Source organism: Pelobates fuscus, chromosome 1 (genome assembly GCF_036172605.1).
Source record: "Pelobates fuscus isolate aPelFus1 chromosome 1, aPelFus1.pri, whole genome shotgun sequence".
Taxonomy (NCBI): domain Eukaryota; kingdom Metazoa; phylum Chordata; class Amphibia; order Anura; family Pelobatidae; genus Pelobates; species Pelobates fuscus.
This window is the reverse complement of record NC_086317.1, coordinates 445,123,407-445,411,764: the sequence shown is the minus strand read 5'-3', so window position 1 is coordinate 445,411,764 and position 288,358 is coordinate 445,123,407. Positions and strand designations below refer to the sequence as shown.

General features: G+C 41.4%; 1 protein-coding gene across 2 annotated transcripts; it reads left to right on the top strand.

The window, feature by feature from the left end:
• Positions 1–65,224: 65,224 nt before the first annotated feature.
• Positions 65,225–257,837, top strand: DDX10 (DEAD-box helicase 10). 2 transcript variants are annotated; one of them, XM_063430098.1, is made up of 18 exons: positions 65,225–65,580; positions 67,081–67,141; positions 67,667–67,797; positions 69,211–69,369; positions 70,325–70,445; positions 71,405–71,594; positions 74,537–74,663; positions 80,783–80,945; positions 83,712–83,796; positions 102,238–102,339; positions 104,069–104,156; positions 104,382–104,470; positions 107,791–108,157; positions 173,237–173,362; positions 179,624–179,791; positions 190,647–190,703; positions 225,209–225,336; positions 257,217–257,837. In XM_063430098.1, exons 1-18 carry the CDS (start codon positions 65,377–65,379, stop codon positions 257,410–257,412), a joined length of 2,562 nt encoding a protein of 853 aa, XP_063286168.1. In that variant the 5' UTR covers positions 65,225–65,376; the 3' UTR covers positions 257,413–257,837. The 2 variants fall into 2 exon arrangements, with proteins under 2 accessions (XP_063286168.1, XP_063286160.1); XM_063430090.1 differs by having other exon boundaries at positions 65,226–65,580; positions 225,206–225,336.
• The last annotated feature ends 30,521 nt before the right edge of the window (positions 257,838–288,358 follow it).

Here is a 288,358-nt window from a genome sequence, read left to right as displayed (position 1 = left end):
AGGAACGAAGGAAACAGCTCGCCTGGACGGGCAAACCACCAAATCTCTACCTCCCTTAGAGGTAGAGGCCTTAGGTACCCTGACAGACGTCACGCACGCTGCCCGACGTCATGACGTCAGTCCGGACCGATCTGTCACTCAAGTGACTGGAAGCCACTCAGGACTCGTCAGAGGCGGGTATACTCACTGTAACCAGGGTATTTAAACCTGTTTCTCCCATTCACTCATTGCCCTGTCGTGGTTCTAGCCTGTCTAGTCACACAGTGCTCTGGCGATTTCAGTTATTCCTTTGGTTCCGACCCGGCTAGTTTGACTTACTCTGTTTCCCTCTGGTATCCTTGACCCGGCTTGTTCCTCGTTCACCTGTCCTCTCGTTCCCTCGACCTCGGCTTGTTTCTGACCATTCTCTTTACTCTCCGTACGTTAGTCCGGCCATTCTAAGGTCCGGTATACGTACCCTGTCCTGTTTGTACTTTGCGTGTTGGATCCCTGTCCCGATCCTGACATTACGACAGGGCCAATGGATCCTGCAGGTACAAACAGTCAGGTTGGTCCCTCTGATTCCAGGTTTGACGCCATGGAACACAGAATGGACCAGATGGCACTAGCACTACAGGCGCTATTATCTCGTGCCAATAACCCACCTGAGGAGATCCGTACTACTTCCATCTCTCCTGTAAGTTCTGGTCTAGAGGTAGCCACTGTAGGTGCCTCTTCCAGTATTACCCCACCTGTACGTTATGGTGGTTCACCGGAGAAGTGTCGTGGTTTTTTGAACCAGATTAGTATCCACTTCGAAGTACAACCTCGCTCCTATCCCACAGATAGGGCGAAAGTTGGATTTTTTTTATCACCCTACTCATTGAGAAAGCTCTGAGATGGGCCAACCCCCTATGGGAGAATGATAACCCATTGGTATATAATTATAATGCCTTTGTAGCTGCATTTAGAAGAACTTTTGACCCTCCTGGTAGGAAGGTTAATGCAGCCAGATTACTGTTGCGCCTGAGACAGGAGAACCAAACACTTGTGGATTATGCACTAGAGTTCAGGTCTCTGGCGGCAGAAGTCAAGTGGAATGAGCAGGCTTATATAGATGTATTTTTGAACGGGCTATCAGATATTATCCTTGATGAGGTTGCTACTAGGGAGCTTCCTGAGAATTTAGAGGACTTAATTTCGTTCATTTCTCGTATTGATGAGCGTTTAAGAGAGAGACAGAATACTAGAGAGAGGAACTTCAGTCCTGCCTTTAAATTAGCTCCTACATTTCAAAGTCCTGATTCCAATACCTCACTGTATCCTGAACCTATGCAGATAGGCAATACTCGCCTCTCTGAAGAGGAGAGGCAGTACAGGAGAAGGGAGGGTTTATGTATGTATTGTGGAGCCAGAGGTCTTTGTTTGACTTACTCTGTTTCCCTCTGGTATCCTTGACCCGGCTTGTTCCTCGCTCACCTGTCCTCTCGTTCCCTCGACCTCGGCTTGTTTCTGACCATTCTCTTTACTCTCCGTACGTTAGTCCGGCCATTCTAAGGTCCGGTATACGTACCCTGTCCTGTTTGTACTTTGCGTGTTGGATCCCTGTCCCGATCCTGACAGGAACATACTGTAGTGACTAAGTCTTGGGCAATTTAATTCGCATAATTATTATGATGAAGCACACTCTTAAACAAGCATAATGGTATAATACAGCAGTAAAATAATATTGTCTGAGTCAGGAACTTGAAGGGATGTATATAAAAACAAATATTTATAAGGATCTCATTTTAAATAATATTATTCTATGATATGATAACATATATGTAATAAAATTTTGAATTTTACAGCCTAAAAAGGTATTTTATACAGCTTCTTGGTATCTTTTAAAAAAAAAATGGTATCTTGTAAAAAAAAAAAAAAAATGTTTGTTTAATATTTGTTTTGTATGTGTGATTCTTAAGTGTATGATTCACTTAGCATGTAAAGGAGCACACCCAACACCATAGAGTTCCCGGAAGTGGCTATTGTGCCAGGAGTGCCCTGGTGCCCTGTTATATGAAGCCCAACTGTTCTAGTAAAGGTTTTAATGTTTGTTGTATTCCTGATTTTATTTTAGACACGTCACAGTTTCCATGAGTTAGTCACATTTGGTTTGTCCCAGAGGAAGTCACATTTGGTTTGTCCCAGAGGAAGTCACATTTGGTTTGTCCCAGAGGAAGTCACATTTGGTTTGTCCAAGAGGAAGTCACATTTGGTTTATCCCAGAGGAAGTCACATTTGGTTTGTCTCACAGGAAGAGTCCCAGAAGAAGTCACATTTGGAAGTCACACAAGGCGTTGGGCGGATACTGACTCTATCTAAACCGGTAATGTTTTTCTACATGCTCATATTCTTTGTTTTAAGTTATGTTGAATAAAGATGTAATTGTTTTTGTTGGAGATGGTTCACAGACCATCACAAAAACAAGATGGTATATTCAATTAATCAGTGAAGAATCAACCTCCCAGGACATATTATTTATTACATTACGGTGGTGCCTCAAGGGTACTACACTATCACTTTCTTTCTTTGTCCCCCATATGTATCCTCATATTTCTTTCTATATATCCCGTATCATTGGACAAGTGGAAGATCCTTTGGTGAAGCCTTCTATTTTTGTAAAAAAAAAATCCGTGTATCACTGGATGTAGCATGTTACACTTTTGTGGTGCAGTCTTACTTCTTACCACCATCTTTACTACAGCTCAGTATAAGACGAGATCTCCTGCCTCCACTAACTCTTCTGAGCTAAGCATTGGTACATTAACTGAGAGCATCAGCTAATTGCTCTCAGCCAAGGTAGCAATATGATATAGAAGCTTTGCAACATATGTATGGTAGCCCCGATTTCAAGAAGTTGAATATCACTCACAAAATTTAGGATTTAGACTATTTTCAAAGGATTACATCCAAACGTACTCATAAAGTCCTCCTCAAAAATAAGGCTTGCCAAAAATACTCCAATATATGGAAGTTCTGATAAGCAAGTTTGAGGTGGGTAAAGAAACCACTCACAAGCACACAAACTGAAAGAATACAAAAACAAATATTCTATATAACTTATGTGATTTAAATACAAGGCAGCATTTAAATACCACAATGAAAAATACAAAGGAATTATACCATAATTGGAGCTGTTTCACTAAGCCAGTGCTTTGGATAAACAACACATATGCCCGAAGATTGGTCTCCACGTGTTAGTGTCAGGGTACCTGTCTACCCTGGCTGAGACACAGCCTGTGGATCTCCTCCCATAGGAGGTGGACCATCCTCTGCCACCTGCCCTTCATTCCAGCGGTTCCAAAGCCGGCTGCTGCAGCCCTGCCCCTTTTTATGATGCGAAATCACGGCCCGCCAAAACTTTCGAAATCGACATTTTGGTGGCATGGCTATTCCTTACAAAATCCACACTACAAAACGGGCTCATCACCTTTGAATCATTGCCCTGTTGTGGTTCAACGTTCTTTGTTCCCTAATAGTGCATTTTCTGGTTTTGATATATCTGGTATTTGACTTTGGCTCTGGTTTTGACTACTCTGTGTTCTCCTTCCCTTTGACTCGGCTTGTACTTTTCTGGCTTTCTGGCTTCCTTGAGCTCGGCTCATCCCTGACTTTTCTCTGTCCTCACTACATTAACCTGGCCATTCTAAGGTCTGGTATACGTTTCCTTATTTGCACTCTGCATATTAGATCCCTGTGCTGTTCCTGCCAGTTAGATGGTGACCATGTCATACCTCCTCTAAATAGGTAAACTTCTCCTGGCACATTCACTGGCTTCTTCTGGCTGAAGACATTTTTTAATGTTTGTTGAGCCAAAATATCTCTTCATTATTTTTAAAGTTGTTTAATCAGGAAGCATTATACAGGTTTATGGGAGCTGTGAATTTAATCTTCGGGTATACTGGATTGTTTGTTTTTGAATACTTTATTAAGGTATTAGCCATACAATGCATTAAAAGATGAGTCAATTACAGCCGGGAGCACCTCATATTAAATATTTAATATTTGAAGATTATGCTCTTTTATTTACATCTATACGTTGGTTCTCTGGTGGGTTGTACATTATATGTATTATGATGTACGTATCATTTTAAACATCAGCATTCCTGGCAGGGGGCACTTTGTGGGCTGACGCCCTGGATGTGGGGCTCTTTAATCCCGGATCTCCACAGTTGGTGGAGGAGGCATGTGGATCTTAGTGTTTTTTGGTGTTGTTTTTTTTAATTCTTAGATCTGGCAGCTTCTATTTAATTCCTATTATAAAAAGAAAAATTAGTATTATAGTGCTCTGCCGAGCCACTTAGAGGGAGCGGGTGATGTCCATTAGGTGACTGTCAGGAAGAGTATAGAACTTTATTGCACACCTCTCTATTAGTTAAGTAGTGTGGTGGGATTGCATCGAATACTTAACTGTGCAGTATGTGCTTGTATCTGGCTCTGCTTCTATTGAGTTCTTAGAAAGCACACGGTTCATGTGTTTAGAGGACAGGAGGACAGGGTATAAGTCCTGACATATCTCTACCTCTCTGTTAGTATAGGTTCATTGAGTTTTCCTTTGGGCTAAAGCCACAGGTGTTTCTGAAACCTAGCAACGCCCCTGAATTTAATGATACAACGGGAGTGATGTTAATGAATAATTACTGTGACTTGCGATTGGTATACAGAATGTACAATAATTGTTACATATCCTTTCACGCCTGTGCCAGATTTGTACGCAAGCACCATTTTCTTATATAATATAGTTGCTCTCTCCTATATACACTGGTGCATTTTCCCTTTTTTTTAAATGTACCAATATAGTCTGTCTTTCTATCACTTTTTAATCCTCTTTCAGATTATTGCTCCTTTTTTCCTGATTTTACCATTGCTAACATTTACAAAATAAGACAAGTTGTTAAAGGAACACTATAGTCACCTAAATGACTTTAGCTAGATAAAGCAGTTTTAGTGTATAGATCATTCCCCTGCAATTTCACTGCTCAAATCACTGCTATTTAGGAGTTAAATCACTTTGTTTCTGTTTATGCAGCCCTAGCCACACCTCCCCTGGCTATGATTGACAGAGCCTGCATGAAAAAAAAAACTGGTTTCACTTTCAAACAGATGTAATTTACCTTAAATAATTGTATCTCAATCTCTAAATTGAACTTTAATCTCATACAGGAGGCTCTTGCAGAGACTAGCAATCTATTAACATAGCAGGGGATAAGAAAATCTTAATTAAACAGAACTTGCAATAAAGAAAACCTAAATAGGGCTCTCTTTACAGGAAGTGTTTATGGAAGGCTGTGCTAGTCACATGTAGGGAGGTGTGACTAGGGTTCATAAACAAAGGGATTTAACTCCTAAATGGCAGAGGATTGAGCAGTGAGGCTGCAGGGGCATGCTCTATACACCAAAACTGCTTCATTAAGCTAAAGTTGTTCAGGTGACTATAGTGTGCCTTTAATATTACTGGGGAAAAAGTTGCATTTGTTTTGTTATTTCCTTAAAGGAACATTACAAGTACCATAACCACTACAGCTTTCTGTCATAGTGCCAGGAGTGCCCTTGCGCCGCACCAAGATAAGTAGTCAAGTCGTTTGGTGTGATGGTAGTATGCAAGGTGTGAAGGCAGTAAGCAGAGCATGAAGACAGTATGCGAGGCGTGAATGCCCTGTACAGGGTGTGATATTAGTATGCATGGCGTGAAAGCAGTATCCAGGGTGTGAATGCCATGCTTAGGGCGTGATGGTAGTATGCATAGCGTGACAGTAGTATCCTGGGTGTGAATGCCAAGTGCATGGTGTGAAGATAGTATATAAAATGATCACAATAAAAGCCTTTATAATTACGAGGGTTACATATCCCATCCAGGATTTTCGAGAGCTATATCTGGCAGTGAATCCTTTTTCAATGATCGCTCTATGTTACCGGCCAGTGTGCTGTTTGCTGTTGGATGTAGAGATTTACGAAGACGTAAAATGTTTCCATAATGTTTCATTATGTCAGCTCAAGGATCACATCTTGCTATGCATGACTAGTCAAAGGTTTTAGATAATTTATTTTTAAACTATAATGATATTTATCTTTCCAGGAAACCGTTCAGAACTATTGTTTGCTGTTTCACTTGGGTGCTACTTTGCCTACATTTTACATTTTCATAGCTGCCAATAGTCCTGTATTTTATTAGACTGTCACGATTTAGAACTACGTTCCCCAAACGCCAGAGACAAGTCCCCAATAGCAGCAGAACGGAACTCTCTTGCACTGTGCAAACTAAACTGAACTCACTCTGCATATAAGTTTAGTTTCCATGATGCCTATCCAGAATGCAAGACATGATAACATTTAGATGGGTTAGATAGGTATAGCCCAATCAGGGTTCTTCCACCATTTTGGGTTGTTTTTTGGTGTTCACCATTCTAGATTGTTCTTTGGTGTCCACCAGTCTGGGTTGTTCTTTGGTGTGCACCATTCAGGGATTTTATTTGGTGTCCACCATTCTGTGTATTTCTATGGTGTCCAGCAGTTGTGGTGTCTGTTTGGGGTCCACCATTCTGGGTTTTTCTTTGGTGTTCACCATTCTAGATTGTTCTTTGGAGTCCACTAGTCTGGGTTGTTCTTTGTTGTGCACAATTCTGGGTTTTTCTTTGGTGTCCAGCAGTCCTGGTTTCTGTTTGGTGTCCACCATTCTGGGTTTTTCTTTGGTGTCCAACAGTCTGTGTTTTTCTTTGGTGTCCACCCGTCTGTGTTTTTCTTTGGTGTCCAACAGTTTGGGTTTTTCTGTGGTGTCCACCATTCCAGGTTGTTCTTTGGTATCCCCCATCTTTTTTTTATTTTTTATAATTCTTTATTTTGTCAATGACAGGTAAAATTGAGCTATGCAGTCATATGGCTTGCGCAGAAGCCGCATTGTCAAATCGAAGCATATATGTTGCCATTAGGAGGTTTATGCGGTGTTCATGACATTCCACGTACATCATTTGTATTAAAGATTTGTCCATCATTGGTTTTAGCAGTACAGTAAGAACAACAATTCCTAGATTTTACTAGTAACATGACGTAAAGTCATGATTTTATTAAAGACACGGAGGCGAGTATTATGCATATCTCTTTCTTTATTTCCTCAGCAGCAAAGATAGAGGAATATAAATATTATCAAAATGAAAGAAAAAACTGTACAGGCATAACGAGTAGCCAATCACATAACAGAGGAAGTAGCTATATAAGTCCTGTGTCTCCCACAATCCCCCTCTTTCTTGCGCAACCGAAGACCAGGTAAGATAAACGATGTCCCACTTGATCCAAACAGGAAACGGGAAACAAAACGAGAACTTCAAGCTAAAAAAGATAGAAAAATATGGTAATTTCCAAACTCAAACTGTAGACTTACCAGACATAAACGTGAGGGATCTACATGAAACACGATTCTGAAATAGAATATATACATGATTAGAAATCAATACAAAACTGTCAAATCATCTAAGCATGATAAAAACTGCACAGTACAAAAAACATGAACTCAATACAGACCTAATTGCCCACGTACTTGTATTGCATCGAAGCATCTCCAATCCCAAATCCACACCGGGAGGGTGGGAGGGAATAATACTCGCCTCCGTGTCTTTAATAAAATCATGACTTTACGTCATGTTACTAGTAAAATCTAGGAATTTTATTAAAGACACGGAGGCTCCTATTATGCAAGTTTAAAGCTGTGCTATCACCTGAGATGCGACGTGTTCAATTGGTCTGAAATAGAAGTCTCTGAAGGTCGACTCTCGGGACCAGTCCGCTGCGCGCATGATGTCCTCTAGGCGGCAACCGACTGTGGATGCCTTCGAGGCCATAGCACCCCTTACAGAATGAGGCGTAAAGACAGATGTGTCTATACCCGCTAGGGATAAAAGCCAACGAATCCAACGCGCCAGCGTCGGAGTCGATACTGGGCGATGAGGAGCCTTAAACGAAATGAATAGGGGATGGCGTTCAGAGGAGCGCACCGCACGTGTAGCCTCTAGATAGGCCTTCAAACAATCCACCGGGCAGAGCGCCGGACACAACGGGAATCTAGGATATACGAAGGATTTGGACGCCGACTTAGTTCTCCTAGATATGGTGAAAGTAACGCCATCCGGCGTAAACACAAAGGCACCCCAGTCAAGAGCCCTAACATCGGAGACTCTCTTACAAGAGACCAGGCAAAACAGCATAACCATCTTGGAGGATAGTTGTTTAAGAGTCAAGTCCTGGTTAGGGTACCAATCCGACAGAAAACGCAACACAATGTTGACGTCCCAAAATGTCGAAAACCGCGACCTAGGCGGACGGACGAAGCGAATACCCTTGAGAAGACGGCATACAAAAGGATGTTTGCCGATGGGTACACCTTCCAAACCACCATGACCGGCCGATATGGCCGATCGAAAAACATTGATAGTCCTGTACGCCTTGCCTGAGTCGAACAGGGCTGTAAGAAACCCCAGTATCAAATGGAGAGGGGCAGATATGGGATCCACTGCCCGTTCCATGCACCAATCAGACCAAGACTTCCATGCAGCTCGGTAAGCTGATCGTGTGCCCGGGGCCCAGGCGTTATCGAGGAGCAAGAGAGTCGACTGTGGAACGTCAGGGACAAGCCAGCGTCCCCTGAAAGGAACCATGCTACCAGGGGCAACTGGTGCTGGAGCACCAATTCGTGCGAGTTCCCATCCGGATCCAGAAGGAGGTCCTGGAAGTTCGGCAACAGACGAGGGAAGTCTATGGACAACTCCATCAGACGAGGGAACCACGGCCGTGATCTCCACAGAGGGGTGATCAGGGTCAGACAACAGTCGTGACGAACCAGCTTCGAGATCGTACGAGCGATCATGTTGAATGGGGGAAAGGCATACAGGTGGCCTGGAGGCCATTCTTGAAGAAAGGCATCCGTCGCCACTGCCGCCGGGTCCGGTCTCCAACTGAAGAACCTCGGTAACTGAGTGTTCAGTCGAGATGCGAACAGGTCCATCTCGAACCGACCCCACAGCCTGTTTAAGCTTTGGAAGACCGAGGCGTGCAAATGCCAGTCTCCCGAGTCTCTCAAATGTCTGGAGTTCCAATCCGCACCTGAATTGTCCAGGCCCGGAATGTGTTCCGCCGTCACCGAGACGTTGTTTAGGAGGCAGAACTGCCAAAAGTCTTTCGCCAGCAGAGCCAACATTTTGGACTTGGTTCCGCCCAAGTGATTTATGTATCGGACTGCCGATACGTTGTCCAATTTGAGGAGAACACAACAGTTCGCCTTTCCAGGGGTAAGGCTGCGAATCGCAAAGGCCCCCGCCAGGAGTTCCAGGCAGTTGATGTGTAACGACTTCTCTGCGTCGGACCATCTGCCCCCCGTGGAGATGTCGCCACAACGAGCCCCCCAGCCGTGCAAGCTGGCATCTGATTCTATGACCACGTCCGGAACGGAACCGAAAATTGCTTTTCCGTTCCAGGCTTCCATGTGTGCCAACCACCATACCAGCTCGTCTCTGGACTCCTCGTCCAGACAAAGTCGGGATTCGTACGATCGACCCGAACGTAGGTGTGACCCCTTGAGCCGTTGGAGAGCCCGGTAATGTAAGGGGCCTGGGAATATCGCCTGAATGGAGGAGGCCAGTAGGCCGATGATCCTCGCCAACTGCCGGACTGACAAGTCCGAAGCGCGAAGAGCTCGACGGAGCTCCTTCTGGATGGCTTTTATCTTGGATTCTGGTAAGTACAGGAACTGCCGCACGGAATCCACCTGGAACCCCAGGAACTCCATAGACTGGGCGGGTGTCAGGACCGACTTGTCCCAGTTTACTAGAAAACCTAGGTTCTGTAAGAGGTTGATCGTCCAGTCTAAATGCAACTTTAGGCATTCCAACGACTGTGACATGATCAGGATGTCGTCCAGGTAAATAATTAGTCGAACCCCTCGGGTACGGAGGAACGACACCACCGGCTTCATAACCTTGGTGAAACACCAAGGAGCCGAGGAGAGGCCGAACGGAAGGCATGTAAAACGCCAACGCCGTCCGTGCCAGGTGAAGTGCAAGTAGTCCCTGGATTCTATCGCTATTGGAACCGTGAAGTATGCATCCTTCAGGTCCAATTTGGCCATCCAATCCGACTGTCTCAGAAGGTCTCTGAGACAATGGATGCCTTCCATCTGGAAATGTTGGTAACGTAGGAAGGCGTTGAGAGGGCGAAGGTTTATCACTGGGCGGACACCGCCCCCTTTCTTGGGTACAAGGAAGAGATTGCTCGTGAAGCCTGGAGTGGCGAACGGCAATTCTTCGATGGCGCCCTTTGAGAACATCTCCGCGACTTCCGCGGAGATCATCGCGTCCTGCTCCCGTGGGAGGGACAATTCCCTGGGGGTATACGTTTGGACCGGCAGGGAAACAAAATCTAGTTGGTAACCCTTTACGCATTGCAGAACCCAAGCATCTGAGGTAATAACTGCCCACCTTGGGTAAAATAATGCTAGCCTCCCCGCCACCCGAACCTGATCGAGAAGGGAAGAAGGGGTACTCACCATAAGGGCGTCTGCCCGACGACCCACCACGGGGGTATCTAGAGCCCCACGATCTCCCTCTAGCCGGGAAGAAAGGAGGCGTTTTCGGGTCCTGGAGCCCTCGAGAGGGGAAAAAGGAACCTCTGTTGGCCCTGAATGAGCCTCGGAAACCACGGCCGGGAGGACGGTTCCTGCTACGCCCGGCCCCACCGAAAACCTTGGGCGCGAAAACGCGCTTCATATTGGCCTGCGCCTTGTCAATAGCCGTAAAGGTTTTTACATAGGACCCCATGTCCTTCACAAAGGATGTGCCGAACAACATCCCCTCATCAGCTGAGTCAGGCTCAGCTACGGTCATAGCAGCCAGCTTAGGGTCTATTTTCAAGAGAATAGCCTTGCGTCTCTCGGAAGACATAGCCGTGTTGGCATTCCCCACAAGGCATATAGCTCGCTGGACCCACCCGATGGCCACATCCATATCTAGAACTGAGTCGCCATTACGGGCTGCCTCAAGGAGCTCGTACAGCTTAGACAGGGGGCCCAGCGTATCCAGAATTTTATCCTGGCACCCTTTTAGGGAGTGATCAAGACCCTTTTTAGGCTTCCACCCAGACTTATTAAGAAATTGGGCAATCTGAGGGTCCACTTCAGGGGTCTTACAGGCAGCGCCAGGGAGGGAAGGTCGTGGGCATTCGGCACGCAATTTATTGCGGCCTTCCTTTGACAGAGGTGTGCGAATCCTCTTAGCCACATACTGGGCGATATGGTCCGGAGGGACCCATTCGGCAGACCGCGGGTGACGCAGGTCGTCCGGGTCAAACAGGGGGTTCCCCTGTGGGTCTAAAAACCCTTTTCCATTATCCCCAGCGGGGTCTGGCACTTTTCTACGGGGGACGGCAGAGGACCCAGAAGGGGTTACACCCGCAAGGGGTCTATCCTCGTCAGACTCGTCCTCCCCATAGGAGTCATATTCCATAGCATCGGAATCATTGTCCACACTCCGGTCGGTATCCGACCCATCATCCAGGGCTCTAGCCCGTTTCCACAATCTAGCCTTTTTAGCCCGGCCAGGGGCTCTTGTGCGCGTGGGATGCGCGCTATCTGCGACCGCCAGAGGCGTGTCAATCATGACAGGCAAAGCCTGCATCGAGGAGTGGGACCCGATATGTCTAGCCTTTGCCTTTGCCTTACGGGCACCCGGCACAGTTAGGGCAGGGGAGGGGGACCCCACACTCAGAGGGTTAGGGGCAGCCATAGAAGGCAAGAGCACAGACTGAAGGGACTGGGCAAAAGAGGATGAGACAGTCCCCATAGCGGAGGCAATAGCCTTTTCAAGGGAGGAAGCCATAGTAGCTTCTAACAGGGCCTGAAGCTCCTGAGAGGCCATAGCGCCCTCAGGATTATCTACTGGAAAATCCCCAGAGGGGACGGTAGGCCCATCCTTGCTATCCTGCATAATGAGGTATGAGAGAAGCAAACTGAATACTAGAAATGGGTTGATTAACCCAGTAGAACAGAGAAAAGCTAAACCTGATCGTTGGTGTAGTAAGGGGGCCCGTAGTAGAGGGACCGACCGCACGGCACAGCAGGGTGAAACGAATGATCGCCCAAAATGGCCGCCGCACGTGTCAGGGTGTGCCCGTGGACCGGCTCCAGGCGGGGGAAGGGGCGCGTGCACCTACCCGCGTGGGCAGCCCGCGAGAGGGGAAAAACGAGCACACTCAGTCGCGTCCACAGAGAAAGGGGGCACGCGGCTGAGATAGCGCCGAGAAGCGGCAACAGGGGCGGTATGAGGGAAAACAGCCCGCAGCGGCGGGCAAAGCCCCTAGGGGAAACCCCCAAATACACCAACGATGTAGGTACTAGATATTAATCACAATAAATAAAAACGACAATAATGAAACAAGCATAAGCGAAACATGAATCACAAGTAAACAAAATGCAATGAGTAGGAGAGCTCAAGTAAAATACTTAGCTGTCTGAGGAAGCAGCAAAGAAAGAGGGGGATTGTGGGAGACACAGGACTTATATAGCTACTTCCTCTGTTATGTGATTGGCTACTCGTTATGCCTGTACAGTTTTTTCTTTCATTTTGATAATATTTATATTCCTCTATCTTTGCTGCTGAGGAAATAAAGAAAGAGATATGCATAATAGGAGCCTCCGTGTCTTTAATAAAATCAGTAACGTAAAACTTAAATAGTATATCATAACAGTATGTTTAAGTTGCCATTGTATTGCAGTGGCTTTGGTGTGTTGAACATATAGGCCGGGATACCGGTGAGCTCGGCCTAGTGATGGGGAGAAAAAAAAAGAAACAAAAAGGGGGGGGGGGACGAGGGGGTAGGGAGAGGTGGGGGAGGTATAGGAGGAAGGGGGGGGGGGTCTTGTGATTTACTAGTCGTCTATGTAGTTTTCCCATGGTTCCCACGTCTTAGTGAATGTCTTCATACAGCCTCTTATTTGGGCCGTCAATTTATCCATGAGGTGACACTCTTTAATCTTGTTGAGTACTGTAGTCAATGGGGGGGGGGGGGGAGGGAGTAGGTTGCAACCACGTTTGGTCTATGGCTTTTCTAGCTCTTGTGATTTACTAGTCGTCTATGTAGTTTTCCCATGGTTCCCACGTCTTAGTGAATGTCTTCATAGAGCCTCTTATTTGGGCCATCAATTTATCCATGAGGTGACACTCTTTAATCTTGTTGAGTACTGTAGTCATTAGGGGGGGGGGGGGGGTTAGATTGCAACCACGTTTGGGCAAGGGCTTTTCTAGCTGCTAATGCTATCTTGTTTAGCAATTGTTGTTCTAGTATAGGCCAATCGTCGAGGGGCCTGGCCAGCAGGAATGTCCATGGGTTTAGGTCTACCGGTCTATGTAGAATTTGTGATATTAGCTTTTGGATGTCTTTCCAGAAAAGTTTAATTGTGGGGCAGAACCACCACATGTGGATGTAAGTCCCTTTTTCTCCGCAGTTACGCCGACAGAGATCTGAAGGTGTTTTTTTCATTTGATACAATTGGACCTGGGCCTGGCCAGCAGGAATGTCCATCGGTTTAGGTCTACCGGTCTATGTAGAATTTGTGATATTAGCTTTTGGATGTCTTTCCAGAAAAGTTTAATTGTGGGGCAGAACCACCACATGTGGGTGTAAGTCCCTTTTTCTCCGCAGTTACGCCAACAGAGATCTGAAGGTGTTTTTTTCATGTGATACAATTGGACCGGGGTAATGTACCATCTGAGCATTGTTTTATATGCCTGTTCCTGCATCGTGACGCAGATGGAGGTTTTGGTATTGGCTTCCCATATATCCTGCCAGTCTATTCCCTCTAGGGATTCTCCCAAGTCTGTTTCCCATTTGTCAGTGTATTGCAGTTCTCCCCATTGGTATCCCCCATCTTTTGTACAAAAAAGTCTTCATATTTAATGCATTCCTTTTCGCATGATAATCACATAACAAACCTAGAAAATAATTAAAGAAACATAACACACAAACACACACAGTTGTTTCTAAAGTAAGAATTAAGGGGGGCAACGGGACACTATAGTGTTGGGAATAGAGCTTTGTATTCCCAATACTAAAATGTTCCTTTAAATCTATTTTATTTTAAATTTGGTTTTAATGTTTCTATAATTCACGGTTTCATTGGTAAATTGCTATGGGTGATTATTCATTAAATAGGGAATTAAAGTAAATTAACATTTTTCAAACTCACCAAGGTGCTGGTCACTGCCGCTATCATCTCTCGCCTTGACTACTGCAATCTACTTTTCAGTGGTCTTAAACATTCCCAGCTGGCCCCGTTACAGTCTACAGGTGCCTGCACCTTCCATGTTTCCCCCCTCTGTCAGTCTTTACACTGGCTTCCCGTAAGATACTGGTACTTCCTAACAAATCTTTAGATAACGCTACTCCTACCCACCTATCCTTACTGATACACAGGTATCTCCCGTCCAGTGCCCTACGCTCTGCGGAAGATTTGCATCTATTACATGTTTGTAATCGCACCTATGATGCCCAACTTCAAGACTTCTCTAGGGCTGTGCTGTTCCTATGGAACGCCCTTCCCTGTTAGACTCTCACCCAGTCTCAGTTCCTTCAAAAGATCATTAAAAAAAACTCACTTCTATAATAAAGCATATAAAGTAAAGTGTTAATAGCTTTCCCTCCCCGCACCTTGGTAACCCACCCTGCTTCCTCTCCAGCAACTATGTCATCCCAAAAAAAATTAACCCTTCAATGTTTAAGGAACCAACTTTTTCCGGTACATGAAAAACATTTTTCCCCTTACCTCTTGTGCCACTTTATCCCACTCCCTCTAGAATGTTAGCTCGTTTGAGCAGGGCCCTCAACACCATCTGTTCCTTTGCGCCCAGCTCATCTTGCTGTAAATACATGTCTGTTAGTCCACCTATTGTACAGCGCTATGGAATTTGTTGGCGCTTTATATATAATAATAATAATTAACCTGAAGTTTGCCATATAATGTTTACTTTTGGTTCACTTCACTTGCTGTTTAGTTTACTTTTAGTTTATTTTATTTTATTAGCTACTTCATTAAATGACTTAATATATTGATCTTAATGACTTAATAAATTACTGTGAAGCTTATTAGCTTTTCAAAGTGCAATGCGTTGGTGTTGCTTTCCTAGCCTGACACAACTGGAAATAACAGCATAACAAATGAGTAATTTATATCTAATTTATTAAAAGATTGGGAACTGCATGGATAACCTTTACCGCCACTAGAATAAAGTGACCTACTTAGTCTGTGACAGAAATTGATATGAGTGTAAGGATTTTCACTAAAGTGAAAAAGTCATTGCAAATTTTATACCAAAACTATTGAATTGTAAACATTGTTTACTGGCTAATTCTAAATACTTTTGCTGTGCATAATTTTAAAACCCTTAAGGGCTTATTCACTAAATCCCAAATATTAGCAAATGACAATAGCTGATATCAAACCTTCTATCATCAGACCTTGCCATTTTAGCCCGCATGGTGCCATTTGTATTTTAATTTGCTACCATACGGGGTTTAAACCCACAATGCCCCATAACTTCTGTTAAATGTCCTGAGCTAAGTCCTACAATGATTATCTCATTTCCTGAGAGCATTTCTACTTTCTGTCTCTCAGTTGATGGCAGAAGAGGGGGCAGTGGCACCTGGAAGACCCAGGTAAGAAGTCAAACTGTTCAGAAATGGTTTAAATCCTTACAGTAGTACTTGCAGTCTTCCTTTAACGAACAACCCTGTTACAGGGCTAGACTGGGGTAAACTACACTCCCTTAACAAAAAACAAACAAAAAAAAAAAGCGGAATGCATTGGAAAGCTAAAAATGTGTTGATGGCCCCTGTGTTTCTGGATCGAATCCATTAAGTTCTCAGATATATTGGTTATTGCAGTTCAGTAAGATCATAAGAATGTCTATTCATCTGAAATGTTGTAATGCTGAATCTGTACTTGGAAACCGGAGTACTCTTAATGTACTACTCCTTGTCAAATACTTTGTTATTATTGTGTTAGAAATATTGACACCATTGGTTTGCAGTTTGTATGCATTGATCCCATGTGCTGATGGAAAGCTCAGCATTACTTTGTATTAGATGAAGTAGTTCACCATGTTAAGCCTGTTCTCCTAGCCCACAACCCCTGGATGGTTATAAATGAAAGTTAGTTTTCTAAAAGCCCTATAAACCCCAGTGGCAAAGGCTAAATAGTGCTCAGATATCCTCGTGCATTGACTGAAGACCAGTTTATTCAATTATGCCAATGTATCTCAGGGCAAGTATTTGTGCGTTTACCCCAAACACACAATGTTTCAACCCAAAATCCCATTTCCCTCACTATATATTAACCTTTAACATACTTTACAGAGGATCTAGCACTTCGGAAATTTGCCACTCGCCATTCCGTAAATCGGCTAATAAATACGTAGATTTGCGAACACCGTAAAAATAAAATGCTTACTTCACATCCGATTCCAGTTCAAGTCCCTAAGAGGACGTCACATTAATTTCATGCATTACCTGCTTCCGTGGATAGTTTATATTCAATTCTTGCATATTTGAAATTTCAGCGCTTAATAGATAATCCCCCTATTTGTAAAGAGGGTCTTAAAATAAGAAACAGTGGAAAAAAATTATATAACACTGTAAACCATATATAACTAAAAAAAAATAAAAAAAAATAAATAAAAAAAAATAAATACAATTTAAAAATAAAAATAAAATAAAATTAAATTAAAAATCCAACAAATAATAGTCCAGAATCAAATGTGGAAAAATGCCACTATCAGAAATCCAAAGTACGATAAAAAGAGATGTAAATCCTGCACCAAAATCCTAATGTGTAGTGGAGAGTAGGGGTCCAGATATACGGAAATACCTTGGATAGAAGGGAAAACAGAAACGGTATATGGTGTAAAACCGTAACACAATTTATTTTGGTATAAAATCCCCCCCTACATAAATACTCTTACACGAAAAAAAGAGATACTCATCATATAGCAGACCGCTTCCATGCCCAGTCGTTTGTTCAGATGAAGCTGTGATTCCTCCAAGAAGACAGGAACTGCCCGGTGCACTCGGGAAAAAATGTCTTTGATGCTGGCAGGAAAACAGCGGACTTGCGGCAAATGCGGCTTGAGTTAGAAGCCGGTAAAGCAGGGAATGCTGCAGATGAAGTCTCGGTAGACACCTGATCAACGCGTTTCGCCCCTTCTACGGGGGCTTTTTCAAGAATCTTGAAACGCGTTTCGCCCCTTCTACGGGGGCTTTTTCAAGAATCTTGAAAAAGCCCCCGTAGAAGGGGCGAAACGCGTTGATCAGGTGTCTACCGAGACTTCATCTGCAGCATTCCCTGCTTTACCGGCTTCTAACTCAAGCCGCATTTGCCGCAAGTCCGCTGTTTTCCTGCCAGCATCAAAGACATTTTTTCCTGAGTGCACCGGGCAGTTCCTGTCTTCTTGGAGGAATCACAGCTTCATCTGAACAAACGACTGGGCATGGAAGCGGTCTGCTATATGATGAGTATCTCTTTTTTTCGTGTAAGAGTATTTATGTAGGGGGGGATTTTATACCAAAATAAATTGTGTTATGGTTTTACACCATATACCGTTTCTGTTTTCCCTTCTATCCAAGGTATTTCTGTATATCTGGACCCCTACTCTCCACTACACATTAGGATTTTGGTGCAGGATTTACATCTCTTTTTATCGTACTTTGGATTTCTGATAGTGGCATTTTTCCACATTTGATTCTGGACTATTATTTGTTGGATTTTTAATTTAATTTTATTTTATTTTTATTTTTAAATTTTATTTATTTTTTATTTTTATTTTTTTTATTTATTTTTAGTTATATATGGTTTACAGTGTTATATAATTTTTTCCACTGTTTCTTATTTTAAGACCCTCTTTACAAATAGGGGGATTATCTATTAAGCGCTGAAATTTCAAATATGCATTTTTATTAGAAATTGGGATTTTCTTTTGTTTTAGCAGCTTATCTACTTCTGGTATCGGTATCAATTTATATACTGTTTAGATATTTTTTGGTTATTACGCTAGCCAGTTAACCATTTAGTACTAGCGCTCTCTTTTTCTTGTATATTATATTCAATTCTTGATATTTTTTAGGGATTCAGATAAAATGATATACCTGTATCCCAGATCTTATAAGCATATTCAGACAGAATTCCGTCACGTTATGCTTAGTAGAGTCCCTTTAAATAAATGATGTTCTCTTGGGTTATGGACAGGTGTCTATTTTTAACTTTTCGAATGTTGTAGCATGTTTTTGCAGGTAGTAACAGCTACCGTGAACTGTTATATTTATGGTTCTTGGCCCTAGGAATTCCTTTAAATAATGTATAAATAATATGATCATGTGTAAATAAATTCAGATAACATGCAACATGGCAGAGTTCCAAGGATGCTACTGTTACAACTAGAGTCAAGACTTGCCTTAACAAGAAAACTGTGTAATGTGCTTAAAAAAATTACAGTATTGCAAAAAATATTTATTAATTATTTGAAAGACCATATAAAAATATCTCCAATTTATAAGTCTGACTTAGTTTACAATATTGACTTTCTGAGTCATAAAGTTCAATCTAGAGCAAGGATAACCTTCAGCACTCCAAATGTTGTGGACTACATCTCCCACAATGCTCTTACAAAGCATCAGGGCAGATGTAGTTCACATCTGGAGTGCTCAAGGTTCCCTACCCTGATAGATGTTTAATGGGAAATTAAACTAGGAAGTAAAATTGGCAGACAAATGATTCAGATTATAAGCAGATTTAATTTTTAAGAAAACGTGCTATATCATTTTATATTGTCATTGACAAGATTCTACATTGTTTACTGTGACAGAACACTGTCACAGAGTACCATGCCCACTTGCTTGCCAGTCCTCATGCTGGAAATTGCCCTAATGGAGATATAATCACTGTTTTTCCTGAGGAGATCCAGGAGCCTCATGCCTGCAGACAGCAAGTGTCATGGTTCTCACTGTGACAACCAGACGTGGTCACCCCAGAAGTGCCTAACAGGGAATTTGAACCTGGGTACTCTGGTGTCCTGGGCATGCTACCTGCCTTTCAGCCACAGCAGTTCCAAGTCCTTGGAATTGTTCTAGTCCAGTTATTCCTGGCTTGTCTGCAGCACTAGGGGCCGGACTTCGTCTATCAGTCATCAGCTGGGTATATAAGCACTGCCTCAACCTGGGAACGTTATCAAGTCTTTGATCCTGGTGTATGTGTTCAGTTCCTGTTTTCTAGTCTCTTGAGATTATACTCCATATTGACTCCCGCTTCTGACTTCGGCTACACTTCGTTTATCCTGACCTCTGGCATCCCTTGAGTTTGGCTACACTTTTGTCAGGATTACAGAATGATCCAGCACGTAGAATTGTATAACACAGAGGACTGATAGGTAACGTATACAGCGTCAAGGCGACCAAATGTCACCAAGCAGGAAGTGCCTCAAGTAGATGTCTGATAAATTATATTGCAGGACTAAGTGGGTAAGAGACACTGCACCCAGACTGCCACAGCTAAGGTGGTCTGGGTGCCTATAGTGTCCCTTTAAAGGTTTATTCACTGAAGTGAGACATAAACAATGTTTTTCTGTTTGGCAACTCTGCCTTAAATGTTAAATTCAGTTTGAATTCTCACATTGGTAAGTAACCCTGTTAGATTAAATTCATGGCATTTTAAGCCCATACATGAGTGGCATAGAGGCAACACTGATTGGCTACCCAGCGGGCCAACCTGTCACCTTGGCATTCATGCACGGCATTCAAGTTAAAGTGCCCCCTTTGTAGTTGGGTGTCTGGATACCTGAAGATTCTAAGCAAGATATAAGTCGGCAATCCTATCCAAAGGAACAGAATAAAATGATATAGAAAAGTACATAAAACAGAACAGGAATGTTTGTTTTCAGATATGTAGCCATGTCAGGAAACACTGGAATCAGGACTTATACAAAGCAAGTTACAAAGCAATAGTCGTATCAGTATCAGGGGTTATAGAAACAATGAGAGGTCACTGGACCATAGATTCCACAAGTATAAATAAGTTCAGGTGACTGCGTCAGTTTTCATCATTGACCCATGTGTACCCAAAGGTTACATCCCATCCAATATGGTAGGGGGCAATCGTTCCTCTTACTTTTAGTTCTTTACACCTTGACTTTTTTTTATAAACTGACTGTATTTTCCCTCTTCCCAGTCACTCCCCCAACTTGTTTTGTTTTATAAGTCAACTGCACACTATTGCAGCAGCTCACACTGCACTGATACTGTGAAACTCATGCAGCTTAGTAACAAGGAGGCAGGCACATGTTACTTGTTCTATACTTAACATTTCTGTCTACCTGTCAGGGTGGCGGTCCAGTGCCCGGAGCCAGACACTGTCCGGGCGGCGGTGCAGGACCGGGACCCAGTATGCCTGATGTTCAAAGTAGGAGTCACAGCGTGGAGGTGGATTAGCAGGGTCTGGTGCAGGGTAACCGCACGCCCCCTGGTGTTGAGCACCAGCGTTTGTGCAGCCACATACCAAGACCCTGAATCAGCTTCAGCGGATACCAGGAACTAGGAGCTTGGAAATTAAGCAGACCTCCCAGGAGCTGAATAGGGAGGCTCTGCAGCAAGATTGTATCCAGTACTAGGCTAGACTAGAGATAGGCACCAAACATGAAAACAAGACAGAACTAGTAGAACCCAGAACCAGAGAAGGATAGTAAGCTAAACCCAGAACATATACACAAGACAAGAGGAAAACATGAACATAACATGGACTGGGTATACAAACTAAAACAAGACAAGGAAACATAGGTAAAACAAGAGGAGCAATAACTAAGTACTACATATGAAAATCATGGGGATTTAGTCACACTATATGATCATACATTGCATAAGCCTGCCAACAACGCCAATGTACCCCATATCTGGCAGGTACTACACTGCCTAATGTATGCTAAAACAACCAAAAGACATATATAGCACTTACCTGCAAGAAAGGGCAGAAGCCTTGAGGAGCTGCCTGCAGGAACACTGAAACAGAGTGAATGAAGGAAAACAAACGGGTGTGGCAACATAAAACAAACATTTAAATGAAACCTGGAGACTGGGAATCCCAGGGATGGATTACAGGAATGAACCCAGAAATCCCAGCATAACGAAAACCGGACATAGAATGGAAAACCAAAAACCAAGAAAAACTAAACAAGAATTGTAACAAGAGTACTGGATACTAGAAGCCACGGCCAGACATCTCCACAGAACAGAGCAGGACGTGACACTACCATTTTTTCTATCTCATTATGACCAGACCAATATCTGCCGAGACCAGATTAACATTAGCAACCGTCATATGGATCCACCACCCCAAGAACGCAGGTAACAGAATCGAGGAAATTAACATTCTACGTAAAAAGAACTGTAAACACCATCACAACCTGAGCTCAGTCAATGCAAGGTCTACGAACCTGCTAACACTAGCTGCACAGACAAACTCTCAAACCAGTAGAAGGTCGATGCAAGATGGTCAAAGACCATTTTTTTTTACCGCAGTGGCAAATCCAGTTTAAACCACACTTAATTGCTAATAATATGTTTGCGAATGTAATTGTTTTCCTCTGTACACTGCATGTGATCTTCCTTTACTTGTCACAATTCCCCTCTGGTTGTGTCTGCTTTTGACAATGCATGTTTAGAATATTTCTGTTGCACACTTTTCAAATACGTTGATAATATTGCTGTCATGTGGAATGTGCGCTACCTGGTACAAGTGTGACTCATTGAGTAATCACAGGGTGATATATTTTTCTGCAAGACATAGCCTATCCCATAAGTTCTGACAGTTAGGACCCACAAAATGTTTTTTAGAATCTCAACTGGTTACACAGGTAATAGTCAGGTGACATGGCAATGACAGGTGACACTCCATTATTTAATCTCCTCTACATTGTCCTGTCCTTGTCATTTCATCTCACTCTCTGAAGCCCCTCGATATTCCTCACTTATTGGTGGGTTTGTAGTAATGGACAGGTATATAGTAGAGGCAACGTGCTAGGTAAACTCGAAAATGAAGCTAATCAGATGTGATGCCACATTCTTGCGCCATCCACAGATAACCTCACCTGACAATGAAGGTGCTATAAACCGATAAAAAATATCTCCAAAACAGCCAGTAAAAACTGTAAAAGATACATATATATAATAGCTGCTATAAAAAAAATTTAACTTTTTACAAAAATGGGTGACTAACAAAACTGTGTTCTAGATAAATTAAAGATATAATTCTCAGCAGACAATACAAACATGTATATTTTAATAGGTAAAAGGCATAATAGAAATCCCTGTACTAAACATATATCTAAGAGCATATTTAAGCTCTGATAATCAGCACAGGACACATTGAACAAAAACAGTTACAAATTGTTAAAAACAAGAAAAAAAATAAAGAATAGTGGTTTGGTGCTATATCACTCGTTTAACACACACACAAAAAAAACCCCCACAAACATATAAATGAATACAAATAATAAAAAAAAGTGAACGTGCACACACAAGAAAGTAAATAAAATATGAAACTAAAATGAAATATTACCCCATTTTGGTGTGGATACATCAAAGGGCAATTGTAGATCTATAACAAAGGAGAAAATTTCTCATTGTGTAATATGTTTTAAAAACTGGTTGTGTCCACATACACATACTTCTAATCTAAATCTTTAAGGAGCCAGTAATATCAGCTTTATTTGATAGTAGTCGATTGATTGTACCGGGTTAAACCATCAATATGCATGCACAATAGGTATCCACATCTCGGCTCTCCACAAGCCCATAAGTCAGAAGTGGCTTGTGAATATAAACTCTACAGATGTGTGCATAAATAGTTGTGCCTATAGTGTCCTTAAAGGGACACTATGCCAAAACAACTTTAGCTTAATGAAGAAGTTTTGGTGTATAGATCATGCCCCTGTCCTCTTACTGCTTAATGTTCTGCTATTTTGGAGTTGTCACTCTGTTTATGCAGCCCTAGGCACACCTCCCTGCATGTGACTTACACAGCCTTCCTAAACACATCCTGTAAAGAGTCAGCTGATGTTTATACTTCCTTTTTTCCAGATTATGTTTAATGTATATGTTATCTCCTGCGCTGTTAATAGCCTTCTAGACCCTGAAGGAGCCGCCTGTGTATGAGTAAAGTTCAATTTACAGAACAGGAGATAAAAACTTCTAAAGCAAGTTAACATTTGATTGAGAATGAAATAAATATTTCATGCAGGCAGTGTCAGTCACAGCCAGGGCAGGTTTGCCTAAGGGTCATGATCAATACACCACAACTGCTACATTAGTATCATCACTTTAACATCAATGCATTTCATCCAATAGGACTTTATCAAGATGGACTTGCAGTACTATGCAGTCATGGGAAATATATTGGGGCATACCCCAATTAAGTCATAATTAAACATGCTTGTCTTAGCAGTAATCATAAAAGGGATATACACATAAAGCATAAGCAATACTATCTGACTGTGTGTATAGGGGAGTACGATTCATTCGGAGCATGCGGCTGGTTGGGTGGCTGAATGGCAATGTGTATGTAGGAGCATATTTGTGTAGAATGTTAAAGAGTGCATATAAATGATGAGTGTATTTGTGCAGAGTGCTAGTGGTGTGGTTTTATAGAATACCAGCTGATGCATGCAGGAACATATTTATGTGACATTTTAGTGTGCATGTGTGGGTATTTAATGTGTATGTATAGGTGTGTCCATGCACTCTTTTTCCAATTCCCTCTTTATCTCTCTACATGTTCTTCTATTCATATATCTCCACTTTACATGTGTTCCTCTCCACCTATCCCCAATTATGCCCTTCTCCCCATTACCCTCCCTTTTTCTAAATGATCTCTCTTCTTGTTCCCCCTTCCATTACTTGTTCCCCATTTCTTTTCCCCATTCCTCATTTGTTCCCATTTCTTCTACCCCATTTCTTACCCGTTCCCTTCTTCTCCCATCCCTCCCTTGTACCCTTCCTCTTTCCCCATTTCTAACTTGTTCCCCTATTTCTTCCAACATTTCTCACTTGTTTCCTTCTTCTTTGTATTCATCCCTTACTTGAACCCCTCTTCTCTCCTCCTTCTCCTCCTTAAATCTAATGTTTCTTCCACCTTGCGTCACACAATTGCTCTCCTCCTTTTCTCCTCCATCCATCACCTGTTCCCTCTAACCTCCCATTTTTAATGGCTTGTTCTCCTTGTATGTCCTCTCTCCCCTTCAGTCACTTGTTCTCCTCTTCTCTCCCCCTGTACTCCCCAGTTGTTCACTTCTGCTCTTACCTCCTTCCCCTGTGTCTCGCCCTCTAAGTGCACATTACTTCTTGCCAACAGTGTGGGAACTACAGCAGGAACTGCGGGAAACCAGAGGTTGAGAAGGTTGCATTGGGTTATGACGCTGCCTACAAGGTAGAGAGGACCTGCCACTGCAGGTGCCGGGCAAGAAGGGGAAAGAGCTTTTCTCCTTCTCGTTCAAGCACTCCTGCTGTACCACCAATGATACAAGGTTCCAGCGGTGCTCTCATCTGTGCGCCCAGAGGTCTTGACCTTGGCAGTCTTATGGGAAATCTGGCCCTGTATGTCTTAGTCTTAGGAACTGCCCATAAGAATAAGGAACTGCCCATTGGGCATGGTGTTCACTATTAATGTTAATCATTAACATCCCTGGCTATTGATAGGTATGTGTTAGGTATTAGTTACCACCCTGCCACTCTCACCGACAAAAATAAAACCAAAAATTCAATACTGTTATTACAACCAACATTGTAAGTGAAAGACAAACTAAAGTGGTTAACATTCAGCCAGGAAGCAAACAAACCTACCCCCATCCCAAATAATTAAAATATCATTTATGAAGCAATGATCAAAAGCCAGTTTGCACCTCTATTGGTTGTTATTCCAAACATAGGACTCTTCAAAAAACCATACAGAAACCGGTATATAAAACTGGCCCCTATCGTTGCTCATTGTGTCTGCAAACAAAAATTACCATTGAATTAAAAATAATTGTGCTCCAACAAAATGTAAATTATATCCACCAATGTATTAGCCTGAGACCCTGGGAAGAAGGGATCATTAAAAAGATAACAACTGACTGATGCCAAACCAAAACCATGGCTACAATTTGTATATAAGGAACTGACGTCAATGGTTAACAATATACAGTTAGGTCCAGAAATATTTGTAATTTTACACGTTTTGTTATTTCGGCAAAAATAAATTCAAGTTACAGTTAAATAATGGATATGGGCTTAAAGTGCAGTATCTCAGCTTTGATTTGAGGGTATTCACATCCAAATTGTAGGAAGAGTTTTGGAATTACATCTCTTTAATATGTAGCCTCCTCTTTTTCAGGGGACCATAAGTAATTGGACAACTGACTCAAAAACTGTTTCATGGAGAGGTGTGGGCTATTCCTTTGTTATTTATACATCAATTATACAGGCAAAAGCTCTTGATTCCAGGAGTGGCATTTGAATTTGGAAGATGTTGTTGTGAAACCACAACATGCGGTTAAAGGAGCTCTATCAATGTATGTAAATCAGGCCACCTTAAGCTGTAAAAAAAAAATACAAATGGAAAAAAGGATTTGCACTAATGAGCTCTGCAACACAAAAAGTCCTGGATGTTCATGGAAGACAACAGAGGTGGATGATTGTAGGATCCTTTCCATGGAAAAAAAAACACTTCACAAGATTCACCCAAGTGAAGAACACTCGCCAGGAGGTAGGCATATCATTATCCAAGTCTACCATAAAGAGAAGACTTCACAAAAGCAAATACAGAGGATTCACCACAAGGTGCAAACCATTTATAAGCCTCAAGAATAGAAAGGCCAGATTAAACTTTGCCAAAAAACCATCTACAAAAGCCAGCCTGGTTCTGGAACAGCATTCTTTGGACAGGTAAAACGAAGATCAATCTGTAAAAGAATGATGGAAAGAAAAAAGCATCGAAAAGGCTTAGAATGGCTCATGATCCAAAGCATACCACATCCTCTGTAAAGCATGGAGAAGGCAGTGGCCTCCAATTGCGCTAATGTTTACTGATGATGTGACAGAAGACAGAAGCAGCCGGATGAATTCTTAAGTGTATAAGGATATATTGTCTGCCCAGATTCAGCCAAATTTAGAGATGCTAATTGGACGATGGACAATGACCCAAAACATACTATGAAATCAACCCAGAAGTTTTTTAAGTCAAAGAAGTTGAATATTCTGCAGTGGCCAAGTCAGTCACCTGATCTTAACCTGATCGAGCATGCATTTCACTTACTGAAGACAAAACTTAAGGCAGAAAGACCCATGAACTGTCAACAACTGAAGACAGCTGCAGTAAAGGCCTGGCAATCATCACAAAGGAGGAAACCCAGTGTTTGGTGATGTCCATGCGTTCCAGACTTCAAGCGGTCATTGCCTGCAAAGGATTCTTGACAAAGTATTACAAATTTACATTTTATTTGTGGTTGTGTTCATTTGTCCAATTACATTTGGGCCCTGGAAGTAAGGGGACTGTGTGTGAAAATGGTTGCAATTCCAAAATGTTTCATATGATATATTTATCCAACCCCTTGAATTAAACCTGAAAGCCTGCACTTCAATTGCATCTCGGTTGTTTCATTTCAAATCTATTGTGGTGGCGTATAGAGCCAAATTTTATGAAAATTGTGTCAGTGTCCAAATATTTCCAGATCTAACTGTAAGTATCTTTCCATCCTATATTTAATAAAAGTTGTAATAAATGACTTGAGTCCCTAATATATAAAGGTTCTTGCCTAACATAAATCTGCAAGTAAATATCTCTCTCTCTCTATATATATATATATATATATAGTATGTGGGGATGTAAGAGAATCAACAAATTAAGTAATAGGCCTTCCAGGAGGTTCCCTGAGATTTTATAGAAAATGTTATATGGGTACCATGTCAGGTGCTGTCAAAATACATTTATACTCATTACTCATTAACACTAATACTGCTCAAAGCTGCAGTAATCAAACTTAATAATTTATTCTGAAACTCCCTAGATCAAATATCAATAAAAGGTAGGGCGCTTACAGGGCCGGCCTTAGGCATTTAGACGCCCTGTGCGAAAAATCTTCACAGCGCCCCCCCCCCCGTCATCCATGTATGCTGTTATGTTTGTGTTGTCTGTGTATGTAATAGTACGTGTGATGACTGTGTGTGATATGTATGCTATGTGTGATATTTGTAATGGGTATATTAACAGTGTGTGATATGCGTGTATTGGTTGTATGTGACACACACACACACACAGAGTCAGACGGCCATACACACACAGGAAGACATCCACACACGCACAAGCAGTCATACACACACACACAGGCAGACAGTCATACACACACACACACACACACACACACGCAGACAGTCATACACACAGACACACACAGGCAGACAGTCATACACACAGAGGCAGACAGTCATACACACAGAGGCAGACAGTCATACACACAGAGGCAGTCATACACACAGAGGCAGTCATACACAGTCACACACACAGAGGCAGACAGTAATACACACAGAGGCATACAGTAATACACACAGACACACAGTGGCAGACAGTAATACACACAGACACACAGTGGCAGACAGTCATATACACACACACGCAGACAGTCATACACACACACACGCAGACAGTCATACACACACACACACACACACACACACACACAGACAAACACACAGGCAGATAGTCACACACACAGAGGCAGACAATAATACACACAGACAAACACACAGAGGCAGACAGTTATACACACACACACACGCAGACAGTCATACACACACACACAGACACACACAGGCAGATAGTCATACACACAGAGGCAGACAGTCATACACACAGACACACACACAGAGGCAGACAGTCATACACACAGACACACAGAGGCAGACAGTCATACACACAGACACACAGAGGCAGACAGTCATACACACACACACACAGACAGTAACACACACACACACACACACACACAGAGGCAGACAGTCATACACATAGGCAGAGAGTCACACTCACATGACAATCACACAGTTACCTGTGGAGTTAATTGTGGAGGCAGTGCAGCTCCTGGTGACTGGTGGGGAAGCAGGGACTCCTTCCTGCTTCCCCTGCAGCAGTTTTCCGGCGCTTTTAGCTCCGCCCCCGCCGCACGGTAAGCTCCGCCCCCGCTGCAAATTAAAAAAAAAAAAAAAAAAAAATATTTTTTTTTTTTTTTAAATCGGCTGTGCGGCCGCACGGCGCCCCCTGCTCCATGGCGCCCTGTGCGGCCGCACAGCTCGCACACCCCTAAGGCCGGCCCTGGGCGCTTATTCCCCCAAAATTTTAATCTATCCAGCAAATGTCAGAAAAACATACCAAAGTGCTGCTATAAAACACATGTTCACAGTAACAATATATTCCGGAACTCATCATATTGTCGATTTGCGCATGTTTCTTACTTCTCCAAATAGGCTACATTCCATTGGTTTATGTTTACTCTCAGTATATTTATTTAGTTTAAAAAAATAAAAAAAACATAGCAAATACACGTTTTGGCACTTAAAACAAAAAACAAACCTTAAATTGCCACATCAACTAAAAGCCAAATGCAGTCTTTATTTTATTTCAAATTTTGGATATTGCCAGAACAGCGCTCAACGGTTGTAGTTGCTAATGTGTATATATCAGGAGTGTTTTTATTGCTGTCTGTGAGGTTGTAGTTAAGCCGGCTTGCATGATAGCTGCGTTCCCCACCCAATGAATAAATAGCAGCTTTTGCAACACAAAGGGTAAACAGGGAAAGTAAATGTTGGTCAAAGTGTCACGCTGGCTGTGATCAGATACCAGTCACTGGCAATTGACATTACTTGCGATTACGTCTTATCTTACTGGATTCCTGGAAGTTATCACTATCTGTTAACTGAATCATTATTATTAGACAATTCATTACATTCCAGTCTGGAGTGCAAATTGTTAATATCTACCTGCTTGAATATCCATTAGACTGCACATAATTTGGCATTGCTGAGCTCTACACCACAAGGTGTTAATAGGAAACACTCAATCAGATAAGCTTGGACTCTGCATATACAGGCCAGGGGTGCACTGACAACTTATGGGGCCCCCAGACAATAGGAATGTGACAGTAGTGTGACACCAAGAGCATAAGACGGAAACTTTAAGTAGGTTTCCGGATAACTCTTATCTGTATTATTATGTGTATTATTGTTAATTGTTAAATATTTTGTGTGCTCTCCTGTCCTGCTGATACTTTCTACCAACTAGATGGATTTGGCTGTGGAGCCTGTAAAGCGCCATATTCAGGAAGATTTGCATAGTATGGTTTCTGCAGGCAGAGGATTTATTTCTTGTTTTTCATTGTCTTCCCAACCTTTTCATTGTCTTCCCAATAAATATGTTATTAATTAGGGAATGTACTTGGGTGGGAGAGATAGGGGCCATATTGGGGCCGTAGGGGTTGTTCGGGCTGTAATGGAGAAAAAGGGGCTGCATTGGCCAGTTAGGGGCTGTAGTGGGTGAACAGGGGCTGCAGTAGGGGGGACAGTGTTGTAATTGTGGGATAGAGAGTGTAGTGAGGGGATTGGGTGGTTAGGGGCTCTAATGGGGGATAGGAGCTGTAATGGGGGATATAAGCTGTAATGTGTTGGTATAGGAGCTGTAATTGGGGATAGGGGCTGCAGCGCTACGGAATTTGCTGGCGCTATATAATACAAAAATAATAATAAAATAATACTAATGTGAGGGCATAGGGGCTATAATGTAGTAATATAGGCTGTAATGGGGGAATATGGGCTATAGTGGGGACACATTAGCTGTAGTGGGGATATAAGGGCTGTGGGGGGGGGGGGGATTGAGAGCTGTAGTGCTGGAATACGGGCAGTAGTGATGGGGTAATAGGGGCTGTAGTTGGGAAATAGGCTGTAATATGGGTAGAAGGGCTGTAGTGGTGGGGTAAGGTCTGTAGTGGGGGAAGACAAGGGATCTAATGTGAAAAGGACCTTAATGGGGAGACATGGGGCATAATGTGGGATAGGAGCTGTAATGAGACGGGAACATGGTGTAGTGGAGGAATACTTTAATATGGTACAGGCGAGGGAGGGCCTACCTCTATTCGAGCCAGTGGCGGATCCAAGGGGGGGGCAACGGGGCAATTGCCCCCCCCCGAGATTCTCCCCTGCCGGCTAATGCAGGGCTGGCATTGCCCAAGTGCCAGCCCTGCAATGTGCCTGCGGACCGGGGAGGGAGATCTTTGATCTCCCTCCCCGGTCCGCAGGCACATTGCTGACAGCCGGCAGGGGAGGGAGTGAGAGAGGACCCAGGAGCTCTTACCTGCAGCTCCTCTGGGTCCTCCTCTGGCGAGATTTGGAGCGTTGCCGCGGTAACCACGGCAACGCTCCAAATCTCGCGAGAGTGAACTCTAGCCCTGTAGCTGGGCTAGAGTTCACCTCACCACCACCGGACCACCAGGGAATCCCACGGGACCACCAGGGAACGAAATATGTCCCCCCTCCTCATCAATAAAGGTAAGAAGGGAGGGGGGGACATAAATATATTAATTTTAATTAAATTTAAAAAAAAAAAAAGCCTCCCTACCCTACACACACTACCACAAACTGCCCCAGAAACACTGCCCCCATACACACACTACACACACTGCCCCACAAACACTGCCCCATACACTCACTACACACACTGCCCCACAAACACTGCCCCATACACACACACTGCCCCACAAACACTGCCCCATACACACACTACACACACTGCCCCACAAACACTGCCCCCATACACACACTACACACATTGCCCCACAAACACTGCCCCCATACACACACTACACACACTGCCCCACAAACACTGCCCCATATACACACTACACACACTGCCCCACAAACACTGCCCCACACACACTGCCCCCATACACACACTACACACACTGCCCCACAAACACTGCCCCCATGCACACACTACACACACTGCCCCCATACACACACTACACACACTGCCCCCATACACACACTACACACACTGCCCCACAAACACACACTACACACACTGCCCCCATACACACACTACACACACTGCCCCACAAACACACACTACACACACTGCCCCCATACACACACTACACACACTGCCCCACAAACACTGCCCCCATGCACACACTACACACACTGCCCCCATACACACACTACACACACTGCCCCACAAACACACACTACACACACTGCCCCACAAACACTGCCCTCATACACACACTACACACACTGCCCCACAAACACTGCCCCCATACACACACTACACACATTGACCCACAAACACTGCCCCCATACACACACTGCCCCACATACACTGCCCCCATACACACACTACACACACTGCCCCCATACACACACTACACACACAGCCCCACAAACACTGCCCCCATACACACACTGCACCACAAACACTGCCCCCATACACACACCACCCCACAAACACTGCCCCATGCACACACTACACACACTGCCCCATACACACACTGCACACACTGCCCCACAAACACTGCCCCCATACACACACTATACACACTGCCCCACAACACTGCCCCCCATACACACACTGCACACACTGCCCCACAAACACTGCCCCCATACACACACTACACACACTGCCCCCATACACACACCGCCCCAAACACACACACACTGCAACTCTCACACACACTGCCACCCTCACACACACACACACACACACACTCTGCAGCTCTCTCACACACACACTGCCCCACACATACACTGCCCCCTAACACACACACTGCAACCCTGACATACACTGCCGCCCTCACGCACTCGCAGTTCACCACTCACAGACACACTGCACCTTTCACACACACTTCACCCCTAACACATACCACTGCTCCTATGCCCAATATCCCAGCAGACCCCAGGTAAGTTGTCAAACTGTTCTTAAACGGTTTGACTACTTACTCTGGGATGGGATCCTGGCACTACTGGCGCCATAACTACTACACTGAGCTGTAGTGGTTATTGTGCCTGGATTATTTCTTTAAATAATCTGCAAGTGCCCCTCCCGAGATCAGGTTCTGGATCCGCCACTGATTCGAGCACTAGCCCTGCAGCCACACAACAGAAGAATGGACTTGCCAGTAAGAGAGATGCCACTCAGAGGCCTTATGTCAAATCCAGCACTAGTAACAACGCACAGATTTCTAGAAACATTGTAGAGCTCTGAGTGCAGCAGTGATGATGCTATATAATAGGACGTTATGCCAGTCATGTTATGGAAATTGGGATATGTGAAAAACATATGACAAATCTTAGATTGCATGACGTTGTGTTGCTTGTTGGGTCATAGCATACAAACGTTATGCCAAATAGCAAATCAGAGAATGACTCATGTCCTAAATTTGTTTTCTTTTTTACGTTTTATGAACACTGTCCTCAGTTTAATAATGTTGGGTAGCTTTTCAAATGATTTCATATATTTGGATGAACGTCTAAAATTCTTTTAAAATATCAAACATATATCATATATAAAGAAAAATATCAATATATAACAAATATCAAACATTACAAAATGTAAATATAGTTCATAATATTAAAATTAAAATATCTAAAATATTAAGTTATTTGAAAAGATACCGAAGAACATTAAATTGAGGCCTTGGCTGGAAGGTAATTCCATGTATCCAAATGTTAGAATAGTAAATATTAATAGTAAATCAACCCCCCCAAATCTTTCTATCAATCCCCTCTCTCTGTGAACGGTGTAAATATCTATCAATAAATATATATCAAAGCACACTTTACCAAACCACCATTATTTTTGCCTATGTGAGGTTGTTTTTGTAGTTTTTCACTAAAACTATTCAATTCTGTGAGCCTTGAGATTTCTGTTTAGTGAATGAGTGAGTGTGTTGGATCCTGCATGTTGTGTGTGTAGAAATGTATATATTTATATACGATCCACAGTCCTGCACTCAGTTTTTGGGTGTTCTTGCCAAGATGCACCTCTAGCCTCCAATGTATAACTTACCACGAAGGAGAGATTTCATGTAAACTTTATTTTATGTTCAGTTACATCACATCATCAACGTTTCAGTTCATTTGCGGACCTGTCCTGATAAAAGATTTGCTGTTAAAACTGAAACTTTGGGGGGGCGTGGCCTGGAGCTGGAGCAAGATGGACGTGTCCAAGTGAAGCTCCGCTAGGACCACGAGGCCAATTGCTAACTTAAGCCTAAGAAAAGCCTAAAAGACATACCTGTCAGAGATACTTTGTTGGGGTATCGTCATGGACAGACGAACCCTGAAAAAACTGCCCAGAAAGCAGGTAGAACAAGGAGCAACGGTGCCGGAATTATTCGCGGCCTCCCGCGCCATGAGATCGGACACCCAAGATGGCGGACGGGAGAGCCCGAGGGCGCCTCGCTCACCTCCCAGCCCAGGCGCGGCGGCGGCTTCGGATGTCTCTGAGGCCAACGCTGCTCAGATCCTGGCTAAGTTGGCGGAAGTCCAGGGTTATCTGGCAGCCGAGATAACCAGAACCACCCGTGAAGTCAAGGCCGAGATTCAGGCCCTGGGTGTGAGGACGGCAACGTTGGAGCAACGAGTGGAGACCACCACCGCGGCCCATAATGCTGCCTCAGCCCAGATTAACCGGCTTTCCGCTAGGGTGTCTACGGTAGAATCTGCCCTGGACGACCTGGGGAACAGGTCCCGGAGGAACAACATCAGGCTTCGGGGCCTTCCTGAACAGGAGGGAGAAGGCTCACTGATGGGGGTCGTGACTAAGATCCTGCGGCCTCTGCTGCCCGATGTGCCGGATCACCAGTGGCACATAGAGAGAGCGCACAGGGCGCTTAGGGCGAAGCGGATGAATGATGCCCGCCCAAGGGACGTGATTATAAAATTCCTATTTTACAAGACGAAAGAAGCCCTAATGCTACGTGGCAGGGAAGGCCCTATTCGTTACGGCGGGGCAGAACTTACCCTGTTCCACGATTTGACTCCAGCTACCCTTCAAAAGCGGAGGCAGTGGCGCCCGGTGACGGGGCTGCTGCAGAAGCATGGGGTGAAGTATGCCTGGGGTTTTCCGTTCAGGCTGCTCGCCTTTAAAGATGGGCGCACTAGCGTGTTGCAAGCGGATGGAGATCCGGTGGTGTTCCTGAAGAGCCTCGGAATCCAAGACCCTGTATCGCTGACGGAGCTCCCTCAGGCTGAGGAGGCCCTGCGCCCCCTCCCCAGAGAGTGGTACGAGGCGGACGACTGAGGTGCACGGATTCCAGATGGTCCGGATGCACGGGGAGTCGACGAGGAGGAGATCGCGCCGGGTGAGAGCCCAGGGGGGGTATGTAGGATGCGTATGGGATGGTGGGTCTTGGGGCCCAGCCCACTATGGGGCGATTTCTGGGGGGCTCAGCTTGGAAGCAGCGTTTGGGGCTGCAAGGGTGTTCCTCGGGGTTTGATGTGTTGCGGAGGTGTCCTCCCCTCGTTGGGTGGGTTAGGGTTGTATATTGCTAAATCGGGATAGAGTTTTGTTCTTTTTTGCTTTTCGCTCCTCGTTTATATTCAAAGTTTTTATGTCCCTCTCATATTTCTGTGGGCATTAGAGTGTGGAAGGGTCATTGTAACTTTTTGCGGGCGGCGGGGCTATTGGGGGATGGGGTGTCTGAGACTTTGTCCTCCGCTTTTTCTCCCCACTACTGCCTTGACGGGGGCCACTGATACTCCGCTAACTGCGGCATTGACTCCCTTTGGGGTATGGATTATGTACTCCACATGTATTTGCTCGGGGGGTGGGGGGGTGGGTGCTTGGCTACTCCTCCATGCCTCCTTATGTCCTCCAACTAAGACCTTGAGATCGCTTAGGCATGCCGGGACGTGCTTGGGCGCCTGTTGGGGGTGGTGGGGGTTATGTCTGGCGTCGGGAGGCTCGCGCGGCCTACTATGCTTGACCCGGCTGGGATCCTTCCCCCGGGCGGGGGTGGCGGGTCGCGGGACACCCTGACTGGGTGGCGATCGAAGTTACATAGTGTATCACGGGGGGGGGGGGGGGGGGGGATATCGGGGCGGAATGAGGGGGTTAACGTGTTTTAGGGAATCCCTTCCGGGATGGGGTCACGCACCCCTGCATATCCTCACCATTAGCATTCATGGGCTTGGCTTTCGGCTCGATAAATGGACCCTAGGGAGTTCCCTTGAACGCCAGGAGATGTCAGTTGTATAAGTACTTTGGGTTCTTTATGTGTTCAGGCAATTTATGTGTTTAGACAATTTATATGAGTGTATACACTGAACTAGGTCATGTCCCTGTGCTGTGCTTTTCTTGTGACTCTCATGATGCAGCATTGCTGAGCTGAGGCCCCTCCCCCCCCCTCCCCCTGCCCCCTCCCCCCCCCTCCCCCTGCCCCCTCCCGTCTCCCCCCTCCCCCGCCCACCCATCCGCTGGGAGCCCACTTAAGATTAACATTAGAATAAAAAAAAAAAAAAAAAAAATTAATTAAAAAAAATGTATTAAACAAAAAAATAAATAAAGTAAATGTGTATATATATATATATAAAAATAAAAATAAATCAATAATAATAAATATATGCATAAATATGATATGTTCGGTACAAGTTGTAGCATTGGGATGTATTGTATGTGATGTTTTTTGGCCTGGCCCTCCATTTTACACCCTATGGGGCGCCCCTACCGATAATAAGCCATACCCATTTTATATGTTCACACAGGTTATAATGTGTTATAGTTACATTGTGCAGAAGAAGACACGCTAGTAGTGTCTTTATTGGCTGGTCCGTGTCCCTACGGCCCCAGGGATCCATAGTCTTTCTGGAGTTGTTGGGACATTTACCCCACACACGCCTGGCAATAGGTGAGACCAGGCGATTAATGTACAAAGTTTTTGGTTTCTTTCTTCTTTTCCCCTTTCTATTTTCTCTGCTTTCATTCCCCATTACCCTCTTTCCTTTTGTTTCTCCTCTAGGGGGGGAGTCGACGGTAGCCCTGATGGGCTGGTTCAGGTGCAGACGGGCTGGAATGCTTAACTTTAGAGAGAGCTTACAGGATGACTCATGCCTGTGAAACTCATATCCCTTAATGTCAAAGGCCTGAACGCCCCGAATAAAAGGCGGCTAATGTTTAGAGAGCTAAAACGCATGAACCCCGATATTGCTTTCCTGCAGGAGACACACTTGCCAAAATCGGCGAGGTTTGCCCTAAAGGATCATTTATATCGGACCACGCATGAGGCCAGAGCCCTCAATAAGAGGAACGGCGTCGCCGTTCTCGTGCATCATAGGTGCCCATTTAGAGTTAGCAAGGTTAGTTCGGACCCGGGCGGGCGATACATCTTGGTGTCGGGGTCCTTGCATTCTCAGGTTATGCATTTAATTAATGTCTACGCCCCAAATGAGCCAGCCAGCGACTTCTGGGCGGAACTGACACGCATGATCCTCACACTGTCTCACGGTATTACTGTGGTGGGGGGCGACTTTAATGCGGCCCCAACCCCGGCGATCGATAGGGGGCCGTGTAGGGGAGTTCCACGATCTCACAGGAGGGGGGGGCAGGACAAGCTATTGCACACGTTCATGCAGCAAACAGGATTAGTGGATATTTGGAGGGCTCAACATACAGACGACATTGACTATACGTTCTACTCATCTCCCCACGATACGTATTCTAGGATTGACCTTTTTTTGGTAAACTCACTAGCTATCCCCAAGGTCGCGGACTCTGCGGTGGGCTCCATATCGTGGTCGGATCATGCGGATATCTCCCTTACCTTAGACAAACTGAGTGCGGCTTCCCCTTGGTCCTGGAAGTTGAACAGATCCTTACTTCAGGACCCCGGAATCGTCGACATCGTTCGAATAGAACTTAAGGAATACTTCATTAGAGAAGCGGAATCGGGGATATCAAAAGCCACAATGTGGGCTGCTCATAAGACTGTTATTAGGGGTATTCTGATCAGGGAAGCGACACTGAAGAAAAAACGGAAATCTCAACTGTTAACATCATTGCTGGCAACTTTGAGAACGGCAGAACAACGGCATAAGTCAGATCCCACGCCTGCTCACTTACTGTCGGTACAAGACGCACGGCACTCGATTAGGGAACTACTCCTAGACGACACCGCGAGAACTATCGTATGGTCCAAACGCAACTATTACGAAAAGGCGAACAAGATGGACACTTTGCTGGCGAGATCCCTTCGTCCGAGGCAACGGGGTACTCATATCACACGGATCAAAAATGCAGCGGGAGAGTACCAGACGAACCCCACAGAGATAGCCAAAGTGTTTGCGGATTTTTTTACGAAGCTCTATAACCATTCTGCAGACGACTCCGTGGACTCAGGCCGGGCTCTGGATAAGATACGGGCCTTCCTGTCTCGCTCGCATACTCCAAAGCTGGATATGGGCGCCTCGGCAGCCTTGGAAAACCCTATTACAGCTGATGAAATTAATGTGGCAATCTCCGCCTTGAAAAGCAATAAAGCGCCGGGACCGGACGGTTTTGATGGGAGCTACTATAAAACTTTCCGTGAGGAGCTCCTGCCTCACCTGGAACCCTGGCTTAACGAATTGATGGATGGGGGGACGCCGGATAGAGAGATGTCTTTGGCGAATATAGTTCTATTGCCTAAACCGGGAAAGGATGACTCGATCCCGGAGAGTTTTCGCCCGATATCTCTAATTAACCACGACTCTAAGATCTTGGCTAAAGTCTTGGCAGGCAGGTTAAACCCGCTCCTTACGGGGCTGATACATCCGGACCAGGTTGGCTTCATTCCAGGTCGGCAGCTTTTTGAAAACACGAGGCGTAATATTGACCTTATAGGGAGACAGGTTGCAAGGGGTACACCGACACTGATGTTGTCACTAGACGCTGAAAAGGCGTTCGATAGAGTCAAGTGGGATTACTTATTCGAAGTCTTACATCACTTCGGCTTGCCGGCCAGATTTGTAATGGCTGTTCGGGCTATGTATTCCAATGTTAAGGCGCAGATACAGATCTCGGGGGCGCGGATCGCCCCGTTCAGCTTGGGCAACGGCACGAGACAGGGGTGCCCACTTTCACCGCTGTTGTTTGTCCTATCGCTGGAACCCCTCCTGCACGCGATACGGGAAGCTCCGGGTATCAAGGGGGTTATGGTAAGGGGTACGAAATATGTGGTCTCGGGTTTCGCGGATGATGTACTGCTGACACTCACTGACCCGAAGGCTTCTATGGCGGCTCTTACAGAGATTCTCACGGCGTACGGCGAAGTTGCTGGCTATAAAGTCAATCTAGGGAAATCGAGTGCAATTCCTCTGGGCATGTCGGAAGCCGAGACTTCGTTTATAGCGGGGACCTACCATATTCGAATGGAGAGACATCAGATTAAATACTTAGGCGTGTGGTTGACGGCAGACCCCTCTCTCCTGTACCAGCAAAATTATATTCCGCTGATTAGGCGGCTGATTAGCGATATGGAAAGTTGGATTGATAAGCCGATCTCGTGGATCGGAAGAATACACTCAGTGAAAATGAATGTCCTACCTAGGATTCTTTTCTTGTTCCAGGCTCTTCCGGTCCACGTAACCAAATCTAACTTGGGGCCGCTTCAACAGGCCATAGGCAAGTTTGTTTGGCAAAACAGACGCCATAGAGTCTCTCGCAATGTCCTGTACAGAGCGAGGGACAGGGGAGGCCTTGGCCTCCCGAACCTTTACTATTATTATACAGCGGCCCAGTTGGCTCAAATAGCTCTGTGGCACTCGCCCCCAGGGGAAAGGAGGTGGGTGGACTTGGAATCCTCTCTGATGGGACAGGACATGCCTCGATTCCTTATGTGGACCCCTAAAGAACATAGACCGACCGATCATGTGGTGTGCCCGGCGATACACAGCTCACTTAAGATTTGGGACACTGCCGCCGTCAAATATGGCTTGTCCTCTACCCTATCGCCCATGACCCCCTTCCTGAGGAACAAGGCATTTCCGCCGGGATTGCAGCCCCGAGACTTCAAGGGTATAGAGAACGCAGGGATGCAAAGGTTATGTGAGTTATTCGAAAATGGCTCATTTATTACGTTCGATGTGCTGCGAAGCAGAGCTCCGATGCGCCCCTTTGACTATTTTCGGTATCTCCAGCTTCGGGATTTTGTCAGAGTTCCCCTGGTCAACACCGCGGCCCTGACCCCGTTGACTTTCTTTGAAAAGATGTGCAAAGGTGAACAGTTCCCGACCGGCATCATATCTCGTTTGTACTCTCATTTAAGCTTGCGTACTCTGGAATGGGGGGATCTTGGATATACGGACCAGTGGGAGGCAGACCTTAAGGAGACATTGGAGGGAGTGGAATGGCAGGATATTTGGGAAACGGCCGCAAAGTCCTCTGTATGTGTCTCTGTGCAGGAACAATCTTACAAGATAATGTTTCGGTGGTACACCACCCCAGTGAAACTGTGCCGTATGGGTGTAAACCCGACGGACCTATGCTGGAGAGGCTGCGGTATTAGAGGCTCATATATGCACATGTGGTGGGACTGCGCGGAGGCTCAAGCCTATTGGAAAAGGATTGCGGCTCTGCAGCGAGAAGTATGGGGTAGAGAGGTGAAGTTAGACCCATGGGTGTACCTGCTGTCAAGATCCATAGATGGCTGGACGAGAGCGGAACAAGCTCTTGTTCATAAAATAAACCTAGCTGCTAGGAGAACACTGGCGCAGGTGTGGCTGCAGAGGAGATCGCCTACTATTGCGATGGTCAAACAGAAACTCAGAGACACTTTTCTGATGGATAAGCTGACGGCTCAGGTCAGGGGGACTCAGAAGAAATTTGACAAAATATGGGACCCCTGGATCAATAGCACAGCAAACGCTTGAGTTAGGTCGGGTGACTTAAGGACCCCACTAGATCGCAGGAGGAAGTACAAGGAGGGCGGCAGGATGCTGCATTTTGATTTGGACACAGGGAACGCTCCTGTGGCCTCCAGCAAGAGATAGCGGGGACACGATAGGGATACATATTCAGACACCTGTCTCCTGGTCATTCTCCCTCGGCCTACCCCCCCTCCCCTCCACCCCCTAACTTCCTACCCTTATGTCCTCTTTTTCTAAGTCCTCGGATCTCCGAGGCGCCTCTTTACACTATCCCTTCCTTCTTTCCCTTTACTTTTATTTTTATTTTTACTTTATTTCTTAATTTTTTTTTGGGTCAAGATCGCATATGCGGCCTATACATAGGGAACACCGAACTGTAGCGGGGAAACGTTATTCCTGTCATACGGCAAAATGGTGTAATCTCCCTATTATTCTTTTGACCTTATGATCGCGATCTTTCCTTAATGTTTAATGTCAGTTTAATGTTTTATATATGAAAAAAAAAAAAAAACCCAGGCAGGATGTACAAGCTCCCTATAGACAGCTGTTTCCCCAGGAGGGTGGAAACTTGATGATATTTAGCGATCCCTGTTAACAGACATTATCTACTACTTTGTCTTGTAAATGTAAAGTGCTTTATGCTCAGTATGTATACTTGTTTACGCTGATCGCTCAGTTGATGTATGTAATCTGCTTGTGATGTCTTGCACTGGAATAAATAAAGAATTAAAAAAAAAAAAAAACTGAAACTTTGACTATTTTTTTTTAGCAAGATTTTATTTGACAGGCAGTCCCCCTGCTGGTGAAAAAAGTTTACAAATGTAAAAAACATTTTTAAAATAAAATTAATAAAAAAAAAAAATAAATAAAAAAAAAAAAAATATATATATATATATATATATATATATATAAATATAGACCTACCAGATATTATATCTATCTATCTATCTATATATATATATATATATCTTATATATAACGTCATACTAAGTGTATTTTTTTATTAATATATACAGAGTCAAATGACACATGTATATATAATATAATATATATATATATATATATACATAATAACTATAAATATTGTGTATATATATATATATATATATTATAAAAAATAAATAATTAATTAAAAATGTAAAAATAATAAAAAAATGAAAAAAAGGATATATATATATATATGTGTGTGTGTAATTTTATTCTAACTGTATTTTGATATTAAAGTGTATATATATATATATATATATATATAAATAAATCTAAATAATATATACATATATCCATATACATAATTACATAAATAATTTTATAAATATACACGTAGACTTCAAATATATACGTATGTGTATATATATTTAAATTCTATGTGCATATTTATGTAATATTTTTACATAATTAAGTAATTTTATTGATTGCAATTTGGGGACCTGCCTGACAACCCAGGCCGAAAGTCCAGAGAATTTAATTTGCTAGCACTATATTTAACCCTGTAACTTAACATTTTACTGTTTTGAAACTCTAATATTTGTGTTCAGTGACGTCTCCTAAGTAACCCCCATGTACAGGTTTTATAGTGTTCATTACACAACGTGGGAAAATTCCAAAGAACTTTCCCATGCTGTGTAAAATGACACAGAGCACTGTGATTGGATGGCTTGAAATCCATCCAATCACAGTGCTCTGTGTCATTTTACACAGCGTGGGAAAATTCCAAAGAACTTTCCCACGCTGTGTAAAATGACAAAGAGCACTCTGATTGGCTTAAACCCACCAATCTGAGTGTTCTTCTCCTAATTGCAGGGCGGGGCAAGGCTTTATGAACCTTCCCCCGCCCTGCGTAGCTCAGTCTGCGCGGAGCCCTCCATGGGTGAAGATGGATTATTTTTTTGCGCTCGGCTTTTTTCTTTTTCGTCAGGTTTAATTTTGCTTTACATGTTAGTTATTTTATTCCCCCCTCACTATTTTTAGGGTGAGTGGGGTAGGTAGGGGATAGTTTGATTTGGGTGGGCGGGTGACTAGGGGCTTGTGTCAGGGTACCTGAAGTCTCTACCTCTGAGAGAGGTAGAGACTTAGAAGTTTATCCGTCCGGACGGCATGTCTCCTCGGCCCCTCGCGGTTCACTCGGTCTTGCTAACGCCGGCCGCGAGGGAGTCACTTCCTTTTATAACAGGAGGACCGGAGGTAGACGTCATGACGCCAACCCGGAACGTCCTGTCACTCAAATCTCGGGAGACGAATCAGGACTCGCCGGAGGCGTGTCTTCTCTCCCTAGCCAGGATACTTAACAGTGGCTCTCTCATTCACTCATTGCCCTGTCGTGGTTCTAGTCCGCCTAGTCACACAGTGCTTTGTTATTCTCTTGTCTTTTGGTTCTGACCCGGCTTTGTTGTTTACTCTCCTGCCTTTCTGTTATCCTTGACCCGGCTTGTCTCTCGCTTACCTGTCCTCTCGTTCCCTCGACCTCGGCTTGTCTCTGACCATTCTATTGTAGTTATACGTTAAGTCCGGCCATTCTAAGGACCGGTATACGTATCTGCTACTCTTTGTACTCTGCGTGTTGGATCCCTGACCCGATCCTGACATTACGACAGGGCCATGGATCCTGCAGGTACAAATTGTCAGCTTGGTTCTCCTGATCCTAGGTTTGACGCCATGGATCATAGGATGGATCAGATGGCTCTAGCACTACAGGCGCTGCTGTCTCGCCCTATTAATCCACCTGAGGAGATGCATAATATGTCTGCTTCTTCTGTGGGTTCGGGGTTAGAGGTAGCTACTGTAGGTGCTTCTTCCCGAGTTACCCCACCTGTACGTTATGCTGGTTCTCCTGAGAGGTGTCGTGGCTTTTTGAACCAGATCAGTATTCATTTCGAGCTACAGCCCCGTTCATACCCTACTGATAGGGCAAAAGTGGGATTTATTATTACCTTACTCATTGAGAAAGCTCTGAGATGGGCTAATCCGTTGTGGGAGAATGATAATCCATTAGTCTATAACTATAATTCCTTTGTAGCTGCTTTTAAAAGAACTTTTGATCCTCCTGGCAGGAGGGTCAATGCAGCCAGATTACTGTTGCGCCTTAGACAAGACAACCAAACACTTGTGGATTATGCACTAGAGTTCAGGTCTTTGGCGGCAGAGGTAAAATGGAATGAACAGGCCTATATAGACGTATTCTTAAATGGATTATCTGATATAATACTTGATGAGGTAGCGACAAGAGAGCTTCCCGAGAACCTGGAGGACTTAATTTCCTTTATCTCTCGTATTGACGAACGTCTAAGGGAGAGACAGAATACTCGAGATAGAACCGCTAAATCTTCCTTTAGACTAGCACCATCATTTCAAATTGCTGAGACCAAAAATCCACAGGTTTCAGAACCTATGCAGTTAGGCCTTACTCGTCTCTCAGAGGAGGAGAAACAGTACAGGAGAAGAGAGGGACTGTGTATGTATTGTGGGGCCAGAGGTCATGTACGTTTGAGCTGTCCCAGCCGTCCGGGAAACGCTCGCACCTAAGTTTCTCTAGAGGACAGACCTTGGGTGTTTCGATTTTGTCCTCTACTCATAACTACAAAGAACATAGACTCCTATTACCGGTCTCTTTAACTTGGGAGAAGGGAACTTTAGAGACTATGGCCTTGATAGACTCCGGCGCTGCTGAGAGTTTTATCGACCAAAAGTTTCTCACCAAACACTCTATCCCATCCCAGTTAAGGAAGACACCCTTGGCTGTTGAAGCCATTGATGGTAGACCTTTAGTTGAGCCTGTGATTTTCCGGGAGACCACACCTCTTTACTTAACTACTGGTATTCTACACAAGGAGGAAATATCCCTACTACTCATTTCATCCCCTTCTGTTCCCATAGTCCTGGGATACTCCTGGCTTAAGAGACATAACCCCGTTATAGATTGGAGATCAGGGGAAATAGTTTCGTGGGGTCAGGATTGTCAAGAGAATTGTTTAAAGAAAGTATCACCTCTTTGTAGTGTCAACTCACTTAATAACGCTACCGACTCTACCAAAGTACAGATACCGTCCTTGTATCAAGATTTAAAGGCAGTATTTGACAAAGGAAAGGCTGATACCTTACCACCACATAGGCCTTTTGATTGCAAAATTAATTTACTTTCTGGTACCATGCCCCCCAGGGGTCATGTATACCCTTTGTCTACGAATGAAAACTTAGTTCTAGAGGAGTATATTCGTGAAAACTTAGACAAGGGGTTCATTAGAAGATCCTCCTCTCCTGCTGGGGCTGGATTTTTTTTTGTTAAAAAGAAGGATGGTTCTTTAAGACCTTGCATTGACTACCGAGGTCTTAACAAGATAACCATCAGAAATGTATATCCGATTCCCTTGATCACCGAGCTTTTTGATCGATTAAAAAGTTCTAAAATTTTCACTAAGTTAGACCTTAGAGGTGCTTATAATTTGGTGAGAATCCACGACGGTGACGAGTGTAAAACTGCATTCAATACTCGATATGGGCACTATGAGTATACTGTAATGCCTTTTGGTCTCTGCAATGCCCCGGCGGTATTTCAGGACCTTATTAATGAGGTTCTTAGGGAGTTTCAAGATGACTGTGTGATTGTATACCTTGATGATATACTTATACATTCCAGGGATATTGAGACTCACCACGGACAAGTCAGAAGGGTTTTACACAAACTCCTTCAGCATGGCTTATACTGCAAACTAGAGAAATGCAGCTTTGACCAATCCCAAACTACCTTTCTTGGTTATGTGATTTCTGGGGAAGGGTTTGAAATGGACCCGGAGAAGCTCCAATCCATATTAGAGTGGCCTTTACCTAAGGGTCTCAAGGCTATCCAGAGATTCATTGGTTTCTCTAATTACTACAGACGTTTCATTAAGGGATACTCCTCTATCATTGCTCCCATCACCAATATGACCAAACAAGGGGCTGAGACTAAGAATTGGTCTACTGAAGCACTTCTGGCTTTTAAGACACTCAAGGAGCTGTTTGCTTCCGCACCAATTTTAGTTCACCCTGATACTACTCTACCTTTCCTACTCGAAGTTGACGCTTCTGAGACAGGTATAGGTGCTGTTCTGTCCCAAAGGTTGGGTGTAGATAAACCATTACATCCTTGTGGATACTTTTCCAAGAAATTGTCAGGTACTGAAAGCAGATATGACATTGGTGACAGGGAACTACTAGCGGTTATAATGGCCTTGAAGGAGTGGAGACATTTATTGGAGGGTACTTTGCATCCTGTTACTATTTTGACAGATCATAAAAACTTATCCTATATTGGAGAGGCTAAACGACTATCATCTAGACAGGTTCGTTGGTCCATATTTCTCACTCACTTCAACTACGTACTCACATATAGGCCAGGCTCTAAGAATTCTAAAGCCGACGCCTTATCTCGCCAATATGAACCTGCTGCCGTATCTGAGCCGGTTTTGTCCTCTATAGTACCCAAGTGTAACATTATCGCTAACACTACTCTCAAAGTTCATTCTCCGCTACTTGATCAGATAAGGAGCTTGCAGCACCTGGCACCTAGACTGACTCCGGCTTCCAGACTTTTTGTCGCTCCTGAACTCCAATTGGAGCTCTTACAGTGTCTTCACGAGAGTAAGGTGGCTGGTCATCCGGGGGTTCGCAAGACGTATTCTCTGATCTCCAAGGATTTCTGGTGGCCGTCGTTACGGAAGGATATTAAGGATTTTATCGGGGTTTGTGTGGTCTGTACTAAAACTAAACTACCGCATTCGCTTCCTTGTGGCCTTCTACAACCTCTGGAAATTCCTGACAAACCTTGGTCCTGTGTGGCAATGGACTTTATTGTGGATCTGCCTGTTTCTAAAAAGCACACTGTTATCCTCACCGTAGTCGATAGGTTTACCAAGATGGCACATTTCGTACCTTTGCCTAAACTCCCGACTTCCCCTGAATTGGCGGAAGTCTTTGCTAAAGAGATTTTTCGCTTGCATGGGATTCCCTCGGAGATCACTTCTGACAGAGGCTCCCAATTTGTTTCACGTTTTTGGAGGTCGTTCTGTTCTCAATTAGGCATCAAACTGAATTTTTTGTCCGCCTATCATCCTCAGTCTAACGGAGCTGCTGAACGAACCAACCAGAAGATTGAGCAATACTTACGTTGTTTTGTTTCCGAACACCAGGACGATTGGGTCGGTTTGATTCCTTGGGCGGAGTTTGCGCACAACAATCTCGTTTGTGACTCTACGCATTCAAGCCCCTTCTTCATGAACTATGGCTTTCATCCATCTATTCTTCCCTCGGTTTCTCCTTCCCAAGGAGTGCCGTCGGTTGATGTCCATGTGGCCAATTTGAGGAAGTTGTGGGATCAGACTCGACAGATTCTTCTACACAATTCTGTACTGGTTAAGAAACATGCTGACAAACGTAGAAGGGCGGCTCCGAATTTTGTTCCAGGCGATAGAGTGTGGTTGAGTACTAGGAATATTCGTCTTAAAGTTCCTTCCATGAAATTCGCTCCTCGTTATATTGGTCCCTACAGGATCTTGACTCGAATTAACCCAGTGGCGTATCGTCTAGCTCTCCCAGCTACTTTACGCATCCCGAACTCCTTTCACGTGTCATTGCTGAAACCTCTAATCTGTAACAGATTCTCCTCCACAATCGCCCCTCCGCGCCCTGTTCAGGTGGAGGGTCAGGAGGAGTATGAGGTTAACTCCATTATTGATTCTCGTGTCTCCCGGGGGCGAGTACAATATTTAGTTGACTGGAAGGGATATGGTCCTGAGGAGAGGAGTTGGGTACCACAAGAGGATGTTCATGCTCCTCGTCTTCGCAGGGCATTTCACTCCCGCTTTCCATCTCGCCCCGGCTCCTTCCGCCCGGTGGGCGTATCTGAGAGGGGGGGTACTGTCAGGGTACCTGAAGTCTCTACCTCTGAGAGAGGTAGAGACTTAGAAGTTTATCCGTCCGGACGGCATGTCTCCTCGGCCCCTCGCGGTTCACTCGGTCTTGCTAACGCCGGCCGCGAGGGAGTCACTTCCTTTTATAACAGGAGGACCGGAGGTAGACGTCATGACGCCAACCCGGAACGTCCTGTCACTCAAATCTCGGGAGACGAATCAGGACTCGCCGGAGGCGTGTCTTCTCTCCCTAGCCAGGATACTTAACAGTGGCTCTCTCATTCACTCATTGCCCTGTCGTGGTTCTAGTCCGCCTAGTCACACAGTGCTTTGTTATTCTCTTGTCTTTTGGTTCTGACCCGGCTTTGTTGTTTACTCTCCTGCCTTTCTGTTATCCTTGACCCGGCTTGTCTCTCGCTTACCTGTCCTCTCGTTCCCTCGACCTCGGCTTGTCTCTGACCATTCTATTGTAGTTATACGTTAAGTCCGGCCATTCTAAGGACCGGTATACGTATCTGCTACTCTTTGTACTCTGCGTGTTGGATCCCTGACCCGATCCTGACAGCTTGGGACCCCTAGTCACCTTGATTGGGGGGGGGGTGATTTTCATTTAGGGCCCCAACCCGCCACTCAGGGGTGGGGGCCGGGGGAGGACAGTAGGTTCCCCCCCCCTTATTGTTTTTTTAGGGCCCCCACCCACCGCTCAGGGGTGGGGGCCGGGGGGAGGACAGTAGGCCCCCCCTCTCTTTATTTAGGGCCCCCACACACCGCTCAGGGGTAGGGGCCAGGGGGAGAGGACAGTAGGTCCCCCCTTATTGTTTTTTTAGGGCCCCCACCCATCGCTCAGGGGTGGGGGCTGGGGGGAGGACAGTAGGTCCCCCCCCCTTATTGTTTTTTTAGGGCCCCCACCCACCGCTCAGGGGTGGGGGCTGGGGGGAGGACAGTAGGTTCCCCCCCCCTTATTGTTTTTTTAGGGCCCCCACCCACCGCTCAGGGGTGGGGGCCGGGGGGAGGACAGTAGGCCCCCCCTCTCTTTATTTAGGGCCCCCACACACCGCTCAGGGGTAGGGGCCAGGGGGAGAGGACAGTAGGTCCCCCCTTATTGTTTATTTAGGGACCCCACCCACCGCTCAGGGGTGGGAGCCAGGGGGTAGGACAGTACGTCCCCCCCCCTTATTGTTATTTAGGGGGCCCTCACCAGCCGCGCAAAGGGGGGGAAGGTTATTAGGTTGTTTTTTTTTGGTTTGTTTTTTTTACAGTGAGCAGCAACAGGCTGCTCACTGCTTACTAGACATGCCCCTACTCACGGTATAGCGAGTAGGGGCATGTCTGCAAGATGCTGCAAGATGCAGCCGCGGCAATGAATAGGATTGGAGTTTCATTCATTCGAATGAAATTGCGATCCGAACAAAGTCCCGAATTGCATTCTAAAACAAACGAACATACTGTTCTCATTCAGTTAGAACGCAATTCGGCAGTTTCGTCTAAAATGACAGGAAGCATCGCGGGAACACAGAGGAAAGGTAAGAATTATGGGAAAATTGCTCTGACCAGCGGAAATGAAGCGCACTTTGCTCCTCCGCTGGTCAGAGCTGGTCAAGCGGAGGAATCCTCCATAAGGCAAAGAGTCCCTACTTTGTCTTATCATTTTAAAGAAAACTAAAGAAGACAGGAAGAAACGGAGAACAAATCCTGAGAGAGGGGGAGAAGAGGAAGAGATTGAGGAAAGGTAAGTTTGGCATGACAGTGCCGCTTTAAGGCTGCATAAACAGAAAAATAAAGTGATTTAACTCCTAAGTGGCAGAGAACTGAGCAGTAAGATTGCAGGGGCATGATCTATACATCAAAGGTACTTAATTAACGGAAGTTGTATTGATGCCTATAGTGTCCCTTTAAACTTAGTGGACCAGCTTACACTATAAAATGTTCTGTTTTAAGCCTGACTAAATAAACAATTGCATTACAATACACTGTGTTCTCATAGTATATGTTAAAGGTAACTTGAAACCAGCAGACATAACAAAAAGTGCTATAATGTGTCAATTACGGATTCCACCTATCTTTTCATTAAACGCCAGAAAACATTCCACCGGTCCAATATCAGGGTGTGACGAGTGACGACCATTGCTCAGATGTTTGCAATGTATATGCATGCAATACGGAGCTTAGAGAGCTTATGAAAAGAAAGGAGAAAAGAAAGAAAAGTAAAATTGTTACATTAAAAGTACATTTATTTAGGAAAAAAAAAAAAACCATAATAACAACTTATGTTCCTGGCATGGATTATGGTGCAAAGGGGTCTCCTGCACCCCTCTCCCTTCATTCCCTTCAGGTATGTAAATGGTAACTGATGCAGTTTTCATTACGGTTTACAGTAGTCCTAATGACCTGATTTAATGGAAATGTATTCCCTAGCTGTTCTTTAATAAGCCACACAATAATGAATGTGTCCCATAAATATTCTGATAAAGCCCTACAGATGGTTGTGTGCAGACAAGTAAGCCCTTTCAAGAATATTTAATAAAATGGTCTTACTTACAGACTGTCTACAGCATGAATCGTCAACCTGGACCCTACCGCCCACTAGTGGGCGTTTCGGGATTCCAGATGGGCGGTAGGGACTTAAAACCTCCTATTGAGCGGGTGCGGGCGCGAGCGAGCGCACACACCAATAAACCGTGCGCGAGAATGTGTGCGGAAGGGATTTCGGAGGATAAAACCTCCTTTTGTGCGAGTTGGTGGGCGGGCGCGAGCGCACACATCAATGAACTAACGCGCGCATGCATGCAAACACGTGGGAAGAGGAAGGGGAGGAGTGGAAACTGATAGCAGGGACAGGCAGAAGCAGGCAGAAACGGAGCAGAGCAGTTGCAAAACAGGAAAAAGAAAAGTTATAGGCAGGAGATAGAGAATTGTTGTTGGCTGATAATAATAAGTGAGCTAACTAGCTCAGCTTTACTTTTGTACCTAAGGAAGGTAAAAGAAAGGAGATAAAAAGGAAAAGATAAAAAAAATTTACAAAAAAAGGGAAGAAAAATAGAGAAAAGGGCATTAAAAAAAGGGGATAAAATAAAAAAGGAGAGTAAACAGTGTTTAGTCTGGCTCATAAATTAAGTTTTGTTATCGTATAAAATAAAAGATAAAAATAAGTTAAGGGAGGAGAAGGAGAAAATAAAAAAAGGGAAAAAGAGATCCTTGATATAGTGATAAACTATAAGGAAGGTAAAGAAAAAGAAGGCAAGAAAAGGAATTTCTTTTGATGGTGACACTTAATAAAAATTGGCACCTATTACAGCATTGTTTTTGGAGTTTGTAATAAAAGAGAAAAGAGGGGGGGGAGCACTGTGTGTAGTGCAGATCAAAACGTGGTAAGAGTAAAAGTAGTTGTTAAATTGTGAAATAAATTTAGAACCCATGTCTGAAAAAAAGAAATATGCTCGTGGCTATGTACCAGAGTATCTGAAGATGGGTTTCATTGAATCCGTTACAAATAAACAGCTTCCAATGTGTTTACTGTGCCACAAGGCATTATCTAATGAAGCAATGAAGCCAAGTCGATTGCGAGAACATCTCGCTACAAAGCATTCACAAGATAAAGATACACCCATTGAATATTTTCAAGAAATCTATAAAAGATTTCAAAATCGTTCAACAATAGCTGCATCATTTCAAAAACAACATGCAAAGAATGAGGATGGATTAACTGCAGCTTATCGTATATCACACTTAATTGCAAAAAGTGGTAAAAGCCATAATACTGGAGAAACTTTGATAATACCCTCTATCAAAGAATTTATCTCAACAGTAATTCATCAGGATATACCTGAAGTTTTAAAAACATTGCCCCTTAGCGATAACACAGTAAAGAGACGCATTGACGAAATGGCGGCTAATGTTGAAAATAAACTTATAGGTATTCTCCAAAATTCGTCATTTTCCATACAATTGGATGAGTCTGTCATTGCAGATAATAATGCTCTCCTGATGACATATGTACGGTACCTTGATGAAAACAATACATTGCAAGAAGAAATGCTATTCACTGTCAATCTGATTACAGATACAAAAGGATTATTAATATTTAATGCTGTGAAATCATACTTTGCAAAAAATAATATACACTTGAACAATATTGAACAATCTAGCCCCTGACGAAGGTGCATCTAAGTAAGCACCGAAACGCGCGTCGGGCTCTATGGGCTCTTTTTTTCACTTTATTTTCACTTAGGACTATCTATCACCATGTGTAGGCAACCAACATTCTAAGTATGGTTCTACACAGGGAGTCACTTTAATCTGTGTCTTTTCACCTCTCTCTCTGGTCACTACGTTAAAGTCTATTGAGATTTAATTCCCACAGACTGGACAGGGGTCTACATTGGATATACTGCAACCATTATTGATTGGAGTTACAGTTTACCTGGCATTAGACTTTGAGGGATATTCCTATTCCCTGCCAAATGCTAGATTTATCTAATTAATATACCCAGGACAATGGCTGCACACTGCCTGTATACACTGTAACCATTATTTGTTTGGTGTTACAGCTATCTAGTACCAAGGTTTTTTTTGGGGGGTATATCGTGTTCCCTCCTAATACTAGATTCATCTACCAATCTATACAGGATAATAGCTATACATTGCCCGTATGCCGTGTTGTTGGTTTTTGACTCCCTGATAATAACTGTCTATACACAGACCTTTTCAGGCAAAGAGTCCTAAACTATTCACGTGGCACATAGGAACAATTAAGGTTCTTTGTAGTGACCTATTCCCTAGATACTATGTCAGCTATCTGACATATACCTACTCTATACACTCTTAACTCTGGACTTGACCTTTTGTTGTAGCCTAATAAAGTCAGCAGTCAGTGGTTTTTCTCAGAGTTGTATAGGTAATAGGGATTATTAACCTTCATAGAGGTGAGCCATTAAGGCAAGTTTTCACGGATGTTTTCACTTTTTTACTTTTGTACATATTGATTATTTGATTATCTGTACATATCTAACTACTCATATCCAGTATATACTCAGCCAGTCTGGTTTATCCCAGCACTTTGAGTACTTTGTTTGCTACTGATGGAGCACCATCAATGGTAGGCCGCTATCGTGGGTTTATTGCTCACTTGAAGGAAGAAGTGCCAAACATTTTGTGTATTCATTGTGTTGTGCACAGACAACATATTGTAGGAAAACATTTAAGTACAAGTCTCCATTCATCATTAAGTATAATAATTAAAGCTGTAAATAAGATAAAATCTAAGAGAAATGTAATGAAGCAATTTGTAAGAATGCTGGACAGAAATGATAAGATAAAATCTAATGCCAAGTGTGATATAATGTTTCGACAGCTGGGCCAGGACAATAACGAGCAGTTTATTAGGTTACTTCTACATACAGACGTTCGATGGCTCTCAAAGGGTACATGCTTGTCTCATTTTGTTGCATTATTTGATAGTGTCGTACAGTTTTTTTTTTTTTTTTATATATTCTTTATTTTTGTTGTGCGGTTAATAACAAACGGGCCCTTGGTGCCACAATAGCAGTCCAGGGCAAAACAATCATATACAGTTTCAACGTGGCTAACAATAATTCTGCACACATTTTTAATTTTTTAGAGAGATAAGTCAAACGTCGTGTTGTCAAACAGGGCATACGTGACATAGCAATGGTCATATCGGGTAACTGATGGGTCAGGTATGCTGTTGGTGTTACATGACAGTTTTAGAGAATCCTGCCTTCCCTATGCTCTGTGGGTGGAGGTGATATCGGGACAGCTAATCTCATGCCACTTAGCCACATTCATAAGGTAAGGTACCTGCTAGGAGCTAGTCGTCTAGGTGATCACTGTCAGTGTATGTTAGTCTCGCTAGGACTATTGCTGGGGCCAGGAGTTTGATGCCCGGCTAAAGGGCTGCTTGTGTCGGTCGTTGATGTGCTTCTGTCGGGTATGGGGGGGTTAGTGCGCGGTCAGATAGTCGCATTACGGGGGTGTGCGTGCATACAAAAAGAAATAAGAATACAGATACACAACTTGTGGTAGTTTAGGGTAACTGAGAGTAACTATGGGTGTTGGGTACCCCGTATCATATGGAAGAGTTCAGGTGGTGACCGGTGCGGCACCAATCGGTGGAAACTTCCGCGGTACGAAGGTTGTCACCTTTGCCGGGTCCCAGCGTTGAGGTGCAGGAGTGGGCCTTTGGGATCCCTCAGGTGGCAGCGAGTCCAGTGTGAGTCCCATTGTGTGCAACAGAGCCTGAGCTTCCGTGAGGTCGCGGACTGTGTGCTGAGATTCTCCATGTAGAACTACGAGGGTTCGTGACAGCCGCCACTTGTACTGGATGCTCTTCTGCCTAAGGAGGGTGGTAACCGGGCGGAGAGATCTCCGCCATGCCAAGGTCCCTCCCGAGAGGTCTGGATAAAGGGTGAGTTGCGATCCTTCGAAATTGTAAGAGTCCCGGTCTTTGAGAGCCATGAGCATTGCCGCCTTGTCCCTGCCATTGCGGAAGCGAACTATTAGATCCCTCGGGGCTGCTGCTGGAGCTTTCGGTGCTTTCGGTATGCGGAAACAGTCCTCCATCGCCATGGATTTGGCCTGCCTTGGGGATAACAGTGCCACCATGAGGCGTCTCAACATATGTGGCAGCTCCTCTGTGGGTATAGCCTCTGGGATGCCCCTGATTTTTAGATTGTTTTTGCGCCGCATGTCTTCCAGTATCGCCAATCTAGTATCGAACGCTGCGTTCTGTTTCTGGAGCCCCTGTATTGTTTGCTGCATGGAGGCAATTTGTTGTGTATGCTCCTCCGTGGACGCTTCTACGGTACCGATCCGGCCTGTCAGGCCCTGGAGGTCTGTGCGTAGGTTCGCCACGTCAGCCAGGATATTGTACTGAAGCTCCACCAGTAGAGTTTTCAGCACCGCTGTTGTCACCGGCTCTTTGTCTGGGCTGATCGGTTTCATTGCTGGCGCCATTCTAGACGGCAGATCGTCTTCGTCGTCCTCCAGGGACAGTTCTTCAGACAGGTCTGAGTAGGCCTCAGGGTAGTCGGCCATTTTGGGCCGGCCGGCCTGTTGTGTCTGCCTCAGGAGCACGCCAATGTCTTGGCTTAATCGGGGTATATCGGGCTTTATCTTTTTGTTTTTTCGACCCATGTTGTATCGTGGGTCCACCGTCTGTCTATCCCGGTGTCCCGGTTCGGTAATACTACGGGTAAAGTTCGTAAGTAACGCGATGTGTCTCGGAGCTCTGAGACCGTGCGGCCATGCAGGTCAGTCGCTTAGCCACGCCCCTCGTGTCGTACAGTTTTTTGAAAGTGATAATGAGGCTGGTCTCTATGAACAGTTAAAAAACTTAAAGAATTATGCCTTTTATTTGGCAGACATTTTCAAGAGATTTAATGAAATTAATTTGCAGCTTCAAGGAGCCAATATAACTCTTATAAGTTGCAAAAATATTGTCATTATTTATCGAAAAGCTTGATCTTCTCCGTCATAATATTTTCAAGAGAGAATTTCATCAGTTTCCTGAATTGTCCTCTATAAACAATGATGTAACTCCGGGGGATATTTAAAGATTCAGTAGCCACCTCAAGGAACTCAAACTGGATATGGAAAAACAATTTCAAGATATTTTGAACTTAAAGGTGCATGACTGGATGATAAATCCTTTTACAGCAAATGTTGCTGAGGTTGATATAACTTGCCAAGAAGAACTATTAGAACTTAAATATGACGAAGAGAGTAAATGTAATTTTGGCAGTGGTGGATACCAAAAACTCTGGCAAAATAAAAAATGCCTGCGTTATATCCAAATATGTGGAAAATGATCTTCAATTTATTGATACTTTTCCCTACCACATATCTTGTAGAATCAGGCTTTGGTGCTGTTAATCATATTATGAGCAAACAGAGAAACCGTCTGACAATCACCGAAAAAGGAGACCTTCGTTTGTTCCTTACGAAAATCGAACCAGATATCAAACATTTAGTCTCGCAGCATTAGCCTCAAGGATCTCACTAGTAAAGCTAATTTCAATTTACTTTATTGTTTTCTAATTAAACTTTATAAAGTTAGAAACATTATAAACATGCATAAAGTAGAAATAAAAAGATAAATGTACGTACATTTCTTTCTTTTTTTTTTTTTTAAACACCCTCCTTTCTTAACCAATATTCCGCACTTGCGCAAAAACTGGTGGGCGGTAAGGACATTTTTCCATCAAGAAAGATGCATTAGTGGGCGGTAGGTAGAAAAAGGTTGACTACCACTGGTCTACAGGTATGTGTGATTCAGTAAGCATATTACCTTCTGTTTGCATTTATACTGACATCTAGTGGCAGACTTCTATTACAATCATTCTTCTCATATGTGAAAAGAAAATGCTTTGCCCAATCTTCCCAGTTTGATACTGATAATTGTTACCAGTCCATTTGAACGAGCACACTAGAATAACAATCAAATCATTTCCTGCATATGCTAAAATGTTTAATAAACACAGTACACACCTGCACTCTTTTTTAAAGTGGTATGTGTTTGATACTTCTGCAGACATCCTGCATCTTGCAAAACCTAATTTTAGGGAGGTGGCTGCCCCCTACCCCCATTCGCACCCTCCACCCCACAAGAGCCCACACACACAGTCACACACACACACACAACATGTTACAACTATTTACACACATATACATGCACACACCTTGACACACAGATACACACAATGACACACACACACACACTAGCATATACACAACTTGACACACAGATACATGTACTGTCACATACACACACAGATAGCCACACTAGCACATGGACACAAATACACACACACTGACACATACGTCCAAACACAGATGCCCATACTGGCACATACACATACATATGCACAATGGCACAGACACACAGATACACATACACACAAATATGCACAATGGCACAAACACACAGATGCTCACACTGGCACACACACACAAATACACAAACTGGCACATGCACACAAGTACACAAACTGGCAAATACACACAAATACACAAACTGGCACATACAGACAAATACACACTGGCACAAACACGCAGATACACACTGTTACGTATTCTTCGTCTGAATGTGACAAAACCTGAAATAATTACCTTCCGAAGATAGAGGGGAGTGCTGCTTGGCGGTCTTCTGCTATCATGTTTGGCTTTTGCAGCATGTCGGTCGACGCCGGCTGCTGCGGACCCACGCAATTATATAGCCCCACGTCCATCCTTAAAGACGATGTTGACAAGAGTGTGAAGTCATGCAAAAAAAACGAAGGTCAAGGGCTAGGTACAGCCAATCGAATATGCAAAAGGGTTAGTTAAACTCTCATATTCTCTTAGCTCATTGCCCTGTCGTGGCTTCCCCTAGATGGTTATCCGAGAGTATGTTCCTGATCGTGTTTTTCAGTATTTTTGACTTTGGCTTCGTTTTGACTTCCCTGATTTCTGGTACCCTTGACCCTTGACTTTTGGCTTTTTCTTATCGCTGTGTATCATTCTGTGCCCTGACCTAGTTTTCTGACTATTCTCGGGTACGTTAAGTCCGGCCATTCTAAGGCTGTTGCGGTTGCCGGCTCGCAAAGCTGTTCCCGACCGGCACAGTCTAGCCGACGGCACGAGCTTACCTGCTCACCGACGAGCCGACAGCCGCTTCTCCACATCCTCCGACCGTCGCACCCGGATCCAAAATGGCGCTGACTGCGTGGTCGCGCCTAAACTTAGCTCCGCCCCCCAAGTTTATACTGACGTGCGCGTGACGTCACAACGTCAACGCGCATGCACATTTTGGGGTCAAAGGTCGCCCTCTGACCAATCAGACCTTTGAGAGGGATATTTAAATCCCTAGCTCACTCCAATACCTTGCCCTGTCGTGGTTTACTGTTCCTGGTGCTTTATATTTGTGAATCTGATTTCCTGGTATCCTGATCTTGGCTTTTCCCTGGTTATTCTGAATTCTGGTTTCCCTGACTTGGCTTGTGTAAACGGTATTGTGTATTTTCTGGCTTCCTTGACCTCGGCTTTCCCTTTGACCATTCTCTGTCTCTCGCGTATTAGTCCGGCCATTCTAAGGTTCGGTTTACTCTCTGTCCTTTTATTTTCCTTTTCTTGTCTATGTATATGTTTACATAGTTTCTGCGTGCTGGACCACACTAGTAGTCGTGACATTACGACAGGGCCATGGATCCTGCAGAACTATGCGAACATATGATTGCTTGTGAGAATAGGGTGGAGGATATGGACCACAGGTTAGACCAATTTGCTTAGGCATTTCAGACCTTGCTCCAGAGGACTGCCTATTTAGAGGCACCTCCTGTACCACCTGTGATTCAGCCACCTGTAGTGGCTCCCGTGCCACATAAACCACCGTCCATAACCCTTTCACCTCCCCCTCGTTATGGAGGTGATTCCAAAGAATTTAGAGGTTTTTTAAACCAAATTGAGTACCACTTCGAAGCCTCCCCAGGTTCATTCCCTACAGATAGGAATAGGGAAAATTGGCTATCTGATGAACCAATTAACAGGAAAGGCCTTAACCTGGGATAACCCCTTATGGGAGAGTGGAAACGCAGTAGCCCGTGATTACAGTGTCTTCCTCACAGCATTTAAGGCCACTTTTGAACCTAAAGGCAGAGAAAAGAACGCTGCCAAAGCCCTTATGAGGATAAAACAAGGCAGTCACTCTGTAGCCGATTACGCCATAGAGTTCAGAACACTGGCGTCCGAGGTTGACGGGACGAATAGTGGTTTGGTGGCTGCCTTCTCTGAAGGTCTAGCTGAGAGTATACAGGACGAGACCGCAGCTAGAGACCTTCCGGTTAATCTCAATGAGTTTATTGCGACATGATAGATATTGATAACAGGCTCAGAGAAAGAGAGAAAAACAAACAACGTAATAGACGTCCTAACTTGTCCATAGCCCCTCGTTTCTCTAACCCAGTGGTGATTAGCCAAGCTCCACTTCCAGAACCTGAACCCATGCAATTGGGTATTGCTAAACTCACTGAGGCAGAGAGACAACACAGACGTAATGAAGGGTTATGTATGTATTGGGGCAAGAAGGGACATCAAAGATGTTCATGTCCGGTTCGGCCAGAAAACTTGCACACCTAAGGCACGTACGGGGACCGACCTTAGGTGTGATGTATATGTCCCCTAAATTGACTAAGAACCGTTTCCTTGTCAGAGTTACCTTGTCTTTTAAGAAAACCGCTGTACAGTGTGAGGCTATGATTGACTCTGGGGCAGCGGAGAATTTCCTATACAAAGAATTATCTGCAAAGTATCTCCTGCCCTTAAGACAGAAAGAGAGACCTATAGCAGTCGAGGCTATTGATGGAAGGCCTCTTACCCAGCCTTTCATCACACACGAAACTCTGCCAACCACTGTCTCAGTGAGTATTCTTCACTCTGAAGAGATGGTTTTTCAAATCATATCTTCACCTACATGTCCGATAATACTCGGTTTCCCTTGGCTCCTGAAACACAATCCACGTTTAGATTGGGTTGAAGGAGAGATTGTGAGTTGGGGTGAGAGATGCAGAGGTGTTTGCTTAAAGCAGATACCACAACTAATTGGTACCATCAATGTTCCCATTGCGCCTCCCCTGACCACACAGATACCGCCGCAGTATTTGGACTTAAAGGAGGTGTTCAACAAAGCCCAATCGGAGGGGTTACCACCACATAGACCCTATGACTGTGCCATAAATGTATTACCAGGTACTATGCCTCCAAAGGGAGGAGTATATGCTCTATCCCCCCAAGAAAATCTTTGTTTAGAGGAGTATATAAAGGATGCTCTCAGAAAGGGTCATATCCGTAGGTCCTCCTCACCCGCCGGGGCTGGGTTCTTCTTTGTCTCTAAAAAAGAAGGAGACCTACGCCCCTGTATAGACTATAGGGGTTTGAATAGGATTACGATAAAAAACGCCTGCCCTATTCCCCTTATATCAGAGTTATTCGACAGGTTGAAAGGAGCTTGAGTCTTCACTAAGCTTGATCTCAGAAGTGCGTACAACCTAGTCAGGATTAAGGACGGTCACGAGTGGATGACCGCATTTAATACTAGAATGGGACATTACGAATACCTGGTTATGCCGTTTGGATTATGCAATGCTCCAGCGGTATTCCAGGATTTTATTAACGATGTCCTAAGAGAGTACCTCCACATGTTTGTTCTAGTGTACCTAGACGACATTCTCATCTATTCCCCAGACCTAGAGACACATCACGCACATGTGAGAGTAGTACTCAAAACCCTGTTAAAGAACGGTCTCTACTGTAAGCTGGAGAAATGCCAGTTTGACCAAATGGAGATACAATTTCTTGGTTATGTTATATCTCCATCCGGTTTCCAGATAGATCCCCGCAAGCTGGAGGCAGTCTTACAGTGGCCGTTGCCCAAGGGCCTTAAAGCTAGACAACGCTTTATAGGTTTTGCGAATTACTACCGCAAATTTAGTAAAGGGTTTTCTTCTGTAATTTCTCCTATAACTAACCTAACCAAAAAAGGAGCAAATTGCAAATCTTGGCCCAAAGAAGCAAGAGAGGCATTTGAACAGTTAAAATCTTTATTTTCCTCAGCACCTGTCCTGACCCATCCTGATCCAACCAAGCCATTTATTCTAGAAGTGGATGCGTCAGAAACAGGAGTTGGAGCCATTCTGTCTCAGAGAGAAAGTCCTGATACGCCTTTACATCCCTGTGGATTTTTCTCTCGCAAACTCACACCTGCAGAGAAGAACTATGACATAGGGAATAGGGAACTTTTGGACATTGTACTTGCCCTTAAGGAATGGAGGCATCTCTTGGAAGGTTCCAAAGAGCCACTTTTGATCTTTACCGATCATAAGAATTTGGCTTATATTGGGGACGCTAAGAGATTGTCCTCTCGTCAGGCTAGATGGTCATTGTTCCTCTCCCGATCCAACTTCGTAATTACTTATAGGCCTGGGACTAAGAACACAAAGGCAGATGCACTTTCTAGACAGTTTGAGACAGATGAAGTTCCTGAACAGGAGGTATTTCCTATCATACCTCCAGAATGCCTCATTGCCACCATACTTTCCAAAGTGTCTTCTCCACTCTTCTGTGCCAAAATAGCAGATCAAACTCAGGCACCCAAGGGAAAACGTCCGGATAAACTGTATGTGTCACCTCCATTAAGAAAAAATGTACTTGATTTATTCCATGATAATCTCACAGCAGGTCATCCTGGAGTCCATAAAACCCTCTCTGCTATCTCCAGGAAGTTTTGGTGGTCTACTCTTAGGAACGATATCAAAGATTATGTGGGGGCATGTCAAATATGTGCCGTTTCTAAAGTTCCTCCTAGATCACCTCCTGGACTGTTACAACCACTGCCCATACTGAATGCTTCATGGACCCATTTAGCCATGGATTTCATTGTGGATCTACCCAGTTCAAACGAGTTTAATACAGTCCTTATGGTCATCGATAGATTCTCGAAGATGGCACATTTTATTCCGCTTAAAAAATTACCATATGCTCAAGATCTCGTTCAGATATTCTTGAGAGAGATCTTTCGGTTGCACGGTGTGCCCAAAAACATAGTGTCTGCCAGAGGTACCCAATTTATTTCTAGGTTTTGGCGTTCCTTTTGTAAACTCTCCTTTTCGTCAGCATATCATCCTCAAACAAATGGAGCAGCAGAGAGGGCCAATCAGTCTTTAGAATCCTATTTACGTTGTTTTATCAATGTCAATCAGTCTAACTGGTATGAGCTCTTACCCATGGCTGAGTTCGCCAGGAACAACGCGACTCATGAATCTTCTAATCATAGTCCATTTTTTGTGAATCAGGGTTATCACCCCACGGTTTTCCCTTTTGAATTGTGAGACACGGACATTCCTGCTTTAAACACCCGTTTAGAATCTATTCATTAAAACTTGGGATTCCGTTCATTCAGCTCTGCAAAAGGCTTCGATACTTGCGAAAGTCCAAGCTGACAAGAAACGGGGTGCCAATCCTGTCTATTATCCGGGTGACATGGTGTGGCTATCCACACGCCATATCAAACTTAAGGTTCCTTCCATGAAATTTGCCCCTCTGTACATGGGTCCTTTTCGAGTCATCCGACGTATCAATCCAGTGACCTATTCCTTGGCACTTCCTGCCCATATGAGGATTGCCAATTCATTTCATGTATCTTTACTCAAGCCCCTTACTTGCAATCGATACACTAGAATGTCCACACCTCCTCCGCCTTTGGTAGTGGGTGACCAGGAGGAGTACAAGGTTCGTTCTATAATGGATTCCAAAGTGTCCAGAGGTATCTTGTCCTATCTTGTTGACTGGAAGGGGTATGGTCCCGAGGAACGTTGTTGGGTTCCTGCTGACCGGGTTCATGCGCCCGTCTTGTCCGGTCATTTCACAACCGCTGTCCCCTCAAGCCGGGTCCTTCCCGCCCGGTGGGCGGTCTTCGAGTGGGGGGTACTGTTGCGGTTGTCGGCTCGCCGCGTGACAAAGCTGTTCCCAACCGGCACAGTCTAGCCGTCGGCACGAGCTTACCTGCTCACCGGCGAGCCGACAGCCGCTTCTCCACATCCTCCGACCGTCGCGCCCGGATCCAAAATGGCGCTGACCGCGTGGTCGCGCCTAAACTTAGCTCCGCCCCCGAAGTTTATACTGACGTGCGCGTGATGTCACGACGTCAACGCGCACGCACGTTTTAGGGTCAGAGGTCGCCCTCTGACCAATCAGACCTTTAAGAGGGATATTTAAATTCCTAGCTCACTCCAGTACCTTGCCCTGTCGTGGTTTCCTGTTCCTGGTTTCCTGTGAGTGCTTTATATTTGTGAATCTGATTTCTTGGTATCCTGATCTTGGCTTTTCCCTGGTTATTCTGAATTCTGGTTTCCCTGACTTGGCTTGAGTAAACGGTATTGTGTATTTTCTGGCTTCCTTGATCTCGGCTTTCCCTTTGACCATTCTCTGTCTCTCGTGTATTAGTCCGGCCATTCTAAGGTCCGGTTTACGCTCTGTCCTTTTATTTTCCTTTTCTTTTCTATGTATATGTTTACATAGTTTCTGCGTGCTGGACCACACTAGTAGTCATGACAAAGGCCTGGTAAGACGATACCCTTAGTTCTAGGGTGTGACACTATACTGCGTGCTGGATCAATATAATTCTGACACACACACAGATACCCACACTGGCACATGCACACAGATACACACTGACACACAAATACACAGACTGGCACATATACACACTGACACATACACACACAATCTGACATACATTGGAGCCACCTGTTAGCTTACCTTTTGGGATTCTGGCTGAGGCGAGTGAGAATGTAGCTGCTCACTCCAGCTGCTTGTGGTGCTGCTGCCTCCTCCTCCCTCTCCTGGCTGTCTCTTTAGCTGGGAGGAAGTAACAGGGTGTTTATGATTTCCTCCCAGCTGGCAGATACTGCAGGGGCCCGTCCGGCTCTTAAAGGGGCGGGCCCCACGGACCAGGCCCCTGCTATGAAATAACACCCACCTGGTGAGTAATCAATAGGGGGGTGGAGGGACAGTCATTAAAGACATTTATACGGTGTAATATCCTGGAAATTAAACACACACAATCTGACATACATTGTATGTTAAAGTGTGTGTGTGATTTCCGGGATATTACACATGGTGAGCGGGTGTCAGGGAGCCTAATTAAACCGGGAGACCTGGGATGTCTGCTTCTGCTGGCAATGCAGCACTGAGAGGAAGGAAGCCAGGAGGCAGAGGCGCTTGGAGCTCGAGCACAAATTTTGGGGTTAAACCATTACAAAGCGATTTAAGGCCGAAGGTAAGATGGCGCCTGGACACTCAGCCCCCAGAGCAACGTAAATTAACTTAAGTTATTATGAGGGTGGGAGTGTTTCTTTAACAGTGATTCATGCTGTTTCTCACTGTCAAACTGCAAATATACAATATATAATTACTCAATAAAAATATAATTAAAAAAATTGGAAGCAGATGGATAATGCTTAATGACACATTGGGACCTATTTAGAGTAAGGTTTTGATGTACAGAAGTGTGATGGGATCTGAACTAGACCCAAAATTTAGTAGGCCTAAAATCTCCACGTGGCATATACAAGTACAAGTATCTGTTAATTAGTTACACGTAGCTAGGAAACCGTCATCTGATGTACTGAGCATGTGCTAGATTTGAAAAACCACATCCCATTATCGCCTAGTAAGTCTGACAGGATTATTTTTTTACTAAAGAGATGTTTATCAGGAAGTTATGAATTTTGAATGTAGAGGGTTACTCTAACCACCATGACCACTTTAGTGTTTTGATATGCTTCACATCCAAAGAAATCTGCATGCTATGAGAAGCCTGTGATTGGACTGTGCCTTGGTAACATCAGGTTGAGATGCGGAAGGAAGCACCGGGAGGTTCGCCCGGAAGCGCCGGGAGGTTCGCCTGGTGCTAAATTCCAGGTGGGTAAAAACGCAACCAAAAGGGTTGGAGTAGCTGAAGTGGAAACATTTTCCAAGTCAGTTAAGCTTCCAGTGTGGCTTCAAATCTGAAATCTACTCTGCATTCCCAACAACTCTCAATTTAGTGAATAACACTAAAAAAATGTTTTAAAAATTGGAAATCCCCATTCTTCTCTCCTGGTTATGCAGAGAATGCAGTCTGAACTACACGATGGTTCTAGAAAAATGACACAACGTCCAGTGAAGGACCAAAAGAATCCTACAGTGGAGTTGGTGGGGTTGCAGGGTATAAGGGCATTACCCTAGAGGAAATGTAAATAAAGAGAGAAAGAGACTGAACCGGGATTATAACGAAATTCTCCCAATTATCAGTCCCTATACCCTGAATGCAAGTTGTTCATGATTTTATGGCAGCAAATTGCCAGTATAGAACTTGAATGAAATATATTGAAAAAAAATACATGTTTATTAAATCCCTCTTAGGGAACAAAGGATAAGAAATACAAGAACAGTGAAAATGTGTATATACAGTGAAAGAATAAAATATATATAGATATAGGAATCATCTGTTATTTGCTGAATGTTCAGTACATCTTTGTAGAGAAGTTACTAGGTTTATGTATGAGATAGATAATATCAAAATGTGATTATATAATTTGTAATTTGTAACAATATCTCAGTGAACCTAGGTAACTATTCAGTGTATTGGAGAGAGAAGGAAGCTGGGTCGCTTTGTCAAATAAATAAATGTCACCCTATGGAAAAATAAGGGGGTATACGCCAGCGCCGAAACGCGCGTTGAGCTCCTTTACCGCGACCACTTGGTCACTACTTGATTTAGGCATCTGTTAGTTGATACTGCTAGCTGTTAGTTGCGTTTATAAAAAAGCTGTTTACCGCGACCACTTGGTCACCACTTGATCTAGGCAGCTGCTAGCCGATACTGCTAGATGTTAGCTGCTAAAAAAGCTTTCTACCGCGACCACTTGGTCACTACTGGATTTAGGCAGCTGTTAGCCGATACTGCTAGCTGTTAGTTGTTATCATTCAGAGAGATTGTTTGCTATATTCTTAGGACTTAGGATCCTTATGTTGCTGACCTCACATCAGGATATATTAAGACCTAGTTATTGCAGACTGCTGCTTTTTAGGCTTGTACCTTTCGTCACCTATAGCCATCACAGCATCCTATGTTTATATTTAGTAATGGGATCCAACTTCTGGCAATAGGGGGTATATAGGTTTTATCCAATAGACCTCTCTATATTCTTACATTTAGGTCTGTGGCATTATAGCATTACGGGCTATTTATTCTGACGAAATCTATAGCAGATTAGTACCTACTATCAGCCTTATTTTTGACTATACCCCCTAATTTTTCCATAGGGTGACATTTATTTATTTGACAAAGCGACCCAGCTTCCTTCTCTCTCCAATACACTGAATAGTTACCTAGGTTCACTGAGATATTGTTACAAATTACAAATTATATAATCACATTTTGAGATCATCAATCTCATAAATAAACATAGTAACTTCTCTACAAAGATGTACTGAACATTCAGCAAATAACAGATGATTCCTATATCTATATATATTTTATTCTTTCACTGTATATACACATTTTCACTGTTCTTTTATTTCTTATCCTTTGTTCCCTAAGAGGGATTTAATAAAAATTTATTTTTTTCAATATATTTCATTCAAGTTCTATACTGGCAATTTGCTGCCATAAAATCATGAACAACTTGCATTCAGGGTATACTGATAATTGGGAGAATTTCGTTATAATCCCGGTTCAGTCTCTTTCTCTCTTTATTTACACTATGGTTCTAACCTATGCTGCATTGTCAGGATTTCAGGTGTCAATAAAGTTACGTGCAGTCTCCGTCAATACTACGCGACGCTCACACGCACACGTGAGTACAGGAAGGCAGCCACAGCCAGCTTACCGACGTCATCAGCGCGCGACTCACACATGTTTTAGTGCAGGCGAGCAGTGGCTGGGAGGATAAACATGGCAGAGCCGAGCACCAGCCAGGAGAAGCCGAAAAAGTCGCTAATCGATCCCAGGAACGACCCGGTAAGGAACTTCGAGAAATGGAAGAAGAAATACACGAAAAACAAAGAGAAATGCAAGGCTCGCAGGAAGCAGAACAAGAAACCCGAATGGCAGATAGAGAAGGAGTCCATCAACTACCTGGTACAGCGCTATTCAGAGGTAAGGAGGGGTCACACACCCCTGTAATTTCTCCTGTCACCTGTAATGTGTGTACTCTGGGGTGGTGATCACACAGCTTTGGATCTAGTGCTGTCATGGTTGCTCAGCTATCCATGGTTGCTATTATATTTATTGCCCTATGCTCAATGTCCTTTCCAGGAACAATAAATGTTTGTAGTGTGGATCACTCCAACAGGCAGCGCTTGCACTGTTTATGCACAATATTAAAACACGTTTGTGGGTAGCATGTTTTCCTTGTGTGCATTTTCTGACCACTAGTGCCCTGAGACCTGCAAAGCTTGGCAGATGTGATATGGAGAATTGTTAAGCACTTTCTCATCATGCTTAAAAAACATTGTTTTATATTTCCCTGTCTATTCAACTGTCTCGAAAGACAAAACCGTATTTTGCTGTGAAAAAAAGATTCCCTGCAGAAATATTTTGGACACTGGCACGTCTCAGTATGTACATATACCACCATGACTGCAGAAAAGGGATGCTCTGGGAACATAGTGTTGACAACACAAAGTCACTGTCAAATATATATCTAAGCAAGTGCTTTTACATTAGTAGTACCAACTCCAAATTATACATGGAACAAGAGCTTAACCCCTTAATGACATGTGTGACATGTCATGATTCCCTTTCATTCCAGAAGTTTGGTCCTTAAGGGGTTAAAAGAGTCTTAGACAGAGCTAGAAGTTACCCAACACTGCAAACTTTGGAGGGTCTACTCCCAGTGATGAATTTCTGCTCACTAGGTCTGGTTCTTTACTTGCCAGTGGCTAGTAGGCGAGTGTAACTTTTGAACTCTGCACTAAACAAAAAGCAAACATAGACATGACTTAGAAATTTGCATATAATGATTTAACTTTATATGAACCAATTATATGCACTACAATTTTTTTTCAGTTTGTTTTCGTTTATAAAAACCACAATGTTAGGACATATACAGGGTTATTTACTAAAGTAAGAATTTTCTGGAATTTAACGTGAAATTCAATTTAAGACCAAAATAACAACTGGAAAAATTCAAGTCAGCTATACTTAGAATTTGTTTGGTTCCTACTTTGACATTTGTTTTGAATTCCAGGCAGATACTAATTTTTAGTAAGTAACCCTGTTATAGTTATAGGTAAATGTGCTACATTTGTTCTGCTTGCACATAAGCACTTCACCGTACTGTCCTGTTGACGATGAGATGTTTCTCCTCTGTGAACACTTCATTGCTGTCTTGTATTGTCATTAAAAATGGAACAGTCCTAACTAAAATAACTTTTTCTGTAATTATTCGGAAAACATTTTAATGTTGAATATTTGACAGTTTGCTCATATTATATTATTGAGACACCTTTTACATTTGTTTAATGTACAGATTAAATTTAAATTGTTAAATAGATAATTTGTTAATGGCTAAATTTTAATGCATTTATGTTGAAAGGCAGCATTTTTTTTTTTTTTTAGTTTTTAATTTACACTTATTACTTTTTTATTTTACAGATAAATACCGGTGAAATTGTTAAATTCTCAGATTTCCCTTTGTCAAAAAAGACATTGAGAGGTGGGTACACAATATTTTATGCAGCTATTTTTGTAATGTGACTATAATGGGTTTAGTTTTTTGATTTTGCGATTTTATAAATATTTGATGTTTTTGTGTAAATAATACACTAATTATGCTACATGACAGTAGAAATGATGAACATTTGCTAGACAAATGATATATACATTATTACTTTAATTATGTGTTCTTTTTATAGACTTTCTCTTCATGTAGAGAAACTGTAATATGTTTATCACTTGTGTGTGTAGTTTTTTTATTTTCCCTCTTGTAAACTGCAAAGTCTCCCACTTTGCAATTAGATTTGGTCTTTTGCTGTAGTTTATTGCATTATTTTGGGGGGAGATCTTAGAAACTTTCCCTGTTTTCCTTCTTCTGCCTTGTCTGTGGCAAGCAAAGCGTTTATTGTGGTCTCTTGTGGAATGTGTTTTACTGACTGTTTGTACCTTTTTATCCTGTAGAAATTACTATTTTTTTTTTTTTTCAGTAACATTTTTATATATTTCATTTCTTCTTATCTCTCAGGTTTGGTGGAAAGCCAGTACCGACTACCTACCGAGATACAGAAGCAGACAATAGGCTTGGCCTTACAAGGAAAGGATGTTCTCGGAGCAGCTAAAACCGGGTCTGGCAAAACGCTGGCTTTTATTATTCCTGTAAGTAAATCAGTCCAGCGTATTGGGTTTGTTGGTTTTTAGTCAGATCCAGAATGACTGGGAGTGAATTGACACATTGTCTTGGGCATAATAGTGATTATTCTATAACATGTCATCAAGTGATATTTTTGTTTCTTTTTTATGATGGGGGGTGGTGGGGAGGAGACCATAGATTGCCACAAACATGCCCTCCAGTCCATAGCCTCTTCAGCGTACTGAATTGATTATGGTGCAAATACTTTGTTCTTGCACACTTTAAAAGTTTCTAGTTTTGGAAATTTTGTATTTGCTGGGAATGCACACATGCAAGTGAGTTTGTAACAATAATGAACAAATTGGGTCTAAAGGCAAATCAACAAGCTGGGGTTTTAGTATTTCTCAGTTCAATTTCTTTGGCATACTGACTAAACCTGGACCTTTAATGTCCATTCAGAACTGTGTTTGGGATCTTTCTTATAGGATATTCTCTGTATTATGGCATGCACATGCAATCACCCCTATTTATCTCCATGCTCAGCTCAGAGTGCAGATCACACATGCTCTCCAATAACCTTTGTTGCCATTCAGTTCTTCTCTGTAAAAAGCAATGGATTGGTCGTGTGTGTGTGTACGCGCAATTGTTCTTTGTGAGTAGCTTTTTTATTGGACTTATCACAGCAAAAAAGTACTGGGCAAAATGGGAAGGATCGTCATGGCAACAAGGCTTTTTGTAGAACAAGCATTACTGAGTCAAATAAGATCAGAATCATAAAACAGTGTACAGAATCGTACACGTGTAATAAAATAAAAGATTTGCAAGCAATTATAAAATCGTGGAGGATATTAACGGTTCAGATAGTGAATTAAAGGGTTAAAATAATTATTTTCAGAATCTTGCAGATGCATTCTATTGTAATTGTTTTTTTTTTTCTTTTCTGACAAATGCATAAAAATATATTGTACACCACTGAGTTTCAAAGCTGTCCCCCAAGCATACTTGGTGATATTTAGAATTGACAAAAGTTTTAATTCAACTAAATGGTTCAGTTGTTGGGCTTGCTTCATTTATAGTTTTGGTGCAAATGTTTATTTTTTTGCAGTCCCGGGGAGGTGAATTATCTTTCTGTTTCTTGCAGCAACCATATGGTCAGGAGTTAAGGAGTTTTCAGGGCTAAGAAATTTCTAAATTGTTATTGTTGCTGCCATCCAGTCGCTGCTTGGTTCCATTAAGTAGAGTTATTTCTGTTGATAGTATTGGAATAAGTAAAACAGGATAACCTGTTGCTGCTCATCTCCAGTTTGATGCATTTTTTCCCAGAATGTAGTTTCCTGCAGTTTTTATTTCTAAGCTGTGAAATATCTGTTCTAGGCATTTATTGGATGCTGCATTTAAGTTTCCCCCTCTACCTCCCATAACGCTGTTTTTTCCGGCAGGCTCTGGAGTGCCTTTATCGCCAGCAGTGGACATCAGACGATGGGTTGGGGGTGCTGATCATCTCTCCCACCAGAGAACTGGCTTATCAAACCTTCCAGGTTCTAAAGAAGATTGGACGAAGCCACGAGTTCTCTGCAGGACTGGTAATAGGTGGAAAGGTTGGTTCCTTTATTTCTAGTGTGTTAGATGGGAGGGAGAAAAACAGCTAATCTCTAGCTTCAAAACAAAAAAAACAGAAGGATAGTCTTTCTACATATCTGGAATTTGTTACAATTAAAATGTGACATCACTTTGCCGTCATGCTTTTATAATTCACATTTTATTTCCCAATCTACTGTATGTAAAAACATGAGTATTGCTGCTTCTTCACGAGTATATCCGAACCTCTTAGAAAATATGCAATATCAAGCTATATTTAATGAATTCTATCTCCATCAATATTTCTGTAAATGATGAATCCTGAAATGAATACAGTGTTAAAGAACACGATGTTTAGGTAACCCAAAACAGAATCCTGTTCAGGCAGTAGCTTTTTGTTTAAGTATATTCTAGCTAGTCAAAAGTTAAACTTATTTATTTTAAATTGAAAGTAACTTTGTTAATGAAAGTGACATAAAGATTTAATGTGCGCCTTATATAGAACATATGGTGGGGGGGAAAAGCCACTTTTTGCAGGTCGTCAACAAAGGATGAACAAGATGTCACAAAGAAAGCTAGCCACAGAACATGAAATGTGAAGGGCATTTAGAGTGATGGGATCTGTGCTTCTCTGCACTACTAGATCACAAATAACAAATTAACACAACTGCAGAGGTCAGTAAAACTGATCATAAACTTTCTGTAGATACATATTTCCTCTAGGCGTTAAATTCTTCTAGGAACTATGAGCCATTTTTCATTGGTCGATTAATCAAGACTCTTCCACTAAGCTGATATGAGAAATTTAGCAGAGCTATGTAACTTCAACCTCCAGAGACTATTGATATGATATTTGGGGGAGGGGGAGCTGCTTAAAATTTGTCGGGCATTGTGGATTTCTAGTAATGAAAATTATTTAAAAGACCAACAGCCGTGCTTTCTTTCTTTTTTATTTTTGCTGTTACATATTTTCAGGATTTGAAGCAGGAATCCGCTTGCATCCATCGAACCAACATACTTATTTGTACCCCCGGGCGCCTCCTGCAGCACATGGACGAGACCTCTTTTTTCCATGCGACCACTCTGCAGATGTTGAGTGAGTATGAGGGACTGTGGATGTAAATACAGGAACCGTTTTAACTGCTGTCTCTCAGCTGCCAGGGTAACCGAGAAACGTTAATAATGTCTGAGAGAGCGTTTAAAAATTTAAAAAGCATGCCTGGCGAGAGTGGAATTTATTATTAATCTAAACCGTCTCAAAATGTTTCCAATAAAATGTTGCTGGTTCAAGCAATTGTTTCTGGGGTTTTGTAGATTGAAAAATTAGTGAAGTTGAATATTTGGTGGACCCGTAAGGACACTGAAATCATTACAAAGCCAGCAGATATCTTTTTGAAATTATGGACCTTGTTAAATAGAAATTGTAACTCTCTTCTTTTTTGTGTGTTTGTATGGATTTTCTTTTTTTTTTTTTCTTTTTTTCTTCTTTGCTTTGTTAAATAAAATGTTGAGGAGAGATTTCTAGCAATGTGTGCATGTGTAGTAGTTACGGTGCCAGTCGTGTACTGGTGTCCTCCCCGTTGTAAGTATTCAAACATTTTAACTCTTGCTAGGAGCTTCCGTTAGCTCTCCTGAGCTAAACCCTACATTGAAGGGCCTGCCCATTGGCTGGCTGACAAACCATTAGAAGATGGTATTGTGCTTTGGGGGAACACGCCAACCACCATAACCCCTGCAGCGCATTGTAGTGATTATGGTGACAGGAGAACCCCCATTGTAAGAAGTCAAACCGTTGAATTTTTTTTTTTATTTGACTTCTTACCTGGGGTCTATCTGGCATCGCTTTGTGCCTCCACTACCGTGCAGGGCTTAGCTCATTGACTGACAGACATCAGCTGACTACTTACAATTTGAGGCACCATAACCACTACAGTGACCTTCTGTGGTACTTGGAGTGGTCTTTTACAATTCACCGCTGTAATGTGTTGTTTGTAGGTTTAGGTGTAATGTTGAATACATTGTTATGACTTCAATATATTTTCCTTTTTGTTCTAGTTCTTGATGAAGCAGATCGGATCCTTGATTTGGGGTTCTCTGAAACCATCAATGCAATTGTAGAAAACTTACCAAAGAAACGCCAGACCCTACTCTTCTCTGCAACCCAGACAAAATCTGTGAAAGATCTTGCTCGTTTAAGCTTAAAAGATCCAGAATACGTTTGGGTTCATGAAAAGGCAAAATTCAGGTACATTTCTTTGGCTTTTTTTTTTTTTTTTTTACTGTAAAATGTTTTCACTAATTTTTATGTATTTTCATGATGGGTGACAGACATATTATTAGTAAAATGTACCGTAATGACAAATGCTGTGTGTGATGCATCATACGTTTGTGTGATTTATCATATTGCTGCTATCAAACCTGAATGCCTTTTAAAGGGACACTGTAGGAAATCTAACCACTTCATTTTATTGAATTGGTTATAGTGCTTGGAGTCCCCAGGCATTGTCCCTACCTTCAGTGTTTAACCATTTTCGAGGAATTATAACACTGAATGAGGGTACCTGGATTCCCATTGCTCCGCCCCCACTGGAGGTTTGGCTAAGGCAGAGATTACATACTTCCTTCAAGCTGTACCAGCAATTAGCACGGTGATGGGCTAAAAGCAGTCAGGTGGTACTATTGGCCTATCGCCTATTACTTCTCAGGCTAATGCTTCCACCTTAGCCCAAGCAGAGGGAATGTGTTGCTGGGGAGGACAGTGCCAGGAGACTCAAGATGTTAACACTTCAATGAGATGAAGCCCTGTTGGGCATTTGTAGCTTGTCCAGCCCCCTCTTTTTCATTAAAGACTTGTAAAAGAAGATAAAACTTACCTGGAATCCATTGCTAGATTAAGTTCTTCCATGCCTCGTTCAACATCACGCTGCATCACTTTTACCTTCTTTGTGGTCCATTTAAATTGCCCTCATAGAAAAGCACTTGATTAGTCTGTTCTCACAGCTGTGAATCAGTGGGGGGGATGGACAAGGAAGGGTGAAAAATAAATAAATGCAGATTTCAGTGTAGGGAGGCATGGGAGAGTGCACTGATGAAGGGGCTTGAGATTTTGTCTCCCCCTTGCAGGTGTGTGTGTGTTCCCATTCCTGCCCTCAAGGGTAGAAGCTGTAAATTCCCTTCGCCATGGCAGTTTTCAAAATTAATGTGAAGTAGCGGTGGGCTTAACACAATGTGAACTGAATCCCTATGTTTGTTTGCTGAGAGGTGATTTTAAATAGCCTTAAAAAAATTAGAAATGCATTTTATGAGTGCGCTGTTCCTTAATCTGTATTACTAATTAAGACACAATTGATATCTATTGTTGAAAGGGAGGGTTGTGATTACATAAAGATTCTCCAGGGTGCAGGTAGCAAACTCCTGGCACCATAACCACTATGTAGTGCTTCATTTATTATCAGAAATCATACATTTTATATACTGTCCATTATCCATATGACATCCAATGATTTTTACAGTGTAGCTTTCAAATAACCACAATTCAATTTTGAGTGAATAAACCTTTTATTATTGGTTGTATTCACTGCCGTTTTTTTCTCATTATATAGGATCCACACTGCCACAAGTAGTTCATGAGTTGGGATCACAACAGGCAAATATGGCACACTTTAGTTAATGTTACGTATAGATTATACGCAGTCTCCACATTGTTACAGTAGAAAGGCCAAGTTTAGAGGTGCACTACACTGTTTAAACCTTAATGGCAATCATTATTGAGCTGCATATATATATATTTTTAATAGTACACTGTATGTTTTGCTGTATACACATCAGAGGTTTGCCATAACCTGTTTATTCTTTGTAACGGTTATTCACTTTCTGTCCCAGCCTCATAGTCATGTTTACCAGAAACCACCTCATGTCATTGATTCTATTTATGGGTGAAACTGGTTATGTTTGTAGGTGTCGTACATCTAACCCAGGTTTTAACTACAAAGCTGTTTATTATACAGTGAAATTGAGCTGCAGAAGGATCAGTGTATTATAGGTGAACAAGGTGATCCCTGCTTCCCCTCACCTCCGCTCTGGAACGGTCTGATATTCTTGGGTAAATTAAATTTAGAAGAACATGATCTGCAGCCAGCTTGATTTATGGGGTTTATATTATGTGGCAGCTTCGCTAATGAGGCAATATTTTAACTTTTTACTAAAAAGGAGTGCAGCTGTCAAAGTCTCCCCTCTCCTGGTATTATCTTGTCTTACACACCCTGCTCGGGAAGAAACGCTATGTGCGAGCAATTCCTTTGACAGGCTGATCTGAACGCCTCTAATAAATTTAAATACTGTAGTGATTAATTAAAATGAGCAATTATGCCCTCCGACTAGCAATTACCAAGCAGTGAGCTGAAACCAGTGGGTATGTTTATCTCACACCACTGATTGATTCCTGCTTGGAAATGGGATTCTAGTGAAGTCAGACTCCCCCTGTCATGCTGTGCTCAGCACAGAGGGAATAGCAGAAAGGCTTTGTAAGAAAGGCTTTGTGCAGCCAAGCAGAGCATGAGCCGATCCACAGTACAGATATGACTTTTACAAAAAAAGTTAAAATTTGTTCAAAAAGTCATTTTTTTTCATTTATTTATTTTCTTGTACAATAATCTTTAATTTATTTTTTGTATTTCTTTCACTTTTTTAATGTTCTGTTTAATTCAAAATTTGAGTGAATAGTTTATCAAACAAACAATTCTGATCTGTCCTGGCACAATCAAGGCACAGTTTGCATTTCTCTTCTGAAAAGTGGTTCAAACATGTAAAAAGGGGTGGGGACCCCAAATGCAATATACATACAGGTTCCACTGTTTCCATAGTGATTGTCCTAATTTTACAACTTTAGACTGCTTTTCAGAAAATAATTTTTCACATATAACCCTCAATGTTTCTCTTTCTCTGTTATCTCTAATAATAGTAGTCATAATAATAATAATAATCATCAGGCAGCCAAGATGGAGATTCCCAGTTCCAGTGTAGAGTTGAATTTAGATGGCAGTAGTAAAGAATGTTAGCAATCCTAAACGGCATTCTTGAGTGAGAACCTATGGAAGGAGAAATTAATAAGCAATTTCCCATGTACGAACTGAATTTTTTATTTTTAATGACATTTTAACTTTTTTTTTGTTTTGTTTTTGTTTTTAGCACCCCTGCAACATTGGAACAGAATTTTGTTGTTTGTGATCTGGAACAGAAGATAAACTTATTGTATTCATTTGTGAAGAACCACCTAAAGAAAAAGAGCATTGTGTTCTTTGCCAGCTGCAAAGAGGTATGGTATTCAAGCTGCTTACAAGAGAAGTGAAACCTGTATCATTTTAGTTACATCTGCTTCTTGTATACTGTCACACTCAACCTCAGTAACAAACACAGAGCAAAGATTGTAAAACCAGTTTTAAATTAATTTTTATTTTACCCGGTTTTAGTAATGCAGATTCCTTGACTAACAGTGGAATGTAAAATAAGGCACAAACCGTAAATACAGTTGCTTGGTAAAGGCTAAAGGCCATGCATCTGAATATCACTGGGCATGTAGTGATGTCTCTGTAGAACCCCTTTCTCTATGCTTCTCTTGTCTTTCTTTGAATGGTTGGCGTCGATGAGTTGTGACATATAAGATGAAATCTCTAATATCTGGAGAAGGCAGGAATGCCCATAATCCAATGCTTCAGGGAGCTCCTCCACCTCTAGCCCCCTTAGAATCCTCTGTTCTGTTTCTGCCTCCCAGGCTAAACTTCTAACTAAAGTAAGATTTTATTATCTGCAAACCTGAAGTTAAGGGGTTGGTCCTTATTTAGGGAGACCAGGTCCCCTGCCAAGTCATGTATGGATCAGTTTAACTGAGAAGTACATAAGGTTGACAATGTTATCATAGGGGGTTCGTCTGTACTCTGGCAGGACACGTGGAGTCTGCACTGTTCTTACATTGTCCATTGATGCCTCTTCTTTAAGGTTAGGTTGATGTCCATTGTGAACACATAGGCTTGAGCTCAGGAAAGGTGTTGAAAGTGCCTAGGGGCACTCTGTGAAGGAGTGACATCTAATCCTCCACTTAACCCAGTCTTATGTTCTATTGTCAGACAGCTGGGAAGAGGTTTCTCCTGATTTGCACATGCAGTACAACCTCTGTGCAGATGATTACTGACCACAGCTCTGACTGTTGAGGTTCAGTGTGAAATCATTGAATTGCATCGTGTGTGAGTGAAGGGGTTAATGTTGGTTTTAAAAGTGAGACACTCTCCTAAGCATGCCTACCTTGACTCGGTGCTGCTGAATTTCAAAAGGAGCAATTTAGTCAGATGACCACTGTTGGCTTTCATGTGTTGTAAGTTTAATTACTAAACAGTGAACTGTGATGTGCTAAATCAAATGGCAAATTCAAATGAGCTGAATTTAACATTCATGATTCAAACTCATTATACAGGTGATACTCGAAAAATTAGAATATCGTGCAAAAGTTCATTTATTTCAGTAATGGAACGTAAAAGGGGAAACTAATATATGAGATAGACGCATTACATGCAAAGCAAGATAGTTCAAGCTGTGATTTGTCATAAGTGCGATGATTATGGCTTGCAGCTCATGAAAACCCCAAATCCACAATCTCGGTAAATTAGAATATTTAATGCAATCAATAAAACAAGGAGTGTACATAGAACAATATCGGACCTCTGAAAATTATAAGCATGCATATGGACTCAGTACTTGGTTTGGGCCCCTTTTGCAGGAATTACTGTCTCAATGTGGCGTGGCATGGAAGCTATCAGCCTGTGGCACTGCTGAGGTGTTATGGAAGACCAGGATGGTTCAATAGCTGCCTTCAGCTCTTCTGCGTTGTTCGGTCTCATTTCTCTCATCTTTCTCTTGGCAATGCCCCATAGATTCTCTATGGGGTTCGGGTCAGGCGAGTTTGCTGGCCAATCAAGCACAGTAATCCCACGGTCATTGAACCAGACATTGGTGCTTTTGGCAGTGTGGGCAGGTGCCAAGTCCTGCTGGAAAATGAAGTCAGCATCCCCATAAAACTCTGCGGAAGGAAGCATGAAGTGCTCCAAAATCTCCTGGTAGACGGCTGCGTTGACCCTGGACTTAATGAAGCACAGTGGACCAACCCCAGCAGATGACATGGCTCCCCAAATCAACAGAGACTGTGGAAACTTCACACTGGACTTCAAGCATCTTGCAGTGTGTCCCTCTCCATTCTTCCTCCAGACTCTGGGTCCTTGGCTTCCAAATGAGATGCAAAAGTTGCTCTCATCAGAAAAGAGGATTTTGGACCACTGAGCAACAGACCAGGTCTGTTTTTCTTTAGCCCAGGTAAGATGCTTCTGACGTTGTTTGTTGTTCAGGAGCGGTTTGACAAGAGGAATACGACATCTGAAGCCCATGTCCAGGATCCGTCTGTGTGTGGTGGCTTTTGGTGCACTGACTCTAGCCTCAGTCCACTCCTTGTGAATGGCCTTTTCCTGACAATCCTCTCCAGGCTGCGGTCATCCCTGCTGCTTGTGCTTTTTCTTCCACACTTTCCCTTCCACATAACTTTTATATTAATGCGCTTTGATACAGCACTTTGGGAACATCCAACTTCCTTCGCAATTACCTTTTGAGGCTTTCCCTCCTTATGGAGGGTGTCAATGATGGTTTTCTGCACAATTGTCAGGTCAGCAGTCTTCCCCATGATTGTGATTCCTACTGAACCAGACTGAGATACCATTTTAAGGGCTCAGAAACCCATTGCAGGTGTTATGGCTTACTTAGCTAATTAGAGTGGGACACTGTGAGCCTAGAATATTGTACCTTTTCACAATATTCTAATCTACTGACGTATTTGGGGTTTTCATGAGCTGTAAGCCATAATCATTGCACTTATGACAAATCACGGATTGAACTATCTTGCTTTGCATGTAATGCGTCTATCTCATATATTTGTTTCCCCTTTTACTTTGCATTACTGAAATAAATGAACTTTTGCATGATATTCTAATTTTTCGAGTATCACCTGTATGCTATGTAGTTTTTACAAGTGACTTGCCTAGCGTAGATGTGGAAAATCATTCTGTTGCTTTGATCATTTATCAATTCATCCCCTTCTTATTTTTTGTTTTATTAAAAGTTATAATGCTATGTTTTAATATTTATTGTGTGGATGTGTGCTTAAAGGGACACTATAGTCACCAAAACAACTACAGCTTCATGTAGTTCTGGTGTATATAGTTTGTCTTTGCAAGCTTTTTAATGTAAACACTGCCTTTTTAGAGCAGAGGCAGTGCTTACATTACTTTTTTTTTTCTTTTTTTTTTTTTTTTAATTCTTTATTTTTGCGTGCATGAAAGATAACACAGCTTTCCTCGCCACAACAGCGTTTGAGAGCCAAAGCATAACACAGTTACTATACAGTCATGGCATTAAAACAGTGCACATTTTTTTTTTTTTTAGTGAAAACAAGCTTATACGTTGTGAGGCAATATATGAGCAGTTTGTTGGTAAAGACATGTAGATTGCCGCTTGTTTAAGCTAAAGGTATGCAAAAGTTAATAGATTAATAGGCATTAACTAAAATAACATACGCGTAGGCATAAAGGTTAAAGCATTAATTTCAGGCTTAGAGTGCTAACTGCTCAGGAGGGTAGTCACTATAGCATGGTATCTTATTACATAAGTATTCTAGAATGCAAAGCTGCATCGATATTACAGGCACCTTTCCCTGCTCTGTGAACAGGACAGGTGGGGTACACGGTTAAATAGAGCAATGTGTCACAAAACAACAGTTGGTTTGCGGTATTAGCCACGGTCATGGTGCGGTATCACGATTATAAGGAGGCTCACACATAGAATTGTTTGCTAAATAAACGAACAAACCGTATTGCGCAGCTCAGCGCGTATTACACCACATATTATTCAATAAGGTTAAGTAAGAAGCGTATAAAATTAAAGCAGGAAAACAGGGTTATAAAGCACGTAAAACTTTCTGCTTTATAACATTAGCATATTAGCTCAGGCAGGTTAAGCTAGGCAATCGATTGACTAGTTTGGTCTCGTCTAAGGTGAATAATCCGTTGAGCAATAACATAACATCAGGTCAGATACTCTCGCCCTGCACCCACTCAGCATATAAAAGCTAAACTCCAGGCTATACAAATATACCTATCGGCTATATCTACTAAGGATAGCTCTAATTGCAGGTTGGTTAGTCGAGTGAAGTAGGTATGGTAAACAAAAAGAAATTAAAACCCAGATTAAGACATGCTACACATATTCATGATCTATAAATCATTAATGCGCTCTAGGAAAGACAGGTAATATATGGGCTAGCAGAGTAATGATAAAAGAGGCAAAATCGCAAAGTCAAAAGAGACTGGTAACTGGATAGCGTCCAGGTGATTTCGGCAGGGGTTAGTCGGTGTCCTCCGGTGATAGAGGGCTGGCAGCGTGGAAATTAGCTTTGCTGCAGGGTGGTCAGCAGCCCATTCATCCAATGCCTGCAGTGGGAGAGACGCTGTCACTAGTCGAAAGGTTCAGGCCTTTCCCCCAGCCCCACGTCTCCTCATACTCAGGTGATATGGTCAGGCCGAGGAGACAAAGACGGGGTGTAAGCTGCAGTGCCTTATCCCCAGGCTGCAGTGCCTTATCTGTCCCTGTTGGGCCCGGGTAGGCGCCCGCATGTGTTGTAGCCTGCCTCTTCATTTGAGGTCGCGGTCTTCCTCCATGCTGCTCTGCCATGCGGTAGACAGGATTTCTCCCAGGGCATGGGTCGTACCGGCGGTGGGGGCTCACGGCCGGACCATGATGACAGCGTTTGACAACCCTCCTCCGCTTTTTAGCTTGTGTGGTAGGGTTCTGCTTAGCAGGCTGTGGCTTGGCTTTGCTCCGCTCAGCTTGTGCTTGGGTGCCAGGGCTCTGAGGTTTACGGGGAGCCTTCCGGCCTCTGGAGTGGCCTGGTGGACGTACCTCTGTGTGGGCCTCCTGCCCAGGATAGGATGGACGAGGAGCTGCTGCTGCTTTGTTTTCCTGCGCCGAAGGTAAGGCTTGAGAGGGGGGTCTGTGTTGTAAGCGCCTACAGAACGCTTGCCAGATTTGTTCAAACTGGATCTCGGAGTGCAGTCTCCATTGTTGGAGCTCTGGGCTCTCCTCATGTAGCTGGGGGTGCGGTTTGGTGGCCATCTTGGGTGCTTTGTGTGACCCGCCGCTCGGCGATATTTTCCCTTGTTGTAGGTGAGGATGACCTTCCAGCGGGGACCGGGATATCCCCCGCCGGTCCATAGGGGGGGGTTGCGGGAGAACGGGTGAGCCGCTGTGTCGGGGGATCGGCCGCCTCCCCCGGCCTCCAGGCCGCCATCCATGCTAGGCCTCAGGCGCATATCGCAGTAATAAGCAGGAACAGTCGCTTGTGTGGTACCAAAAGGTTCTGCAGCACTTCGCCCGGCTATTGGTAGCCCTTTTTGTAGCGTTCCTGGGCTGTGTTGTGGGATTTTTCCCACTATATTAGTCGAATAAAGCTGGAGCTGTGTCTACATGCGACTTCTCAGCTCAGCGTTCAAGCCCCGCCCCCCCCTTACATTACTTTTTAATAACACCTCTAGTGGCAGTCATTCTGATGACCAGTAGAGGTGCTTCCTGGCTCAGTGCTGCACAGTGTGCAGAACTGATCCAGGAAGCACCTCTATGAGACTGGTGCAGTGCTGCAACAAAGGTTAAATACCCTTTTAACTAGAGGCAAGGGTGGGCAGTCACCTAAACTGTGTTTTTAGAGCTTTAGTGTCTGGAATGCATGTTTGTATTCCTGACACTATAGCGCTCCTTTCACCCTGTGTGCATCACGTGCTTCAGACCCCGTGGCAGTCCCTCTGAGGATTAGTGGGTAGTGCTGAAGTCCTCAGCTGAAATCACAAATCTTTAAAATTCCAGTAGCTTTTTGTAATTCATGCAGTTTGTTCATTGTCAGATTTGATATTCCGGCAGTGTATTTTTTTTTGGGGGGGGGGGTTTCTTTTTACATTATCAACCATATATCATTGCAGTGTTTAGGTCATTGTAAATTTACATAAACCTCATTGAGCACTATATTGTGACTGCTATTAAGAGGCAACATGCACCATAGTCTGCCCCACTATTTACAATAAGAAGATTGGGGTTATTAAATGATTTAGTTGTGTTGAGATCTTTGGGGAATGCGAAGACTAGCTACAAGAGACCTGACGTTTCCTGTTTGGTTTAACCCCTTAAGGACCAAACTTCTGGAATAAAAGGGAATCATGACATGTCACACACGTCATGTGTCCTTAAGGGGTTAATATATATCTTTTGGATTATGTGATGAATACATTTTATGCATTATGTGTAATCTCCTATTATTGTCCATGTTGGAGTAATCACAATATTGTCCCGTACCAGGTGCAGTACTTTTTTCGGACGTTTTGCAGGCTACGGCCTGGTACTCCCATTCTGGCTCTCCATGGCAAACAGCAGCAGATGAAGAGGATGGAGGTGTACACAGACTTCGTGAGAAAAAAGGCAGCCGTGCTGTTTGCCACAGACATTGCAGCTAGAGGCCTGGGTACGTACATTCCTTCCCAGCAAGATTGACATGGTTTCTAATCTTGTTTTGCACACTTGCCTGTTCCACAGTGTGATGTCATGCAGGTGTGTACAATTTACATGGAATTGCACTGAGCCAGCAACCTAGATGCAAATTGGAGAATTAAAGTGAAACGAAAGTTTTTAACATGGCATTGTTACATTTGGGTGTCTTTGCATATAATGCACTGCCTGATTACTTGTATTGCAGTGGTTGGCTGGAGATAGGTGTCTAATAGGCATCTGGTAGTTCATCTGTCAGAAACCGTGTCATGTTGTACTATAATGCATGTTTCTTTTATACTTTCTATTGGACTTACAGACAAAGGAAACAAATGTGAAAACTTCTATTGGCTTTTACATATTTGCAGTTACAGAGAACCCCTTTCATTAAAAGTTTCTTTTGACTGATGATTCGCAAATTGAGCAGTTCCTTTGCAACGTGTGTTTTGTGTGTGTGTGTGTGTGTGTGTGTTTGTGGTCTCACCTTTTCACACACACACTTACTTGTTCCCTCCACTCACTGCTCCCGGTCTTGTAATCGCCTTGATGCCAAACTCCAGCTTTGTAAACAGAGGGCACTCACAGGACTTTTATATGTTTCCACTTTTGAATAATCTTTTTTTTCACTGTAGAATGATGACCTTTAAATTGTTCAGAAATGGTCTCATAACCCTTCCCAGTTTGATGCTTCTTTAAGATCATTGCTGATGTCTTTTCTCCTTGGCGTTGTGTTAACACATACCTGAGTGCTCCAGCCAAGCAAACTGCTAAAACTTTGGCTTTTATAGAGGTGGTTACATTTGCTGATAAATTAATCCAGGGCATTTGATTAGCGGCACTAGTCTGCTACTTGGCCTACTTAATTCCTTACTAAATTTATATTTCAAGTTCTAGGCTAAATAGTTTCTCACCAAAGGCTAATGGTGAGTTTGATAATTGAATATGTGTGCATGTATAGTGGGTATTCGGTTGTGATCATGTATACATAATTTAATATACCGTAGGTATTTTTGCACAAGCTAATACTTTAAATCTTTAACAGATTTGTCACTGTAATTATTTAAAGTGACAATCAAAACATTACAACCAGTATACCATTTCAAATAATAATTGAAAGTCTTAACAGTTGTCACTGCCAACGTTTTGAGTGTTACCCATAGAAATGTTATGGATTCCTCTGCATCCCTAGTGCAGACAGTGAGGTGCAGTGTTTGGCTCTCAATTGGCACTGATTAATGATATATCTTGCTGAAAGTGTTGCAGTACTAAAACCTCTCATGATTGCAGTATAGACAAGCAAACGGCATGGTTGATAGAGCCTATTAAATCCCTGTGCGTTATAGCAACTCACAGCGACACATTTCAGAGATTCATTTTGGTTCTACTCCAAGAAATACCCAGAATTCCAAAGTACGGTTCGTTGCCAAATACCATCAAATTCTTGTAGATGAACCTGGCTTTGAATTACCCTTGGCCCAGTCAGAGAGAGAGCCATGTATTGAGAGAAACCATTTTTTACTTCACTGTATTGATGACAGGAAATTAATTTGCAGGCCGGTTCCTTTTCTTTTTTTTTTCTTTTCTTTTAAAACATCTTGAATGCTTCAGGGGCTGAGACCTGTACAAAATATGGCAGGGATTTCTTACAAGTAATGAAGCCCATATTAAAGGAAGTATCCATGCACCATAATCACGACATCCTGCTTTAATGACTATGGTGCCATGAGTGCCCTCCAGAATTATTAGTCAAACCTTTTGAGAAGTGTTTGACAACTTACCTGTAGTCTTGCTAGGTGAGCAGATGCCAGAAGCTCCTATCCCTGAGCTAAGCTATGCAGTGCATGGAGACCACCATGGAGGTGGTGGTGACTGTTACTCCGCGGTACCCAGGTTAGTTGTCATTCACTTACTCTGGCAGGGTGCCAGGGTACTCCTGGTTCCGTAAGCGTACAGCAAGCTGTAGTGGCCACAGTGCTTGAAGTGTTCCATTAAAGGTAGCATTTTAAATGACCGGGCTAAAGAGACAATCAAACCATTCTTATGGTTTTCTTGGCCTGCTTATGTGTTTGACAGAGAGCCGTTTGTAGGTTTTATTTTATTTATTCAGTTAGCATATGTTTCTATAGATACATTCCTTATTATCAACATACTTTCAGGGTTATTCACAGACAATTGTCAGGAATTTACACTGAATTTAAAGTGAATTTCTAATTTAAGGCCACAAATAGCCAAATTAAAGATATCTAACTTGGAGAATTTTATCCGGTTCAGCTATATATATATATATATATATATATATATATATATATATATATATATATATGCCTTAATTCTCATTAATTCCTGATAAAGTCTCATTTTTGTGAAAAATTCATGAATTTATTTTAAAATCTATGGTGGGGTTCATGGCAAAGTTTTCATGAATTTGTGTGGTTTATACACTAAAGAGTAAATTTGTATTGAACTGAAAATCAGATTTCAAAATTTAAAGGCTATCTAGCTGAATTAAAAAGATTTTCCAAGCTACCTATATTTATTGATGTCCTGGATACTGTATATTTTATTTCCAAATCTATAGCATTATGCTCTTAGTGTGAAGCATGCTTGTGTATTATTTGTGAGTTTCCTTTTATTTGTGTATTCTGTTGGCTGTTAATGTGAGAAGCGGGTACTGGTTTCTTTGTGTTTGGATAATAAATAATGCACCGTTTATATAGAGGAGTCTCATTTCTTTTTGGCACAGATTTCCCTGCAGTGAATTGGGTCCTGCAGTTTGATTGCCCGGAAGATGCCAACACATATATCCACCGAGTCGGGAGAACAGCTAGGTACGTCTCATTTGTTTTAAAGCACCTTTATAATGCCAAGACTGACTGATTGTATTGTTGCTCAGTCTCCGTGTTCTTTAGTCTCTCACATGTTGTTTTTTTTTTTTTTTTTTTGTGCACCTGTTTGTGATCAGAATTTAGTGAACACCTTTGTATTGTGTGTTTCTGACAAATAGGCAATACATACATTACATAATATTAATACTGGCATGGAATGATATGGAGGAATGATATAAAAAAATCAACAAATTCTGTGTCTGCCATGGAATATACTGTACACAAACATTAATTTGTATTTTTATTACTTGTATAGTTTCTCCATGTTATTCCATAACCGTCTTTATATATTGCCCCCATGGCAGTATTTATATTATCTATATAGTTTCTCCATAGTGTTCCATGGCAGTATTTATATTATTCTTAGAGCCCCCCCATGGTATTCCATGGCAGTATTTATATTATGCTTAGAGCCCCCATGGTATTCCATGGCAGTATTTATATTATTCTTAGAGCCCCCCCATGGTATTCCATGGCAGTATTTATATTATTCTTATAGAGCCCCCATGGTATTCCATGACAGTATTTATATTATTCTTATAGAGCCCCCATGGTGTTCCATGGCAGTATTTATATTATTCTTATAGAGCCCCCCCATGGTATTTCATGGCAGTATTTATATTATTCTAATAGAGCCCCCATGGTATTCCATGGCAGTATTTATATTATTCTTAGAGCCCCCATGGTATTCCATGGCAGTATTTATATTATTCTTAGAGCCCCCATGGTATTCCATGGCAGTATTTATATTATTCTTATAGAGCCCCCATGGTATTCCATGGCAGTATTTATATTATTCTTATAGAGCCCCCATGGTATTCCATGGCAGTATTTATATTATTCTTATAGAGCCCCCCCCATGGTATTCCATGGCAGTATTTATAGTATTTATATAGTTTCTCCATGGTATTCCATGGCAGTATTTATATTATGCTTAGAGCCCCCATGGTGTTCCATGGCAGTATTTATATTATGCTTAGAGCCCCCCCATGGTATTCCATGGCAGTATTTATATTATTCTTAGAGCCCCCATGGTATTCCATGGCAGTATTTATAGTATTCTTATAGAGCCCCCCCATGGTATTCCATGGCAGTATTTATAGTATTCTTATAGAGCCCCCCCATGGTATTCCATGGCAGTATTTATATTATTCTTATAGAGCCCCCATGGTATTCCATGGCAGTATTTATATTATTCTTATAGAGCCCCCATGGTATTCCATGGCAGTATTTATATTATTCTTAGAGCCCCCATGGTATTCCATGGCAGTATTTATATTATTCTTATAGAGCCCCCATGGTATTCCATGGCAGTATTTATATTATTCTTAGAGCCCCCCCATGGTATTCCATGGCAGTATTTATATTATTCTTATAGAGCCCCCATGGTATTCCATGGCAGTATTTATATTATTCTTAGAGCCCCCCCATGGTATTCCATGGCAGTATTTATATTATTATAGAGCCCCCATGGTATTCCATGGCAGTATTTATATTATTCTTATAGAGCCCCCATGGTATTCCATGGCAGTATTTATATTATTCTTATAGAGCCCCCATGGTATTCCATGGCAGTATTTATATTATTCTTATAGAGCCCCCATGGTATTCCATGGCAGTATTTATATTATTCTTATAGAGCCCCCCCATGGTATTCCATGGCAGTATTTATATTATTCTTATAGAGCCCCCATGGTATTCCATGGCAGTATTTATATTATTCTTAGAGCCCCCATGGTATTCCATGGCAGTATTTATATTATTCTTATAGAGCCCCCATGGTATTCCATGGCAGTATTTATATTATTCTTAGAGCCCCCCCATGGTATTCCATGGCAGTATTTATATTATGCTTAGAGCCCCCATGGTATTCCATGGCAGTATTTATATTATTATTATAGAGCCCCCATGGTATTCCATGGCAGTATTTATATTATGCTTAGAGCCCCCATGGTATTCCATGGCAGTATTTATATTATTCTTATAGAGCCCCCATGGTATTCCATGGCAGTATTTATATTATTCTTATAGAGCCCCCATGGTATTCCATGGCAGTATTTATATTATTCTTAGAGCCCCCATGGTATTCCATGGCAGTATTTATATTATTCTTATAGAGCCCCCATGGTATTCCATGGCAGTATTTATATTATTCTTAGAGCCCCCCCATGGTATTCCATGGCAGTATTTATATTATGCTTAGAGCCCCCATGGTATTCCATGGCAGTATTTATATTATTCTTAGAGCCCCCCATGGTATTCCATGGCAGTATTTATATTATTCTTATAGAGCCCCCATGGTATTCCATGGCAGTATTTAAATTATTGTTATAGAGCCCTCATGGTATTCCATGGCAGTATTTATATTATTATAGAGCCCCCGTGGTATTCCATGGCAGTATTTATATTATTCTTAGAGCCCCCATGGTATTCCATGGCAGTATTTATATTATTCTTATAGAGCCCCCATGGTATTCCATGGCAGTATTTATATTATTCTTATAGAGCCCCCATGGTATTCCATGGCAGTATTTATATTATTCTTAGAGCCCCCCCATGGTATTCCATGGCAGTATTTATATTATTATAGAGCCCCCGTGGTATTCCATGGCAGTATTTATATTATGCTTAGAGCCCCCATGGTATTCCATGGCAGTATTTATATTATTCTTATAGAGCCCCCATGGTATTCCATGGCAGTATTTATATTATTCTTAGAGCCCCCATGGTATTCCATGGCAGTATTTATATTATTCTTAGAGCCCCCATGGTATTCCATGGCAGTATTTATATTATTATAGAGCCCCCATGGTATTCCATGGCAGTATTTATATTATTCTTATAGAGCCCCCATGGTATTCCATGGCAGTATTTATATTATGCTTAGAGCCCCCATGGTATTCCATGGCAGTATTTATATTATTCTTAGAGCCCCCCCATGGTATTCCATGGCAGTATTTATATTATTCTTATAGAGCCCCCATGGTATTCCATGGCAGTATTTATATTATTCTTATAGAGCCCCCATGGTATTCCATGGCAGTATTTATATTATTCTTAGAGCCCCCCCATGGTATTCCATGGCAGTATTTATATTATTCTTATAGAGCCCCCATGGTATTCCATGGCAGTATTTATATTATTCTTATAGAGCCCCCATGGTATTCCATGGCAGTATTTATATTATTCTTAGAGCCCCCCCATGGTATTCCATGGCAGTATTTATATTATTCTTAGAGCCCCCATGGTATTCCATGGCAGTATTTATATTATTATAGAGCCCCCATGGTATTCCATGGCAGTATTTATATTATTCTTATAGAGCCCCCATGGTATTCCATGGCAGTATTTATATTATTCTTATAGAGCCCCCATGGTATTCCATGGCAGTATTTATATTATTCTTAGAGCCCCCATGGTATTCCATGGCAGTATTTATATTATTCTTATAGAGCCCCCATGGTATTCCATGGCAGTATTTATATTATTATAGAGCCCCCATGGTATTCCATGGCAGTATTTATATTATTCTTATAGAGCCCCCATGGTATTCCATGGCAGTATTTATATTATTATAGAGCCCCCGTGGTATTCCATGGCAGTATTTATATTATGCTTAGAGCCCCCATGGTGTTCCATGGCAGTATTTATATTATGCTTAGAGCCCCCCCATGGTATTCCATGGCAGTATTTATATTATTCTTATAGAGCCCCCATGGTATTCCATGGCAGTATTTATATTATTCTTATAGAGCCCCCATGGTATTCCATGGCAGTATTTATATTATTCTTATAGAGCCCCCCCCATGGTATTCCATGGCAGTATTTATAGTATTTATATAGTTTCTCCATGGTATTCCATGGCAGTATTTATATTATGCTTAGAGCCCCCATGGTGTTCCATGGCAGTATTTATATTATGCTTAGAGCCCCCCCATGGTATTCCATGGCAGTATTTATATTATTCTTAGAGCCCCCCCATGGTATTCCATGGCAGTATTTATATTATTCTTAGAGCCCCCATGGTATTCCATGGCAGTATTTATATTATTCTTATAGAGCCCCCATGGTATTCCATGGCAGTATTTATATTATTCTTAGAGCCCCCCCATGGTATTCCATGGCAGTATTTATATTATTCTTAGAGCCCGCATGGTATTCCATGGCAGTATTTATAGTATTCTTATAGAGCCCCGTGGTATTCCATGGCAGTATTTATAGTATTCTTATAGAGCCCCCATGGTATTCCATGGCAGTATTTATATTATTCTTATAGAGCCCCCCCCCATGGTATTCCATGGCAGTATTTATAGTATTTATATAGTTTCTCCATGGTATTCCATGGCAGTATTTATATTATGCTTAGAGCCCCCATGGTGTTCCATGGCAGTATTTATATTATGCTTAGAGCCCCCCCATGGTATTCCATGGCAGTATTTATATTATGCTTAGAGCCCCCATGGTGTTCCATGGCAGTATTTATATTATTCTTAGAGCCCCCCCATGGTATTCCATGGCAGTATTTATATTATTCTTAGAGCCCCCATGGTATTCCATGGCAGTATTTATATTATTCTTATAGAGCCCCCGTGGTATTCCATGGCAGTATTTATATTATTCTTAGAGCCCCCGTGGTATTCCATGGCAGTATTTATATTATTCTTAGAGCCCCCATGGTATTCCATGGCAGTATTTATATTATTCTTATAGAGCCCCCATGGTATTCCATGGTAGTATTTATATTATTCTTATAGAGCCCCCGTGGTATTCCATGGCAGTATTTATATTATTCTTATAGAGCCCCCATGGTATTCCATGGCAGTATTTATATTATTTATTATTATGATATTTATAGAGCGCCGTTGAATTCCGCAGCTCTTTACAATGGGTGGACGAACAGACATGTAGTTGTAACCAGACAAGCTGGACACACAGGAACAGAGGGGTTGAGGGCCCTGCTCAATGAGCTTACATGCTAGAGGGAGTGGGGTAAAGTGACACAAAAAGGTAAGGATAGTATTAGACTAGTGACAGTTGCAGAAGAGGAATCAGTTAGGAGCTATTATCAGTTTAATTGATACGCTTTTAACGGGGGTTTTTAACGATTTTTTTCTGTCATATGGTGGCAGTAACCTCTGGGTTTTGCTCCTCCCTGTGGACAAGACCTTTAACAAGCTATTTTAAAAGGATCCTCCCCCTTTAGGTATAAATACTGAGCCCGCAAAACCTACCCCAGTCTTCTTTCTTGTCCCGATAGGGATGGACAGGACTTTCGTCGTCTGGTGAGGCACACGGGATGTTGTCTGGGGGATCCGGTCCGAGAGCTGCCCGGGTGGTAAGCTGAGTGGCCCATGCTCCGTTGTCACGCCGTTACGGAGTGTACAGAGGCTGTTGAATTTGTGCCGAGAAGGTTTCCGGCAAAACGCTTCCGGGAGGCGGAGCTCGCTCTGAGCAAGCGCACATCGGTGGAACGCACGCCCTGGTGGTGTTTGCGTTCCACCTAAGCTTCCGGGTGCGCAAAGACGCATGCGCAAACGGAAGCTTAAAGAAATACACACACAAAAAAAAAACCCGCGAAATTTAAATTTAAAAGCTGTGTTGGTACCCACTGACAGCATGGATGCAGGTCAGAAGTGGTACGCCGTGTCACCTGCCCCCCCACACGGCTCAGAGGTATTTTGAGGTAAGATTAATAAAGAAATCTTTACTTTGAAATACTTTCTGAAGAAGATCTATATTCTAAGAGCCTCCATTTATTTTTTACAGATATGTCTAGGGCTACGGTGAAGTCCAAACATTGTTTGCAGCGAATGTGCAACTCCTCTCCCAGACGGGTCTAAGAGAAAATATGCAGTCAGTGTACTGCAAACTCTTTGGAAAGAGATAAGCAAAAGGATATGCAATCTTTCCTATCCTGGTTCCAGGAGAATTTGTCCCAGACCTTGGACACGATTAAAGAATCTAAAAGGGTAGAAGCCCCCATTCAACAAAAGATTAATAAAAGAAAGAGAATTTCTTCATCTGAATCATCTTCGGGAGAATGTTCTTCTTCTTTCGAATCAGTGGATTCAGGTTCCTCGTCGAGTGAACCAGTGGGGTTTCCCTCTGAGGCAATCCGTAAATTTATTAAAGAAGTAAATCTGACAATCCTACCTCAGGGATCAGAAAATCCAAAGAAAGGCTTTTCTGTGCAACAGAGCCTAGTTGATTTTATGTTTAGGGAATGGAAAAACCCGGAAAAACGTGCCTTTATTTCCAGACACTTCAAGGATGTCTTCAGGCTGGCTAGCGACGTTATGTGGGAAGATCTCCCAAAAGTTGATGTTCAGGTGGCACAGATTGCCAAGAGAACCACTATCCCTATAGGAGAAACTGCAGCATTAAAGAATCCTATGGATAAAAGAGCCGAAACCTCGTGTAGGCGGGCTTATCAGACAGCCGGCTTCCAATGCAAAGCCTTACTAGCAGGAGCAGCAGTAGCCAGAGCAAATGAAGTGTGGCTAAATTTAGTACAAGAAAATGTATCGTCTGGTCATGTTGATGATCTGTATCACATGTTTCAGAACATGCATTTGGCGAATGAATTCCTTTTGGATATGTCGGTTGAGGTGCTGAAATTGGCCTCCAGGATCATGGGTTTGTCTTCTGTGGCAAGACGTGCCCTATGGTTGAGGTCTTGGTCGGCAGATACAGCGTCTAAGGCAGTCCTTTGTGAACTACCTCTGGAAAAATCTAAATTATTCGGCGCTCCCTTAGAGGAAATCATAAGACAGATGTCTGAAACCAAGAAGGCACTTCCGCAAGATAGAAAGTTCTCCTGGAGACCGGCGTACAGAAATTACCAATCTAAGGGTAGGAGATCCTTTCAAGAGAGACCACATTTTTTTTCAAAGAAAGGATAAAAGCCGGAAATTTGAAAGTAATGAGGTCAAAAGATCCTTCAGAGACAAGGGGAGGCGTTTTTGACGCCAGAGGTGTGGGAGGACGGCTCCAATATTTTTTTCCGGTGTGGGAACAGACCACAGAGGATCCCTGGGTTCTAAAGATTATCCGAAAGAGACACAAGATTATTTTTCTGGAAAAACCAAAATCAAGGTTTCTACTATCAACTTACCAGTCTGAAAAAAAATCTCGAGCTCTAGATTATCAGACCAGGCTGCTTCTACACAAAGGGGTTATAGAAAGAGTTCCAAGAAAACAGGAATTTCGGGGAGTCTATTCGAGACTATTTCTGGTTCCAAAACCGGACAACTCGTTTCGGCCCATTCTGGATTTGAAGAAGATAAATCCGTTTATCCCCTATCACAGATTCCGTATGGAATCAATCGCATCAATTGTTCCTCTATTACAAAGAGGCGACGTTATGGTAAAGATAGACTTAAAGGATGCGTATCTTCATGTTCCGATAGCCACCGCTTCAAGGAAATATTTAAGATTTGCAATAAGAAGTCACACCGTTCATTTCCAGTTCAGGGCCCTGCCATTCGGTCTGTCGTCCTCTCCAAGGTTCTTTACAAAGATCCTGTCTCCTCTAACTGCTCATTTGAGGGAAAGGGGTATTTCAATTATCCCATATTTAGACGACTGGCTTCTAGTGGCACATACCGAAGATCAACTACACGAGGATCTGCAGGTCACTATAAGGTTTCTTCAGGACCATGGCTGGATCTTGAATCTAAAGAAATCAGTTTGTGTTCCAACAAGAGTTTATAGAGTTTCTCGGCTTCGAGATCAATTCAGACTCCATGTCAATATTCCTTCCCAAACGAAAGAGGAAAAAGATCCGAAAAACGATTTCCAGCCTCCAAAGGATGAAAACTTGTTCCTTCAGAGAGGCCATGAGTGTGTTAGGTCTTCTTACGGCCACCTTTCCGGCGGTCAAATGGGCAAGATCAATGGTCAGACCCTTACAGTGGAACATCCTGACTTCCTGGTCAAAGAAGGAGGAAGATCTGGACGAAATATTCCTGCTGTCCCCTCAGGTGAAGACGCAACTAGATTGGTGGAAAACCTCAGAGTGCCTTTTAAAAGGTTTATCCTTTCTACCAAAGGTCTGGCTAATAGTCACCACGGACGCTTCAAACTCAGGTTGGGGAGCCCACTTAGGCTCCACCATGTTCCAAGGAAAATGGTCTTCCAGGGAAGCAGAGGAATCGACAAATTTCAAAGAATTATTGGCGGTTCTGTATGCTCTTCATCACCTCAGACCTTGGCTACTTCAAAGAGCGGTCAAGATACAGTCAGACAATCGCACGGTAGTCTCTTATATCAATCGACAGGGAGGAACCAGAGCAAGAAGGCTTTACAGTCTTTGTACAGAAGTTATGGAATGGGCGCAGAGAAATCTAGAAGACATCGCAGCGGTTTACATAAGAGGCAGCGACAATATAATAGCCGACGATTTAAACAGAGGGAAGTGGGACCAAAAGGAATGGTCTCTAAACCCAGACGTATTCAGAATCTTGACTGGGAAATTCGGAGTTCCAGAAGTAGATTTGATGGCAAGAGAATCAAACAAGAAGGTTTTCCACTTCGCCTCCCTATTCAGAACGGATCAACCCAATTGGATAGACGCTCTATCGATAAGGTGGGATTTTCAGCTGGCTTACATCTTCCCACCTCTGCCCCTGATCCCAAAGGTCCTCCTCAAGATACGAACAGACAAGGCGAGGATATTGGCGATAATCCCTTATTGGCCAAACAGAGTCTGGTTTGCGGCCCTAAAGAGGATGACTATCCACTATTGGGAGCTTCCCATTTCAGTTCATCTCATTGTGAACAGGAACCTACCCTTGAAAGTACTGGAAATCTTCAGGTTGATGGCTTGGCTACTGCAAGGCTGATCCTTCGAAACAAGGGCTTGCAAGATGAGAGAATAACAGTCTTACTCCACGCCACTAGAAGATCAACTTCTAGGATATACTTCAGAATTTGGTCCAAGTTTCTTCACTGGGGTAGGAATCACCGGGTCTCGATATTGCAACCGTCAATAGATAACATTCTTCAGTTTTTGCAAGACGGCTTTGACGCAGGCCTGGGAGTCTCAACTCTCAAGGTTCAAATCTCAGCTTTGAATTTTTTTCTTATTAAGGATTTGGCAGCCAATGTTTTCGTCAGAAGATTTTTTAGGTCCATCAGCCTCAAGAGACCTCCTAAACGATCGGTGTTTCCGACGTGGGACTTGTCCCTAGTCCTTCAGGCCCTTAGTACTAACCCGTTTGAACCTTTGGAGGAAGTTCCTTTAAAAATTTTATCTCTTAAGGTATTGGTTTTTGGTAGCCATCACGTCAGCCAAAAGAACTTCACGCCCTATCCTCCTCAGATGAATTCACCATTTTTCATGAGGACAAAGTGGTTCTTTACCCGAGACCATCTTTTCTTCCGAAAGTTTTATCTTCAAAAAATGTTAATCAACCTATTATTTTACCTTCCTTTTTTAGTGCGCCCTCATCCCTTCAAGAAGAAGAGCGCTATGTATATATTTAAACAGAACAAAGGAGTTTAGAGTTTCGGATCACCTGTTTGTTAATTTTCAGGGTCACCTAAAGGGCAAGGTAGCTTCCCGTGGGACCTTATCTCGTTGGCTTATTCAGGCTATCGATTTGGCATATTCTTCCTCAGGTCTTCAGTCTCCTGCTACAATCAAGGCCCATTCTACTCGAGCCATGGCTACCTCATGGGCAGAAAGAGCACTGGCATCTCCAGAAGTCATTTGCAAGGCGGCATGCTGGTCGTCCTTCAACACCTTTATCAAGCACTACCGGCTAGACATATTCTCTGCCTCTGAGGCTGCTTTTGGGCGTAAGGTGTTACAAGCCGTCGTGGCATAGGTCCCGCCCAGAGGAATTCTTGCTATATCCCAGAGGTTACTGCCACCATATGACAGAAAAAACAGAAATTTTTACTTACCGTAAATTCTTTTTTTCTTAATATGGTGGCAGTATTATTACCCTCCCTCTTTATTAAAGCATTTTTTGCATTTGATGTTTGATTGGTCTGGTTTCTTTACTTGTCACGTACTGGGGTAGGTTTTGCGGGCTCAGTATTTATACCTAAAGGGGGATGATCCTTTTAAAATAGCTTGTTAAAGGTCTTGTCCACAGGGAGGAGCAAAACCCAGAGGTTACTGCCACCATATTAAGAAAAAAAGAATTTACGGTAAGTAAAAATTTCTGTTTTTGAAGGAGTGGAGACTGGGTGAGCATCTAACGGAGGAGGGAAGCGAGTTCCAGTATTTATATAGTTTCTCCATGGTATTCCCTGGCAGTATTTATATTATTTATTTAGTTTCTCCATGGTATTCCATGGCAGTATTTATATTATTTATATAGTTTCTCCATGGTATTCCCTGGCAGTATTTATATTATTTATTTAGTTTCTCCATGGTATTCCATGGCAGTATTTATATTATTCTTATAGAGCCCCCATGGTATTCCATGGCAGTATTTATATTATTCTTATAGAGCCCCCATGGTATTCCATGGCAGTATTTATATTATTCTTATAGAGCCCCCATGGTATTCCATGGCAGTATTTATATTTTTAAAGTTTTTCCTTGGCAGTATTTATATTTTTATAGTTTTTCCTTGGCAGTATTTATATTATTTACATAGTTTCTTCATTCAATTCCATGGCCGTATTTATATTATTTACATCGTTTCTCCATGGCAGTATTTATATTATTTATAGAGTTTCTCCATGGCAGTATTTATATTATTGATAGAGTTTCTCCATGGTGTTTCATGGCAGTATTTATTTAGAGACTCGATGTCCATGTTATGACTGTATTTATATTATGCCTCCATGTCTATATATTGCCTCCTATCCCTCAACCGGAATACTGAATGTGAGTGTGTAACTGCTAAAGGTTGAGCAGCCAGTAACTTTACAGACGATCATCGTCACATTCCCCTAGTGGTAGGATGGAGGATTTACAGTTGTAATCAAAATTATTCAACCCCAATTAAAAATCAGTTTTATTGTCAAATTTACAGACTTTCAGCTGTTTGCATGAACAAATCAAAGAAAAGCAATTGAAATCGCTCAACACAATTAATACTTCAAGTGGCTTCCCCAAATTTAATTGAAAATGCAACTTATAATGGCTTCTGCAGTCTCAATTATTCAACCCTCTGAATAGAATCCCTCACAACAGCTCAAATATGCAAAACAGGCGTTGTCTCAAGCACACCTGATGCAATTAATCTAGGGCTTTATTAGTTGCACCAGGTGTGCTTAAGCTGGAACACTTGAAATATCTGAACTGGGTTTGTAGAGTGTCACGTTTGACTGCATGTTTGAAATATGGCCTAATTCTATTGCCAAGTCCAAAGAATTGTCCACAAAGTTAAGAGAAGAGATCATCGCCCTTCACAAACAAGGAACAGGATCCAAAAAGATTGTGAAGGCACTGAATGTTCCTAGAAATACCATTGGAAGTATAGTTAGGAAGTTCAAAGTTGAAGGAACCATGTTTACATTACCTGGATGGGGCAGAAAAAAGCAAACTATCAATGGCTGAAACCAGATTTCTGAGAAGGCAGGTTGAAAAAAAACCTTGAGTGACTGCAAAACCCCCTGTAGCAAGACTTGGTGGCAACAGACAGAGGTTTCAGTGAGCACAGTAAGCTGCATACTAAAAGCAGAAGGATTCCATGTCAGAACTCAGACACACCCCACTACTGACCCCAAAACACAAGAATAGTCCGTTCAAATATGCTCATATCAATAAGCCACATGAATTTTGGGATTCAGTTCTGTGCAGCGATGAAATAAAACTGGAACTTTTTCGGCCCAATGGATCAGCGGTATGACTGGAGGAAGAAGAAGGTAGCATATGCTGAAAAGTACATGTTGCCTACAGTTAAACCTGGTGGTGACTCGGGGATGCTCTGAGGCTGCTTTGCATCCTCTGACACTGGGAACCTACAGCGTGTGGAAGGCAAGATGGATTCATTGAAGTATCAGGAAATCGTAGGAGAAAATGTCATGCCGTCTTTGAGGAAGCTAAAACTTGGGCTTAATTAATCCAACAAAACAATGATCCCAAGCATACCTCAAATCCCACCAAGGTTTGGTTGCAGAAGAAATCCTGGAAAATACTACAGTGGCCATCACATTCCCCTGACTTGAACCCCAATGAAAATTCCTGGTGGTATTCAAAGAAAGCGTCTGCAACACTCAAACTCGAGCATATTACTAATCTGGAGTCCATTGTTCAAGAGCAATGGGCCAAGATTCCCCAGTAATGCTGGCAGGAGCTGATCTCTGGCTCTGCATCTCATTTGCAGCTGGTGATAACCGCAAAAGGGTGCTCTAAAAAATACTAAAATGCTTGCAATGAAGGGTTGAATAATTTTGAGACTGGAGAAGTCATAAGTTGCATTTTCAGTTGAATTTGGGGAAAACACTTGAAGCATTCGTTGTGTTGAGCTATTTTAATTGCTTTCGTTTGATTTTGTTTATTGCAAACTGCTGAAAATCTGTACGTTTTGTCAATATTCTTTCCTATATACCCCAAACCGATTGTCTTCAATTGGTTTGTTGCTTCCTGTGTCCTGTAAATTTTAAGTTTAAGCATGTGTGGGATAATGCTATGCTAGCTATAAGATAAGGCCAGGGACTAATGAAAGTATTTAGAAAATTGGGCAGACTAGATGGGCCGACTGGTTCTTATCTGCCATCACGTTCTATGTTTCTAATTTGGTGACAAGTCTGTGCTAGCTAATCCCAAGATTTTACATGTGAAGGACAGCTTCTTGGTTGTGAGCATATTGTGTAAGACCCGGATTACATTTTAATAGCTGGTGCTAACAAAGCTTGATAAGACTTCATTGATAATTTTATGGTCCACGAGAGTATTTAATTGTCCCACATAAAAGCCTTAATTAATGATCAGCACTAATTAGGATCCTGCATAATCTGGTATCATTAAAATAATTTCTCTGTTCTCTGCCATTCTTTATGGTAAATGTAGGAAGTCAGTGATGCGCACTCTCGTTCTTACACTAGCTGCTTAATAAACTTATTTGCTTTCCGAATTAACTGCTTAGTGTAACTTATGCTTACAGTCAGATTTCATTAAAACAGGATGCTTTTAAGTACGCGCATTTATTTAATGAATAATAGCTAGAGAAGCTGTTGAGCATACATTGCCTGCTTAAAGGGAAACTGATATTTTGGATCTTGTGAAACCTACTGGCCCGTATTGGCTAGCCCTTGTCGCTGCAATGGCTGTGGTTCGGTTTCTGTACGAGTGCAGGAGATTGATAATGGTCGGTGATAAGGCAGATTGATGCACAAAGCGAGACAACCAAAACTGTGAAATCGGTGGATAGGCTAATAGCTGTGCTTTCTGGTATCAACGTATTTTCCATAGGATAATACACAAGGAAGTGGGGCGTGCAGCCTTTCCATACAGATTGCAGGAACTGTGAAATAAATGAAAAGGCTCAAGGAAAATGTGTGAGAGCTTTTAAAAATATCCGATTGTTTGGTGGTGTTGCATTGGAATATTAAAAGGTACCTGAACCTGTCACTAGAGGGCAATAGTACATCAGGTTACATTTTTAATGGTATCGGCTTACCTTTCACCACATCCACAGTCCTCTATAAAATAACACAGTATTGCATATTCTGGGATAGCTCATCCTTATAAGAAATGATAATCTGGAACACTTCAAAGCGTCTCCGTGTGTTCAATAATACGAAATCTAACTCAAAAAAGTACATTTGGCAGTCACATGTAATTCAGCCAAGTCTTGAGGTCTAGATGTTCTTATTACCCAATAATTGTACTCCCTCTATGGACCTTGAAAGGCTGTCCTAACATTTCCTAGAATTGAGCTTCAGACTCTGAGATACCAGTGTGCTAACCTCCCGAGCTATCTAAAATAAAGCTCTCATTTACTTTGGTTTTATGTCATTGTTTTATGATGAAGCTTCATACGAGTTTGAGAACAGCTGTGTCGTTTCCCATCTCCTAGCTCCCTGCGTTTAAGAAAACACTGATTAACATGTAGTCCTCTGGTTTTTATGGATTACTTTTTTAGATTTTGGATTAAATATTATTTTTTCTGCTGTGCCAGTACTAACTGGGAAAAAAAAAAGTGACATGCGCAGTCTCTAACATTACGGCTTATTTAGCTAGCAGCTATAACCAGTTTGAAAATCTTCAGTATCTATTATTCATGGTTTGAATGGCTATATAGTAATATAGAACTAAATGTATCTTGGTGTTAATCTAAGAAATTACCTGATTTGAAAAAAATGTAAATTATTTACAATAGTTTAAAAAGACACTTCTACACACTCGTCTTTAAGGCCTTCTGATTTGAGAATAATCTTATTCTATATATATTCCTTAAACTTCTGATGAAGCTCTCCGATTGCCTTGGTACTCACAACTCATTAGTTCCATAGTCAAACACCCTGAGACATCATGGGACATGTAGTTCCAGTGAAGCTGGAAAGTTGTTTGCTTGAGTACCCCAGATCAAAGGCACATTAACGGTGTTATTTACTATAAAAAGTCTCACAGTGTAATATTTTTCTCAAGTCTTCATACATAGGATACATGGATCAGAAGATATGGATCAGAAGAGATTTATGCCACTGGCGTTTAAACATAAACAAAGCAGTTTAATACTATTCTGATGAATATTTATACAAGCCAGTGTATCAAATAAATAACACAATTTTTTTTTCTGTTGCAATCAATAATATGTGCTCTAACCCTGCGGTATATTTTTCTAGCAGAGTGAGCAATGTGAATGCTAGGATATGAATTGTAAAATTGAGACAAAAATAGCAGATTTCTGGAAATTCTCACGCTCCACGATCTTTACACCTTTTTAGTCTGAATTTTGCAGATTTTAATTCCCTACAGTTTTAGTGTACAAATCCCTAAATCATAGGCTTCACATCAGGTGTATGATTCAGCAAGAGGCTGGCTGAGAGTCGTGGCAGCAAACATCCTGCGGTTTAAGCCTTATTAACTGCTTTCAGTGTATTTAATCAACTGCAAATTTAAATGGCATTTTCTCTTAATCATAAATTGCTAAAGTAATTATTTGTTAATAGAATGCAGCTCCCACGCACATAGGCAGATATTAGGGGAGGTTAAAGGATTAATGGATGCTGTTTGGTTTTTGTTATCTTTAAAGGAAAAGTTCAGCGTCTCCATGCAGTGTGGGGACGCTGAACGTCAGTGTTGCACATTGTGCAGCACTGCCCCAAGAAGCTCCTTGAGTGGCCGTATGATTGACCGTCACTGGAGGTATCCCTAAGGAGCAATGTAAACACTGTTTTTTCTCTAAAAAAGCCAGTGTTTACATGAGAATGTGTGCATAGATGGGCTTTACTTACCAGCACAACTACATTAAGCTGTAGTTGTTCTGGTGACTATAGTGTCCCTTTAAGCTTTCAATGTTTTTGAATACCTTTTTTGGGGGTTTAGCAGACTCTGACACTTTAAAGCTCTAGCAACTTAAAGGGACACTAGTCACCAAAACAACTTTAGCTCAGAAATAAAAAAATTGTGTTTGCCTGTTACTGTATACTACCATCTTCAATAATTTGATTTTGTATCTTTGACACTACAATATGTCTGTGTACAATTTCTATAAACAAGCTCAATTAAAACGGTTTGAGAAAAAAACCAAAATTAAAAAAAAAAAAACACCATTTAGGAGGCTTGGACGGGACCAGCTTGTAGCTTCCTATTGACAAGTGTCAAATACACCACCTCAATGCTGGATTCTCAAATCTTTTAGGGCAAACTATGCAGACTACATGTAAACAAAGTTTTAGATTTGCTTACTGCCGCTGGTCGGTTTACTTGTTATATTTTACAAAACTTTCCTCAGAGTGGCCACAACTACAACCTGACGTGACATTATCAAAGTGTAATACCTGAGGGTTTCTCTATCAAGGAGAGAGTCGTGCCTGCATTTCAGTTTTAGTTGTTTGAGGGATCGGTAAAATAGGCAAACACTGTGAATTCCCTCTGTAATGGCACATCGGAGGTAAAACTTGTTTTAGACTTATTGAAGAGTTGAATATTCTGTTATGTCAGTTTTTTGTGTTCTCTTACTCCTGTTTTGGTGTAAGTGTGTATACAGGCATGTTGTCTAGATGAGTGGTCTACTTCAGCGGTGGAACCAACCGTTCACCCCCAGGTCTTGAAGAGAAAAAATGCTCTCTGCTTCAGATAGACTGCTAACTAGGGCATCAAATGAAACATTGAAAGTTTATATACCGTATATTTTTTTCATTATAATTAATGCATTATCAACATAATGCATTTAAAATAGGGGTTTATTTTTATGGTTTGCCATTTAGACTTATCATAAAGCACAATCTTCTTAAAGGAACACTATAGGGTCAGGAACACAAACATGTATTCCTGACCTTATAATAATAATAAAAAAACATTTAGCCCCCTTGCTTTCCCTAAATATAGTGTAATCTTACCTTTACTCTAGTCTCCTGCTGCTGACTCTGCCCCTGATCTGCCTGCTTGGCTAACATCATCTGAAGTGGTGATCTGAGCCAATCACAATGCTTTCTTATAGGAAAGCATTTGATTGGCTGAGCTTGTCATGGAAGCAGATCAGGGGCAGAGCCAGCACAAGCCAGACATAGCCCTGGACAATCAGCATCTCCTCATAGAGATGCATTGATTCAATGCATCTCTATGAGGAGAGTGCAGTGTATCTGTGCATAGGATGGAGACACTAAATGTCAGTGATGCACACTGTGCAGCACTGCCCCAGCAAGCACCTCTAGTAGCCATATGAGGAGTGGCCATTAGAGATATATATGTATGCTGTAATTAAACACTGCATTTTCTCTGAAAAGACATTGTTCATCAAAAACCCTAAAGAGAAGGATAATGTTCACTAGAACAAATGCAACAAGCTGTAGTTTCCCATTAATATTAAGGTTGTATAATTATTTCCATGTGTCTAAATTTTGATTGTCCGCTCCACACAGTTGACTGCTTAGCGAATAATTCTCTTGATATGCCAGGTTATTATTATTATTATTATTATTATTATTATTAATAGTGCAAACCTATTCCACAGCGCTTTACATTTTTTATTGAGTATTTAACAGCAAAGAAGACAAACCATTATGTTAACATGGACAAAATGTAAACATTGACACCGATCAAACAAGTTTACAGTCTTCTAGAGTTGGATGACCGGAGTTTAATTAAACACAATTAATTTGTGGGTTGGCAACAAGTGACCCCTTTTTTATTTTTTCCTCGCTGACTGGAATCATGGTGTTGTCTTTCGGGAATATTTTTAACAGTACCAGGTTGCTTTTCTTTTAAAAACTTTTAAGAAAATACCGAATTATGCTATAGTACAATTTTAAGGGCCAAAGCAGACCATTTGATTATGTTAAAGTTTTCATGAGAACCACAGTTTTATCAAAAAAGGGTTTGTTAAAAAAAAAAGAAGAAACAAACTGTAACATTGAGGACAAGCACCATAACCACTAAATGTACTTGTAGTGGTTATGGTTCTTGGTCTACACCTTTTGATATTGATAATCCGAGAATGAACAATTAAATACAGCCTTGGTACATGTGATACAAAAATAAAAACCAGTAATTGTTTGTGTTGACCGGCTCTTCTTGTACCTACATTGAAATTCTACTGCAAGGGAGATTGAAGTGTATTCTGCTTGAAAGAAATATTTATTTTATAGCAGCATAAATAAATGAACACAACTTTTACTGTGACTTTAGCTTCACCCTTCATGTTTTAACATTCGGCGTTTCTGTCTTTGGCTGTCTATTTTGTGGCTTGCAATGTATGACCTAATTAATTTTTAATGGTTTGCATAGTACTGTTCTAATACATTGATGCAAAGGCGTGCACACTTTTTTTTTAATGAAATGTGGGAATGTATCACGTTGTTTGGGGTTTTGTTAAATGTTGTTTTTGCTTTTTTAAATATGTAGTTGAATATATGCAAAGTGAGCATCCTTAGAAAATAATTTATACCTGTACCTTCACAATAGTACAGCAGGGTTTTCAAAATAACCCATCAAATCTGTAGGCGCTAGGACATTAAAAAATGTATAATTTCACTGAGAAATAAAGCTTTTATGTGTAGCTACCTTCACATTCCACAGGTTTCGCTAGATGTGGGAGACCTATAACTGATATTTCGTTTGTATGCAGCTTCTATTCTCAAATGTATCACTTTTATGCACAATTTGTTGTTTTAAGATGACCTGTATGCCCCAGTGTCACCACTGGTATATTTTGCCATTACTCCGTTCTGGAGAGCTGCAGTTCTTTGTAATGCTCTTTGTTATGAAGTGTCCTTGGTATGTACTTTTTTTTTTTTCCTTTTTCTAAACAGGTACAAGGAGGGGGGAGAAGCTTTACTGGTCCTGCTGCCATCTGAGCGTAATGGTATGGTTAAACAACTGGAGGAAAAAAAGGTCCCGATTAATGAAATCAAGTAAGTAAACAGGACTGTCTGGATAAATCTCTGTTGCCTTAACAGCCGCCCCCCACCCCCTTGCTATAATATAAAATTTTTATTTTTAATTTGGAATGCTTCAAATTCCAGATGTTTGACAATTCACACAACTGCTCCAAAACCAGTAAGTGTGTGTGTGTGTGTGTGTGTGTGTGTGTGTGTGTATATATATATATATATATATATATATATATATATATATATATATATATATATACATACATTGATACGTGCCGAATCCCTATAAAACCAGTGGTACCTGGAATACCTGATGTTCCTTTTCAAAGCTAATATTATGCTCTCTTCTATTAACGAAGGATAGGCAACCTCCGACTACATCTGGATGCTTTGCCAGCACAATGGGAGACGTAGTCTAGAACATCTGGAGTGCCGAAGGTTGCCTACTCCTGTAATATGGTTTCCACAGTCTTGTAGGTCAATTCTATTCGCACTCCTGAGATTTTTTTGTAAGGATTTTCATTTTCTGAAAGCAAAAACAACCCTATGTATAAACCGAGGAAGGATCAGTTGGAGTGATGCATAGGTTTGGAAAGAAATAGATTTAATGTACTTGAGAGCAGCCAACATATTACTAGGGTATTACCCTCATTAATGTAACTTCCTGTCACATGCAGCCTATCTGAAGGATATGTGTTTGCTTGTTATTGTGTGTGTGTGTGACAATAAATTACCCCAAGACAACCTAGGTGCTCGATCTATATTTAACCAACTGTGGTCCTTGCATAAAGTAAACGTATATTCACTTATGTAATCTGAATCTTCAAAACAAAGCTGTCTTTTAGGTATGCGCACACATTTCACTTGATTGGGCAGTGGAGATTTTTATTAATATTATTTATTTAAAGGAAGACTACAAATAAATTTAAAGTGTTGGTGTTTAGATTCCTTGTCTCATCATTTGAACCCACCCCCATCATCTTTGTCTCCTCTATCTTGGGGGGGGGAATAAAGTTAAATTTTTTTTTGTAAAACTCTATTTGCGCCAACACTGGAACAGACGCTGCAACTCTGAAGTTATCTGCAATGATGATTTTTGGCAAATCCCACGCGTTTCACAATTGCGTTACTCCACCAGTAAGATGTTTCTCCTAGAGAAACGCTGAGGTCAGTGTCATCATGCTGGAAGTGTTGACACTGAACGTGAAGACCTTTTCATTTTGAGTTCTGTTTTAAGGCCTTGACACACCTGATACATCCCTTGTTCATTGCCTTTAGGACATGATTGGCGATTACCGGATTAGAATATATTGCAGCTCTGAAATCAGATTGGTGTCGAAGTAAAAATGCTTTCAACTGCTGGTTTAAGGAATATTAATACATACATCACTTTTATACTCCATTGAGTAATGGAACATTCTCTTTAGATCGTTCCACTAATCCACTATAAACCAGCTTATCACTTGAGGCAATAAATAGTCCTTGGGTGATATTAATTTTACAGGAACAAATAATGTAACCCTGTGTTGGTGACTGGAAATAGCAGACGGTGTTAAATGTATTATTCATTATTAACATTGTTTTAATTATTAAAATTAAAAATGTGTGAAGTGCTAAAAGCGTATTATGCATTATACACTAATTAGAAATCAAATTAAAACTAAATTAGGTTGAACAGTTGTATTGCGGCATTATAGCTGTGTTTATTTCCTGTGTTCTTAATAATTTTCTAGTAATTCTTAATTTATAGGATTAACCCTGAAAAACTTATAGCAGTTCAAAACAGATTGGAAGCCTTTCTGGCTCAAGAGCAAGAAATGAAAGAACGAGCTCAAAGGGTAAGTCAATGTATGCACCCATGGGTGGTCTATGGGAATGTAGTTTAAAGATTAAAGTCTTTGAGGCATTATATGCATAAGATGGCAAGTCGCCTATTTGAACCCCTTTCTCATAACTTGAAGCCCATTTAGGTGTGTGTGGGATGTATGTGTATATAATATTAAAGATCTTTCACTTTTTTTGAGTGTTTGTTGTACTGTTTATAACATTTTATATTTTTGCAGTGCTTTGTATCGTATTTACGTTCTGTGTATCTAATGAAGAACAAAGAGGTGTTTGATGTCTTCAAATTACCACTCACCCAGTATGCCACGTAAGTACTTTGTTTTGTAAAAAAAGGGGACAAAATTTCATGTTAAAATGACATAAAACATCATTCCAAAAGAGGCTCAGAGGGAACAGAAGATGCTCTGAGGATTCTTTTTCTGTTGATGTGCAGATTTGCCATTAGTTTTATTATTATTATTATTTATTTATTATCCCACACCATGTTTCATCACAAAACCCTCATGCTCATGGAATGCTTTCAACACACTATCCTTACAGCACACTATCACTACTCCCACAGCCTGCTTTGCTGCACTCCATCGCCACTGTCAAAAGCATGCCTTGCCGCACACAATCCCCACCCCCACGGTCTGCCTTGCTGCATGCGGTTACCACCCCCCATGGCCTGCGTTGCTGCACGTGATCACCATCCCCATGGCCTTCGTTGCGACACGCCATCACCACCACCACCACGACCTGCCTTGCTGCACGCGGTCGCTACCATTGACCTAATAAGCCTTAAATAGTCAAGTTGGAAAATTATTTTGTCTTGCACATTTAACCCTGCAGTTTTTGTTGTAGTTTTTTTTGTTTTCTTTTTTCTTTTCATTTCACGTTGATGGTTGTTTAATTTTTAGATATTGCTTAATGAACAGCCCCCATAATTGCCTCTTGGTTGGTTGCAACGAGCTGCTGTTCGCATTACCGTGTTTAGATTACCTGTGCGCTGACTGATTTTTCCTACTTATTCCTATGCTGCTCATTATTAATGCATGTGTTGCACTAGTTGCCCACTGGCTTAGCCAGTGAAGAGTTAAAGAACATTTTCTAATCACAGCACGGGCCGAGATTAAATATTCTGACTGTGTGCAGACAGCATGACTCACAAGGACTGGTCTCCGGCCTAAATGTCACATACGAAGCGACTTGCACACATTGGCCATCTGGCTAGGGAAATAAAATGTAACTTTATGATTACAGCAATTTATTCTTTAATTATAAACTGTCACACGTTAACCTGTATACCAGTAGGGATGCTCTTTATCAAACAAGGGGCTAAAGTTAATGTTCTATCTGCCTGCTTCATGTTCTGCTTCATTTGCACATTGCCAGGGATGCTGCTAGGTCTCTGTAGGGTGTATTGAAGATTGTGACGTCTTAACCATTTGGGTGCTGAGGGGCAGGAAGAATTGTTAAATGGATGCAATGATATGTGAAACGAAGGCGTTGAGCATGCAGCACGTCTCAGTAGGATATCAACTTTTGTTTCCAATCTGTAGATCTTACTTTATTAATGACTACTTCAGCTTTTTTACCAGGCGTTGTGAAGTCACAATCTGTATTTTATTTTTATATACAGAGTTAAACAGAAACAATTGTTTATCTCTTTGGGGACGTGAAACCTGTAAATGTATTGTATATTTTGTAGCTGTATACCTGTGTATATTGCATTGCATAGCTGTGGAAGAGGACACAAGGGGTAAAGCTCCACTGACATCTCTCAACAACTGTCCTATATTTTTGTTGTGTGGGCAATAAATGCTCATGGCATCTCATTGTGTATACACAAGGTCGATGGAGGGCCCTGTGTTTTGTACTCATGTGAATGCAAAGATGGTAATTTTATGTGCCAGGAGCTAAAGGCTGGAAGATGACGGCTCAACAAAAGAGCGCTTTAAATAAGTGTATGTTTCTTCCAATTCTCCCTCCTAACCGCCAATATACAAGCGGAATTGCCAGCTCTGCTTTTAAGCACATTTTTGCTTGTATTTTGTATCGGTTATAACCATCCAGCAGTGAATGCACATTTTGTATTGAGGTGTGTTTCTTTGCACACAATCAGAATGGCAATTTAAATAGAGCTCACACAATATAGGTATTTTCAAGAATTGCTGTAAGCCCAAATGTTGCATTGGATGGATGAAAACCATGCAAGAGTCCCTTAATGATGTTCTTAATGTCTGTATAAATACAATATAACACACATGGAATTATAGAACCTTATGTTTGTCCTCCTTAATATGCAATTTAAAATGTGTAAGAAATTCCACACCATTTAAGCCCCCTAGAAATTTAGAATTGGTCTAGAGCTGTATTTCATTTTTTTTTTTTTTAATCCTGATTAGAGGCAGTGCACATAAAAGGGATATCCACCAATACTTGACAGGAAGACAGAAAACTGGATAGATTTAAAAGTTAAGCTCCTTCACATACTCCTCCCCACATAGATATGAAACTTTACTCAAACCACAAAGCCTCAGTTCTCTGCAGACAAGACTGATGGTTTTTAGTTGGGCAAGGTGAGGGGGGCTCCGCTCAGTACGGAGGAAGGCCAGTTCTGACTGGGGGTTCGGTACTTCCCTCTTCATACTGCATTGGAATGCAAGCCGGGCGTTTGCATTCAACGCTTTTCTTCCCACCTGGTGCCAAAATAGCGAACGTGTGTCAGAATGTATGTGCTGGGAGGTTCTGGCATGGAACACCACCAACAGTTGCAATGCGTATCACCTGGAGATTGTGGCGCACTGTGCATCTCCATAAAAGCTGTTATTTTAAAGTCCCAGACACGTGGAGGCCAATAAAGGTAAGACACCTTGCTTTTACCCTTTTGGCTTCTTACCTTTGTTTGACCTGACTTGGTTAATTATGAAGAATAATATTTTTCTTATGAGAGTCAACATAAACATATCAAACGTATTTTTGAAAAGAGATTCTGCTAATGATCAGGAAGCTGTTAAATACAAGAAGCTCAGATCCTATGAGGTCCATCCTAAACTGAAGGGATACTTAGTGAGTGGAAATATCCACCCAAAAAGCCATTCTAAGCAAGCATTTTAAAACTGTTTATGCTGTTAAAGAAGAGGACAACAAGAAACTGGAAGATATTCCTAAGGTGCATGTACCGATTGCATGCATGCCTTTCTGTCAAGCATTGGTGGATAACCTTCTTTTGGGCACTATCTATAATCTTAAGGAAAAAAGACCACCAGCAGATATTGTATTTGCTAAACGATTGGTGTTATTCACAAAATGAATTTGAAAATGTAAGCCGAAATAGGCAAACTAGAAATATTCTTAGTCAATTCTGTTTCTAGTTTGGCTGTTTTGACCTTGAACATTGAAGAAACTGTGAATATACTTAGAATTCCTGCTTATTCCGGCTGTAGTTAATAGCCCTGTATGTGTCCTCCACAGCTCACATATATTTGCATATTTTGAATTCTTGTATTCCATGGCACTTTCAAAGACAAATGCTGAAAGAATCAAAAATAAATGAATAAACAAATAATTTTGTTTATGTTGGAATTAATGTGTAGTTGCCTGATTTTAGAACTAAGTGAAAGTTTCTGCTTCATCATATCACAGGTCTTTGGGTCTTGCAGTCGCCCCCAGAGTCAGATTCCTAAATAAAGCTCAGAACGCACCAGCATCATTTACTAAGGAAGTAGATCAAAATGAAGAATCCGGTACTTTCAGTGATGAAGAAATTGAAGCCTTCAGATCTAAACTGGGTCTAAAACGATCAGACGGTGAAGGCAAGAAATGTCCACCAAAGTCAGAAGAACACAGTGATATGTCTGAGGATTCTGAAGAAGACCTCTCAAAGAGCACAAAAGAAACTTTGACATTTATGGATGATGATGACGATGACGACGATGACTGTCGAGATGTTGAAATCTTCACCGTAAAACGAAGAGATGTTTTTGGAGTAGAAGACGACGACTCTGCTTTGGTAAGTCAAGTTTATGTACCATTAATCTAACATTATATTGCACGATCGGTTATAGTTCAGTCCTGGAGGTGGAATTGATTATTTCTTCAGAAAATAATTCAATATAAGAATCAGCAATGTTTTGAAAGAAAAGATTGACCTTGGGAAATAATGGTTAAATCTACTAAAACAAAACAATCGATAAAAAAAACTAAACCAACATCAGAATAATCTGTAGGTCCAGTGTAGTAGAATCCAATATTTTTATTTATTATAAATGGAATGCAACACATAACGGTATTTACCATTTTTCATATAAAAAAAAAAACATACAGGAAATAAAATGAATAACAATAGGTTGTAGTTTCAGATCATGTTAAATTTGAGGTTTACTAGTTGGAGTCTATCTAGTAGGTTTGTGTGTTTATTTTTTTTTTTTCCTTTATCAATTTATGATACCATATATTAATGTCAAATTTAAAAACTGAAATAAAGCAAATTACTTCTCGGATACTCCATTAGCACATTACAAATACATTTTTCTTTTTTAAACGTTTTGTATTCGGCAGATAAACAGGAACTCGGGATGCGGTATAGTGTGATACATTACAATCATGCCAATGAGAACAAAAATTGAAGGGCATTATCTGTAATCGGGGTAAATCCTCGAGGAACAGATACCAAAAAGCAACTGGCATTATACTTCCACCTGCATTAAAATTCAGCAGTGGCAATTTCTTATACAAATCGTTACGAATGTGTCTCACAATAATGTAATCTTTTGAACCATGCCTGTTACTTTTAATGAGACCTTTGCTATTTTGGAATGGAGCCAGACCCACCAAGCCTCTTTGGGAGCAATTTATAAAGCTTTAGTCAAGTGTTCATTTCTCTGTCAAATAGAAGTAATTCTCTGTAAGTGGCCAGCTCTCTCTCTCTCTCCCCCCCTTCTCTTTCTGATTAAGCTTCAAATTTAGTGACATTTAATTTCAGAATCCAGCTTTTTAAAAGGGTCACATATTTTATTAAGGACTTTCTGACTAATTTGTAGCTTCCCATGCATGCTAAACAGTACTGGATTTTTATTTTTAGATGTCCCCCATCTGTCTTTTTCTTACACACTGGCAGGGATTCCTAGGTTGTGTTTTTTTTTTTCTCTACTCAAATAAAAATGGTTTATTGCCTTTTACTGACAGCACACAGATCTGCACATAGCATCGATAAAACCCGAGTTAAAGTGAAATTCATGCTCAACAAAAAAAATCTATTTCACCAGCCTTCCTTGTACTTGGTTAAAGGCTCATTCCGTGTGTTTTGAGACGGACACCACTAACTTGCTATCTAGTTTGATTAGATAAGATCTCTTTAGGTGTTTTTATTAGATGCTGTGAGATGTTGCTACAGCTACACTATTTTAAAGTTGTAGCTTCCAACACCGCCAAGGTCATTTAAGCCGCTTATCTTTCCGAGATCGGTAAAATATTGCTATTCACAACATTAGGACACCAGGATGTGTGGAAGCTAAAATGTAGCTAAAAAGGCAGTATAACCTTTTATACATTTGGATCGTTGAAATAAACAAAAACCAAAACAATTTGTGTTCACATTTTTTCTTCTTAAAATGTTCCATTCTGGTCAGTTTGTTTTTGTGAGAGCCATGTCAAAAGCAACTTGTCACAGAAGACCGTTAATTGTAATTTTATTAAATTGTATTAACGGTTCTCATGGTTGCCATTCAAGATACCCATTGTTGACATTGCAACCCTTTTTTTGGCACATAATCCATTTCATAAATAATGTGTTCCAGACAGAGAGCTCAGTTTCTTCATTGTTCTTGTTGTATAGAACCATTTCTGTAGATACTATTTCCATCCCACTGGTCTCTCTAACATAATGGGCCTGTATTGTTATATATGTGTATAATGTTATAATATTCTGTCTAATATTACATATAACATATGGTATGGTTTTCCTTTAATTGTACTTTAGAAATGGCTGATGAAACACTGCAATCCTTGTAATAAGACAGAATTGCTCGTATTCCGTTTAGAATGTTGCAAGCTTCCTTTAGTTTCAGTGGTACTGATACTGCCAACTGTGATGTGGCCTCTTTGAAAGAACTCCTCCACCAATGCTATACCACTGAAGCATCCTATACAGAATAGTTTGGGCCTATTGTGGGCTGTACTGAACTGCCGCTGAGAGAGAACATACCCTTAACAAAAGTTATGTCCACATAAAAAAGTCAGACATTTCTATTATCGGGATACATAATTGCCCACGCTATTTTTGTTTGATAACCTGTGCTTCTGACCAAAGAGGACTTAAAAATGTCTGCCCTTACAGAGCAGGAATACATTATTAGATGCCCTGAAAGGAGCTTATTTACTTAAATGTATGCATTATAAAATAATGCATGTAGAGGCTCTAAAACATATATAATCTTTTACTTAATAATAGATGACCATTTTGCTGGCGACGGGGCCAACTGCGGCAAGACCAGTACGGCGTGGGGAAATAAGGAAAATCCTTTCCCATGCAATTTGGAGGGGGGGCGGTCACCTAAACACACACACACACTCACTGACCGACACACTGAAACCAGGGCCGGACTGGGAAAAAAATTAGGCCCGGGCATTTTTCAATCAGAGCAGCCCCCTAAGAAGGGGGCGGGGCCAGAGAGGGTGTGTTTTGTCATCACTAATGACAAGCACGCCCCCTCTCAAAGTGAGCAAGTTGGTTCAATGCTCAGAGAGCCCCGCTGAAGAGCTCTGGCATTAGAAAAGGGCCCTGTATTTGTTCTGCGCAGCGCAAGCAAATTTAATAACATGCTTGCGCTGTGTTTGCTTTTAAATTGTCTCTGGTGTGTCCACAAGTGGGATACCAGAGGACAAAAGGGCCAGGAAAGTGTATGGTGCATGCGTTTGGAGCCTTCTTGTGGGATTGCGTGTGTGTAGAGCGTAGTGTGGTATTGTGTAAATAGGTCAATTTAATTTGTGTTTGTGGAGTAATATGTGTGGCTAGGGGCTGTAGAGAGTGTGTGTATAGGGGGCATAGTGTTATAGGGGATGTAGCGAGTGTGTGCATACGGGCTGTAGTGTGTGTGTATAGGTGACGTAGTGTGTGTAGGGGTTGTAGAGAGGGTGTGTTTAGAGAATGTTGTATGTGTTTGCTGACAATAAATGTAGTGTGTGTGTAGGTGGTGCAGTGTGTGTGTGTGTGTAGGAGATCTAGTGTGTAAAGGACCCAGAGTGTGTGTGTGTGTGTATAGAGGATTAAGAGTGCATATAGGGTAAGGGATCTAGCGTGTATCTGGAGCGTAATGTGTGTAGTGGTGCAGTGTGTGGGGTGCTGTAGTGTGTGTGTGTGTGTGTGTATGTATATGTATGTATATGTATATATATATATATTTATATATATATATATATATATATATATATATATATATATATATATATATATATATATATATATATATTTGGACGTATTGTATGTGTGAGGGGCGCAGTTTGTGTGTATGTAAGAGGGGTGCTGTGTGTGAGGGTGTTTTTATCTGCCGTCACATTCTAGGTTTCTAATTTTCTTTGTCTGTTAACTCACTGAGGGTTATTATATATATATATATATATATATATATATATATATATATATATATATATATATATATATATAAAATAACCCTCAGTGAGTTAACAGACAAAGAAAATATATGTGTGTGTGTGTGAGCGATGGTGCTGTCTGTCTGAGGGTGCTGTGTGTGTCTGGGGGTGCTGTGTGTGTGTCTGAGGGTGCTGTGTGTGTGTCTGAGGGTGCTGTGTGTGTGTCTGAGGGTGCTGTGTGTGTGTCTGAGGGTGCTGTGTGTGTGTCTGAGGGTGCTGTGTGTGTGTCTGAGGGTGCTGTGTGTGTGTCTGAGGGTGCTGTGTGTGTGTCTGAGGGTGCTGTGTGTGTCTGGGTGCTGTGTGTGTGTCTGGGTGCTGTATGGGTGCTGTGTGTGTCTGGGTGCTGTGTGTGTCTGGGTGCGATGTGTGTGTCTGGGGGTGATGTGTGTGTCTGGGGGTGCTGTGTGTGTCTGGGGGTGCTGTGTGTGTCTGGGGGTGCTGTGTGTGTCTGGGGGTGCTGTGTGTGTCTGGGGGTGCTGTGTGTGTCTGGGGGTGCTGTGTGTGTCTGGGGGTGCTGTGTGTGTCTGGGGGTGCTGTGTGTGTCTGGGGGTGCTGTGTGTGTCTGGGGGTGCTGTGTGTGTCTGGGGGTGCTGTGTGTGTCTGGGGGTGCTGTGTGTGTCTGGGGGTGCTGTGTGTGTCTGGGGGTGCTGTGTGTGTCTGGGGGTGCTGTGTGTGTCTGGGGGTGCTGTGTGTGTCTGGGTGCTGTGTGTGTCTGGGGGTGCTGTTTGTGTCTGGGGGTGCTGTTTGTGTCTGGGTGCTGTGTATCTGGGGGTGATGAGTGTTTCTGGGGGTGATGAGTGTTTCTGGGGGTGATGTGTGTGTGTGTATGAGGGGGCTGGTTTTTTTTTTACATTTAAATATGTTTTTTATTAATAAGTTAAAAAAAAAAAAAAAAAAAAGTTATATCCCCCTCCCTCCCACTTTACCTTTAGCCTGGGCCGGTCTGCCAGGGTGTGGGGAGCCCGTCTGCCTGGGAGGGGGACCATGCTGCCTTCCCTGGTGGTCCAGTGGTGAGAGTGAACTCTAGCCCCTGGCGGCTAGAGTTCACTCTCGCGAGATCTGAGCGTTGCCGCGGTAACCGCGGCAACGCTCAGACCTCGCGAGAGGATCCGGCGGAGCTGCTGGCTAGAGCTCCGCCGGTCCTCTCCTCCCTCCCTCACACCCCAGCCGGCAGCCGCATGTAACAGTGTCTCTGGGCCGGTGAGGGAGATCTTTGATCTCCCCACCGGCCCATGGAGACACACAGCAGGGCCGGCGCTCGGATAGCGCTGGCCCTGCACGGGATGGCAGGGGAGATCCTGTGATCTCCCCTGCCGGCCTCGGCCCCACGGACATCGCGGCCCACCGGGCATTTGCCCGGTGTGCCCGATGGCCAGTCCGGGCCTGACTGAAACCATCACACACATTTTCTTACACACAAATTTTGTAAGTACGGGGCTCTGATATCCACAGGAAAGCCGGTACAGTCTCAGTCGGTGAGATCGGCCGCTTCCTCGCCAATGAACCGTACCAGGCTGCAATCAGTCGGAGGACGCATCTGTGCCACAACCGTGTCAGTTGGACCCGAAACTAGTGCTGATATTGCCCAAGACGTGCCCAATATTTGTGCCATTTGCAAAACGTTGATTGACAGGGTATTAAAGACCCTTAAAACTTGTAAACTGCAGGATTTATCGGGAGCTCAATCTCGCCACGTCCTCTCTGCATGGAAAGCAAGACCCTTTGTGTCTTTCTTTTAAATACAATTTAAAAAAAACAGTTTTCCTATAAACAACACTTGCCGTATTTGTTTTTGAAGCATAAACACCATTGATTTCTAGTTATAAAACCTGTTTGATTTGAGTGTCATAAGTCCTGTGTTCTGCAAAGCACCAACGGACAAAAGGAACAACACACAAAACCTTCAAAACCACTTCTTATTTTCTATCCTTGGAAACTAAGTTTTGTATTACTTAAAAAAAAAGCTATTCCAAAAGAAAGTTTAAAAGTTATTAATCCATATTCTGCCAAGGGCTTTCAATATGTGCTCGGCTTTTCTGGTGCAGACACAATGACATTTGATGTTTTTTAGTCTCTCCTTGTACTCCAGACAGCACAGAGGATAGACCTGGTAATTGTGTTGAGTTTTCTTTTTCTTTTATTCATTTTCTATTTTGCCAATAGCTAAAAAATGTAACCTTATCTCCTGGCTTCATGTGTTATTATACAAAGTTCAGTAGCAAAGTCCCTTGCCCAGTACAGGACATAAACCTTAAGTAAATGGTAACTTCTCTAAACGCGGCCAAAGCACATTCTGGTACAAACTGTGAAATGTGTGCGAAAAGGTCGTTCTGTGTCTAAAATGTAAACTTCATTAATTCCAAGCTACATTGCTTCTCGCCGTTGTCAGTTAAGGACCTCTTAGACATATTTGGGCGAATACTGAATATGTGTCTCTCTCTGTCTGTACATTTTTTGGGGGGTGAGGGGGTGCATTATTGATTTTTTTTTTTTTTTTTTTATCAAATAATTTAGTCATTTTGAGGAAAAACATGTAGCTCTCCCTGGGAAGACCCAACCTGCTCCCCCCCCCCCCCCCATTTGAAATAATTTAATAAACACCGAATTGTAGGAATTGGTAAAAAAAAAAAAAAACTTGTTAGAAATTTTCGGTAGAACTATCCAGAGAGACATATTAGCAGAGTTGGATAATTTTTCATTTTCGCTTACATTTTGCTGTTCAGTTGTCAAGTCACTACAATGTTTTTAGAGAATGAACCTCTTTGCGTTTAATGCAGCGTACTTGTCCTGCATAATGACAATCATCAGACTCTGTGGTTTACAAAGCGCAGCTCGTTATACGTTCTAGTTCAGTTTTTCTGTGTCTTTTTTTTTTTTCTCTTTATGTTCATTATTTTGAATGACTGCAGGTAACATTGCTCTAACTAAAAATGAAAGCGAGTGTGAGCTTTAAATCATACGTTGCCCTCCAGTAGGATAAACAGAAGGTCACTGTACATTTTGAAGGAAAAAAAAGTTCTTCTGGCTATTCGGAATCCTTTCCTGAACGCTCATTTAAAGCCCTTTGGGATAGCATTTTTCCTCCTGTTGGAACTAGATTTTCACGTATTATAGACTGTCTTTTTTGATCATTAATCACCTTAAAACATTCGAAAGTGTGTTAGGATTTCTTGTAACACTAAACATTTTGTAATTTTTTTGTTACTTTTTTTTTTTCTTCTTAAATTTGACTTCTTTAGTACAGTTTAACACTTTGATAGCATTTTATTTCCCGGGGCTTGAACGTCTCATTACAATATATCAGTGTGCGCTGTGCTTCATTTAGAAAGTTAATCACAACAATTGGTCAAACTTATATTTCTGGCTAGATCTCTGCTCACAGACAGGGCCCGCTTTAACTTTTGGTATCGGTCTGTTTATATTCTACTATTTCCCCCCCCCAATTGTACAACACTGCAGAAAATGTTGGCGCTTTATAAATGCCAGTAATAATAATGTTTGCTATTTCTTTCTAAGTCGGAATTTTCAATACTAATCATTTATTTGCATAATCATTGCCACTGTATTTTGGGGAAGGTGCTTCCATTATAATCAGGGCTAACTTTAACAATTCTATGAGGTGGCATTTATCTACCCCCTCCCCTGCGCCCCTGATCCCTAGTGTGCTTTTCCCAATGTTGACAGAGCATTTTGGGAATAGTAGTTTAACCCCTTATGGACACATGATGGAAATATATTCCAGAAGGGTATATGCCTTACTCTCTACCTTGTCCATTTCCATGAAGAGGACATGTTTCTGTCTGTTCCTTTTAACATTGTTGGTTTCGAACAAAAGAATCATAGGCCTATTGTATTGGTGAATCGATGGCTTTCTTTTTAATTTAATTTTGTTGTGACCATAAGATACTATTTATTATGAGCATGCTTTGAAATCTCCATTATTATTCTAGAGGGGAAAAAAAGCCTTTTGGGCCTGAAGATGGCATTGAAACTGTCATTTATTTATTTAATCATTCTTGTATAACGTTCTTGTCCTGAGCACTTCACAAAATGTAGCAATTAATCATAGGTAGTGGTAAAGACAGAGGCATCTATAATTAGACATACTGGTAAAAAAAGGACTGGAGACATATAATTGATAGTCTAGTTATTTCTATTGTATTACCAATCTGACATGGTTTGAAAAGAGGATGGAGAGTTTCGTAGAAAGCCCATTACAAAGGACAATGTGTTTTAAATCCATGGCTTGTCCTGCTACAGAGGGCATACTTTCTATTCTGTTGTGTATTAGGATGGCAGTAAGAGACTGTCATACTGTATTTACCAATATGCACATTACAAGTTACATTCCTCTTGATTTCTGGTATTTTCTGAAATTATTGTAAACCGTGTGCGTCCTCTGTCTTTGCATGTAAGTGGTCCATTGCATGTCACACCTTGCAGTAATAAGATTTCCATAATAGTAAAATAATAAGAATAAAATAATCATTCTACAGTTTCCCCATGCCCTTTATTTTTATAATAATTAATTTTTGGTGGTAAATGTCTAGTCTGGTTACAGACCTCACACATGATAAAGGGGAGACACACACCCATTGCTACATTTTCCCCTTCTCTCCTCTGAGACGTGGTCTGCATTGACTCACCTGACCCAAATGGACACTTTAGAGCAGGGGTTCTCAACCTTGCCCTCAAGGACCCCCTACCAGTCCAGGGTTTAGGGATTACCTGGGTGTGTCTAAAGTGTTTAGAAAAAACACCTTAGAGTCTAAGGTGGTTTTTTTTTCCCCCCTTTTTCTAAACACCTTAGACACACCCAGGTAATCCCCAAATCCTGGACTGGTAGGGGGTCCTGAGGACTGGGATGAGAACCCCTGCTTTAGAGTAAATAAAATAACACGTAATACATTGAAGAATGTTATTTTGCAAAGAAGGTGTCAGAGCAAAACTCACCCACTCCCAGGGAGGAAAAATTAAAAACCTACGACAATATGGAGTCCTCTAACCATCACTAGGTCTAATCAGATGTATGGACGCCAATGGAGACCAATATTCCATGTTGTAATATGGTCTATAATGACCACACTAGATAACTGAGACTATCTCTGGATCTTGGTGAATAAGGGCTCTGTAAAAACCCAAGCGAGACTGAGACCACTTTATGGCAAGAAAATGGAGCATTCATGTTGGATTACAAACATGTGTTGTGCACCGCATAAGTTTAAATTCCAACTAACCCTTGTACCAATTGTGGTGTGCAAGTAAAATTTATTTTTCTGTAAAGGAATATGCCAGCTAATATACTAGATGCCTTTAAAAGAGCGCTTCAGTGAATATATTAAGTTCTTATGTAATACTGATACAGTTAAACGAGGCGCAGTAAGTGTGGTGGAACTTCTGGTCATCCTAAGGCACTGGCTATGATCGTGTAGCCTGGTGGGATTTCACTTTTTGTTCATACTTTTTTGAACTAAAACGGCTTGCTGCAAATTTCAAACTAAAGGGGGAAAATCCATGGGCCTTACATGCTGACTGAAGCAGAAATCGTTTTTTGATACAGCTATTTTAATAGATATTACAATGCGCTTGCTCCCTGAAAGCTTAGAGCAGATCTATGAAACTGTTGATCCTCGAGGCTTCCATTGTTTGAAACGTAGGAGATGAACTGCCCTTTGAAAATTATCTGTTTAGATATGTGTGCATCAAACGCAGGCAGCCATACAGATTGTATGAAATGTTTGCCCCTCCCAGGCGTGTTTTTTTACAAGATTTAAAGATTGAACCTTGCAAAGCCATGTTTGTGTTCTATGTAGCTTCTCTCTTTACGAACACAAGTGTAGTATTTAATGTACACATGTAAGAAATTATGACCCTCTTACAAGGATATTCTTTTAGGGAATGTGTGACAAATAAGGCACAAACACAAGTGTATAATAAAATGTATTGTTAATATTGAATTAGGATACTGTTACAGATTTAAAAAGGGAAATACACATTATACATTATAACCACATCCAGTACATAATCAAAAGATACATAATACAAGGGCAATACTTAGACATTTAAATGAAGATCTTCCCCTTGCACCTTCATCTTGGGTAGTCTGGGACAGTTACCTGTGCTGTCCTCTCCAAATGAGACCAAGAGAGGAGAGGAGCCCAACCTCCTTGGCTGTTCTTTTAAAAGACTGATTCTTGCAGTCCTTAACTACAGGTCCCAGAATCCCCTTTCCCTCCCAAAAGTGGTTTATCCAACCTCCCTTTTTCCAGAGAGTTTTGTCTTTAACTTCCATGGTTACACCTAGATGTTCATTACTCTGATCTTCTGATAACATGCACGGAAAACTGGTTGGCAGGAGAACTGCTGGAGGGATGTAAGCTCTTGTTTTAGCTGGGTGTAGTAAATTGCAACTGAAAGCTTTGATCCGGATCACACTGTTATCAAGTAAATGACCCCAACTTGTGAAACCAGTCACATACACAGAAAGTTATATACAATATTGCAGTTTGGCATATCAGTTTCTTACACACACTGATTCTAACGAATATAAAGATGTTGAATAGGGCATTTGACATCTAGAAAATTAGCTACGAATTCAAATGGTTTTCGCATTGTTTCCAATTCTGACTTGTCACATTATGTTTAACAGATGTTTTTCTATTGTAAAACAAGATTTCTAATACAAAGAAATGTCAAATTAAATTTGCCAACTTTTAGAGGTCTTTTGTACTATGCCTGATCAGTCCTGAAAATAATCATTTCACATGCAACTCTCTGTTAGAATCGTGTACATTATTACCAAATCATTTGCTCAATTGAGTTTAAACATGCAAATGGAATCATTTCCTAAGTTAAGCTACCTGTAGTTTGGCTATTTTGTACTATTATTTAAAATTCACTTTGAATTCTTGTCCGTATACACATTTGAAAATAACCCAGTTCATGTACGCTCTCGGCCGTGAGTCATGGCAGCCACTTTGAAATGTGCGCGTTTGGCTACTAACTGGGTGTATTTCTGGTAAAATAACATTAGGTAGTTCGATTTAAAGGGGAAACTGGAACTTCCTGGGATTTTCAATCCATTTGTATTTAAGAAATAAGTACTCGTGAGGTGTTCAAATGGAAAATGAAGTAGATATCCAATCATCTTTATTATATAACTGTGCAGCTCTTCCGGCCTTTATAGTTCTTTGTACTTGGTAATCGGCATAGAGAAAGCATACATAGAAGAGGAGAAATTAAACAATGTTTCTATTTCTCCTCCTCACTTACATTGTGTGCCTGGCTTAATTTAATTTTTATGTAATTTGCTAAATCTTTAATACAAACTTTAAAGGATCACTATAGGGTCAGGAACTCAAACATGTATTCCTGACCCTATAGTGTTAAAATCACCATATAGCCCCCCCTGGGCACCTCATGCCTCCATAAATATAGCAACATCTTACTATAGTAAAGCCTGAATCTGTAACTCTGCATGCTGTCTGCCTAAAAAAAAAAAAGAGCAGTCTGCTGACATCAGAAGTGGTGGCCTGAGCCAATCACAGTGCTTCCCCATAGGATTGGCTGAGACTGACAAGGAGGCAGATCCGTGTCAGAGCCAGCATGATTCAAACACAGCCCTGGCCAATCAGCATCTCCTCATAGAGATGAATTGAATCAATGAATCTCTATGAGGAAAGTTCAGTGTCTGCATGCAGAGGGAGGAGATACTGAATGTTTGGATGCATTTTAGGCAGCCATGACCCAGGAAGAATCTCTAACAGCCATCTAAGGAGTGGCCAGTGAAGTTATCACTAGGCTGTAATGTAAACACTGCATTTTCTCTGAAAAGACGGTGTTTACAGCAAAAAGCCTGAAGGTAATGATCCTACTCCCAGAACAAATTCAATAAGCTGCAGTTGTTCTGGTGACTATATAGTGTCCCTTTAAAACAAAAACATCCTAGGTGGTTTTAATGGTTTAAGTCACGGAAAAGTGTCTGATCCACTGCAATCTAATATGTTATCACATTGTCACATTTACTAATGATTTTTATTGCGGAATTCTGCATGTTGTTCATTTTAAAGTGCTATGTAATTCATGTTTGTATTTGTTAATGAGGTGTACTGAACACGAGCATATTGTGAAGTAGATTGTGGCAGTGTGGAAAGGCTTTCAAAGAGTTTTTGTAAGACTTATTCTGTAACCGGACACCAACTTATGGTTGTCCTTTGGGTTAATCATTTTATCTAGAAATGGTTTTGGTCTAACATTTTGTATTGGCATAGATTAAAAGTAGTTCCATTATCTAATAAAGTTATTTAAAAAAAAAAAAAAAAAAAAAATTAAAAATCATTAGAATGCTGGTAAAACTACAAGCATGGTATGTACATATAGACGTGCAGGCTGAAGGAACGTTTTCAAATGATGTGGAGGCAGTACTGCAACAGGATGACCGCTTAATGCATATGTACATTTTTGGGTGATGCATCTAGAATCCAAGGGGGGAAAAAAATAGTATCATTATTCTGTTGCATGTTTCTAAACCCATTTTTTTTTCTTCTTCTGATCGTGGAATAAGGAGACGCATGCGCACAGTTTTACCTATAGATTCATATCCACCCGAAGGTAAACGTGCGTTCCACGGTTTCTGGCTTTCAATTTCACTTTACGCTCTTGCCTCCTGATGAAATATACATATTTCTGATGTGTATCTTGCTCTGCTTTACTAAATAAGCCAGGCCTCTTAATTGCAAGCTTCATTTAATTAGTATTAAACCTATAAAAAAAGATGTTGCAAAGGGCATTTGACATCTAGAAAATTGGCTACAAATTTAAATGTTTTTTGCATTGTCTCCAATGCTGAATTGTCACATTGTTATGTTTGCTCAGCAGATGTTTTTCTATTGTAAAACAAGATTTCGAATACCAGGAAATGGCAAATTAAATTCGCCAACTTTAGAGGTCTTTTGTACTATGCCTGATCAGTCCTGCAAATTAGCGTTTCACGTGTAAGTCTCTGAGGAGTTCAGATTTATTTATTCTTCTTTTCATTGCACTCTGTAGTTACTGCATGGATCGTTCTTGTATTTTGGTATTTATGTATTTCTGTGTTTTTGGCCTATATTTATGTTTTTGCAAAGGACAAACATAAATTTCAGGGATTTTAGGAATTTATTTATTAAAAAAAAAAACCAATAATGGATCTTCCCGAAAATCATTTTTTTTTTGTGCTTTCTATGATGCCTGATACTACTGCTACGACTGATTTCAGCTTTGCATCTGTCAGTTGTAAAGCCCAGGGTTAAGTGCCATGCAGTTGGAGGCCTCGCCATTAATAATTTTTTGTTTTTGCCCTGAACAGATTTATAGAGGTAAAATATTGACCTAGCATAATATCTTAAATTGACCATTTCATAGATTGCCCTGAGCAGTAGTGTAGGACCAGTTCTCCAACGCTTGGTTCTGAAGGAGACCTTACAAGCAGTGCACCGACACTGCAAAGCAGTATAATGTCTCCTTTGCAGTGTCGGTGCACTGTTTATAATGTCTCCTTTGCAGTGTCGGTGCACTGTTTATAAGGTCTCCTTTGCAGTGTCGGTGCACTGCTTGTAAGGTCTCCTTTGCAGTGTCGGTGCACTGTTTATAATGTCTCCTTTGCAGTGTCGGTGCACTGTTTATAATGTCTCCTTTGCAGTGTCGGTGCACTGTTTATAATGTCTCCTTTGCAGTGTCGGTGCACTGTTTATAATGTCTCCTTTGCAGTGTCGGTGCACTGTTTATAATGTCTCCTTTGCAGTGTCGGTGCACTGCTTGTAAGGTCTCCTTTGCAGTGTCGGTGCACTGTTTATAATGTCTCCTTTGCAGTGTCGGTGCACTGTTTATAATGTCTCCTTTGCAGTGTCGGTGCACTGTTTATAATGTCTCCTTTGCAGTGTCGGTGCACTGTTTATAATGTCTCCTTTGCAGTGTCGGTGCACTGCTTGTAAGGTCTTGTTTGCAATGTCTGTGCGATATTTGCAATGCTTCCCTTTTCTGTGTTGGTGCAATGTTTCTGATGTCTCTGTTGCTGTCAAGGTGCACTTTATAGTTGCCATCAAGCCCAGTTCGGTCCGAATAGTTCATGCAATCAGAATCCTCCTGCCTGCTGTTTATTGTGTTTTGTAAAGAAATTTGCACAGAGTAGAGATTTTCCACATGTGTAATCTCATTGTAGCGTTACTGGACTTTGTGTACTTATCTCTACCAAGTCGCTGAAAAAATGGACAAATATGAAAACTATTTTAATAGCTTGATAAGGGGAAGAAAAACGGTACACGCAGGAGCTTCTTGTTTGCTTCTTGATTGACGCTAGAATGTTCTAACATTTATTATTCGGCTGCAATGATTTATGTATTTTAGACATTACTTCAAACTTCAGCTAGACTACCTACAGTGTACTCAGTTTGTCTTGCCCCTCTTTTCTCTCCCTACACACAGACTCCTGAAAGCAGTTTACGTATTCTCAAATATCAACTAGTTAATACAAATCCTCAAACATGTCCCTTACCGATGCCTGGAAGGCTGATGAGATCTCTGCTTATCTGTTTTTTTTAAATATATTCTGCATGACAGCTTAGTTTGATTGCTTGGAGTACACTCATAACATTCTTTCTATGCTAGCATTGGGGAAACTCATATTGGTTTATCAGCTGTATACAAATGCCAAATCTCAAGTGCGTTTTTACTGAAGAAATATCTCTGTGATTGCGGTGCTACTTACCATTTGTGATTGATGCCTAAGGCCAGAATAAAGATACTTTGCCTGTAGATGTCACAGAACACTTTACTTATACAAAGTTATTTGTTGAAAGTGGTTTTCCTCATTTTTCTTTTATAAGCTTATTAAGTTTTTTTTTTTTTTTGTAAAGCTTAGACTGATAAATATCACTCCATTCTCACAAAGATAAAGATCAAGGCCTTATGGAAGTGACCCTTCAGAATAACGTTCTCTCTATTTGTACGGAATGCTTTTTAGAATATTCATCTAGGATGGAAATCAGGTGATCACCGTCAGACTGCAGCATGGTAAAACAAGATTTCGAATACCAGGAAATGGCAAATTAAATTCGCCAACTTTAGAGGTCTTTTGTACTATGCCTGATCAGTCCTGCAAATTAGCGTTTCACGTGTAAGTCTCTGAGGAGTTCAGATTTATTTATTCTTCTTTTCATTGCACTCTGTAGTTACTGCATGGATCGTTCTTGTATTTTGGTATTTATGTATTTCTGTGTTTTTGGCCTATATTTATGTTTTTGCAAAGGACAAACATAAATTTCAGGGATTTTAGGAATTTATTTATTAAAAAAAAAAACCAATAATGGATCTTCCCGAAAATCATTTTTTTTTTGTGCTTTCTATGATGCCTGATACTACTGCTACGACTGATTTCAGCTTTGCATCTGTCAGTTGTAAAGCCCAGGGTTAAGTGCCATGCAGTTGGAGGCCTCGCCATTAATAATTTTTTGTTTTTGCCCTGAACAGATTTATAGAGGTAAAATATTGACCTAGCATAATATCTTAAATTGACCATTTCATAGATTGCCCTGAGCAGTAGTGTAGGACCAGTTCTCCAACGCTTGGTTCTGAAGGAGACCTTACAAGCAGTGCACCGACACTGCAAAGGAGACCTTACAAGCAGTGCACCGACACTGCAAAGGAGACCTTACAAGCAGTGCACCGACACTGCAAAGGAGACCTTACAAGCAGTGCACCGACACTGCAAAGGAGACCTTACAAGCAGTGCACCGACACTGCAAAGGAGACCTTACAAGCAGTGCACCGACACTGCAAAGGAGACCTTACAAGCAGTGCACCGACACTGCAAAGGAGACCTTACAAGCAGTGCACCGACACTGCAAAGGAGACCTTACAAGCAGTGCACCGACACTGCAAAGGAGACCTTACAAGCAGTGCACCGACACTGCAAAGGAGACCTTACAAGCAGTGCACCGACACTGCAAAGGAGACCTTACAAGCAGTGCACCGACACTGCAAAGGAGACCTTACAAGCAGTGCACCGACACTGCAAAGGAGACCTTACAAGCAGTGCACCGACACTGCAAAGGAGACCTTACAAGCAGTGCACCGACACTGCAAAGGAGACCTTACAAGCAGTGCACCGACACTGCAAAGGAGACCTTACAAGCAGTGCACCGACACTGCAAAGGAGACCTTACAAGCAGTGCACCGACACTGCAAAGGAGACCTTACAAGCAGTGCACCGACACTGCAAAGGAGACCTTACAAGCAGTGCACCGACACTGCAAAGGAGACCTTACAAGCAGTGCACCGACACTGCAAAGGAGACCTTACAAGCAGTGCACCGACACTGCAAAGGAGACCTTACAAGCAGTGCACCGACACTGCAAAGGAGACCTTACAAGCAGTGCACCGACACTGCAAAGGAGACCTTACAAGCAGTGCACCGACACTGCAAAGGAGACCTTACAAGCAGTGCACCGACACTGCAAAGGAGACCTTACAAGCAGTGCACCGACACTGCAAAGGAGACCTTACAAGCAGTGCACCGACACTGCAAAGGAGACCTTACAAGCAGTGCACCGACACTGCAAAGGAGACCTTACAAGCAGTGCACCGACACTGCAAAGGAGACCTTACAAGCAGTGCACCGACACTGCAAAGGAGACCTTACAAGCAGTGCACCGACACTGCAAAGGAGACCTTACAAGCAGTGCACCGACACTGCAAAGGAGACCTTACAAGCAGTGCACCGACACTGCAAAGGAGACCTTACAAGCAGTGCACCGACACTGCAAAGGAGACCTTACAAGCAGTGCACCGACACTGCAAAGGAGACCTTACAAGCAGTGCACCGACACTGCAAAGGAGACCTTACAAGCAGTGCACCGACACTGCAAAGGAGACCTTACAAGCAGTGCACCGACACTGCAAAGGAGACCTTACAAGCAGTGCACCGACACTGCAAAGGAGACCTTACAAGCAGTGCACCGACACTGCAAAGGAGACCTTACAAGCAGTGCACCGACACTGCAAAGGAGACCTTACAAGCAGTGCACCGACACTGCAAAGGAGACCTTACAAGCAGTGCACCGACACTGCAAAGGAGACCTTACAAGCAGTGCACCGACACTGCAAAGGAGACCTTACAAGCAGTGCACCGACACTGCAAAGGAGACCTTACAAGCAGTGCACCGACACTGCAAAGGAGACCTTACAAGCAGTGCACCGACACTGCAAAGGTCTCCTTTGCAGTGTCGGTGCACTGTTTGTAATGTCTCCTTTGCAGTGTCGGTGCACTGTTTGTAATGTCTCCTTTGCAGTGTCGGTGCACTGTTTTAGTGTCGGTGCACTGTTTATAATGTCTCCTTTGCAGTGTCGGTGCACTGTTTATAATGTCTCCTTTGCAGTGTCGGTGCACTGTTTATAATGTCTCCTTTGCAGTGTCGGTGCACTGTTTATAATGTCTCCTTTGCAGTGTCGGTGCACTGTTTATAATGTCTCCTTTGCAGTGTCGGTGCACTGTTTATAATGTCTCCTTTGCAGTGTCGGTGCACTGTTTATAATGTCTCCTTTGCAGTGTCGGTGCACTGTTTATAATGTCTCCTTTGCAGTGTCGGTGCACTGTTTGTAATGTCTCCTTTGCAGTGTCGGTGCACTGCTTGTAATGTCTCCTTTGCAGTGTCGGTGCACTGTTTATAATGTCTCCTTTGCAGTGTCGGTGCACTGTTTATAATGTCTCCTTTGCAGTGTCGGTGCACTGTTTATAATGTCTCCTTTGCAGTGTCGGTGCACTGTTTATAATGTCTCCTTTGCAGTGTCGGTGCACTGTTTATAATGTCTCCTTTGCAGTGTCGGTGCACTGCTTGTAAGGTCTCCTTTGCAGTGTCGGTGCACTGTTTATAATGTCTCCTTTGCAGTGTCGGTGCACTGTTTATAATGTCTCCTTTGCAGTGTCGGTGCACTGTTTATAATGTCTCCTTTGCAGTGTCGGTGCACTGTTTATAATGTCTCCTTTGCAGTGTCGGTGCACTGTTTATAATGTCTCCTTTGCAGTGTCGGTGCACTGTTTATAATGTCTCCTTTGCAGTGTCGGTGCACTGTTTATAATGTCTCCTTTGCAGTGTCGGTGCACTGTTTATAATGTCTCCTTTGCAGTGTCGGTGCACTGTTTATAATGTCTCCTTTGCAGTGTCGGTGCACTGTTTATAATGTCTCCTTTGCAGTGTCGGTGCACTGCTTGTAAGGTCTCCTTTGCAGTGTCGGTGCACTGCTTGTAAGGTCTCCTTTGCAGTGTCGGTGCACTGTTTATAATGTCTCCTTTGCAGTGTCGGTGCACTGTTTATAATGTCTCCTTTGCAGTGTCGGTGCACTGTTTATAATGTCTCCTTTGCAGTGTCGGTGCACTGTTTATAATGTCTCCTTTGCAGTGTCGGTGCACTGCTTGTAAGGTCTTGTTTGCAATGTCTGTGTGATATTTGCAATGCTTCCCTTTTCTGTGTTGGTGCAATGTTTCTGATGTCTCTGTTGCTGTCAAGGTGCACTTTATAGTTGCCATCAAGCCCAGTTCGGTCCGAATAGTTCATGCAATCAGAATCCTCCTGCCTGCTGTTTATTGTGTTTTGTAAAGAAATTTGCACAGAGTAGAGATTTTCCACATGTGTAATCTCATTGTAGCGTTACTGGACTTTGTGTACTTATCTCTACCAAGTCGCTGAAAAAATGGACAAATATGAAAACTATTTTAATAGCTTGATAAGGGGAAGAAAAACGGTACACGCAGGAGCTTCTTGTTTGCTTCTTGATTGACGCTAGAATGTTCTAACATTTATTATTCGGCTGCAATGATTTATGTATTTTAGACATTACTTCAAACTTCAGCTAGACTACCTACAGTGTACTCAGTTTGTCTTGCCCCTCTTTTCTCTCCCTACACACAGACTCCTGAAAGCAGTTTACGTATTCTCAAATATCAACTAGTTAATACAAATCCTCAAACATGTCCCTTACCGATGCCTGGAAGGCTGATGAGATCTCTGCTTATGTTTTTTTTAAATATATTCTGCATGACAGCTTAGTTTGATTGCTTGGAGTACACTCATAACATTCTTTCTATGCTAGCATTGGGGAAACTCATATTGGTTTATCAGCTGTATACAAATGCCAAATCTCAAGTGCGTTTTTACTGAAGAAATATCTCTGTGATTGCGGTGCTACTTACCATTTGTGATTGATGCCTAAGGCCAGAATAAAGATACTTTGCCTGTAGATGTCACAGAACACTTTACTTATACAAAGTTATTTGTTGAAAGTGGTTTTCCTCATTTTTCTTTTATAAGCTTATTAAGTTTTTTTTTTTTTTTGTAAAGCTTAGACTGATAAATATCACTCCATTCTCACAAAGATAAAGATCAAGGCCTTATGGAAGTGACCCTTCAGAATAACGTTCTCTCTATTTGTACGGAATGCTTTTTAGAATATTCATCTAGGATGGAAATCAGGTGATCACCGTCAGACTGCAGCATGGTATCTGATTTTCTGTGAGACGGCAGACACCCCAAGGTATCAAGGTTGCAATAAAATGTTAAATATCTGTCAAGTTATTTTTCCTCTCATTCAACAAGAATTCCCCATCACCCATGTGTATGTGTCCCAAGATGCAACCTGTAACTTTTTCTATTTGGAACAAAATGTACTCCTCTTTTACCTTTTCTGTATTTGTAATAATTTTAACTTTAGAATTTACATGACATGGGAGCCGGGTTCTCATCTCCTGGTTTCTTGTGAAGATATTTGCGTGTGTTGTGACCCCACGACTGCAAAGTATGTTACAGCTTTATAAATCTAATATCAATGGATCCCCCATTCATACTATGATATAACATCATGCATCATTAATATATTGAATAAAGGAAGACAGACGGGGACTCATTGCACCATAACCTATGGGAGTAACAGAAGTGCCAATGGTGCTTATAGTGTCCATTAATAGTCAGGAATAAAATTAGGCTAAACAAAATAAATTTAAAAAAAAAAAAAAGGGAGGGGGGAGAAAGAGAGATTTCATTATTTCACTGAGCCATTATAATCCAACTCAGCTTGATCTATTCTGCGGAAACCTAAACGTGGGTTGCAAAGAGTTTAATCTCTTGTACCCATTGGCTAGATCACATTGATTCCGTATGAAATGCACTCATCCATTTATGCGTACTGATAAAAGTGCATCCATTGACGGTGCTTGCAGCATAACTGCACTTGCAAATACCATGGCATTTTCCCCTTACTTAACTATCATATTTCCAGTTGGAAAAATAGACGGTAGTTAATTTTTGCATGTTTTGCCCACAGCTTTTATTTATTTGTAAAATTTGTGTTTGGATTAATATACTCAGTGAGCTGTCATTTTTATCTTTTGCTTTTATATGCATGTAAGCTGTCAAGTTAAAGGAAGCAAATTACAGATCTGACTTTTAGGAGATAAAATGTTTGTGTCCACTTAGCTAAAACATTGCATTTTTAATAGTTTAAAGTGTACACCTAAATTTGTCAAGTTTAAAATTAACGGAACACAACAGCGCTAGGAATACAAATGTGTATTCCTGACTTTATAGTTACAATAGAGCTATTTAGGTGGCCATACCACCATGCTTCCCCATGATAAAGGGGTGATTTACTCGCCTGTTTCTAGATCCGCATGGGTCTCCTCTCGGTTGGCTTGCCCATGCTCTACCTCCTTGGTTTAGATCATGACATTTGATGACCTCTGTCAATTCAATGCTTTCCTGTTGGAAAAAATTGTAAGGCTAATGCAAAACGCTGAGCTGCACCAATCCGCATGCAGAAAGATGGTGCTGCACATTGTGCAGTACTGACCTAGAAGAACCACTGGTGGCCGTATGACAGACTACCACAAGAGGTGTTACTAGGCTATAATTTCTCTGAAAAGGTAGTGTTTACATTAAAATGCCTGCAGGGACATGATTGGTATAGACATCTATGCATAAGAATTTACTGACTGGGAGAGAAGGAGAACCCTCCTTCAGGTTTGTCACCAGCACAGCAACCACATTATTATTTATTATTATTGCCATTTATATAGCGCCAACAGATTCCGTAGCGCTTTACAATATTATGAGAGGGGGAATTTAATTATAAATAGGACAATTACAAGAAAACTTACAGGAACGATAGGTTGAAGAGGACCCTGCTCAAACAGGCTTACAGTCTATAGGAGGTGGGGTATAAAACACAGTAGAACAGGAAATAGCAATCAGTGTTCAGTGCTTTATATGTATGGGCTAGCACTCCGTAGGATACAGGAAGCCAATGTCATGACTGACAGAGGGGTGAGGTGTGAGAGAACAGACTAGAGAGGAAAATCAGTCTGGCGGCAGCATTCATTACAGACTGCAGCGGGGCGATGTGGCTCTTGGGAAGACCAATTATGAGAGGGTTACCATAACCCAATGCAGGAAATTACTAGAGCATGGACAAGCTTCTTGGTAGCATCTTGTGTAAGAAAGGGGCGGATGCGGGCTATGTTTTTAAGGTGGAATCTACAGGATTTGGTAATAGACTGGATGTGAGGCTCAAAGGTGAGGCCAGAGTCAAATATGACGCCAAGACAGCGCGCTTGCAAGGATGGACTTATGTGGATACCGCTAACTTGAAGGGAGAGCGAAAGGGGTGGATCCGTATTAGGAGGAGGAAAGACAAGGAGCTCAGTTTTAGAGAGATTTAGTTTCAGAAAGCGGGAGGACCATCCAGTCAGAGATGGAAGAAGGTCAAGCAGTGACTCGTTGCAGGACGGCTGGGGATAGGTCCGGGTGGAAAGGTATATCTGGGTGTCATCAGCGTACACCCAGAGATAAGTCTGCCAAGAGAGGCAATATAAAGAGAAAATAGAAGGGGACCAAGGACAGCGCCTTGGGGGACTCCAACCAGACATGACTACTCCCTAGACAACACTTCTAGAATAGGAATGGAGTGACTGACTGCATGCCTTTCAGTTGCCAATGCGCCAGCAATAAAGCCAGTGTAAACGCCTTACATACCATCAATAATTATTTTGACAGGCCGTTGGGAGCATGAGCTTTCTCTTATGTTGTGAAGAAATAAAGAGGCAAGCTCAGAGAATCTCCTTGCTCAATAATCTTTGTGTGGAGAGTAGGTTATATATTTGGAGTGTCCATTCATGTCAGTATGATTACTCTGCTAATTTCTTCAATTCACTACCATTAATAAGCTTCAAGTCTATGCAATAATCAGAGATGAGAAATATTTTATTATTTCTCTTTACTTCCTTTTCAATATCACCAAATGTTTTCTTTTCACTCCCCCCCCCCCTTTTTTGCTTATGTTAGAAGTATTAACCAGTGTTGCTGATGCATGAACACGTTATCATGTATGTAGCTTCAAGCAACAAGGAAAAAAAATGCTGCCTACCGACACAAATTACAGTCCAGCACAGCGACTGAATTCACATTTAAAGGAGCACGTCTAGCGGGAATTTAATCACATTTTCAATATATTAACAAGAATAACAAAATATTGAGAGCAGTCAATGCCTGTGGATAGCACAGTGCATTAGGATGTACATCCAGAAACCTCCGCCCCCCCCACATCTAAAGTGCACTTAAAAATACTAATTTTAAAATGAGGTAAAAAAAAATGCACATTTTGCTTCCGTAATAAAAAAAAATCATGACAATATCCTAGAAAACCTAGTTGTTATCCTAAAACCTAATGAAGTTTCCAAAACACATGTACCAATTCCATGGAGATCTACAGAGGGAACCTGAAGGCTGATTTGGCTTTATATTAGTGTGTGCTTGTGCACGTCTGGCACACACCTTGCCATGAATGTTTAACCCACCTGCCATGCCTAATGTATTTGGTAGGTGGAGGGAGCAGGAGTCTAGTTTTAACAGTTAAAGGCATAGTCATACTTGCAGTAGAAATTGAGTGAAAATGTGAACTTACGCTCTTTGTATTCATGTATTAAAGGGACACTATTCTCCAAAGCAACATTCGTTTAATGAAGCCGTTTTGGTGTATAGATCACGCCTCTGCAATCTCACTATTAAAGTTCTCTGCCATTTAGGAGTTAAACCACTTTGTTGATGCCATTTTATAAAAGGGCCACCTAGCTCCAGCAATACTCAGGGTAAGTGTCCATTCAAAAGTCGTAATATGGAAATCAGTATAACAACCCAAAACTGGCTGAAATACCTGCTATAGATATAGTAGACTGGGATCATGTGGAAATGGCCAAAGGTCCCGGTTAATAATCCAGTGACTGAAGGAAGGAATTCTGTGGAATAGATGAAAGTCCAATTATACAAAAACCTCATTCCCCTGAGGGCAACAAAGTGAAGTAATCCCACAAATCTATACCAATGTTCTATGTGTATCCACTTTCTTGACTGGGTTTATTAAATGTGATATAATATGAAGTACCTCTCGTGGTGTAATAAAGGTTTGATAAAGTCCCAACATGGACAAAATGCACAAGACTTCATTTATTGCACCAAGAAAACAAGAGTCTCTGGGAACAACTCCCATGTTTTACGTTTTATGGCGTGGTTGGACAAAATCCTGGGCCCTCTACAACACTCGACTTAATTTCAGCTGCAGTTATATTGTGGAATTAATACTTCATTTTCAATTCCGTTCACATTCTGGAGTATTGATAGACTGAGAGCACTGAATGTGGATTAGACCATAAGCACTGGGATATTTTTTTTTATTTGTTTTTATTGGATTGAATAAAATATTAAAATGGTATCAAACCCATAAACCATGACCAAGTCAAACAGAAACTATATATATATATATATATATATATATATATATATATATATATATATATATATAGTAACTGTCTTATCAAACTTTCCTATCAAATTTGATTGTTTTGAAATAAAAATAAAATACTAGCTGGGTAAATCGTAATGTATTTGACTGGTTGTAAATATAGATAACTGAAAAGATGGGCTCTGGAGTGTTGTTATTATTTAATTTTTTTTCTTTTTCAATTATTTATTTTGAAAATTGACCTGATTATATCTGTGCTGGCTTTTGAAATCTCCGTCATTTTTAGAAGCTTGTTTTTCCAGAGAGCCGAATTTCTCCCGTATGATTTATGAGTGTGACAGAGGTCCAACAGGACATGCTGTGAGCTCTGAACATCCTTATTTCATCTGAAAAGTGTACCCAACCAAATCACATACCCGCTGATAAAGACGACAAAGAAATCTGCGAGTCCTTGTGCGGTTTAATTTATTGCAGTATGCTACGAAGCAGATACGAAGACGCTGGAAGAGATTACAAGTGCATTAGAAGGGAAACCTTGAGTCTAATGTTCGGCTGGTAATTGTATTGCTCTTGTATGCTGGGGCTATCTGACCTGAGAAACTACGACCCGCTTTCAGTTGCTTAATCATTTACAAATATATCATTTTCATTTGGTGAAAATGGAAAGGGACATTGAATTAATCAAAATGTTTTTTTTTTTTTTTTTTTTTTTTACTCTAATATCAGCACAGTGCTTAGAAATAAAGGCAATAGAATGAGCTGTAAAGCCGGTGTGATTTACACACATCACTGAAGTTTAAGTTGCATCCTATACAATTAAAAGCTACGTAAGGGCACACATTATCAAAAACTGAAATGTAATCACCGTTTGCATGGATATGCTAAGCCTTTCACTAAAGTGGAACTGTTACCTACAGTTTACACAAACCGGTTAAAATAATAATGTGAATCTATTGTTTGTTTTTCATTGAAGCAAGCTAAAGTGTGCTTCGCTGGAATTAACTCTTGGCGCACTGTCAGTATTGCAGTGTGGCGGCGTCCATCTTAGAGTTGCATCAGAATTGTCATACCCTCAGTGAGTGATAGTGGTAATAACCAAAACAAAAAAAACCAAGGCGTCAGGGACCATGTGATTTCAGCAGCCAATTAGTCTGTGATTTTCCAACTTTCTACTCCTTTATTATGCGAGACACAATAGTGTTTTTTTTTTTTTTAATTCTTTATTTTGGTTGTGCATGGTATAACAAAGCTTGTGCAGCCACAACAGCGGTCACAAGCAGTAATACATCAAACAGAGGAAACATAACGTGGCATATAATTATACAGCACATTTTGGTTTTATGAGAGAATCTAATAGGGTCCGCCGTTTCAACAGTGTGCTAAAAATTTATAAAACTTTCGATAGTGTCACGTCGCCATATAAAAACTCAGGTACCTCACATTTTGACATAAATATGGCATGAAGGTAACTGCACATTTTTAAAATGCGTGATGATCAGGCTAGGTAGACGGGTCTAGGTATGGTTCTCAGCAGTTTAAATTATTAACGAATCAATGCAAAACATAACAACAGATAAGAGTTAAACATTTTCATCGCCCTACATAACACCGCTTTGCTATAGAGTAAAGTGCATTTATATGAACAAGTTGAGCGGTCAGTAGTGAAAGAAACATAGCATCGTAACCACAGGCTTACTACATATCTGTGCATATCAGTCATGGAGTGCCTGCTTGTATTAGCTGTGCAACTTAGCATAGATATGGTGGCTGGGTGCTTAAGGCTAAACTGTGTGCCAACATGGCGCGTTCTTGGGGTTAGTGTGCTTGTCGGCTAACTGCTATGTTCCAGGGGTCGGTGTACGTGGAAGTAATAAAATAATGGGAGTGCATAACATTGCATACCCCGCGTATACCCGTGGTGTTGTGCCGTCTAGCGGTAATATAATATAAAATTTAAAGCATAACTCTACGTGGTATTCCGACTCCCAGCCCATGGGGTTTACCTGTCAGTACAATTATGTCTGTGAGCAGGTAGATTCATCTATCTGAAAATCATGGTACAGGTGTATATAGGTGAGTTGGCTAGGAGACTTGCTAGGTTAAGAAACAGACATAGAGGTCAAAATATAATACCAGATCAGTATGAAAGGGCAGTCGTCCTATATGAAGGGCAGTCGTCCTATATAGATTGCTAAACAATTACATTGTGAGTTCAGTAGTCGGAAGTCCTGTCTATTAGGTATTACAGAAGGTGCTACAATCATGCCACAGTTAGGCTGCTGGACATGCGATCAGGGCTACTGCACCAGTTTTGAAAATACCAGTCCATGTCAGGCATGTAAAATTAATAGACTAGGTAGTAGCTAAACATTTGCAGGCTAACTATGCAAATCTATATTGTTTATGGAGTGGAGTAACTGAGAAAATGAACAACAACAAAAGAAAAAACATTCACATAGTCAGGCTGGCTAAAAACGATCATGCTTATCAGATCTATCTAGGACAAGGTTACGGCAGCAACAGTCCAGGTATGAAGATATAGGGCATTAGAGCAGTAGACTGTGGCTAGTATTAAATTGGTAGGTTGCAAGCAAACTAGCCTAAGCAGGCTGTGTCCAGCCGGACGGCTTGTGGTGGTAGACCCCTTCTTCAGCCTATGCCCTGTGTGGGCACCTCACAGTCCTGCAGCATGGCTCGGTACCTCAGGTCTCCCGGCTCAAGCGTTGTCAGGTGGAGTAGTTCAGCCCTTCGGATCGGTGTGTCCAGGCATCCTGCTGACCGTTGGTGAGGGCCAGCAATAGATCTCTGCGGCATTGTCCTCTGCTTGACCTTGTGCTGGAGTGGTTTGCGTGGTCCGTTGCACCTTCTCCCATCCATCCGGACCGCCAGATCTGAGTGCTGCAGGCACAACTTTGGTCGCTTGCTGGGGGTTGGATAGGCTGTTGTTTCTCCCGACGGACTTGCCGGTGTAGTGCGGGTCCTTCCCGTTTGGGAGCACAAGCTCTTCCCGGCTCTCGCAGTGGGACGCTCTGTAGGTGCGTGCCTAAGTACGGCTTGCTTTCTCTTGTGCCGAGTGGTGATTGTTTTCGGGCGCCGCCATGTGTGTGCCTCTGCCCGCCGGTGAGGGTATCTTCTTCGACGCCATGTTTGTTTGGCGCGTGGTGCTTTGCTGGGTGAGTAGCCTGAACAGGGGCGGCTTGATGGCGCCACGGGTGGGTCCGGGACTCGAGCATTGGAAGTGCTCAGTCGGTCCCCAAGCTTTTTCCAGAAAGCAGCAAAAGTAGCGTTTAGCCGCGTCAGGATGTCTGTCTCTCGCGTGGTGTCCAGCATCCCGCTTGTAGGTCCCGCCATATTGGTTCCATATTGGGTCGGCTGTGACTGCTGCTTCAGCCTCTGGGGCAGTCCGCCTGGGACCGGGATGACCCCCGCCGGTCCATAGGGGGGGGAGTAAGGGCCCAATTTCTCGTTTGTAGCCGTTAGAGGCACTAGGGGAGCGGCCGTATCCCCCGCGCCGACCATGCTGGTAGGCCTTGAGGTGTACCTCGCTGGTTTCTTCGAGTTGTGCCACATGTTTAGCATCTGCGGGTAGCCCCCGGTTTCGCCCTGCCGTTAGGTGCTCTTGTGAGGGATTTAGGATAAGTTGTAGGCTTATAACCGGTGGAATTAGCCCTGAGGAGCAGGAGCAGCTCTTTTCTGCGTCCTCTCGGCTCTGCGGTCAGGCCCCGCCCCCAGACACACTAGTGTTAGGAATACAAAACTGTGTACTAAATAATGGAAGGCTTAAACAAGTGTTAAAAATGACGTTTTAGATCTAACCTCGCCTATCTCCACCCATCACCCCTATAACGCTACTTCTAAGTTATCCTTCCATTGATCTGCATTTTGGAGATAACCTTATTTGTTGGACGTGGTATTTGATTATTTAAAAAAAAAAAAAAAAAGTGTTTTGATCTATAACATGATTGTATAGTTTAAGCGTTCGGGGGTTTGGGACAACTTTACATTTTTAAGATCTCTTAACACTCATCTCCAATCCTGGAATCTGAAACCCCAAAAATCCTTAATCCTCACACTGTTCTGTTACCCATATACTCAAAATAGATGCCAGGAAAAAGTCGATGTAAAAGTAAAAATAGCTTGCCTTACTTAGACGCTTTATTATAAGCTCACACAATGTTGCTAAAACTTTCCATTCCTGTGTTTGTGGTAAAATAACCTTGTCCAAAATTTAGGCAGCACAATGCTCTGCCCCGATCGCTTAGCATCGGGTGAATTTTGGGTGCAATGTAAAACAATACATCTAATTCCACTCTGGGGCTCACCAGTCTTTCAGAATGCTTGTTCCCTTTTGTAGTTTGACTTCTGTTAACAAATGCTGTTGCTTTGACCATCTCACCTTCTAATCTCCTCATAAAACAAAGAAATGTTATCCTGCATTGTGAGCTAACAAAACAAGTCGAGCATTTAAACACTTTATTTATATATTTTTCCGCGAACATTTGGAACATGTTCTTTAATGGCACAGCATAGCATGGAAGATCAATGTCCTATCCTCCCCAGTCCAAGATGGGGGAATTTGGTCTTCAATCAAACTCTGCTCCCTGTGCAGGAAAACTGTTCTGATGAGCCTGTGTGAAAGCTGTATTTCTCATAGGCAGTTATGATAGATAAACAGTCGAATTGTATAATCAAGTTTCCTTTAAGTTTACAGTCTTTAAAAGTTTAGAGGTTCAGCATGAACACCATGTTACCACCATCCGATTCAGCATTTTACGTTCCGTCACCCAAACTCAATTTTAATATAGAGATATTTACAAAAGGAAGCGTCATATCTTACTAGAGGAGGCGGGAAATGTAGAAAAAAATATATAATTTTGCCTCATTTTTAATCTGTGTATATAATAAAGAACAATGAAGATGGCTTCAGAAAAGCCCTTATTGAGGCTGAAACGTTGCTGGTGGGTTCCTCATAAAATTGATGTTTGCTGAACTTGTGTGTCGAATATTTTTTTTTTTAAAAAAATGTTTAAATCCATGGAAGCAATATAATGTCCTCATGTGATACACAACATAATTGCATCTTGGACAAACCCGATTGCTCTGCCCGCCCTATCGCTCTACCTATATCAGACCTGTAAAAGGTCCGCAGTGGTTTAAAATACTATATCCAGTTCTATTGTACTAGGTCTGTGACCCTCTATTAGTCGTTATCACTTTCAGCCACCCAGTTAGTGGAACACACTAGTTGACTTATAATAAACTCTATCAGGCCTTGTACTGTTGCTCTGGGCAGAGCTTTCCTACGGGAACAATTCAATTTGCTCCATCTGTGTGGATTCAGCCTGATCACTCAAAGATGATGACCCACTTTTATTTGAAATACATGTTGGCGGGGTTAAAGGAACAAACCTGTATTCCTAACACTATAGTGTCTCTTTCCTTAGTTAGTCAGCCCTCTGTTTACCGTATATTTTGTTTGAGGATAATAGCCACATTCTGACACATGACGCAAGCAACTTTTTACTAGGTTTGTATATTTGTTTTGTTCTTTTCCTCCTTGATTGTTGTGGCCGTATAAAGGGAATTAAATTAACGTAAACTGCGTCAATCCCAGGACAACAAAAATGGTGAATATACTTAACAGTGTATCTAATTAAATCTGCAATTACCGTATATACTTGAGTATAAGCCGACCCGAATATAAGCCGAGGCCCCTAATTGTACCCCAAAAAAATGGGAAAACGTATTGACTCGAGTATAAGACTAGGGTGGGAAATGCAGCAGCTACTGGTAAATTTCTAAATAAAATTAGATCCTAAAAAAATTATATAAGTTGAATCTTTATTTACAGTGTGTTTATATAATGAAGGCAGTGTGTTTGTGTATGTGCTGCAGAGCCTTGGTGGGGGTGGGCATTTTTATTATTTTTTTTAAATTATTATTTTAATTTTTTTTTTGTTATATTATTATTTTTTTTATTTTTTTTCGTCCCCCCTCCCTGCTTGCTAGCTGGCCAGGGAGAGGGGCTCTCACTCCCTGGTGGTCCAGTGGCATTGGCAGTTCAGTGGAGGGGGCTGGCAGAGAGCGCTTGCCTCTCCTGCAGCTCCTGTCGGCTCCCTTCTCCTCTGCGCCGGTCTGGTCAGCACCTCTGTCAGCTCCCAGTGCAAGTCTCGCGGGGTCATAGTGCGGCTCTCGCGAGACTTACAGTGGGACTTGCAGAGGTGCTGACCGGACCGGCGCGGAGGAGAAGGGAGCTGACAGAAGCTGCAGAAGAGGTAAGTAAACGCTCCCTGCAGCCCCAACAGCCCAATTGTCTGTATTATGGCAATGTAAGTTGCCATAATACAGACATTGACTCGAGTATAAGTCGAGTTGGGGGTTTTCAGCACAAAAAATGTGCCGAAAAACTCGACTTATACTCGAGTATATACGGTATGATACGAGGCTGTTTGGACATCTCGTCCTCCATTGCAGCTATCTACGCATGTTGTATTTGAACTCTGTATTTTTATAATCTTTTGCCTTGTATTTGCAATGTGACAAATATCTGTGCCACACAAAGAGTTAAACTGGGCTCTGAAGTCATTCAACTAATTGAGCTAAAAATAAAAAGGGGAAAAAAAATCTATTAGGTATGCATCCCCTGTCATTACATAGTTTGTGGGGGAAGGGCGACACAAACCTGCAATGATTTTAGTAAATAGCTGTATCTGTAATGAACATGGTTACTGATCACGGTGCTTGAACTGTCCTTTTAACCCCTTAAGGACACATGGCGTGTGACATGTCATGATTCCCCTTTATTCCGGGAAATTTGGTCCTTAAGGGGTTAAATCTACACCACATATTTAGTGATTGTTAATATTTTTGAAAAATAACAGACTAACAGATAAGTTTAGATCTTTGACACACTCCAAATACCATAACCACACAACGTTCAGTAGGGGTTATGGTGCCAGGAGGGCCATTGAGAGCTTATTAGAAGCTTCTGTTTGCCCTCCCGTGCTAAACGGCCTGCTGATTGCTCTCAGCCAGTGAGCTAAGCCCTGCACTGCCAGGCTTATCTAAAGGGGGCAAGAGCTTCTGGAAACCTGTGCCCAGCGGACTAATATAAATTGTCAAACTGTAAATGGTTTGCCTATTTACACTGCAAAAGGAGGGAGAGGAGGGGGTATGGAGGGTCAAACACTATTGGGTAGGGACACTCTAGGCACCAACAAAGCAACTTTAGCTGAAATTAATTGGACACATTTTTTTTCAAGACATAAGAACCGAAAAGGAAAATAGACAGAGACAGAAGGCGCAAAAAACATCCTTTCTATTCAAGACCAATATCCTATCCATTGGGGAGACCTACTTCGATTCTTGTGTCCGCACGTAACACTGAGTAAGTCAGGTATATGGGATTAATCCACAAATATTGAGCTTTTTCAGTCTTTTTCTGCAGATTTGAATTAATGCCATGTATTTCCCTCTGACTGTTCTATTTCATGTGTTTTTTTATCCTGCGTACTGTCCATTTATTAAAGCAGATTCCTTTTCTTGCTTTCCCTCTCACTTAAGATGGTCATTCCTACCCATGTCCTCTTTAATTTACAAGTTGTCCCCCCCCCCCCCCCCCCCACTTCTGAATTCACCAGTTTACTAGGTGAAGGAACATTACCACTGTTTGTGTAGAATTTTCTATTCTTAATACCCTGAAACCCCAGTGGTTTCCATGGCAATGCTATGAAGCAGATGTTTCTTCCGGAGGTCAGAGTTGGAGCTATGATGCAAATCTCAGACTCTTCAGCTCCTATTGTCCAGTATTCTCCTTGCAAGTTGAATCAGTGATGAAATTGCATCTGACCCCACATATCTTTTATTGAGCTAAATACTTACTGTAAAGCTGGGGTTGCTGTTAATACAACTTCTGTGATGACTTGCGTTTCGCAAATCTGAAGTTCTACCTGTTGACCATCCCCGCACCAAACCGTGGCCATCATGCTCCTAAAAAATGAAGAACAAGAAGTTTTTTTAAAATTTTTTTTATCCAAAATCACAAATTTAAGATGGTCCTTTTGTCATTAATAAGGGAAATTTTTGCCTTGCCAAGTTTGACTCTGTGATATGATGACATTGTGTCATTTCAGAAGTCTACTGAGCTTTTTATTTTTCATTGACGCATCTGTGCACGTGAACTTGTCTCATGTCCGGTCCGGTAATTAGCCATTTTTTGACATGCGGGGAAAAAAATAAATAAAATAATCTTCAGTCGGATTCAGTCGCGTGGAAATTACAAGCATTTAAGCAATGAACAATTGATTTTGACCTCCATGTAGAATGAACTTGCTTTTAATATGTTCATACATATTCATAGCGGCATAAGTAACATTTATTGTACCTTTCTGGCTTTTGTCAGCACAGACGGTTTGAGCTCAGTGAGTTAGCTGCTGAAAGTCAATTCATTTTACACTAAGTAGCACCCCGGCTCGAGAGAAGGTTATTCCATTCTTGATTGATGCTTTAGTCACCTATAAAACTTCCATTTATTATTTGAAACATTTGAGTAAGCCATGTTGAATCTTGCGTAACCCAGATAAGCGCCATGCATTTTAATTTATATATTTCTACACTAGTTTTGGAAAGTTTTGCCTTGTAAATATCTACCCAGTGGTTTTAAAAAAAAAAAAAAGGGGGGAACTCTCCACCCCTGCCGACGTCCGCACCGAATGTGTGAGACCGCCACTAGAGGCTGGTTTAATGGCAGTTTCTCTGCTATGTTTTCAGATGCAGGGTTAAAACTAGAGGGACCTGACACCCAGACCACTTCATTGAGCTGAAGTGCTCTGGGTGCCTATAGTGGTCCTTTAAGATATTTCAGTTCAGCTCTGTCTTTTACGTAGTCTTTCTTATGTTTTAGTTTTTTTTTTTTTTTTTATAGATTATATATAATCTGAGGAAAGTTCACAACTGTGAACTGAAACGCTGACCATTTGGATTAAATACCTACATTTTTGTTGAAGTCCTTGAGTGCTAGTTTTTTTTTCTTGGAGGGTATATCTATGTGCAGCTGGGCACCGGGCCTATATATATATATATATATATATATATATATATATATATATATGTGTGTGTGTGTGTGTTATTGTTTAAATTAGTTTCATTACTCCTCGTTCCCAGATAGATATCAAGCAACGGCGATGTGCAATTTATAGCACTGGGTTTTGTTATTATGAAAATAAGAGTTAAACAATTGTGGTTCTTAACATTTAAACATAGGGATGTAATATATTTTTCTTTCAGGTTTTAGGTTTTTAAATCTCAAAATATAAAGTGTTACCTGCATACCTCTGTGTCCCCTGTTTTTTTTTTTTTATTCTTTATTTTTTCTGTGCATGCAAACAACCAGCATTTGTAATGTGCCACAACAGCACGCATGTTTTATCAATCAAGTTTTGCAAGTTGGCACTACAGAACTGCACATTTTTCTTTTTTTTTTTTTTTTTGTCGTTTGGTACAAGCAATAAACATTTTTCATATAATAACTGTAGCATAACAGTCATGTTGCGCATTTGGTTTGGATAATCTTTTAGTGCTTCTCGTTAACTTCGCAGCAGATTATATCACATTTAAACAAATATAGATCATGTTTGCTCTATGCTATGCTTTATAGCCACTATGCTTGCTAAGACATAACTAAGTTACATACTATATCATGCTAATTTGTATTTAGTAGGCTACAAGCATTAAGTTAGGAAGTGACATCTAGAATATAGTTCTGGCAGGTTAGAACAATGGGAGAAGCAGGCTAATTTAGAACTAGTGAAACAAAAAAATGAGCATTACACGTTCTACATTATAAGATGCTGTGCAAAGTCATGTTAGGGGTGCGTATCAGGCAATACCCGATCCACGGTATCTGTAGGAGAGAGTCCCAGCGTGCGAGTGTGTGGGCTCTATAAGCCGATCTTCCGACCTGCCTGCCGCTCGCTGTGTGGGGCTGGTGCCTCGATGGTGTGGTCGTTTCAGCCGATGCCCCGCTTGATCAGGGGTGTTGTAGCTGGAGAGGGTGACTGACTGGGAGCCGCTTTGGTCGTCGGCATGTGAGGCAGGTCAGTCTCTTGGGTAGGAGATCTCAGGGTTGTTGGGAGGCTGAGTTCTTCCCCTGTGGGGGCACTGCTGTAGATCCCTGTGGTAATTGCCGCCAGCGGCCTCGGGTATTCGGCGTGTGCGGCCAGTGCTCCGGGATTCTTTCCACGGTGGCCCTCAGTCCAGGTGGGCCCGTTGTGTGTGGTAGCGGTGTCATCTGAAGTGCGCCCTGGGGGGGACCCGCTCTTTCCCGCTTACCCTCCGCCTCCACACCCCCTTATCCTCATTGCAGGCGTGAAGTGGGCATAAGGCTTGTTGCGGGGGCTGCTGCAGGACTCCGTCGTGAGTTAGAGTCCAAACTCGCTGGTGCGCTGCTTGGTGTTGGCGGAGTTTCCCGCTCAGGAGAGGTGGCTGTTGGCCATCTTGGAGTACACCGCTCCAACCTCTGTGTCTAGCAGGACCTGGGTGGAGGCTCTGCGGCATGTTGTTGTGGCCGCCCGTGGGGACCGGGATACCCCCCCCCCCCCGGTCCAGAGGGGGCGGGGGTGGCAGAGCGCCGGTCGGAGAACCGGATGAGCGGCTGTCTCACCCAGGCTCAAGCTCGTAGGCCTCAGGCCCTGTTCGGGTTACTTTGGTGCCGCTGGGGGTCTTGTTAGGTGTCCCCTGGATCGCTGTCGCCTGAGTAGAGCTGTGGTCACAATTCCGGGTCGGTTTCAGCTTTTGGTCCGCAGTTAGCTCCGTTTTCCAAGCTCAGAAGCAGGAGCTCAGACAAATCGTGTCTGATCTGACCGGCGGTCAGGCTCCGCTCCCCCCCCCCCCCCCCCCCCCTGTTTCCCCTGTTTTGAGCCCAATCCCTCTGTCCTTCTTTCCTATCCTTAATGGATTCTATGGTATCCACGGATACCTGGGGCACTTTCTAGTGCTTAAAGCCCGTTAAATCCAATCAGCCTGGGTGTTTCTGGACTGCAGGCTGCTTCAGGAAGACCTTGCAGGATAGCCAATCCTCCAAGCATTTTATTAACCCAGTTTAACCCTTCAGTTAAAAACAATGCTCACTCTGGCTTGAGCAGTACGTGTCCTGGAGTTCTGCTTAACTCTTCATATGCTGAGAGTAATATTACTAATGGTATTTTCGAGTTTTACCTCTACTTGTTATAGCATGTAATATAGCTCTATTAATGTATGTGCTTTATTGATTTATTTACATTTAATTACAGTGCTCTTACAGTTAATGGCTTGGGGCCACGATCCTCTGTGGAGCTTTCTGTATCTCTTCCCATTTTAAGATCAAACTGTATACCACTATGCGCTTTCGATTGATTTAATTTACTGTCCATTCCATTTTAGTAAATTGAAGACGCAAATCACATTTGGATTGTTATTAACCCATGTGCATCTATTACTTGGAAATCATTCTGAATGCTGTAGATGGTTTTCATTGTGGCTGACTGTGGAGATTTTAATTTTTCTTATTTATTCGGGGTACACCGTGATGGTAGTCGTACGCCGAGGGAGCACTTGAGTCTTTGCTTCATATAATTGTATTGTATGTGTCATGAAGAGCCTGCTGTTTTGTTCATTTCATTTTCACCACAAATTCCTGAATACGGTGCTTGTCCTTTTTGTTTTGTATTCCTAACCATACATACTAGTATAGCAAGAACAGAGAAATGTCCATTTCCATAAATATTAATCTGAGAGTACCTCTGTGGCCCCCCACACTCTCATTGTTTTGCTTTATAGTATCTGAAGGTAAAAGGACAATGCATGATTTTACTACTGCATTTCTCAAAGTTGACTTTTCAAGTTCTTCATAATTCCAAAAAGAGCATTTCATAAAGATACAATTTTAATCAAAAAATGCTCATAAAGACTTTGACCCAGTCAAAAGATCTAAGACAAAGTACTGACTACTTTGGCTTACTTAGTTTTTATACGCCTGATGAAAAGTCAGACCTACTGTAGTCAAACCCCATTAGTCGTCACTAGTGATGGCTAAGTGGAAATATGCTCTGTCTCCTGGGATCCTCCTTGGAGGATGCACAATAGTACAGCACTAATGTCCACTCCTGACAAATTAAGTTCCAGGTGCTGAAGAGGACCTCATGGAAGATGATCGCACCAGCCATGAGGGAAAGGTTTAGATGAGTAAAAACGACCTTACGCTGCACCAACTGAGCCACCACACTACAAGCAAAGTGGTGGCAATCTGGCATCTCTGCAAAATACGAGACCTCAGAAGGTGACCGAGCTGCTTTAAAGTGTTGATTTATCGGTTAAGGCCATTTCTCAAAGAATGGAATCTTTTTGCATTTGTTAAAATGGCATGCATATATCACTATTTTTGCACATAGATTAGTATTCGTCTTTAGCATGGCAGCAGATGTATAACACACTTCTGATTGGCGTTGTAATGTACATGGGTGCTGCTGATCATACAATGCGCTACCACCCGAGAGCGTGCAGATATTTAGCAAGTTTCAGAGGGCTGACTCTTCCAGTGCGTGCATTGTGTCCTTTTACGTACATTCTAATTATAAATGTTTGAAAATTACAGTTACTTTTATAAACCAGGTTTGTTAAATGCCTCCTCCTGTGAAGCTTTGATTTTTGTGTTTATAAGCCCTCCAGATGATGGTATTCAGATTGTAATTTTCTTTCCGATAAGGTTAGCACGCTTGGCCATACGATGTTAGCACCCACACAATCATTTATCAAACTGCTGAAAGAAATATGATTCATACAGTTTAAGGGGATTAGCTCTCGTGGTCAATAATTCACCTGCTTTTCGAATTTTTCTTAACGGTCACAAACCTTTTCACAGGCAAGATGTAACCCGGCAAACCTGCCATTTCTGTGAAATAATTAGCTGCCTGTTGAGGGCCCATTCAGCGCTCGGCGAAGGTTTATTGGAAGGCATTGCGTAATGCTGTAATAATGTCCTCGAAAGGGCTATTTTTAGCCTTGTGTGTTTTTTCGTTAAATGCATGCAACACACCGCAGAGGGGTTCGTTAAGGAAACTCATCTCATCAGTTAGTGATAGAGGAGAAATTGTTAAAGCAGCTTTAATATCTTCACAGTTTTACCTGCATTGTGTCTGGTTTCCTAAAGGCTTTATAAGCAGAACTCCGAATACATCTTTTTATATTTAATGCCTTTCTTGGTAACACGTTTTAGAGGTCTACATTAAAGGACCACTCTAGGCACCCAGAACACTTCAGCTTAATGAAGTGGTCTGGGTGCCAGGTCCCTCTAGGATTAACCCTTTTTTATTATAAACATAGCAGTTTCAGAGAAACTGCTATGTTTATAATGGGGTTAATCCAGCCTCCAAATCCTCTAGTGGCTGTCTCACAGACAGCCGCTAGAGGCGCTTGCGTGATTCTCACTGTGAAAATCACAGTGAGAGCACGCAAGCGTCTATTGGAAAGCATTGTAAATGCTCTTTCCGCGCATTCAGCCGAAAGGGAAGATCGGAGGCGGAGAGGAGGAGGAGAGCTCCCTGCCCGGCGCTGGAATAAAGGTAAGTTTTAACCCTTTACTCTCCATCCAGCCCAGCGGGAGGGGGTCCTTGAGGGTGGGGGCACCCTCAGGGCACTATAGTGCCAGGAAAACGAGTGTTTTCCTGGCACTATAGTGGTCCTTTAATGGCACCTTCAGCATTGGTTCCTCTGTTGGGGTTCTTGAGATTGAAATCAAAGCGTTTATTACACTCAAAATAGTGGGAAATTGCGAATTATAGACCATACTAGCAAAGATTTGAATATCAATGTGCTGCATAGTTTTTATTCAAATATTTTGGCAATTTCATTGTCCGCTTTCCACTTCTACCAGTTTAGTCAACAAAAAGTTAAGATGTTCTGCAGCAGGACCATATCCCTGTCCATACCCACTGGTCCAACCAAAGTTATTAAAATAGCTTAGTGGTGTACTAGCAAAACCATTAACAAATTTATTTAACCAATCATTAACGAGAGTTGTCCCAGAAGATTGGAAATAAGTGAATGTTGTGCCCATTTACAACTAAGGTGGTAGGGAGGAGTCGGGCAACTTTAGGCCAGTAAGCCTTACTTCAGTAGTGGGGAAAGTAATGGAAACCATGTTAAAGGATTGGGTTTAATTCAGGGAGATCATGCCAAACTAATCTTATTGATTTTTTTGATTGGGTAACTAAAATAATAGATCAGGGTGGTGCAGTAGACATAGCTTACCTATATTTCAGTAAGGCTTTTGACACTGTCGCACATAGAAGGCTTATCAATAAACTGCAATCTTTGAGTTTGGATTCCAATATTGTTGAATGGGTAAGACAGAGGCTGAGTGACAGGCAATAGAGGGTTGTAGTCAATGGAGTATATTCAAAGCATGGTCTTGTTACCAGCGCGGTACCTCAGAAGTCTGTACTTGGACCCATTCTCTTTAATATTTTTATTAGTGATATTGCAGAAGGTCTTGATGGTAAGCTATGTCTTTTTGCTGATGATACTAAGATATGTAACAGGGTTGATGTTCCAGGAGGGATAAGCCAAATGGCAAATGAGTTAGGTAAACTAGAAAAATGGTCAGAGCTGTGCAAACTGACATTTAATGTGGATAAGTGCAAGATAATTCATCTTGGACGTAAAAACCCAAGGGCAGAGTATAGAATACTTGCTAGTGTCCTAACCTCAACATCTGAGGAAAGGGATTTAGGGGTAATTATTTCTGATGACTTAAAGGTAGGCAGACAATGTAACAGAGCAGCAGGAAATGCTAGCAGAATGCTTGGTTGTATACGGAGAGGTATTAGCAGTAGAAAGAGGGAAGTGCTCATGCCATTGTACAGAACACTGGTGAGACCTCACTTGGAGTATTGTACGCAGGGCCAGCCTTAAGCCTTTTGGCGCCCTGTGTGAAAAATCATCACAGAAACCCTCCCCCCCCCCCCCCCCCCATCATACCCCTCCATCCATGTATAGTGTGTGTGTGTGTGTGTGTGTGTGTGTATTGGGAATTTATTAAATTAATTATTATTTAAAAACAAGTATATTATATTAATATTTGTTTTTAAATAATTATTCATTTAATAAATTCCCAATACACACACACACTGTACATGGATGGGGATGGGGGGTGGGAGAGGGGGTTGCTGTGATGATTTTTCACACAGGGCACCAAAAGGCTTAATACTGGCCCTGCGTACAATACTCCAATTGAGGTCTCACCAGTGACTTCACTGTTATTACCTTGCAGGGAGGTAGGCACCGAGTGCAGACCATCAGTAAGTGTCTCATGAGCTCAGGCACTTTTTATAACTGTGTGAGATATGTGTGTGTATTGGATGTGTGTGATATTTGTGCAGGGTTTGTTGGCTGAGTGTGATGGGAATTTCATTATGTATGTAGACACGTGTGAATGCAGGTGTGCATTTTTACAGAGTCACATGCACACAGCTCCAGGTATATAGTCACACCTACAGTTACACACACATAGTCAAACACATTGTTACTGATATATAGTCACACATGTACAAGCAGACAATCCCACACCGTTAAATGTTGCCACACAAATACAACAAATACAAAGTTATAGGTAATCAGTTATACAAACCCACGTACAGGCAGTCACACAGCCACAGGCAGACAGTTGTACACATACAGTTAGACAGTCACATTGTCACTGCTCCCCCACCTACTGCTATAGTGCCCCTGCTCCCTATCTGCAAACAGCCACACACACACTGTTACAGACAGACAGTTACCTCTTTAAATTATGAGCTGGAGGGGGGAACAAGGGCACTGTAGCAGTAGGTAGGGGGTAGATATGGAGCAGGGGCACTGGGATAGATGGTGAGCATGGACTCCTTCCAGCTTACCCCACACTTACCAGTTCGGGCCTGCTGTATGCTTAGCTCCGCCCCCATTGCCTTCTCTGCTACATCCGGGTAGAGGATAATGAATTCCTCCACCCGGGTGCCACGCTGCATAGCGGGACCTGCTGTCACTGGGGGCATGTGCGAGCTGTGATGGCCGCACGGCGCCCCCTGCTGCCATGACGTCCTTTGTGACCGCACAGCTTGCTCCCTCAGGCCAGCCCTGATTGTACGCAGTACTGGAGGCTGTATCTTCTGAAGGATATTGATACCTTAGAGAGAGTTCAGAGAAGGGCTACTAAACTGGTTCATAGATTGCAGGATAAAACTTACCAGGAAAGGTTAAAAGATCTTAACATGTATAGCTTGGAGGAAAGACGAGACAGGGGGGATATGATAGAAACATTTAAATACATAAAGGGAATCAACACAGTAAAGGAGGGGACTTTATTTAAAAGAAGAAAAACTACCACAACAAGAGGACATAGTCTTAAATTAGAGGGACAAAGGTTTAAAAATATCAGGAAGTATTACATTACTGAGAGGGTAGTGGATGCATTGAATTGCCTTCCAGCTGAAGTGGTAGAGGTTAACACAATGAGGGAGTTTAAGCGTTAGGCATTAGGCTATCCTTGCTATAAGATAAGGTCAGGGACCTAATGAGAGTTTTCTGAATATTGGGCATACTAGGTGGTCTGAATGGTTCTTATCTGCTGTCACATTCTATGTTTCTTTCAACTCTGCATTCAGAGTTGCTGACTTGCCATGATGCGGCAAAAACGTGAATCAAAGCCAAATTGTATCGCCGTGGCAGGTACTCTTTAGGAATGGGTATTAGTGTAGGACTTCAGATTTCAAACATTCAAACATTTAGCATTCTTCGAAGTATGTCATCTCTCTCTCCTGACTAGCCTTGCCCTGGAAATAGAGGGGCTAACCTCAGGCTGTGTAATTGGGAAGTTTAAATGCAGTGATCTGTGCATTCGCTTTGGTTTGCTGCTGACTGAACAGCCTAAATGCTCATAAATACTAAATCGCTGTGGGATTTCAGGCCTCCTTTTAACTCTGTGTCCAATTGTGTTGTTATGTAATACATAGTGTGCAGAAAATGCAATACAATGACCATAGTAATAAAAAGCCTTCAGTTTGGCCGTAGCACACAGCTCTCTGCTATTGATATCTTGAGCAATCTCTATTAAACCTGGTATTTTGGTTGTGCGGTTAGTGTGTTGAAATATTCGGAAGCACCAATGCACCAGAATGAGGGGAGGAGGAAGCTCTGGGTCCGGCTATGCATTGTGTTCTATAAGAATATGGCGCACAGTAACAGTGGGTAAGGGAAGGAAGGGTAAAAGGTATACTTTAGGCACCAAAACAACTTTAGCTTAATTCAGCAGCTTTATTGTGCAGCTCAAACTTCTGCAATCGCTGTACCTGCCATTTAGGAGTTAAACCACCTTTGTGTCTGTTAATGCAGCCCAGGCCTCACCTCCCCTGGCTGTAAAACGGCCACAGTTCTAATGAGATATGTCACAAACCACCCATAATCTGACGTATTGAATTTAACCATGGGTTCAGTGTACTCCATCGAAGAAATCCAGAAAATAAGAACTAGTTTTGTAGAAAAGTAAATAATTGCTTTCCAGTTTTTGTTTGCGTAACTGTCAGTTTGTTAAATATCTCTGATTTTGTATTCTCTTGAAAACCATTATTAACCTTTTGACTATTTGCACAAAATAGAGCAATCTTTCATTTTGTTTGGTGGTGGTTTCATCCTTAGCCAATTGTTTTTATACTTGATTCTCGGTTCTAATCCTCATCTGGTTCTTGGACCTCCTGCGTGTTCAATTCATTTCTCTTGCATAACAGGGCGCCATGACAGCTGGCTACCTCATTACTTTATCTCCGAAGTGTAATCCTGCTCAGAGACTCTTGGTGGAGGGCGGGTGTAATCTCTGGTTCTCCAGATCGTGTTATAGCGTACCTGTCATTCACTAGTGATTCGGTGACCAGATCTGCTTCAGGTCATTTCTTAAATTTAATCTATACCTTGCTCGGAGAATAATCAACACATGTTCAGTGTTAACCTGAATTCTGAATCTGCGTTTAGTCACAGTGTGTAAATTGGTTTGCCCCCATGCCCACCTTTCATGTAATGAAAATGCATTTAATTTTAAGTTTGTTTGAGCAGGCTCCTCTAAAATCTTTGTCCGGCTTTTTCTTTTTCATCATTTAGATGCATTTTCTTTTTGAAAATCATTTTATAATACTCGCTAATTAAAATAAAAAGTATTTTACTTTGTATAGGTTCATTTTAATTTTCAGCTCCTAATCCCATGTGAAAATCTTATGCTTTACATGGTTTCCTGGTACCCAAAGTGTTAAGTGCTATCGTCAAGCTATTTGAATGATTCTGCACATTCTAACCAAATAAATTCTGCTTCAGGCGTTTTTCAGCTCAGAATCTTTATGAAGCCTGGCTTGGGATTCCATCATAAAGTGCAGCTGGCAGGAAATTAAACCACATTTGTTTTTTGTGTTTTGTTCTTGGGGAACAAAGCAAACAAACTAATATAGGACAATTTCTTTATTGTTCCAAAAACCTTTTATAGTGCGCTATCAGAGATGCTAAAATGATTAACTCGAACTTTTTTTTTTTTTTTTTTTACAATATATATTCAGCCTGGTCAGGACATGCCTATCACAATTCTTGCCAAAGATTAAAGGAATTCTGTCTGTTTGTTTGTTTAGTGTACCAACGGCCGTATGCTAAAAGTAGGTCGCATTTGGCAATGGGTGAGAAAGAAGCTGAAAACGAGTGCGTGCAACCGCTAAGTGTGCTCCATGCAGCATTACTACAGTACAGCTCCATGCACAAGCTCCATCCTCAATGCAGTGACACAGCGCCTCTGCTGTGCTCTCATAGCTACACACCAGGGATGAAGCAACCCCATTAACAAGGTAACGCAAGAAAATGGGAAGAAATGAATTTAATTTTATAGAAAAGACGTCAGTGAGAAGATCTTCTACTGGCAATAGGGAGTGGGAGAAAGGGCTGCTAGTGGGAAGTCAAGAGAGAACCGGGTATTTGGATATGAGCAGATGGAGACTTGGACTACTATAACTGGGTATAGAGTCACGCCCTAACCCCCTTTCACCACTGCAATCATACACATACTCCACACAAATACACTCCTGCATTCATACACATTAACTTGAATTTACTGAAGGCATAGTAGGTTTGCAGTTTTCGTTGCCATCCTTACCCAGGACATGTCAGCTTTGGTAAGGATCTGTCAATTCTGCTAATGACAGTGCAGTTTTTTTGTTTTGTTTTGTTTTTTTAAATAATATGTAGAAAGGAACATCTTCCACGAACTTACACTTAAACTGATTGCTGCGGCATGTTTAGCTGAGAATATTAAAGGAACCATTTTCCTCATTTTCCACAAAGCAAATACTTTTGAAATGCTTTCCTGCTGCTATGGCAACATAAACATTCATCCTGTCCCTGCCAGTTCCTTCTGTTGCATGGCTTTATGTTGAAGACACGTAATACTGCTTGATATACTGCTTAATAATACATATACTAATCTGTATCTCTAGAGATGGGAGAGGGGTTATGTTTGACACGATTAATATATCTTTTTAGCAGCAAATTTAAAGTTTGTTAACATTAAAGGTTTCTTACGTTTCTCCCCACTTGAAGGGATTTATGGGGTAAAACTGACCCAATATTTTAAAAATAATTTAAAAATGTATTCTCCTTCAAAGCTATAATTTACTGTTTAGTTAATATTTTTCTTTTAACTCTCACCATGTTTGATATTAGCTGCTCACCTGTCGAGTCTGGGCTAAATTGGTTAAATACCTTTTTGCTGCCTGCATATACCGTATATACTCGAGTATAAGCCGACCCGAATATAAGCCGAGGCCCCTAATTTTACCCCCGAAAACTTATTGACTCGAGTATAAGACTAGGGTGGGAAATGCAGCAGCTACTGGTAAATTTCTAAATAAAATTAGATCCTAAAAAAAATATATTGATTGAATATTTATTTACAGTGTGTGTATAATGAATGCAGTGTGAGTATGAGTGCAGCGTGTGTGTGTGTGTGTTGCAGAGCCCTGGTGGGGGGTGGGCAATTTTTTTTCATTTATTTTTTATTATTTTAATTTTTTTTATTATTATTATTTTATTTAATTATTATTATTTTTGTATTATTATTTAATTTAATTATTATTATTATTACTATATATTTTTTCGTCCCCCTCCCTGCTTGATATATGGCAGGGAGGGGGGCTCTCCTTCCCTGGTGGTCCAGCATTGGCAGTTCAGTGGGGGGGGGGGGGGGGCTGTCAGAGCTGTAACTTACCTCTCCTGCAGCTCCTGTCAGCTCTCTCCTCCTCTGCGCCGTCCGTTCAGCTCTTCTGTCAGCTCACACTCTAAGTCTCGCGAGAGCCGCACTATGACCCCGCGGCTCTCGCGAGACTTACACTGGGAGCTGACCGAGGTGCTGAACGGACGGCGCGGAGGAGGAGAGAGCTGACAGGAGCTGCAGGAAAGGTAAGTTACAGCTCTGCCAGCCCCCACAGCCCCCAGTCTGTATTATGGCAATGTAAATTGCCATAATACAGACTATTGACTCGAGTATAAGCCGAGTTGGGGTTTTTCAGCACAAAAAATGTGCTGAAAAACTCGACTTATACTCGAGTATATACGGTAAGTATATTAGTATGCACCCATCCATGCAATAAAGCTTGCCTTCTTTTAAAAGGACACTGCAGACCCCTAAAGCACTTTAGCTTCGTAAAAAGCTTTATGTATGAAGATTGTCCTATTTATTTTTTTACATTTTGGAAAAAGTGCAAATTTCAATAGAAATCAGCCCTTTTATAAATTACACTGGTTACACCCCCTGGCTTTTCAAGCAGACAACAGGTCTTGTTACTTCTTGGTTTGGTTAGCTTATTTGCACTGAACTCAAGAGGCAGCAATTGCCCAAAGTGCCTGCCTTGCAAAGACTTCTCATTGAGCTGCACTGGGTAGTCTGTGATTGGACAGTCACAGAAAGTCTAGGCGGGGTTAGAAGGGAAGGGCTTGCAAAGGCTTCAGACAAGACATCTGTAGTTTTTGCAAGCTGTTTTTAGATAGAACGACAATAAAAAAATTCATTATTAAATGCATACAAGTTTTAATTTGGTGTATATTTTCTAAACACTGATTTTTAATTATTTTGTATTTGGAGTGGCCCTTTAAGTGTTGTTCCAGCACTGCACTGGCCGCCACATCTTTAAGGCCCCACTGTTGGCAGACTACTGCCTCTCGATGCATTGTTCTTTGCAGGAGCCTCCAAAATGTGTCCCCAGCAAAAATATGACGTCTGGGTCATTGGTGATCTGGCTTCTCCTTGAAGTTGTTCCTTCACTTGAAAACCATCACCACTGTTGTGATTTAAAAGAAATAAAAATGATCTAGCTAAGGGAAGAGCCGTTTACCCGTTTACAATTGCTTTCTAGATAAGCAGGGCGTTTTCTTAAAATACGGTAACTTCATTTTGGTAGGAAATGTTTATTTTTGCAGAATTATTTATCATGAATTTTAAGAAACTCAAAATATAGAACTAATTTTTTTTTTTTTCAAAACTAGTTGGGGTCCACCTGCTATTATTGAATGCAATATTTGTTGATACAAAATCTTATTTTTTATTTTTTTTCCTCCCACCCTCATTAATCTGCATGCTTACTTGTTTACTCACAGCATCATTTTTATTTTTGCATCAATTGCTGTAAGCAGGATTGGCCACATTCTCCCTTTTCCAATGCAGCATTTCACTTGGTAATTCTGTGCACTTGGCTCATTAATCTCCCTTCGGCAATTCTTGTTTTAACAAGGCACACATAAACTACAGCAGGGAAGGTATACAGGGCTATACAGAGGCAGTGTAATAAATTATACAGCGTTAGCATTATTCCTAAGGTGGATACGTGATACAGTGACTACCTGGCTTTACTTTATTGCACATAGAAGCAGAAATGTCCTATTGTTGTTCACCTTTAGGAGCTTGGCAGGCCTTTTGTTCCACGGCCTGCCAAAAGTACTTTGTTTGTGAGGTTTGTGCTTCTTTATGTGAAGTTATGTCTGCGTGCCACTATTATGTAATACATTTAAGTTTTTGTGTGTTGGTACTTGTCATTATACCAATTCTAAATATTGTGGGCTTGCCCTGGGCTGGATCTACAGGTCAGGTGCCTATAGGTATGGGATTGTAATTAGCCGCCATTTATTTTGGACAACTGGGGGCTTATCTGACTTTAATATATTAACTGGACATCGCAGGCATGTCAGCTGTGTGTGTGTGTAAATGCAGCTATGCAAGCAAGATGAAGGATAAAAGATAATGTTAGAAGTGGTTAAGTTAACAGGGTATTTACGGTTTGAAAGGGGGTTAACATTGCAGTTAATTTACAGAGGGCGTTTCGTATTAAAAGCTTGGGAGGGGTCATAGTTGGGGTGTTCAGAATTGTTTAGTTTAAGGTAAGCGTTTGATTAAGTTTAGTGTTTTGGTTATGTGCAGTTTTTGGGGGTGTTAAACCTAGGATTAATGTAATGTATTTTTTTTTTTAAATTAGAGCTGCAGGAGCTGTTATACAGTGTGCATCACTCAGAACGTTCCGTGATCCTCCTGCAAAGCATTTCCTATGTGAGAGGCTGTTAGTGGGCAGATGGGGAGTGATCTCTTTCTGAATGTCAAAATATAACTGTCCAGCCTCACACAGACAATTGAGGAGCTGGCTTTTACATCCATTATAACAGTTCCTGGAGCTCTCCTAGTCATGTTGACTGGACTACAGGGGAGACTGGGCAAGCTCCTGGTACTTCTCTACCCAACAGGTTTAAAAAGACACATTATAAAAAGCAGAAAACAGACATCTCCTAGTGGAGAGGCGCCTATATGCAGATGCCCACTCTTCTTAATGGGAAATCGTGCTATAGGCTTACACTGTTATTATTGTATAAAGTATGATATTGTTCAAAATCACGATCTCTGCTTAATTCTGGGGTCATAAGTAAACCTGGCCAGCCATCAGTCCGGCTACATGGTGTGAGCTGCGTTCTCATAATTTTAATAGGCTGGCTTATTGTTGACCATCAGTCAAGTTAGTTTGTGAGCTGCGGAGAAATTATGGATAAACTCTTGGAAGCTATTTATAGTGACTTTAGAAAAGACTATGTAGAAGGTTAAAAAAAAAAAAAAAAAAGCCGCCATGTTTACTTTACAGTCGAATGTCCCCTTTACATGCATCTAATATCAGTTTGTGTGGTTTTTTTTTTTTGCTCCACACTATGGAAGCCTATGTAGAATCAATTAAAAGGAAAAACAACAATAAAAACTTTTCCCGAGTATGTTTTATTGCGTACACTTGTGTTCTCCTTTTGTGATCTAGATATAATTTGATTACTCATGGGAAATTGCCCTCATTGTTCTCTATGCCTTGTGTTTTAATAATTTTAGCGATCTATGGATCTATTTATTGCGTAGCCTATCTAATTTTTCACTCTTGTTTGATCTTGTGCTTTCCCTATAAGCATGTAATTTTCTGTGTCAGTAATCGACCATCACTATCTAAACCCATACTTCTAGCCTTGACCTTTAATCTCGGATAAATGCTATGGTATAACATTCGCCTGTTAAAGAAAGAAAGTAGAAAAAAAAAAAAAAAAAGAATCCAAAGCAGATGAGGTTCTATAAAATCATGTATATAGGGGACCAGAAGACTTGTGTTTTACAAGGCATCTTTGATAGTAGATAAATCAATTGTTTAACTACAGGAACATCTTTACTATTACCTGGGAGATTGCACAAGGATTACGATCATATGCATCACTTATTAGAGTGAAGAATATTTGCAAAGAGGCAGTCTTAAAGAGAAATTTCATCTCATTGAGTTGGTTAAAGTACCTAGTGTAGTGGAGAACACTTTTCAAACCGTTTAACACAAAAAAACAAAAAACGGTCCATTCACACCCACAGCTTGCCCTCTGCTAGCTAAGGCAGAGATTACACACTTACCTCTAGTCATACCAGTTCATACCAGGAATGGTCACTGTGATAGGCTGAAACTGGTCCCAGCTAATCACTGCTGCCCATTGCTTCTCAGCTCACGCAGCAATGGGGAAATGGGCAGCTGGGGACTCTTGTTTATCATTAAAATGTTGAACACAATTTACCACTCAATGGTATGACTACACCGGGGGATTCCAGACACTGTAACCACTTCAATAAGAAGAGGGTGTAGTGCCTACAGTGTCCCTTTTTACTACCATCAGCTATTCCTTTTCAAGGGACCTGTCCAACTGCAGGGTCTTTCACGAGTTAAGGCTCACATAGACCTACTATCCGTGGGAGGTACTTTACATAATGCAATCTCTCACCTTCTCCCCAACAGCCCGATCCTTAACTGTGAGTGATCAATGTAGGTGAGGTAGACATATCATTATTTGATTAAAATTGTGGCAGGAACATTTAATTTTCTTTTTGATGCAAATGTGTAGCTTATTGGAGTTGATGTCAAGATGTGATTGATCACGTAGTAAAAGTGCCAAGTGTTTTGTTAATATATACCTTCCAATGTATACCTATGGGTGTCCTGCTTCCCTCAAGACATCTTTGATAATTTCTGCAAACTTCCTATTTGCACATGTGCCAGCGTATAGGAGACCAGGTGCACAAACAGTTGTAAATAGGCAACAAGAAAATTTCATTCCATTTGTAAATAGGCAACAAGAATATTTCACAGGCACTCCAAATGTGAAAGCTGCAGGCAGGTTTATTGCAACAAAATGCACAGCAACGTTTCGACCTAACAAGAGGTCTTTGTCAAGCTGACACCACACAGTAGGTCGAAACGTTGCTGTGCATTTTGTTGCAATAAATCTGCCTGCGGCTTTCACATTTGGAGTGCCTGTGAATTTTTCTTGTCGCCTTGTTGTGTTGGTATTGCTGGTCCTGTTCCAGAGCACCCGTGGCCCTTGGGGAGTGAGTGCGTTTCCTGCGACCAACCCTTGCCATTTGTAAATAGGACATGACCGCTCAATATGCCTGGGAATTAAGTAAACAAGATGCTGAGGGACTACATGCTCTTTTCTCCATTTAGCTGAAATCATTCATTTTCTTCATGTTTATTTTTCTTCCCAATGTATCATCGCCCACAAAATTATAACTGTTGTGGCACCCATACCCTACTGAACATAGGCAGAATTCCCTGAACCCTTTTGGGCTCCTCTTCCTTCAATCTTCCATTAGAATGGTCACTGAACTAGTAGGGGACAGGTAAGCAGTTTTAGATTAACCAACATCTCAGATTTTTGTTCACATTTCAAAATATTGAATCGTAGAATCTCAACTGATACATTTTTATTCCTAATAAAATGCAATGCCACAAATAAATATCTGCATATAAAGCACACATCCTGTAAAAATGCTTCCGTTCCGCTGGCACAGAGAACAGCGAAATTGGATGTATAAATTTGATGGTAAAGGTTTTATGCTTGGCTTCCTAATTGTCTTACACGGAAAGGCTAGATCTGAATCCGAAAGGTTTATACAGAAGGCTTTTTTCCCCCCCCTCCTTTGAAATGACTTCCTGCTGTCTTAATGTTAAGATATTTATTAAAAGTGGCAGCTTCGGAAATGGATTCTTGAGGTGATATATGATTGGCCACAGACATTTAATAAAGGACAGCAGGGTACAGCATGTGCCTTATTTGCTGTATTTGGAGATAATCAATGATGCTTATACCCTGAAATCATCCATTTCAGAGTCTCCGGCTTGCAGCCTATGAAAAGCCCGATGCTGCACACACTATATGCTACAAGCAAGCAAAAAGAGCGGTGATCACAGATTCATCTGAATTGATCTCACTCTTGGGGAAACGCATCAATAGTGAAGAATGGCTGCCTAGAACAAGCGGCATAGATTTTCAAAATTATACCTTTTTCTACATTTGCATGTACAATTGCTTGTGGAGGAATAGATTGTTTTTTTTCTTTTTTTAACCCATTTGAAAGCCAGAACATACTTCCCTGCATTGTAAAATTAAAAATCTGGTCTGGAGGAGGGGCAGTCTGGAACATGTGTGGGGGGAGCCAGTGACATGTGTTGCTGGTGATACATGCAGGACCTAATTAACAAAGGGCCTACTGAAATCGAAGCTCATGGTCCATGCTTCGATAAAGGATCAAAGCAGCCACATTATAAACAATTCTATTCATGAATTATTCCTAAATAGACCGCTGCTTCTTCAATGGTGCACCACTCATATCACATGGTCTTATTAAAAAAAAAAAAAAAAAAAAAAAAGTTTTCATGACTTCCCATGGCTCCGCGTCTTAGAAACACAGTATATATTCTAGAGTTTGCGGCCAGTGGGTTGAAGGTCTAGAATACTTTGACAAGCAGTGAGACATTTTCCTCTGTTAACTGAAATGTATTCTTATAAGTAAGATGAGGTAAGCTATGACACACATTGGAATTTATGCAAATTACAGTCAGACACAGTCTTCTTATTCCAATTTCTCTTGTAGATCTAAGTGTTTGTGAACGTGTCAGCTTGGCTTACTGTTTTGTTCTAAGTATTGTACTCGGGGCAGCCCGAATCCCTGTAGCACAAGGGCTCAAACTCTATTCTTTAAAAAAAAATAAAAAAATTAAAATGTCTTAAACTCAAAGATCTAACTCTCAGACAAGCAGGAGGGGGAGCTGTGAACACTTTAAATTTATTTGAGCCTGCATGTGGGAAGTATAGAAGAGAGAACCTTCAATTATTAACCTTGTATACGGTGGCTTCTTCTAGGACCCACACCAAATGATCATTCAGCTCTATGTACCTCTGTGGTGCTTTTTAATTGGCAAGATCTCTTGCTGCAGGGAATTGAGATCCTGATAATGGTTTTAAGACAAAACCATTTTATTTTTGTAATGCTTTAAGAGTTTTTTTTTTATTGATTTTAAAAAGAAAAAAAAACACCTCTTTTTAAATAAATTTTAAATTGTATACTGATTGTTCATTTATTATGTTGCATTGTGCTGAAGAAATCCCATCAAATCAATGATATATGTAGGACCTCTTCATATCCTGGCATCAACTTGCCAATTTCACTGTACTGTCATTTGTACCCATGAGCTACCACTTTAGGAAACGTTTCCACCAAGGCCATGCCTGGTAATATTTGTTAGACTGACCAACCCAAACTTCTAGTGTTTTACCTCTGACCTCTGCAAGGTTCTCTACTTAGCACCAGCATAATTCATGATTTCAATGGGTTCTTATATTTTTCTCCAGCCCTGTGAGTGAGTGTCGCTCTTAGAGTTCTTAATCTGTGTAGCAACATATTACATGATTTTTATTTCCCCGATTTCAAGCTTTGTGATAGAAATTGAGCCAAGTAACCAACGCTCACTGGTCTTTTCAGTGACTGGGCATCGAAGGATATAATCCTGGTGATGTTGCATTGATGGATTTTTGCCTAGTAATTGAGCTTGGGAGTGAACTTGGCCACCAAGTTTTGTCAAAAATGTCCATTCTGCACACAGAGCTTGAGAGTGAAGTAGAGCATAGACCTAACTCTCAGCACAGCCGTATTCACGTATTAAAGAAAAAAGGACACCAGCCATTCATTCTAAGTGGATTCAAAGGCTTGGAAACAAATTTAATTTGTAGAGATGCAATTTGTTACAGAAAGGATTCTAATTTTACAGAATAGGGTTTGAGGAGATTTAGAGAGTATATTCAGTTCAGTGTTGGCTGTCAGGATGATGGCGGAGGAGAGAAATCGAATCAGTTTAAAGGGTTCTGAGTGTTGCTTAAAAGCCTATTCTTTTTTGGGGTGGGGGTTCCCTATTTAATACCGCAATTTAAAAAATAAAATAAAATAAAACCTCCCCTATCTTCCGGGAACTTATACAAAGGATTGCCGGAAGCACTGTATGTTCATACGTTAAACACAATATAGGGCTGTGCGTATTAAGTGCTGCTGTGCTTTATGTAATGCGTGCTGCAGAACAGGAATCTGTTATTCAGACGAAGTATCTGAATACTATATACTTCAGGGTAGCTCTCTTCATATACTGGCCACCAAGAAGAAGAAATAATAGTTTAGCAAAGCATCGGTGAACTAGCAATTCTTCCAAAGTATAAAGCAAATGTACCAGATTTTTTAATTCTGTCTATGGTTTTAGTAAGAACATAAACAGAGAAAGCCCAGTTCCCCGAATGCTTTCTGATTTTATTTTGTGTATGTTTTATGTTGCATCGCGCTTCTCTAATTGTTCTTTTAACCTCTCTTGCTCTTGACTTTCAAGCCAAGCATGTTAATGGCAAATGTGAGAAATAGCCATTATGATATTTAAGGAATATTAATAACTTGTAATCAGATTCTCCGTTGAATGGTTTTTTCGTAGTGCAACGTTATCCACATTTTTATGGGCAAGAACAGCTTTAGACTTGAGCGGAACAGTGATCTTTAAATGATCTCCACCCGTACCCTGTGCTACTTTTCATAAATAAGGAGTCTGATAATCATTTTTGATAGTGCATAAGTCATGCTTTCCTGATTTTTAATCAGATTCAGCCGTTCATAGTCATGCATACACAAGTAAGCAAGACAGCCTCCTTACATTGTAAATGAAGGCAGGCAGAAGTCTCCTGCAACAAATGAATTTGGGTCCCAATGTGCACGCCTACATATCCGCAGCGTACTCACGACCTGTGACTTACAAAATCAATGTGCTGTCATCTTTATTGCACAGATTCCAAGCCCAAATGGTAATTAATTGTGACGTGAAGTGATGCACTGCATGCATTTTTTATGACTCTTCCCAGGGCGTCCTACAACGATCCCTTGGCTAATCCTTTCTGAAAAGAGCAACATTATAATATATTATGAGACTTAACTTTTTTTTTTTTGGTTTTTTTTTGGTTTATTTTGTTTTTACGTTTGATATGTATCTAGTGATGTCTGGTGATCGATATTAGACAGTTTAGTGAATGTTGGTAATGGTAAACTAATAGAAGGAACAGATTTCTGTATTTTAATGTCAAACAGGATGATATGCTGCACACAGGGGGATCCAGTGAAACACTGCTTGAACCCCGGTGCACCGTGGCAGGAATTCACAGTCCCCAGGGCATAATTAGGAAAAGCAGTCCAAAGGAACACATTGCATGTAATGCACCAAACAAATACATTTATTGGATCATCTAGGTCTTGTTTAGTAGTACTTGTATATTTCATGCTGTGAAAGAGAGAACAATTAGGAGATATAGCCTAGTGAAGGTTAAAGGGACACTTCAGTCACCAAAACAACTTAAGCTTAATGAAGTAGTTTTTGTGTATAGGTCATGCCTCTGAAGTTCCACTGAACCTGCAGTCTCACTGATCAACTCTCTGCCATTTAGAGGTTAAATCTTTTTGTTTCTGCTTATGCAGCCCTAGCCACACCTCCCCTGGCTGGGACGGACACAGCTTGCATTAAAAAAAATGGTTTTATTTTTAATCACATGTTACCTTGAAAAGGTTTTATCTCCTGGTCTGTAAATTGCTCCTGCAGAATCTAGGAACCTATTAACAACGCATGAGATAAGAAATTCTAAATTAAACATAAATTACAATAGAGGAAGTGTAAACGTTAGATGACTCTTTTTACAGGAAGTGTTTAGGAAGGTTGTGTATGTCACATGCATGGAGGTGTGCCTAAGGCTGCATAAACAAAGTGAGAATTGAGCACTGAGGCTGCAGGAGCATGGTCTATACACCAAAACTGCTTCATTAAACTAAAAGTATTTGATGACTAGATTGTCTTTTTAAACTTAAAATGTGACACACATTTTCTCTTTGCTGAATTCCAATCAAGATAGAATGCTGCCAGATGTCACATATAAGGACCAGGCTGGACTTTTCTGGCTTCAAGACAAGGCGATACAGATTGCTGATTGCTTGCATTGTTTGAGGAACAAAGCATGTTGGTTCGTTTAGTCCTCTGATGAGCAGATTGGATTCATGATATTCCTTTAAAAATGAATGTGAGGGAACTAATGGGGCACTCTAGTCTAAAAGTAACTTTTTCTTGGAAGCTGTGCTAATAAGATGACCCTTTGCATTTTTACCTTAACCTCCTTGTTTGTTTTCTCTAGCTTTGCAAATTCACCTAAAGCAGAGGGTTGTCAGCGTGCTGTCATGTACAGAGCTGTGTTTTGACAGATGTATGTCTCTGCATCACCACTCCACATTAACATCACCTGCTAATTTTCAGGATTATATTCGTAGATTGATGTCATGAAGCTAAGTTAATGTCTCCAATAAAGTAGTATAAAGTGGCCCAGCTTTAAAGCAACCTGTTAAAACTGCCCATCCTTCTCCAGACCTCCGTTCTAAAACTTTAGGAAGTAAAATCCAAGCCAGCAATGTCATGTGGCTAGATACTATATAGAATCTTCCATGTGACCCTTTCAGCACCAGAATTCAATCAGCAAAATAATTTAAACTAAAATGCTTTTTTTTTTTTTTTTTTTTTTCTTCCCCCCTTAAATATGCAGAGCAGAATCCAGCGAAGGCAGTTACAAACATGTATTGTGTCCCGAGGGAATGTAAAATCCATAACCTCTTCTAGAATTTTCTCATTCAACAAATAGAAATTGCAAACGTGGATGTAATTTAACCCTTGTGGGCTCCAGCTGCTGTTGTACTGTCTTGGATCAGATAAAGATGTTAAAATGCATTGTGATACGTTGGGGTTTGGGCATTATAAGTTTTTGTTTCACATAAAACAGATCAGGTTAATTCATAAACCGACAGTTCTGGAGAGTTAGATGGCTATTTGCACATTTTAGGTCAATTTTACGTAGACCGGTTTTATCCATATTGCCTATTTTTTTTTTCGCAACACAGTTCAAATCTTTTGCCAGTTTAGTGGAATGCATCATCGTGTTATCCTAAAAACCAAATCCTGACCCATAAAGTCACGCTTACCTGCTCCTGTGCTTGGTTTTGTTCCTGCAAAATAAAAAAATTAAATTACAATTTCTAGTACAACTCCATCTCTGCTCTTTGCAATCCCTGTCCCCGTCCACATTTGAAAACGTTTTTTGCGGAGCTATGTGCTCCCATTAATGGCCTTCTTTGCCGCTTGCAGTAGTGGTGTGGTTTACAGATGCTTGATGTAACCGTACTTATTGTATAGCCCTAGGCACATATTATCATTAGGTGTTGAGTATTCTAAAAACCTTTCAATGAATTTTATCCCACCAGTATTTACGTGAACCAAAAACGGTTTGCTGAAAGGGCACTGCACATACTCAGACATAATTGTATTTTTTGTTTCTTTTATTTCTTTTATTGGTTAGCTTGAATACAGCAATCCATAACTGGGTGCATTTCATATCCATAACTGGGTGCAATCCATAACTGGGTCCATTTAAAATGTGCGTATGCCCGACAGATAATACCCGTCCAAGGATTATTTTTTAATTTTTTTTCCTCCTCAATATTTAAGCTCTATAAGCCTATTCTTCCACTGCATCCGTTATACTGCCGTAGATAATACCCTTGAGGAAAAGTGTGCTTTGGACAGTTTGACAATGTCAAAATCCTTCTAATACACACCCAAATAATTTAAATAGTCTGGAATTTACCTGTATGGAGTCTTAGTCATTAAATAAAACTCCACAGGTAAATCTCAAGACAAATTGTTTTCCTTCCGATGAGGATTAAAAATTAGTTTGATTTGGATAAACTGTATGAAACAAATTTTTGCCTAAGTACATCCTGTTTTGCATTAGGTTTCTATACGTGGTTTATTAACCCCTTAAGGACCAAACTTCTGGAATAAAAGGGAATCATGACATGTGTCCTTAAGGGGTTAAAAAAAAAAGAAAAACACACAAAGTGGGTCAGATCCTGTCTGGAGTGTTGCTTAAATATGCAAAAAAAAAAAAAAAACATTAAAAATGTAGTTACGGTTTCCGGTCTGTTTTTTTTTTTTTTTTTAAGCTGGCTCTGTGACGTGGAGCTTGCTTGTAGAGAGGTTATAAATCAGATTACTCATGATGTTCAATGCTTATCAGATGGGATTGTAGTTTGTGTGGAGGCTACTCATCACTGATTGGTGTAATTTGGTGATTTGCCTTCTCCGCTCCATGTGCTTTCCACAATGTCTGCTGACAAGCCTCCATGGCAGCCATTTTGTACTGAAGGAGGGAATCCTCCTATTTAAATATACATTCTATGCAATGCGGTATAGGACCTCCTATTCAAACTAACCAGTACTGGAATCAATAGGAGAAGATTTACTAAACGGTTTCAAAGTGAAATGCACAAACATTATAGGTATTGTCACCAATCTGATATATTTTGCCCATTTTCACTTCTTTCCACAGCTCTAAATATAAACTGATGGCGTTCAGTTCAACTTTATTTATTTTCTTAAACAAATTATACTTTGCTACAAAGGGTGAGGGGAGACGGGTTGTAGATACTCAAACTTTTTTTTTTTGTGTATTCATAACCGAGGTCTTTGTGTGCATGACCTTTATTTATAATCTAAAAGTGCACTATTTAGTATCCATATCTCCCATGTGTCCCTATTTAGAAGGCTCAGTCCCTAGTTTAGGCCCAAATCCCTCTGTCCTCTTTTTCTATCCTAATATCGGTCTTTTCTAGGAGTTCCATGTTGTTAGTGTGTGCCTGGCTGTGTAACAGGGCTCCAAAGCCATCATACTCCCAGTAATGTGTTTAAACTACAATAAGAAATCGGTGTGTGTAAAGAAGATACTTTGTTATTGTTCTAAATTACATTCAGTTGCATACATTGCTATTAGCATGTCAAATAACGTTTCTCATAGCTCCATCACACTGCTACAATTAGTGTCCTTCTCCATTTGAAAAGCTGGGAGGTAAGGTATACCATGTAAGTGAGATTGCTACAACTCAAGAAACAAAACTGCATAGTAGAACATATTTTTGGTTAAAAACAAACAAAAATAACTCCCTCTGTCAACCCCTTTTCAGGTTTTTTTGAACAGCCCATTAGGCCACAACAGCCTCATGGGATTAATGATTGACAGAGGATAACACATAGCTGTTATACACATTTTATAGTACAGTTTTATAGTACAGTAACGTCATGTGAAATCTGCTAGTCTTGCACATTTTAGTTTTTTGTAAGTAGTTTAGGTGAAGCGTTAATATGCACCATTTCATAATATAAACATAAACAAGCTAGCGTTAGGCAATATTATGATTGAGCTGTTTGCGTGCTCCAGAAGGGAGAGGCTCAAATGCAGCCCAAGGTTTAGCTCGGAGCAGTAGATAATTGCATATAGGTTATAATAGTACACCACACTTAAATTTGGAGGGTGGTATGGTATCATGTGGGGCAATTTTCCTGTCGTCATACATTCTCTATACATCTGACAAAATGTAAACTCCCTTTCCCACATTAAATGGCAGTGACCCCTGCCTTGTACGCAGAAATTAACCTATCCAACACAGGCTACAGGCACATAAGCTTCATATATGCAGGTTAGATCTTGATATATAGTTCCCTGGAAGCTTTATTGTTAAAGGTATGGAAGTAGAGTCAGGAGAGAGAGAGAGAGAGAGTAAAACAAAACACATAACGTGTGGTCGGCAAACCGGCTGGGTAGATGACCTGCCCAAACTTGCGTCATCTGCTTCATGGTTCTAGAAGTGTGCATTTGGTGGTGCTCAGTGGACCCACTTTGCGGGCTACCATGCAGGCCCTTCGAGCCAATAGACTATACAGTCATCCGACACCCCTGCGGGGGTCACAGCTTGTATTTGGGCTCGGTCTGCTTGGGGGAGCAGTGCAGCGTTGTGAAGATGAGATGCCTCTCCAGCCCTGGTACTGTAGGAGAGCTGGTACCCTTTTGCCACAAGCCTAGGATCTGTCGTGGTCCTTGGTCTTCCCGGTCAGGATGGTGCGGTGGGCCCTGCGTGGTTCAGTTGTGTGTTGTCGTGTGCGTCTTGCGGCCCTCTGCGTGTGTGGCCGGTACCTGTGGGTCTTGACCCGTGTTGCTCTCCGCCCAGGCGGGCATCTTGTGCGAGTTTCAGGCGTGGGGGACAGCGCTGCATTAGAGGTTTCCCAGGCTTCCATTTGCTGCAAACTTGGTCCCGTTTAGATGGCACGTGAATTGCCACAGCTGGCCATATGCGAGCCAGCAGCGGAGCCCAGAATCGGTAAAAAATATCACTGAGGGAGTCCCTTGCTTTATTACTGGGGCCTGGCACATCCGGCTCCTGCAGCTGCATGCCGCATGTCGCTGGGTCAGAGGAGTCCGCCATCTTCCCCTTTTCAGATTTAAATATTAATGATGTTTCAGTGCACTTTGAAAAAATAGTGGTGTTGTTATTTGCAATGCATTTCAGTCTTTGTGAACAAATCTTTTTATTTCAATAAGCATATTACAGAACAATATCACCTTGTTTATTCAGTTTAGAAAAGTAAGAACATGCATGTTCCAATTACTTTGTGCCAATATTTATTTTAAGCGCTACCCCCTAATCTCCCACCCCATAATCTTTGATTATCAAGCTATTAATTCAGAAGCCCCCTTGGAACCGTTTAAGATCTGTTTAATAGCATTCCAAAGCCTGCCTGCATAAAGCACAACTGCAAATATCATGTAATATTCAACACATAATGCTCTCATTAGGGACTACTCAGACTCGTGTATAACCAATGAAGAAAAAAACGCATCAGCAATTCAAAATCTGCAGCGATCGGAGTTTAGCTAGGGATAAAAAACAAAAAACAAAAAAAACCTGGTTATGAAATCATGAGTGGTCATGTTCAGGAATTCCAATAAAGAAATATTATTCATGATTTCTTTGGGCTTTAAGGCTCTAAAATACATTCAGCTATAGTATGTGATCAGATTCAAAATTCCTAGTAAAACAGAGGAAAAAGTGGCACAGAACAAAGGCTTCATTTAAATGTGTTCCAATGCATTTTTTTATGAGGGCTCAAAATAGGTCCAGATGTATTTTTCATTCTGCGTTCTCATCTACAAAAATCCGCGTAAGAGCCAGCTATTTGGTGGTATTGCTTCAAACTGCACCATATTTAGACGGCATTGAGATACAGCTCTTCCCCTTTTCGCAAACCCTAGTTTGTATCTGTGATAGAAAGCACTGAGAATCGCTCCCCATTTCCTTTTTGACTAAGCCTGCCATCTAGCAATTACTTGTGGATGAGGTAGTCTAGAACAGTAAAGAATGCAACCACAGGTAACTTTGTGTCATTGTTCTGATCTGTGCAGCACTTACTGTTCCTGCTGTAATTACACAGGGCTTTGAAATGATTACACATACCAATGTCCTACATCATTCCAATTAGCTCTGTGAGGGAGCTCTGCTATATAGAACTACCTGACGCATAGTTCCATGCACTGCCTAACACCGAGGCCATACCCTCTGCCAAAAATATGAAAATCCATGATATAATGGTAGAAAACTAGAGGAGGGTGAGAGCCAGTGACCTGATTATGGATTGGCTTGAAGGAACTTTGGAGGCAGGTCATCAGGTGTCTAGGAGAGGGGGAACATGTCTTCACACTGATCCTCCACAGAAATACACCCCTGCCAGGATACAATGTGGACCTCAACTCACAAACCTCACACGCGAGTGTCCACTCTTACAGTCCTGCATTTACGCACATTGACCTTCTGTGATGATCCACTCCTACATTCTCATTTGCATTGATGACAAAGCAAAACAAATTCTAGTCGTAAGTAATGTTTTGGCATGGCTCATAGTTTCTGTCTTGACATTTCGAGATCTATACTAATAGATCACATATAGAGGTTCCACCTGCCTCCGTGTACCCATGATTCACTTGAATACTCAGAAGTATATAATGAGGGTGTTTTGCTGAATTTAATGTTTAACATATATTATATTACAATTGACGGACTGGTGCCTGAGCTAATCTTACATTTGAAGAATGGATGTACAGGCTAATGCTATGTGCATAATTTGGATCCCTGTCGAAGGTTAAGAACCAGTGTTCTACAGGAACTTAATTTTTATTCCGTTTAATCTTCTCGTCCAATTCATCAGGCATTGAAACTTGTCCGTAAATAAAATGTCTTTGGTTCCCCGTAGTTGGCTCCTGTCTTGCATGACAGCAGAATTAATTCCACAGAATAGTAGATTATTCATTTCTCAACCCAAACGGCCCAGCAGTCATTTTTTCCAAGGAAGCAACCCGTGGGGAGGGAAGTGATTTTGCTGTAAAGATTATGTACTTTAAATATCAACTTGGGTGAAGTTGAAATCGGTTACACATTTTCAGAGCAAGGCAGCTGCCCAGTGTTGGGACTCGGGGAGAACAAGTGGGATCTCCGACACGTAATTACTTTTGCAAAGTAATTCCTGTCAATTTCCAAGCTGTTACTTGGATTGCTTCTACTAACTAGCAATAGCTTTCCGAGATCCCTTCGAGACAGTGCATTGTATTCTAATATATGAATGTGATGCACAATGACTTTTATTACTTACATTTTAAAGCATCGCTTTTACGGATTGGGCATATCAAACAGAATGTACTAAATGCACCTGCAGAGTAAATGACTAACCTTGTTTGTTTTCTAAAACTACTTGTAAACGGAAGCCATAAAATGAATTTAAAATGTTGCAGTAATCCTACTAAAGAGATTTGACGTTAATTGGTACTGAAATGACAGGTTGGTATTGTGGAAATGTGAGTGTTTTTAAATAAACCTTGTGGTTTTTTACATATCTTTTATTTATTTTTTGCAAAGCCCTGTTTTCAAGTTATTGGTATGTGACTGTAGAAACTATTTAAAGGGACACTATACTCACCAGGACAACTACAGCTTAATGTAGTTGTTCTGGTGAGTATAATAGCTCCCTTCAGGCATTTTCATGTAAACACTGCCTTTTCAGAGAAAATGCAGTGTTTACATTGCCCCTAGGGACACCTCAATTGGCCACTCCTTAGATGGTCACTGGAGGATTTTCCTGGCTCAGGGCTGCACAGTAAGCAGCCCTGCTGTTCAGCGTCCCCACGCTCTGCACAGAGTCGCTGAATTTTCCCCATAGAGATGCATTGATTCAATGCATCTCTCTGAAAAGTTCCTGATTGGCTAAAATGGCATTTGGCCCCGCCCCCACGCTGGTTTTATCCAATTGGCAAAAAATCTGCCATTTTGATGGTCACAAAGTGGGCGGAGCCACACAGCGCTGGAAATAAGGCGAGTTTTAAACTTTTATAGGGGGGCTAAGGAGGGGCAAGCCACCTAAATGGTGGGTTAAACACTGTAGGGTCAGGATACATGTTTGTGTTCCTGACCCTATAGTGATCCTTTAATCTTGCAACCATGTTGGAGTTGGTTGACCTTCAGTCAAGTTTTATACTTTACATTTTGAGGTTGAGGAGGCCACTGGGTGCTAATTAAATTTTTTAGAATTGATCATGACGCCAGGCGTTCCCCTGCCTCCAAACCATTTGCTAACAATGTCTAACAGTGGGTCCGCCTGCCTTTCATATTTGCAGTTTTTACCAGAATTAATATATTAGCGATTGCTATGACATGTAATATTCTAGCCCAGTGGTAGGCAACCTTTACTAGTACTGTGGCAAAAAAAGTTATTGAAGTCCCTTGGCATACCGGTCCTATTTTTTTTAAAACTGTTTTGTGTACGTTGCTGTGTTCTGCTTGTGTTATTTATAGGTCTTGTAATTATTTTGTAGGGTTTCATTTTTGCTTAAGTGGGCTATTGTATTGACTTGTTGTGTTGTGTGTGTGGACTGCTTGTAGTATTGCATGTTGGATACTGCTTGTGAGGTTGTGTGCATGTATGTGGATTGTCAGTGGGGAATGTTTGTGCTTGTATATGGGCTGTTTTTGTTATTTGTATGAGGGGAATCTTATTCTGCAGGTCTGTGTATATCTAGCAGTGTGGGCGGATTACCTAGGGTCCAGTAGGGATCGGGCTGGCCAGATATTTGTCATGGGCCAGAAAAGCAATGTAATTTGTAATGGGCAAAAGATGTAATGGCTGCTGTGGACTGCTCTACTTCAGTGTCGATTTCTGTTCACAAGTGATCTGTGATCACTTCCTCAAAGTGCTGCAATGCATTAATTGAGGATTGTCCCTCACCACCTGCAATCACTGCACGGTTTGCACTACTCATTCCCTTTTGTACAATTATCCTCTGCAAAAAATGTATGGTTTTGGTGGTTTCTGTGGCTTTAAGTAAAATGACGGAAGATAATATAAATATATATATATATATATATATATATATAAATATATAAAATACAGAATCCAGCGCACTCGCTTATTAACTAAACAATGATTTTTAAATCTTAGAGATTGTAATAGTTTTATATAAAAACACCTCACCTAGGCAAAAAATAATGGGGGTTTAGTTACATTATATGATCATATATTGCATAAGCCTGCCACAACGTCAATGTACCCCATTCTTGGCAGGTCCTATCCTAGTAGCAGCCTAATGCTTGCTCTTATGAGATTAATCCACTTACTTGGGAAATACTTCCTTACTGGGACTCTCTGCAAGTCAAGGCTAAATAGGGTCCTGGAATGAGGCACCTGTGACAGGGAGGGGTGCAAAACCAAGGAGTTGGCCTGGGACTCCCAAATATATAAAAGAAACCAACTTAATAAGCGAGTGCGCTGGATTCTGTATTTTGTATATTTTGGCCCCAGCAGCACCCTATAATATATGCATGTTCAGGTGAGTGCAGCCCTCTTGGTTTCTTTTATATATTTGGGAGTCCCAGGCCAACTCCTTGGTTTTGCACCCCTCCCTGTCACAGGTGCCTCATTCCAGGACCCTATTTAGCCTTGACTTGCAGAGAGTCCCAGTAAGGAAGTATTTCCCAAGTAAGTGGATTAATCTCATAAGAGCAAGCATTAGGCTGCTACTAGGATAGGACCTGCCAAGAATGGGGTACATTGACGTTGTGGCAGGCTTATGCAATATATGATCATATAATGTAACTAAACCCCCATTATTTTTTGCCTAGGTGAGGTGTTTGTATATAAAACTATTACAATCTCTAAGATTTAAAAATCATTGTTTAGTTAATAAGCGAGTGCGCTGGATTCTGTATTTTGTATATTTTGGCCCCAGCAGCACCCTATAATATATGCATGTTCAGGTGAGTGCAGCCCTCTTGGTTTCTTTATATATATATATATATATATATATATATATATATATATATATATATATATATATATATATATATATATATAGTATGCTGTAAGCCAAACAAGATGTGAGTCGAAAAACTAGCTGATATTGTTCATAGAGAGTGCAGTGGATACCATGGAAGGTTTGTTTTATAAAGTGTTCGGTAGCTATGGTTCATTGTTCGTGAGAATACCAGAAGACACCGTTCATACATTCTTTGGCTCTACAGCTGAATATTTGAACGTAAAACAGAAAATACAGATAAAATAAAAAATGGAAACATGAGAAGTATGGAAATAATAGAAAAGAGAGATACACGGCAGATATATCCAAAGGGAGAATGAGCCTGTAAAAAAAAAATCGGAGAGAGTACACATATAAGTACGAAGGGACATGCTAAAGATAAAATTAATAAGGGTAGGACAATCTCTAGGTTATAGGAAATTCCCTTTGAATTTGTCTTGGATGCAGCTCCAAAATTGGCTGTGGATTTAACTTGAAGCAAGTTATTTGTAAAAAAATAAAAATAAAAAAATCTTCTTATATATTGATCTTACAACACTAGACACATGCAAATCCTTGTGCTACCTTTGTGTCCGTCTTAATCCTCCATCAGCAGACTGAGTTCCCTTTGAGCTTTAAGCCTGCTACATTTGTGTTAACACTTCTGTTCTTCAGGTTTGTTTGGGTTTTTTTTTTTTTTTTTTGCTGTTTGGATAAATTGAGACCCGTGTCATTCACATACACCACAAAAATATTTGTGCTGTGTCATTAGGTTTCATATTGAGTGCACAGTTTAATTGCCATGTTTCGCCATGTTCAGGAGAGCAGTTTCATGTCATTATTTTTGGGACGTGCTATTCTGTGACTTGCTTGTGAAAATATACTAATTCCGTAGCTCTAGTGTCATCTTGAAATACATTGAATTTGAAAGAAAAAAAAAAAAAACGAACCCTCATTCCTGACACTAATCCCTAATATTTTGTTGCCTCAACAGTGACTGTGAAGCTCTAGAATCTAAACCGCTATGTATGTTTTTAGGAATGTGTCCATGTGTATAAAGATAGTTATAAAATAAATACAAAAAAAATAAATTATGCAATGTATAAAAGCTTTGAGATTTATTTGTTTACATTTATTTTACGTAAAATGAAACCATTGAAATACTTTTCCCCCCCATTTATTTTCAATTTAATAATGTCATTCTATTTACCCGGAGTCATAGCCATTATCAAATGCAAAAAACTTGAGATATCCGGTTTCCCTTGAAAATGCCCATTCTTTTAGCATGCACATACATTGATGGAGTGTGAAGTTGGTTCAACGTGTTTATAGCTTTATTTGCCATTTAGAAGCTATTGAAATAAGGTTTTGGCACCCAGTGTTTAGGAATACAATCCTCGTTTTTGGTGGCGACCCATTGAGACGTTCAGATTTTGACCATTATATGATCGTCTAATTGCTAGATTGCAAACAGTGCAGAAAATGCTATTTATCCATTAGGTCTGGACTATGTATCTGAACATCATTTATAACGCAACCCAAGACGCTCTAGTGCTAATTGACTAGTCAGCCCTGATTGTTAAACTCCACAGGTCTATTTTTTGAAATTCAGATCTCCTCTTGAGATAATAAATGCCGTATTTGTGTCTTTTCTAAAGAGATGTCCGCATCAGTTCTGCTAACAAACGGACACTGTATTATCCTTTAATACAAAGTAATACAGATTAAGGAGCAGCACACACATAATAATACAGGGTTTTTTTTTTTATTATATAAGGCTACTTAAAATATTCATATTCAGTTCCACCATATGGAATTAGTGTAGGACCCACCAATATTGGGGTGCTGTGAAGTAGTGATGGTTTTAACACGATATGGCTATATGGTAGATGTGTTTTCCCATATTTGTTTGCTGAGATAGGTGGTTTTAAGTAGCCTACATTTAAAACTGTATTTTTATACGTGCGCTGTTCCTTAAACTGTATATTTTATACATTTTGTTCTCTTTAGCAGCATCATTACTACAAAATGCATGTTCTGGGCGTGACCCAATTCCTTTTTGTTTGTCTTTACTGTATTATAGGCCAATCTGGGCTCTGCAGAGTACATTGTTAAACCTTTGCTAGAAGAATTAAGTCTAATTGGAACTTTCTGTAAAATGTAAATATAGTCACCAGTAAATGTCTGTATGTGGCACAACAAATATGGTTCCAAATATTTCATATTTGATCACTGGTTCTGTAACGCATGGATATCACCAAATGCCAAGTATCTTTTGTAGTGCATAATAGCGCCCCCGCCCCCCCCCCCCCCCCAAACGAAAACAAATCACTCATTATTCTATGTAGGTCCTCCATGCTATATGAAATATTCACAATCTGATCTGCCATTTTTAATAGATATTTTTTTTGTTTTTTTCTAACAGGAACCGGTATTAACCAAATCAAAGATTAAGAAAACCGAGAAAGTGACCAAAGTAAAGGATGCCAAAAAAGTTTTGAAGAAAAAGCTTAAAGTTAATACAAAGATTGTTTTTGCGGATGATGGAGAGGTAAGTGAATATGTGAAGCCAAATGTGAAAGCTTGTCGACCATAGGTATTTGAGTAAACCGATGCATTTCAGTCACTGTTAATAGAACACAAACCAGTAATTCACAAAACGTTCAGGTAGTGTAGCTGTGTTGTATAAAACGCGCTGGCAAGACCACTTCTTGAAAGGTATAATTATCAGATGTTTGGGTATGGAACCCTGCTGAGTGCTGTGTACTGTGTTCCATCCGCTAGTGTCAAATGTGGCTTGATCTGGGGTACAACAATTGGCATTATAGAAGGTCATAACCATATACGCTGTCCGGTACAGGGGCCATATAAATAATGTATATCTCTACACCAGCAGCATCGTAGAGAATAGGAACATTTCTTTACAAGTTTTTTTATTTTTTTATTTTATTAAATATTGCAAGTTGAAGCACCTTTCTGTGATATATCCACTAGCACTGCATTTTGTAAGCTTCATGCTGTGGCTATACCTTTAAAGTTCGTGTTTTATACTGGCATTCTGTTCCCAGAGGCAGATGTTCATTCTGTGGTTAATCCCTAAACTGATTTTCGTAACTAAAGTCTGATTTTTTTTTTTATCTTGAAACCCTCCAGTGACAGGAGGTGTGACAGGCTGTGAATGCTACCTTAACAATGTGAATATAGAATTAGAGAATCCTACATTATCCGGATCTGCATATCGAAAGTCCTGCAGTGTCATTTGCTGCCAATTTAGGTGGCACAGATTAGCTCACATTTTTAGGAACACCGTTTTGCTGACAGCCTCAAGATGGAAAGCTAGCACAGGGGAGCATAGCAATCAAATTCAGCATCATGCTTAACAGATCTAGCTGGCAAGCAGAGGGGGAAAAACTGATTGTGTGATTCAGTGAAGGAAGAAAAGAACAGTGCACAATGTCTTGGATTAATCTCACTTTCCATTAGATATTTTCTAAATGTTAACCCTTGTTCTACCATCAGTATTGGGGATTCAGTGCTGTCTACTTTGCTTTCTGATCTTTCTTCAGAAGAACCCTGCTATCTGTATTTTTTTTTTTGTGTTTTTTTTTTTTTTTATTGAAAAAATATTTATTGATTCTTTTGAGAGAATGGTTAGAGGCACTCTAAGCACAATAACCACTACAGTGCACTGTAGTGTTTATGGTGCCAGGAGGAAGTTGCCATTCTGCTTTAGATATATACATTTTGTCCTTATTCAGGCTTACCTCTTGCTTTTACTTTCCATACAGAGGGTGGAGACGCTGCACATTGTGCAGTACAGGACTAGGAAGTACCTCAAGTAGCCATCTGAGTGACTTCCTCTAGAGGTGTTACTAAGCAGCAATTTAAATACTGCCTTTTTTTCTTTTAAAAAAAAAAAAGGGCATTTTTTACAGTGCTCAGCCTCCAGGGACAGGCTATAGACACCAGAACCACTACGTTAAGCTGTAACTGCTGTCTGTAGTCTGATCCAACTATTCATATGTATTTCTTTATTCTATACATAAATCAAAATTAACTCTTGGAGAAAATTCTAGGAGGGGTAAAGAAGACCTTCAATAAGGATAAGGGTAAGCATATCCTTGACCTGCGTCAGTAAGGAAGTTATCGCTTATGGGGAAATAATGTATCAGAAATGAATTTAATGGCAGATGGGACATGTAAGGTATCACTAGCTGGATGATCTCATATACCTGAATTGGCACTTTTTAAAAATACAGTAGGGTATACAATATGACTATACTACAAAATATACAAATATGCAGTAAGATTTAGTAGGTTATAGTAAATATTAACCGTATATACTAGAGTATAAGTCGAGACCCCTAATTTTACCCCAAAAAACTGGGAAAACTTATTGACTCGAGTATAAGACTAGGGTGGGAAATGCAGCAGCTACTTTGTAAATTTCTAAATAAAATTAGATCCTAAAAAAATTATATTAATTTAATCTTTATTCACAGTGTGTGTATATAATGAATGCAGAGTGTTTGTGTAGTGTGTGTGTGTGTATATAATGAATGCAGTGTGTGTGTGTGTGTGTGAATACAGTGTGTGTATGTGATGCAGAGTTTGTAACCTTGATGGGGTGGGCATTTGTATTATTATTATTATTTTTTTTTTTTTTTTTTTAATATTAACATTTTAATTTTTTTATAATATTAAACATTTTTATTTTAATATTATATTATTTAATTTTGATTTATTTATTTTCGTTCCCCCTCCCTGCTTGTTAGCTGGCCAGGGAGGGGGGCTCTCATTCCCTGGTGGTCCAGTGGATGGGCTGTGTAGGAGGGGGGCTGGCAGAGAGCTGTAACTTACCTTTCCTGCAGCTCCTGTCAGCTCCCTTCTCTCTCCTCCGGTGCAGTCAGCTCCCTTCTCCTCCACTGCAAGTCTCGCGGTGTGAGTGCCGGTAACACGTGGCAATGCTCTGACCCCGCGGCTCTCTGGTAACTTACCTTTCCTGCAGCTCTGGAGGAGAAGGGAGCTGACCGCACCGGAGGAGAGAGAAGAGAGCTGACAGGAGCTGCGGGAAAGGTAAGTTACAGCTCTCTGCCAGCCCCCAACAGGACTGCCGGGCTTATAATGAGCCCGGCTGTCCCGGTCTGTATTATGGCAATGTAAGTTGCTATAATACAGACATTGACTCGAGTATAAGTCGAGTTGGGGTTTTTCAGCACACAAAATGTGCCGAAAAACTCGACTTATACTCTAGTATATACAGTATGTAAATTTTATTGAGAAAGTTAATGTTAAGTTGTATTTAACTTCTAAAAATGTGATTTAATGGAAACTGAGTTTATATGTAAGAATTATTACATGGAAAAACTCCAGTTATGCAGATAAAATATGGAAATTAAGCGAAAAGTATACAGAAGCCTAAAGCTTCACATCCGTCAAGTGATTTAAAAATAGTTAATTTTTCCAACATTCTGCTTTTTTCAATATCCTTTTTAAAAGAAGCCTTTAAAAAGCCACCAAATGTTTTGATGTAATTGGAACAGAACTGTCACTTCTCTGGAAACGATAGCTAATTGTTCCTGCGTCCCAGCAAATGCTACTGAAACACTTACATAGGCGAATAGAGTAGAATAGATCAATTAAGAGAGGGAAAAAAAAGAAACACAAGTCTGCAATATATACTGTGTTCAGGGTGACGTTTATCGGCCCTGGTGCTCTTCTTCGCTGGGGTGTATGTAGAAACATGGCGCGCAGCGCAACGGCACGCTGGAAGGAATTCTGAAGTGACATGTGGCACTGTGCAACATACAATACAAAAAAAAAAAAGGATAAAATGTTTTAAAAAATAAAAAAAATAGCTATAGGTTTATCCAAAAAAAAAAAAAAACTCAAATGTGACTGTTCAGCTTTAAGCTGTTTGGTAAAAGGAAGCTTACATGAAAACACATTAACTGACAGAGGACACAGAGGAGGTTGTCCCTGGATAAACATCATGATACATTTACAGTAAGGGGAGCGGTTATTACAAAAAATTAATAAAAAATCAGGCTCCCAGGATTCTCTTCGTTTGTACAGTTGAGGTGCACAGCAAGGACAGTGTAAAACATCATCTTTATTGAGTAACCAAAGTTACAATTTGCCAACATTCACCATTTTATGCATTATATGTTTTGGTGACACTTTCTTGCCCGCCAGTAAACATGGATAAGTGGAGTGTCTTGTGTGGACATGACACGAGTCAATCAAGTTCAGCCTTTCTCACATTTGTCTTTGCTGTTGATCCAGAAGAAGGCAAAAATCCCAGTCTGAAGCGCTTCCAATTGTGCAACAAACTAGGAAAAAAAATTCCTTCTTGACCCCAGAATGGCAGTCAGATATCTCCTTGGATCAAGAAGCTATTATCCCTCTCACTAAAAATGATATCCATGTATATTGTGTTTTTGCAAGTATAAATCCAATTGCTGTTAAAAGATCTGTATAGTCTTTGATAAAACCACCTCTTCAGGCTGAGAATTCTACATCCTTACTGTTCATACTATAAAAAAATAAAAAATAAAATTTCCTTTGCTTTAGATTAAATCTCCTTTTCTTTCAGTCTAAATACGTGACCTTGTGTTCTATGTATAGTCCTATCTTGAATAGATTTCCAGGCAGCTCTAAATTCTTCCCTCTCTCCTGTTTAGGCCTCTAATGACAGCTGATTGAGATTGTGTCACATTGACCTGATTTTTTGTAATCAGTTCTTTTCTTTTTTTTTTGCAATGATTATTTTGTTCTTTTTACAAAATCACACAAAAATGAGCTCTAAGCGCTCATGCAATGTGCACACCACCCTATAAATGCTATGTTGCCTCCTTTAAATTTTGCGTGAATTATATGGCACTATATGAAGCAATCTGAGCAGGGACTTAAATGCACCATTGGTGGAAAGTTATTTTTCTTTTACTTTTTAAGTATTGCAGTGCCTCTATTTTCTTTCTTTTTCTTTTTATTATAAGCAGTAGATGTGATTTACAGCTATGAGATGCTTTTGGATTTTCTGCATGCTATGTATTGCTAAGACACAAGGCGAACCGCAAAATGCAATTTTTATACCTAGAACTGATCCATGACAATGTAGTTTTATATTTCTCAGTGGTATTCATTTTTTTTTTTTTTTTTTTTTAAATTTTTTTTTTGAAAAATGATTCTTTGTGTTAATAACAAACTATTGCAGCATGCCCTGGGCCTAGAGCTCCGAAGCTGTGAACTAAAATGTGATGGAATTGGCCCCTTCCCAAATCTTTCATTGCTCCTTGTACGGCAGATGGGTTCGCTAATGTGACTTGGTTTGCAGAAAACTAATAGCTTTTCCCTGGTGACTAGGTTTCTCTCCTAATTTTTACTGAACTCTACAATATGTAAAATTCAACTGTGCAGGCGCCAAGTGTCATTATTATTATTATATTAGAGAGAGAGAGAGAGAGTGCTGAGTTTCTACAGTGTTTACCTTAATGGAAGACGGATCTGTTATGGATTTGATTACTTTTTTTATTTATTTTTTAAGTGTGATTTTCTTTGTGATTTAAAGAGGTACTATTCTAGGTACCCGGATATAAAAAAACACTGTGTGAGGATCTTAATAAACTAATGTACCCAACTTTTGTATGCATGCTTTCAGAGGTATATTTTTAGCAAGAAATTAAATCCCTTGCAGATCCCGAACAGGAACAGGATGTATAGGGTTATTCCTTAAACTTAATGTTGTACAAACGAAAATCTGAATGGCAGATTTAAAGCAAATAACTTGTCAGAAGTTTTCCCGTCTCAGCTATAGTCACAGCTTGGCTATTGAAGACTCAGATTAGTATTTTGAAATTTAATTCGCTACAAAAGCAGAGTTTAGTAAATGAACCCCAAAGTGAAATACACTCTTCCTGCTGTAAATGTGCTGTATTTTGACCCCAGCTATTAATGAATTAATGGGGCCTGTTTGCATATGTGTGAAATGGGTGCAGTGGGTGCAGTTTAAGGCCGCACTGTCACTGACTGGGAAATTGGCAGAATTCGCAAAGGCCCCTGAAGGTGATATTGCCCCTGGTGGTCCTTTGGCCCCAGGAAAGAGGTAAATGTTAGATTTACTTACCGGATCCTGTCCCTCGCGAACGCGACCACCTTCCTCCGGTTGGTCCTCTTCAGTTCCTGGTGCTTCAGCATGTTTGAAAGTACAGGGTTGAGGTCTCTGGAGGGTCCAACGAGACCATGGGATCCTCCATAGACAGAAACAATTCTCTGCAGCCGTCACTGGTGTTCGCTGTCGCGATTGACACTGTAGCTCCACCCAGAGTCTAAGAAAGTCAGGTGAAGGAAATGTACAGAGACAAAGTAGTATCTAGTTTGTGTCTCTCTCTTGACTGAGTTAGAATTTTTGTGAAATTTCGACAGTCAAAACGAGTATTTCATAACGTTACAGAGCTGCTTTTAGATTTAATGCTTTATGTACACGCAGCTTTCTTTTCTTTTCTTTTTCCTTTTCCGGTTAGCTACAAGCTTTATGGGACTTGGGAATGTGATTGGAATAGTCCGCACATAAACTTATCTTTTTATTCTTATTTGTGCGTTATTTAGATACTGTGAGTAGTTAATAGTTAGGCAAATATATCTACTACAAGTTGAAAGGTTTCTTCTTTAGGAGCATGCGTTACATGGCAATGCACCTTCATCCCTCTCCCCAAGATCATAGGGAATCCTTGTGTTAAATTGATATTTTTATGATTTGTTACTGTAGATCTGTTAATTCTGACATGACCGACCGTGTATTTGGTTTGTTCAGGTGATGCAGCAATGGCCGCAGGTTCAAAAGACTGTGATGGAAGACCCCGAAGAGGGCGAGGATGAGGAACAGAGCGGCATCAACTTGGCAAAGGCCAAGGAGCGTATGCACGAGGAGGACAAGTTTGACAAAGAAGCCTACCGGAAGAGAATCAAGGAAAAACACAGGGTAAATATGCATGGCAATGAGTTACTTTGTTGTTTCAAAAAAAAAAAAAAATCATGATTTAACCACAATAGGTAAAAACAGAGCTCCGTATGGATCAAACGATCCACGTGCCTAGTATAGCTCCCCTAACGCTGTGAGCTAGGGGAGCTATACTCTCCGCATTCTTAGGCAGTTTCCTGTATGGGTACATATAATCTGTGCTGGTGCTCAAAGGGTTACACACAAATCTGTTTATAAGCAAAGTAATCCAAGCGGCATTGAGCATATGTTGTGTGCTAATAACCGAACAAGAGGGTAACTCGCTTAAACGTGGCAGCTGTTACTATGCTTTATAGTCAACTTAATTGAGTAACTTCTGTTTTTATTCATTTAATGAAGCCTTAAATCACATTAATGCAGAATACCTTGTAACTTGCTGATTTATTCTTTCATTTTATATAGCCCATTGACCCTAACTGTGGGATTATGATATGGAAATCTCATTGAATGCCAGCCATGCCGTAAGGGTGGGTTATTTTCTTTTCACTCGCAGACACCTCTCTGGTCCCCCTTATTATTTAGGGTGTTTAAGTAATCTGTAGGTGTCAAACCTGTACTCCTAACAGACTGATATAGGAGCTATTTAGATTAAGGCTCTCCTCCAGAAGTAATAAAAAAATATATATTTACTTAAAGGCACACTATAGTCACCAGAACAACTACAGTTTAATGTAGTTGTTCTGGTGAGTATAATGGCTCCCTTCAGGCATTTTCATGTAAACACTACCTTTTCAGAGAAAAGGCAGTGTTTACATTGCCACTGTAGCGGCTTCCTGGCTCAGGGCTGCCTTTCAGCGTCCCCACATTCTGCATGTAGACGCTGAATTTTCCTCATAGAGATGCATTGATTCAATGCATCCCTATGATGAGGTGCTGAGTTGCCAAAATGGGAAAGCATTGGATTGGCTAAAAATCAACCATTTTGATAAGGTCACAAAGGGGGCGGAGCCAACATCGGCAGACCCGCGCAGCGCTGGAAAAAAGGTTAGTTTTAAACTTTTATATGTGGGGGGTGTGGGGAGCCAAGCCACCTAAATGGTGGGTTTAGCCATATTGGGTCAGGAAGACATGTTTGTGTTCCTGACCCTATAGTGATCCTTTAACTTTAATCACCTGATGCACTGGTCTTGCCGCTGTTGTCCCTCCTCCCCGGCTCATTACTGATGATCTTAGCCAATTTGTTGCTTCCCTACAGGGGAAGCATTGGGGGTTAGTGTTCATGCACAGCAGTTGACACACTGTGCCAATCAGCATCTCCTCATCGTGATGCATTGACTCAGTGCATTATGGCTCGGAGTATTTTGGGAGAGTTAGTCCAAATATCTGGAGTGTTGAAAGTTGCCAACCCTTGTTTTAAGGGATTGCAGTCACTTTGTGAAAAGCATGTCTGAATATCAAACCTTGGTACATCAACGCTCTTTCACGTAAAGGATTTGCCATGTTAAAGTATGGCAGACAAAGCCCCTGTGTGGGCCTGATTATCAATGAAAGCATTGACTACATGTATGGGAGGCAAGGCCAGGGCAAGCAAATACCATTAGAAGACTTATCAGCTGCTCCATTGCAGCTCCCTCTGTTGCTATGGTAACTCCCTTACGTGCTGATAGACGTCACTCCGTTTAGATGCTAGTACCCTGGCATTGAAGCAACGTGTCGGCATCATGGAGGAGGTTCGCCCTGCTTGGGAAAGTTTCCCCAATCAGGTCAAGTTAATGCAGGCTGCGGGAAGAGTGCAGGTGCATGTAACACCCACCTTTTCATATTGATCGCTGCGTGGGGAGTGGAGGGCCAGGTAAGTCTTGACAGTTTCCCTTTAAATAGCTCTATAAGGTACCATAACCACCTGAAGATCCCTTTCTTTCTTCATTTTACAATAGAGACCTTGCCTTCTACAAAATGTAATGCAATCGGCCGCAGTGACTTCGCATTGAAAGTCCAATCTTTTCTGAACAGTTTTATGGTGTCTAGACTTGATACATGGCAGGCAGTACAGACATGAAAAATCCTCCATCTTTGGGGAATAATAATTCAGTCTTAGGATTTTACTAATGCTCCGTATTTTGTGAGTTTTGCTCAAAGCTTCAGGTTATTTTGTGCCACGGTTTTAATGAATTCATAATTAATGTATTCGTTTAATCTTTTTAATAAGTACAGCCGCTCACTGATGAGAAAACTTTGAATCTCTAGAAAAGAATAATGAACAAAGCTCAAATGAAAACATGCATATCTACTGGCTCCAACCATTGCTTTTACAAAGTAGCAGGTTATTAAAAAAAACGAAAATATCATAAGCTGCTTTTTATCGAGCAGGTATATCTGCACAAAAGGAATTGCATGATCCGAAGCATCACTTCCATCATTTTAATGCTTGAAATTGTAAAATGGGTCAAACACTTGAGGTTGACTAACGAAGACCGAATTGTGGTTACCCGAGTACAGTGCCAGGCTAGGATTTTGTAACTAGTCCTGGAAATATTTTCGTACAAGCCTTTACTATAATATCCTTCTAGTGCTTCCTCATAGGCGTTTGTGGCTTTAGGTCTGATGTAGTGCAATCCTTATCTTGCATATTATTAAGTACCCAGTTTTCCACTGCAAATCTAAATTAAGAATCTGCTGAACTGGGCCATTGCTTCCTTATGGAGCTTTGTATAAAGGCCTGTTGATTCATTAAGTTTAACCACAGCAGCACACCAAATAAGGTTACATTATTTAATCTCATTAGGTTTCCAGTTAAAATTATTAACAAAAATGTTTTTTATAAGAACGACCAAATATAGTAAACCAAAACAATTGTACACCTTATTCAGTAAATCCGCTATTATCAGTAAAAAAAAAAAAAGCTTCCAATAGAAAGCATAACAGTATGTCCTCAAATATTCATATTCAAGAAACCACAGCAATCTTGAAAAAGTAGCGACAAGGGGTAGAAAATTCCAAGGTTTCAACTGGTTAACCTTTTTTTTCAAGGTCAACTTTTTCAAAGCTTTTTTTTTTCTTCATACATACAAACAACACCCTGGTTACACAATTAACCAAAAAACAAAATGGCGGCAGGAAGAATTTTGTATGGGTACTATAGAATGACCAACTAGAATATATATATATTTTTTAATACTAAATAGGTTAGCATGATTATTGGAGTCTATTGAAACAAGTTAAAATCTGTTTATCTGCTGGTACTTTGCTCTTATAACCTGAATGGAGTAAAGGAATAAGAAGGTTCTGTAGTATTTTTGTCTTTTACTGAAGAACACATTCTAAATGGTTAATGTGTTTCAAACACCCTATGCTTTTCATTAGGTTTCATCTCATTAGCATGCAGTATTTATCAGAATCGCATTTATTTAATAGTTATTTTTAATTGCTCAACTTTTATCATTTCTTTTTTACTTTTAATTAGCCTTCAAATTAAAGCTTTTCTTGCAATGTATTCCGAACGTTAATTAGGTGTATTTTAAGATCTTCTCTGCGTAGGTGTATGTGTTTCTCATCCAGTAATGTAGCAGGGGGTAGCGGAGTTTATTAGTAAATGTTAATGAATATACACTTTGCTACTGCAAAGACACGTGCTTGTCAGCATTGACAGGTATGCTGCCGGTATGGGGTAAGGGAGTGAAGCAGACATGAGGGTCCGCTAGTGATGTAATTTGGGTGTGTATGTCATAGAGCATAACTGGCTCAACCAATCAGAATGGCAATGTAGACTATCTGTAGAGTTCCCACTGGAGGTACATTAGATAAAAAAAAAGGATGATGATGGGTCACGGCCCAAAATCAGTATTCTCTAGTTGAACTCCAGTTGAAGTTGAGCTATTGGCACGCATTTACATTTTAGTTTATTACTACCAGCCATATAAAGTTTAATTTCACACTGCGAATTCAAGAAAAGAACTTTAAGCTTTTTTAAGGATCACAAACATGTATTTATGACCCTATAGTGATAAAAACAATATCTAGCCCACCTGATCCACCCTTACCCCCCTAAATATATATTCCAGTCTGCTGCTGCTGGCTCTGCATCTGATCTGACTGCTTGGCTGACATCATCAGAAGTGATGATCTGAGCCAATCACAATGCTTTCCCATAGGAAAGCATTGGGTTGGCTGAGCTTGTCAAGGAGGCAGATCAGCGGCATAGCCAGCACAAGCCAAACACAGCCCTGGCCCAGTCAGCATCTCCTCATAGAGATGCATTGAATCATTGCATCTCTATGAGGAAAGTTCAGTGTCTCCATGAATGTCAGTCACAATGTGCAGCACTGCCCCAGGAAGCACCTTTAGCAGCCATCTGAGATGTGGCCAGTGGAGGTATCCCTAGGCTATAATGTAAACATTGCATTTTCTCTGAAAATATGGTGTTTACTACAAAAAGCCTGAATGGACTGATTATACTCATACAATAAGCTGTAGTTGTTCTGGTGACTATAGTGTCCCTTTAACCCCTTAAGGACACATGACGTGTGTGACATGTCATGATTCCCTTTTTATTCCAGAAGTTTGTTCCATAAGGGGTTAAATATAAACTTATGACAGCATTGGAGGGCAGTGAAGGCAGGTGGGCAGTAAAGCCTCTTCTCTCACCTCCCCCGCCCCCATTCAGTTCTCTATCATTCTACAGCATCAGTGTTCTTCTGCAGGTTAAAATAGCATGTGGTATTTAGGGCTGTCTAGTAACGAAGTACTAAAGTAGTGGGCAGAATGAGATAATTAAGAAGTAACATGAATGCTAATGTCCTAAATTAGCTGTAAAAGAGTGGAGGACAGTCAGTGCAAGCTATTCATATGTAACATCCATCTAGTTTAAAGGAACCTTCATAGCATTGTCCCCCACTCCTCCCTCACACACTTCTTACCTGGGTGTACATCCTGATTCCATTAATTAACATAGAGCCATAAACCCTCTGTTGGAGCTAAAGCTGATGGGGCAGGGCCTAGTCCATTGCCTGAGAGCAATCAGCTGATACTTATGGCCAATGAGCGATCCCCGCACTACACTGCTGAGATCAAGAGAGCTGGTGGAAGCCGCTTAGGAGCTTCTGGAGGTTGCAAAAGCATTGTGGTGTATGTGCTCGGAGAGATCTTTTTGTGAAATAAATAGAAATCTATACAACATAAATGCATGTTCTACTTACATGTACATTTAAAAGCAGTCTAGATTGTAGTGGGACTCTGATTTGCAGAATGGAGTGCTCTTGAACTTCTCTTGGTTCCTGTAGATGTTGGGGTATCTACAAGCAGCCTCACTGATTACGGAGTTCCGTCTTTATCCCAATAGGAATGGTGAAATAAAGACTTAGGGCCATATGTATCAGTGCAGAACAGATACTAATTAAATATGCTAAATGTTGTAAACATCCTAAGGTTTCCCTGCTAGCTCCTAATTAGCAGTTTACCCCAAGAGAGTGCCCTTTTCTGACTTGAGACATACATGTAATTCCCTCTATATCGTTTGAATATATTTATATAAAATGTCTTCCATTTTGTTGTTGGAATTCCATTTGTTATTTCACATCTAGTTAAATGTCTTCCCCAATTACCCATTTGTTTTATGTTAGAAATTCTCTGTAGCCACATGCAGCTTACTGTCATGTTTATCGCGCTTGGAAAGCAATTATCGGTTATTTTAGCGAGCACTAGACCCATACAATAAAAATAAATTGGTTATATTTCACATTCAAAGAAATAGCTTGGCTTTTAACTTTATTTTATTTTTATTTATTTTTTGGCATTTTATCTCTATTATTATTATTTTTATTATTTCGTATAGTTGCTACAGTTAAAAGGTCAGTTTACTTTTATTAGAGGTCGTTAGGCCTTATGGAATCCACAATTTGCAATATTTAGGATGGTTTGCTGCTTTATTTACATCCAATTACTGAACAGTAAAAACCTCCGTTACGGTTTCTTGGTTTCCTTTGAATGAGGCCAACACTTCTATTGGTAGTAAATTCTATGTATATCATATAAGTAATTCATTATATCCATTCCTGAATAAAACATGGCTAGGTGACAAATAAATTGTGTTTATAGAACACCTTTTGGATCCAAGGAGAGTTGCAAGGCTTTCTCTTGTAGGTTGTGGGATGACTTCTTCATACGAGGCCGTCAATTTTTAAGATCCATCGTAAAGGGGGAATAAAGTAAAATAAGCATTCACTGATTCCGAAGATGATGTCAGCACAGCAAGCTTGTGTTGTATTCATATTCTCAGTATCTGAATATGGGCTTTAACGACAATGCACATAGACTAGCAAGTTACTGCATATAATAAAAACTAATATTATTGGTGCTTGCTGAGTCAGGTCCCCTTATCGCATGTTCTGTAATGGGAGGAATAGCTTGTGTTGCGTATTAAAGGTTACTGAGCCTTGCATTCATTTGAGGATATTTTTTGCCAGCTCAGTCACCGAGAGCAAGCTGTGTTTGTGCTTTTTCAGACAGTACTTATCTTTAATCATCTTTTCCTTTGTGTTTGCTGTGGTTGTTAGTAATGTCTTTCTGACTTTCCTGTAAATTTCGAAGCTTGGATTACATTGAAAAATACCTCCCTCTATTTTCACGCTTCTTTAAGCGGTGTGGTTTAGTCATCATCTGCATTTATTACTATTCAATTTTATATTAGATTTGACTACTAGCACAGTATATCGTTTCCTAAATTGCTTACTGAACACATTGTGCTGTAAATGTAATTTACTAGATGTTGCAAAGCAAGATGTTAATTAGGAACCCCTTTATATAGTGACACTATCCACCATGGAATATGCAGTCCGACAATCATTGAGACTTGATTCAGAGTGTCTATGTTCTGCTATTTGATTGGTCAGATTCAGTCCATCTGTCCCCAGTTGGCCCCCCCTGCCCTCGCATCCGTGAGAGCCCCAGTTAGCCCCCCCCTGCCCTTGCACCCGTGAGAGCCCCAGTTGGCCCCCCCTGCCCTCGCACCCGTGAGAGCCCCAGTTGGCCCCCCTGCCCTCGCACCCGTGAGAGCCCCAGTTGGCCCACCCTGCCCTCGCAACGGTGAGAGCCCCAGTTGGCCCCCCTGCCCTTGCACCGGTGAGAGCCCTAGTTGGCCCCCCTGCCCTCGCACCCGTGAGAGCCCTAGTTGGCCCCCCTGCCCTCGCACCCGTGAGAGCCCTAGTTGGCCCCTCGCCCCCGTGCGAGCCCCAGTTGGCCCCTCGCGCCCGTGCGAGCCCCAGTTGGCCCCTCGCGCCCGTGCGAGCCCCAGTTGGCCCCTCGCGCCCGTGCGAGCCCCAGTTGGCCCCTCGCGCCCGTGCGAGCCCCAGTTGGCCCCTCGCGCCCGTGCGAGCCCCAGTTGGCCCCGCGCGCCCGTGCGAGCCCCAGTTGGCCCCGCGCGCCCGTGCGAGCCCCAGTTGGCCCCGCGCGCCCGTGCGAGCCCCAGTTGGCCCCGCGCGCCCGTGCGAGCCCCAGTTGGCCCCGCGCGCCCGTGCGAGCCCCAGTTGGCCCCGCGCGCCCGTGCGAGCCCCAGTTGGCCCCTCGCGCCCGTGCAAGCCCCAGTTGCCTTCATATCCCTGGCTAGCTGAACTTCATGCCATATTTCTGTCCGTTAAGAATGCCATGCTTAAAATAGACCCTGAGCATTGCGTAACAGTAAAATTAGTTCAGTGCACAGTGCATTGCATCCTTTTTGATTTTATACTTGCTGGATTGCACTCATAGATTGTTTAGGGAGAAGACTGCCCACCTTATTGTCTTGATTATTAGGGCACATGTAGAGATAAAGGAGAAGAAAATAATTTGCCTCTGTACCTTTTTAAATAATTGCCCTCTATGAATATGCTCATTGTTTTCTGCATTAAATGTTCTACGTACAATTTTAGTGAGTTCTTTCCCAATAGCTGTCAGAATTTACTCGAACCGGGATGCTGCGTGAGCTGGAGCTGCAGGCTTTCTCTTCCTCCCTGCTCAGAATACAATTATGTACGCACAGGAACGTGGAATAGATTTGCATTAGTGAAGTTCAGATATTGCTGCAAAAATGTAGAGACAGTTCCCCCTCATACTTACTGCAAATTAAAGAAATAAATCATCTCATATCTCATTATATTTCTCTTCGCATACCGCTGCTGAATTTAAATTGCCTTTTGTTGCAGCACCACCAAACGATTTTTCCTTATCACTCCAAATGCAGATGACTTAAGAAAAAAAAGATGATATGGCTATATCCAACTTTTTTTTGTTTGTTTTGTCTGCGGCTGTTTCATCGACTTTACCTGCATGATACATACATCACTGTTTAATAGTTTAATAACTAGTAACAAAGCATGTGGACGTTATCAGAGACTGGAATGTTTTATTTATTTATTTTTTGTACGTAATACTTTATGATTTTGGTAGTGAGGTTTGAAGTACATGTATTGTGTGCTATCAGAGCGTTTCAATGTTTGCGTCTTTCAATTTTCTCAAACATTAGGCAGATGCTCGAATTCTAATAACAGAATTTCTATTTTTGTTTGAAATTGATTTCAGAGCAGTTCCTCACAGTTTTTTTTTTTACTTCATGAAAAAAAAATTTCAAGGCACTTACAAAAAAAAAAAAATTGCGTTTCGATATCATGTTTTTTTTAAAGCCTACTTTGCAAATGTTTGCAATATAAATTTTAAAATCGCTGTTACGCTTATCAAACATGTATGTATCCTTTTCTTGATCGAAGTTCAATGTCTTTGAAGCCATATTTTAGTAGACTGAGAGAATGCATTTTTATATACTCTTAATTATCGTTTGTATTCTGTTGCCTGCTGTTCACTGCGTGAAAAGAAACCTGTTGTTCTTTATGACTCGGGAAAGAAAGCATGATGGGAGTTGCGATCCGCACCAGCTGTGCTATTCTAAATGATTTCTGCTACACAGCTGCTCTGCTGTTTATACATTCTAAGTGCTGTACAATGTGTTTCTATCCAAGAGCACTAAACACAGGCAGTCACAGGCAAATAAAGAAAAAGACTCCCTTTTTATAAGTAATATACACAAACACATTGGCAAAGATTATGTTCTCCTGCTGAGAATGCTTTTAATTTTCAAACCCAGGAGAGAGCCGTTTAATCAGCTATTGTGAGAATGCAGGATTAAAACAGGCTGATTTCTGTTTACCGGATGAAAGTAGACAAGGTTATTTTTCATACGGTCGATGGTTTTTGTGAGCACGCCTTTAACTCTCGATTGACGAAGGAACCTAAACCACACATTGTTTTCTTCATTCACACTCTCTGCACTCTGTTTTAGTGTGTTTAGCCCCAAAGGCACGAGGCAGATTTCTTCTCTCTTCATCCATTGTGGAAGAGTGGTAAATAAAGGTTTTTGTGTTTGACAGGCGCATCCCAGTATGTCAAGATCTTCCTTTTCCAAATGTTTGGCGTAATAAATGATCTGTGAACCTTTCTGTGTAAATATCTCATATATTTGTGTATGCACGTGTGCGTGAATGTGCGTATGCATGTTGAATGTCTACGTGCGTGTACTGCTACTCATTCTCTTAACGTGTTAGAATCCCTTATCTCAAGCTTTTAAAAATTGTGGGTATCCATCCGCATCTCCTTTCCTACCAATATATGAATGTTGTCTCTGCCCAGTAGGCTATACATTGACATGCTATGAATTCAGTAAAAATTGTTTTTAATGAACTAATAATTTTGCCGCAAGTCCCGTCTGATTCTATAGTAAGGGACTGGAGGGAAGGTGAGGAACTGGAGTTAAGGCAGAAAATAATCCGACTTATATAGCAATAGATTTTTGGACAATACTGTAGCACTAAAGTGACCAAAAGAAAAATTGTACCAGGCTCCCTTTTCCAGGTGTCTTAACGGTTATTTCTGTAATTTCCACACTTGCTTGACTGGTTCCAGATCCTTAACTTTTAATTTCTCTATAATAACTTTTTAATCAGTTAGTGGAGCTGTAGAATAAAAGAGGGAATTGTGCAAGCAGATCATTTATTGAGCTAAGAATTAATTGTGCTTGAAGCCGGCATAAAATTACTGGCAAAGTTTGAATGTCCAGTGCTCTCTTAGTGATGGTGGCCGCTGATCGATATTACTGTAGGGGGGAAAAATAGAGGGAATATTTTAGGAATAAAGGCACCACTAACCAGCCACCAGTTGTGCATGGTCCGTAATTACATATATACTTTTCTTTATAATCTTGTATAACCATCTGAAGATCACTTTGAGGAGAGACCGTACCACTGAAGTACTTGTTGTACCATCTCCTCCACATATTGACTTCTTTGGTTGGGTGGAGGATCATTCATGTTAACTGCCACCTTACGCAACACCCAATTCTGTTTTTCTCTCACTATAGCCAGTGTTGCTGTGAGTTGAGGAGGATACTGATTCACGCATGGTCACTCCAACCAAGAGTGATGCTTTAATAAATCCAGAGTTGTAATGGAACTATTGTGAATATTGTCAATATAACTGAATAATGAGACCGAACCGGTTCCACATCCAGTCCTTTGGCAAAGAGTTGACACTGAAACATTCACTGATTAAAAAAAAAAAAAAAAGGACGAGATGTAACTGAGACATATTTTGCATTCACAACATGTCCTCCGCTGTACAGGACTAGAAAATAATTGTTACAATTATGAATTGATGGGGATTAAAAAACAAAAAAACTATTCATCTAATCCTAGCTCTGTGCACTTAATCGTAGCCCTCTACAATTTGGTACGAAAAGCATTTACCTGGTCAAAAAATGCAAGGATTACAAAAAACTAATTCACTTGGTTAAATGATTTTCTTTAGACAGATTTGTCACTGTATATTGTGTATTTAAATATGTGTGTCTTTATTTCAGGAAAAGAGGCTTAAAGAAAAGGCAGCAAGGAGAGCGGCCAGCAAGAAACCAGATGAGGTAAGACACATGCCGACCGATTGTCTTTTCAGAAGGAATGTTGGTTTCTATCCATTGGGTTCCATGGAGTGTGTTCACCACTTAGAACTTTGCTTCAGAATTCTTCTTTTACGTAGTTTGTAGTTATTCTGCTGCTAAAGCGGTCATTGACCTCAAGAGCATTCATTCTTTTAAAAAAAGACCTTTTAAACGTTGTCTTTTCCATTGCAAAATGTCATGAATTTGTTCTAAAACAGAGTGAAAGGTTTGGTGTTAATGCAAACAAAAGCCTAAATATTCTTTCTTTATGAATTATACTTTTAATTCTGCCATTGCAATCCAGAAATGCCTATGCCTTAGAAAAGTTTAAAGGTGGCTTTTTGTTAGTTGGGATGTCGTTGAACTTTTTGTTGTTGAAAGAATAAAGCTACAAAGCTGCCATACTATCTCTCTTATAGAAAACGATGTAGTGTTCCTTAGCATTTGTATGGCATCATTGGAGGCATATCGATTTTTGTAGTCCTAGTGAATATGATACATGACAAAAAGACATTTGTGTCGAAGACTGATGGGTTGACGGGTGAATCAGACATTTAGAAGTGTGTTTGATGCATTAGGGGCACGGTAATGGAGATGTAATGTAATTAAGGTATTGGACAAGGGGATGTTTGTTGGAGACACTTGGAGATTTAGATATTGTGAAAAAGGGGCAGATTTTTAAACTTGGTAGGTGTTTGAGATTATGGGTCTCGAGACTCCTGTCTTCTGACCTCCAACAACCAACCTGTGACTACCCCACGTTTAGTAACTCGCACCTGCTGGACCCCAGATTGGTGCTCTGATTATTTAACGGATAGTCACACTGCTTACATTTAGTTCTTCTCACGTATTTGTAAACTTGTATAAAAGGGTTTGTCATGTTTAACATAAAATGACAGATTGTTAATGTTATTACACAGGCTTCAGTAAGTATACACACAAGGTAAAATAGTCCCTAAAATCTTTACAAATCTGGGGGTGTTATTTACACTACAGAATGCCATTTCAGAGTACTTTTACATTTTTAGGTATTTTTATTTACTGGCGTGTTTTGGGGTCCTCTTGCTCCCCTTAACATTTGATGTATCCCTTTGGAGCTGTAAGAAATAGTTGAGGTTGCAGTTGATTGATGTTTTCCCTCTACATATTTTTTTTAAAATCCCACCTGCATTGTCAGTCTGGGTATCCAACTCCTCCTTGAAGCCCTTATTGCTTTGTTAGACTGTCCTCTCACTGCTCCTAGTTTGAACAATGTTAGGATAATTATCTATACAGTGCATTTCAAATGGATAATAATTATTCTTTTGTGCAAGACTGAAAGTCTTGTTAAACTAACTATTAAAGAGCACTTTGTCTTCTTACAATGGGTTTGAAAGTAGAGCGTTATGAATCTTGGCAGCCCAATCAGCGTGAGGATTTATTGAATCGCTCATAGGTAAAGTTAGAACATTGCACTTTCAATCTCGTTATGTAATAGAACAACGTTGTAATGCCGTTTCTGAGCTGGAAGATCACCGTAGTGAAAAGATAAAAATGAAAATAAAAAGGTTTTCTATTGAATTGGACAGCGCATTTACATACAAATAAGTGGATTTCATCTGTCCTTTACCTTTTACCATTCAAGGAATGAAGAACACGTTTTTTTTTTTTCTATATGTTAAAATATTGTCAATATAAATGGGTGACAAAGAGGGAACAATCACTTTCCAGTACTTTATATTTATATTTAACAAATATGTATTTGTCAGTTGCTTCAAATAAAACGTAGAAATCCATACATCTTTATCCAGCTGCTGGACAGCTCCATCATGGCTCTTTATCCAGCTGCTGGACAGCTCCATCATGGCTCTTTATCCAGCTGCTGGACAGCTCCATCATGGCTCTTTATCCAGCTGCTGGACGGCTCCATCATGGCTCTTTATCCAGCTGCTGGACAGCTCCATCATGGCTCTTTATCCAGCAGCTAGACGGCTCCATCATGGCTCTTTATCCAGCTGCTGGACGGCTCCATCATGGCTCTTTATCCAGCTGCTGGACAGCTCCATCATGGCTCTTTATCCAGCAGCTAGACGGCTCCATCATGGCTCTTTATCCAGCTGCTGGACAGCTCCATCATGGCTCTTTATCCAGCTGCTGGACGGCTCCATCATGGCTCTTTATCCAGCTGCTGGACAGCTCCATCATGGCTCTTTATCCAGCAGCTAGACGGCTCCATCATGGCTCTTTATCCAGCTGCTGGTCGGCTCCATCATGGCTCTTTATCCAGCTGCTGGACGGCTCCATCATGGCTCTTTATCCAGCTGCTGGACGGCTCCATCATGGCTCTTTATCCAGCTGCTCGACAGCTCCATCATGGCTCTTTATCCAGCTGCTGGTCGGCTCCATCATGGCTCTTTATCCAGCTGCTGGATGGCTCCATCATGGCTCTTTATCCAGCTGCTCGACAGCTCCATCATGGCTCTTCATCCAGCTGCTGGACGGCTCCATCATGGCTCTTTATCCAGCTGCTGGACGGCTCCATCATGGCTCTTTATCCAGCTGCTGGACGGCTCCATCATGGCTCTTTATCCAGCTGCTGGACGGCTCCATCATGGCTCTTTATCCAGCTGCTGGACGGCTCCATCATGGCTCTTTATCCAGCTGCTGGACGGCTCCATCATGGCTCTTTATCCAGCTGCTGGACGGCTCCATCATGGCTCTTTATCCAGCTGCTGGACAGCTCCATCATGGCTCTTTATCCAGCTGCTGGACAGCTCCATCATGGCTCTTTATCCAGCTGCTGGACAGCTCCATCATGGCTCTTTATCCAGCTGCTGGACAGCCCCATCATGGCTCTTTATCCAGTTGCTGGACGGCTCCATCATGGCTCTTTATCCAGCTGCTGGACAGCTCCATCATGGCTCCCGGTCTGTCTTTTTTTTTTGTTTGTTTTGTTACCAGATTTTTTTCTTTGCCGATGACATTCAGCATAGAGAAAACATGCAGAGAAGAAGCAAAAATAAAAAAATGTTTCAATTTTTTTTTTATCCTCTGGACTTAACTGGGTTTTGATGTAATTTACTAAATCTTTAATTGAAATTAAAATAGAGCACTGCATTAAAAAAGTTACAGGGACACGGTTAGCGCCAAAACCACTGTATTTTAATGTAGTGGTTTTGGTGCAAAGATGTAGTCTCAGCAGCCTGACAAACTGAGAGGTATTGCGGTTTGTGGCTGTTAATCAGCCACTATGGGTACTCCCTTGTGAATTCTTTCTATTACTGAAAGTCATCCTGTTTTGGTGTTGTTGAAGGCTGTGACTGCTTCTTATAGAGAAGCATTGCATTTTGTATCTCTGAGCAATCTCCTTGCTACATAGGATCACAGTGTTCCTATATGAGAAACATAGGGTTGGCCCAAGATCATTGATTACAATGATCTCTGAAGAGGAGGAGTTCCTGCCATGCCAAGTACGGTGCTGTGCTGCAGTTTCACTGCTCAATTCTCTGCTGTTTAGAAGTTAAATTACTTTTGTTTTAGTTTATGTAGCTCTAGCCTCATCTCCCCAGGCTCACACAGCCATCGTGAAAAAATTGTGCCATTTTCAATTGGCACAGTGTGCTTAATTTAGAAGTTTAAAATCTCCTGCAAACCCTACCAGCCTATTAACAGAGCTGAGATCAGAAATTCTAAATTAGACAGAATGCGCAGTAAATTAAGTTTAAACATTGGAGGAAGCTTCTCTGCCATGGACGTGCCAAGTCCTGGGTCAAAGGGTACAATGGAGCCTACATTCCAATGGGGTTGCTCCCATGTCAATAGCAAGTCTTCAGAGTGTTCCAACCCATGACTAAAGGTAGGAGCCTCTTCCATAGATAATATAGAGTAGGTTTTACTATTCTGTTCAACCAACAACTGCTGGGGTCTCCACTGGTAGGAGATGTCCATCTCCATTAGTAGCTTAGTAAGCGAATGAATGGGATGTCGCCACATAACTGTTTGTCTGGAGAAATCCCTGAAGAAGGTGTGCTGTGACCCTTCAAATAAAGTGGAAGAGATTCTAGTGGCCCCCATTAGCATTGCCCTGACTCTGGCTTTCATGAATTTGGCAAGTACATCCTTGGAAGCCCCTTAAAATGCCCTGGGTGTCTTGGTCATCCTAAAACATCTTTTTAGCGAGAGTCTGTTTAGTTGGTAAAAGCATGGAAAAAAGGCGGCGGAGATAGTGTGGGTGCTCTCCAATGAGGATGCACTCAGGAACCCCCCTGATGCGGACTATGACCCTGTCTTCTAATGTAGCCACACGTGCAGTTAATGCTGCATAGTTTTTCTTTAAGCCTTTGTGCTCGTCCCTCTAGTGTCTTCTTATATGTTCAGTGCCTGGTGTACTCATTCTACCTGGCCTTCAGTTAATGCAATTTCTCTCTTTCGTAACACAGTAAAAGACACATTTGCAGCATTAAATAGACATTAGAGCCACATCCAAGGCATATGACATAAAGCGAAATTTGACTCTAAATTGTAATGTTATTTCTTCTAATACATTGAAATATTGATATAATTTAAGGTAATCTGGAACAAGCTTGAAGCTTTTAAAAATGATTGCATTGTGTGCACTTAGTAAAACTGTGTTGCTTGTCAAAGATGTGATTTTAAAATACATTTTTGTCCTCTACTTTAATGTAGTTAGGAGTGACAAATACTTGTGCAATACATGGACTACAATCTACGTATTGAAACAAATGCAAGTGGAATTATATTGACCTCTGGTCTTTGAGTGTTTGTTTTTGGCACAAAATGTATTTGACTTTAGTTCCCCTTGTTTTTTGCTGTAGGCTATGGAGCAATGAAATGATTGGGCAGTATTCTAGCGAGTTAAAATATTATTGATAGCATTCTATTTTTTTTTCTCCATGTCTCTTAGTCGGGATCAGAATTTTAACCGCCGTGCTATTTTATTTAGTCACCATTGATTATAAGGGGCGTATAACATTAATCAAGACCCCTGGTAACTTTCCTCAGACTATTTACTGTAGCTGTTCTGCCTTAACCAATGAAACAGAGACTTTTTTGACACCAGGAAGAGACTTATCTATGTGGTTTTCACTAGTAAATTTAATGCATGTTATATCACACTAAATATAGTTTAAATTAGAGGGACAAAGGTTTAAAAATAATATCAGGAAGTATTACTTTACTGAGAGGGTAGTGGATGCATGGAATAGCCTTCCAGCTGAAGTGGTAGAGGTTAACACGGTAAAGGAGTTTAAGCATGCGTGGGAAAGGCATAAGGCTATCCTAACTATAAGATAAGGCCAGGGACTAATGAAAGTATTTAGAAAATTGGGCAGACTAGATGGGCCGAATGGTTCTTATCTGCCGTCACATTCTATGTTTCTATGTACCTGTCAAATACGTTTAAGAACCAATGCTGTACTATAATGTATATTGAGAATATCGCCTACAGCCAAATACAATGAGAATGGACAACCGCTCAATTTAGTTGCTCTTCGGTCAGACACCTCTTTGGTCTCATACAGGGTTTAGGTCACTTGTGCCATTACAGAGAGAACCTTAGCCTGTAACATATTAGACTAATTCCACCCGCAATGCTGGCTGCCTACTTCTACACAAGAGATACAGCAATCTCAATCCAGTGGTCTTGCACTAGTTAACCATGCAACCTACATAGTGAGCGTACCAGTATATACTTTATTGATATATTGTCCATGTTAAAGGTCTTATTGTTTACAAAATAGGCAATCCTTTGTATTTTTAATATTGGCGTGGCTGGTTTTAAATAATGTTTACTGAATTGGACATGATCTGGTATTTTCGAACTTCATTATGCATGACTGTAGCTAAAGTACCATATATATTTTTTATTCCCGAATATAGACATGCTAGTTGTATAGTGCAAGGGAGGAGATGGAGTGCTTTTGTGAGTAGAAAATGCAATACAGTGTCACTCTTTGTCACAAGTGTGTCATTCTGTATGATAAATGGCTGATCATTGAGACACTGAGTGAGTTCTTTAACTACACACTCTATAACCCATTAATGGCTGACATTCAGGGTGTGGATTTATTTTACCCAATAAATTATTCTGCATTATCTTGTGAATTTAATACAATTTGGAAATGCAGGGAGTTGTAACTTTGTGTTTAACTACTGTATTCTACAGCCATAATGAATAAAACATACGTGCTTCAATTATATTTGACCCCTTATCACAGTTTTGTCCCTAAAGGTCCTCTGCTTATATTGAATTTTCAGCTTTTATTTTTAGAATTGGTAACTGTATGCAGCCTTGCGTTGTTAAAAAGTCTGATATTGTGTTTGTTTGATTTTATGTGGGTAAAAGACATGTGAGCTTTGCCCTCCATATGATGTTTGACTGCAATTCCCATCACTCTCAGCCACTGGAGCCCCAGCTGCAATGAGGTTTACAAAAACATTGCAATGATATAGCGATGATCTTAGCTGATGTCAGTATCGTTCTATCGGTCTGTCTCCGGGAATTAATATGGTACATCAAACCAATATCAATAATGAAATCATTAGCTACATTTTGTGTTCCTTTTTGGACATTTTTTCCACTGTTGGACTAAACACATCTCAATTCAGTCGGCTATTATGTTCCAAATTTACTCTTAATAAAGATATAAATAAGGGCTTTTTGTGTAAAAAAAAAAAAGACTTCCTTAAAAGGAAAAAATTATCAAAATGACTTGTTTTGTAATGCATTGTATTGTTAATGCATTAAAAAAATTATAAGGTAAAATAAGATACTTGCCTTCAAAGATCCTGAAGCTACGAGTTGAGACAGGCTAACTGCAGTTTTAGAAAAACTCTACCTCACCAGGAAGAGGCTCCACCAATCGGGAACCTCTCAATCTGGGCTATGGGGTCAGACCTTATCTCCTGTCTAGCAGGGGTTTCTGCGATAATCATCCAGTGTTCAGAATTAGTAGAAATGTTCTATACACAAATGTTGGTAACCTTGTAGTTTATACACTGCTCAGCTTATCTCTTCTAGTCAGTGAGAATATAGTGGTTAGAGTGTACCTACTAGTGCCCATCCTGAACAAACTTGACACAGCAAAGGGGAAAGTGAATCTCCTTTTTCCTATGTCTGACCCAGGGGGCCGTCTTAGAGCTGTAGTGAAGTTTACAAATTGCTGCAGTTAAACTGTACCCTCAGTGTCTGGAACTCTCTGAACTTTGTAATACTGCAGAGTTATGGCGCATAGAGATTTTTAAAACTGCGTGTTCATAATCTAAATCCGCTCCGAAATTATACATTTTATCTGCAAAAAATACATGCGGCTACATCTTGCACCTAGATCACCCTTTGATGCCCCTTCCATGCTATCCCTCATTGCAGTTTCTTAATAATCTTTTCACAGCGTGGAATGTCATGGAGGTTTGGCATTAACATGGCCGTGAAATTCATCTATCGACAAACGGTGTGCCTCTCTGTCAGCGAGGATCAAAACTAGTGACCCTAAAATGGCAGATTGAATGTAAACATCATTGGCAGTGAACAAAGTTCCTTTTAACAAATGTTTGACCAGATTTCGTGGTTCGGGCAAGTTATTTCCTCTTCCGGTTCTCGTAGATCTTTAGAGCTTTGGGGATCCTTTTATTGATGTGTGATCGTGCAGTTTCTACAAATGCATTAGTAGGGAGGGCAACTGTAGCATAATAAATACATTGAGCAAAGTGCCAACGTTGATCTAAGATACCCCAAGGCCTTGAGGGATTGAAGATTTCGGATAGTACCCTTTTTCTTATTTGTGTCCCTGTGTTGTGGAAATTGCCTAGTGTTGGCAAAATGTAAAAAGCAATTCACAATATCTCTTCTTTTGTGGTTTTTTTTTTGTTTTGTTTTGATTTTTAAACAATAGTTCTCATCCTTCTAAAAAGCACTTTAACTCATGTCCTGCATTGTGAAGACTGCAGAACTGGAATGTAAAATGAATACATAAAGCACTTACCTACAAAGATAACACAAGCGTTCAACAGTAACCTTGGAAACCTCAAAATGCCACGTTCATATAAGAGCAAATTGGACACCACAGGATTATAATCATTTTTTTTTTCTCTTTGACTGAAAAGCAATGACTAACCTCTTATTACGTAAAGCCTTGTGTTCTGTAGGAAGTGTGCATAGTGAGCCTGCTTTTAGCCATCCTTTTCAATTAGTTACTGTCAGACCAAATACGTAAGAGGAGAAGGGTTGCCATGGGACTGTTTTTGGAAGCTTAATTCTAGTTAGTAAGGGCACCTTCTAAAAAGGTCACGTTAACCTTTTATTTGTGAAAAATCAACCAATGTTGGAACAATGATGACTAACCTTGGCTTTGCAGATGTTTGTGGACTTCTTTGCCTCTTGTTTACATAGTCTTTGTCTATGTGCAGTAACCCATATGTGTTTGCAAACATTTGCTGTGCCAAGGGCTCATTCATGAGGGGCTAGATTTTCGTTTTGATGATATTTAGTTTTTAACACATTTTTTGTGTTATTTGATAGTGTATTTCATAAGGACAGGCATTTTGAAAGAGGCAGTCCAGCTTTTTTTTTTTTCGGCCATGATAAAGATTCATGAAACAATATGTGCAAAATCAAAAATGAACACAATGCTATCACTTGGAATACGTATTGTGAATGAGGAGCCTCTAATTTTGCCATATGTTCTGTTTTACAAAAACAAATGCAAAAAAAAAGTCAGCACTAATGAGCCACAGAAACCAAACACAGGCAGCACACCTAGAGTAATGGGGTTCCCTCACAAACCCCCAAAATGATTGGAGGTAAAAGAAAGGAAAGAGGAAGGTAGCGCCAGTAATGATTTATGTGATATAATATGTATATATCTAAATTATATAAGAGCTTAAAGAGGTACTAAAAGATATATCTGTTTGTACATATAAGAGAACTGAAAGTCCCAGTGGTACAGTATATATTTACAAATATAGCTGAGTGCACAGTAATACAGATTCGACTCACATTTACCAGAGCTATGACCTGCTCTAGCTTTGACAGTGTAGGGTGGTGTTATCCCCATGTTCTATTTTGCATGCTTAGCCAAGTACTTGCAAGAGTTAAAGTGCAAGTAGGGTACAAGCCATTTAACTCTGTTTTGGAAATATTTGAAAGGTGACAGTCATCAGACTACAAAGAATAGATAACTTGCCACCTATTAATTTGTCTATCCCAAACTGGTGTGTAACAAGGGTTTCCTGCCTCTATTGATTTGGGCTGTAGTCCCGAGTGGAAGTAAGAGCTTTCCTAGAGAAGCATTTGTTTCATTGTTTCTCTATGAAGAATGTTTTAAATCAACGGAAGGACCGTTTATTAGCTGCCTGTTCAAATTTAGCAAGTGTCATGGAAACTTTCAACCAAATTGCCATTACTGCATTCTTGTTAATGCCTTTCAATGCGCACGTTCCCCATCTCTTGATTGCTGCAACTTTTGAAGGACCTTCCACTCAAGTGCACCAAAGTCAACCGTAATACTGCGAACAAACCGGTATTAAAAGAAAACATTAATTTATTCCCAAAGTATGGGTTTACAATCCATTTTCAACGAACAACATACAGAGCCTGCAATTCGCCAATATCGTGTTGAGTACTTTTCCTTATATGTGGGAAATAAATGAAGAAAATAATTTTTGAATACTTATTTGGTCTCCGTATTGGGCCTTATTGGCAGATCACTGCAATTACTGTGCATGCACCGGCTGTCCCAATGCTTTAATCGTGGAGTTATCCTTGGAGAAGGTAAACATGTGCTGCTGTTTTTGTACCTACAGCGTATTTACTGTTAGAATTACAGTTTTGTTTGTTTTTTTTGTTTTGTTTTTTACAATACTAAACATCTTCATGTAGAGTTATCTAATGCATAAATAATCGCTATACACTGCACTCTATCTGAGAACTGAGTTTTTCCAGCCACTTCTTCCTTCAGGTAGAGCTTACTACCGACGCTGTAAGTGCAGGAATTTAGAAGAGGCATGTTTTTTGTTTCTATTCTATACATAAAATGTCTTCTCCATCAGTATCGTTTAAGCATTGGAATGTTTACCAATTTTTTTTTTTAACCAGGAAGAGAAACCGATAAGGCAAAATAGCACTTACATTTACACAGCAGCTTCAAAACAGGGCATATTCCGAAAATGATTATGCAAAGAAAAAAAAAGGCAAATCATTGCTTTAGAATGTTAAATGTAAGGTGGCTGCTAGTGGGCTAAATAGGACAATGCAGTTGTTTTGAGAACATGAGCTGTGATGTCATGCTGCCACCTGTCCCAGTCACTTTATTTCCACCTAAATTACTCAGAAAGCAGCATAGAAACTCTTTCAAATGACAACGTCCAAATCTACACCATTTTCTTTCAACGTCCAAATCTACACCATGATGCTTTCTACTTGCATATAATGGATAGAAGCCCTTATATAAAGGTCCAAGTCGTTCTTGCCATGTAGTCTTCAAAGTTTATTTTCTTCTAAGGAGGTTTGGGGTTTATGTAGCTCCCATTAGGTAGATAAATGCATGCCTGACTAGGCTCGTTACTTCCGAAATTTTATTTTAATTTTTTACGTTAATTGGCTGCGGGCCACGTAAACTCACCCCCTCTTGCACACACTCCCCATTGTCATTCACAATCTGTGTAGTCATACTATATAATCAGTAACATTATGGAAGCTTACGAAGCAGCAGTGAACTTTAAATTACATTTTCTTAAAAGTTAGCGAGTTCCTCAAATCATATAATGCTAAATCTCAGGGCTCCGCCTCGGGCTATGTCTTCGGATTGAGCCATTTCCTCTCTATATATGCCACCGCGTTTTAGTTTTGCTAGGTGAGCAGTTCCTCAGTCAGCCAATTTATTACATATGCCTTTGTTTCTGCTGCCGTGCTCATATTCCTCCTCATCCTCTGACAGCTTCTCTTACTTAAGAAAGGGTGTGTGAAATATACCGGGGGGAACTGTCTATTATTCCAGCCACTGTGATCCAAGGGCTTTTTTATGCCTGGGGTACAGACTGTGCTCAGCAATATGCTGCAGGTCCCCCTGGCAATGAAAGAGAGTACTCGTATTATTGCGATCTAGGCTTCATAAGAGCTTTCCAAAACTTCACATTGAATAAAAACAAACACAAACCTCATATTATAAGGATCTGTTAAGTTTACACTGCCATAGGAGCTACAAGGTTCATGCCAGAATCCCAGAAGAAAACAATGCAATTGCCCCAAACACTTTATATCAGAGGCGCCCAAAAGGTAGATCCACCGATGTTGTAGAACGTCAACTCCCATGATGCTTTACATGCCGTTAGAGTGCCTTTAGTACGACAAAGCATCGTGGAAGCTGTCGTTTTAAACCATCTCTGGATCTACCTTTTGGACACCTCTGATATAAAGTGTTTGGGGGCAATTACATTGATTTCTCCTGGGATATATGTTGTCCTTGTGAAGCTTCTGCATGCATTAGAGCCTATGTGGAATGCAACTCCCATAACTCATTCAACCCCATGGAGTTGGATTCCATTATAGCAAGCATGTTGCCAGTTACAGCTCATCATAAAAAAAATCTGTCATTTAATTGACGGTAACAAATATATATATATTGGATAATATTCATAGTAATAAAACTTGTGAACATTGTTTTCAGCTGGCAAGTGCTTTATTCAGATTTTCTGATCTAAACAGATTCTATGACATTCCTGTCTTTCACTGACATGCTTTAGGTGGATAATATGACATAAAGGAAAGGAAAGAGAATTGCTAACGCCAGGCCAGTGACAACTCTGTGGGCGATCTGCCTCGGTGGTTGTCAAATAACTGGCATTTTCTCCGCTGCTTTGATGGCTTTGGTGTGGAACCGCTCTGGGGCATTCACCTCCTTTCTCAAGGAAATTTTGCAAACTCAGTAAATATGTGTCACAACCGTATCTCAACAATATAGTCATTTACAGTTGGTATCAAAGAATGGCACAAATCCGGAAAGGTTACAAATAGGACTTGATCACCAACATAGACAGGAGAAATAGGGACTCAGTATCAAGTCAACCAAATAATATTAATATAAATATACCGTATTTATCGGCGTATAACACGCACTTTTTCTCCCTGAAAATAGGGAGAAAATCATGGGTGCGTGTTATACGCCGATATCCCACATTTACTTACCTGTCTTGAAGCGTGGGCCGGCTTCACAGCGAGCACCGCGGTACTGGAACTTAAATTTCAGGTTCCGATTACCGGCACACTATTGTGTGCACACTTCCTTTCAGTCCCGCCGGAAACCGGAACCTGAAATTTAAGTTCCAGTACCGGCGGGACTGAAAGGAAGTGTGCACACAATAGTGTGCACACTTCCTTTCAGTCCCGCCGGAAACAGGAACCTGAAATTTAAGTTCCAGTACCGCGGTGCGCGCTGTGAAGCCGGCCCACGCTTCAAGACAGGTAAGTAAATATGGGACAGAGGGAAAGTGCACTAGGGGACACTATGGGATGGGGGGTGGAGAATACTATGGGAGGGGGGGAAGAATACTATGGGAGGGGGGGAAGAATACTATGGAAGGGGGGGATACTATGGAAGGGGGGGACACTATGGGATTGTGATGTAATTCCAGTAAAATACAAGTTTAGCAGGCTAAGATTGCCACAAGGCATATGTATGTATATGTGTTTGTAGTATCAGTTAGTTAATTATACGTAGCTAAGATACTGTCATCACTGTACTGACCAGGTGCAGGAATGTAAGAACTGGAATTACGCGTCCCTCTCCTTTGTATCAGATGAGCCACGTGGTTAGACCGGATGGATGAGTTTAGACTCTATTTATTAAATAGGTTAAGGGTATGTGTGGGTGTAGTTAATTGTGGGAGGAGCTACAGTGCTATATAAGGAATGTACTCTATGTATTCAGTACTCAGACTTTGCTGTATTTTGGTGACGCTAGTCCCTCTGAGTCCCGATCGGTGATCCAATAAAGAATCTCTTCCTTCCTGAAGAAACCTGTGTCCATCTCTCTGTGCTTGGCTTCCGTCAGTTTCTCCGGTATCAGGATGAGGGGGGGAACCCTATGGGAGGGGGGGAAGAATACTATGGAAGGGGGGGGAAGAATACTATGGAAAGGGGGGGAACACTATGGGATGAGGGGGGGGGGATACTATGGGAGGGGTGGACATTTCCTGGAATTTCCTTCTGAAAATGAGGTGCGTGTTATACGCCGGCGCGTGTTATACGCTGATAAATACGGTATGTACTATGCCATATATGGTGGTTAATGGAGTGTTATGCATTGACACAGAAAGTACCATGCAATAGTGGAAAATAATAATAATGCAGTTATCGATAAACATGAAGTCTGCAAAGGCCTCCTAGTTTTTTTGGTCTATCCCCTCCCACTACCTGTGCTATGCGTTTTGTCGCAATGACCTAAAGAGGGTTTATAGAAAACTTCATGATCAGCTGAAGGGCAGGTTTTAAAAAACACAACAAACTGACCTAAATGTGACAATCTCATGTTACTCATTATTTATTTTAGCAATGAAAAGAGTAAATCTATGTTCCCCAGAATATTTGTGTTTAGTAAAAAAAATAAAAATAAAATAAAAAGCAAAACAAAACCAACACAAATTGAGCTCCGTATACACAGTCAGACTGGAATAATTTTAGTTTGTCAGATTATTGCGTTCATCAGTCCATTTAACCCCTTAATAACTCGGTGTCAAGTTTCCATATATAATGCCGGTATGGCATTTGTCATGAAAGAAGTTAAGATGTGTTCCAGGCATTGTCTGTGCTTAATTAATGAATAGATTTAGAGCTACATTACATTGTGCCAAACACAGCACTATCAGCCAAAAAACACATGTTTAGTTTAAGCTTGTGTATTTTACCGTGATTTAGTAAGGCACAATATTGCCAACTTGGCTACTGAGAATTTACAAATTTCCTTTGCCCGCTTTGGCTAACAGTCTGATTTAGTAAATCTCTGCAATTCTTCTCTGATGTAAGCTTTTTTCCGCGGAAGCTACCGTAGCTTAGCATGATAGTGTTTATTGACGTACAAGGGCATACATTCTAAAGATGCTGATTCCACTGATTTGGAATTCTCCATGAATCTTCCGTGTGAGTAGTGAGATAATTAATGCGCATTGCAACTCTGCCAAATATCCGCTAATCCATACAAGTACCCTTTTTATTTTGTCTGATCGTTTTTGTTTTTTTTTTGTTTTGTTTTTTTTGTTTTGTAATTTTACTCTAACCCTTACACATTTTTGTTTGTAAGTTAAAACGTACCTGGAATCATGTGTCCGGCGAGGATCTTTCTCGGCCCAGACGTCATGCCGTGTCACCGACTTCCTTTTGTTAATCTCATCAAGTGCTTATCATGGAAAATCTTTTGATTACATTGTTTGAGTGGCTCACAGATAATGCTATATTTAAAATGGCGTCACAGAGTTCCAGGCTGCCCAAGTCACATGTGCCGGGGGTTGTAATTAGCCCCGGCACAAAAGTACAAATTTTTGTGTGCCACGTTTTATGCACAAACACTGCACATATAGACTCCTACCAACATAACCACCTCTAAAAGCAGAAGTGGCCATGGTGATAGGAGTAACCCTTTAAACTCTAATTGTGTTTTTTTTTTTTGTTTTTTTTTATAAATATACAGTCTTTGTGAAAACTCAAAACTGACAATGCTACTCTAACAGCACACAGCTGTCTTGATATGTGCAAAAAAACTTTTTTTTTTACCTTAACATTCTTTTAAACAATAACGATCAAAATAAATAATTGTACTGATTCTTAGAATTGTGGGAGTGCTGCTAACAAACAATGACATATCATGCTGGGAGATTGCATGGGGATTGTCTTATAGCTAGTGGCAATTCATTACCATGCATGATCCTTTCAATAAACAAGATTGTTGGCGAATGGCACTTGATTTTCATTTTGACAGATGGATTCCCTAAAGGCATTTCTTCTTGTCACAGATATTGACCGTTCGTTATTCATGCGCATTTCACACTGAAAATGACATGAGTGCCATCTCTTTATATCTGCGCGCCCGTCGGATTCTGCTGCTCGCTGTGGATTTATGTTTATTTTGTGTTTATTTCACACTTTTACTTAAAGGAAAATCACCATGCAACGTAAGCTTCATTTTTAGCATTTAAACAGGGCTCTTTGCACTGAACGGTAGTTTTTTACATTATTTTAGTCATAATAAATATGCAAAGATCTGCTATTTTTAATGCATTCTTAAATGTGCTGTATTTCTTTATAGCCAGTCAGGCCTGAATCCGTTAGTACAGACAAAGTTACATTGTTTACCAAACTACAAAATAATTTCCTCTGATGGCCCAAGTCTTCAATCAGGAAGTCTCTGACTGGGCGCCACTGGTAGGTTGACAGCATGAGTGGACACTCTCAGCCTGTTACTAGCAGCCCATTCAAAAAACAGAGTGAAAAACATATACCTACTTTTTATTTTATCTTTTTAACGGTTTCATGACTGGGGAGCAAGTGATGGGCTGAGAGTGTCCGCTGACAATCTCAGTCTAACAGCGGCGCCCAGTTTAAGGCTTCATGATTTAAAGGAACAATATAGGGCTAGGAACACAAACATGTATTCCTATATAGTGTTAAAACCACCATCTGGCCCTTACCCTCCAAAATATAGTAAAATCTTACTTGTGTCTGCAGCTGCTGGCTCTGCCCCTAATCTGCCTGCTTGGCTGACATCATCAGAAGTGTAGTTCTGAGCCAATAACAATGCTTTCTTATAAGATTGACTGAGACTGTTAAGGTGGCAGATTAGGGGCAGAGCTTGCACAAGTCAAGCACAGCCCTGGCCAATCAGCATCTCCTCATAGAGATAATTTGAATCAATGCATCTCTATGTGTAAAATTCAATGTCTCCATGCAGAGGGAGATGGCACTAAATGTCAGTCACACTGTGCAGCACTACCCCAGGAAGCACCTCGAGTAGCCATCTGAGTAGCCAGTGGAGTTTCTCTGAAAAGACAGTGTTTACTGCAAAATGCCTGAAGGCAATGATTATACTCAACAGAACAAATACAATAAGCTGTAGTTCGGTGACTATAGGGTCCCTTTAAAGCCTCGGGCCATCAGTGGAAGTCGATGACAGGTTTAAGATGGTGTCAGGGACCACCTTACACCATGACAACTTCACTGCAATGGAATTGTTGTGGTGCCTGGAGATGTGACTAGTGCTTTGGTGTTTTATTATACTATGTTGTGTACTCCATGTGTCTCGGCTGTAATGTCTAAGCTTTTGATGACTGTTATGGGCCAGCACTATAGAGTTCTGCCGGGATCAAAAACCGACAGCAGACACTGGGTTCATGTTATTAGCTACCTAAACAGTGCTCAGTAGATTAATAGACCAAGATCCAGGCCTCTTCAAATCTAATCATAATGCTTACTAATAATCAGAGTGTATTCTTTTTGTGTTTGTGAGCCACTATAAGCCTGAAGGTCACATTGAAAATGTATTTTTCTCATTTGTAATAGCAATGAACAAGCAAAGTCGTGATGGGTTTAGCCGCCTGGCACACACACCATCCATCCTAATGCTTGCTTATGATTAGTTAATAGTTCTGCAGTTCAGTGAATGCACCAGCAAGACACGATCTGTATAGTGTGACAGTTCTGCTGTTTTCTCAACGATATTAACTCAAACTTAGAGTTTAGTCTAGATTTTTTCCTGATCTCTCCACTATGAGGTGCTGCACTGGGTTCACTAGAACGTAGGTCTTTTGGCTAGCAGTGAGATTGGCAGGTCTTCCAACCTCTAGTTACCTGGTCAGTGGCAAACTTAAAGGGACACTATAGTCGCCAAAACAATGTTCGCTTAATGAAGTTGTTTTGGTGTATAGCTCATGCCCCTGCAGTCTCACTGCTCAATTCTCTGCCATTTAGGAGTTAACTATTTGTTTATGCAGACCTAGTCACACTCCCCTGTGACTTATCCAGCCTCCCTAAACACTTTTAATAAAGAGTACTCTAATGTTTAACCCGTTAGTGACTAGACCGTGGTCACATGGCCCCTGGGGGTCCTAATTTGCAGAGGGGGGGTGGGGGGGGGGGACTGTCTGGGCTGTCAGACAGTCCCCCCAGTGGAGCAGAAGACTGATGGCTGGTGGGGGAATGGAGGCGATCAGGTAAGTACGAGACAGTATTATAATTCTTTTTATTATTATTATTTTTTTTTTTTTTTACTGAGTGTCTCGACCCCTCAAGGCACTCAGCACATGCAGAGCATCGGAAGTCTGCCTGATGGGTTACGATGCTCTGCACTACACTGCCAGGCGCCACGTGGAGCAACCCATAAGGTGTTCTCCAGCGGCCCGGCAGTGAGAGGGCGTATTTCACGATGTCTCGACTTTGAGGCATCGCTGCAATACCGTTAGAGTGGCTGGAAGCAATCATGATCACTCTAATCCCACCCCACCCCCCCACCCCCTGTTTTTTGTCGGACGTACCGGATACGTCCGAGGTCAGGAAGGGGTTAAACTTCCTCTATATGCTGAATAAATAACCGGTCAGGCACTCTGACATAACAAAAAATGCTTTATTGGGGCAAAAGCAGCAAAGTTTAGACCCTACCGGGTCTTTATCAAGCTTGATAGGTTAGCGTCAAAATGTTGCTGCTTTTGACACAATAAAGCTGCTATTTTTGTTATCTCGGAGTGCCTGATCCGTTATTTATTCGGCATATCTTGGAAGGAAGGCCTGGTCAGCCCTGGCTTCAGAGCACCTGGGTTATTTGGGGAGTGCGGTATCCAGTATGTCTCTGCTAAACATCCTTTATAGCACAGTCTGTTTAATTTAGAATTTCTTATCTCCTGCTCTGCTAGTAAGCTTTTAGAGCCTGCAGTACCCTCCTGTGTGAGGTTAAAGTTCAAATTAAAGAGCAGGCAGTAAAGACTTCTAAATTCACACCTGATTAAAAATGAAATCATTTTCTGCATGCAGGCTGTGTGAGTCGCAGCCTGGGGAGGTGTCGCTAGGGCTGCATGGAGAGAATCAAAATTAATTTTACTCCTAAATAGCAGAGAATTGAGCAGTGAGACTGCAGGAACATGTACATATACAGCAAAACTGCTTCATTAACCTAATGTTTTTTTTGTGAGTGTAGTGTTATTGTGTCCCTTTACTAAATTGGAAGAGCTTCATTACGTGTCTATACATTACAAGTGCATGCATGCAAGTGTTTTAGATAGTGGTGAAGTTTGGCAGGCCCCATAAAGAGCAGAGTAGGATATAAATTCCCCTAATGTGCATGTCCGTTTGTGTTTTCATGAATCTTGTACTGCATGGTGGGTGACATCATCTGTGCATTGAGCCACAATCTCTCCCATTTGGATCTAGTCCTCTTTAGGTAAAGGGGCTGAAGAGACAGAAAAGGCATGATCTTGTCTCCCCAGCTCCTCTGCTGGTATTTCATTGAGAGGGGCTGAATTAATGGTGGCAGCTGCAAAATAGAGATATTGTCCATGAATTTAACTTCCACCAGTCTCCGTACACATAGTGTCCAAAGATATATATATCATTTTGTTTATTGTTTTGTTTTTTTAGTCTGTTTCTTAATGTCTTTAGAGGATTTGGCACTCCGGCTTACAAAGTTTGCCATTGCCGGTCTCTGCTGTCACAAGTCTTATTGTTTGTCAGTAAGATATCCTATAAGAATAGCTAATGTAGACCGTAGACATTGCAGGCCGGAGCTTAGTCTCCTGAAAAAAAAGTGAAAGAATAAATTATAGATTTATTTTCTTTATGTTGTATTCTACATGTGATTGATTGCAAGGTAAATATTGTTAAATGCTCATGTTTTAATAATCTTTTTGCCAACGGATCTATATATAATATAATTTTTATGAGCGGTTTTATTGTATTTTTTTAATCTTTTGCTCGTATTAAACTTAATTGGTTTATTCACTGCCGGAGGAATTGAATCTATACAGTTGCATTTGTTTGGCACAACTTAAGGACTGCTAATGTAAGATTTCTAATATTTACTGGTAATACATCCTTGGGCAGAAATGAGCTTATACGTACCTTAATACGATGGTGATATTGAAGCCATACCATAACAAAACAGTCAAAGGAAAAACAGAACTATAAAAAAGTAATAGGATAAGTGTTCACTGCGACATGTTATCCTTGTGATACCAGTATTTTTCCCTGCACATATGCAAAGGTTTTAGAAATATATAATTGTGGAGAGTGGCAAAAGTAACTAATTATTTTAAAGGACCACTATAGTGTTCTGAGGGTGCCCCCACCCTCAGGGACCCCCTCCCGCCGGGCTCTGGGGAGAGTAAAGGGTTAAAACTTACCTTTATTCCAGCGCCGGGCGGGGAGATCTCTTCCTCCTCTCCGCCTCCGATCCTCCCTTTCGGCTGAATGCGCATGCGCGGCAAGAGCTGCGCGCGCATTCAGCCGGTCTCATAGGAAAGCATTTACAATGCTTTCCTATGGACGCTTGCGTGCTCTCACTGTGATTTTCACAGTGAGAATCACGCAAGCGCCTCTAGCGGCTGTCAGTGAGACAGCCACTAGAGGATTTGGAGGCTGGGTTAACCCTATTATAAACATAGCAGTTTCTCTGAAACTGCTATGTTTATAAAACAAAAAAATGGGTTTATCCTAGAGAGGGACCTGGCATCCAGACAACTTCATTAAGCTGAAGTGGTCTGGGTGCCTAGAGTGGTCCTTTAATTTTTTTTTGTGCTAATTTCTAGTGCTTACGTCTGATTAGAAAGTTCTTTTGACTTTTTCAGCGTAGGTCACTAAACTTCAGTTTTTAATTAGAATCTGAATTGCAATCGGCTGTCATTTAGTTTTCACTTTGCTACAATTTTTTGAGTTTACTGAATAGCCCTGCTGGTGTGACCGTTTCTCGATTGCTACAAAAAAAATGCACTGGACTACCTTGTCTCTCGGAAACATCTGATATGACTGGTTCTCTCCACAACTCTCTATTAATCTCATATGAGATGTAATTTCATACACAAAGCCGAAAGAGAAGTTAAAAGAAAAATAAAGAAAATGTATGAATCTCCAAAGATTAGAAGCACTGAATAATTTGAAACCGTCTTGACTTAATGAGGTTTATCTGGACTGTGGAAGAAGAAATGCAAGAGAAGTAATTGGTTTCTTGTTTTCACAGTCAGTGGAGTTTTCAAGTCTTGAGAGTATTGAGTCTTTAACAGCCAACACGTAATTAGTGATCCTGTTACCTCCCCTATCTAGAAGATATTACAAAGTTATAATTAGAAATAGTCATAAAAACATGTATCAATGAAGTCTCAACAGCAATGTATGGTTGCCTGGATAAAAGTTCTTTACCCCCACCAGCAGCCAAATGTACCGGGTATGTAATTAAACTGTTTCACTTCCAGTCTCGTTCTTTTACTTTCCTCTTAAATGATATTTACATATTTTGTTTGACATAGTTTTTTTAAATTGCAAGTGAATGCAAACTGGCACACACTTTATGCCACACGTCCTTAAATCATTAAAGTGACTCAAAACTACCTTTCTTTATTTGAGTCTTTTTGTCTCCCTGACTGTCAATCCATTTTTTGTCTTTTTTTTTATCAGTTTTACTTTTCTTAACATACACAAGGCAGAGTAGGGACTACTTTTTCCAATGCATTTTCTTCAGCTTGACCAAACTTGACTAAGGGCAGAAGTTCAGTTAACCTCCACTTTCTTTGTCAAGACAAATTTTCCCATAATACTTAACTGGCCTTTACTTCACTTGAGCTGTGAGCGGTGGGCATGCGCAAAATCTGACGCACATGGATGAGGAAGGACAGAGAGAGGACGTCACTGCCATGTTGAGGAAGATGGTGGCTGGAACAAAGATCTGGTGCCAAGATTAATTGGAAAATCAACGGAAAAGTGGGCCAGGTAGACATAAAAATACGGGGACGGTGAGGATGGAAAAATATATATCTTGGAGCACATTGTGGATTTTATTTTTCACTATTCAAGCGGGTGACACGGGCTACCATTGCACTTCTCCTCTTTGGAAAGTTTCTCTGATGATTTATATGGGTCCTTAAGATGCAGAATCATATTGTCCTGACTCCAATACCACTAGGATAATTGAGTTCAATTAACCCCTTAAAGACCAAACTACTGGAATAAAAGGGAATCATGACATATCACACATGTCATGTGTCCTAAAGGGGATAAAGGACCCGCTCCCCCTCCCCCCCTCCCCCCTCAGGGTCCCACTCTCGTGGCGCTGAAGGGGGAGGAAGGGGTTAATTCCTTACCTTTTTTCCAGCGCCGGGCTCCTCCTCCCTCTTCTGAAGTCCCTGGCTGAATGCGCAAGCGCAGGAAGAGCCATGCGCACATTCAGCCAGTCTCATAGGAAAGTATTCTCAATGCTTTCCTATGGACGTCAGCGTCTTCTTACTGTGAAAATCACAGTGAGAAGTGCAGAAGCGCCTCTATCGGCTGTCAATGAGACAGCCACTAGAGGCTGGATTAACCCATAGGTAAACATAGCAGTTTCTCTGAAACTGCTATGTTTACTGCAAAAAGGGTTAACCCTAGCTGGACCTGGCACCCAGACCACTTCATTAAGCTGAAGTGGTCTGGGTGCCTATAGTGGTCCTTTAAACTTTGCTCCATTTTGAGATATGTGCATCCTCTTCTTGGTGTAAAGATTCAGGTCTACGGAGACCTCAAGTAAATCTAGTTTCTTTGTAACATTCAGATGTGTGAATAGTAACTTTCTAAAAGCTGTGAGTGCAGCAAAGTGGCTGCATATTGGGTTTCCCACAATAAATTTGTCAACGTACAAATTGATACTGTTATATTAACAGTTATCCTTTGACATTTAGTAACCATCAGCCTGGTTTCCTTCTGTGAGTATTAGTGTCTCGGTGGGTGTTTAATGACTTTACGTCCTTCGTAATTAGCAAATGTTTAGCAGAAAGCCACACAACAACTGGCATCATTCATTTTGTAATTGCCAGCCATTCTGACATTATCAATGTCTGACTGTTTGACACTCATGTTGAGTGAATATTGCCAACGTTCAGGCTTTTTTTGCAAATGTTAAGAAACCTTTGCTTTCCCTACAGATCTGATTAGGTTTGGAACCGAAATCCCATCTTGCTGGGTAATCAATTTCTGGGGCACCAGAATGAATTCCTCTAACCTTCACCCCTGCTACAATCGTGCTTTTGTGAGTTACTGTACACTGGTACACTGGTTGATTGTTAAAATGTGTTGTTAAAATAAGATTTACAGTAATTGTACCTACTCCAGCTGAGCTTTGCTATGTGACAAACACTTCTTAATATACCTGTTTAAGCCAAAAAGTTTAGAATTAATTCATTTTTGCGTCTGTAAGCTTGGGAAACCCAATTGAGTGTGTCCTGAAGCACTTTGATTTCCTTAATAATCTTAACCATGGCCTCCAAATCAATCCTCATTTAAATGCGCACGCCTTTATCTTTCAAAAAGCACAGCTTTCTGTAGATTCCTATGGGTGCCCTGTTGGTTAACAAGCAATATGGCATGGTTCTACTGTGCCCAAAATTAAAGATCACATCTGTAAGATGACATATATTTTTTAAGCAGTGCAGCGTTTCAGTTTAACAGAAATAAAAGTTCAACCTTGAACTAGTTCTCCAGTCTGTGCAAGGAATTACTTCTGAGACTTCCAACAATCTGGTCAAAAAACATGCAATCAAAATTTAGGCAAGATCCCAAATGGTATTCCTGTCAACATGCAAATCACCAGACTTTACTGTTGGCCAGAGTAAGGAAACTAAAGAATATAAAAATTGGCGAGCCAGTCGCACAGACCTGCACAACAAGCAGTCTGTCTAGGACTCTAGGTCAACCAATTAGAATTATGGAGTTGTTCTGTTCATGGCAAGTCCTACTGTCCAAGTAACCTACACAGTGATTGAGTGGATGGAAACCTTTCAAAAGTGCCAGTGACTCAAAACATCTTTTTGTAAAGTTTAAAAAAAAACAAAAAAAACAGATAAAATATCTTCTAAGCCTTCTGTTAGGTGGTACTTTGTAACCATGTACTAACCAGCCTTCAGCCTTCTTTACATCACATCTTGAACATTTTGTTATGTGGTTATTTATAGGCTGCTTCTAGAGGCACACTTAAGGAATACCTTCTACTCGTCAGACTGTTTTAATACACCCTTTATAATAGAAATGTAGAAATGATTGGTTAACATAGGCTAAGGATGGTTGAAATAACGCATAGTAAACGTATACAAATAGGGAAGGAAATAGCTAGAATTTTATATATAAATGTCATGAAAAGTGAAATGGGGGCAGTGTAGATAGGGTCAGCAGCCACTGGATCACTATCCCCGTGTAGTCTGCATTGTTTCGATTTATTATATATGTTTGTTAGTTTTTTTTTTTTAAATTCACACAGAGTCATTAAAGGCTCGTTAGCGCGATTTCTTATGCAAATATGTCAAAGCAAATAAATGCAAAACTTCAGTCGAATCCCTCTGATTAACTGTATGAATTAATAACTTTTTTTAACCTAGTTCCACATTGCACCACTAGCCATTTTGTTCACTTGCTGTGTCTGTATAAGCAAGAAGAGTTAGTATGCAATCTGCCCAAGGCCTGTAAGAGGTCGAGTTCTCAGTTCACCAAGAGATGTAGACCATACACTCCCTGTCGGCAGTTTTGCAAGGGGGCACCTTAGCAAGTTTTGACTCTCACAGTTGCCCTTGTAGTGGTCCTGCCACTTGCCCAGAACTTTAAAAAAAAAAAAAATCTGCATGTCCAGATGTCGGGCAATATAAATTCCACACCCTCTGGTGGTTCAGTTGACCGCTTTCTACTTTAGAAACAAGTGAGCTACAATCACTGAAACCATAACAACCACACACAGCCATGACATTGTGCATCTCTGTATTTTGAAGTAAAATGGGAAACACTGCAATTTGTGAGGGAATGGAATGTGGAGCAAAACTGTATGTTTTCATACTTTTTGAAAACTAAAGATTAATAAACAAAAACTGTAATGGAACGTAAATCTGCACTTAACGTCTGAGTGCTTAGAGTGTCCCTGCAAGGGTCGTCTAAACTTAGCCTGTCACTTAAAGAAACACTATAGTGTCAGGAATACAAACATGAGTTCTGGTCTTCTCTGTGGAGCTAAAAGGCAAGTTTAATTACTTTATCTCCTTTGCTGCAGTGGTTTCACTACGACTGGCCCAGCCCCATGACTGAGATTATCAATCATGATGATCTCCGCAAATATTGGAAAGCATTGGCAGTCTGTTGGCGCATGTGCGACAAAACACCACAGGGCACTAATCATCATCTGCTCATAATTCACTGCATCTCTTTGGGGAGCGTTCATCTCCATGCAGAGCGTGGAGACACTGAATGTAGGTAGTATGTATGTACTAGTAAGCACTTCTTGTGGCCGTCTGAGTGACTGCCACTAGAGGTGTTACTATGTAGCAATGTAAACTCTGCCTTTTCTCTGAAAAGGCAGTTTTTACATTGAAAAGCCTGCAGGGACAGGCTTTAGACACCAGAACGACTACATTAAGCTCTAGTGATTCTGGTGACTATAGTGTGCCTTTAAAACCAACTTTTTAAGAAAAACAACTTGGTTGTAGTGTTTTATTGTTTGATAATACTCCAAACTGTCCCTTAGTTACTATTTATCGCTATATTTCTCTTACTTACCTGCTTTGAAAATCAATATGCCAGTAGCATTTATAGAGACTGATTTTAAAATGTACTGAAAGAGCAGCCAGCCGGAGCAGGAAGGTTGAATGCATTTAAGTATTTTTGGATAGGGAGTGCAAAGCATGATACCATAAAAAGCTTAAAAAGCATTGAAGCCACAATGTGTTTCCATTAAGTTAATCTGTTAAACATAAACAGGGTGTTGTTTATTTTCAAAATGTTCAGCATTTATAAGAGGACAACTTTGCACTTGCCTTATTCCTTCCTTCCGCAAGATTTCCCCAGCATGCAAATGGGCTACTCCTGATTGGCTGCTTACTTTCGGTCTTATTAGCTCCTTGCAGCAGGTTTTCTTTTAGAACTAGTTTTTGAAGCAGAACTTTGGAGATTTAATGGCAAACCAAATATTTCCATAGCATGATGGATTTTACAGCAGACAGGTTAAAATGTGTTCGTTATTATGCATTTTTAAAGACGGTAAACTGTACGCTCTGTTTGCTTTGGAACCAAAAGAAGGGTGGACAATATTGAAATTGGGTAAAGCTCACCAAAAAGGAAGATGAAAATGTTCTTTTGGTTTCTGGGCTAAGCACCAGTACATCTCTTTGGTGTCCTTCTTGATTCGATTCTGAGGCAGCTCATTAATCGTCAGCTCTAAAACGGAGAATCTGGGCCCGTTTTGACAAGTGTGCATAACTAGCATAAGTGAGAATGAATTGAGTCGATACTTTAGAAAAACCTATTTAGCAGCACTTATAACACAAAGCCCAATTTACTTGTATACTGCGACTAATGATTAAAACAATGCAAAATAGACAACTGATCCAAAAGGAAAGCTCTGCTACTTACAAACCTCCCAACTGTCCCAGGTTCAGGGTGAGACTCCTGAGTGCATGCTCCTGTCCTGGGTTAGTATCCTGTTGTCCTGCATCACCACATTAAATGATGCGACAGTGCCAGATGGAATTAAACTCATGCTCAGCTTGCTTCAAAAGTGTTTTAGGGCAAGTTCTGGCCTGGGTGGGACTGTTCGGGCGGCTTTCAGACAGCCTGGTGTGTATTCACGCTAGGCTATCATGTCTCATCTTTGGACTGCCTGGCCCTTTTCCGGAAAAGACCACCTCTTTTGAGTATCACCTTTGGTGCAATTGCAATATACAAATACCGATGCGCTTAAATAACGCTGCCCACACACTCTCCTGCATCCCCCTTCTCCCAATGTGGGATGAACTGTAAGGAGGCAAGTGGCTATTTATCAACAATATGTGATAAAACAGATTAAAAGCAATATTGACAAACGAGATTGTCCAGGCATGCTGGGAGTTTTATTTTAAAGGATCACTATAGTGTCAGGAAAACAAATTAGTTTTCCTGACACTATATCATCCTTAGGACCCCTCCCCACCCACCCTCAGGTTAAAACCCCTTTAGCCACTTACCTTTATCCAGCACCGGGCTCCCTCTGCACTGGTGACCTCTCCTCCCCCGCCGACGTCAGCTCCCGAGTGGAGCAGAATGCGCATACGCGGCAAGACCCGCGCGTGCATTCAAACAGTCCATAGGAAAGCATTTCTCAATGCTTTCCTATGGACGTGCTGGGTGCGAATTTCGCATCCAGTGTCGCAGAAGCTCCTCTAGCGGCTGTCAGGAAGACAGCCACTAGAGGTTGGATTAACCCTGCAATGTAAACATAGCAGTTTCTCTGAAACTGCTATGTTTACATTGCAGGGTTAATCCAACCTGCAATGTAGTGCTGAAGGGTTAAAACCTGGGGGACCTGGCACCCAGACCACTTCATTGAGCTGAGCTGGGTGACTATAGTGTCCCTTTAACAACAGATGGAAGTGTACTGTGCCCACCCAGTCTTGCATGAAAGAGTTTTTAAAGTCGCGTAATAAAGAACACATGCTGCAAAAGCTAGCCTGTCCAACTATGGTAGAACTATGACTCCCCAAAGATTTACAAATTATCATGGGGCTTCCATCTGGTCACACCTGCTACTTCACAATTTGTGGTACATGCGCAGCACTGAGAGGGTTACCTTTCTAGCAGTTCTTACTGCAGAACCTATTATTCAGTCTGCTTGGTCGCTCAATAAACATGATTTACCTGAGTAGGCTCAATTGAAAATATTTGTGTGTTTGGTTCTTTTTTTCCCCCCTTTATAAATATTAAGATTCTCAAAAGGTTATAGCTATGACTGGTGAGGTTTGATTGCTTTTTGGTGCCAGGGATAGCCATACATCAAAAACCTATTTCTGCTCTGTCAGATTCCGTCTAACCGCTTTGGGTGCAGTGTGTAACTGGGAATTCAATCCAATCTCTGGGCTTGTTAAGTTGCACTGACATGCCCTTTACGGAGGAGGTAGAAGTTGCTCCTGCCAAGGAGATGTGCAATGTCTGCCTAATGTACTTTCTGCAGCTCCTGTAAAGGTTCTGATTTGATTTTCGGAAATAATGGTAGCTTTGTTATGTACCACTCTCATTTTGTTACACAGACTAAGTGGCTGTTTGAGAAGGCTGCTGTCTCCACTAATGGAAAGAATTTGAAAACTTTTCATTGACCTTTTTTTTTCTTCTTTTTTTTTTTTTTTTGTTCTACCTCATTTTTCTTTTTGAGCTTTTTACATAAACTACCCAGGCTTCAGACCGTTCTGAGCTCTGTGTCACAATATTATGAAGTTGTTCCAAATCGTCGCTAAAATAGCCGGATTCTTTTTGTGTGTTAGTGTATAGATCATTCCCCTGCAATTTCACTGCTCAATTCACTGTCATTTAGGAGTTAAATCACTTTGTTTCTGTTTATGCAGCCCTAGCCACACCTCCCCTGGCTATGATTGACAGAGCCTGCATGGAAAAAAAACTGGTTTCACTTTCAAACAGATGTAATTTACCTTAAATAATTGTATCTCAATCTCTAAATCAACTTTAATCACATACAGGAGGCTCTAGCAGGGTCTAGCAAGCGCTTAACATAGCAGGGGATAAGAAAATCTTAATTAAACAGAACTTGCAATAAAGAAAGCCTAAATAGGGCTCTCTTTACAGGAAGTGTTTATGGAAGGCTGTGCAAGTCACATGCAGGGAGGTGTGACTAGGGTTCATAAACAAAGGGATTTAACTCCTAAATGGCAGAGAATTGAGCAGTGAGACTGTAGGGGCATGTTCTATACACCAAAACTGCTTCATTAAGCTAAAATTGTGCAGGTGACTATAGTGTCCCTTTAAAGTAATGTGTTTCACTCACTGTGTCTTGTAGAATTTATTTTTTTTTTTAAATATATTGTCTTCTGTATGCTACTCCCCCACTCCTCAGACGGCCTCTAGAGGTGCTTTCTGATGTTCTTGGCAAGGCCGGACCTAATGATCCTTCGGCTTTATACAGCCCGCGGGCCGGACATTCCCAACTCCTGCCATAGGTTATTACTTGTGATTAACCAGTGAAATGACTGCTACCTCAACCAGAGAACTGTAGCTTACTCTGTGAAATGTTTGGACAGTAAGGTTACAAACCGCACACAAATCTACTTTAAATGTATTTATTTATTTTATGAACTAAACCGCTTCATTCATATTTTTCTAAATTAAACTGTACACTCAATTGTATATGTGAGTAGATGCACCTCTGACTCCTCCCTAGAGTGCTATTTATATGATATATATAATATAGAATATGTCATTAACTGTGGAAAAATATTGTTTTCTGCAGGGGTATACAGAATATTCTGTTATTTATTCATTTCTCTATAAATATGAACAATCTGTTTTGCATCCACAGCGTTGGGGTTATTAGAAATCTCTATTAGATGTTCCCTTATCTGTTATCTTATGTATAGATATATTGAAATCTCTTATCCAGGTACCGAGTGATTATAGCCGGGAAATACGGGAAACAGTTCCTGGCTGATAACTCCTTGTCTGTATTCCTTCTAAGCCTTTGCTGCAGATAAAGATATAAACCTATAGAGCAAGCCAGCGTTGCTTTACTAAGCTTTAGAAAATGCTTGCTGTGGATAAATAAGCTATTGTTTCCTTGCTTAATTTAATTTATTTGCCTGCACAGGAGAATATATTGAGCTGCGAGATACAAACTATTAGACTATAGCAGTCAAACCCGTCTTAGGGTTTTGTTTTTTGTTTTTGCTAGTGAGGTTGCAAAACTGCATTCATTAACATTCTCTAGGTCAGCGGAAGCAATCTTACCTGAACTCTTGTGATGCTCATCCAGCCATAGGTTATTCTCTGAATAGTGAATTAAAGGGATACTATAGGCATCTGTACAACATTAGCTTAAAGGGAAAACCTATTGTTTTCCTGGCACTATAGCCTTACCTGGGTCCAGCGCCGATGTCCCTCAGCGCTAGCTCAGCTCCGTCCATGCTCTTCCCCCGCAGATGTCTGCCGGCGGGTGAGACCTGGCGCGGCCCTGCGCTCGCATTAGGATCTCCCCATAGGAAAGCATTCTCCTATGGAGCAAATCTGGCACTTGAGGTCCTCCTGCAGAGCGTGAGGACGTACAGCGTCAGATAATGGACCAAAAGTCAGTTTCAATTTCGGAAGCCCTCTAGTGGCTGTCCGGTAGACAGCCACTAGAGGAGGAGTTAACCCTCAGAGGTAATTATTGCAGTTTATTAAAAAACTGCAATAATTACCACTGCAGGGGAGTTTGCATCCAGACCACTTCAATGAGTTGAAGTGGTCTGGGTGCCTACAGTGTCCCTTTAATTAAGCAGATTTTCTGTATAGATATGCAGTGTTACTGCTCAACTCTCTAACATTAAAAAGTTAAATCCCTTTTGTTGCTGTCCGTGCAACCCTAGCCACTATTCCCTGCTGTGACTGACACAGCTTGCATGATAATTATCAAATAGATGTTAACTTAATTTGGAAGTCTTTATCCCCTGCTCTGTAAATTAAACCTAAATCACACACAGGAGGTTCCTGTGGAGGGTCTAGAAGACTATTAACAGAGCGGGAGGTAAGAAATGCTAAATTTAACATAATGTGCGATAAAGGAAGTTTACATGTTTAGTGTATAAGTCACATGCAAGGAGGTGTGACTAGAGCTGTATGAACAAAGTGATTTAACTCCTTATTGCTAGAGAATTGATCAGTGAGATTGCAGGAATATGATTTATACACCAAAACTGCTTCATTAAGCTAAAGTTGTTTTGGTGCCCATAGTGTCCCTTTAACACAGAAAACAAAAGTCACTGTTTTTGCAAAAACCCTGTATATATAAAAAGTGCAGACAGAGATATATAACAAGTTGTCTTGTTAGAAATAAATGTTTGCAAATAAAAAATACAACATATACAATTTGTGTTAAGGCTACAGAAAGTTTTTTTTTTTTTTTTTTTCCTTAATGTTTTTTTCTTCTTGTCATTACTACCTTTAAGCGCTCCACTTTGCTTAAAGGGACACTATAGTCACCTGAACAACTTTAGCTTAATGAAGCAGTTTTGGTGTATAGAACATGCCCCTGCAGCCTCACTGCTCAATCCTCTGCCATTTAGGAGTTAAATCCCTTTGTTAATGAACCCTAGTCACACCTCCCTGCATGTGACTTGCACAGCCTTCCATAAACACTTCCTGTAAAGAGAGCCCTATTTAGGCTTTCTTTATTGCACGTTCTGTTTATTTAAGATTTTCTTATCCCCTGCTATGTTAATAGCTTGCTAGACCCTGCAAGAGCCTCCTGTATGTGATTAAAGTTCAATTTAGAGATTGAGATACAATTATTTAAGGTAAATTACACCTGTTTGAAAGTGAAACCAGTTTTTTTTTTCATGCAGGCTCTGTCAATCATAGCCAGGGGAGGTGTGGCTAGGGCTGCATAAACAGAAACAACGTGATTTAACTCCTAAATGACAGTGAATTGAGCAGTGAAATTGCAGGGGAATGATCTATACACTAAAACTGCTTTATTTAGCTAAAGTAATTTAGGTGACTATAGTGTTCCTTTAAATTATCAGTTACGGTACTTAATTTATTTCCCAAAATGTTACTGGACTTTCTGTCTCTGTGAATAAATATGTTATGTTCCATTTATTTTTATGTAATATTTTCGTCCTTTCATTCCTGTTTATTTTTTTTCCAACCCTCTTCATCTCATGAAATGTTACATTGTTTTGTTTTAAGAACCTGAATCTGGCATGAGATTCACGTTGCATTTTTAAATACCATGTATCTCACAATTCCATTTTGTCTTGTTAGTGAAAAATGCCAAGGTAGAAACTTGTATTTTTTTTTTTTTTGTTTTTGTTTTTTGGAAAGTAAAGAACAGAATATCCCTATACGAGTTTAATCCCTTGTGGGAACAGTCTGAAAAGCCTTAAGATCAAGGCAGTGAAGCGCTTAGGCGCAAGAGCTTGCAGCGATATCAGTCTCTGAGAGCTGAGCAGACAGCCGTGACATGGTGAAGAGACGGACTGACTGCAGTACGTGGAATCTCAGTTGTCATTCATTTTACGTTTTTCAACAAGTAGAAAAATATTCACCTCCAGAAAAAAAAAAAAAATGCACAGAATATACTTTTTTCTTGATTGTCTGTTGGCACACTATTGAATCCAATTTCTTAAAATAAAGAAGATATACTTAGAGAATATGATCATATGTTGGGTAAGCCCACTGTTGGTCCAATATGCCCAGTTTTTAGGAAGTTATAACCAAATAGCACTTGTTACACAGTGACTCCTTTTATGAGGTAGTGGTACATCTTTCTAATATTAGTTAGGGCCGGATCATACTTAGTTCCCAGAACAAGCTGAATTCTTCATTGCATGAATTCAACATTCTGGTAGACCCATTTCTTACAGGTACATGTAGTGGTGCATGATAGCACAACAATTGCCTCAAATTCATCCTGTGGCCCTCCTGTTTTTAGCGACTGTGGTGACCATTGGAGTGCACGGAACTTGTTGGCATGTTTATGGAACTAGCTTGATGTTGGATTTGCTTTGTCACGGGGTACGTCATCCCACTGAAAGTAACCGGAAAAAAGGAGTCACATGACCAGCAACAGTACTGCAAGGGACACTCCTAGCACCATAATAACTTAGGCTGAGGCGTTTGTTAAAAAATAAATTTTAAAAAAGTTTTTAAAAAAGTGCCCTTTTCTCTCTTTCCTCAATGGGAAGTTACTGATAGGCTCTCAGCCCATCTAAGGTTTCCTTATTGAGGCCTTGTACTCTGAGATGTTCAGAGGCAAGAACGATCTTGTCTTCCTCACACCATAACAACTTTATTCAGGTTAGGTGGTCTTGGTACCTGGAGTGGAACATTAAAATAGACATTAACTTACATTTGAAACAATGCTCACTTGGTGTCAAGAGGCCTACTGTGTGATAGGAAATATTCCATGTACCACCACCAGCCTGAACTTTTGACACAAAGCAAATTGGATCCATGGAGTCATGTAATGTATGCCATGTTCTGACCCTACCATCTGCACGCTGTTATTATTTATTGGCACTTATATAGTGCCAACTTATTCTGCAGCACTTTAACATGCGGTGTTAACAGCAAATTAGGTATTTATGAATGTCAACAGGAGCAAAAGGTTAATGAGGACACTGTTTGAATAAGCTTACAATTTAGATGTTTAGATGTTTTGTCTCACCATTTGTTAGAAACTGATGATCTTCTGGGTCTAGAGTTTACGAGATGCTCACACCACCACATCATTGCCAACATCCATTCCATTGCTAAGGTCATATAGTTTCCATTCTAATTTCTGATCTGAAATGTCATGAGAGAAGAGAAATAGGATGGCACAAACTCCAAACTCCATCCAAATTGCTTCCAGACCAGTTTAGACAAAGGAAACCAGTAAGCCAGTTGTTAGAATAATCCGTGCAACATTTCAGCTCAGAAAGCAGCCTTTTTCAAGCTCCAATTTATTTTTATTCCTGAACTCTTAAACATGTCTACATGCTTTTATCCATTAAATTACCATCAAATGATGCTTGCAACGGTGCTTATTTCTTTGACTAAGCCCAGATTGGCACACTTTTGTATTGACGACAAAGTAGACTATCGGGAGTATTTGGGTTAAAAGAGACATGTGGTAGTTTTGGTTGTCTGCTTAAAACCCCAGTACTGGATTAATAAATAGATCCTAGATCAATGGGTGTTATTTTATTTTATAGGTTTCTACAGTCCATATGATTCATTCCTCAAAAGCCTAAAACAGTGATTTTATTATTCAAATGGCTCATGGTACTCCTAAATGTCTGTTTATCTTCATTTGGATCTACCAGGAAAATCAATTTCTACTCATTTTAAGTACTCTAGAGTAGAACGCGGCTTTATTTGTGTTTTCAAGTAAAAAATAAAGAATATTGTTGATCATTTCTAACCACAAATGGTGTCTTAAACAAGTTCATTGGATGAAGGTTGCAGGATTGCAGATTTCCAAATACGATCGGGGTTGCAAGACACTAAACCTCTCATTACATCCTTAGAAAAAAAAACACCCATGATGTCAATTGAGCTTTATTCCTCCGCTTCAGGGTTTGTAGAATAGCCAGAGCGGGTTTGTAGATTGTTGGTAAATAATTTTATTGAATTCTATTTACTGAACCTGCAAATGGAGGGCTCGATTTTGGCACAGAGGCGTTAAAGATCTAAAAGTGGAACATTCACAATGCAGTAACTAGTTTTGGTTGTTTCAACGAATTTCTTCACAAGTGGATGTTGTCAAACAACTAATTATACCTGGTCTGCAACTGCTTATTTTTCATGTTGCATTTGTTGGCCTTGGAGACCAGTACATTTTAAAGGACCACTCTAGGCACCCAGACCACTTCAGCTTAATGAAGTGGTCTGGGTGCCAGGTCCAGCTAGGGTTAACCCATTGTTTTTTTTTATAAACATAGCAGTTTCAGAGAAACTGCTATGTTTATAAATGGGTTAAGCCTTCCCCCAAAGCCTCTAGTGGCTGTCTCACTGACAGCTGCTAGAGGCGCTTGCGTGATTCTCACTGTGAAAATCACAGTGAGAGCACGCAAGCGTCCATAGGAAAGCATTGTAAATGCTTTCCTATGCGACCGGCTGAATGCACGCGCAGCTCTTGCCGCGCGTGCGCATTCAGCCGACGGGGCGGAACGGAGGAGGATCGGAGGCAGAGAGCTCCCCGCCCAGCGCTGGAAAAAGGTAAGTTTTACCCCTTTTCCCCTTTCCAGAGCCGGGCGGGAGGGGGACCCTGAGGGTGGGGCACCCTCAGGGCACTATAGTGCCAGGAAAACCAGTATGTTTTCCTGGCACTATAGTGGTCCTTTAAGATGATATTCTTGTGAACCGGTTAACACCGAATTATGTTTTGCCAGAAATGGCACAGTGAAGCTGTTTGGCTTGATAGATGCAGACTTTTCTTTGTCCTAGTGCATGAGACAATCCATGAGTTAAATCACATTAACAAATGAGAGAATTGTTTACTGGTATTAAACACACAGCAGGTTCAAGCGCAGAATCTCTTCAATAAGACTAGGAATAGTCAACTGAGGACGGAGTTGACGGTGCTCCCAAGATAATCTAAGAAAATAAAAATATATAAAGTACAATGATCAGAGATGGGTGTTTTTTGTTTCCCCCCCAGAGGACAATATGATGATTGAGACGTCTGTTTGCAATGATTTTTTTTTTTTTTTAAATGTTTTGTATTGTTTTTCTTCCTTAGATAAAGCAATTTATGATACTGATATTATAATGTTAACAGCATGTTATGTTACTTTGTTAGCAGGCAGAAGAAGCTGTGGCTTATCTTGACCACAATGAAGGTGATGACGAAGTAGACATCAGTGCTCTTCCTGATCCCGACAAATATAAAGATCTAGATGAAAATGAAGATGCTTTCATAGATGAAAACAGGTATGTTGCTTTTAATTGTGCTAAATTACAATCTTGGGTACTCCTACAGTAGCCTAATTATTATTTATTGATTTCTTTATTTAACTGCTAGTTCTAGAAAGATTTGGTTTTTGAGGTCATCTGTACACATTTGCATCATATCCGTACACATAAATTTGTCCGGGAATTCATTATTTAACAGATATGGTCTTATGAGAAGAGCCTGTGAAATAGCACCAAAGTGATTTAGGTCTAATGCTTTATTAATCTGGTTGGACTCTTTGATCTTGAGTACCAGATGTTCTTTTGAACTCATATTGGATATTATACAAAGAGTACATTTTTTATGCCAAGGTGAATGTTATGTAAAATGTTTACAAAAGTTTTTATTTGTATTTTTATTTTTATTTGTGAGAGCTTGTCAGAGCCATTGTATCCAAAATATAAATGTTCTAGAACCAAAGAGCACTTTTTTTAAAATCCCAAATATAGGTGTTCTAGAACCAAAAAGCACTTTTTTTTAACTGTATTGCTTTGGATCAAATACAAATGTTTGATTAATTTGTATATCTACTCCTTCCAAATTAATAAGTATATGCGTGCACGCTCCCTTGAGTAATTCACACAGGACACAAGTTGTTCTGTTCAATGAAATCTCCAGGAGTGGTTTATTCCAATTGGTTAAAAGTTAGGAGGTCTTGTCTAAACCCACCCATATTCCAGCTCTATCTTGGTTACACGATGGGAGGGGGAGTGAGTAGTTACTGGACAAAGAAGGGGGAAGGGGCTAAAGGGGGAAACTGTTATTTTAACAGTGGCTCTGTTTCTCCATTTTGTTACACGTGGCAGAGAGCTGTTTAGTTGCACAAAGGAAGTGGGGGAGGGGTTTGTGACGGACCGCTGGCACTCCGACCGAGTACCTCCCGCCAATCGATGCTCCTAGCGCTTGCCGAGGACTCCGAGCACTCCAACCGACACCATCAGCACTGCGGACCCCACTTCCAGCCATTCAACTGCACAGGGGTCTTGCCGTCTCTCACCCACCCTGGATCCACGACCAGGATCCAGCTCCCAGTGGGTGAACCTCTCCTAAATCCAGAGAGCGAAGCAGGAACAAATCAAGCTCTTACAAGAGCATACTCTGGGGAATAAGTGATTATAGCAATTCCAGAGTGTAGGTATTCCTTCCCCCAAGCATGAGCCAAGGGTTCAAGAAAGGTGCAAGTAGGTCTGGTTTATTGAGGGCTACCTGCCCGGTATTTATGCAAGTGTCCACCAGGAGGACACTTCCCTAGGGGACCTGATGGAACAATGGGGCACATATTGGATATTAGCCAATCACAGACTATACAAACAAAACACTCCCACCATGACCTCACAATCCCTCCTCTCTCTCCTGGAGATAATTGGGAAGTTATCAAATTATCTCCCAGGACAGAGGCAAGACTCCATTAACCACATGGTTACAAAAATACATAAAATTACACAATGTTACAATTACTACATAAAACATATACATGCAACATATCTCCAGATAGCTTAGATCTGAGCGCACATTATTACCGAATGGCGCTCAGATCACATACATACAGTTCAATCGCCATGGAGCAAAAGTATTTTCCATAGTCCTTCGTTACACGAATAGGCTCCATGGCATAGCTATCTGGGGTAGCACTACTCACATACTGAAAGTCCCGAACGCCCCGGCAGAAATACACAAATAAACCTTTCTGCAGGGTAAAATACAGCTATCAGCACAGGGGCCATAGTCGTAAGGCAGGAGGCTAGCCTCCAGGCACAAGTGGCGAAGGGCACTTCGTCACAGGGTTAGTAAAGGAAGATGTTCCTTTAACACAGGAATCTGTTACACGAGGCTTGCTCGATGGGGAGGGGAGCAGGATGAGAGGAGTTTACAGAGGAAATAGTTACTGAGCACACATGTACAGAGAAAAATACATTTTATCCATTCAAGTATTTTGTCCATAACAGTATGCATTAATTTTAGCATCATTTTATATCCCTTCTTGTGAGTGGAGTACTAGAACTTTTTTGATGTACCTGGGCCCTTTGGTAGGAGATTATTGTAATTCTTGCATATCAAATATATGAGTTATCTAGTAACTCAATATAACACGTAGTGTAGGCATCACTAAGCCGCTCCATTATAGCAGAGTGGGTGTAACCCAGAAAGGCCCCTTCCTTCCTCCCTCAGGTGCTCCTCTAGTCACAATTTGCGTAGATGGATCTCGAGTTCTGAGAAGCTTCTTGTTGTGTAGGAGTTACCCAGGTAATTAGGAGCTGTATAGGTAGCTGTAGGAGCGGTTGCAGGATTCTGCACCACCTGAGGTCTGGGAACAGTGGTAAGCCCTCAAATAGCATGGGGGTCTTCCTACGGACTGCAGCCATAAGAAGGGCCTTGTCTTGTAGGGCTTGGAAGCGGACGATTAGGTCAGCATGTGCGTACCATGGGGTCGTTGTTTGCTTAGTCAGGCGGAACATGCTGTCAAGCCCCACCGCCTTGGCTTCTTTTGGCGACAATAGGAGGTTTATCAGTTGTCAGACAAAGTGAGGTACATCAGGTAGGCACACCTGTCAGTAGGTTGAACCATGCCCCAGCGCCCAGATCCAAAGGGGTGTCCTCCGAGGAATAGAAAGAGCCATCATCCCCCATTGCCATTTTGTCCCATGCGGCCACTTGCAATCTCCTCAAGAGTTCTCCAGTATCTCGGGAGGATGGGCCTTTGTCGGCTTTTGTTTTTTTTACTTTTGCATCCCATGACACTCTCCTGAAGTCAGAGAGGAGGAGGTAAGTGCTTTTCCACCCTAAGTGAAATGATTTTGGCAGTTTAAGGTACGGAGATCACGAGAGTGCAAATTCTTTGTTTCCTCAGTTGGCTCTGCCCGCCCCCACCCCTTACTCCTCCCCCCCAATCAGAACATTTTATTTCCTAGTGTAGAAGGTTATTAGAGCCATATATAACCAATTTAGTAATTTAGTGGTTCTTGAACATTTTTCTAACCCTAATGCATTGTACTATCAGATTCTTTTGTCCCTAGTGTAAGAGCAAACCGTACATTTATCCACAGTTGAAATGATTAGTGGAACCTTGCTTTCACCTAAAATAACATTAAGAGATTCAAACCTTGGTTTAGTAGGATTAACATATTTTAGCTGTAGTTTAGAAGGTAGCATTTTCCAGCAGTTTAGAATATGAATGATTATGACCTACAGAAAGCGCTAATAGGCACGAGTGGTAACACTACATACTTTGAGTTAAAAGTATTTTACAATGGGTTCTGTGCGGCTACTAGCGGGAGACCATCTGTTGTTCATGAGAGTTTGCTTTTATTGCTACTACTATGAATCTTTAAAAAAACAAAAATAATTAAATTCTAATATAATGCTTCCGCAAATCAAGCCTTGCAAAGCACATTTAAAATCCAGAATGCACATTAATGCAGATTCCTGGGGCACAGGAAATATGCCATGCTGGGAAATATAGAGATCACAGAGCAAACCTGTGTTTCAAAATACAATGTTGTAACCCCTTTATGGCATAGTATAGTTTTCACATTCTCCGTTAAGTTATTACACTTTTGAATAAAAATATAGTAATCCTTTAAGTTTGTTGCCAGCATGTTGTTAATTTCCACTGGACTTGAATGATGTAAGGTCTCACCTTCCTTTTTGTCTAGTCTGTACAAAGTGTTGGAATTTGGCACATGTGCACAGATCCCTTCAGCTACGCAGAACAAATCGAAAGCATGCCAATCTGTGGACGGACAAACAGACTCATTCGGCAAATCTAAACAACTCGATTTGTTTGTCCGTGGATTGACAGCCATTTGATTCGTTCAGCGCATTGAATGGGATTCGTTTGCAATCCTACTGCAGATCAATATTTAAGAAGTAAACCTATCTCTAGTCTGGAATATAATTGCCGAATACGTCATAGTGTTCTGTTGTAATGAAAATAATGAGTGCGAAGTGTGATATTTATTACCAGAGAATGTATGCAAATGCTTCCCTATGCAGAATAATCAGAATATCTATATAGAGTAATAGACAAAGAGGGGCAAAAAAGAAATGGAGATAACGTTGTATTTTTTTGTATACAAAATTCAACCCAGCACTCAATCTCTCACTACTCCTGGGCGGCAGCAATGACTATAGTACAGATCAGCCCCAATACATACAATAAGAACCAAATAAAAAAAGTTACTTGCATTCTATCCCAAATTCCTCTGCACATTTAAGTAACTGGAGGTTTTTTAGTATCAGTCCAATAGCCATTAAAGTGTAGGCTCATGTGCCACGTCAAGTGCACAAGTAACCTTTTTTTTTTTTTTGGGACTGATGTGTGATACAGTTATTGCTGCCGCCCGGGAGTAGTGGGTATTTGAGCGCATGATTTAATTTTGTATGTATTTGTTTTTGTATCACACAGCCACGTTACAATGCTGCCACCCACTCCATGTATTCCCTATTAATGGTTAATAAGTATGTAGGGGTTTAGGAAAATACCCCTCCCTTCTCATTCGGGGTGAATTGTTCGTGAAGGACTCTCCTAAGAGGTTTGACCTGATGTGTGGCAGGTGAGCTTACACTTAAAGGACCTTTGGAGTGATACTATGAAGCCTCCAGTTATTTAAATGTGCATCGGGACATTAAATGTGCGCAAGTAACTTTTTATAATTTTTTTTTTTTTCCCTTAAATAGAGATAAAGGAAAAAGCAAAAATGGCTGCTCAGGTGACACTTTGGTTCTGCCCCCGGTTTTCAATTGCTGCCTTTTTTTTTTTTTTTTTTTTTTTTTTTTTTTTTTTAAGGATCCGAACTTAAATCCTAACGTAAAATACTAGGCTGTTTCATTTGTAAACTCCACTTTTTGCAACGCACAATATGAGAAATGCTCAAAGCCTACCGTAGCAGTGTTTGTCAGGTTTGCAGAAATAAAACCATTGCTTTTCTGTAAATAATATAAAATATTTCTCCGATATTTGTTTAAAGCACACCAGAGAGAAGTAAAATTCAATTGAGATCAGTCTACTGCAAGCTGCTCGAGCTGTCAGATTTCACGAATAACCCCAGTTGTGTTTGCCTTGACATTGCAACGAAGTATACCCTTTTGTTTAAATCGCTGTGCTTGGCTCCTACAAACCTTGCCATTCTAGATGGATGACAGAGAGGGTTCAGCGCGGCTGCGCTTTAAGACCAGTCTTGCATGTGGCTCTAACAGGCCTGAACTGCTTGCGTACGATTGTGTTGGTCAAAGGCTGTGTTATGTTGATTGTCTTGTGCAGAAATACCTACAAGTCCCTTTCTTTGTAAGGGTTCTCTGAAAATTGATTTTGGAAGCACTGAGGCAGACAGAAACCAAAGTTCAGAAATATATATAGTGTGAACGTTTTGGACCAACAAAGTGACTTTGTTTTTGTAAATGTGTCAGTCACTGTAATTCTGTTGTCATGTAGAAAGCTGTGCGACTATTCTTTTGTTCATCTCTGAAGAAAATATTGACAGCACCATATAAATTAAAGTTGCATCACAGCACAATCCAGTTACCAATTATGATGCTGATAGGCACAAACAAGTGTAGCCAACAGATATTTCTCCAGCTGTTATCTACAAATTCTAAACTAATTAGCCAGCCTGAGCCAAGCAAAATAATCCCTGGCTAAAGACCGTGGGAGTTGTACTCCTTCACCACCTGTTGAGCTCTCAGATGGCAACTAGTAAAATGTGGATTGATCCAGAGTCTGCTAAAAGGTGGGTCTCCAGCTGTTGTGCACACATACTCCCATGATGTTTGAGCACCATAGCCATTACAGCGCACTGTAGTGGTAATAGTGCCAGGAGTGCCCTTCCATAAGTAGTTAAACCAGTTGAGAACGGTTTGAAAACCTATCTGGGGGCCGCAAGATGCCCACCATTGTTGCCTCCTCTGCAGTCATAAACTTCTATAGCAAGCTTCCATTGAGCTAAACCCGGCAGTCCTGCAACACCAGGCAACTTTACCAGTTTCCCATATATAACTTGTATTTCACATAACGCTGACTAAATGGACCTTGGCTGTAAAATATTTATGGTGCACAGATGCTTAAAAATAAACACTGTGCAGATGTGGAATTTTTTTTTTATTATTATATATATGGGATTGGAACATCTGATAACCTTATTCTATATATGTATATATTTTTTTAAAACAAAGACCATAAAACAGGAACTTTTCTAACAGGAATAAAACGCGTATACACTCATTTGTAATCCATGTAGTCGCTTTACTCCCCAATGAGTTTTGTGTCCTTCTGTTCCCCAGTAAATCTCTTTTCCTGCGCGTATTTCAACTGGCTTGCAGATAGCAGTATTTCCTTTTATATTGACATCATAAATACTCGGGGAGCAGTGCCACGAGTGCAGGTTGATTAAATTGTCTTCCGACTTTACCAAAGTTTAATTAACACTAAAATTAGCGTAATCTGTTCTCCCCGGTGCACATGTACCAGAGAACACTTATTTTTAAATAATCTCATTTTCTAAAATGTTACAGCTAATAATGTGCTTGATATTTCCTGATTGAGAACTTCTATCTCCAATAACTTATGTAGCATAATGCTACAACGCACATTAAAGAATTGTATCGGCATGAATAGGACAATCCTTAAAGGGATACTCCAACCGCCATAACCACTTCTGCTTTTAGTAGCGGTCATTTTGGTCGGACTCTTTATGTGCAGCATTTCTGCTTGAAATGCTGCACATACTGAAAGATTTGCACTATTGTGTCGGTGCATGTGTGATATAGGCTGCCTGGAACTCTGTTCCAAACTTCCTAGTGTTAATTATGTACATTAGTACAGTATTAGTATTAGACTGGCAATATAAAGGTTGGACTCAGGACACCCCTGCATCACACATATATAGTACTTAGCAGAAAGGAACCAGTTATCTGTTCTGTAACTCCCAACATTCTTCTATATATAAAGGGAAGAGATGGGTAGCCAGAACACACAAGGATCTATTGATTTTGGTCACCGCAAGATTAATGTGATGTTGGAAGTCACACTAGAGAAAGGGGGGGCATTGGGACAGATAGGAGTTACAGCAATGTTAAAAGGTAGACTACAAATCCCATGTTACTACTTAATGTGAGTTGTAGTTATAAACCAGGTAGAGGCTTACCTTTCAGCCAGTCATAGGAAAAAAGGCAGTCGTTGGATGGTCCTGGGTTATTGGTCATGGGAAAGACATAAGAAGAAGAAGACATGAAGACATTAGGAACCCAACAGGAGATCTCTAAAGGTATAGGGACAAACACATAGACGTTAAAGGGACACTATAGTCACCAGAACAACTACAGCTTGTAGTTGTTCTGGTGAGTCTAATTATTACCTGCAGACATTTTCATGTAAAATGTATTCAATGCATCTCTGTCAGGAGGTGCTGATTGTCCAAGTTGGCATTTGGCCCCGCCCTGCCTCCTTGTCGCTTTCAGCAAATCCAATGCATTGGATTGGCTAAAAATCATAAATTCTGATGATGTCAACAAGGAGGCGGATTTGGGCGGGCCAGCTCCGAAAGACATGCGCGGCTGGGAAATAAGGCAAGTTCTGTTGTCTTTTAAGAGGGTTACGGGTGGGCAAACCACCTAAATAATGACTTTAACACTATAGGGTCAGGAATACAGGTTTGTGTTCCTGACCTTTATAGTTTTCCTTTAAAGGCTTTGGACAGATGCGCAGGGTATGGTGATGGTCGTTTTTGTCTTTAGAAGCAGGGTTACTTGGGCCAGCCCCGGTCAAAATGCTAATGACTGATAGCATGCTTGCTATGTTCTTACACATTTTAAAATATGTATTTGTTTACTTATTTACATTTAACAATTCTAGATAGACTATTGCACAAAATTAATAGGCAATATTATCCCCAAAATACTTGTTTGGCATAAAGAGAACGTCTATGTGATCGCATTATAAATCATTTGCTTTCATCTTAGAGGCTGACACTATAATTGACTGTGTGCCAGTAATACAATCTTCCCTATCTCACAGAAATCAGATATATTAGCTTTTCCTTACCACATTTCCTACTTTGGACATTTCTGTTAATATAGTTAGCATTGCAAGAATGTTCGGCAGTGGATAGTGAGAAGGAATAGTGTTGGTTCAGCAGGTTTGATTTTATTGTAGGCATTTAATAGTAACTTAAGAATATGTTGTGTAGTTTAGATGCCTAATTTACAGTATTAGTGCTGTGTACCCATACTCTTCAGGAAGTCACAAATGTGATTTAAGACTCAAGAATATAGCACTGCCCAATGCATGGCCAAGTTCATCTTCATTGAATTTCCCATCAGCCTTCTTAATCCATTATCTCCCGTTGTACTCTAATAGAGGGAGGTAGGCTACAGATCATAAGGACTCCTCTCTAGCCAATCTTTTGTTCATTTACTGATAAGTTGTCATGCCCCTTGCCATCCTCTCCAATCAGGCATAATACCTAAGCTCTGTTCATGTCTGAATTTCTCCATTTAGCAATAGTGACAAAAAATAATCACATTTAATTTCCCGCCGTGACTGTGCAGTTCTGTATAGAGCCTTCACCGAGCCAAGAAGTGACTCCATCCCAACACCTTTCTTTAAAACTCTTGCTCTAATCCCATAATAAGTGCTTTACGGGCATAACATTGCTTTCTGGGAATTGTTCAGTTGTCATCCAACAACTAAACTGCAACATCATGTACAGCAATAGTGTCGGAGTAAACTGGGAAATTGTGCCGATTGGGAGGGAAAGCATTCAGGGTTGGTGAATAGGGATGACGGTGGGTGTCGAGGTGACCCTCCCCCATATAAATGTGTAAAACCCTGCTGAACTTGACCCCCACACCAACTTCCCTCCAAAAAGGAGGGGGCGCGGGCCTCGAAGATCGAGCCTCTCTTCTTTCCCCTTCTTCTCTTTCCCCAATTCTGTTTCACTTCTACATTCAGTCCCTTCCCAGGCTGAACACCTACGCAAAATTTCCATACCTGGTCCAGACACAGACCGATAACAGCCCAATCAAAAGAGTAGGACACTACTCACTACGTAACCCATGATCACGAGATGGTACACTAGAACTTCCACATGAGATCAAAGGCCGCCTTAGACCAATCACAGCATTCAGGGACTCCACACTAGGACTCACAACTACAAAGTGCCCAAACACTACGCACAGTTTCTATCGAGTCCCCATACTCGTGATCGAATGGAAAGGGAGAACAGTCATATACAAGCTATATACAACTAGCACTCCCACACAAGCTATATACAACTAGCACTCCCACACAAGAATGATAACTATATTGTATAGGAATGGCCACACAACTCAATACCAATACCTGGACCACTAGTGCATCTTGAATGAGGAAAGAATTCTCACACTTTATGTAATGGTGAATAGGAGTGATGTGTATGGAGAGCCTGTATCACCCTACTTTACCCAACTCTATATTCTTATGACTTGTATCGTATGACTATACTATGTTCGTTCATGATGTTTGAAAACCAAAGAATAAAAAAAAAAAAAAAATTGTAAAACCTACTCTCCTGTTTTGGCCTGAATGCTTCTGGGTGAATAATGAGTTAATGAGTTGTTATAAGGTACATGGAAACATATTTAACACTCTAGGTTATGGTGAGCTTTATAGTATGTTTAACATTTCAAGCCCCTAGAAGGAAAATATGCTGTAGAATGGGCAGGTTTCTTGTTCTAATATTGTGTATCATTTTTTTTTATTAAATAGAGGCCTTGCGGCAAGTCTTTGTTCTTTCCGAGGCTCAAATTATAAGTAATTATCTCTCCCATCCTTATTGCGATCAGAAGATTGAAGTGCATTATTACAGAACTTTTCTGTATTAATCCAGCCCTTGGAATAAAGGCAAGCACTTCTAAGAGTAAAATAAAATAAAAATATGCATGATTAGATTTAGCATGACATAAAAATGGAATAAAACCAAATCTATTATTAATGTGTTTCCGATTTCCCTTTCTCTAAAGTTTTCACCTGCTTTTACAGTTTTAGGATTTCTAAAAATTCTTCGATGTGCTCAGTGTTTGAGATCAATAACATAATTGGAAAATAAATGCTAAAGTACTGCCAAATTAGTAAGGGTGAGTGTTATTTGGTTCACTTGGTACTAATGAACTGTGAAGTCTTTAAACTGAGCCAGAGTACAGCCATTTTCATTCAGTTTAATTGACCGAAAGAGAGGCCATGATCAGTTAATACCAGGAGCTCAGTATAGCTTGAACCAGGAGACAAGGTTTGGTTAATACCAGCCATTTTCATGTAATGCCAGGGAGCTTTGAATACATTGTAGCAGGCCAGAGAGATTGTGTTTACGTAGTATACTTTGTATGTAGTACTATAGAGAGGGTAACACAGCTCTCTGGCGAAATGTAATAATAAAATATATATATATATATATATATATATATATATATATATATATATATAGTCTGCAACAATATAAAATCAACAGCCATACACGATTTCAACTCAAACCTTTTCACACTTCTTGAACACACTGAGACCTGGCTGCCCCCCTCTTATACTGCTACTTTTGCTTCCTTGTGTTATGGCGGGCTACAATTCTCCCACACTCCCAGACCAAACAACTGTAAAGGAGGTGGTGTAGGCATCCTTCTCTCCTCTCAACGTACCTTTCAGCCTATCCACCCTGCCCCTGCCCTATCCTTTACTTCCTTTGAAGTTCACACTGTCCGTCTATTTAAACCCACTCCTCTAAGAATTTCCATCATTTATCACCCCCCTGCCCCCTGTTAGCCCTCTCCTCTTGTACTTCTTCCCTCATTCTTGGGGACTTTAATATCCAAATCAAAACCCTAACTGCCCTGATGCCTCTCATCTGCTCTCTATAAACTCCTCTGTTGGACTCACACCGTGGTCTAATTCATCAACTCATACAGTAGGAAACACTCTTGACCTTGTCTTTACCAATCTCTGTACCGCCTCTAATATCTCCAATGTTCCTTTTCATCTATCTGACCACCATCTGCTGTCCATTGACATCCGCATTCCCTGTACCCAAAGTACCTCACCCTCACCACATCAGTCTTGCAGAAACCTTCATTGTCTTGACCTACAGCAATTCTCCACCAACCTCCAAAGTCTCCTTTCACCAATCTCAAATCTCACCTGCCCTAACACTGCAACCTTCCTCTACCACTCCACTCTTTCCTCTCAACTAGACATCATGGCACCTCCTACACTTAAACACACTAGGCACCCCCAATTACAACCCTGTCACGCCAAGCTGACACGATACCTCTAAAAATGTTCCAGAACTGCTGAGCGCTGCTGGAGAAAGTCTCATTCTGCGTCTGACTTCCTCCACTATAAATTTATGCTGCGCTCCTACAGTCTGGCTCTTTCCTCTTCAAAAGAAAACTACTTCAATACACTCATAACCACACTCTCCTGCGAGCCCAAACGACTGTTTCATGCTTTTAACTCTCTTCCTTGCCCTGTCGTGCCGCCTCCTCCAACAACTTGACCCCACAAACTTTGCAACTCACTTCACTGAGTAGATTTCTACAATCAGGGAAGAGATCTCTCATCTCGCTTCATCCACTATAAACTTTCCCCTTACCACACTCCCTCAGCTATCCTACGCTCATTTGCACCTGCGATAGCAGAAGAGGTGTCTGCTCTGCTCCGTTCCTCCCACTCCCGCCACCGGTTCCCTTGATACTATTCCCCTCGTACATCATCCGCACTTTGTCTCCATTTCTTGCTCTGCCCCTCTCAAAAATTTTCAATCTCTCCCTCTCCTCTGGCACATTTCCTCTACCCTTCAAACATGCAAACATAACCCTGATTTTGAAAAAGCCCAACCTTGAGCCTAATTCCCCATCCAACTACCGCCCTATCTCGCTACTACAGTTTGTCTCCAAGATCCTTGAGTGAGTTGTGTATGCGAGATTGACAGACTTCCTCAAATCCAACTCTGTGCTTGACCAGCTTCAATCTGGATTCCGCACTCGTCATTCTGTTGAAACAGCTGTGACCAAAGTATACAATGATCTTATCACTGCTAAATCCCATGGCCACTAGTCTATCCTGATTCTCCTTGACCTTTCTGCTGCTTGTGACACTGTTTGACACTTGTGGTGGACTTCAATTAAAAAGTACTGAATTCTGTTTACAAATATAAACATTGGGAATAGGGCCTGACTGTCATTCCAGACAGGCTGACTGCATTAGCTCCTTGACATTTTATGTCTAAAGGCACGTAGTGTACCTTTCTACACCTTCCACTGACCTATGCTGATATTAGCCTGGGTGTGGAGTCCTCTTGGCATCCCTCCTATGAATGCCAGCTCTTGACTTACCAGTGGACCTTACTGGCTGGACGGCAGCTCTTGTCGTCTGAAGTGCAACTTTGAAGGGAGAGGCAGCCAATCTCCCAAGTTAAGTGAGGTGGGGCCTCTCGAGTATCTCCAGGGCCCTATAATCACAGCATTTTATTTATTTTTTAAACGTTAGTCTTCCTTATTTGCCGAGGATCATATATTTGACTGTATGAGAGTTGTTTAACATTTTTGTTAGGCGTGTTTTCTTAGTCATGCTCCCAAAATGCAGTGCATTAATATCATCTTATTATCAGTTCCTTGTTATTTGAAACGCGTTCATTCCCATCAGTTCTCCCAGATCAGCTGTAAATGCAAACGCCTTTCTTACTTAATTATATAAACTTCTATTTCAGAAACTTGCCTGGATTTTGTGCATCACCAAACTGAAGAAGCAAGCTCTAAGGCATTGCTGCAGCTAATGGCAGACTCTAAAATAATAGAATTCCATGACGATATTATGCTAAATACCAAATTATAAATATTTTTAATGATGAATGGATGTTACTCCATGCTGTTCTGATGCTTGGGGACATTCTTCATTACCATAATATGAAACTTCCATATCACACAGGTGTATTGTACTCCGCCGCCTCAATTAAATCCACACAAGCATGAAAAACATTTGTTCCGTATCTTTGGCTTGCCGAAAGAATCTACGTGACTAATATTTGAATAGCTAGACCTTCAGTAAGACGTTTATTTGAAGACCCTTGATCATCCCCCCACAAATTGTGGCTCTACATAAATTAGAATGTTACGCAAAGCCTGTGTGGCTTCTGTCCTGCACTTCGTATCCCACAGGGTCGACTTGAGCCCTCAAAATTATTTGGGGAACACTAACCAACCCAGAATTTTTCCCTTCCTTTTTTCTTCTGCGTTCAAACTTCCACCGCTATCGTCGTATTTAAACATCTACTGGAATATACAGAATCTCATTCTTGTAACGTTTTAAGGATGTTAATAGTAAAGTTGTGTTTTTTTTTTGCTTTCAGCAGATCCTGGATATATTGCACAGTTTTGTGCTGTCTATAGGTAGACAACTCAGCATGTTAATCTTCACCTGTTTTACTTTGCACCACTCTGAGTGGCAGCGATCACAAAAAACATATAATTTTTCAGGGATTTCCCCTTTTTATTTTTATTTTTTATAAAGGTTTTTTATTTTATACAGATAAAGGTTTGCACTGGCCCCGAATATATTTGTATAAAGTTATCATATCCCCTCTCAGGCGCGGTTTTTCCAAACTAAACAGATTTAATTTTTTTAACCTTTCTTCATTACTAAAATGCTCCATTCCTTTTATCAATTTTTTAGCTCGTCTCTGCACTTTTTCTAGTGCCATGATATCTTTCTTTAGAACAGGCGCCCAAAATTGCACAGCATATTCAAGGTGTGGTCTTACCAGTGGTTTATTTTTTCATCCTGAGAATTTATGCCCCTATTTATACATGACAAAACCTTACTGGCTTTAGCAACTGCAGATTGACATTGCATATTGCTGCCTAATTTGTTGTCTATAACAATTCCCAAATTCTTCTTGTGTGTTGTTATCCCTAATTCACTACCATTTAGTGTGTAAGTTGCTTGTGCATTCTTAACCCCGAAGTGCATAACTTTGCATTTCTCTACGTTAAATTTAATCTGCCATTTTAGAGCTCAGTCCCCCAATCTATCCAAATCCCTCTGCAGCAAATCAATATCCTGCTCACATTTTATTTCTTTACAAAGTTTTGTGTCATCTGCAAACACTGATACATGGCTTTCAATGCCTATTTCAAGATCATTTATAAATATGTTAAATAGAAGTGGTCCCAAAACAGAACCCTGAGGGACACCACTTACCACTTTTGGCCAGCCTGAAAATGTACCATTAATTACAACTCGTTGTACTCTATCTTTAAGCCAATGTTCTACCCAAGAACAAGAATATTCATCTGGACCAATTTCTTTTAGTTTGAAGACTAACCTATTGTGAGGAACCGTATCAAATGCCTTGACAAAATCCAAGTAGATCACATCCACTGCAACACCCTGATCTATACTTCTACTTACTTCTTTGTAGAATTCAATTAGTTTAGTTTGACATGACCTATGTTTCATAAAACCATGCTGATTATTGCTAATAACAAAGTTCTTCCCAATGAATTCCTGAATATTATCCCTTAATAGCCCTTCAAATAGTTTCCCAGTTACAGAAGTTAAGCTCACAGGTCTATAATTTCCAGGCAAGGATTTTGAACCCTTTTAAAATATAGGAACAACATCTGCCTTCCTCCAATCCTCCGGTACAACACCTGAAACAAAAGAATCTTGAAAAATTAAATACAGAGGTTCACTTATTTCCCCACTTAGCTCCTTAAGTACTCGTGGGTGAATACCGTCAGGCCCCGGAGCTTTATTTACATTAATTTTCTTTAATAGCTGTAGCACCTTGTCTCGAGTTATCCAATCACAAGTTATCTGCAAGTTTTTTGCAATCGTTTGCATATCTCTTGCCATAGGATCCTCATTAATATATACTGAAGAAAAAAATGCATGAGAGAAGACAAACTGGAATACATTAAAACATTTGGGAAACGCTAAGTAAACACACTATGGGTAGGAGGAGATGCATATACATAAAAACAGACTCAAGGGGCAGACATTGAGGGTAAGCAGACAAACTAAACCGACAAGATGAATCTAGACGAATGATAAACTGTCCTGACATTTATGGAAATAGGACACATTGGGGAGGCACATCATGTATCATTTACCTTTGTGGCCTTGTTAAAGGGAAATGCTTGGTCTGTGTCCCTGCCCCGACTCTAGAAGCACTCCATCACCATCTGCTATGGTAAAATTAATCTTCGTATGGCGGCACTATCATGATGTCATATCCTAGATGTGCTACAATTAAGAGCACTGGGCAGTGATGACACATTTCTACAGATTTGTTCCTTAAAGGGACACTATAGGCACCCAGATCACTTCAGCTCATTGTCCCTTTTGCACTTGTCTACATTGCAGCACTTAGTCTACCTCCAGTGGCTGTGTCCTCGACAGCCTCTCGGGGTGTTTTCTGGATCAAAATGGACCTTTGGTCCAGTATGCTCTGCATGAGGACATTCAGCATCAGATATTTCCCCATAGGAAAGCATTGATTCAATGCATTAGTACCAGCTCGTCGCGGGGCACCAAAAGGAGCGGAGTGTCGACCTACTGCTGAGGGACATTGGCACTGGGTTAAAATAAGTAAATAAAGGATTTTCAACTCCTTATTTAACATGGGGGGTTTGTATTCCTGGCGCTATAGTATCCCCTTAAAGTGAGTATAAAGTGTAAATTCAAAGCAAATTTTTAAATGTAGGCAAAAATATTCAGATCAGAAAAAAATCTCCCAAATTAATTCTGTTTTCAGTTTGGCTATTTTGGTCTTAAATGGGAAATTTATTTTGAATTCATCACAAATTTCTGGCAATTCGATCACTTTAGTGAATAACAGCTAGCTTCATAATTGAATGTCAGGACACTGCCAAAGGCCCCCTCCCCTCCACAAGGCACGTACCGCTGGATGGATAGAGAAGATTCTATGGTCTAGTCGAATTACTTATGTAAATGCCATATACACCTTAACATAGTTCTGTTCGGCTTACACAATATTTCATGATGCGTGCAAACTGCACTTTTGGGGGACAACTAATTTTCAGGTTTTACTATTCAGAGCATGCATCTCTTCATTCTGCTTCCTGGAACACATTTGTACTGATTGCATCCATACATTACTGTGCAGTCAATCAGCACTTAGAGCTTGATTGAAGTCTTTCTGTGTTTTCTTACAGCAACCTTGTCCTTAAGGTCTATAATGAGGTTGCTATATAAACAATCTGGAGAGTTGGTTTTAGCCTCTTGGTTACTAAATGCTTAAAACGGCATCCTTCACACATGTCCCTTTTTCGGAGGGTCATCACCTTCTTAGTCCCAAATCTTCCAGTTCCTTTTTTTCTAAAGGGGGGCCCCAGAATGTTGTGCGTGTTTAACATTATAATACTTTGCTCTTTATCTAAGAATCCTGATTACATCAATAGCCATCAACAGGTCATAAAGTTAGTGAAGTATTCTTCTCTATCGCCTGCTCCCTAAATATACATTCGGACACTCCCCCTATGTACTCATTTTCTGGTTTTGGCTATTGGAAATAGAATATTTTCTTACTGTGTGCTTTTCCTACCTGTGTCATGCCAATTACAATGAGTGAGTCATGGAATGGAGAAAGGCACCCAAATTAAATTAAACTGTAGAAAACTGAAATGTTTTTTTCCTCTTTATGTGAAACCCATTTAGCTATTCACAAAATATATATTTGGTTATTTCAGCCTTATTTGCAATTCCTTTCATTAAATATTAAATCGGCCATATCTCTCTTAACCAATTCTGCAAACACTCAAATTGCCACTGAATTCCCTTTTATTAAGTGTTCTTGCATAGCAAGACCACTTACTGTTATCTCACATATATATTATTCTTATTATTATAGCCAAATTTACCACCCTAACTCCTCCCACAGTTTTTACACTACATAGACAGTAATATACCGAAACATGCGGATTGTTCCCGATTGATGTGCTATTACTTTGTGGAACGTTTTGCCAAATGGTTCTCGAAATATTGTCGTTCTTGTGGCGAAATTGGTCCCAAAGGAATGAATGGCAAAATGTTCAAAACTAGAGTGGGAGCTGGCAAAAGCTGAAAAATCAGGACATGATTTCTAAACTGCCACCAAGCCCTCATTTTCAAGCCCACCTACACAAATCTTATATCAAAACGTTCAGCTATCCCTGCTGCCACTAAAAATGTCCACGGCTAAGCCATAGTCCTGATAGTTTTCACAATATGACCGTTTGTTTTCAACTCACGCCGTCCATTGACATTCATTGAAACTGCACTCAGCAAAGCTCACATTTGAAGGGCAATTTCTAAACTGCGACTGTGCCTTCATTGTTAATATTGCAGAGACATACTATGCATCAAGTATGCATCAAAATGTAGGTCTGGGTCTTGTGATTCTCACAATATAAAGCTCTTCGCTGTAGGATGTATAGTTTTTAAAATACGACCGTTTGAAGATGGCAACCGCCAAAATTACTCTGACCTGTGCCAGGCTGGAGCAGCAAGTGATGTCATAGACAGGGCCTTTTGTACACCTGCTAATGTTTTTATAACTGTATGTTTTTATGTAACTGTGAAGCACTTTGGGCAACAACGCTGCAATTAAATGTGCTATATAAATAAAACAAATTTGAAATGCATTTCTCACTCTATCAAGCTTGCCATGTGCACTTTTTAAATTTGATCAATCAATTGGTTAGTGTAATGTTTACTATCTTTACTCACTCCAAACACTCCACCCAGTTACTCTGCCCAGTCCAACCACACAACAGTTACTCAAGCCACTCCACCCAGTTACTCCGCCCACTCCAGTTGTAGACTCCTGGTGGAGGCAAGAACACTTCACACAATTTCCCCAGAAATTGTAGCTTTTCTAGTTTGATTTATTCTCTCCACCCCTTCCCAAACTGCACTGAAAGCGCTCTTAAACCCAAGTCACCCATAGTCTTTACCAACTCCCTTAATTAATAGATGTATCCCCGATGTAAAAATTCTGTGCATTGAATTATGCAATTTTTTTCCCCATTGGAGTTATAACTAAAAACCGCTTGCAATCTCTTGATTGCAGCCTTTGCAAGCCCTCCCATTCTAAACCCGCCGAGACTTTGTGTGTGTGTCCAATAACGGACTACCTAATGCAGCTCAATGAGGAGTCTTTGCAAGGCAGGTGCTCTGGGCAAATACTGCCTCTTGAGCTTAGCTCCACTGAGCTAACCAAACCAGGAAGTAACAGGACGTGTAACCAGGTTAATTTATAAAAGTGTCAATAGCTATTAAGATCTGTACTTTTTGTTAAATGAAAAAAAAGTGGAGACACGCGTCACATATAACACTTCAGTAAGCTAAAGTTCTTTGGAGGTCTTTAGCCATTTGTAGGACACCCCAACCCTATTTCTTCCCCCAGCCTAACTTTCTTTAGCTGCTGTTTATTTCCTTATAGTTTGGAAACGTAACGGTAGGTCTGTTAAATTTTGATTATAATTCGACGAGTTATTTTGTTTAGCTGATTCTTACTGCAATGACATGAGATAGAAACTAGCAGAAACCTGTTCGTCTCAGTGCGGTTTCAGTAAGGTTAATAGGAAATAAATGAACCTCAGAGCAATTTTAGCAGCCGAATTGCCATAGCTTATTGTTGGTTAGTTAATTGACCCCATTGTGCCACTTTGTAGTAATCTTTATCTCCGGTGCCATCCTATTTTATTACAGAATAGCTGATGTTTCCAGCTTTGCAGGTAACAATTCACAATGAGCTTTTAGAAATATATTCTTTTCAGAGTAAGCCCTAAGTACTTTAAAAAAAAAAAAATAAAGGTAATTCATAATCCCTTCTGGAAAACAGGTTGGTGTGTTAGATGGTTGGACGAGCAGTAGTTTATCCTTTCTTTGAAACAACATTTTATTGTTCTTGGCTTTTATCCTAAAAATTCTCTACACAAAAGTAAAAACGGTTATCTTTAAATGCAGTCGAAAAGTGCGCAGTGGTAGCAAGAGTAATTTCATCTTATGTGAAAATATAGTCCATCTTTTTAGACATTCGAGTTCCAAATTATTTAGTTTCAATACTTTACCTCCTCTTTCTTGCAATGGATATGATTATTGTGGTTTTCTAAGGCTGCATGTCTTATACCTCAGACTTTGAAATGGTGAGAGAAGGTTAATTGTTGGGGTGCGTTTTGTGTTTCAGGGGAACGGCACATTGACGGCTTCTTTATGTAACATTGTAAGTTATTTTGAACATGTACATAAAGCATGTCACACTCAAAGGCTTGCACAGGCTACATAAACAAGGTTTAAGTTTATGTGGGCCGCAAAAAAAAACAAAAAAACTTAGATAAGCCAGTGCCTAGATTGAATGCTCCAAGAAGTTTATAACGCATTGTGCCGCCAAGGTTTCGGTAGACATGCTCAGCTAAACTGGGACCACAGTTTAATTGTATAAATGTGCACGGATTTATGAAAACCCCATTGTTAAAAATGTTGACGTTCAGCGTGAGGAATGCTTTTGGGGCACCACACACCTGCTGTTATGATTTTTCTGCACTGCAAAAAAAAAGAATTAAAAAAAAAAACTGCATCCCCCTCTATTAAACCCTAGTCGCCCCCTCTATACTAAATCCCAGTCCCCCCTCTATACTAATTCCAAGTCTCCTCCCCCCTCTACTAAACCCTGGCTCTTGTTTGATAAAAAACAAACAAAAAAAAAAACATAGAAGCAGACTCCACTCACATTGCCGCTGCCAGATGTCATCATGGGGGGTCCAGCCTCTGGTATACCCCCAATGATGCCATCTGCACCCTGTGCCAAAGCGGATCCTTTCGCTACTCCTTGAAAACCTGTGAAGGTGGAGCATGTTGACATCACGTCGGAATGTGACGTGGTGTTCCGTGCACCTGCAGGTCCTCCACTGTCCAGCCGTGGCCATCGCAACACTGACTATAACACACACTGACAGACACACACACTCACTAACATACACTCACAGGCGCAAGCACTCTCTGACAGACACAGGCGCACACTCTCCCTGACACACACGTTTCCACATTCTTGCAAACACTAATTTCTTTGTTGCTCCCTACCTTTGGGAGCTGGTGTGGGGCTTCTCTTTGGGGTCCAGTGGGGATCTTCTCAGTCCTCCTGCTCCCGCGCAGTTTAGTGATACCGGAATGATGTCATATTCTGGCACCCAGCATCACTACAGAGGGCGGGCGCGAGGGAGAAGTGAGGAGCAGGAAGACTGAGCTCCCTCACTGCCACCAGGAACCTCTCCTCCCCGCCGGGTAAATTTTTAGCAGAATAGGCACCTTCAATGAGGGTAATGGCTGCAAAGATATTCATTGTGAGCTGCGAGTTGGACATGCTTAAAGTACATTATAGTCTGTGTATATGTGTAGTTGTAACGGACCGTTTCACACACAAGAGGATAAAACCCAGTTTAGGCGATATCCCCCTTTCCAGATGCACAGGCAGCTACTGCAAACACCATTCTCCCGACTGGAACCACACGAACACTGGAACAGCTGAACAAGAAAAGCAGACATCGGCTTACACTCTTGGCAGTCAGCATACAATCCCATTCCCCCAAAGACCGAGACGACACATCGCTTTGAGGGTTAAGCAAGAACTCTGGACTGGGACACCCAGTCTGGCTTTTATTACAACCAAGTACATACAGGACACTCCCAGGGGGAGGATGAATTTAACCAATCACATGGATGTACCTCCCACACATTTCCTCCCCTTAGATTAGCACTTAACATAATTATACCGTACACCTTTTTCCCCAATTCCTGGATGTACCCCAAATACATATGCTACACCTCCAAAACAGGTATCCCCTGATAGCCCTTATTCAGGGGGACAACATATTCAAGAATCAGCCCATTCGGATAAATGGTTCGGGAGATATGAGGTTCCAAAGATTTGACCGACCGCATGGGTAAAGTATCCGAAAACAGTTCCATGCATTTTGGCCCTGCGGCCGGTCACAAACAAGGGAATGAAAACAGACGAATTGCCTGTGTTATAGAGCCTGGAGAGGGTTTGAATGAATTCCCTTGTTTGTGGGGTTCTTTCTACCGAACGGCTGGTCATTCGGTAGTTTTTATACGAATTTCTGGAAGTATGGAGGGCTCAGCGGTGTTTGCCTAGTCAAGTGTCCGATTTTAGTTCCAGACACTCGACGGCAAAACACCGCTGTTCGGTAGTTTAAGATGGCCGCCGCCACGTGTTTGTTTCCCGAATGGCGGCCACCCAGAGGACAAAGAATACATTACACTGATTGCCAATTACCCGTTTGCAACATTGTTGCAAACGGTAATTGGAGGCACACTTAGTCCTGGGTGGTCTGGTTGTTCGGTAGTTTCCTCAATACAATGAATGGAGTGATTCTACCGAACAATCAGATGAATGCTGCATACATATCCCAGGTTAAACTGCATAAAAAATACATACATGACATTAAAATATTAAAGGCAGGATTACTGTACTACGCTCCACAGTCTTAAAGGTACAGTATCCCAAAAGTCCCCATAGATCCACGGATGGCCCTTAAAGGCCCAGTAGCAGTAATATACATTATTACATGCCCAAATATAGTTTTTCCAGTACAATATGTCCAGGGGCCGTAGTCGCAGGGCAGGAGGCTAGCAGCCAGGCCTCTCCAGTTCACAGTGGCGAAGCTGGTTTCGCCACAGTAGTGTTTTTTTTTTTGGGGGGGGGGGGTGGAGGGGGTTGCTGCAAAGGAGATGATGTAATGGCATGCCAGTTGTCCCAAATTTTGTGAAACTTTATGACGTTGCCTAGAATCTTGTGACAGGTTTCTTTGTAGTTGTGTTTTTATTAATGGATTTTTTTTTTATTCTCTCTGGTAGTTGGCAGATTTGAGGATTTCCAATATTTAGCTTTGATATTTTTGGGCTGTTGTTAGAATGTGTACTATTCATTTAAAACTTGGTATAGAAAAGAGAACAATTCTTAAACAGAATCTTTATATTAGAGCAGTGATAAATATAACTTGAATCTGCAGTTTAAAAGAACATAAACTGCTCACCAAATTATTTTATTTTTTTCCCATTTGATAGAGCACCCTAGAATTTTAGAGTTGTGTTTTTTTGTGGTTTTTTTTTTTTTCATTTTTGTTACCTCAAATGACATATTCTTGGAGCCCTTTCTCCGCAATATTGTCTCAGGATAGAATAATCATCTCCACGATTCTTTACAGTGGTTTTCAAAGAAGAATCTCATAAATCAAGCACCTTATTTTTCATTGTACCCACCACTAAAGTATAATGTAACGGATCACCTGGCACCCCGACTCGGTACCTCCGTTAATGGATGCTCCTAGTGCTTCCTGAGGACTCCAAGCACTCTGGCAGACACCATAATCACCGAATCCAAGAAACCTTTTAAATTCTCCCAAGCGTATGAATGCTGTAGACCATTGAATAGGAACCATACGAATAGGCTTGTACCCCTAGCAGTCAACTGGAACAGCATACAATAAATCCTTCCCCCAATAATGAGACGACACATCACTTTGAGGTTAAAACAGGAACTCTGGACTGGCTCATCCAGCCTGGCTTTTATTACACTTGTACACTTACAGGCCACACCCAGGGGGAGGCATAAAATCACCAATCACACATCTGGTGCAACCCACACATTCCCTCCCCTCAGATAAACAGTTAAACCAATTATTACATACAATAAAAATACAGTTTTCACATACACACTGTAACTTTAAAACCATACATCCAATTTCAATATGCCCCAAATAACCCAGGGGCCATAGTCAGTAGGTAGGAGGCTAGCAAACAGGCTTCTCCAGGGCCCAGTGGCGAGGTTGGTTTCGCCACATTTCTCCCCTTTTCCAAACAGACTAACAGGGTACCTGACCTCTTGCCGGTCAGTGCCCTTGTTAGTCCAGCAGCCCACCCACAAAACAGAAACAGCAGTACAGCCCACCCACAATAAATGGTTACTACACCTGAGTAAGGGAATAACTTGTCCAGGTCCAGGTGCCTCACCACGGCTGTGTGGGGGACTGGTAGGCCGTTTTGGTGGGTTGCTGAGTGGGCAGAGACCAGCGGTACTCTGCCCTGATGCCAGCACTACCACGGGAGTAGTCTGGTTGGAGCCTGGTTGCTGGAGACCGACTGTCTCCCCTTTAGCTGCGCAGCTCTGCTGTTGGTGGGGCTTACTGTCTCCCCTTGGTGTGCTAAGCTGCCGCTGGGGAGAGGGGGTAACAAACTCCTCTCCCTTACACACTTTCAGCCGCTGGGGAGCAGGGCTGACCCTCTGTACTCCCTGTAGGCAGGGCGCAGAGACCACGGTCCCATCTGCCCTGGTGAGGGGCTTACTGTCTCCCCTTGGTGAGCTGTGCTGCCGCTGGGGAGAGGGAATAACAAACTCCTCTCCCTTACACACCTTCAACCGCTGGGGAGAGGGGATAACAGGCTCCTCTCCCTGCACCGTAGACTGCCGCTGGGGAGCAAGAACGGCACCTTCAGCTCCCTGTAACGCACACTGCCGCTGGGGATCTGGGCCGACTGCCCAGCATCCCTGTAGGGCCGGTAGAGAGACCGCAGTCCCATCTCCACCTGCCATCTGTGGGTCTTCCCAGGACCAATCCGTGAGGCCCCTCAACATTTGTGAGTAAGGGCCACCTGCTTCCCCACCTGGCAACTCTGGCTGCTGCTGGGGATCTGGGCCGGCTGCCCAGCATCCCGGTGGAGTGACCTTGGTCCCATCTCTACCTGCCTGTTGTGGTTCCTCACAGGACCAGTCTATGAGGACCCCCACTTCGGGTTCCTCCCGCCGCCTCAGGGAAAGACGGCTAACCTCCTCGGATGCAGCCTCTACCCGGCTGCTGTAACGCTCCTGCTGCTGAGCATACTTCCTCTCTTTTGCCAACCGGAATTCTCGGTCCAGCCTTGTGTTTCGCTCGGCCATGACCTGGTTCCAGATCACCCGGCGTGTCTCCATGGGTATATCATCCCCATACTCGGCCACTCGCTGCCTCACCTCGGCCAGCCAATCATCTCCAGAGCCAGAACCTTCCATACTTGTCTGCTCCCAGGGGCGCTGCACGACTGCTAGCGTTGCCCTCAATTTGTAAATCCAAATGAACTGTGTCTCCGAGCTGCTTTACCTCACACTAGGGCGCCATCCCACCGCTTGCCACCAATGTAACGGATCACCTGGCACCCCGACTCGGTACCTCCGTTAATGGATGCTCCTAGTGCTTCCTGAGGACTCCAAGCACTCTGGCAGACACCATAATCACCGAATCCAAGAAACCTTTTAAATTCTCCCAAGCGTATGAATGCTGTAGACCATTGAATAGGAACCATACGAATAGGCTTGTACCCCTAGCAGTCAACTGGAACAGCATACAATAAATCCTTCCCCCAATAATGAGACGACACATCACTTTGAGGTTAAAACAGGAACTCTGGACTGGCTCATCCAGCCTGGCTTTTATTACACTTGTACACTTACAGGCCACACCCAGGGGGAGGCATAAAATCACCAATCACACATCTGGTGCAACCCACACATTCCCTCCCCTCAGATAAACAGTTAAACCAATTATTACATACAATAAAAATACAGTTTTCACATACACACTGTAACTTTAAAACCATACATCCAATTTCAATATGCCCCAAATAACCCAGGGGCCATAGTCAGTAGGTAGGAGGCTAGCAAACAGGCTTCTCCAGGGCCCAGTGGCGAGGTTGGTTTCGCCACATATAATTTATTAGGTCTCTATTTATATATCATTTGCACTGTTCTGCTTTGAAAAAGTCAGTACGTGTTTGCAGCCTACTTTAAAGTCGGAGATTAGAACATGTACCACTATTACAGATTAGATAGAGATTTTAAAAAATATATAACCTGCATACTTAAAAATCTGAAGTTTTTAAATTCCCATTACACTATTCATTTTTTAGTATCTCCACTGATAAACGGAAGGTTGATAAATATTATATATTAGTTTTGTGCTTGCCGCTTAAGCAGTATATATTCAGAATTTTTGATCCCAAGAATCGCTTTTTTATAGTTAACATTTTGGGTACACAGCGCATCACGGCAAATTGCTGATCGTATATCCAGGGGTATGCAACCTTCACTTTGACTTATGACTGTAAGAGAATTTTAGGAGATATAGTCAACAACATCTTGAGTGCGGAGGGTCAGCTACCTCTGCTCTATATCACATGGAAACATACCCAGTGTCTAGCATCGGAATGCTTTTGCATGCATACTAGCCACAAGAGCAGTGTGAATTGCGAAATATTAACTGTGCCATTTCTGAGAAACTCCAGTTTTTGTTTGCAAGGCTGCTGGGGCAGCATATGTGCATCAAAATACCTTAATACCATTCAAATAGCTGATTTTGGTGCCTCTTTTGGTATCTCTTTAGGTACATTTGTATTTGGGTCTAAAAGATCATTATAAGGCCCAGGGTAGGCAACCTTCAGCACTCCAAATGTTGTGGACTAAATCTGCTTTAATGTTCTTACACCCCAGCATCAAGGGATACATAGCCCATAACATCTGAAGAGCCAAAGGTTTTCCACCCCTGTTATAGGCAGGATTTTTCCGTAGTAAATCAGTAGGTCCGACATAATAGGGATGACATGGCTGAAAGCATTACATGCATCTTCATACTTTCACTTTTGTATTTCAGTCTTTTTTTTTTTTTTTTTTTTCATTTTCTTTTTATTTACTCTTTGCTAAAATGTTTTTGTTTACTTTCTTCACACATCGGACATTATTGCATCCAGGAAACGGCCAGAGAATAGAGTTTCCCGACACAATATATTTTCATTAGTATTTTGACAGTAACTTAGGAAGAAGCTACACTGAGCTTTCAGACAGACTCCGCAGTAATTAATCTTCATTAGGATTGTTGCCTGAGTCTTATAAATTAAAATTTATTATCTGAAAATAAAATTTGTGGCACAGAATGCTTGATTATCAAAAATGCCAATATTTTAAGTCACATTTTTTTTTTTTTATACTCCAAATTTTTGCTCAAATCAGTATGGCAGATGTTTCTGTACAAGCAAATAATTACTCATGTTCAATATTCTGAGGGTTTATTAATGCGGTGCCATGATAACGTCTTGGATCCTGTCATCTGAGACTTTGTATGCCGTGAACATTTCAATGTCTCTGCTTAATATATGTGTCGGACAACCATTGGGTAACCTCTGTTTTCTATTTTTTAGTATCCTTCTTTGTGTTCTCCTGTCCTCCAGTTATCAGTTGAATAATTATTACGGACGTAGGAATTGGTGCTCTCTGAAAATCGACAATCCCTTTAGACATCCATTTGGCTTTTAAAATTGCTTTGCATTTTATATAATGACTCAGTATAATTCTTAAGCTTGTACTGTGACGAAAGAGCACAAAAGGAACGTAGAAAGTGTTCCTTAAAGGACCACTCTAGTGCCAGGAAAACATACTCGTTTTCCTGGCACTAGAGTGCCCTGAGGGTGCCCCCACCCTCAGGGACCCACTCCCGCCCGGCTCTGGAAAAGGGGTAAAAACTTACCTTTTTCCAGCGGTGGGCGGAGAGCTCTCCTCCTCCGATCCTCCTCTTCTCCTCCCATTTGGCTTAATGCGCACGCGCGTCAAGAGCTGCGCGCGCATTCAGCCGGTCACATAGGAAAGCATTCATAATGCTTTCCTATGGACGCTTGCGTGCTCTCACTGTGATTTTCACAGTGAGAATCACGCAAGCGCCTCTAGCGGCTGTCAGTGAGACAGCCACTAGAGGAAATAGGGGAAGGCTTAACCCATTCACAAACATAGCAGTTTCTCTGAAACTGCTATGTTTATGAAAAAATGGGTTAACCCTAGAAGGACCTGGCACCCAGACCACTTCATTAAGCTGAAGTGGTCCTTTAACATCATGTGTTATTGTGTTGATGAGCAATGCACTTTAACGTGGTACTCCAATGATTTCTAAATGTAGGCATGTCTCTGTTATTGTCCAATTGGGACACTTGTAAGAAAGAAGCTTCTATCAAACCTGATCCCTCCACCATCCCCCCACAAGCCCCCTAAAACTTTGATCAGCCTAACAGTAGTTTTCTTTTCTCGGTTCTTCATTTTATATTTTTATTTTCTTTGAATTCCCCCCCCACCATGTCTTTTGGAATAGCAGCTCCTATCAGGAGTTCTCAGACGACCCCAGTTAATACACACAGGTACTATTGATTAAACATCAATTAAAATGAAATAAAGCCACCTGGAATATGGAGCCATCTGGTGCTACAGAAGAAAACAAGACTTGATCAGTTCTTAATTAAAATCTCTCGTGCAGAAATTAGACTTCAGAGCTGGAAAATAGTTGCATCCAGAATTACATCATTAAGCTAAAAAGTGTTGTAATTGGAAACAGCTTGTGAAATTAGGAAAGATCGATATATTACATTGTTTACTTTTATTCCCTCCAGCAGTTTTCTTTCCCTGTTCGAAAATAGGATGAGCCAACAAGGCCAACGTTCTGGATTTTGGATTATAATAGTATCATTCGGTTGAGGGTTTTCAGAAATGGAATGTATCTGATACTCAATAAAAACATTGTCTGTTTGCTTGAGAAAGGTATGGTTTGAAGGTCTTATCTATATTCAAAAAGGTACTTGCTTCCCAACAAGAATGGGGAAAATAGATTGAATAACCAAAGCAAATGACCAATCAGATTATTACATTGTTTATTAAATGCATTTGATTTTTTTTTTTTGGTTTGCATGCACCCCCAAGCATCTCAGCAGCACCTCTTCCAAAGTCCATGAACTGTAAGGTGCTGTGATGGCCTCACTGAATGTTGTGAGAGATGTGCGATTTCCAAGGATTGGTAAAATAAAGTTTCTACCTATACATCTGAAAAGGTTTCTTGATTCCATGTAAAATTGTAGGAGATAACTAGTTTTACTTGAAGTAAGAGTTTAATGTTTAGTGTCTGGCATGAAATCTATGTGACTATTGCCTCCACTTTTGCATTGATGTCATTTGCCAAGTACAATGGCTTGTCATTTGCCAATGGTTTGGTGAACGCCCTGACTCCGAGCTACATTTTACTCTCCGCATCGATTCAATCTTTAAATTCTCCCCTTCCTAACTCCTAATGCAGTTCTATATATCGCTCAAATAGGCTTTGTTTCATTTATAACACTCAAATAGGGTACAAGCAGTTTCCTTTTTCTGAGGGACAGCAACTCACTGCTTTACAATTAGGAGCTTAATTCACAGGCTGGTTGGGAGCCATTACACATCCTGTTTCAGGTCTTTTGTTTTGTTTTTTATATGTAAAAAGCACATGCACCATTGCAAATGTGCAACTTTTAACGTATCATTGTACGCACAATTAAGTAACAATATACAATACAATAAAATATATTTATTGAAACCGATAAATCTATATTATGCAGATTTAGGTTCCCATGAACGTGATTTTTGCCAAAATTGCACCCCCTTTCCGATTTTGTTTTTTTTCCGCTCTATTTTTGTCAACCTATGAACACTGGATTTAAAGTTCTACAAATCATCTTAAAAAAGCTGAAATTGAATTGCAAATTTCATGGTTTCCTATGATACTTGGTGTGCGTGCGTGCGTGCCAGTTGCTCTTACAGCGTAATGTTTCTTCTCAGAAAAAACGGCTGCATATTATTTTTTTAAGCACTACTGTCCCTTTAAGAAGTGAAAATGAATAGAGTGGAATAGATTACTTTAAGTAATTGTGTGCTGGCATATTAGCATTGATTGGCTCATGATGAGCGTACTGGGAATTGGCTGTCTAATGTCTCCAATCCCTGCTCATATAATACTCTGCATGTAGCCACTTAATATCTAACGGATGGTTTTTTTGTTAGAGGCCATTTCAATCTGATGGACATATGCATTTTGTTTTAAGCTCAGAAATCTGATTAGTGAATGAGAACTAAATGCATGCGATCCGGTTGGGAAATGTAGGTCTATTGTTTTCATAGCATTTCATACCATTTTCTGTTGCGTGTTTCTGTTTTGCTAGTATGTTGCAGTTGATCTTATTGGTTGTAGAACCGTGTATAGATGTACATGTAAAGGCGTACTGCTACTTCACAGGGTTTTAAATATTCTGTTTACATAGTGCGTTGTGAAAAGTAAATTCAATTAGAAAGTAAATTAAATGTAGGAATCCACACATCTGTCGTGGAACTGGGTACATCCGTCTTGACTCCCTGTCAATCGTCGTGGTATATGTTTCCGTAATCCAAAGGAATGTTAATGTTCTACTACTCAATTGTATTAAGTGCCCTGGCTCAGCCTGCGTTAAACTGGATTGCGATGCCACTCACATCTTTAGCATTAATTTAAAAATATAAAAACGTCTACAAAATGGAAATTAGTTAACCCACATAAAAATTCTGCTTTAATGCATGCCATACATTTGTTTGATTTACCTGCAGCATATACCACAGTTCTCTAAACCTGGGGTTTGTGCTTCCAACAATATCAGATACTGTAGTACCAGCGTTGCTTCGGAAGGTGACATTGGCTAACAAATTGTTGGCCTTGAGGACATCCTTGATTCCTTGACATAAATGGTGTCAGGAATACTTGAATGGAAATAAATGTTGAAAAATTCCGTTGTCTGGAGCAATGAAGTGTTATATTATTATACCAAGAAAATGAAAAAAATTAACCTAGGGCCAAAATTTAGATATCACAAGGTAGAGGGCACAAAAAGGGGGGGGGGGTAACCCCTAAATGGGGAATATCCTAGAGAATAAACAAAAAAAAAAGAAAAAAATTGGTAGAATGGCTTTTTTGTTTATTATTATTATTATCAATGAAGTGTTATATATTCAAAAGCCCAACCAGCATCTTATTTTTAGTAATTTTAGATTTAGTGGGTCAGTAATTCTGAACACCAAACAAACATGAACATTGTGAGCCTTGATTAACCTGAACTCTTCATTGATTATTTTAACGGATCAAGGAACAAGTTACTGAACTCAATTTAGAATTATTAAGGTCGTGAAAGAACAGTGTTAGTTATGTTGGCAAAGAAGCACTGAATTAATACCGTGCTATTTAACAATGTCATGTTATGAGATCTGAATGTGCTCTGTAGTTAAATTGAGGCATCTGGGATAGTTGTACAATTAATCATTTGAAATTGATACATGTTTGCGGCAACTGGTATGATAAGGAGTTTGAAATATTAACCAATTTAAACATATATATTTTATTGGGGAGTAACCTGCATGGGTGGATTGTGTAAGGTGTGGCTAAGAAACAGCCCTGCCCACGCAGAGCTATGTATTTATTGTTGCATGATGATACTCTGTGATACTCTACATTTTTACAATTTTAGACTATCTTTTTTCTTTATTTTTTGGGAAATGACACAAGTGGACCCCCTCCCCCTCCCCAAATAAAAAATCCAGGACAACAGGGCATGGCTTTTAACTAGAGGAATCCGCAACTACATCAGGTTTACAGATTTCCGGTATTTTCATTGTTAAATAGACCCCTAAAATCACACACTCACATTTTCTTGGTGGTTCTTCTCAATATTTGAATCAAAACCATTCCTCTGGGAGATAAAACATAACCTAAGTCTCGCATAGATGCCAAACTGTAGATTGCCCTCTTAGAACGACCAGTTTATGTGCAAGTGAAAGACAGGCTAATCACAATATATATTTCTTTACGTTAATAAGACAGATTTGTTGAGAGAGAATATTTAAAAAAAAAAAAAAAGTGCCTCAAGTGAGTCTAGATACATTTATATGTTCATTCTCTGAACTCTTGAAATGTATCTACACTAACTAGAACAATGTTTTATTTTATTTTTTACTAAATCTCTGTGAGACAGAAGCCATATCTTATGGAGTAATACATGTAACAAGCTGAGGGCAAAAGGATTTCACGATTACTCACATTTGAAAGGAGCAATTCCCCATGCTCTTACAGGTGTAAGGTATACCAGCATTTTAAGTAGATAGTCACCATATCATTCTAGAGAAGGATATACTCCATATTTGTGTATCTAAACTGTTATTTGGTTGCAAGTTTGTTGGATACATATTTTGTACAATGTTTTTGGTTTTTATTTTTTATTTTTATTTATATATTATGGCTTTGTATAATGGTTATATAGCAAGTGTGTATATACAAAATAAAGAAAAAAAAAAAAATATATATATATATCTCAAAATCCAAATAGGTTATGGTAGGCAAAAATTGTGATTGAAAACCCCTTCCACCTGAAGTCTGTGGATAGTTAATACAATGTTAAATAAAAATCTGCACACCAGTCAAGCCATAAGACTTACTTATCCATGTTTAAAACGGAATGAGGCAAAAATGTGATTCTTTGTTAGACTAATTTGCATATGCCCACCCAGAATCCTTTGCGGTAGTAACATCACTGCAGATTTGGGATTTCTGTGGGAAAAGTAAGTCTTATGGCTTGACTGGTGTGCAGATTTTTATTTAACATTGTATTAACTATCCACAGACTTCAGGTGGAAGGGGTTTTCAATCACAATATATATATCACAATATATATATCATAATATATATAAATTTGTGTGTGTAGATTTTTTTTTTTTATTGTAGCATTCAGGAAATGTATACATTTATTTTTCTACTGTTATGCATCACATGCATTGCAATAAATGCTGTTGTTTAAAAAACTATCAAATATAAACAGTTTTTAAAATAACTAGGATGAAGACGGCTAAATTTGAAGTTTAGTGACACTCCACGATACAGTATTAGATGAGCCATGTAATTGATGATTGACACTGTTTATTTACTTTTGCAGTGATTTTGAAGAAGGACCTTCAAGAAAGAGAACTTATAGCAGCACAGAAGAAAATGTGCCAGAAAAGCCCGCTCTCAAAAACAAGAAAAAGAAAATGAAGCAAAGCCCTTACGACGAGCTTGAACCATTAAACACTGGACTTTCCCTGACAGAGGATGAAGAGTTGGTACTGCATCTCCTGAGCAACAAGAGCTAATTATTTAGCTCTGTAGGTTCTCTTAGCTCATCTTCTTTGTTAGGTCAACAACTTTTGCAAAATCAATTTGGCGTCAAGGCAGTTGGGTTCTCGGGGACACTGATAAATGAGTTTCGGGAAGCAGTCTCCAAATATCCAGTGGATTGTATAAATAAACTGTTATGGCAAACTCCTCCTTAATATGGCATTTCCTTCCTATATGTGCAGTTTTATTTGCAAATAACACTTCATATTAAAAAAATATGTTAAGAAACATTCTGAATACTGTTTGTGTTGTATAAATACATCTGATTGAGAAAACTGAAAATATAAAAGGAATTCTGCAAGGTGTTTTATCTATGCAAATGCTTCCACTTGTTTTATACTTTAAGAGGATTTAAAAGGATGTCTGCCGTGAATGAGCAATTAAAAATGTCTGTTCTTAATTTGTTGTTGCGTTTTGTTGTTCCACTAAAGTGAGAATTCAAATTGATAGAGTATTAGTCTAGTTCAGCTATTTCGACTGTTAGCTATGCTTTTAGGTTGGCTATTTTTGCCTTAAATTTGATATTCTGCTAGAATTCACTTTCTAAATAACAGTGCCCTTACTATATGACTGCTTACCATGGTGTTAAGAAAACATATTTTTTCCCCCACATTTCAAATTGGTATTGAGTAGGATATAATATGTTATAGAGTTTAATCTACATTTAAAAAAAATATATATATATAGATTCCTTAAAAGAGACATCCCACACAGGAGACATGGGGCAGGAAAAAGGCAGGGATAAGGTAGTGTAAGAGCACAGTATTGGACTTGTTTGTTTCTAACATATCACTCCCATTTGTATTAGTGAAATACATAGTATGTTGTGTTATGTTCTATATATGCTCATTTAAAAAAAAAAGAAAAAGAAAAAAGGAATCCATTGGTTAATGATAAATATATTTTTATACCTTGTATTTGCTTTTATCGTGTGTAATGCTCTTTGTGTGGACTAAAGAAAACTTCAAAATTACTATTTATGGATTGACGCAAGTCAGAATTGTCAAATGTAGGCTAAAGGATGTCTTTCTAAGAAAGACAATGACTTCAACTTTTCTAATCTCCGTTGGATTAGAGTCCCTTGCCAACAAATTTTTCAATAACCTTAACTGTCATCTTCACCAGCATCTGTGCCACATTTATCTTGAATACACATTGTCCGTCGTCTTTCTGTAAAACATAACTTTATTTTCAAGCTGAGTCTCTGCACCATTGTCTTGTTTTTAAGCAGTTTTCTCTGGCGACCCTGGGCAGTGAGCAGTCGGTTTTCAGGGCTGTTCTTAAATAATGATCAAATTAAGGAATCCAACCCATTCACATACTGTGTGACAGATGAAAAATGAAGATTTGTGGCTTTCCATCCAGTGCCATAAGGAGCCTGTTGATCTTTCTCAGTATATTGTAGAAAGAGCAGGTTGGTTGGATAAGCACAAAATTACAGACCAGAAACCAAACTAAATAAATCAATCCATCAAACATTCCCCCCCTTCGAGTTAATACCTTTTTTTTTTTGTTAGTCTTTACTGCTACAGCTGTCTGGGTGAACCGTAACTCCCATGATCCTTTGTAAACTGAAGTCCATGAAACATTATTTTGTTTCTTAGCTAAAGATTTAGTTATGGCAGCAGCATTAATTTATAAAATGATTGTATAAAATTATCTTTAGAGGTTGGCGAAATAAAGTAGAGACATTTAGTCTTTTATTTTTTTATTTTTTTGTGTTTTACACAATACTAATAACTGACACCCACCAATCTTAGCCTTTTAAAGGGCAGTAATATGTTATGCTGTTACCCAATTTGTGCCACAAAACCCCTAAACATGTTCTTCATCTAAAATGTCAACAGTTTTGACTAGTCCTTGTTGATGCCTAAAGAATAGAATGTTTTTGATTCAGATACTAGAATTGTAACTCCTAAATTATTTTGAGTTATAAAGGTGATCTCCAGGCTGGAACAAACTTTTTAGTAGGTTATATAAAGCATCTTTTGAAAATTTGCAGAAACAATCAATTCAATATAATAAAAAATAAAAAAGGTGCAAGAAAACCGAACACTTCAGATCATCAGCCTTGAGTGCCACTCTATCAGAAGCTCCAATCAGGAGCTTAATTCTGGTTTACAGAGCATGAATTCTTAACATGTTTAACCCAGCGCTGCAAAGATTAAAGTATAGATCAAGTACAAGCAGTTATTCTAAATGTGACAGTCATTAACCTGCAGTACCTTATACCTTTTAATATATAGTTACCTAGTTATATAGGCGGAAAAAGACTTGTGTCCATCAAGGCCAGCATTTGACATCTGTTCTTGCTGTTAATCTAAAAGAAGGCAACGCACCCTGTTCAAAGTGCTTTCCAATTTTGCGAAAAATTCTTCTTGACCACAGAATTGCAGTCAGATCTCTTCTTGGATCATGAAGCTGTTACCCCACATATTAAAAATTATATCCCTGAATATTATGTTTTTGCAAGAATTCATCCTGTTGCTGTTTAAAAATCCTTACAGACTGAATAAAACAACCTCGTCAGGTTAAAAAAAACATTTCCTTTGCCTTAGACTGGAATCAATTAGATTTAGTCGAAATGGGTGTGACCTTGTGGTCTATGTTTAGTCCTGTTTAAGGATAGGTTTCCAAACATTGGTTTGTATTGGGCCCGAATATAATTTGTATAATATTCCCATATTCCCTTTGAGGCGCTGTTTTTCTAAATTGAACAGGTTTAAAATTGTTAACCTTTCTTCATAACTGAAAACTTCCATTCCTCTTATTAATTTTGTAGACCGCATAATATCCTTTTTTTAGAACAGGTGAATAAAAAATTGCACAGCATTTTCAAGTTGTGGTCTTATCAAGATGCACGATTATATTATCTCGAGAATCAATGCCCCTTTTTATGCATGACAATACCTTACTGGCCTTAGCCTATGCTGATTGACATTGTTTCCCAGTTTGTTGTCTATACCAAGTCCCAAATCCTTTTTATTTATTTATTTATTTATTATTGCTATTTATAAAGCGCCAACAGATTCCGCAGCGCTGTACAATTAGTGGAGAAACGTACAATATACACAGACAAATACAAGAGGTAAGAGAGCCCTGCCCGTAAGCTGATATCTAGCCATTGGAGCTCTTTTATATAAAGTGCTTGGCTAGATGGCCCGTGAGCTTACAATCTAAAGGAAACCATGGGGATTTGAGACAAGAGGTAGCAGGGGAAGTTTGGAGGTGATGGCTGAACGAGTTAACAGAGAAGCAGCTATTGGTAAGATGTTAGGGGAATGAAGAGGTAATTGGGTGAGAATCTCAAACAGCTGGAGGAGCATGCTATATATTAAGGGGGACCGTGGGTGGGAAGTGGGGAGAAAAAATGCAGTCTTTCACTGAGTTGAGTGAGGCCTGAATAACAGAGAATAGGATTGAACAGTTATATGGAGGTATTTACAACTGGGGGAGGAGAAAAGAGGGGGGGGGAGGGGTAGAGTATCCATGTGTTCTATACTATTGAAAAGTTTAGCAACCAAATTCTATCACCCAAAATATTAATAACTGTGTCTACATGAAATATTGGTCAGAAACATTAAATGACTATAGTACATACTGCATGCACAGAATATTACAAACTACAGGTAAAATGGTTACAAATCTATAGTAATACATGAGAATGTTAGCAATCCAGGAATACAGGATGTGGAGTATCTTTCAGCTTCAGTCAGTACCTGAGAGTGGTAGGTGTTTCACTGCAGGATGGAAAATGCAGTCTTTCACTGAGTTGAGTGAGGCCTGAGAGTGGTAGGTGTTTCACTGCAGGATGGAAAATGCAGTCTTTCACTGAGTTGAGTGAGGCCTGAGAGTGGTAGGTGTTTCACTGCAGGATGGAAAATGCAGTCTTTCACTGAGTTGAGTGAGGCCTGAGAGTGGTAGGTGTTTCACTGCAGGATGGAAAATGCAGTCTTTCACTGAGTTGAGTGAGGCCTGAGAGTGGTAGGTGTTTCACTGCAGGATGGAAAATGCAGTCTTTCACTGAGTTGAGTGAGGCCTGAGAGTGGTAGGTGTTTCACTGCAGGATGGAAAATGCAGTCTTTCACTGAGTTGAGTGAGGCCTGAGAGTGGTAGGTGTTTCACTGCAGGATGGAAAATGCAGTCTTTCACTGAGTTGAGTGAGGCCTGAGAGTGGTAGGTGTTTCACTGCAGGATGGAAGATGCAGTCTTTCACTGAGTTGAGTGAGGCCTGAGAGTGGTAGGTGTTTCACTGCAGGATGGAAAATGCAGTCTTTCACTGAGTTGAGTGAGGCCTGAATGGCCTGAGTTGAGTGAGGCCTTTTCATTTGTTGCTATCCCTAATTTACTATCATTTAAGGTGTAAACTTCATGTGCATTCTTCAGCCTGCAGTGAATAACTTTGCATTTATCTACATTACATTTCATCTGCTTTATGGGGGCCTGGTCCCCTAACTCAAATGTATATCTTGCTCACATTGTATTACCTTTTCTAGTTATGTCATCTGCAAACGCCAACACATGCCTTTCAAAGCCTTTTTAAAGATTATTTCTAAATAAGTTGAATAGAAGTGGTCCCAGAACAGATGCCCAAGGGGCACCACTACTATTGTCCAGCTTAAAAACGTACCATTTGCATATGGATAATGCTTCTTGGGAAATAATGGAGCTTAAAGGATTGACTGAATAATTTCAACCTCTTCCTGGTCTGTGAAGAGGTCACAACAGAAGGTGCAAATCCATTGACTCTGTTGCTATCATGTTTTTATTTTACTTTGCATCTTTTATGCATTTTCTAGGCCTGATGCCAAGTTTTCCACTGGTTGTTACATAGTACTTTATACACGGTATCTACAAGAATGAATGTAAGTAGATAACCTCTGTAGTGCTCTGTAAATATAGTACAATGGTGGTTTTCTAGGTAAAAGTAACCATTTACCTAAGTAAGCAATAAGGATGTATTAAATATTCTATGTTTTAATGAATGTGCAAATTAAATATTCCACTTTGGACTAGAGAAAAATATGTAACAACATGCTCCATTCTCATAGGAGAACATTTTGTATACTGTATAAAAAAAATTGGAAAATGTTACAGCAATAATTATTTCTGCCTTTTATCTTCACCACCTTCAGAGATTCCAATTATGTTCTTTGGCTTTGTTCCTTTATAGAACCTAGTGACATGAGGGCTTAATTGGTATCTGGGAGAGGAGAGATCTGGCTCCCAGACGTTCAGCAGACATGAAATTCAGGGATGTTTTAGATAGTTAGGATTACTTTAATAAGTCTTCTATCCTAGTAAATAGGGCAGACTATCTAGACGGATCAAGAGTAACAAGCCAGGTGTGCACATCCGGGAAAGAAAAAAATTCAGTCTATACAAAGTAAATCACAGTTAACAATTAACTATAATGACAACATTTATATATATATATATATATATATATAAATTTTTTTTTTTTTTTTTTTTTTCAATTAGACTGGTTCTCAAGGGAACTTTCAATCTCTTGGTTCCAACACAGCAGTTTAATTAAAAATGTATACATATATATGAATAATAATGGCTGGTAGAGTTTATGGATTTATTTTTATAGTAAATATATTTGTATTTCTAGCTGAGAATAAATCTCCCAAAGGTATAGTAGAATAACGCGCCTGTGTTTTATCTCTTTTTTGCCATTAATAACATTCTGCACACAGCTTTTGGAAATGGAAAAAATGGGCTTTGTGGTTTAGATACGCTTGTGAGAAAACATTTTGACATTTTTCCCATCTGCAGCCTGCTAAGTGATTTAAATTGGAGTTTTGAGCATTAATGTGATCACACTGGATTATAGTTTGTGGCATCCGAAAAAGCCATTGGTACTGGTTGAAATGTTCTTGCTTTGTTTTTTTTTTGTTTTTTTTCATATACATTTCAGAATTATTCATCCTCTATTGAAAATCAGGGTTATTGTCAATATTTAAAAACTTTCTTCTGTTTGCAATGAACAACTCAAACAAAAGCAATTGAACTAGCTCAACACAACAAATGCTTCAAGTGATTTCCCCAAATTCAACTGAAAATGCAACATATAATGACTTCTCCAGTCTAAAAATTATTAAACCCCCCCTGAATAGAATACATCACAACAGCACAAATGTGCAAACCGGGTGTTGTGATCAAGGGCTTCATTAGTTGCACCAGGTGTGCTTTAGCTGTTACATTTGAAATACCTGAACTGGCTAGGGGTTTGTTGAGTGTCACATTTGACTGCATATTAGAAATATAAGTCAAAAGAATGGTTCACAGAGTTAAGAGCAGAAATCATCGCCCTTCACAAACCAGGAACAGGATACAAAAAGACAGCGAAACCACTGAGACACCGTTGGAAGCATAGTGCGCAAGTTCAAAGTTGAGGGAGCCGTGGTTACACTATCTGGATGAGGCAAAAAAAGAAAACTATCTGAGAAGGCAGGTTAAGAAAAACCCTCGAGTGACTGCAAAAGACCTGCAGCAAGACTCTGGCAACAGGCACGGAGGTTTCACGAGAACAATAAGGCACATACTAAAAGCAGAAGATTTCCATGCCAGAACTCCAAGACTTACAACACTACTAACCCAACAGCACAAGGAAAGTCTGCTCCAATATGCTCAAAAAACATGCAAATAAGCCACAGACATTCTGGAACTTTGTTCTCTGGAGCGATGAAACAAAACTGGAACTTTTAGGCCCAATGGATCAGCAGTTTGTCTTGAAGAAGAAGAATAAAGAACACTTTACCTACAGTTAAGCAAGATGCATTCATTTTAGTATTGGGAAATCCTAGGAGAAAACATCATGCGGTCTGTGAGGAGGTTGGAGAGTGGGTGTCAGTGGACCTTCCAACAAGATAATGATACTAAGCATGCCTCAAATTCTACCAAGGCTTGTTTGCAGAAGAAGTCCTGGAAAATTCTACAGTGGCCATCACAGTCACCTGACTTGATCCCCAATGAAAATCTCTAGTGGGATTTGAAGAAGGCAGTTGCAGTACACAAACTCAAGAATATTACTGAACTGGAGGTCATTGCTCATGAGCAGAAAAGCTGCCAGAAGCTGGTGTCTGGCTATGCATCTCATCTGCAGCTGGTCAAAACGGCAAACAGGCGATTGTTACAAATCGCTATTTGTAACTGGCCCTTTAAATGAAAAATTGCCCTGCTTCCCTGGATTGTGGAGAAGCCTTTTTGCCAGCCTCCTTCCTTATGACTATGGCCCTGTGTGAGCGGTGATACCCCAGATGGCTATGCCATGGAGCCTATTCATATAATGAAAGACTATGGGAAAGACTTTAGCTCCGTGGCAATTGAACTGTGTGAATAGGATCTGCGCGCTATTCGGTAGTTTTGTGCGCTCAGATCCCAGCTATCTGGGGATATGTGAAATGTCTGTGTGTTATGTGTAAAATGTGACTTTATGTATTTTAAAGTGTTTTATGTTGTTTTGCAACCATGTGGTTAATGGAGTCTGCCTCTAGTCCTGGATAATTGAATTACTTCCCCCCATTGTCTCCAGGATAGAGGGCCCTGTAAAACCATGCTTCCAGAAGGTCAAATGCACATTTGTACTAACTTCTGAACCCCTGGTCCAATTCGTATGATTTTTGAGTATGTTGTTCCCCTGAATGGATTGATTGTGAATATGTATTTTTATGCGAATGTGATGTATATTTTGGGAGTTATGAATGTTGTGTAAAAACTGTATTTTTACTGTCTGTGATAATTATGTTAATCCCTTGTGTAGCATAATTATATCACAGACATTGGGGAGGATTTTGTGTGTAATTACTGGGAGTGGTTTTAATGATGTACGTGTATGATTGGTTGTTTTGTCCCGCCCTGTGGGTGGTCCTGTATTTTCAAAATGGTAATAAAAACCAGGCTGGGTGTTCCAGCACCTCAGACCTCTTCTGACCCTCTAACTTGCAGCCTCGACTCATGTTTGTAGGGGACAGCTATAATCACTACAGGGATTGCTATGCTCTTCATACTCCCTTAGCTGTTGAGCTCTTGTAAGAGCTCTTGTTCCTGATCCTGCTTCGCTCGACAGAAGGAAGAGGTTCGCCTATTGGAACCTGGAGCCTGGTCGTAGGTCCAGGGCGCAGAGCAGACGGCGAGATACCAGCCCAGCAGCGGTGGTTCGTGGAGTCTGCAGTGCTTATGGTGGCTGCGGTGCTGATGGTCCTTGGGTAAGCGCTAGGAGCATCCTTTCCTACGGTCCAACTTCCAGCCAGCCTGGAGGCAACCGTAACATTTGGTGGCAGCGGTGGGATGGCGTCCTAGCGCAAGGAGCAGAACCCCAACAGCACTGGTATCGTATGAGAGTTATTGAGGGCAACGCTAGCCACTGCGCAGCGTCCCTACCTTGAGCAGCATGGAGCCAGCCAGTCCGTGCACAGCAGCCGAAATGGAGGAGAGGTTCCTCAACAGATTGCATGGCTTCCTATCCTGGAGAGATGGGGAAGTCTCAGAAGAGGAGATGTGTGGGTACAGACATGAGGCCAGATTTGAGCTGTGGGAAGAAGCCCTACAGGAAGTTCAACGTTGGCGAGGAGATCGTAGTATCAGCCGAGAGCAGCAAATCCAGGCTCGAATGGCAGAGCGGATGCCCTTCCTGGGCAAACAACCCCTTCCAGTGTGGGTAGCTAAACTAGAGAAACTAGTATACAACGAACTGTGGCTCGACACCGCATACCAGGCGCTACAGTGGTACGCAACTCAGCTCGCTCCAGAGATGGCTGAGTATGAATTCCCAGAGTGTGGGGATTACGATGGCCCTGATCTATTCTGGGAGAATATGGACGATGATGACTTTGGTAGGGCTACAGATTCACGCTTCTGGGACCTGTATGATGACCGGGAAGACAAGCTGGGTCTCCCTAGAACTATTAACCTAGAGGCAGATCTGCGGTACCTAGTCACCAACGAATGTGACCTTGAGTGGAAGTACCAGCACCTCATCGATGGGTCCCGGGAAGAGACACCCGGTCCCCTTCCTCCACAGCATCCAGAGGTACCCCAGGAGAGCACAGCAGCAGAGCCAGGTCGAGAGCCCTTCAGCTGGCAGGACATCGTAGGGGTATACTGGGAGGAACCTCCGATGGCAGGTGGAGATGGGACCGCAGTCTCTCTACCGGCCCTACAGGGATGCTGGGCAGGCGGCCCAGATCCCCAACCCCAGGGTGAGTTACAGGGAGAGGAGAGCAACGACCTCCCTCCCCAGCGGCAGCGTGAGTTAAAGGGAGAGGAGAGCAGCGACCTCCCTCCCCAGCGGCAGTGCACTGTACAGAGGGAAGAGACAACCGGTCTCCTTCCCCAACCACAACCAGAGGTACCGAGGCAGCAGGCCAGCAAGACTGGTCCTGGGAGGACCCCCAGCAGGCAGGTGGAGATGGGACCGCAGTCTCTCTACCGGCCCTACAGGGATGCTGGGCAGGCGGCCCAGATCCCCAGCGGCAGCCTGAGTTACAGGGAGAGGAGAGCAGCGACCTCCCTCCCCAGCGGCAGTGCACCGTGCAGAGGGAAGAGACAACCGGTCTCCTTCCCCAACCCCAACCAGAGATACCCGAGGCAGCAGGCCTCATAGAATGGTCCTGGGAGGACCCCCAGCAGGCAGGTGGAGATGGGACCGCAGTCTCTCTACCGGCCCTACAGGGATGCTGGGCAGGCGGCCCAGATCCCCAGCGGCAGACCCAGCTACAGGGAGGGGAGAGCATCGACCACCCTCCCCAGCTGGAGTATGCCTTCCAGGGAGAGGAGACAACCGGTCTCTCTCCCCAGCCACAGCATGTTCCACAAGAAGCGGAGAGCATCGACCTCCCTTCTCAACGGCCGCAGGAGTATCAGGAGGAGGAGGTAAGCCAATTCCCCCCTCCTCAGCTAACTTCTAACCTGGGCCCAGGGTTAACAGTTCCCTTTGCCTCCGGGCAGGACTATGCCCCAATTCCCCCAGCAGAAGCGCTGGCACCAGGGCAGAGTGCCGCTGGCCTCTGCCCCCCAAGTACTACCAGCTATTTGCCCAGCTGCACCCGGAAGGCAGCGAGTGCTGCATGTTTACCCTACAACCTGGGACCTACAGGCCAGTACTATTTATTTTGGGGGGGCTTCTCTGCCAATGTTTATTTGTGGGTGGGCTGCGAGACTAACTTAGGCACTGACCGACAGAAGGTCAGGTGCCTGGTTAGTCTCCCTCCAAAAGGGGAGATGTGTTACAAATCGCTATTTGTAACTGGCCCTTTAAATGAAAAATTGCCCTGCTTCCCTGCATTGTGGAGAAGCCTTTTTGCCAGCCTCCTTCCTTATGACTATGGCCCTGTGTGAGCGGTGATACCCCAGATGGCTATGCCATGGAGCCTATTCATATAATGAAAGACTATGGGAAAGACTTTAGCTCCGTGGCAATTGAACTGTGTGAATAGGATCTGCGCGCTATTCGGTAGTTTTGTGCGCTCAGATCCCAGCTATCTGGGGATATGTGAAATGTCTGTGTGTTATGTGTAAAATGTGACTTTATGTATTTTAAAGTGTTTTATGTTGTTTTGCAACCATGTGGTTAATGGAGTCTGCCTCTAGTCCTGGATAATTGAATTACTTCCCCCCATTGTCTCCAGGATAGAGGGCCCTGTAAAACCATGCTTCCAGAAAGTCAAATGCACATTTGTACTAACTTCTGAACCCCTGGTCCAATTCGTATGATTTTTGAGTATGTTGTTCCCCTGAATGGATTGATTGTGAATATGTATTTTTATGCGAATGTGATGTATATTTTGGGAGTTATGAATGTTGTGTAAAAACTGTATTTTTACTGTCTGTGATAATTATGTTAATCCCTTGTGTAGCATAATTATATCACAGACATAGGGGAGGATTTTGTGTGTAATTACTGGGAGTGGTTTTAATGATGTACGTGTATGATTGGTTGTTTTGTCCCGCCCTGTGGGTGGTCCTGTATTTTCAAAATGGTAATAAAAACCAGGCTGGGTGTTCCAGCACCTCAGACCTCTTCTGACCCTCTAACTTGCAGCCTCGACTCATGTTTGTAGGGGACAGCTATAATCACTACAGGGATTGCTATGCTCTTCATACTCCCTTAGCTGTTGAGCTCTTGTAAGAGCTCTTGTTCCTGATCCTGCTTCGCTCGACAGAAGGAAGAGGTTCGCCTATTGGAACCTGGAGCCTGGTCGTAGGTCCAGGGCGCAGAGCAGACGGCGAGATACCAGCCCAGCAGCGGTGGTTCGTGGAGTCTGCAGTGCTTATGGTGGCTGCGGTGCTGATGGTCCTTGGGTAAGCGCTAGGAGCATCCTTTCCTACGGTCCAACTTCCAGCCAGCCTGGAGGCAACCGTAACAGCGATCTACTAAGTACTGAATAATTTTGGGGCTGGAGAAGTCATAAGTTGCATTTTTAGTTGAATTTGGGGAAACCACCTAAAGCATTCATTGTGTTGAGTTATTTCAATTTGTTTTGTTTGGTTTGTTCATTGCAAAAACTGAAAGTTTGTAAATTTTTACAATAAACATGATTTTCAGTGGGGGTTAAATAATTTTGATTGCTTGAGAAAAATCCTTGCACAGAGGCCCAAATACCTTTTTTTTTTTTTTTTTTTTCTGCGTGCTAGTCCAAAGGCAAATGAATAGAAAAATGTATAAAATGATGACTGCACTCACAAGCTTCACCCGATTTCAGAATTTTATTTCACAAAAGTAGCATAATCTTTAATCTGTATTGATTAATGTTTCGGTCCCCGCTTGGGGGGCAAAACACAATTTATAGCTAAGAAATTATGAAACTTGGCATACCCCTTGTTATTGGTGTCATAGCCGGTCTCCCACCGTACATGGATGTAATACTGCCCATTTGTGAGTAAGATTTGCGCCCGCGATGACGCTATTCACAAGCGTTACTATGGCGGCGTAGGGAGAAGACCGTATGCATTGCCATGGAGATCTAAGTAAACCAAAGAACCTTTTAAGCAAAATGAAACTAAACTAAAGAGAAAGCCGGCTTTTACAATCCTTTGAAGAGCAAGGAAGTCTGCTTACCATCTCAGACTAAGGAACGAAGAATAAACAGCCTTTATTGTTTAATTGAAAGAGGGCTAGATTGCTCGAAGCAGGACCAAAATGAAACAGTGAATTAATAGATAAAACCAGGCATGGTATTAAATAAACGGAATTAGTGATGATAAAGACGTGAGTAAAAGGAGAGCATTGAGTGCATCAGACTTTAGGGACACAGTAGTATCCAAGCATGGATTAAATTTGCTAAATATGAAGAGCAATGAAAGTGCCACAATAAAGGTAATTTTAAATCATTGTAATGAATAGCTCAAAGGTGCCAATAGTTCATAAAGTGTCACAGTAAAGGTAAAAGTGCGTTTAAAAAGTGCAGAGCTCATAAAGTGCCACTGATGTAGTTTAGGTGAATAAAATGCCGATCGTGTGTGTTAAAGTGAAATAGTGCCAGAATTCCAGTTACTAAATATCCTCAAGCGACAATGGAGTAAATCGCTATAAGGGCACAAAAATACAAAGTGAAATGCAATTACCAAAATAATACTAATACAAACATTCCTAAACATATCACAGACTAACTCATATAGAAAATAATTATTTATGTGTGTATATACCGTATTTATCGGCGTATAACACACACTTTTTCTCCCTGAAAATAGGGGAAAATGATGGGTGCGTGTTATACGCCGATATCCCATAATTACTTACCTGTCTTGAAGCGTGGGCCGGTGTTCAGCGCGCACCGCGGTACTGGAACTTCAATTTCAGGTTCCGGTTTCCGGCGGGACTGAAAGGAAGTGTGCACACTATTGGAACCTGAAATTTAAGTTCCAGTACCGTGGTGCGCGCTGTGAAGCCGGCCCACGCTTCACGACAGGTAAGTAATTATGGGACAAGAGGGAACACTATGGGAGGGGGGGGGCACTATGGAAGGGGGTGGATAATACTATGGGAGGGGGGGAAGAATACTATGGAAGGGGGGGGACACTATGGTGAGGGGGGGGGGAATACTATGGGAGGGGTGGAAATTTCCTTCTGAAAATGAGGTGCGTGTTATACGCCGGTGCATGTTATACGCCGATAAATACAGTACATAAGACTGGTGTATTCCAACAAATTATTAATAATCAACAAAGTTCCAACCAATAATATTTGAATTCCAACAAATAAGACATTAGCCTATATTAGACAAATAGTTTATACTTTAAAGATTAAAAACAAAAGCAAAGCGGGTTGATTTCATAAAAAAAATTGTGATACAAAAAGGTTTTATTCAAGCCTAAAGTTTGAAGATCCAAGCTGCCTAGTACCACTCTCACTCCCTCTTCTGGGTTCAAGCAAGGATGTGATTGATGTTGATGAATTTCAACATGGTTAGTGAATGTTCCTTCTCCAGAAAGTGTTTGGAAACTGGTTTATCTGAAGTTACATCCCTATAGTCTTCAGATTACTAGGACTACTTCAGAGGACTAGAGTAATGTCCTCAAATGCATTCATAGAGAGGGGTTTTTGTCTTGCCTACATATGATAAACCACATGGGCATGTGAGTTTATGTACAACAAATGGGGTCTTGCACACTATTGTATGCCTTATATGTTTTTTTTTTTAATCTGTGTGAGGATGTTTAAAAGTACAGCTAGTGTCATGTGTCCATGTGTTTTAAGGTACTCCACCATTGGATGGTCCTCCTGGATGCTTCCTTCCCAAAAGATGAGCAGGTCGTCAGTGTACCTATAGTACCCATTGATATTGTGATGGTACAGGGACAGGATGTATATTTCCACATATTGAAACATATATGCATTTGCACACACAGGGGCCATTGCCTCCCCCATTGAACTACCATCCTTTTGCAGAATCCATTGATTTTCATGGAGAAAACGATTATCTTGCAGTCAAGCCTAGATTTTCCAAAACACATTCGATAGACGGACCCTCATAACATGTGGAGTGTATTAAAATCATTCTCCTGGCTTCAATGCCCTGTTAGTGTGGTATCACAGTATACAAATTTCTAACATCCGTCGTAATAAGGATAGGTGGAATGTGGCCAAATTCCAATTTTGTAAGTCTCTCCTTTAGCATTCCTGTATCTGTGATGTAGGTATATAAACTCAACAGGTTTTTTTTTAACAAATAATTCAGCCACTTTGCTATTGCTCTAGTGCTCTACCGACTGCTGAAATGATAGGCCTCCATGGTGGACAAAGTGGGTCCTTATGTATTTTAGGAATACTGTATATATTGGGATGTAGCAGAGCTCCCTGTACCCCAGCTGGGTACCTCCGTCAAGGATCGCTTCCTAGCTGGAACTGGGGAAAACCTCACCTCTTCTGCCCCCGTCGCCAAGGCTTGACTGGGGTTCTCCTGGAGCAAATATGCACTTGTAGACATACACACAGACAGGAACAAACACATTTACATTTCCGAACAAACACAGAGATATGCAATCAGAGACTCACTTGCACAAAAGCATCTAAAACAACATTCTCCTAGTGCTGATAAGCTCCTTCAGTCTGCTCAAAAACCAGTTTAATGTGGCTATTAAATGCAGTATGGTTTGGTGAGATATTTCTATCTCCCTAACTGGACCACATACGGATTCAATGCCCCTCCCCCCCTCACTTTACACTCACATTCTTTACCCTCCCATTAAGTAATTCCCTTCTTGTTCCTCTAACTTACTGTAGTGTAGGGTGAGCTGCTAACACTAAATTCAGCTCCCCCCCCCCTCCTGTTTAGCCACAGTACTTCAACTGTGCATGACTGGGACCATGCTGTGAGAGGAGTTGGGGCAGACATGGTGTAATGTGAAATCCACAAGTCTTTCTTGCAATATTGCAGCCAGAGTCACTGGTAAAGAGACAAAGTGCAGCATTGTGTGCTTGCAGGTCAGCCAAGTTATAGAAATTCATGAGGGGTTCTGGGATAGAACCCCAAACACTTTAAAAGCTCCCTCTCAGTCCCAGTGCTCCGTCAATGACTCGCGCTAGAAAAGTGCTAGGACTGTGAGGGAGCTCTTCAAGTGATGTGCACTTGGCACAGGTGCAGAGCACAAGCTCCCTCAATGTAATGATGGGGCTCAGAGCTGGGCAGGGGGTTTCAAGCTCCCTACCAGCTCTTCATAGCAAGGTACCCCTTAAACATTTTGTACCTCCACTGAGAAGGTGTTCTAAGGTGGCTGTGTGTGCTGCCTAGTTAATGGAATATGAACTTGACTGAGATAATCTAGCTGCCAAGTTATAGGTAAGACTTAGAATGGGTCCTGCATGTGGATTGGAAAAAAGAGGACCCATCAACGCAACCCACCAGCATAAACCAGAAAACAGGCCTCTTTGTTAATTCCTTTTAAAAATATTATTTATTTGATCTAATTGTGTGGCTATAAGATCTTCTGTCAAAGGTATGTGCTGGAACCCAGAGTGTAGCAGGAGCTGGGTTGGTATCCAGGCATAGTAATTAATGGAAAATCCAAAAGTCAATATACCAAGTGACACAGTTTCATAAATGGCAGATGTACAAAGAATTGGGCATCCCCATATTGTAAAATTTAAAACTATATTTGTGAATGTGCTCTGTTTCTTAATCTGTATTTTGTATACATTTTGGTCTCTATGGCAGCACCACTGCTGAGTGCTCCCAAATTTCCCAAAATTCTATGTATGTTTGGAGTCCAGACCAGATCCCTTTTGAGTTGAGCACCCTGCCCCCCAGCTTCAGATGCCCTTTAGAAGTAACCACAGGAAAGTATACAATTCAGGATGTTTAGGAATGCTTAGTCACATTAATAATATTTTTTATTTTATATAGAGCAGGTATGCACTCTCTTTATTATTTCGTTTTGACACTTCATTTCTTTGAATTGTGTTTTGTATCATATTAAGTTTGCATTATATACATTCACAATGCTATTACAGTAGATTAATTAAATGCACTTTAATTCATTTAGCACTATTTAATTTGTCTCCCACGTTGGAATTGTGTAGGACCCACTGATAATAGTGTACTGTGAAGTAATGGTGGGCTTACCACGATATAGTCAAATAATGGAATTGTAAAATTTAAACCTGGATTTTGGTGTGTACGCTGTTCATTATATTGTATATTGCATGAATTGTAGACAGTCCAGTTCAAAACCGATGAAACTATAATATTAAAGCGGCACTGTCATGCCGAACTTACCTTTCCTCAATCTCTTCCTCTTCTCCCCCTCTCTCAGGATCTGTTATTCTTTTCTTCCTGTCTTCTTTAGTTTTCTTTAAAACCATAAGACAAAGTAGGGACTCTTTGTCTTATGGGATTCCTCCGCTTGACCAGCTCTGACCAGCGGAGGAGCAAAGTGTGCTTCATTTCCGCTGGTCAGAGCAATTTTCCCATGATCCCTAGCTTTCCTCCCAGTTCCCACAATGCTTCCTGTCAGTATTGCCGAACGTCCTGTCACTTAGACAGAACGCCGGCAAAACTGCCGAATTGCATCCTAACAGAATGAGAAGAGTTTCTCCATTGGTGTTAGGATGCAATTCGGTACTTTGTTCGGATCGGAATTTCATTCAAATGAATGAAACTCCGATGCTATTCATTGCTGTGGCTGCATCTTGCAGCCGCTTAGTAGATAACTCCCTAATTCCCACGGTATCAGGGAGCTATCTACTAAAAGGCTGAAAGACCTAAATTGGTCTTTCAGCCAAATTTACTAACACCAAGTAAAAATGACTTGGTATTAGTAAATAATATGCCCCTACTCGCTATACCGCGAGTAGGGGCATGTCTAGTAAGCAGTGAGCAGCCTGTGGCTGCTCACTGTAGAAAAAAAATAAAAAAAATATTGCCCCCCACCCCTAAATGACGGGTGGGGGCCGTAAAGTAAAATAAGGGAGGGAGACCTATTGTCCCCCCCCCCCCGCCCCCACCCCTGAGCGGTGGGTGGGGGCCATAAAGATAATGAGGGGGGGGGACCTACTGTCCTCCCCCCCCGGCCCCCACCCCTGGGCGGCGGGTGGGGGCCATAATAGTAGTAGGGGGGGGGGACCTACTGTCCCCCCCCCCGGCCCCCACCCCTGGCCGGCGGGTGGGGGCCATAATAGTAATAAAGGGGGGGTGGACCTACTGTCCTCCCCCCCGGCCCCCACCCCTGGGCGGCGGGTGGGGGCCATAATAGTAATAAGGGGGGGGGACCTACTGTCCTCCCCCCCGGCCCCCACCCCTGGGCGGCGGGTGGGGGCCATAATAGTAGTAGGGGGGGGGGGACCTACTGTCCTCCCCCCCCGGCCCCCACCCCTGGCCGGCGGGTGGGGGCCATAATAGTAATAAAGGGGGGGGGGGGACCTACTGTCCTCCCCCCGGCCCCCACCCCTGGGCGGCGGGTGGGGGCCATAATAGTAATAAGGGGGGGGGGATCTACTGTCCTTACCCCCCCCCCGGCCCCCACCCCTGGGCGGCGGGTGGGGGCCATAACGATAATGGGGGGGGACCTACTGTCCTCCCCCCGCCCCCACCCCTGGGCGGCGGGTGGGGGCACTAAGTAAATTCCCCCCCCCCCCCCATCAAGGTGACTAGGGGTGCCCAAGCCCCTAGTCACCCACCCCCCACCCAAATAAAAAATGCCCCTACCTACCCCCCTCACCCTAAAAAATAGTGAGGGGGGAATAAAATTGCTAACCTGTAAAGTAAAATTAAACTTACCATTCGACGTCTTCTTTTTTCTAAAATCTTCATTTTTCAGCCCCAAAAAAGGCCAAATAAAAAACCATCATAGCCGTCGAACTAAAAATAAAATAAAAAACCCGAGCGCAAAAAAAAAAACCCGACGAAAAGAAAAAACCCGAGCGCACAAAAAAATAATCCATCTTCACCCATGGAGGGCTCCGCGCAGACTGAGCTCCGCAGGGCGGGGCAAGGCTTATAAAGCCTTGCCCCGCCCTGCAATTAGCCTAAGAACACTCTGATTGGTGGGTTTAAGCCAATCAGAGTGCTCTGTCATTTTACAAGCGTGGGAAAGTTCTTTGGAATTTTCCCACGCTTGTAAAATGACACAGAGCACTGTGATTGGATGGCTTGAAAGCCATCCAATCACAGTGCTCTGTGTCATTTTACAAGCGTGGGAAAATTCCAAAGAACTTTCCCACGCTTGTAAAATGACACAGAGCACTGTGATTGGATGGCTTGAAATCCATCCAATCACAGTGCTCTGTGTCATTTTACAAGCGTGGGAAAATTCCAAAGAACTTTCCCACGCTTGTAAAATGACACAGAGCACTGTGATTGGATGGCTTGAAATCCATCCAATCACAGTGCTCTGTGTCATTTTACAAGCGTGGGAAAATTCCAAAGAACTTTCCCACGCTTGTAAAATGACACAGAGCACTGTGATTGGATGGCTTGAAATCCATCCAATCACAGTGCTCTGTGTCATTTTACAAGCGTGGGAAAATTCCAAAGAACTTTCCCACGCTTGTAAAATGACACAGAGCACTGTGATTGGATGGATTTCAAGCCATCCAATCACAGTGCTCTGTGACATTTTACAAGCGTGGGAAAATTCCAAATAACTTTCCCACGCTTGTAAAATGACAAAGAGCACTCTGATTGGCTTAAACCCACCAATCAGAGTGTTCTTAGGCTAATTGCAGGGCGGGGCAAGGCTTTATAAGCCTTGCCCCGCCCTGCGGAGCTCAGTCTGCGCGGAGCCCTCCATGGGTGAAGATGGATTATTTTTTTGTGCGCTCGGGTTTTTTCTTTTTCGTCGGGTTTTTTTTTTGCGCTCGGGTTTTTTATTTTATTTTTAGTTCGACGGCTATGATGGTTTTTTATTTGGCCTTTTTTGGGGCTGAAAAATGAAGATTTTAGAAAAAAGAAGACGTCGAATGGTAAGTTTAATTTTACTTTACAGGTTAGCAATTTTATTCCCCCCTCACTATTTTTTAGGGTGAGGGGGGTAGGTAGGGGCATTTTTTATTTGGGTGGGGGGTGGGTGACTAGGGGCTTGGGCACCCCTAGTCACCTTGATGGGGGGGGGGGGGAATTTACTTAGTGCCCCCACCCGCCGCCCAGGGGTGGGGGCGGGGGGAGGACAGTAGGTCCCCCCCCATTATCGTTATGGCCCCCACCCGCCGCCCAGGGGTGGGGGCCGGGGGGGGGGTAAGGACAGTAGATCCCCCCCCCCTTATTACTATTATGGCCCCCACCCGCCGCCCAGGGGTGGGGGCCGGGGGGAGGACAGTAGGTCCCCCCCCCTTTTTTCCATTAGGGCCCCCACCCGCCGCCCAGGGGTGGGGGCCGGGGGCTGGAGGACAGTAGGTCCCCCCCCCTTATTACTATTATGGCCCCCACCCGCCGCCCAGGGGTGGGGGCCGGGGGGGAGGACAGTAGGTCCCCCCCCCCCCTTTTTTCCATTAGGGCCCCCACCCGCCGCCCAGGGGTGGGGGCCGGGGGCTGGAGGACAGTAGGTCCCCCCCCTTATTACTATTATGGCCCCCACCCGCCGCCCAGGGGTGGGGGCCTGAGGGGAGGACAGTAGGTCCCCCCTCATTCCCATTATGGCCCCCACCCGCCGTCCAGGGGTGGGGGCCGGCGGGGGAGGACAGTAGGCCCCCCGTCCCCCCCTTATTACCCCTTTTTTTTTTTTTTTTTTTTTTTTTTTTACAGTGAGCAGCCACAGGCTGCTCACTGTTTAGTGGACATGCCCCTACTCGCGATATAGCGAGTAGGGGCATTGGGGAGATTTTAATCTCCCTTGTGCTATTATGGGGGTCATATTGACCCCCATAGAGTGAGGGGGGGACCTGGGGGGCTTATGAAGTGGTGGGGAGCTCTGCTCCCTGCCGCTTCTATAGTTACATATTACAAGGAGGGAGCTGCACGCCGGTAGCTCCCTTCTTGTAATAAACTGAACGAACAAACTAACACTGATACACAGTGTTAGTTTGTTCGTCTGATTTTTTCTATTCATTCATTCGTCTGTCTGATGAATGAATGAATAGGTGAAATTCCCGTTCGCATGTCCAGGTGTTTCACTGGACATGTGCGGGAATCTCACAGTCTGTGTAGTGTGGGTAGATGACGTGTCCCATAGGGACTTCACCTACCCACACAAAGATGGCGGCGCCCTGAATAAAGATCGGGCAGAAAATAAAGAATAAAAAATAGGTAATGTGGGGGACATAGGGGCATTTGGGGATGACTAGGGGGTCGATTGGATGTAGTTGAGGCGGGAGGGGGGTTAAAAAAAAAACGGAATTCGGCATGACAGTGCCGCTTTAAAAGATAGGAACAAACGAAAATGCCTGTCTGAAGTAAGCAGAACAAGTAAGCAATGTGAAACAGTCAGTTATAGACTTCTACAAAAAGAGAAGTCCTGCGCTTAAGCAGCAAGGACTACAACACACATCAGCCCCAATATATAGTAAAAACCAAAGAAAAGAAAAACGTTACCTGCGCTTTCTCCTTAATCCCTATGTATATTTAGACAAATGGAGGTCATTTAGTTGCTCCAATGGCCATTGGAGGAATGCCCGCCTGCCAACGTCAAGGCAGACCCCCCTAAGCGGGTCCTAACACTGACCCTTCAGCCTGCTTCCTTGAGCTTCTGGCAAAGATATCTCTAATGAGACAGAAAGGGGTATTTTTTATATACACCCCTATACTTATTAACCCTTAATAGGGAACACATGGGATGGATAGCAGCATTGTAACCAGGCTGTGTGATGCAAAGTAAATACAAATACAAAAAGAGAAGTCCTGCGCTTAAGCAGCAAGGACTACAACACACATCAGCCCCAATATATAGTAAAAACCAAAGAAAAGAAAAACGTTACCTGCGCTTTCTCCTTAATCCCTATGTATATTTAGACAAATGGAGGTCATTTAGTTGCTCCAATGGCCATTGGAGGAATGCCCGCCTGCCAACGTCAAGGCAGACCCCCCTAAGCGGGTCCTAACACTGACCCTTCAGCCTGCTTCCTTGAGCTTCTGGCAAAGATATCTCTAATGAGACAGAAAGGAACCCAGAGTGTAGCAGGAGCTGGGTTGGTATCCAGGCATAGTAATTAATGGAAAATCCAAAAGTCAATATACCAAGTGACACAGTTTCATAAATGGCAGATGTACAAAGAATTGGGCATCCCCATATTGTAAAATGTAAAACTATATTTGTGAATGTGCTCTGTTTCTTAATCTGTATTTTGTATACATTTTGGTCTCTATGGCAGCACCACTGCTGAGTGCTCCCAAATTTCCCAAAATTCTATGTATGTTTGGAGTCCAGACCAGATCCCTTTTGAGTTGAGCACCCTGCCCCCCAGCTTCAGATGCCCTTTGGAAGTAACCACAGGAAAGTATACAATTCAGGATGTTTAGGAATGCTTAGTCACATTAATAATATTTTTTATTTTATATAGAGCAGGTATGCACTCTCTTTATTATTTTGTTTTGACACTTCATTTCTTTGAATTGTGTTTTGTATCATATTAAGTTTGCATTATATACATTCACAATGCTATTACAGTAGATTAATTAAATGCACTTTAATTCATTTAGCACTATTTAATTTATCTCCCACGTTGGAATTGTGTAGGACCCACTGATAATAGTGTACTGTGAAGTAATGGTGGGCTTAACACGATATAGTCAAATAATGGAATTGTAAAATTTAAACCTGGATTTTGGTGTGTACGCTGTTCATTATATTGTATATTGCATGAATTGTAGACAGTCCAGTTCAAAACCGATGAAACTATAATATTAAAAGATAGGAACAAACGAAAATGCCTGTCTGAAGTAAGCAGAACAAGTAAGCAATGTGAAACAGTCAGTTATAGACTTCTATCACCCCCATCAGACTCTCCCCTAGTCTTGCATCTTTTAGGAAGTGCCTTAAAACCCATCTCTTTAGGAAAGCTTATGGCCTCCCAGAGTAACCTCTACCTCACATACCTGTCTCTTGATCTCTCCTAAAGGGCAACCCACCTTATTTGACTGCAAATTCCTGTCCTAATGTGTTTTACACCCACCTCCTATAGAATGTAAGCTTGATTGAGCAGGGTCCTCTTCAACCTATTGTTCCCGTAAGTTTTTTGTAATTGTCCTATTTATAGTTAAATCCCCCTCTCATAATATTGTAAAGCGCTACGGAATCTGTTGGCGCTATATAAATGGCAATAATAATAATAATAATACCCAACTCTCCTCTTCTTCCTATGACGGTTTTTGGCTATCATAGGTGATTACCTAGCCTCTGGCTTGCCAGCAAAAAGGGCTGTGGCATGATGACTAGGCAGAACCAAAGCCTCCCCTGATGTCACTGCCCTCTCACAGCATCGCGCTAATTAGGATAATGCACACCCAACCGCCCGGGACCTGGACCTGTCAGGGTACCTGAGGCCTCTACCTCTAAGGGAGGTAGAGACTTGATGGTTTATCCGTCCAGGCGAGCTGTTTCCTCCGTTCCTCGCGGTTCATCCAGCCACTTAAACACCGGCCGCGAGGAATCCACGTCCTTTTCTAGCAGGACGCTCAATACGTGACGTCATGACGCTATCACGAGCGACCTGTCACTCAAGTGTCCGATATCCAATCGGCACTTGTCAGAGGCGTGCTTACCATCCGGAGCCAGGGTATTTAAGCTTACTTCTCTCTTCAGCTCATTGCCCTGTCGTGGTTCTAGCTTGTCTAGTCACTCAGTGCTCTGGTATTCTAGTTTGCTCTATTTGGTTTTGACTCGGCTTGTTGTACTTTCCTGCTTCTCTGTTCTCCCTTGACCCGGCTTGTCTCTCGCTTATCTGTCTTCCCGTTCCCTCGACCTCGGCTTGTCTCTGACTATTCTCTATTACTCTCGGTACGTTAGTCCGGCCATTCTAAGGCCCGGTATACGTACCTTTCCACTCTTTGTACTCTGCGTGTTGGATCCCTGTCCCGATCCTGACATTACGACAGGGCCAATGGATCCTGCAGGTACAAACAGTCAGCTTGGTTCTTCTGATCCCAGGTTTGACGCCATGGAGCATAGGATGGATCAGATGGCTCTAGCACTACAGGCACTTTTGTCTCGTGCTAGTAACCCACCTGAGGAGACACGTACTCCTTCTATTTCTCCTGCAGTCTCAGGTCTAGAGGTAGCCACTGTAGGTGCTTCTTCCCGTATTACCCCACCAGTACGTTATGGCGGGTCACCGGAGAAGTGCCGTGGTTTTCTGAACCAGATTAGCATCCATTTCGAATTACAACCTCGATCTTATCCTACAGATAGAGCGAAGGTTGGATTTGTTATTACTTTACTCATTGAGAAAGCTCTGAGATGGGCCAATCCTTTATGGGAGAATGATAATCCACTAGTCTATAATTATAATGCCTTTGTAGCTGCGTTTAGAAGAACTTTTGACCCTCCTGGTAGAAAGGTCAATGCAGCTAGATTACTGTTGCGCCTTAGACAGGACAATCGAACACTTGTGGACTATGCACTAGAGTTCAGGTCCTTGGCGGCAGAAGTTAAGTGGAACGAACAGGCTTATATAGATGTGTTTCTGAATGGGTTATCAGATGTAATTCTTGACGAGGTCGCTACTAGAGAACTCCCTGAGAATTTGGAGGATTTAATTTCTTTTATATCTCGTATTGATGAACGCATAAGAGAGAGGCAGAACACTCGAGATAGGACCCGTAGACCCTCCTTTAAACTAGCACCTACCTTTCAAAATTCTGAGTTCGAGGACTTACGTATTTCTGAACCTATGCAGATAGGCAGTACTCATCTCACAGAGAGAGAGAGACAGTATAGAAGAAGGGAGGGTTTATGTATGTATTGTGGAGTCAGAGGACATTTACGCCTAAATTGTCCTAATCGTTCGGGAAACGCTCGCACCTAAGTTTCTCTAGAGGACAGGCCTTGGGTGTTTCTACTTTGTCCTCTATTCACAACTACAAAGAGTTCAGGCTTCTGTTACCCGTTTCTTTGAGGTGGGAGAAGGGAGTAGTAAAGACTATGGCACTAATCGATTCTGGAGCTGCTGAGAGCTTTATAGATCAGGGTTTTGTTGCCAAGCATGCTATCCCATCCCAGTTAAAAGAGACACCACTGGCTGTTGAGGCCATCGATGGTAGACCGTTACTTGAGCCTGTTATTTTCCATGAGACCATACCGATTAACTTAACTGTTGGCATCCTACATAAAGAGGATATATCCTTAATGCTCATTTCTTCTCCGTCTATTCCCATAGTCCTGGGGTACTCCTGGTTGAGGAGACACAACCCTATTATTAATTGGGAGTCAGGGGAGATAGTTTCGTGGGGAGAGAATTGTCAAGAAAAATGCTTGCGGAAGGTCTTACCTCTCGGATTAACTAACACATCGACTACCTCTGACAATCCTACAGAGACACAAATTCCGCCTCAGTATCTAGATTTAAAGGCAGTATTTGACAAAAAGAAAGCCGATACCTTACCTCCTCACAGGTCCTTTGATTGCAAAATTAACCTACTCCCTGGTACCATGCCTCCCAGAGGTCATGTATATCCATTATCTACAAAAGAGAACTCAGTTCTAGAGGAGTATATTCACGAGAATTTAGACAAGGGATTCATCAGGAGGTCCTCCTCCCCTGCCGGGGCTGGATTTTTTTTTGTTAAAAAGAAAGATGGTTCTTTGAGACCTTGTATTGATTATCGAGGCTTGAATAAGATAACCATTAAAAATGCCTACCCGATTCCCTTGATCACCGAACTCTTCGATCGTTTGAAGGGCTCTACAATTTTCACCAAGTTAGACCTCAGAGGGGCATATAACTTGGTGAGAATCCAGCAGGGACATGAGTGGATGACGGCATTCAATACTCGATATGGTCACTATGAATATACTGTTATGCCTTTTGGGTTATGCAATGCGCCAGCTGTATTCCAGGATCTGATAAATGAGGTTCTTAGGGAATTTCAGCAAGAGTGCGTCATTGTATACCTAGATGATATACTCATTCATTCTAGTGAGATTGAGACTCATCACAAGCAAGTCAGGAGGGTTTTGCACAAGCTTCTCCAGCATGGCTTGTACTGTAAGTTGGAGAAATGTAGCTTTGATCAAACCCAGGTAACCTTTCTCGGCTATGTGATCTCTGGGGAGGGATTTAAGATGGATCCGGATAAGCTCCAATCCATTCTAGAGTGGCCTTTACCCAAAGGTCTTAAAGCCGTACAGAGATTTATTGGTTTTTCTAATTATTATAGGCGCTTTATTAAGGGCTATTCTTCCATTATCGCACCTATCACTAATATGACCAAACAGGGGGCTGATACTAAGAATTGGACTACTGAAGCTCTCCTTGCGTTCAAAACTCTCAAGGAGCTTTTCGCTTCCGCTCCAATTTTAGTTCACCCCGACACTTCTCTGCCTTTTCTACTTGAGGTAGACGCATCAGAGACTGGTTTAGGTGCTGTCCTATCTCAAAGGTTGGGGGTTGATAAACCATTACATCCATGTGGATTTTTCTCTAAAAAATTGACCGGTACTGAAAGCAGATATGACATTGGTGACAGAGAATTACTAGCGGTTATCAAGGCTTTGAAAGAGTGGAGACATTTATTGGAAGGTACATTACATCCTGTTACCATTCTAACTGACCACAAAAATTTGTCTTATATCGGAGAGGCTAAGCGGTTGTCCTCCAGGCAGGCTCGTTGGTCGTTGTTTCTTACCCATTTCAATTACGTTCTGACTTACAGACCTGGGTCAAAGAATTCTAAAGCCGATGCGCTATCTCGCCAATATGAGCCCTCTGCTTCAGTTGAACCACTTATGTCCTCCATTGTACCCAAATGCAATATTATTGCTAATACCAGTCTCAAAATTCATTCTCCGCTACTTGACCAGATCTTGAAGTCACAACATCTAGCTCCCGGAAACACTCCTGAGGGAAGAAACTTTGTTCCTCCTGAACTTCAACTGGAGCTCTTACAATGTTTTCACGAAAGTAAAATAGCTGGTCATCCTGGTATTCGCAAGACATACTCTTTGATATCCAAGGATTTCTGGTGGTCTTCACTTCGAAAAGATATTGAGGAGTTCGTCGCAGCTTGTGAAACTTGTGCCAAGACTAAACTACCTCATGCATCTCCATGTGGCCTCTTACACCCCTTGGACATTCCTGAGAAACCTTGGTCCTGTTTGTCCATAGACTTTATCGTTGATTTGCCTGCTTCCAAGAGACAGACTGTTATTCTCACGGTGGTGGATAGATTTACTAAGATGGCCCATTTCGTGCCATTACCTAAACTTCCGACTTCTCCTGAATTGGCGGAGATTTTTGCAAGAGAGGTTTTTCGCCTACATGGGATTCCTTCGGAGATTGTTTCTGATAGAGGCTCTCAATTTGTCTCACGTTTCTGGAGATCCTTTTGTTCTCAAATGGGCATCAAATTGAACTTCTCCTCGGCCTATCACCCTCAGTCTAACGGAGCTGCTGAACGTACCAATCAAAAGATCGAAACAGTATCTGCGTTGCTTTGTTTCCGAACACCAGGACGATTGGGTCGGTCTGATTCCTTGGGCGGAGTTCGCACACAATAACCTTGTTTGCGATTCAACTCGCTCTAGCCCTTTCTTCATGAACTATGGCTTTCATCCTTCGATTTTTCCTTCGGTTTCCTCTTCTCAGGGGATACCGTCGGTTGATGATCATGTCGCCAACCTGAAGAAATTATGGGATCAGACTCGGCAAATTCTGTTACATAGTTCCTCGTTGTTCAAGAAACACGCTGACAAGCATAGAAGAGCGGCTCCTGTTTTTGTTCCTGGGGATAGGGTATGGTTAAGTACTAAGAATATTCGACTAAAAGTTCCATCTATGAAATTTGCTCCTCGCTACATAGGCCCTTACAGGGTTCTCACTCGTATCAATCCGGTTGCGTATCGCCTTGCTCTGCCACCTGCCTTACGCATTCCTAACTCTTTTCATGTTTCCTTGTTGAAACCCCTTATTTGCAACAAATTCTCCTCTAAGGTCTCCTCGCCTCGTCCTGTTCAGGTGGAGGGTCGGGAGGAGTACGAGGTCAGCTCCATCGTTGATTCCAGAATTTCAAGGGGAAAATTGCAATATCTGGTCAACTGGAGGGGATATGGTCCTGAGGAGAGGAGTTGGGTACCTCAGGAGGACGTTCATGCTTCTCGCCTTCGCAGAGCATTTCACCTCCGCTTCCCATCTCGCCCCGGTTCCTTCCGCCCGGTGGGCGTATCTGAGAGGGGGGGTACTGTCAGGGTACCTGAGGCCTCTACCTCTAAGGGAGGTAGAGACTTGATGGTTTATCCGTCCAGGCGAGCTGTTTCCTCCGTTCCTCGCGGTTCATCCAGCCACTTAAACACCGGCCGCGAGGAATCCACGTCCTTTTCTAGCAGGACGCTCAATACGTGACGTCATGACGCTATCACGAGCGACCTGTCACTCAAGTGTCCGATATCCAATCGGCACTTGTCAGAGGCGTGCTTACCATCCGGAGCCAGGGTATTTAAGCTTACTTCTCTCTTCAGCTCATTGCCCTGTCGTGGTTCTAGCTTGTCTAGTCACTCAGTGCTCTGGTATTCTAGTTTGCTCTATTTGGTTTTGACTCGGCTTGTTGTACTTTCCTGCTTCTCTGTTCTCCCTTGACCCGGCTTGTCTCTCGCTTATCTGTCTTCCCGTTCCCTCGACCTCGGCTTGTCTCTGACTATTCTCTATTACTCTCGGTACGTTAGTCCGGCCATTCTAAGGCCCGGTATACGTACCTTTCCACTCTTTGTACTCTGCGTGTTGGATCCCTGTCCCGATCCTGACAGGACCTCTTTGAAGAGGAAGGCAGAGAGCTGAGCTGGTATTCCACACCCTGGAGAGTATTATGTCACCTTCATTACCACTGTGGTATAATTTACTGCACTACTTTGCCTGTTTGGGTGGACATAATTTGTACTTGAAAAGTTCTTTTTAGGACAATGGAGGATATTAATCAAAGTGATCTCAATAATTCTCGTTATTGTTCTAAAAATCATCTAAAAAGTGTAGTAGAAAAAAGGGAAGTGAAACAGAACACTTTGCAAATTTGAAGGAACGTTCAATAAATCTGTTTCTACGCAGAAAAAAATAGCAATCATTAAAAAATGCTGGTTAGGGCGCAAAAGCAACAGACCAAAAATATATATAACAGATTTAGTAAATAGCACAGAAAAAAAGCCAACAAATTGTTTGTGACACTTTGATAAATCTGCAGTGTTTGAGCAGTATGGTCCTGCTGCAGGCCAAATGACATTATCCCATCCAAGTCCAATGACATTTCACGATGACACGGGAGTCGAGATTGCATAAATCTGGTCCTGTATGGGGTTAATTAAATATAATATAAATGCAGTTCTGTAGCCTGAATGCAAGTGACTTGACAGAATTATTTTCGGACTATTTGTAGATCATTGTAAAACTCTAGAATATCTATTATTTGTTTAATGCATTTATGTTTTATTGCTTACTTGTTTTGTATTTTTATTTTATAACACTCTCAATCTTCAAGCTGTCAACTTCAACTTCTCAACATAATGATATGTATTGATTTTCACTGAAACAGATGATCCTCCATTCGTGAAAAAAGCACTTTCAAACTTCAATTAAAACTGTATCATAAATACTCAAGCACTCAGGCCTTTGTTGACCAACTAGGCCCAAACCAGGGACCTTGTGCCCTAAGGCTAAGCTATCTACATGGTAAAAAGGTCTGTTTAAAGTCTGGCTAAGAGGTATGATGCTGTCACGTTTACATAGATTGATGTGGAGCGCAACTGCAGATTTCTTAGGATTTAAATTGATGATTAGAAAATTAGAGAATAAAATAGGAATTGTCTATTCAATATAGGAAAATACAGGTACTGTATCTTTAAATACTTCGCTGTTGGTTTAATTGGAGTAAGCAGTTTCCTATATACATGCAATCTAGCACATTTGGTGTTTGCAGTCTTTTAGGGTAATGAAGAAAGCTATGAATGAAGTTGTAACAGCAGAGATTCGTTTTGGTTTTAGAGATAGCAGGTCAAGGAGCAGCTGGTGCCTGAATGCTTAACAGGCTTGAGAGCAGACTGTAGCAGAAATGCTTGGAGAAACTTGAGAGCAGACTATGGAAGGAATGCTCAGCAGGCTTGAGAGAAGGAAGTTCTTATCAAAGATGAAACAATTGACTTAGCTTCCAGAGGGTGAACTTCAGGTTCCGGAGTTCTCCTCCGGGGAGGTTCTTCCTGAGGCAGGATGAGAGAAGTCCAGATACTAGCCGTGGTCGAGGAGAGGAGAAGGAGGTTAGTTCGAGTTCCAGTCCGGTTCGGTACACAGGTAGGTTGCAGAGAAACTTTCAGCCGGTTTGATATCGCGGTAACACTGTTCATTAATCCAGCGTCTTGTATCTGGCGCGGTCGCATTATGTAGCATGGCGAGACCGCGTCAGAGAGGGGGTGTGGCTAAACTCCGTCAACCCGGAAGGGACAAGGAATTACCGGTAACTGGGGCATGACAGTACCCTTCCTGTAAGGAGCACCCACCGGGTGCTATCCACGTGGCTTAGAAGGATAACATTTGTGGAATGCGGTAATTAACCTATTGGCATGGATCATAGAGGAGTTTTCCCATGTATCTTCATCAACTCCGTAACCCTTCCATCTAATGAGGTACTGTAGAGAGCCACGATGGATCCGTGAATCCAGAATCTTTTGGACCTCGTATTCTTCTTCACCTTGTACCAAAACAGGATCAGGAGTAGTTATTACATCTATATGGAAAGGGTCAGGAAGATGGGGTTTGAGCAAAGAAACATGGAAGACTGGATGAAGCCTTAAAGTAGGTGGAAGCTTCAATTTCACAACGTTACGGTTGATAATCGACAATATTTGAAAAGGACCAAGAAAAAGGGAACTTAGTTTCTTTGAAGGACAGTTGGTGGATATGTTTTTTGAGGAGAGCCAGACAAGATCACCAATTTTATAAACGGGAGGAGGTTGTCTCTTAGTATCAAAAAACTTCTTTTGGTTGGCGGATGCTAATTCAAGATTTTCATGTAATTTTCGAAATAGGGAGGACATGTGAGAGATTTGATTTGAAACGGTGGGGTTAGATGAAGGAACTATATGAGCAGGAAACGAAGAGGGATGAAACCCATAATTGGAGAAGAAGGGAGTCATTTTGCTGCTTGTATGAACCGAGTTGTTATATGCAAATTCGGCCATGGGCAACCATGTCATCCAATCATCCTGTAGGTGGGAACAATAGCATCGTAAATATTGCTCTAAGTATTGGTTAACTCTTTCAGTTTGCCCATTGGTTTGGGGATGATAAGCGGAAGATAGTTTACGTTGAATACGAAGAGAAGCACACAATGCGTTCCAGAATTTGGAGGTAAACTGGGTTCCACGGTCCGATATGATTTCGTCTGGAAGTCCATGAAGTTTCACTATATTATCGAGGAATACTTTTGAAAGTTCAGATGATGAGGGTAATTTCTTCAAAGGGATAAAATGGGACATTTTTGTGAAACGGTCCACTACTACTAAAATGGTGGTATGATGTTGAGAAGGGGGAAGTTCCACCAAGAAGTCCATGGAAATGGATTGCCAAGGTCTTTCCGGAATCGGTAGATTCAATAATTGACCAAAGGGGTGATGATGTTCAGATTTGGATCTTTGGCAGGTTGAGCAGGTTTTGACATAGGATTCGATGGTGGTGTCCTGGCGAGGCCACCAATAACATCTTTTGGATAATTCTAGGGTCTTTTTTATACCAGGATGACCAGCCAGAGGAGAATCATGAATAAATTTGAGTATTTTATTTCTGAATGCGGGAGGAATGTAAATCCTGTCATTGAAATAATAGAGACCATCTTTCTGTGATAACTTAATTGATTTAGG

Bases quoted from the DNA above. Each gene is read 5' to 3' on its own strand.
- DDX10 (XM_063430090.1), top strand. From the start codon at position 65,377: ATGGCAGAGCCGAGCACCAGCCAGGAGAAGCCGAAAAAGTCGCTAATC. The intron at 104,471-107,790 runs GTAAGTACTTTG...ATCATATCACAG, and splicing joins CCACTCACCCAGTATGCCAC to GTCTTTGGGTCTTGCAGTCG. The intron at 190,704-225,205 runs GTAAGACACATG...TTACTTTGTTAG, and splicing joins CCAGCAAGAAACCAGATGAG to CAGGCAGAAGAAGCTGTGGC.